Here is a 288,358-nt window from a genome sequence, read left to right as displayed (position 1 = left end):
GTCAGCAGCCTTCCACCACCCATGCTCCAGCCACTGGGGATGCACCTCGTAGGAGCACCAGGATATGTAAAGGCACACGAACGAAAGGCACTGAGGGAATGCACAAGGGTGAGAAGTATTAGTTTGTTTGAATGATTTGACATGTAAATCTATAAATGTGGTTATGAATTTGTATTTGGTGTTAATATTCATTTCTGCGATGAGCTGAGGGAGGAAGCATTGTGTAATCATAAGGAGGACGATTTGATGGTCATGTGGGAGAGGAAAGGTAAGGAGTGTGGGACTGTTGGTGAATGGGGAGGTGTCGTTGAGTTATTGGTATCGCTCATTTATCATCTGATCACGCAGAGCCCTGGCAGACAGGACCTGTCTACCTTGTAGCCTCCCTGTCCTTCCTCCACTTCCTCCTCCTCCTCCTCCTCTTCCTCTGCCTCTGGCTCAGATAGACAAGGGCTGACCCTTCATAATGGTGAGGTTGTGCAGCATGCAGCATACAACGACAAATCCTGATACCCGCTCAGTAGAAGCGTTGTTTGAGGATGCCTATGGTGTGCTCAATGATGTTCTGTGTGGCAGCATGGCTCTCGTTGTAGGCCTGCTGTGCACTTGTGTGTGCGTTCCGGACTGGAGTCATGAGCCATTTTATGAGGGGATAACCCTTGTTGCCCAGTAGCCAGCCTTTAACTTGCCATGCTGGATGAAATATAGGTGACACGTTGGACTGCCGCAGAATGAAGGAATCATGACTGCTGCCAGGATAGCAGGCATTGACCTGCATGATGCATTGTGTGTGGTCACACACCAGCTGCACATTGAGGGAGTGGAATCCCTTTCTGTACATGAATGTGCTGAATTCAGATATGGACCATGCAAGGCAATATGCGTGCTGCCAATGGCACCCTGCACCATGGGGAAGCCTGCAATGCGAGCAAACCCTCGTACTCGCTCCAGCTGCATGTCTCTGGCAAGAGGGAATGTGATGAATATATTTCTGAGTATGTACAGAGCCTCAGTGACCTCCCCTATATTGCTGTGCACTGCAAACTGCGAGATGTTGCTTATATCTCCACAGCAGCCGGAAAGGAGCCAGAGCCGTAAAAATTAATCGCCACGGTGAACTTGACAACCAAAGGCAATGCTGTCCTTGCCCTGCTCTTTAAGGCTGCATTTGTGGCTGCAGCATAGACTCACGGAATCATAGAAATTTACAGCGCAGAAGGACGCCATTCGGCCCATCGTGTCTGTGCCGGCTGAAAAAGAGCTATCCAGCTAAATCCCACTTACCAGCTCTTGGTCTGTAGCCTTATAGGTCTCGGCACATCAGGTGCATATCCAGGTACTTTTTAAATGAGTTGAGGGTTTCTGCCTCTACCACCCTTTCAGGCAGTGAGTTCCAGACCCCCACCACCCTCTGGGTGAAAAAATTTCTCCTCAACTCCCCCCTAATCCTTTTACCAATTACTTTAAATCTATGCCCCCTGTTATTGACCTCTCTGCTAAGGGAAATAGGTCCTTCCTATTCACTCTATCTAGGCCCCTCATAATTTTATACACCTTAATTAAATCTCCCCTCAGCCTCCTCTGTTCCAAAGATAACAACCTCAGCCTATCCAACCTTTCCTCATAGCTAAAATCCTCATAAATCTCCTCTGTACCCTCTCTAGTGAAATCACATCTTTCCTGTAATGTGGTGACCAGAACTGTACACAGTACTATAGCTGTGGCCTAACTAGTGTTTTATACAGTTCTAGCATAATCTCCCTGCTCTTATATTCTATGCCTTGGCTAATAAAGGAAAGTATCCCGTATGCCTTCTTAACCACCTTATCTACCTGTCCTGCCACCTTCAGGAATCTGTGGACATGCACTCCAAGGTCCCTCTGTTCCTCTACACTTCTCAATATCCTCCCATTTATTGTACTTGCCTTGTTTGCCCTCCCCAAATGCATTACCTCACACTTCTCCGGATTGAATTCCATTTGCCACTTTTCTGACCACCTGACCAGTCCATTGATATCTTCCTGCAGTCTACAGGTTTCTTCCTCACTAACAACCACACGGCCAATTTTTGTATCATCTGCAAACTTCTTAATCATGCCCCCTACATTTAAGTCTAAATCATTGATATATACCACAAAAAGCAAGGGACCTAGTACTGAGCCTTGCGGAACCCCAGTGGAAACAGCCTTCCAGTCACGAAAACACCCGTTGACCATATTCCTTTGCTTCCTGACACTGAGCCAATTTTGGATCCAACTTGCCACTTTCCCTTGGATTCCATGGGCTTTTACTTTTCTGACCAGTCTGCCATTTGGAACCTTGTCAAAAGCCTTGCTAAAATCCATGTAGACTACATTAAACGCATTACCCTCATCGACCCTCCTTGTTACCTCCTCAAAAAATTCAATCAAGTTAGTCAGACATGACCTTCCCTTAACAAATCCATGTTGACTGTCCTTGATTAATCCGTGCCTTTCTAAATGACGATTAATACTTTCCTTCAGAATTTTTTCCAATAATTTGCCCATCACCGAGGTTAGGCTGACTGGCCTGTAATTACTCGGTCTATCTCTTTCTCCCTTTTTAAACAATAATACAATGTTAGCAGTTGACAAATCTCAGTCACGACCTCTTTAGTGAACCACAGCCATCGGATGCACTGCCTGTCGCTGAAGTTGAGGTAAGTGAATTGGTCCATGAAGATTCGCGTTGGATATGGCCTCCTGCTGAGTGCCCCGCGCCTCCTCCTCCCTCTTCTAGCAGCTTGTCCTGCACTGCGTGGCCTCTCTGCATGCTCTCAGTCATGTTCAATTCCCAGAGGAAGCGCTAGCTGGCCACCCATGTCTGGAAGCAACCATGTTCAGCACACTATTTTAACTGACACTAACATTACTGCAAGACTACGCAGACCACTCTCTTATATAATACTGCAACTTTCTCCAAGTATAGGAAACTTCCATGAACACCCACAATTGTACCAGCAGCCAGAATAAATAATCTAGCAACTAACCTGTAACTCCTGTATGATCCCTTTAAATAGCGCTGGTTGGGGGGGTCCTTTATGCCCTTTAACTCCTGTTCAGCCAGGCGAGGTTAGGACAGTTCGTTGGGTGGAGCAGGGAGTTCACAAATGCCGCCGGCTTTTTTAAAATTTCAAAATATACTTTATTTCATCGAATTTAGAGGTACACACAGTTCAAAGTAAATTTCATAATTCCAAACCAGTACATTTCAAACCAAGAACACCACAGATCGTACACAAAGCAATCTCATTATTACAATTCAAACACAGCATTTCTTATGACTCATGGGGCTCAATTTTAAAAGTGAAAAATAGGTGGGTTGGGCCCGGGGGGGGTGGGGGTATTTCAGACCCGCCCTCAACCCGCCTCCAACCCGCCCATTTCTGGTTTTCACTGGAGCAGGAAGAAAGGCAGGTCACCAACCCGCTCCCAGGAGGCGAGTCACGCCTTAAAATCTTTCAAAGAGGCTTCAGGCCTCCATTTTTCTGGACTTTCCGATTTCAACCCCGGAGGGCCGGGATTCCCGGGCCTTCTGTTTTACACTTCGTGCAAGGAGGCGAGAAGGCCCGAGACGAACAGGTAGGTGCCTAGACAGGCACAGCTCGTGGGCCCAGAGGAGCAGGAGTGCTTCCCCCAGGCCCAACAAGCCTACCTGCACCGAACCTCCAATGATCGTGGACACCCGAACCCTGATTGCGGACCTCCCCCGATCGCGGACCCCCGATCCATGACCCCAATCCTCCCTCGACCCCCGACCCCGATCCTCCCCCCCCAATCCAATCCTCCCACCCCCGACCCCTGATCCTACCCCTCAGCGATCAGGGACCCCTACGATGACCCTCGATCTCAACACCCCCCCAGTGACTGACCCCCGATCTCTCCCCCCATTCCCTGTGCCAACCTATGCCCCGTGACCACCCATGCACCCCCCCCCCCCGCCGTGGCTACCCATGCCCCCCACCCCCATCCATACAAACAAACTTACCTGCAGACTTACCTGAACACGTCCTCTCCCTGGCTGGCCTCCCGTCCGACTGAGACCAGCCTGTCACCCAGGGACGTCCAGGAAACCTGTACTGATGGGTTTCCCGACCTCAATTTGACCCCCTGCCCCCTTCCCAGCTCGCTTTTAAAATCGAGCCCATGGTGCACAATACAAGTTGGGGTGACCTTACATGGTGGCCTTTCCCCATAGACCCTTTGCGTAGGTCGCACCTTGCTTCAGTGCTTCCCGCAGTACGTACTCCTGGACCTTGGAGTGCTCCAGTCAGCAACACTCGGTCGTGGACAGCTCCTTCAGTTGGAAGATCAGCAGGTTTCGGGCGGACCAAAGGGCCTCCTTCACCGAGTTGATGATCTTCCAGCCGCAGTTGATATCTGTCTCGTTGTGCGTCCTGGGGAAGAGTCCGTAGGGCACAGTGTCCTGTGTTACCGAACTGTTTGGGATGAACTTGGACAGATACCAATGCATCTCTCTCCACACCCTCTGCGGAAAGAGGCAGCCCATCAGGAGGTGGAAGACGGTTTCCGCCCTGCCACAGTCTCGAGGGCAGCTCGTGGTGGCATTGAGGTTCCATGTGTGTTGGAAGGACCGCACTGGGAGGGCCTTACTCACCACCATCCAGGCTACATCCTGGTGCCTGTTGGTCAGTTCCGGCGATGAGACGTTCTGCCAAATGGCATCAACCATCTGGTCGGGGAAGAAACCGATCGAGTCCACTCTCTGAGCTCCTTGCAGGACTCTGAGAACGTTTCGTGTCGACCACTGTCTGATGGCCTTGTGGTCGAAGGGGTTCCTCCACAGGAACTTCTCCACCTGGGACAGCTGGGGAGGGGGGAACGGTCCAGCTGTACGGGATGTCCTGTGTCTGCTCGACCAGCGTGGCCAGACCCAGCCTTCTCGGTGTGTTGGACAGGTAGAAAACCAGCACATCGTGACACTTGGTGTTTGTGTACTGGGGCTCTACACACATCCTGAGGCAGCCACACGCAAAGCTGGCCATCAGGATCAGAGCAGGTTGGGTCGTTCTTCCTCACTTTGTCTGGGGTCTTGTACATGGTGTCCCTGTGGACACGTTCTACCTTGGACCTCCAGACAAAGTGGAAGATAGCTCGGGTGACTGTGACGGCGGAAGTGTGGGGAATGGGTCAGACCCTGGCCACGTAGAGCAACACCGCGAGTACCTCACACCTTATCACCAGGTTCCTGATGGTTATATAGAGGGAGCGCCCCACCCACATACCAAGCTTCTGTTTGGCCTTGGCGATCCATTCCTCCCAATTCTTTTTGCAGGCCTGGGGCCCCCCGAACCAGATCCCCAGCACCTTCAGGTAGTCGGACCTTACGGTGAAGGGGACAAGGGACTGGGCCTCCCGCCTGCCAAAGAGCATGGCCTCGCTTTTATTTTGGTTCACTCTGGCCCCCGAGGCTAGCTCAAAACGCTCGCAGATGCCCATCAGCGTGTGGACCGACTGCTAGTCGGGGCAGAAGACGGTGACGTCATCCATGTACAGGGAGGCCCTAACCTGAGAGCCTCCGCTGCCTGAGATCGTCACCCCCCTGATACCTGCGTCCTTCCTGATGGATGCGGCAAACGGCTCGATACAACATATGAACACGGAGAGATCTGATCGGAAAGCTCTCCGTTGATTAGGACTGTGCTACGGATGTCCGCGTAGAGCAGTCGGGTCCAATTGCAGATTCCTCCCCAAAACCCACTTTGGAGACCACGCCCATAATGTATGTGTGGGATATTCTGTCGAAGGCCTTCTCCTGGTCCAGGCTGATGAGGCAGGTTTTCACCCCCCTCTCCTGCACTTAGGCGATCGTATCCCTGAGCAGCACAAGGCTATCAGAGATCTACCTGCCAGGTACAGTACAGGTCTGATCCGAGTGAATCACTCGCTCCAGCGCAGACTTGAGCTGGTTCGCGATGGCCTTAGACAGAATCTTTTAGTTGACATTTAGCAAGGAAATTGGTCGCCAATTTTAGATTTCTTCCCTCTCCCCCTTCCGCTTGTAGATAAGGGTGTTGATGCCTTTTCTCATGGATTCTGACATGCTGCCTGCTAGGAGCATACCCCCATATACTTCCAGTAGGTCTGGTCCTATCCAGTCCCACAGAGCCAAGTACAACTCGACCGGTAAGCTGTCGCTTCCGGGAGTTCTACTCTTCCCAAAGGACTGGACAGCCTTTGTCAACTGACGAAAATGCTATCAGCTGCTTCAAATCAGCGTCGCACACTGATTTATATCATGATCTCCCTACTCTACATGCTTCCGGTGTTTGTTAGGTGAACCACCTTTACCAAGATGGCGTCCTGCGCAAGTCATGCTGGAAGTATGCGCGTGCATCTTGGACACCATTTTCAGGGTTTAGGTGTCCGCGTAGCGCCTACAAAATGGGCACCACGTGGCCCAATTTAGCCCCCATGAAGTTAGTTTTAGCCTAATTATGTCATGGGGTTTCTGGGTCTTCATTCGGTTCTGATTGAATCAGAAGTGAGCCAAGCTTTGGCCAGCCTTTACATTCCTAGCTGTCATCGCCTCTCACATGATGGCCATTCTAAATCTAACCACCTAGATAAACTTTAATATCCTCAGTTAAAAATTAAAAGGAAGCTGCTGTCATGATTGCAATATCACTTTAAGTGAATAGTTGCCTACTTCTACTGACTGATTGATCGGCTTATGTGTCATTATTCAATTTACAGCTTGTTTACGTCTGAAAACACCCCTGCAATGACTCATTATTGGCATATATAATATTCTGCTCATGAATACTATGTTATTCAAGATAAATCCTTTAATTTATATTAATGTTTCTTTGTTTGTTTCGGTAATGGAGATGTCCTAACCACAGACATGTGAAAAAAGATAAATGTACTCGGTCGAGTCCTTGCATGTTCTGTCGCATAAAGTTTCAAAGTTCCTGGATAAATTGCTCTGGTATTTCTTCCTTGTTGTTCCTGCTAATCTTTGGCATACCACAGTGTGAGTGTGTGTGTGACAGTGAGTGTGTGTGTGTGTGTGTGTGTGTATGGGCGGGGGCAAGTAGATCAGGTGGACTAGACATGCCTATACTTGCTCTGAGTACCAAGCCTGCTGTGTTCCTTTGAAGAATTAATATAAAACCAGCAAAAGAGTGAAAAAGTACTGGGATCAGTGAACACAAAGCCAAGTATAATTATTCTGGCTATTGGCCCAGTTTGGGCCAGTCAGCTGCTTGGTGCCTTGTGTAGCTGTAGATGACCAACCTCCCGCCCACTCCCTAAAAACGGAAAAGATCTAACTGGAACAAAGCAGTTTGAGCATCCAGCAATAAATAATTAATGTTTCATTCGTAAAATTAGACCTCCACTAGCAGAATCTACACAGAAATTAGACAACCAGAGCGAATCTATGATGAAAGATGTGGAACCATTTCTACAGTTTCTCATTGGCTCTGAGTCAGTACTAATTTAATCTACTTCTAGCTGAATTTTCACACTATTTATGCTTAACACTAAGCAATGGAGTACTCTAAGTTATTAAACTTTTGACATTTCTTCTCTTTTAGACACCCCTCTGTAAGATTAAAATTTTAACTTTTATTTCCTGTATTTTTTTTGCAGGAGGAGAGTCACTGATTATTGGCCAGGTTACTAGATGGAGCTCTTTGTAGTAGCAGATGCCCCATGGTGGGTGGGAAAGACAGGATAGGAGACGGATCTCATCCAGCACCTAAGGAGAAGCCGGTGGCCTAGACTGTTTAGCAGAGTTGGGAATGTGAATGTTGTAAAAGAATAACATCCCAAAACAACAACATTTAAGCAGGTACATAAGTACAACCAGTACCTCCTCATGACAACATCTTCTGTAGATTTTCTGGAATCTGTAGAGTGTTTTTCAGCCTTGAATCAAAATCCTACCCATTCTGCTTGACCCCAACTTTACCAACTAGTAACCGAATAAAACTATCTTAGGTTAGGCATGACATAATCAGCAGCAGTGAGAGGTCACATCACCCTGACAATGAATTTCAATCAAATCCAATAAAGCTCCTCCTACTCTACTGCACCTCGATGGCTTGTCTGTTCTCCACATACACAGAATGGGGCATCTTGCCAAGGGAATGGAGATTATGAAATTTGATCTGACATTCAGGGCGATTTTGTGCTGTGAATGCACAAGTCTATTGGTGACTAGATCGAAATGAAGTTCAATGCACTTTACAATCGTTGGCATCTATCAAAAGGACCAGATCCTCAACTCTATTAGATTCAAACCTTTGTTTCCCAAAGTGTCCTAAAACAGTGCACTGATGTACTCAGCTACACAGAAAATTCATTTCATACATTTTGTAGAGTCTGGATTTTCAGCTTGCTGAAGTTCCCAGTGTTTTTCAAGCAGAGTATCCTGCACTAATTACAGAATAGATTGAATATTAAGTGAGTGGAACAATTCATAAATTGTAGAAGATACAAGCTGATTCCACTATTTTTTAGAAAAGTAGAACTTTTGCATTGTAAATTCTTGAAAAAGAACCAGTAGTCTTATAAACTGATCTAAACTCAAATCAATCATTGTGTTATTGATGGTCATAGCACATTGCAAAATTACACCAGGCAATTGTACACTACAAGCAGTCATTAACAGCAATAAGACAGGGCTCTATCTAGCCTGTGCAATGGATACACAACCAATTGATAGTATTGTCTCATTCTTCTTTTCCACTTTTGATAATAACATATTTTAATCATCTGCATAGCTAAATCAGGATTCCGATCTAATTGGTCCTAAGCAACTAACTGTCGTGGGTTCCTTATTTCATAAAATGTGGCACAATTTCTATGTTAGTTTCTGTAACTGTAAACAATTTTACAACACCAAGTTATAGTCCAGCAATTTTATTTTAAATTCACAAGCTTTCGGAGATTTTCTCCTTCCTCAGGCAAATGTTTCGCCTGAGGAAGGAGAAAATCTCCGAAAGCTTGTGAATTTAAAATAAAATTGCTGGACTATAACTTGGTGTTGTAAAATTGTTTACAATTGTCAACCCCAGTCCATCACCGGCATCTCCACATCAGTTTCTGTAACAACAAACTCAATATCCTGAATTACACTGGTCAGACCTTTGGATCCTGTTTGAGTTTAGTCTGTGGCAAAATAAGACACAAACATTTCATGTCTTAGGTACAATCCTGGTCACTGCAGAATATGAGCACAAACATGATTTAAAACACCGCTGAGGCCTCATGTGGTCATTTTGACCATTCATCAACAAAGTCTAAACATTATGGTAGTAATAGTCATTTCATAAGAGGAACTTGCACAATCACAATTGTCATTTCATAGAATCATAGAATCACAGCACAGAAGGAGGCCATTCAGCCCATCATCCCTGTGCCGACACTTTGAAAGAGCTATCCAATTAGTTCCACTCCCCTGCTCTTTCCCCATAGCGCTGCAATTTTTTTCCTCAAGTAATTATCCAGTTCCCTTTTGAAAGTTACTATTGAATCTGCTTCCACCACCCTTTCAGGAAGTGCATTCCAGGTCATATCAATTCACTGTGTAAAAGAAACTTCTCTTCACCCCCCCCCTCTCTGCGCTCTCTTTCCTGCACTCTCTCAAGTTTCACATATTCAGCTGCATTTCCAGTGGATAGAATTTACTGCCCAATTCTCCAATGGATTTACCAGGGGTACCAGGCAGGTAAAACCAATTCCTGCCAGTAGACAGTTGATTGGTTAAGGCATTCTGCACTTTAAGGTGAAACAGGGTATTTGGGGACAGATGATCAAATTACAAACACAACCAGCCCTTCTCACCGTACCTATTCTTTTTAAAGAAAAGGTATTTTTAATGTTATATCACTGCGGTTATGTAAGAGTGGCAGCATTCCAGATGTTTATTTGCATATTGTTCATTTTTTAAAAATAAAGTTATTAATAGTGTTCCACTTTGCTACTGCCGCATATATCCTTCCTTTGTGTTTTGACACAGAAGGAGGTTGAAATTCAACTTTAGTGGTGCACAAAACAGGCAGTAGTGGATCGGCCACTCATTATAGACCCCGCCACATTTTCATGAAGGTGCTGATTCACGTTGCGACCAGATTGCATGTACTATCTACTTCTGATACTGTTCCTGAGGTTCTGTTCTTCATGTGGGAGCATGGACAGTGATGATGTTTGGCGTTATCTTTCTTTCATTTGTTTGTGGCCATATAAAGATAGCATGTTTTCCCGTGTTGTGGTCTGACTATGTGCCATGTGTATTTTTCGTTTACCTCACCTCAATTTCTTGAATTTCTTGAATAGTAACAGCAGGGCTAATTGACAGTTCCATTTCTACTCTGAAGCCCCTGGGAGTTCAAGATCACAGGGACACCTTTTAAGAGGAGGGTGGGTCATTTTGGGAATGAATGTAGAAGGAAATTGACTGACCTGGGAAAGTTTAAGGGAAGGAGAAGTACAAAGTAAATGGCCAAACCTTGGCCATTCTGTAAAACCTTTTAATCCTTTTCACTTTAGATATTTAAATTTTAAATGTGTTCAGGAGATAGCTGATTCAGTGGTTCTGAATAACCAGGCACTGTGGCGATCAAGTGTTAAAAACTATGCACATTTTCTGTCCTTTGCTGCTTACTGAAGTGTACTTATGAGTCATTCGAGGCTAGGCAGTGTCCTCGTTATACAAGGGTCTCTTCAAACATAAGGATTTTTAAATGAACTTTTGAAAAACAAGCAGTTTAAATGTTTGGTACTAACAAGATTCATTGAAATCATATTTCTTTAAATAATGCTTTCCTTCACTTTCATATACATTTAACTACACAACATTTAAATTAATAATCCACTTAAATGCAAAATAAATGACTTTATGTTAAACGATGCAGCATGAACCCAATTGGCTCAAATCTTTAATAGTTCACATTCCTTTGTGTACCACAACAATTGTGCTTTTACCCTGGGATCAGGAATAGGATGGATGCTGTTGCTAAATTTAACCTTGATCGTGTTTTTAGTAGATCACGCTGTTAATTCCAGTTTCTTGACTTAGTCTTTGCTGTTTTCAGAAGTCAGCCTGCCATAATTTGATAAAGTCTGTGGTCGGTGCTCTCTGACAGAAGTTGATTGTGAGTTTTTAGAAGCCATTGAATAGAAAATCTTCATCATTGATCCCTGGACAAGATTAAAACCAGGTGTTTGGAGGCGAAGGATGCAAGACTAGCAATTGAGCTATCTTCACCGTCTTACTCAATCTTTATACTCACCTGTTCTTTTTCAAAAAGTTACCAGCATTTTAATATCTAAATTAGAAATAAGTAACTAATTAAAAATATCACTATCTACCTTAAAGATACATCGATTTACATTGAGTTACATGGAAACTACAGCACAGAAACAGGCCATTCGGCCTAACTGGTCTATGTCACCGTTTATGTTCCACACGAGCCTCCTCCCACACCTCTTCATCTAAAACTATCAGCATATCCTTCAATTCCTTTCTCCTTCATGTGCTTATCCAGCTTCCCCTTAAATGCATCCATGCTAATTGCCTCAATTACTCCTTGTGGTAGTGAGTTCCTTACTGCTCTTTGAGTAAAGAAGTTTCTCCTGAATTCCCTATTGGATTTATTAGTGACTATCTTATATTTATGACCACTAGTTTTGGACTCCCCCACAAATGGAAACATTTTCTCTACATCTATCCTATCAAACCCTTTCATTATCTTAAAGACCTCTATCAGGTCACCCCTCAGCCTTCTCTTTTCTAGAGAAAAGAGCCCCAGCCTGTTCAGCCTTTCCTGATAAGTATATCCTCTCAGTTCTGATATCATCCTTGTGAATCTTTTTTGCACCCTCTCCAATGCCTTTATATCCTTTCTATAATACGGAGACCAGACCTGTACACAATACTCCGAGATAAACAATAACGTGCACTTTCCATTGATTTGCATTGATGCACAAAGATATAAATTAGTTCTTGGAAATTATGCACATTTTGAATTGCGATGTATATTTATAAAAGTAACACAGTTAACAAGATGTCATTACAAACACAACGATCCAATAAAATTGTTATCCAGGTTCAACTTACAGTGAGCCCCTACTATTTATGTTAGAGATTGAGTCAGGACCAAGCAAGAAGCTGTTACACTGGAGGGTTCAAACTGTTTAACAGCAAAGAATGTGTTTGTTAAAAAAATAAAATATTTACTATAAGGTACTTTCATCTGACAGTAATGGCAATCTCACAAAGTACAATGAAATCTCTCCATTCCTCTGCCTTAGGGAGCTTTCTGAGATGCATCTGGAATAAAAAAAAACTAGTATCAGTAATGGTGGCCATAAAACTACCAGATTGTCATAAAAACCCATCTGGGTTCACTAATGTCCTTTAGGGAAGGAAACCTGCCATCCTTATCCAGTCTGACCGATATGTAACTCCAGACCCACAGCACTGTGGTTGATTCTTAATCGCCGTCTGAAATGGCCTAGCAAGTCACTCAGTTGTACAATCTCGCTACAGAAAGACACAATAAGAATAAATCCGGATGGACCACCTGGCATCGGAACATCAGGCACCGTCAGGACAAAGTCAAACCAAGCCCAGTCGACCCTGCAAAGTCCTCCTCACTAACATCTGGGGACTTGAGCCAAAATTGGGAGAGCTGTCCCACAGACTAGTCAAGCAACAGCCTGACATAGCCATACTCACAGAATCATACCTTTCAGCCAACGTCCCAGACTCTTCCATCACCATCCCAGGGTATGTCCTGTCCCACTGGCGGGACAGACCCACCAGAGGTGGCGATACAGTGATATACAGTCAGGAGGGAGTGGCCCTGGGAGTCCTCAACATTGACTCCAGACCCCATGAAATCTCATGGCATCAGGTCAAACATGGGCAAGGAAGCCTCCTGCTGATTACTACTTACCGTCTTCCCTCAGCTGATGAATCAGACCTCCTCCATGTTGAGCACCACTTGGAGGAAGCACTGAGGGTAGCAAGGGCACAGAATGTACTCTAAGTGGGGACTTCAACATACATCACCATGAGTGGCTTGGTAGCACCACAACTGACCAGCTGGCCAAGTTCTGAAAGACATAGTTTCCAGACTGGGCCTGCGGCAGGTGGTGAGCGAACCAACAAGACACGAAAACTTACTTGACCTCGTCCTCACCAATCGACCTGTCGCAGATGAATCTGTCCATGACAGTATTGGTAGGAGTGACCACCGCACACTCCTTGTGGAGACAAAGTCCCATCTTCACGCTGAGGACACCATCCAATGTGTTGTGTGGCACTACTGCCATGCTAAATGGGATAGATTCAGAACAGATCAAGCAGCTCAAAACTGGGCATCCATGAGGCGCTGTGGGCCATCAGCAGAATTGTATTCCAGCACAATCTGTAACCTCACGGTCCAGCATATTCCTCACTCTACCATTACCAACAAGCTTGGGGATCAACCCTGGTTCAATGAGGAGTGTAGAAGAGCCTGCCAGGAGCAGCACCAGGAGTACCTAAAAATGAGTTGCCAACCTGGTGAAGCTACAACTCAGGACTACATGCATGCTAAACAGTGGAAGCAACATGCTATAGACAGAGCTAAGCGATTCCACAAACAACGGATCAGATCAAAACACTGCAGTCCTGCCACATCCAGTCGTGAATGGTGGTGGACTATTAAACAACCAACGGGGGGAAGAGGCTCCATGAACATCCCCATCTTCAATAATGGCAGAGCCCAGCACATGAGTGCAAAAGTCAAGGCTGAAGTGTTTGCAACCATCTTCAGCCAGAAGTGCCAAGTGGATGATCCATCTTAGCCTCCTCCCGATATCCCCACGAACACAGAAGACAGTCTTCAGCCAAATCGATTCACTCCACGTGATATCAAGAAACGGCTGAGTGCACTGAATACAGCAAATGCTATGGGCCCCAACAACATCCCAGCTGTAGAGCTGAAGACTTGTGCTCCAGAACAAGCCGTGCCTCTAGCCAAACTGTTCCAGTACAGCTACAATACTGGCATCTACCCGACAATGTGGAAAATTGCCCAGGTATGACCTGTCCACAAAAAGCAGGACAAACCCAATCCGGCCAATTACCGCCCCATCAGTCTACTCTCACTCGTCAGAAAAGTGATGGCAGGTGTCGTCGACAATGCTATCAAGCGGCACTTACTTACCAATAACCTGCTCACCAATACTCAGTTTGGATTCCGCCAGGACCACTCAACTCCAGATCTCATTACAGCCTTGGTCCAAACATGGACAAAAGAGCTGAATTCCAGAGGTGAGGTGAGAGTGACTGCCCTTGACATCAAGGCAGCATTTTACTGAGTGTGGCACCAAGGAGCCCTAGTAAAATTGAAGTCAATGGGAATCAAGGGGAAAACTCTCCAGTGGCTGGAGTCTTACCTTGTACAAAGGAAGGTGGTAGTGGTTGTTGGAAGCCAATCATCTCAGCCCTAGGACATTGTTGCAGGAGCTCCTAGGCAGTGTCCTAGGCACAACCATCTTCAGCTGCTTTATCAATGACCTTCCCTCCATCATAAAGTCAGAAATGGGGATGTTCGCTGATGATTGCACAGTGTTCAGTTCCAGTCGCAACCCCTCAGATAATGAAGCAGTCCGAGTCCGCATGCAGCAAGACCTGGACAACATCCAGGCTTGGGCTGATAAGTGGCAGGTAACATTCGCACCAGATAAGTGCCAGGCAATGACCATCTCCAACAAGAGAGAGTCTAACCACCTTCCCTTGACATTCAACGGCATTTCCATCACCGAATCCCCCACCATCAACATCCTGGGGGTCACCATTGATCAGAAACTGAACTGGACCAGCCATATAAATACTGTGGCTACAAGAGCAGGTCAGAGGCTGGGTATTCTGCAGCGAGTGACTCACCTCCTGACTCCCCAAAGCCTTTCCACCATCTACAAGGCACAAGTCAAGAGTGTGATAGAATACTCTCCACTTGCCTGGATGAGTGCAGCTCCAACAACACTCAAGAAGCTTGACACCATCCAGGACAAAGCAGCCCACTTGACTGACACCTCATCCACCACCCTAAACATTCACTCCCTTCACCACCAGCACACCATGGCTGCAGAGTGTACCATTCACAGGGTGCACTGCAGTAACTCGCCAAGGCTTCTTCGACAGCACCTCCCAAACCAACGACCTCTACCACCTAGAAGGACCAGGGCAGCAGGCACATGGGAACAACACCACCTGCATGTTCCCCTCCAAGTCACACATCATCCTGACTTGGAAATATATCGCCGTTCCTTCATCGTCACTGGGTCAAAATCCTGGAGCTCCCTACCTAACAGCACTGTGGGAGAACCTTCAACACACGGACTGCAGCGGTTCAAGAAGGTGGTTCACCACCACCTTCTCAAGGGCAATTAGGGATGGGCAATAAATGCCGGCCTCGCCAGCGACGCCCACATCCCATGAACGAGTAAAAAAATGTGAACTTGTTCAAGGTGATTTGTTATCTTATTTCACAATGAATGATGGAGCCAGAAAAAATAAGTGCTATATTCAGCAGTCTGAAAATTTAGTATTTAGTATGTAAAAGTTACATTCTAAGGACAATTTTTATTTTTGCAAAAACATATAAAATTGAAAGAGTATTCTTATTTCATTTCATTCTTTTGTTGTATGATTGGTATTGACAAAGACATTCTTCATGAGGTAGAGTAACAATCATGATCATTACTTTAAGGGGTCAGTGTTCTCGGCACCCCCGCAGCACAGGACAGGAATGGTGCTGCTATCCAGACCCAACAGTGCCAGGATTCCTTGTCTCCAGTCTCTCAGACCTGCAGCTGCAAATTGGGCCCCTGAGATTGGGTCCTTCAGGCTATTGATGGAGATCAGTAGCCAGAAGATTCTGATTAGACCTAAACATTCTGGGGGCGGGGGGAGATTTAAACTTTCAGTAAATTCCTCACCTTTGAATTGTCAGCCTGCCCCTGGGACCCCCATGAACCATTGGTGGGGGTTCAGGGGCAGTCCTCAGTGTCATGTTTCTCTGGGTGCACCTGCAGTGGTCTCTGCCTTCCCAGGAAAGCCCTAGAAATGTTGGGATAATGTTAAAGGGGTGGAGATCTGGTGAAATGGGTCTCCTCCCTTATTTTCCTGACCTTTGTGCCAAGAGGAATGGGTGTCCCCTGGGGCAAAGTCAGGAAAATCTAACCTTCACTGCACGGGCGGGATGTGTAAGGTGTCTTAAAAAGTGGTTCCACTATTTAACATTTCTATATCCATGTTTGGGTACCAATGAGGATTATTACCAACATTAGCAGATAAAAGAAACTGTAATTACTTTCATTTCGCCCTTTCTTTTAATTCTAAATAGATTTGCAATAGGAAAGAATAAAATCCCCTTACTTTTTGGTTGTGTTAAAAGGCACTCATTCCTCTAATGGTTGAAATGCTTGTCTGGGATCCGGGCTGTCAAGGAAGGCACGAATAAAGCTTTCCACTTAAAAAAACTGCTGATCTTTTCCGTCATCCTTTTTCTGCTATCTCCCCCTCCCCTCCACCTGTTCTTGCTCAGTTGTTCAATGGATGCAGTTGCCTTCCATTACCTTGTCCAAGTGCCATTCTTCATGTGCAAGTCTAGGGAGTGTTGGCAGCTTATTCAATTGCAGGGAGCATCACAAACAAGTTCAATCCTGTCGTTACCTGATATCCATTTGTTAAGGATTACTGGATAGTGATTAGGAGTGAGAAACCTGCCCAGTTTCCTCTTCCATAGCCCTGAGGCAATTGCCCTGGCTGAGATCAACTAACTCAGCACAGAATGGGGATCGAATCTCAGATCTTCCTGATCTGTATAGGGCAGCTACTCTTTGCCTTAAACAACTGACCGTCGGAAGATTTATTATTCAGATATAGATGTGCAGAGCTGTCCGCCTGAAACGGGCGTCCAGGGACAGCTCACTGGTTTGCAGCCAAAGAGTATCGAGGAGCCCAGAGGCTGTCTGGCCGGCACTTGGGTAAATCAATGGGGGTTGCTCGGGAGGATTTCGCAAATGTGGAAAGGGGAGAGCCCGGGGTAGCAGTGGCCCAAACTTTTTTTTAAAAACTTTCTTGTAAAGACCTCCACTTCTTGCCCATCGGGTTTTACTGGGAAAATTTCATTTTATTCTTTGGTAACATTGAGAAGTTTGTGAGAACCAGGTCACTAAACCCAGATTCAGGAGATTTAGCTCTCTCATCGCACAAACATAAAAGTATTGCAGGTCAGGCAGGGAAACACCATCTTATGATGTATTCTTTGTCAATGGCTCAGCAATGAAAGAGCACTACAGAGTGAATGTGTGACAGCTGCATTGATAGCACTGATGTTGCGTTGAAAGGAGATAACTGTTATCTGTACCAAGCACACATTGGCTGAGGTCTGAGGATATCACTCTTCAAATCCCAGAGAGTATGTACATTTTCAGAAAACACTGATTCCTGTCACAGCTCCTTGTCCTGGGATTATTAATGTTTTCTGGAAATATCCCAAAAGGATTGTAACTGTGCTATGCAGCCACTGATTTAAAACTCCTGGGATCTGTGAAGGAGTAAAACAGTTGACCCTGTGTTTATTGAGACGTGATAGTGGGAATAAGGCAGCAAGAACTGAAGCACCAATTATAGTGGCCTCAGCTTAACCCTACACGTGCTGAAGGGTTGGAGTTTGGGAGAATCTGAATACTAATTTTTTGGAACATTGACAAAGAATACAAGTTTTAACAATAACCCAAAAAAACAAATAATTTTGAAATAGAAAACAAATCAATATAAAACATGCTATGGACTCCTTTTGAACTAGATAATCCTTGCTGTTTACTCAGAAGTGAATATAAAGCAAAATTAATGTGAACCTAGAGTCTAAGTCATGCTGGTGTAAATATTACGTGACTTTTATGTTGGACAGCTTGAATAAAAATCACTTGCGGCTGAGCTGAAGCTCATGGGACATAAAATCAATGTGAAGGTGTGACCTGCACATTCATTTTATGAGACTGAGCATTGTGCTGGATATCTAGAAGTGAATTATATAGAGGAAACACAATGGGGAACAATCACATGTTCAATTTATTCCATGAGTGAGGAAGGCATAGTGACTCAGAAAGAAGAAGAAAGAACTCATGACCTCTCAGCCTATGAAGTACTTTTGAAGTGCAGTCACTTTTGTAATGTAGGGAAACTTGGCAGCCAATTGTGCACAACAAGGTCTCACAAACAACAATGAAATAAGTGACCAGATAATCTGTTTTTGGTGGTGTTGATCAGAACTCTCCTGGTCTTCTTTGCATAGTACCATGGGGTCTTCTATGTCCATCTGAGAGAGTACACAGACCTTGGTATACTGTCTTATCCAAAAGACAGCACCTCCGACAATGCAGCACTCCCTCAATACTACACTCACAACTTTGTTACTTGCAAGCCATAGAAGTTGTATTCCATGCAACCTATTTTATACGATGTTAATACAACGTGAAGGGATGATTAAGAAAAAACTTTATTTTGTATTAATGGGAACTATCATTGGTTCACAGTAAGCTTTAACACTCCCCATTATATCATGAATTGGCTCTTGACTCTCTCTCCAGAGATTGCTGACCATTTTCTTAAAAATCCCCTAAATGTGGGTTAAATACTAAATTTGTACTTTAGTCATGGTTCCAGGCACTACAATTTTGTGAGTGATATGGATGTTTTGCTTTTCCAGTCACTGTAAAGACAATAAAGGGCTGCCAGTAACATGTGTAGGTCAGAGAATCAGGCTACAATGTTAGAGTCTTATCTCTGTACCAGGAGCAGAATCGTGCAACTTTGACCCTTAAATGTGGTTATCTTTTCAAATTTAGCATCGGTTGCTGTGCAGAAAGAAATATTCTTACAGCTTCTGTTCTATACATCAAGCTATATATTTAAAAGTCTAAATAGAATAGATTGCAGTAGTAATGGTGGGGGTAGGGAGGAGGGTTCTAATCTTTCACCTGCTGAAAGAAGAGCTCCAGGGGCTATTTTCTGCCAGCCCAGAAACTAGTTAAGAACATCTTAATTTAGATTCCTAGCAGATTCTTCAGCGAATGTCTGGTCTCATTTTCCTGATTATATTAAATTTCATTTGAGTGTATTGAGTAAGTCACAGATAAGAAAAGGATGGAGGCTTCTACACATGAATCAGTATTATACTGCATGCAAATTACTCCATTTGTTTTTTGAATACAAAGCAATGTAGTTAGCAATATATTCTAAAAATGTAATCTAACAGATGATGTGCTGAATCATTTATTGCTGTTGGTTTTTGTAGTGTTGTAGAAACCTATCATGCCCCTCCTCTCCTGTGTGCCTATATTATATTCTAATATTTATATTCTTTATAAATCAGGCTAATTTGAGCCTAAGTATCTGTGTCTAATCTTATTTTAATAATGGCTCATACGCAGGGCCACACGTGCATTATTTTACATGCATTATACATATTTGTCACATCCAAAATATCAAACATATCATGGAGTGAACTGGTGATGGAGTGAGCTGGGAACAGAGTGAGAGTAAGGAATTCTAAAATGGGAATTCTGTTGAGAGTGGGAATTCAGTAGTGAGAAGGAAATAAGCTGTGGGTAAGTAGAACAGAAATTGTGCTTTTTATTGAGTGAGGTGGTAACAGAGTGAAGTGGGAATGGAGTGAGCTGGTAACGGAGTGAGGTGGTAACTGAGTGAACTGGTAACGGAGTGAACTGGTAATGGAGTGAGGTGGGAATGGAGTGAGGTGGTAGCGGAGAGAACTGGTAATGGAGTGAACTGGTAACGGAGTGAGGTGGGAACAGAGTGACAATAAGGATTTCTAAAACTGAAATTTTACGTAGAATTTACAGGACAGAAACAGGTCATTGGGCCCAACTGGTCTATGCCCGTGAGAGTGGGAATCAAGTACAGAAGGAGAAGAAGATGCTAAGTAGACTAACTGATAGTATACACAAATAATGTAAACTTTAAAGTGGAAGATACTAACTAAATCTATAAATGTCAGCACAGGAAAGGGCAGTGAGATGTCATTCCTGCAAGATGTGGGAATTTCAAGCATCAGGTGCTGACTCGTGCAAACACATCTGGGAAGTGTCACCAACTCATATTATTCGAGCTCAAAATCTGAGAACTTGAGAAGGAGATGGAGACAATCCAACTCTGTGTACATTTCGGGTCTCCATACCAGAAAAAAGGATGTTGAAGCACTGAAGAAAGTGCAGAAAATAATTATAAGGATGTTACCAGAATTGAGAGGATGCAATTGTCAGCTCAGATTGAGCAAGGTGGGGCATTTTCATTTGGTAAAGAGAAGTCTAAGAGGAGGCTTGATAGAGGTCTTTAAAGATTTGAAGGTGTTCAATAGGGTGGCTGTTTGGAGACATGGATACGGTAGCATAGTGGTTATGTTACTGGACTAGTAAATCCAAAGGCCTGGACTAATAATCTGGAGTCAAGAGTTCAAATTCTGCCACGGCAACTGGGGAATTTAAATTAATTAATTAAATTAATGGTGGCCATGTAACTACCGGATTGTCATAAAAACCCATCTGGTTCACGAATGCCCTTTAGGGAAGGAAACCTGCCATCCTTACGTGGTCAGGCCTATATGTGACGACAGACCCACAGCAATGTGGTTGATTCTTAATCACCATCTGAAATGGCCGAGCAAGCCACTCAGTTGTACAATCTCGCGATAAAAAGTGATAATAAGAATAAGACCTGACGGACCACAAGGCACTGGACACGACAAAGACAAAGCAAGCCCAGTCGACCCTGCAAAGTCCTTCTCACTAACATCTGGGTACTTGTGCCAAAATTGGGAGAGCTGTCCCACAGACTAGTCAAGCAACAGCCTGACATAGCCATACTCACAGAATCATACCTTTCAGCCAACATCCTAGATTCTTCCATCACCATCCCTGGGTATGTTCTGTCCCACTCGCAGGACAGACCCACCAGAGGTGGCGGTACAGTGATATACAGTCAGGAGGGAGTGGCCCTGGGCGTCCTCAACATTGACTCTGGACCCCATGAAATCTCATGGCATCAGGTCAAACATACGCTAGGAAACCTCCTGCTGATTACCACCTACCGTCCTCCCTCAGCTGATGAATCAACCTTCCTCCATATTGAGCACGATTTGGAGGAAGCACTGAGGGTAGCAAGGGCACAGAATGTACTCTGGGTGGGGGACTTCAATGTCCATCACCAAGAGTGGCTCGGTAGCACCACTACTGACCGAGCTGGCCGAGTCCTGAAGGAAATAGCTGCCAGACTGAGCCTGGGCGGCAGTTGGTGAACGAACCGACACTAAGGGAAAAACCTATTTGAACTCGTCCTCACCAATCTACCTGTGGCAGATACATCTGTCCATGACATATTGGTAGGAGTGACCACCGCACAGTCCTCGTGGAGATGCAGTCCCGTCTTTGCACTGAGGACACCATCCAATGTGTTGTGTGGCACTACTGCCATGCTAAATGGGATAGATTCAGAACAGATCTAGCAGCTCAAAACTGGGCACTGTGGGCCATCAGCAGCAGCAGAATTCCATTCCAGCACAATCTGTAACCTCATGGCCCGGCATATTCCTCACTCTACCATTACCAACAAGCTAGGGGATCAACCCTGGTTCAATGATGAGTGTAGAAGAGCATGCCAGGAGCAGCACCAGGCGTACCTAAAAATGAGTTGCCAACTTGGTGAAGCTATAACTCAGGACTACATGCATGCTAAACAGTGGAAGCAACATGCTATAGACAGAGCTAAGCGACTCCATAATCAACGGATCAGATCAAAGCTCTGCAGTCCTGCCACATCCAGTCGTGAATGGTGGTGGAAAATTAAACAACTAATGGGAGGAGGAGGCTCTGTAAACATCTCCGTCCTCAATGATGGCGGAGTCCAGTACGTGAGTGCAAAAGGCAAGGCTGAAGCGTTTGCAACCATCTTCAGCCAGAAGTGCCGAGTGGATGATCCGTCTCGGCCTCCTCCCGATATCCCAACTATCACAGAAGCCAATCTTCAGCCGATTCGATTCAATCCACGTGATATCAAGAAATGGCTGAGTGCACTGGATACAACAAAGGCTATAGGCCCCGACAACATCCCGCCTGTAGTGCTGAAGACTTGTGCTCCAGAACTAGCTGCGCCTCTAGCCAAGCTGTTCCAGTACAGCTACAACACTGGCATCTACCCAACAATGTGGAAAATTGCCCAGGTATGTCCTGTCCACAAAAAGCAGGACAAATCCAATCTGGTCAATTACCGCCCCATCAGCCTCCTCTCAATCATCAGCAAAGTGATGGAAGGTGTCGTCGACAGTGCTATCAAGCGGCACTTACTCACCAATAACCTACTCACGATGCTCAGTTTGGGTTCCGCCAGGACCACTCGGCTCCAGACCTCATTACAGCCTTGGTCCAAACATGGACAAAAGAGCTGAATTCCAGAGGTGAGGTGAGAGTGACTGCCCTTGACATCAAGGCAGCATTTGACCGAGTGTGGCACCAAGGAGCCCTAGTAAAATTGATGTCAATGGGAATCAGGGGGAAAGCTCTCCAGTGGAGTCATACCTAGCACAAAGGAAGATGGTAGTGGTTGTTGGAGGCCAATCATCTCAGCCCCAGGACATTGCTGCAGGAGTTCCTCAGGGCAGTGTCCTTGGCCCAACCATCTTCAGCTGCTTCATCAATGACCTTCCCTCCATCATAAGGTCGGAAATGGGGATGTTTGCTGATGATTGCACAGTGTTCAGTTCCGTTCGCAACCCCTCAGATAATGAAGCAGTCTGTGCCCGCATGCAGCAAGACCTGGACAACATCCAGGCTTGGGCTCATAAGTGGCAAGTAACACTCGCACCAGACAAGAGCCAGGCAATGACCATCTCTAACAAGAGAGAGTCCAACCACATCCCCTTGACATTCAACGGCATTACCGTCGCCGAATCCCACACCATCAACATCCTGGGGGTCACAATTGACCAGAAACTTAACTGGATCAGCTACATAAATACTGTGTCTACAAGAGCAGGTCAGAGGCTGGGTATTTTGCGGCGAGTGGCTCACCTCCTGTCTCCCGAAAGCCTTTCCACCATCTACAAGGCACAAGTCAAGAGTGTGATGGAATACTCTCCACTTGCCTGGATGAGTGCAGCTCCAACAACACTCAAGAAGCTTGACACCATCCAGGACAAAGCAGCCTTCTTGAATGGCACCCCATCCACCACCCTAAACATTCACTCCCTTCACCACCGGTGCACTGTGGCTGCAGTGTATACCATCTACAGGATGCACTGCAGTAACTCGCCAAGGCTTCTTCGACAGCACCTCCCAAACCAGCGACCTCTACCACCTAGAAGGACCAGGGCAGCAGGCACATGGGAACAACACCACCTGCATGTTCCCCTCCAAGTCACACATCATCCTGACTTGGAAATATATCGCCGTTCCTTCATCGTCGTTGGGTCAAAATCCTGGAACTCCCCACCTAACAGCACTGTGGGAGAACCTTCACTACACGGACTGCAGCGGTTCAAGAAGGCGGCTCACCACCACCTTCTCAAGGGCAATTAGGGATGGGCAATAAATGCTGGCCTTGCCAGCGACCCCCACATCCCATGAACGAATTAAAAAAAGACTGTTTCCACTTTTAGTGAGCCCAGAATATGAGGGCATAAATATATGTTAGCCACTAACAAATCAAATAAAGACTTTAGGAGAAATTTCTTTGCACAGTGTGGTGAGAGTGTGCAACTCATTGCCACATTGAGTGGTTGAAGCAGGTAACATTGATGCATTTCAGAGCAGATTTGATGTATGGCGGGAGAAGGGAATTGAGGGATATTGGGGCAGGGTGGGAAGGTGCATTAGAGTGAAAGGAGGCTTGTGTGGAGTATAAACCAATTGGGCCGAATAGCCTCTTTCTGTGCTGAAGATTCTGTGTAATTCTATGTAATACATCAGGGAGGGAGAGTAGTTTTTGGAGTAAGAGTTTGAGAGGATAGTCTCACCGATCAGAGAGAGGGAGCAGGCAGTGGAGGAGGAAAAATAGATGACTATCTGGGGAGGGGGAAAGGCAGGTAGAAAAGGTTACAACATCAGCACCCAGAGTAACTTATGCTCTCAAACAGATTTTAAGCTCTAGGTTCATTTGGAGAAAATGAGGTTTTTGGGCAGGGCCATCAAATAAATATCAATGGCACCAACAAATAAGATATGGCTCAAGGCATGATTAGTAAAACAGCTAAAAATGTAGTTGCGATAAAGGATTCAGCAGTTTGAGGGGCTGTCAGTCTCGGGTGCGTTGTTACTTCCAGGTGTAAAGGACATATCAAATAGACTGGAAAAGATTTTGCAAAGGGAGGGAGAGCAACCGATTATCATAGTTCACGTGGAAGCCAATGATGTAGGTAAAGAAAGAGCTCAAGTCCTGCAAGATGAATTTAGATGATTAGGAAACAAATTTAGGAGCAAAGACTTCCCTAGCCATGTGCTAGAATAGGCAAGGGCAAGACGATTAGGGGAATTAATGCATAGCTAAGGGTGTATTGTCAGGAAGAGGGATTCCACTTTTTGGGCATTGGCACCAGTTCTGTGATAGATGGGAGCTATTCTGTAAGGATGGTCTACATCTAAACAAAGAGGATGCTAATGTACATCCAAAACGGTTAAATAGCGAAGTAATGAGGTATTTAAACTAGAAAGGGGGGAGGGGAGGGGCTTGGAAAATAAAACCAACCAGTATCAGCTAATAGTGAAGGGAGGAATAGATGAGAGAGATAGAAAAGAAAGAAAGGCTTGCATTTATATAACGCCTTTCATGACCTCAGGATGTCCGAAAGCACTTTGTAGCCAACAAAGTACCCTTGACGTGTAGTCACTGTAGTAATGTAGGAAACATAGCAGCCAATTTACACATTGCGAGGTCTCACAAACAGCAATGTGATAATGACCAGATAATTTGTTTTAATGATGTTGGTTGAAGGATAAATATTAGCCAGGACATCGGGGAGAATGCCCCTTCTCTTCTGCAAAATAGTACCTATAAGAATAATAATGATGAAGAAAACTAAAGGAGAATATGAGAAAATAAGAAATTAGGTTGAGTGGAATAGAAAAAGAAAGCCATGCGGGAGTATAAGGAAAACATTTAAAAAAACATTAGAAGGAACAGTAAAGTACTTTACAAGTATATCAGTAAAAAGAAAATTGATAAAAGTGTGGTGGAACCCCTGAGAGGAGAGGATTGTCAATTTGTAGATGACGATCAAAAAATGGCAGAGATATTTAATAAGTACTTAGTAAACAGAGGGATATTGGGGAGCAGATGAATCCTGAAGTGGGTGAGAGTGAGATGAGTGATATTTTAGTTATGCTAAAGGAAGGCAGAGCATCAGGGCCCAACGGGATACATCGCAGGATCCTGAGGGAGGTGAGGGAGGAAATTACCTCAAAATCATAGGATAGATTTTAACTCCTGGTGGAACCTATGGACCGGCTACCCAATCCTGACAATGGGAAGCCTAGTTCATTTCGAACGTGCCTCCAGGGTGTCGAGACAGAGGAACCTTTGCTTCAAGACCCCTATGGTCTGCTCTATAAGAAGCCTGGTTCTACAGTGGCTGTCATTGTACTGATGTTCCTTGTCTGTGCCTGTGTTCCTGACAGGAATCATGAGCCTGCTGTTGAGGGGATAGCCCTTGCCTCCAAACAACCAGCCTCTGACCTGACGGTCTGGGAAGAATAGAGGGGGTTTTGAGGACTGGCATTGTACAAAGGCATTATGACTACTGCCAGGAAACTAGGCACAGTCCTGCATTATTCTTTGCCTGCGGTCACACACCAGTTGAACATTCAACAAATGGACGCCCTTCCTATGAAAAAGTGCAGCTTCATGGCAGGAAGCAAGCAAAGCTATGTGGTTGCAGACTATACCTCCTTGCACCTGTGGAGGCGAGCAATTCTTGAAAACCCCGCAATTCTTGAAAATCGCAAAGCTCTTTCTTGTTGCTTGCCAGCCTCCAAGAGGAAGGTGGTGAAATTTTGGTGTCTTGCAAATAGTGCATCTGTAACCTGGTGGATTCAGGTGTGCACAGCAAACTGACTGATGGAGTCTGGAGTGAGCCAGGTACATAAATGTTTAACCCCACAGTTACCTTCACCGCCGCAGGAAGTGCTGTGCATGCCCGGGTACTGGGCTCCAATTCATGCTGCAGCATGTGACAGATCTCAGTAACTGCTTCCTTGCTGATGCGCAGTCGCCTGATGCACTGCTCCTCAGCTAGGTTCAGGTGTGAGTCTCTGTTTCGGAAGACCCGCATCTCGTAATGCCTTCTGCCCCCTCCCCTCCTTCGCCTTCCCCTCCTTTGCCCTCTCCTAGCAGCCTCTCTAGCTTTTTGCGGTCTTCCTTGCTACTGCTGCTCTCCCTCCTCATGTGGCAGCTTCAAAGGTAAGCCAGGCAACATATCTATTTTGCAGGATAGTGCTGAAGCCAATGATGTAAAAAGTGCAGCACCTCCTGAAAGCACTCTCCAAAAGTAATGGATAGCCAAGGGAAGCAAACAAAATGTAATAAAGCCCCCAGCAGCCTATAAAGCCTAACCAAAGACTTGCTAAATGGAGCTGATGATCTCTTGAAATATCGCAGTTGCAGCTTCCTTCCCGACTATTAGCGACATGTTTTGCTGAGCAGGGGTAGGAACAGGCACTCCCAGAGACCAATTTCACAAAATGGTCCTGATTTAGGCACCGGACCCTTGTTATCATCCTACATTTAACGAGGCCAACATAGGATTCAGGATACCGCCAGGCACGCCTAACGAGCACCTGACCCGATATGGCGTCGGGTGCACTTCAGGCACGGGACGTCACACTGCTAAATTTTGAATATGTGGCTCAAAAAGTGGGCAAGACGCGTATCAATTTCTACCCCTGTGATTTTGCTCCTTAACCCAACAACCATTTGAACAAGTAGCTCCAGGAAATCAGCCCAACTTTATTCAACCCAATCCATTGCATTTCATAAAGGGGTCTGAATATTTGGTCATCTGTTATACTTTTCTCTATAACATTCAATACATCCCTTTTATAATAGGATATTCACCCATATCTGGAGGGTAGCTGGTATCTGTGTAAAAGTACCCCAGTATATGTCACCATCCTCAGAAATGGAGGGGCGGGCAGGGGGGAGGGGCCGGAAAACTGGAATAAAAATGTTCTTATGTATTTCAAAAAAAGGTTCCATTATGAACAAATCCTTTACAAGTTTCTCAGTGAAGTTCAGCTACATGAATGGATCCTGTCACATTAGTACATGTGTCACAATAATAAATAATGTTATAACTTTTGACCCTTATTAGTTAACATACTGGATTCATATCTTTATTTGTCTTGAACTAAAATCCCCAAGCAGGCCAACACTCAGATACACAGACTAAGTGTGGCAAAAGAATGCTGAACACCACCATGTAAGGGCACTCCTGACAATTTTTTCACCTCATCCACTTCAACAAGTGAGCCTTCAGTTAACTGGGCGCAAAGCAACACTGGCTCTACTACATGCGTGTGTGTGTTTGTGTGTGTGTGTGTGGGTGGGTGGGTGGGTGGATGTGTCCCTCTCTTGTTATCCTACCATACTCCAAGACGGTGTATGCTGATGAGCAGTCATTAAAAGAAAGGAGGAAGAATATGGGAAACAAAATAGGCAAAAATAAATTAAAAACTCATTATTGTGCTCAGTCTTGAATGACTACAAAGCTAAACTAATTTTAGCAGCCAAGCTGTGTTAGCGCCAAAAAATGGAGCTGTTCAAACAGACCTTTCTTTATAAAATAGGCACTGAGCTGCATACAGACCCCACCAGGCCTACAGACGCAAAAGCCCATTGTTTGCAAGCTTTTCTTAGTATTTAAATCCAGGAAAAGCTTTTATTATCTCCAAGGAAATTTGACAACCTGCCTTTAAATGGGCAGTTTTCATATTCCTTTACTACAGAAGGCTGTTTTGTTGAATAGTTGAATTCCCCGTAGCTCGCTGCCAAGAAATAGCTAGACCAACAGGACTGAGAGGAGACGAGCTCTCACCCATGACAAATTCTGAGATAATTGAACCTTGCGTTTAAATCCATAGATATATAACAGAATGCTGTGATTTTTTTCTAGACTGATGTCAGTTGAGCCTAGCTGCACGTTTGCATCTCCCTACTACAATATTTGTTGCTTTTTAGTTTCTCATTTCTCCCACTAGAATTAGTAATGCAAAAATATTTGCGAACATAATTCATTCCATGAAGGTTACAGTGGGAGGGGGCAGGGAAGAGAGAGGCTGGGCTTATTAAAACTTTAACTCGCACTGTGAAATCATTTCATTCACTTCATTGGCACTCTTCTGCGGTTATGATATACTTTGAGCTTTGTTGAAACGTTAGTACCATATCATTAACTCCCTCTGTGCCAGTGCTGATTGTGTTTAGATCCTGTTTAAAACAGATATTTATAGATTTTAACACACATAAGATTTTCCAACCTCATTTTTTTTTTGGTGTGACAACTAATCTCAGGGACAGCCTTTACAGTGAATAGATAGTGAGACCAGTGAGACAAAACATACCTTTCACATCCATAATGGGTTCAAATTGATTTGTTTTGGAGGTAGAGTACTGTGTAATTTAAAGTTCATATATTGCATGCTGTTTTCCATTTCATTATTAACTCTTTCTCATCCAAATGTTTTAAGAACTTCCATTATTTGGAATATATTTTGTTCTTTTTAAAAATTTCCTCCCCTTTCCAGGTCCCACTGAGTCTTACAACATGCCTTGGCAATCAACCTGGCCTCAAGTCTCTGCCATTTCCATCCTATAAAAGGCCACCAGTCGCTATCCTAGAGTGACATAGCTACTGATGTCCCGTCCCTTTCTATGTGTATAAGCACTTTGGCCGAGAAATTGCTCAGAGCTGCTCCCACTCCGCTGGCGTTACTTTGCCGTAAGTTCAACAAAAACTGTTCACACGCATAAACGGGGCTTCTGCCGCACTTCCGGAGAAAAACCATTAGCAGAGAGGGAGCAGCTCCGAGGAATTTCCTGGCCTTTTTGCTTGGCCCATCCCTGTGTGGGCAAACCCATGTTTTACCATTCTGTGATTATTTACATAATTTATAATAACATAATGAAAGACCAAGCGATTTCAAACCATAGGAGCAGCAGATAGATTGTAAGGTATTGGGTAGCAGGAAATGTCACATATTTTGAGGTAGGATTTTATTATCAGTATAATTTGCCAAGCCAATGCTCCAACATGCTGCACCTGCTATCCTTTAGATTTCTACATTGTTTCTCTTTCTGTTTCTATCATGCTTTCTAATTTTTTCCTTTCTTTTTTTTTTCTTTGTCTCTCTTTCTTCCCCTGTAGCTCTGTTCTTTCTCAGTCACTTTGTAATATTCCTTTCCTTTTCAAAACTACAATTATCAGCCCACTCCTCAAAAAATCCACCCTTGAGCCATCCGTTCTCTAACTACCACCCCTTCTCTTTCCTTCTAAAGTCTTTGAATGTGTTATCACCTCCCAACTCATGCCCATCTCTGCCAGTGCTCCGTGTTTCAATCTCTTAAGTCAGATTCCACCCTGCTCATATCATGGAGACCATCCTAGCTAAAGGCTCACTAATAACATCATCTGTGACTGTGACTATGGTGCTTTATCCCCCCTTGCCCTCGCTGATCTTTCCATGGCATTTGTTATGATTCACCATACCATCCTTATCCATTGTGTCTCATCTATTATCTAGTTCTGTGGGATTGCTTTCACATGGATCCACTTCTACCTGTCCCAGTTCAGCCTGAACATCTCCAGCAATGACTTCTCTTCCCATTCCCCAAACAATTACCTCTGGAGTTCCCCAAGGATCTATCCTTGGCCTCCTCCTCTTCTTCAGTTGCCCCTTGGTGTCATAATACGTAGGCACAGAATCAGCTTCCATCTGTTGTGCTGATGAGACCCAGCTCTACCTCTCCACCGTCTCTGTGTTGTTAGACTGCCTGACTGACATCAAATTGTGGATGAGTCAAAATTTCCTCATCAGGAGGAACGATTCCTTTGTTTTCAGCCCCCACCATAAACTCCAGTCCAATGTCACTGACTCCATTCCCCTCACTGGTCACTCAGTCAGACTGAACCATGTCATACGAAACTTGGCATCCTGCTTGACCCAGCGCTGAGCTTCTAACTTCACATCCTATCCATCACTAGAATTGGTTACTTCTAACTTCACATCACTCACCTCTGCCACCATCTCACTCCCAACACCTCCAATATTCTGTTAACATCATTTTTCTGGGGTTTCCACGGCTTTTCTGTATGGTGGATGAGGGAAAGAATCTCTACAGGAAAGCATTACTGTTAAATTTTAAAAACTCATCCTCATCTTCAGATCACTCCATGGGCTAACCCCATTCTATCTCTGCAATCTCCTCGAGCCTGTAGTCCCTTTTCATGCCCTCTGGTTTGCTTTGTTAAAGGTGCTATATGAATTCAAGTTGTTCTTGTTTGTGAATATGTCTCTCTCTCCGTTGTTTCTCCACTATTTCTGCTGACCTTCTGCTGAAGTTATGGAGGGAGATTGGGAGAACTCCATGAATTTCTTACTTTTCAAAAGGTAGTAAGGCATGGAGGCCAGATTAGACAAAGCATATTGTTACGAATTAGCCCCCACTTTGTAATTTGTGCACCTCTATTTTAATTAAATGGTTAACTGTCTTGAGCAGTTAGATTTTTTGAGAAGTGATAAGCTTCTATCATAATGAAATAGCATATGTAGCTGCATTGAACCTGCTGACAACCACAGCTATTGGTGAAAATGATAGGTTGGCAATATAAGTAAATCATGTCTGCACTTGGATTAAAACTAATTTATTGTTTAATATACCACTGAGGCATAGTTTGTTCAGTGTTCAAACGAAACACAAGACAGAATTAACTCTAACACAGGTTAAAGAGCAGCTGATAGTCAGATATAATGCTCCATAATACAATAACAACTTATAGGGTCCCTTTAATGTAGAGAAATGCCCCAACCTGCTAAACAAAAAGAAGTTCACAACAGGCAGGAGTTTGCAACAAGGTTTAGGGGAGGTAACTGAAGGTGCAGTTGAAGATGTAGATTTAGAGGTGGTTTCGGGGAAAGATATGATGAAGTAGAGGGCTTTAAGAAGGGAGTTACAGATCACTGGGGCACGAAGACTGAGTCTCTGCCACTGATGGTGGAGTGGAAAGTGAGGGATGCATTGAAAGCCAGATTTGGAAAAGCAGAGGGAATGAGATGGACACAGGGATAGAGAAGGTTTCAGAGATTGTTTGCCTTTCTACTAATTAAATTGAGGTGCTTATTGCACATGGGCTCATTTTATCAGCTGATAAACCTGGTGGCCAGTAAACACGGCTGTCATCAACCCAACTCTCTCTTTGAGTGTCATCCTCATGTAAGAGTTTACGCAGCTGTGCTCTCAAAATTATATCAGTGTTGCCGTCATGTGCTTTTGCCATTGCCTGCCTGATCGACATTCCTGCCTGGTTCCTTATATTGCCCAGCCATGTTTTCCCTGGTCTTTGGCCTTTTATTTCTCCCAGAATGATTATTTTTGTTGCTTGTTTTACTTCGCCTATGCCCAAATATTGGAGTTTCCTATTCAAGAAAGGAGGGGGAGAGAAAACAGGGCACTATAGGACAGTTAGCCTGATATCAGTAGTAGGGAAAATGCTGGAATCCATTATTAAGGATGTAATAACAGGGCACTTAGAAAATTATAATATGATTAGGCAGAGTCAACATGGTTTTATGAAAGGGAAATCGTGTTTGACAAACCTATTAGAGTTTCTTGAGGGTGTAACTAGTAGGGTAGATAAGGGGGAACCAGTGGATGCAGTGTATTTGGATTTTCAAAAGGCATTCGATAAGGTGCCACACAAGAGGTTGTTACACAAGACTAGGACTCATGGGATTGGGGGTAATATATTAGCAATGGATTGAGGGTTGGTTAATGGACAGAAAACAGAGAGTAGGAATAAACAGTTCATTTTTGGGCTGGTAGGTTGTAACTAGTGGGGTGCCTCAGGGATCGGTGCTTGGGCCTCAGCTATTTACAATCTATATTCATGACTTAGATGAAGGGACCATGTACAATGTATCCAAATTTGCTGATGATACAAAGCTAAGAGGGAAAGTAAGCAGTGAGGAGGATGCAAAGAGTCTGCAAAGGGATATCGACAGGCTAAGTGAGTGGGCAAGAAGGTGGCAGATGGAGTATAGTATGGGGAAATGTGAGGTTATTCACTTTGGTAAGAAAAATAGAAAAACAGAATATTTTTTAAAAGGTGAGGAACTATTAAATGTTGGTGTTCAGAGGGATTTGGATGTCCTTGTACACAAAACACAGAAAGTTAACATGCAGGTACAGCAAGCAATTAGGAAGGCAAATGATATGTTGGGCTTTATTGCAAGGGGGTTGGAGTACAAGAGTAAGGAAGCCTTGCTGCAACTGTACAGGGCTTTGGTGAAGCCACACCTAGAGTACTGCGCTCAGTCTTGGTCTCCTTACCTAAGGAAGGATATACTTGCCTTAGAGGCGGTGCAACAAAGGTTCACTAGATTGATTCCTGGGATGAGTGGGTTGTCCTATGAAGAAAGATTGAGTAGAATGGGCCTATCCTCTCTGGAGTTTAGAAGAATGAGAAGTGATCTCGTTGAAACATATAAGATTCTCAGAGGGCTTGGCAGGATAGACGCTGAGAGGTAGTTTCCCCTGGCTGGAGAGTCTAGAACTATGGGGCATAGTCTCAGGATAATGGGTCAGACATTTAGGACTAAGATAAGGAGGAATTTCTTCACTCAGAGGGTCGTGAATATTTGGAATTCTCTACCCCGTGGATGCTCAGTCGTTGAGTATATTTAAGACTGAGATCGATAATTTTTTGGACTCTAAGGGAATCAAGGGATATGGGGATCGGGCGGGAAAGTGGAGTTGAGGTCAAAGATCAGCCATAATCTTAATGAATGGCGGCGCAGGCTCGAAGCGTATGGCCTACTCCTGCTCCTATTTCTTTCATAGCTTATGTTTCTTATGTTTCTCTATCTTGGTGAGCATTGTTCTCACGGGTATTAACATTTCAACTACCCATTCATTACTCTTGTTTGGGATTCACAGCACTCTAAGACGCTAAGGATCTTTCTTTACCTCAAGGTCTCAAAGGTTTGCAATATTTCTGTGTTACTCTTTTTCAATGCCCAACCTTCACACCTGTGGAGATCTATTTGCCATATAGTTTCCAACAGTCTCTGTTCCACAAGATATGCCTCTAATCTTCCAAATCTTGTGCAACATTTCAGCTGCCTGTCTCACTGCAGTGAATAACTGAATTGTAAAATAAATTGTACACACACTTGGCTTCCACATGCACAATGACATATGATTTTTTAAATGCTTATATGCCTCTCCCACCCCTCCCCTCCCCAGCTCCTCACAGTGATAGTGAATCACTGTATCAGTAAGTGAGAGCGCAGTTACAGCACTACCAGTGTGGGGGAGGGAGAGGATTGCCTTGGTGCATTGATATGGTTTGACTCTTATTGTTTTTGCTTCTAGCATCATCATTACTCACAACCCACCAAAAACCATGGACTTCAAAAAAAAAGTTGGACTGTGCAGGATCACCCTGTTCACAAACCAAACAAGAGCCAAATACTGGGTTAGTTTGCTCCCATGTACTAATATAAATGGGCAGTAAGCCTCACTTTAAAAAAATGAGCCAGACCTCATTGTTATAAGTCAGTAATGTATTTTTAGTAATACTTTTCATAAAAATTTGAGTCTTAAAATGGACCATAAGTATATAGTTTTAACTGTCAGAAGGACTCAATTTAACGTTGGCAGTTTGTCCTGCACTTTATCTGAAAGTACTTTTTTTTCATTCGTTCATGGGATGTGGGCGTCACTGGCAAGGCCAGCATTTATTGCCCATCCCTAATTGCCCATGAAAGCAACAGAATGCATGGGAAAGGAGCTACCTGAAGCACTCCACTGTGCTGTTCAATGTGTTACCATTGTTTTCAATGACCGAATATGTTACCAGTTTGGTACAATTAGCTGCATGTCATTCTGTGTTATATCATACACAATACACACTTCCAGTGTCAAAATAGGCTGAACATTTCCCTTCCATTCTTAATCATCTGATGTATTTGAAGAAATCCTAAATTAAACTGAGTTCTAAATAGTGTTGAAACTGTCAGATAAATGGTCCTTGCTGTCCATCAGTATAGCCTTGTACTGCAGATATTACTGCAGATATTATGCTGCACTCTTCTCAGTCTCTAGCCTGACATCTGAAGATTTTTGTGTGAATGCCTTCTCCAAATTACTATTAAAGCCTTAAATGAGTTAATGTTTGACAGTCTAAGCCCAACTGCATTAGTATAGTATTGAAATGTGTTGAGGTGTAATTGATACAAGACATTGCGGCCTACACTCCCATCAGCTTGCAAAGTAACTGATGGCTTTACAGGATCGAGTGCTGCATCCAGAGTAATCTGCATTTGTCACTTTGAGTGTATTTGTGGGTATCCAAACTGTGCTTCAATTCAGACCATTTATGGTTCAGTAGCTTTTTAATATTCTTGTACACCTATGGAGGGACAACATTTTCTTCAGCATTGTGTGACAAGATGTTCCATTTCCTGTCATAGTGTGCAAGTTTTCGGAGGCTTCCCCCTTCCTCAGGTGTTGTGGAAATGGTCATTTCCACACCACCTGAGGAAGGGGGAAGCCTCCGAAAGCTTGTGGGATTAAAAATAAAATTGTTGGACAATAACTTGGTGTTGTAAAATTGTTTACAATTGTCAACCCCAGTCCATCACCGGCATCTCCACATCATAGTGTGCAAGTGCAGACGGACAGCATTTCTTCATAATCCATTGTCCTAAAATCGCTATAGAATATTGAAAGAAATTGCTCAAGAAGTCGATGAGCATAATGCGAATGATTCTTTTTCTATCAAATTTTCTGTACCTCTCTAGCTATCTCTCTATTTGTGTGTTACTGTTTCTCTTGCTCCGTCTCTGTAAGTGTCTACACCTCACCTGCTATTTTCCCTTTCTCTGCAGCAATAACCAGTCAGTCTATTAAAACAGACTAAAAAGTATACCAAAAGTATACTTTTAAATACTATTAATACTATTAAAATAAATAAATTCTTGTAGATTTTGGCAATCAATCTATGTAAGACAAAAACATTCAATCTCTAATATGAATTGGGCAAAAGACCTTCAGCAGTCATAATGACATTTCAAGGTCAGCAGCGAACATGTGACTGAATCCAAAATGACTGCTCATACTTACAGCAATTCCATCTCGAAAATCCATATCGATTTTCCAAGTTTTGGCAGCAATTTTTCTCTTAAAATCATTAGAATCTCTATTCCTCTTTTGATGTTTACAGGAACTCCGATAAGTAAAATGTCAATGATCTGATCTGTTCCTGCATAGATATGGTGACAGCTAATAGATACTTACTGAACTCACACAGTAGCCTGCTCAACTAACTTCAGTAATTCCATTTTCCATACTGCAAATGCACAAAAAAAGCACTTCACCTTTAAGAAATGTAGACCTGAATCACACCAAATTTTGTTCAGATCATTTATCTATCATGATTATCTTTACATGAAATTTTCCATTCTTTTAACCATCTGTTTTTATAATATGTTGAGTCCTGGAGCAGGTGATGGGATAGATTCTGGTTCTAATGAGTCTTGAGAATTTGAGACAGTTTTTAGTGATTCTGGAATAATTTAAAAGCCAATTGGATTCTGCCATGGGGAGATTTTAGGGTCATCCTGGATGGAAGCAGTTGGAGACCTGAACCATTTTTATGGTCCTGCCTCTTTACCATTCCGTTGGTGAACTGCTCACACTTTTGGAGCAGCTCGCCCATTGGAGGGGATGGGAATTCTGGAAGCTCCACTGCAGAGCCCAGTCGGTGCAGGTAATGGGGGCGGGGGGCGCGGTTGGTAGGGGGATGAAGGCTATCCTGTGGAAGGCTGCGGAGTGTCATACATTGGGGGGTGGTTCAAATTTTGGTGAGGCCAGAAGGAGCATTAATGTTCCTCCTAACCCCACTAAAAATGTTTAAAAACCTTTTTTAATACTTTTTTGAGCCGCTTGCAGCGGTCCCTTTAAGGACTGCTGGTTAGGTCACTCTACGCAAAGTACCAATGGACAGAGCAAACCCGCGACACACACTCTGTTCAGTGGTACTTCAAAATTGCATCGGGGTCCTATTGATATCATAGGATCCTGATTTGCATGGATTAATGGGGCACTCGCCTATTTCGGTGGTCACCTGGCCTGCGTACTTCAAGCCCTCCCCCAAATGGCAGTGACCCACACATCAGCGGAATTGGGCAATAAGCACTGTGCTGCCATTATAATGGCACTACTGCCCCATTCCCACCCATTGGGCTCAATTTTGAAACGGTGGCGGGTTGGCAGTGGGGCAGGGTGGTGAAGGTGTGCGTGGCAAACCCTGGTTGGGAAATCGGGAGGACATCGGGGGGGGGAAAAGGGGGAGATCTGGGGGACATCGGGGGGGGGGGGGTAAAGAGGGGGAGATCGGAGAGGGAGACATCAGACATCGGAGCAGGGTGGAAAGGTAGGTTGATTTTGTGTTTTAACTTTGTTCAAAGATTTGTTATTTAAAATCGAGCCCGTTATTTTGCAAATTGGTGCTCTATAATCAATCACTATGAAAAGGTTGGTTTAAGGAAAAACTGTGTATAAGAGATCTCATTTTAAGGGCTCCTCCTGCGCTTATTTCAGACCTGGACTCCTAAATTTGTTTTCCCTAGTTGGAGCTTACGATGCACAAGATCCGACTGGCATTTTTGGGTCTTGAGCAGCCTAACCAGCGATCTTTGAAGGACAGTGCACCGTTGCTGCGTGCTGCCAGAATCACACCCAGTTTGGGGATCTAAAGAATTCAGGCCATAATGTGTATTCTCAGAGGTTTAAAAAAAGCACTTAGACGAATGGCGATTAAAATGTTAATGAGCAAGACATTGAAGTGGTTTTCCCAAAGACCGAAAGCAGTAAGCAATTTGTTAGCGGAACTCGGCAATTGATAAACACCTCACAAATATTTTATTTGAGGTCCCTGGTCCAAGTGCTCGACAGGAGACGACTGGCATAGGCCTTCTGGTTGTAAATACAGGTAGATAAAATAGGGAGAGAAACACACAGAGACAGTCAGGGTTTTAAATAGAAAGCTGCTAGGGCAGGATCTTGTCCAGACTCAGAAGGCTATGATGCAGGAGAGTAATTAGAATTTCTTTTAAGTGAGGCAAGATAACCCACTGGTATGGGGAAATGTAACGTGTTTGTTATTTTGTATTATTATGTGAAGACTGATTGAATTTAAGTGAATCCAATTATAACTGTTGCTCTGTATGTTCACTTGCTGTCTGAAAAATAAAACAACTTAATTTTTTGTTCTGGCCTCATCTTATTAAACTGTAAACTGCCTACTTACTGAGAAGCACACATGAGGGAACATGTGAAAGACACAAAATCCAGGTCATAGATCAAGAGGAATGAAATGTTACATCCCCAGGCAGTATGGGGATGTAACATTTTTGGGCGCGGGTAGCGTGATGTGCTAATACCCCGCGCCCAATGACCCATGCCCAGGCAGGATGCAAGTTTCAGCCTGCCTGAGGACTCACCTGCAATCAGCGTTCCATTCCAGGCCTGTGGAATCAATGCAATTCGCACTTTCCACCACCAGGGGAGCTCAATCTCGTAAAGGGAGGACGTTTCTTAGAAATCTCTTAAAGGTAGCTGGTACCTGTTATTTGCTGAAAATAACAGTCTACTGTCAGCACGGAGTCTGAACAGAGATCGGACACACAAAATACAAGTGTAGGTCCCATCCCATTACACTGATGAGTTATGTTAAAACATTGAATAATGGTTGCGCATTACTAAATCCCACAGCCTCCAATCTGCACGTCAGACCGCACCAATCTGTCGATCTGAGTTGGCATCAGGTCTGCGAGAGTGCATGCACCAAGGTTCTCTGCTGATGCACTGGAGACCTTGGTGCAAGTGGTGGACAGAAGGAGGGACATCCTATATCCGCGGTGGGGGGGGGGGGGTGGTGGAAAACGAGAGGCCCTCCAGACTTATATCTAAAAGGCAGTGGGAGGAAGCGGGAGACAAAATCAATGCCAGGCGCACAGCATCATGAACATGGATGCAGTGTAGGAAGTTGTTCAATGCTTTGACATGAGTGGTCAAGGTGAGTGAGGTCAACTGTCAAGTGGTGTCTCCTACCAACTGCACCACACACTACAACCCCCATCACCCACATACCAATAAACTCTTTCCATCAGTACTCAACTCTCCCAACCAGATGCTTCCTCTCACCCTTACACATTACCACTGTTTCAAGCTGCCCACCCACAACTCACAGGCCACACACACTAGCAACTATTCAACCATGACAGGCACATCACCCAGACACACATCCCGCTTTCTTGCAGGAGAAGGTGGTGCATATCAGGAGGCAGCAAGTGGCAAGTGGCATTTAGCCCCTCCAGCCTGTTCCGCCATTCAATGAGATCATGATGGGCCTGTGACCTAACTCCATATACTTGCCTTAGCCCCATATCCCTTAATACCCTTGGTTCACAGAAATCTCAGTTTTAACATTTATAGGTGAGCTAGCATCAACTGCTGTCTGCAGAAGAGCGTTCCAAACGTCTCCCATCCTTTGCGTGTAGAAGCATTTCCTAACTTCACTCCTGCACGTCCTGGCTCTAAATGTTAGACTATGTCCCTGTGTCCTAGTATTCAAATCTAGGAGACCTCCAAAAACAGTTATAAATGTCTCGGCAGCCAGAAGCAATAATCCAGCCAATAACCTGTAAATCCTGCATGGTCCCTTTAAATAACGCTGGTGGGGGGTCCTCCAGGCACTGTAAGACACATTCAGATGGTCGGGCTTAAGACTGTGCTTTGAGTTGAGCGTTAAGTCTCAAAATGATGACTATCACTTTAAATCAGTGTTGCACATTGGTTGAAGTTATTTTCTCCCTACTTTACATGATTCTAGTGTTCGTTATCTGCGACTGTGCTAACTCCTATACCAAGATGGCGTCCAGCCCACGTCACGCTGGAAACTTGCATGCGCATCCAAGACACCATCTCAGATGTCGGAGAGGCCATGTAGCACCGAAACAACGGGCACTACACGGCCCAATTTAGCGCCCATTGAGTCAGCTTTGGAATATGAGGAACATGGGATCTGTATATGGGAGCGACTGTCACCACTAAGGTGACTAAGATAACTATTACACCCCTAAATCTAAATGTATAACAGGCTGCCTTCTGCCCACTGAGGTATAATTTTGTTCCTAGTTCACAGGAATTACCTGAAGAAAAGAATAAAGATCTGAGAATACTTTTTGAAACAATATCAAAAGGGATCATTAATAATTTAAGACATTTTGTTCCCTTTAATGATATTATCCTGAGCTTCTATTGGAGGTTTTTCTATTATCTATATCTTGCTTAATCATAAGTAATGAAGATTCCAAGTGGCGAGGTCCATTTTTAACCATTTCATTGTATATTAAGGTATTAGCTGTGGCTCAGCCTTGCCTTTGAGTCAGAAGGTTTATGCCCCAGTCCAGAAGTTTAATCACATAATTTAGGATGACACTTCAGTGCAGCAGTGAGGGATTGGAGATGGTATTGTCTTTAGGATGAGATGTTAAACCAAGGCCCTACTGCCCTTTCAGGTGGCTGTAAAGGATCCTATGACACTTTTTGAAGAAGAGTGGAAGAGTTCTCCTGGTGTCCTGGCTAACATTTATCCCTCAACCTACAACACTAAAACTGGTCATTTATTTCATTGGTGTTTGTGGGATGTTTTGAGGTTGTGAAAGCTACTACTGTATATAAATGCAAGTTATTTCTTTATTAATATTCCAAGACATTGTAACCATGACAAAGATTGCTTAATATCTATAATCTTGTGACAAGTTTTTCCATTCCTTTTATTCTACGAGTGAGAATGTGTGTACAGGCACATGGAAGAAAATAAGTAATTGGAGAGAGAGTAAAAGGAATGAGAGACAAAAAGACTAGGGTTAGACATGCAGAGAGATATTACATAATGGGCTGATTAGGAGCAACTGTTTTTTCTGGTTATATTTGGTGTTAGAAATGAATTGTTGAATATGTTACTGTAGACATTGTAATTATCTTACAAGCTGTATAGGATGAACTTTTTGAATTAAAATTAAATCATTCTGAGCAATAATACACTTTTCTTTCGAAGGCCCAAATAAGGAATGCAACTGCTGTAATTATTCTACTGCCAATAATTTCTGCCAGGTAAAGAAACCAAGACTAAAGCTTTCTTTCGGAACAGCTCCTGTTCTAATACTGCACAATATCTACAGGGTCCAGTTTCATTAGTATTTATTTAACGGAGGGGGTTAATTTTCAGATTAATGATTCCATGTAATCCTACCCACAGTACATTAAGGGGCCAGTGTGCCCAGGCAATACAGTATAATCACCATTTATCAGCAAGGAATGAAAAGAGCCTTATGAATTAATATCCAGGGGCTAAAATTCTTATGAATGAGGATGTGCTCTCCAGATAGGCACTCTTTTCCATCCGAGAGCATCTTCAGTGAAAGAGCCTGTCAATCCGAATTGATTTATTGTATTTGTGAGTGAATTAACAATACCAGTGCAGCTGACTAGCATCCATAATGACCCTTATTGCTTTTGTTACAGCTACCGTCTCCATTTCTAATTATGTACTTATGACTCTTGATAGGATTGAGTTCCATGGGTGTTGATAGTCCTCAGATACTTCACCTAAGAAGCTATTCTTCATGTGCGAGCCTAGACATTGAATGCTTGCATGCTATTCAACTGTTGGAGCATCAAGTTGAGCCCAATCTTGTTCTCACATGTGTACTTTTAGCAGGAGTCACTGGTTAGCAATCAGGAGTGGGATCCCTTCCCTCAGCCCAACTGGACTGAGACCAATGGCAGCACCATTACCATTATTCTGGCTGAGGTGAGCTAACTCAACTCACAAAACTCTTATAATTTATTTTCTTACATTATAATTCAATGAACATTGTTAGCATCAGTGTCTAAGAGCGACGGGACATACAGGTTAGACTAAAATTTATTTTGCGATAAGTAGGGATACAGGAGTTCATAGGAATATAGGAACAGCAGTGGGCCATTCAGCCCCTCGAGCCTGTTCCGCCATTCAATTATTTTTTCATGGCTAATCTGTATTTTAACTGCAACCACCTGCCTTGGTTCTGTACCCTTGATACACTTACCTAACAAAAATCTATCCATCTCAGTTTTGAAATTTTCAATTGACCTAATCTCAACAGCTTTTTGGGGGAAGAAAATTCCAGATTTCCACTACCCTGGGTTTATTTTAACTTAACCCACCGGGCGGACAATGGGCGGGTTTGGATCGGACGCCCATTTTACAAGTTAATGGAGAGTAAATTCGGGTGGGGTGTAAAATGAGCAATGCACCTGAATCTGCCTGATACCGGCCGGCAGTTTAGGTTAAAATGACCTCTGCAGTATCACTCAGCTGCCACACATGTATTTAAGAGTCAAATTAATCAAACAAACAGAAACGCCGCTCATAGACAGAAACTACCATTATCACTATTCTGCAAAAAGCAAACTGTTTAATAAATCTAGCATTTAGAATCATAGAATCATAGAAAATTTAAGCCACAGAAGGAGGCCATTTGGCCCATCGTGTCCGCGCCAGTCGAAAATGAGCCACCCAGCCTAATCCCACTTTCCAGCTCTTGGTCCGTAGCCCTGTAGGTTACGGCACTTCAGGTGCACATCCAGGTACTTTTAAATGAGTTGAGGGTTTCTGCCTCTACCACCCTTTCAGGCAATGAGTTCCAGACCCCTACCACCTTCTGGGTGAAAAAATATTTCCTCAGCTCCCCTCTAATCTTTCTACCAATCACTTTAAATCTATGCTCCCTGGTAATTGACCTTTCTACTAAGGGAAATAGGTCCTTCCTATCCACTCTATCTTGGCCCCTCATAATTTTGTACACCTTAATTAAATCTCCCCTCAGCCTCTGTTCCAAAGAGAACCACCCCAGCCTATCCAATCAGCCATAGCTAAAATTCTCCAGTCCTGGCAACATCCTTGTAAATCTCCTCTGTACCCTCTCTAGTGCAATTACATCCTTCCTGTAATGTGGTGACCAGAACTGTACACAGTACTCAAGCTGTGGCCTAACTAGTGTTATATACAGTTCCAGCATAACCTCCCTGCTCTTATATTCTATACGTCTGCTAATGAAGGAAAGTATCCTGTATACCTTCTTAACCACCTTATCTACCTGTCCTGCTACCTTCAGGGATCTGTGGACATGCACTCCAAGATCCCTCACTTCCTCTATACCTCCCATTTATTGTGTATTCCCTTGCCTCGTTTGCCTTCCCCAAATGCATTACCTCACACTTCTCCTGATTGAATTCCATTTGCTACTATTCTGCCCACCCGACCAGTGCATTTATATCTTCCTGCAATCTACAGCTTTCCTCCTCACTATCAACCACACTGCCAATTTTTGTATCATCTGCAAACTTCTTAATCATGCCCCCTACATTTAAATCTAAATCATTAATATATATCACAAAAAGCAAGGGACCTAGTACTGAGCCCTGTGGAACCCCACTGGAAACAGCCTTCCAGTCCCAAAAACACCTGTCGACCATTACCTTTTGCTTCCTGCCACTGAGCCAATTTTGGATCCAACTTGCCACTCTCCCTTGGAATCCAATTTGAAATTCAAAAATAAATTCATATACCTTTAATAGCTGTCGAAGTAATGAATCATACTCATGAGAAAGAACCTTATAATTCAGTCACGCCTGTAGTCATCATGAATTGTGAGTCTTTGAATCTGATGGAATAGTCCCAGTATGCTCCACAACCATCCTATTATATGTATTAGTAAAACTTAATATATAAGTTCTTCTTCTTCTTCTCTAACAGTACATGAGACAACTCACTTCTTTCACTATTTTACATCCAGCAGATCATGCGCTGGGTTTTTCTGTAACAAAGACTCTTTTTTTATTTAGACAGGTCATTAGCCTAACTCACAACCCCCTACCAGGGAGATTGGCAAGGTGCAATGGGAGGTCACCACTCCATTCCCATCAGGCACAAATGGATGTCAACCCAGCACTCAGAGTTCAGAGTTGTGTTCTCCCCCTTGCAGGTGCTACGGTGGTGCTTGTGGGGAGGAGCACTCCACTCCCATCACACACAAGCAGCCCGCTGGATGTCAACCCAGTATTCAGAGACTGGACCTCTTGTCTCCACTCGCCAGGGCTGCTCGGAGTGGGGCTCAAACCTATAACCTTCTGACTCAGCAGCAGGATGCTACCACTCAGCCAAGGCTCACTATTAATATATAAGTTGATCTTCCAATATAGCGCTCCACTGAAAGTTGAACCTATGGCCAGAGAGATATGGGGCTCGATATTGACAGGGCTGCGGGTTCGCGGCGGGGGGGCTATTGGGGGACGTGGGCAACGCGCCCGGCAAAATCAGTCTGCCCCTTGCGCGATCGCAGCCTAATTGGATCCTGGTCTTCCGGGTTCCCCACTGCTGAGCTGTGCGTCGGGCGGACTGCGCATGCGCAGTAAGGTCTGTCAGCTGGAGGAGCTCTATTTAAAGGGGCAGTCCTCCACTGACTGATGCTGCAACAAATAGGAAAAAATACAGCATGGAGAAGCCCAGGGGGAAGGCTGCTCCCAGTTTAATGATGCCTCATTCCAGGTATCATTAGATGGGGTGAGGAGGAGGGGGAGGACAGAGATCTTCCCTCTGGCGGGCGGGTGGAAGCGGCCTGCCTCTGCCACCAGGAGGGCCTGGCTTGAGGTGGCAGAGGGGGTCACCTGCACCACCAACATATCGCCCACCTGCATACAGTGCAGGAGGCGCTCCAATGACCTAATTAGTTCAGCCATAGTGAGTACACTTACTCATTCCCCTACACTCCGTCTGCCACATCACCGCCCCCACCCCACATCTCCTTCTGCACTGCCAACACTACTCTGTCACATCACCCCTCACACCCACCCAAACCTCATCCTCATCTTACCTGCACTTACTCACCTCACCAGTACTCATCCCGCCACTACCACTCAACCCAATCCTCATGCAATCTCATGGCTCTATCTCATACTCACCCTCTCATGCATCTCTTTCACGGTCAGCCTCACTCAACCTGCCACTACCTGTGCTGCAGCCACAGGGCATGCATCACATATGTGCAGTAGGCAGCGTAACGCAAACGTGTTGTGAGCATGAAGGGGATGCACAAGGGTGTTTGAGGGTTTGTCATGGTTTTTACTTCTATTGATTTCTGACCAACTCACATCACATATTATATTGGCACCACTACTGCCACGTCTTTGCGAATCTTTCTGGTTTGTGCAATAATGCCCTTTCCTGAGGATCACAATGAAGACCCACACCTGATGCCACCCATTGTGTCACTACAAAGTGGGTGTAGGTGTATATGCAGGGCTCTTTTGTGGAGACGACTGAGAGATGTCGGCGATGTCCCCAGTGGCACCCAGGAAGGATGCGGAGGAGAAGTTGTTGAGGGCAGTGGTGACTTTGAGAGCGACAGGTAAGAAGATGGTGCTCAGGCCAGCCGGGAGCAGCTCGGCATGAAGGAGGCTGCAGATGTCCCCGACTACATGTCGAGTGATTCTGAGCCTTCGTGTGCACTGCTGCTCAGAGAGGTCCAGGAAGCTGAGCCTCGGTCTGTGGACCCTGTGGCGAGGGTAGTGCCTCCTGTGACGCATCTCTCTCTGCGGTTGCCCTCCCTCCTGCTGTGCAGGTGGATGTGTCACAGCACTGTGTTGTGGAGTTCCACGTGTCAGAGGTGGACGGCGTGGCCGGCGAGGCTGGTGATGCTGTTCGCCCTCCGAGGAGGTCATGACTGCAGCTACGGCGGCCCCCATCCGGAAGCTGTACATCTGAGGGGGTCCGCAAGGTATGTACATGTCTCTAGACCCTGGGGTAAGTGTGCAAGTTGGTGAATTTGATTGTCAGGAGGAGGGTGGTGGAGGCCAAACTTTGTCCAAAGTGACAGAGTGGCCTCCTGCAATGAGTGAGGGTCTCCCCCCACCACCTATCAAATGGACCTTTGCAGCTACCACAGGCTGATAGCTGCAACACGTCCATTTCAACTGGGAGTGTTTCCCCCAGTATGGGAAACATTCCCAGTTGTTTCTAAAATCCCACCCCTCCTGACATATTCCCTTAATCAGGCCTGTTAATGACCTGAAATAGCTAGATAAATATTGTTACGTGGCACCCCGCCGGCTTTAATTGCCTGTGGGAGTCCCACATGTGGGGGCTGCGCACGCATGTCAGCGCGTCTGTGGGAAACCCGGAAGTGGGCGGGTTGGAGCCGGGCTCCCGACCCGCTCTGGGATTCCCCGATTTTCGGAGCCCCCCCCGCCAGGAATGCACCCGATAGCGGGTGCTAAAATGGAGCCCATGGTGTAATTTGAGTGCTGACTTTGTTTTATCTCAAACTGAATGAAACATTCTTCATAATCCCATGTGTGTTCCCATATAATCTCCCCATCAACATTCTACCTTAAACAACTTCCTTTTCCATTTGCTTTCCAAACTTCCATTCACAACTGTCACAAACTCAGTTTTCTCAGCATGGCATATATATATATAAATATACCTGCTTTCATTAGGAAAATTGGTATGAAAGATGCAATATTATTTTTTCTAGGATCTGTAAGTAAAGATACCATCTGTGTTCTTGCTTTGCTAAGCTAAACCTGTGTTAAGGCTAGTTAAGTCACAGAGACTAGAGGGAAATTTTAACCTAACCCGCCTGGGTGAGTTAACAGAGTGGGATTAACCCTGCATGAGTCAATAAAAAGATTTATTTTCATAAAACCAAATCACAGAAGTAAAGCTTAAAACACCTGAACGGTGGACATGGACATGGGGATGGTTTTAAAGAGTGGGATGGGTGGTGGGCAGTGCGATCACACGCCTGCCCAACGGTACTAGTGTGAGGCCGGAACTATTTTCATGGTCAAGCCTCATTTGAATGGGATCGGATAACTCGCCTATCTGGCAGAATGGGAAATGAAATGGATCTCCGTGGAGCCAAGCTGGAAGTAAGCATTTAGGGGAGAAGAAGGCAATCCTGTGGGGGATGGAAGTGGGGTGCTGAGCAGCCAGCAGTAGGTGGAAATTTTTTTGTGGGGGCAAAAGGAGCATTCATTCATGCTCCTCCTAGCCCCACAAAAATCAGTGCTATAGGTTTCTTTTTGGGCATTTGAGAGCAGCCTCCAGTGGTTCCTTTAAGGACCATTGGTTAGGCTGCTGTATGTCTAGAAGCAATGGGGGAAACTGCCCGTGAAAGTGGAAAATTGCATTGGGGTTCCAAAACCAGCGTAGGAGCCCGATTTAAGTATTTTAATAAGGCTCTTGCCTGCTTCAGGGAGGATCTCTGGCTGCCCATTTCGAGGCTCACTCGAAAATCAAGATGGGATCTTGGGCGGCCAGTGGGTCGTAGTTTGTTTTTTAAATTTTTGTCTGCCTACCGCCCCGCTTTTCAGCATGAACACGAAAATCACCGCCATAAAGTTATTTTCCCTTCAGTTCAACATATGGTTTTAATGTAAATCAGCCAACATCAGTACCACACCGACTGGTAACAGACAGTTTATTAAGTCTTTTTTGATTGATTTTTCTTTTGGAGAACACAGTAGATTTTTCTTTAACCTCCCGTGGTGTGTATTTGCTCTACTGGCAGAATTTGATTCGGCAAACCTTTCAGCTCAGTGTGTTAATGTGTGCAGAGTTTAATTAAAGGTTATCCTCATGCTAGACAGCATACCAGATAGCTTCAAAAAAATAGTCTTTCTTGGTTTCACACTGGCTCAGTACCTAATGGATTCAGTGGAACGGCCAGGCCCTGTAAGTATGTGAGTTCGAGCGGTAAGGGGGTCATTCGTTATTATTTTATTAACAGCATTCACCAACATAAAAAGTGTACTACATGGAAGTGGGTTTGACTGTTGCATAGTGATTGAAAAGCAAGACCTTTGCAAAGCCTCAACGTGGCCTTTAACAGTGGCCCAAAACAAAGAAGGCTTTTTGATGCACTTGACATTTTTACACATGATTTGCAGCAGTAAAAGGGACAGCATCTCCCCATAGGTTAGCCTGTGTACATTCCCTTAGTATATAGCCTTAACTTTTATCTCTTGAGGAAATTAAGCCAGAAAGCATTGAGAATTCAACAGTTGCATAGGATAAAGTGCATATTTTATTTAGGAGTGGAATTTTATTTTGCTAAAATATTATTCTCCAACAGCAGATGTACTCAAAAAACTTTTTTCTGTAAACATTTCCTCTAGTACATGAGCCCATTGTTTTGAGTTGAACTGATGAACTATTTTGGTTGCCTTCTGTGAAAATTAATGTTTTTGACATTACACAAAAGAATGTTTAAAGCAGAACCACTTTGGGAGCCCTGGTGGTTAAAAAGTTTAGGAAACTAGATTTGGACAAATATTTGTCCCTCAAATTTTGATATTCTATCCCTTGTGACTTAGGTGTTTGCAAAATGCCAAATATGGAGATTTGACAATAATTGGTTTAATTGGTGTTTTAATCATCATGCATTAATACATTACAGTTGGGTTTAATTCAATGCAGATTGATATTAACTACTCTAAAAGAAGCACTGGGGACAAAACATCGACACCGCTGTCAGCTTAAATGTGCAATCTCATTCATTTTTGTGTTTTTTTTAACCCTGACCCCATTTTAATTGTTTAAATACATACACGTGTGCTGGAATTTCACAGATTGCTAGTGTGCATCATATTCAGATGATATACCCTACTGGAGATGACATATGTTCAGTGAAAGAAATACTATCATGTGATGTTTCACTTTAATATTCTCATTTTTTAGAGGATCCAGATTGAATCTCTACAATTTAAGTTCCTAAACAATGGAACTATTGTGTGTTCTCTGTCATTCCTTTCCTAATTAATTAGAAAATCATTGTCAGGGGAGCTTTCCTTCTGATTTAGTAGACAAATGCTGGTATGACCTGCACAGATCAGAAAGGTCCTAGGTTTGATTCTGGGTCTGTGCGAGGTTAGCTGATTTCAGCCAAGATATCTACAGGGGTGTTATAGTGACATAAATGCCACTGGCTAGGGAGAGAGAAAAAAATACAATCAGGGTTCTTGCTTCTGATCGGTAACCAGAAATCCCTGCTGGAAAATGAGTGTAAGTGGACATTGGGTGACAACAGGATTGGGCTTGGATGTGATGCATCCCATGCTCAAATAGCTTGCTAACATTCACTGTTGACAATAATGAATGTAAGGAGTCGCACAACACCAGGTTATAGTCCAACAGCTTTATTTGAAATCACAAGCTTTCGGAGCTTTGCTCCTTCGTCAGGTGAGTGAAGAGTTGCATAAAGGCACCGTATATAACATTCACCTGAGGAAGGAGGAAGCCTCCGAAAGCTTGTGAATTTCAAATAAAATTGTCGGACTATAACTTGGTGTTGTAAAATTGTTTACAATTGTCAACCCCAGTCCATCACCGGCATCTCCACATCACCGTATATATAGTCAGAGAACAATTCCTGGTGATTACAGATAATCTTTCTAACTGCCTTTTATCACACCTCGGCAGAGAGATAATCACAGCAATCAAAGGCGTGAATGGTGTTCAGGCAGGTTCGTCAGGGAAACATTACATCCAAGAATACTGAGGTGGGGACAATAATGAAGATTGGCCACTTGAGGCGAAGTATTGAAGATCTGCCAATACAAGTGGAATTATACCCTAGTGTCAATGCCTAGAAGAGAGGAGAAAAATGAGAAGGGGGAGCTAAAGGCCAAAAAAGAAGACCTTTGGTTAGATAGCATAAAGTGAAAATATTCAATGGGACTTTTGGAGGTGACTACTTATTCTTTTACATTGACATATTTAAAGTGCAAGGTGTTACCCAGCAAGTCTTTTGTATTTCAGCCAACCACAGCAGAAAATGTTTGTGCCTGCAATAATTTGTTTCATCCAGAAGCTGATCACATTTGAATATGACCTCTCGTGCTTCAAGAGCTTCATGTTATTGTTCTGATTTACTCATTAAGGGTTCTTATTATTCATGTTTCATTTGAATTAATGTTGTGCCTGTTTGGTTTTGACAAATGATAACTTAATGCATTTCACTAGACCAATGACATGTTTAATTGAAGCAAAATTAGGGAAAGAAAATCACTTTGAAAACAACATGATTGAGTCAATGAGTCTGAAAAAATCCATCTGATATTCTTATTGTCATTTGCTGTGCAGATGGTTGAGTGGTTTTAATGATTCACAAATACAGATCTAATTTATATGGAGAATAATGGATGTTTGGGAGTGGATTGCAATATTTTAATCTAATTCAGAGATTTAGATAATGTCATAAACATTACAAACTGCAACAGAATGATCTGACAGTCTTGCTATCACTCTGTTATTTATGTTTTTAAATGTTAGATGATGGCTCAGTGGGTAAAGCCACAGTGTAGTACTAAACCATACAGATCAGAAAGTCCCTGGTTTGATTCTTGATTTGTGATGAATTAGCTGATATCAGCCAGGGCAGCAATTGTGGCGTTACAATTGGCTTCAGTGCTAGAGAGAGAGGAAAGATAGGTTGGACGAGGTGGCTGAGAACTACCAGGGCTTGTAGAACCATATAGCAAATGTAGGCATCTTCAACAAAGGAAAGGACAAAATTAAAGAAACAATAGTGGTACTCTTTCTTTTTTTTGCCATTTTTGTACCATCAGCTGACAATATGCCCAGTGGGCAACTCTTAATGTACCTGGCATTTAGATGCCACGTAATTCATATCCATCGATGTGTCCAGATGTCCACAAAGGATAATTAATGGCTTGCATGTCAACAAAAGTAGAAAGAACTTCAGGACCTCTCATAGTACTTCACAGACAATTAGTACTTTTGAAGTGTAGTCACTGTTGTAATATAGGTAAACACAGCAGCCAATTTGTGCACAGCAAGGTCTCACAAACATCAATAAGATAAATGACCAGTTAATCTGTTTCTAGTGATGTTGCACTGATTGAATTAAGTGAGTCTGATCATAACTATTGCTTTTTATGTTTCCTTGTTGTGAAGTAAAACAGCTTAACGATTCATGTTTCGTTTTACCAGGTGTTTTCTCAGTCTGGCCTCGAGAAGATTGGAGAGGTACATGGGAGCATTTGAGGAAATCACAAATATCTGGTTCAGATTATAAGGGGGTACTATTGTTACATTGGTGGGTTATGTTATTGTGTAATTAATTATTGGGAGTATGGGCATAACCCTAAATGTAAGATGCTCAGACTGCTTACAAGTATGACTAGCACCATTGTACCCAAGAGAATGTCTAAGGCAAAGCCAAATTTGTAACAGTCCCATTCCCCTGCCCTTTCCACATGCCTTTTTAAATTTTCAAATATTTATCTACTTCCCTGTTAAAAACTATTTGGGATTCTGCTTCCACCATTGTTTTTGTTTGAACAATCTGGGAGTAAAATTCAACTTCAATGGCCCCTCCATTGACTTCAACGTGAGAGAAAATTGGGAGAGGTGTATAATGGGCAGCCCCTCCACTACTGACCATTTTACCCCTGTCGAAGTCGAATTTTACTCTTTCCGTGTCTTAACAACCCATTTCAGATTTTAAAAAAATGTTCTAGCCTCTTCCTTCATACATAGAAGTTACAACATGAAAACAGACCATTCATCCCAACTAGTCTGTGTTAGCGTTTACCCTCCACGTGAGCAAATAGTTTTAATCACATTCATCCTCCCTGTTTCCACATCCCTTTATTCCTTATTTCTTTTTCCGTCATCCACCTATTCAATCTAATCTTGAAGGTTGACATAGTTTCTACCTCAACCACAAACTTGCAAAACTTTCTGTGTAAAGAAGTTTCTCTTGCCCTCTGTTCTAAATCTCTTACATATAATCTTGTATCAATGGCGCCTCATTCTAGACCCCCTCAACGACCAAAACAGTTTGCTTTTATCTACCCTGTCCAATCCTTTCATAAATTTAACCATTTCTATCATATTGTAATCCTCACACTAGCAGCCTAGTTAGTCTATGTTGGATTATCTGTAAAGTATCAATATGTTTCCCATGCTGCACACAGTACTCTAACTGAGGTCTTATTAAGGTTTTATATAGGATCATCATTACCTCATTCATTTGGTGATCTTAAATTTATGCTCTCTAATTACCAACTCACCAGCCAATGGAAATAGTTTTCCCAATTTACATTAGCCTAACCAATGAAATAATTGGAAGTTCTATCTTTCTTTCTATGGCACTGCAATGTGGAATATTTGGACATGGAAGACTTCAGTGTAATTTACCTTAAAATGATGGAATTAAGTCAAATCCAACCCCTTAAGAGGTTAAACCCTCACCACACAGCTTCTGGGAAATGTGGATTAGATTCAGACAAAGGCCCTGATATTAGAGTGATGGGGGGATGGCAGCGGGGGGGGGGGGGGTGAATGGGTGCATGGATACCTCGACCAATAAAAAATGTCTGTTTTTAATGCGATCGCGATCCAATTGGTGCCACCCGGGTTTGCCGTCCGAAACCTGCGCAGCGGGCGGACTGCGCACCCGCATCACAGGCTGCCAGCTGGAGAAGCTCTATTTAAAGGCTATTGCTCCAATGGCTTTTCCTGGAGCAAACACCCACACACCACAATGGAGCAGCACAGGAGTAAGGCTGCTCCAAGTTGCAACGATGCCTCGCTCCAGGTGCTACTGGATGGGGTGAGGAGGAGGAGGGATCTGTTTTACCCAGAAGTGGCCTGCCTCTGCCATCAGGTAGGCCTGGCTAGAGGTGGCAGAGGAGGTCACCCGCAGCAGCAACATCTCACGCACCTGGATCCAGTGCAGGAAGTGCTTCAAAGACCTAACTAGGTCAGCAAAAGTGAGTACACTTATTGATTCTCCTACATTCCGTCTTCCACATCACCGCCCCCACCCCCGAACTCGTTCTGCACTGCCAACACTACTCTATCACATCATTCCTCACACCCACTTAAGGCTCATCCGCAACTTATCTGCACTTCCTCAGCACTTCCTCGCCTCCCCATTAGTCACTCCACCACTACCACTCAACCCAATCCTCATACAATGTCATGGCTCTGTCTCATACTCACCCTCTGATGCATCTCTTTCATGGTCAGCCTCACCCAAAGCAATGCATTCAGCAGTTGGCCACTTCACCATCACTCACTCACACGTCTGTACTTTCTTCCCTTATAGGAGAAGAGAGCGCAAAATGCAAGGGAGAGGGCGAGGACCGGAGGGGGGCTGCAACAGATAGTCATCCTCACAGACGTGGAGCAGGAGGCGCTGGAGCTGAGCCGCACCCTCGAGTGCCTGTCTGTCGGGGACGCCGAGACTAGCACCCGACAAACATCTGGTGACACAACTTTAACATTCATCACACACGGTATGAATTGATGTTAACATGCCTTGCCATCTTCTGCACCCTCAGTATGCTCATTGCAACATGACATGTCTGTGATGATGCTTAATATTGCCTTCTGTTCTCTTACAGGGCTTCAGCGATCGCTGTGACGGCAGAGGGTGATTCCTCAGAGACCTGCCGGCCTCTGAGGGTGCACCGTCACATCTTAGCGAGCCATCCACCAGGGCAGATACACGCACCTCGGTGGGTCCCAGTCCTCAGTTAGTTGGGGTCGCACCTGGTGAGTTACCACACATATGTGAGCACGAGCAGACACTGGTGGTAGGGGGGCAGCTGTGGAGAGTCCACATCGGTAGGAGCACTCCTCTCCATGCTCTGCTCAGCAGGACGCAGATGCTGAACCCTGAGGGCCATCCTTTAAAAGGAGAATGATCGAGGGGCAGTAGCACATTCGCGAGGTGCTGGAACAGGTGCCAAGCGCACTCTCCATAATAGCGCAGAGGATGGAGGAGTCCAACTCCTGCATGAGTGGAATGGTGGCACAGGTACAGGAGGGAATCTCAGATAGTGTCACAGGGACATGAGCAAGTGTCTGAGACAGTGTCACAGGTAAGTGCGGGAATGTCTGCGATGGAGAGAAGGCTAGCCTCCATTGAGCTTCAAGCACGGCTCACAAATGAGTCCATTCAGTCCCTGACGACAGCCGTTCGGACAGTGAACAACATTCCGCCACCTTAAACAGGCAGACAGATACACTAGCACTGGCCTTACAAGGCATCACACATGTCCTCCAAACTGTTGTCCAGCAGAGTGGTAGGAGTGAAGTGGGCCTGGCCCAGGGGAGGGATGATGGTGAAAAGGGACATGGAAGTGGGGACGCCACTCAAAGCGCTCCCATGTCTCACCTATTGCCCCCCTCTCAACAAGTACCCACAGTGCTGCCTCCTCTCCAGGTGGCTGACTCTGCCCTTGCACAGGTGCAGATGGAGCAGTCTTTGGAGGGGCCCTCACGGACTCCAAAACCCAGAAGGCTTGGGCCCAAAGCATCTAAGCAGTCAGGACATGAACATGAGCAACCTGCCACTACCTCTGCTGCAGCCACAGGGAATGCACCACGTAGAAGTAGCCGCAAGAGAAAGGTGAAGGTTTTGTAAGCACGAAGGATATGCACAATGGTGTTTGACAGATGCTCATATTTTTCATTTATATCTGCTTTTGTTAAACTCACATTAAATGTTATGATTGTCACCACTACTGCCATGTCTTGGACATTCTTGACTGGCTTTTGTGATAGGGCCCTTTCATGAGGTTCACTATGAACGGTGACACCTGATGCCACCTATTGTGTCACTTTACAGTGGGTGTATGTGTAGTTGCAAGATATTTTGTGCAGGGAGGGATGGTGGGGCTTGTGTGGGCACTGCTCTTTCCAGGTGGTGTGAGGACTGGACTCTTCACGCTTTCTGATGTTAGGAGAACCGTTCACATATCAGTGACTCCCTGACCTCACGAGCAGCCAGGTGAGCCGCTGCTCTTCCCATGGGTTCATCCTCCTCCTTCTCGATGTGGGTGGCAGATGTGGATGGGGCTTCCTCAAGCGGCACCCCTCTCTGATGTGTCATCTTGTGCAGGGCACAACACACTGCCACAATGTGTCCCCCTCTGCCTGGTGTGTATTGAAGTGCTCGCCCAGAACGATCAAGGCATCTAAATCGCATTTTTGAGCAGCCCTATAGCATGCTCAAATCTAGACCAGGTGGCAATGTGGCTGTCGTTATAGCGACGCTGTTGCTCAGTGATGGGGTTCCTCAGAGGTGTCATGAGTTATGTGTGCAGGGGGTATCCCTTGTCCCCGAGGAGCCAGCCCTTAAGGGTGTTCGGTGCATGGAAGAGGGGCGGGATGTTGGATTCCCTCAGGATAAAGGAATCGTGGCAGCTGCCAGGGAATCTGGCGCACACGTGAAGGAATCTCTTGCGGTGGTCACAAACGAGCTGAGTTTTGATGGATTGATAGCCCTTTCTGTTGATGAACAGTCCTGGCTCATGTGAAGGTGCTCGTATTGCTATATGGGTGCAATCGATTACACCCTGCACCCGTGAGAAGCCAGACACAGCGTGGAATCTCAGTGCCCTCTCCGTCTGGCTGAGGTCGTCCATGGGGAAGTTGAGGTACTGCGAGGCTCTGCGAAACAAGCCATCGGTGACCTGCCTTATGCACTTGTGTGCAGACGACTGAGAGACCCCAGCGATGTCCCCGGAATGATTTGGAGGCAAAGAAGTTGAGGGTAGGGTTGACTTTGACAGCGACAGGTAAGGACATGCTGCTCGGCCCAGCCGGGAGCAGCTCGGCGTGAAGGAGGCTGCAGATGTCTGCGACTACCTAGCAACTGACTCTGAGCCTCTGTATGCATTGCTCCTCAGAGAGGCCCAGGAAGCTGAGCCTCAGTCTGTAGTCCCTGTTGCGAGGGTAGTGCCTCCTGCGACGTTGCTCTCTCTGTTGTTGCTCTCTGTGCTCTTGTGCAGGTGCCTGTGGCGCAGCACTGTGTTGTGGAGCTCCAAGTGGCAGAGGTGGACGCCGTGCCTGGCGAGGCTGGTGATGTTGCTCATCCTCGGATGTAGTGGTGAATGCAGCCATCGCGCACCCCCATCCTGATCCGCAAAGTTGTTAAATATGTTTGAACAGAAGAATTTTGAGTGGAAAGTAAGAATTTTCAGTGAAAACACAAAGATCTTGCAGCCAAAACTTTGTCTGAAAGAACTGAGTGCCCTGCTGCAATAAGTGACCTTTTCTCCCCATCTGTCAAATAAGCATCTGAATGTCCCACTGGCTGCTGGCTGAAACACGTCTGTTGCAACATGGAGTTTTTCCCACAGCACAGGAAACATGCTGAGGATGCTTCAAAATTGCACCCCTGACTCAATGTGGAGAAAATTAAGTAGTTCAACTGCTTAAACTATCTAAGCAACTATGTAAAGTATCATCCCGCCGGCTTTAATTGCCGGTGGGACTTCCGCTTTCGGGAGGCGCGTGCACACCCAGACACGTCAGTGGGGAACCCGGAAGTCTACGGTTTGGAGCCGGGTTCCGAAGCCAAACGGGATTTCCCTGATTTTCGGAGCCCCTCCGCCCCCAATGCACCCACAATTTCCCAGGATAATTGAGCCCAAAGTGTCTGTCCGGGCAGTGGGAGTTTATTTAGACAGTCCAGCAGTCATCCACATATTGTTGGGATGGCCTTATTCATTTGAGATCAACAAGGATTAATTGCCAGGTTTCTCCCACCTAGGAAGGCAATTCCTAGAAGCCAATTTAATGGGTAGCTCAACTAGCCAATCCCTGGACACTGAAAGCTAGAGGAGGGTCAAAAGTCAAGTCCTTGGCTTTCTGTCTAGCTAGGGAAAAAATGGATAGAAGTCCAAGATCTGGTAAAGAAGCCGGACCTAAAGAGAGAATGCTTTCTCCTCAAGTAAAGTATTCAGTGATAACGTTAGTTAGAAGAGTTTTATTTAGTCTGCTAATAACTTATTTTGTAACTTATTTTGTAACTTATTATAACTTATTTTGTAACATTCCTTGTAATATAGTAACTTGTAATTGTTATTCTGTTTGTTCACATATATGGAAAATAAATCAGCTTGTATATTTATGTTGGGACTTGTCTCACCAAAGTATTCATCAGACCACCTTTCAGAAGATAAGAGAAATGCATAGTGTAGCGTGTGCAAGATTATAGTATCCAATTCACATAACAAGGGGTTTGATTGATGCGACCCACCCTCGAGTCAGGCTATGAGTAGATATTAGGCAGCAAAGGTAAACCCTGATCATATGGATAAGAAGATTAACTTATGGGAGTGACTGGTGATACTGAACCTGAGAGTCTGTCTAGTGTAGACCCAAAATTTATAATAAGTACTAATGCAATTTCACATTGGTGTGAGAATAAAATCTACTCAAAGTGCTCGATTTTTGCACCCCCGAGTGGGTGCGTTCGTGGCGGGGGGGCTCCTAAAATCGGGGATTCCCGGGGCAGGTCCGGAGCCCGGCTCCAACCCACCCACTTCCGGGTTCCCCAGTGAAGCGCTGACATGAGTGCACAGCTCCCGCATGTGGGACTCCCGCCGGCAATTAAAGCCGGTGGGATGCCACTTAAACTAATTAAGTAGGTACTTCAGGTCGTTTGCAGACCTGATTGATCTGATATTTCAGGAGGGGTGGGATTTTACAAACAACTGGGACTGTTTCCCATACTGGGGGAAACACTCCCAGTTGAAATGGACGTGTTGCAGCCATCAGCCTGTGGCAGCTGCAAAGGTCCATTTGACAGGTTGGGGGGGGGGGGGGTGGAGACCCTCACTCATTGCAGGAGGCCACTCTGTCACTTTGGACAAAGTTTGGCCTCCACCACCCTCCTCCTAACAATAAAATGCACAAACTTGCACACTTACCCCGGTGTCCAGACACATTTACCTACCTTGCGGACCCCCTCAAATGTACATCTTCTGGATGGGGGCTGCCATAGCTGCAGTCATGACCTCCTCGGAGGGCGAACAGCATCACCAGCCTCGCCGGCCACACCGTCCACCTCTGACACGTGGAGCTCCAAAACACAGTGCTGTGACACATCCATCTGCACAGCAGGAGGGAGGACAACCGCAAAGAGAGATGCGTCGCAGAGGGCACTACCCTCGCCACAGGGTCTACAGACCGAGGCTCAGCTTCCTGGACCTCTCTAAGCAGCAGTGCATACGAAGGCTCAGAGTCATTCAACATGTAGTCGTGAACATCTGCAGCCTCCTTCATGCCGAGCTGCTCCCAGCTGGCCCGAGCACCATCTTCTTACCTGTCGCTCTCAAAGTCACCACTGCCCTCAACAACTTCTCCTTCACATCCTTCCAGGGTGCCACCGGGGACATCGCCGATGTCTCTCAGTCGTCTGCACAAAAGAGCCCTGCAAATACACCTACACCCACTCTGCAGTGACACAATGGGTGGCATCAGTTGTGGGTCTTCATTGTGATCCTCAGGAAAGGGCATTATTGCACAAACCAGACAAGATTCGCAAAGACGTGGCAGTAGTGGTGCCAATATAATATGTAATGTGAATTGATCAGAAATCAAATATAAGTAAAAACCATGACAAACCCTCAAACACCCTTGTGCATCCCCTTCATGATCACGACATGTTTGCCTTACGCTTCCTACTGCACATATGTGATGCATGCCCTGTGGCTGCAGCACAGGTAGTGGCAGGTTGAGTGAGGCTGACCGTGAAAGAGATGCATGAGAGGGTGAGTATGAGATGGAGCCATGAGATTGTATGAGGATTGGGTTGAGTGGTAGTGGTGGGATGAGTACTGGTGAGGTGAGTAAGTGCAGGTAAGATGAGGATGAGGTTTGAGTGGGTGTGAGGGGTGATGTGATAGAGTAGTGTTGGCAGTGCTGAAGGAGATGTGGGGTGGGGGCGGTGATGTGGCAGACGGAGTGTGGGGGAATGAGTAAGTTTACTTACTTCAGCTGACCTACTTAGATCATTGAAGCGCCTCCTGCACTGTATGCAGGTGCATGATATGTTGGTGGTGCAGGTGACCTCCTCTGCCACCTCGAGCCAGGCCTTCTTGGTGGCAGAGGCAGGCCCACTTCCTCCCGCCCACTGGGGAGAAGATCTCTGTCCTCCCCCTTCTCCTCACCCCATACAATAAAACCTGGAGTGAGGCATTATTAAACCTGGGAGCAGCCTTCCCCCTGGGCTGCTCCATGCTGTAATTTTGCCGATTTCTGCAGCATCAGTGAGCGGAGGACTGCCCTTTAAATAGGGCTCCTCCAGCTGACAGCCTATGATGCGCCTGCGCAGTCCGCCCGCTGCGCAGCTTTCCAGCGCAAAACCCGGAAGCAAAGGTAAGTACCTGTAATCAAGCTGCGATTGCGTGCTGAGCACCCCGATTTCACTGGGCGCGTTACCCATGCGCCCAGTCGACCCCCGCTGCCAACGCACCTCCCACCTAATATCGGGCCCAAAGTTTTTCATTTGTAAAATTAGTGCCAGATGATATTTTCTTATGTATTTTCTTAAAGGATTCAAAATTCCAGGCAACAAGATAAGTACGAGGTATTATGCAAAACTATTGCATCAAGTGGTTAGGATCTGGAATGCACTGCCTGAGGGGGTGGTGGAGGTAGATTCAATTATGGCCTTCTAAAGGGAACTGGATAAGTACTTGAAAGGAAAAAATTTGCAGGGCTACGGGGATAGGGCGGGGAATGGGACTAGCTGGATTACTCTTGCATAGAGCCGGCGTGGACTCGATGGGCCAAATGGCCCCCTTCCATGCTGTAAATTTTCTATGATTCTAAATTCAAAACTGTAAATTGAAATATTGCAACAAAAAATCTTCCAAATTTTTGTGGAAAAATGTATCCTTTATAAGGTTGATTTAAGGATACATCTAAAGCCAATGACCATCAACATTAAGGCTGCAATTGTAAAGCAGATGTTATGAGAAAGTGGGCTTTGCTTCCCATTCTCTCAACATAAAAATATAAAACATAAAAAAATACCTGACAGGTCTGCAGAGCCTTGACCATGCATTTAGGTATTTGGTGTTAGCCATGGCTCAGAGAAATCACTCTCACCTCTGAAGTCAGAAGGTTGTGGGTTCACGTCCCACTTCAGAGACTTGAGCACAAAGCTAGGCTGATACTCCAATGCAGTACTGAGAGAGTGCTGCACTGTCAGAGGTACCATCTTTTGGATGAGATGTTAAAGTGAGGCCCCGTCTGACCACTCAGATAGATGTAAACGATCCCATCGCACTATTTCGAAGAAAAGCAGGGTAGTTCTCCCCAGTGTCCTGGCCAACATTTATCCCTCAACCAACATCACTAAAATAGATTATCTGGTTATTATCACATTGCTGTTTGTGGGACCTTGCTGTGTGCAAATTGGCTGCTGCGTTTCCTACGTTACAAGTGACTACACTTCAAAAGTACTTCATTGGCTGTAAAGTGCTTTGGAACATCCTGAGGTTGTGAAAGGTGCTATATAAATGCAAGTCTTTCTCTTCTGTGTGTAGAGTTCCCTCCTGATGGGTAGAGTTTGAGTCACAGCCTTGAGTATAAGTCTAGTCTTTCTGGCTACACTTCACACTCTAAAGCTATTGGTTATGTTATATCGCTGTGGCTTTAATTTGTTGGTAGGACACACCTTCTGCAGTGAAAAACTGTCTTCAGAAAAAATATCAGGAACATAACAAACTATATTTATTTTTCCATTCTATTTATAAAGATGAATATGTAACTTTATTTCTAAGCGATGATTAAATAAATGCTCATCAGTCAAGTCAGAGTTTAGGTACTAGGGTGAGACTATTTCCAGTTATGTCTCCGAAATAAATAGAACAGGAAGACTGCACCCATTTATAAAGGGCCTCGGTACTTCAACAGAGGGAGGAGTTGCTGTCAGTCAAAACTTTGATCTTAGTGAGCAATAATTGCACAATCTTTTTAACCCATATCTGAATGAATCAAAGTACTGCTTGCTGTCTACATGGGCCACTGTAAAACATTTCTACCAGATGCCTGGTTATGTTAAATCCATTTTATGCATTTACTACAGTATTCATCGACGTGTTTTTTTTACCAGTAAACGTTAGGGAGTTTGTAAGAATGAACAATGGTACGTGAGTTATGTCAGGCATACAAAACAAATGGCAAGAACCTTGACATAGCCTTTCACAACAAGATAAAGGAAGCTTACTGAAAAGACTGCAAACAAATTTTTCATCTGATACACAGTGACTCAACAGCAGATCAAGCAAGTCAAAGACAATGGAGATTTTGGGCAGTTCTATTTCCCTGGCTACTTTCTTTCTGAGTGAATTACCCACATTTTCATCTCCTTGGAAATTCAAATCATCCATTTACAGGAATTAAAAATGTTTGATTTGTATATAATTTGAAGCTATGTTTACAAGTTAGTATATTTCTCAGAATATTTATTTTAAAATTACATTTGAAAAGCAAAATCATTTTTTTGGTAGCTTACAAATTCTTTATTTAAAAAAATTCCTAATTATTTATAAAGTGATCTCTGTTACCCCATTTTCCACAACCTGACAGCATTTTAAAAGATGGTTCTTCTTGAGTGTTCTCTTCTCTCCTTAAGCTGCCTGAATCATGCTAGTGTTGAGTTCTACAGTTCCTGGCAGACCAGCAGTACTGTGCCAAATTGGCATCCTTCATCTGCGAACCAGACAGTATCAGTCAGCTATTTAATAATGGGGATCATTACAACTGCGCCCAATCCTGTCCTCACTCCACATTCAAATACATTCACTTTTCAGCAAAGGTTACAGGATAGTGATCAAGGGTGGCAGTCTTAGTTGAATTTTCCCCCTTCCCGAGATGCTCAGACCAATTGTAGCACCTCTGGTACCATAGCTGACAGCTAGCAGCACAGAATCAGAACATTATACCTGAGACCTTCCTGGCTTAGCACTAGATGGTGAATATATAGGCGCCTTTAACTTTTGCTATGCCGTTGGTGCTAATATTAATATTGGGAGAAATGGGACTTGTAGTTTAGCTACCAAGTGTTAACTTGGCAAGTACCTGTATTCCACAGGCATAGAATATGGGAAGAAGGAACTTCTATATAATTAAATCATGCAATGAGTAATTAAGAGTAGGACAGATTAATTATCCAAGTTCAGAGTATCTATTTGATATCCTATTATATTGCCTCCCTATTGATCAGGTATGAGGAGTTAAAAGGTATAATTGTAAACAGTTTCAGAATCATTCTTCCTTTGGTGCAGGGTCAGTCTCCGGGAAGCAATCAGGACACGGACTATATTCACCACCAACTGCAGTTGTTCTCATTGCCTCCATTGTTGATATGAACTTTCTGGTCAGACTAGTCTGTTGGGTTCATGGCAAAAGTGGCGATGAATGGAGCAGGAAGAATTCTAAGTTAGCAATGGATGTATTCTAATGTGTGCTTGTTGAGGGCCATTTTCAGCTTGCGGGGCTGCTAGACTGCAAGCACTTCAGGGGAAACTGAGTGAATGGACAGTGGAAGGGCATTCAGTTTGTAAGATAGAATAATTGGAACACCTTTGGGACCCCTTCCTTATATAATTGGAAATAAGCACCCCTATTGCAACCAGTTTGCTTGTAGTTTCACTGAAGATAACCCTTAGGGATCTATTCACTGTAAATGAATAGCACTGAATGAGAATAAAGAGGTCCTCGAAAGGCTGGAGTTCAGGAAAGTGAAGTTAATATGAATAAGGTCATGCAGCCCTAAGTAAAGAATGGCAAAGGAAAACAAAAATCCCACATAAAGTCAAGGTGGTATTACTCTGCAGCTTGAAACTGTCCAGATCCTGGGAATCTGATGCCCAACAAACTCCTGTGTCACTGTCCTGTTGTATATTTGAAGTTTGCCACTGGTCTCTTGCAGGCCAATTGAATCTACAGAAACATAGCCTGACAACAGATAGGGAGACCCACAAAAATGTGGAACAGGGTAGGTCAGGCAATTCAGAAATGGGAGTGGGTAATTCATGGCGCATTCATTGATGGCATCATATTAATTTAAAAAAATTGGCTTAACAAGATGTCCTCTTAGAGGCTGGGCAGAATTGGTAGGTATGCCTTCCCTTTCACCTTTGGACTCCAACTGCAGGATCTCCATTAAGTTCTCCACAGAAGGGAATGTTTACAAGGAGGTAAGTAATGTGTGCTCAACAGAAAAGTTCTTAAAGCAAGATTCTGTCTGCTTGTTGAGGTGGACATTAAAGATCCCATGACACTATTTTCAGAAGAGCTGGGCATTCTCCTAGTCACCTGACCAACATTCCTCCCCTAACCCAAAACAGATTACCTGATTATTCATCTCATTACTGTTTGTGCAATCTTGCTGCGTACAGTATGGTTGCTGCATTTGACTACATAATAACAGTTATTTCAAAATAATTCATTATATATGAAGCAGTCATTTCTGAAAAAGAAATGAGGTACGGTAGCATAGTGGTTATGTTACTGGATTAGTAATCCAGAGTCATGAGTTCAAATCCTGCCACGGCAGCTGGGGAATTTAAATTCAATTAATTAAATAAAATCTGAAATTTAAAAAAAACTAGTATCAATAATGGTGGCCATGAAACTACCAGATTGTTGTAAAAACCTATCTGGTTTACTAATGTCCTTTAGGGAAGGAAACTTCCTATCCTTACCCAGTCTGACTGATATGTAACTCCAGACCCACAGCAATGTGGTTAATTCTTAATTGCTCTCTGAAATGGCCTAGCAAGCCACTTAGTTGTAAAATCTCACTAAAAAAAGTCATAATGAGAATAAAACCGGATGGACCACAAGGCACTGGACATGACGAAAGGCAAACCAAGCCCAGTTGACCCTGCAAAGTCCTCCTCACCAACATCTGGGGACTTGTGCCAAAATTGTGAGAGCTGTCCCACAGACTAGTCAAGCAACAGCCTGACATAGCCATACTCACAGAATCATACCTTTCTGCCAACGTCCCAGACTCTTCCATTTCCATCCCTGAGTATGTCCTGTCCCACCGGCAGGACAGACTGACCAGTAGGTGGCGGTACTGTGATATACAGTCAGGAGGGTGTGGCCCTGGGAGTCCTCAACATTGACTCTGGACCCCATGAAATCTCATGGCATCAGGTCAAACATGGGCAAGGAAACCTCCTGCTGATTACCACCTACCGTCCTCCCTCAGCTGATGAATCAGTCCTCCTCCATGTTGAGAAGCACTGAGGGTAGCAAGGGCACAGAATGTACTCTGGGTGGGGGACTTCAATGTCCATCACCAAGAGTGGCTCGATAGCACCACTACTGACCGAGCTGGCCGAGTCCTGAAGGATATAGCTGCCAGACTGGGCCTGCGGCAGGTGATGAGCGAACCAACACGAGGGGAAAACCTACTTGACCTCGTTCTCACCAATATACTTGTCGCAGATGCATCTGTCCATGACAGTATTGGTAGGCGTGACCACCGCACAGTTCTTGTGGAGATGAACTCCCATCTTTGCACTGAGGACACCATCCAACGTGTTGTGTGGCACTATCACCGTGCTATAATGGGATAGATTTAGAACAGATCTAGCAGCTCAAAACTGGGCATCCATGAGGTGCTGTGGGCCATCAGCAGCAGCAGAATTGTATTCCAGCACAATCTGTAACCTCATGGCCCGGCATATTCCTCACTCTACCATTACCAACAAGCTAGGGGATCAACCCTGGTTCAATGAGGAGTGCAGAAGAGCAAGCCAGGAGCAGCAACAGGCGTACCTAAAAGGGAGGTGCCAACCTGGTGAAGCTACAACTCAGGAATACATGCATGCTAAACAGCGGAAGCAACATGCTATAGACAGAGCTAAGTGATTCCACAACCAACGGATCAGATCAAAGCTCTGCAGTACGGTAGCGTAGTGGTTATGTTACTGGGCTAATAATCCAGAGGCCTGGACTAAAATCCAGAGTCACGAGTTCAAATCCCGCCACGGCGGCTGGCGAATTTAAATTCAATTAATTAAATAAAAATCTGGAATTAAAATACTAGTATCAGTAATGATAGCCATGAAACGACCAGATTGTCGTAAAAACCCATCTGGTTCACTAATGTCCTTTAGGGAAGGAAACCTGCCGTCCTTACCTGGTCTGGCCTATATGTGACTCCAGACCCACAGCAATGTGGTTGATTCTTAATTGCCCTCTTAGGGATGGGCAATAAATGCCGGCCTTGCCAGCGACGCCCACATCTCGTGAACGAATTTAAAAAAAAAGTCCTGCCACATCCAGTCGTGAATGGTGGTGGACAATTAAACAACTAACGGGAGGAGGAGGCTCTGTAAACATCCCCATCCTCAATGATGGCAGAGTCCAGCATGTGAGTGCAAAAGACAAGGCTGAAGCGTTTGCAACCATCTTCAGCCAGAAGTGCCAAGTGGATGATCTATCTCGGCCTCCTCCCGATATCCCCACCATCACAGAAGCCAGTCTTCGGCCAATTCGATTCACTCCACGTGATATCAAGAAATGGCTGAGTGCACTGGATACAGCAAAGGCTATGGGCCCCGACAACATCCCAGCTGTAGTGCTGAAGACTTGTGCTCCAGAACTAGCCCCATCTCTAGCCAAGCTGTTACAGTGCAGCTACAACACTGGCATCTACCCAACAATGTGGAAAATTGCCCAGGGATGTCCTGTCCACAAAAAGCAGGACAAATGCAATCCGGCCAATTACCACCCCATCAGTCTACTCTCAATCATCAGCAAAGTGATGGAAGGTGTCGTCGACAGTGCTATCAAGCGGCACTTACTCACCAATAACCTGCTCACCGATGCTCAGTTTGGATTCCGCCAAGACCACTTGGCTCCGGACCCCATTACAGCCTTGGTCCAAACATGGACAAAAGAGCTGAATTCCAGAGGTGAGGTGAGAGTGACTGGCCTTGACATCAAGGCAGCATTTGACCGGGTGTGGCACCAAGGAGCCCTAGTAAAATTGAAGTCAATGGAAATCAGGGGGAAAACTATCCAGTGGCTGTAGTCACACCTAGCACAAAGGAAGATGGTAGTGGTTGTTGGAGGCCAATCATCTCAGCCTCAGGACATTGCTGCAGGAGTTCCTCAGGGCAGTGTCTTAGGCCCAACCATCTTCAGCTGCTTCATCAATGACCTTCTCTCCATCATAAGGTTAGAAATTGGGATGTTCGCTGATGATTGCACAGTGTTCAGTTCCAGTCGCAACCCCTCAGATAATGAAGCAGTCCGAGCCCGCATGCAGCAAGACCTGGACAACATCCAGGCTTGGGCTGATAAGTGACAAGTAACATTCGTGCCAGAAAATGACCATCTCCAACAAGAGAGAGTCTAACCACCTCCCCTTGACATTCAACAGCATTACCATCGCCGAATCCTCCACCATCAACATCCTGGGGGTCACTATTGACTAGAAACTTAACTGGACCAGCCACATAAATACTGCGGCTACAAGAGCAGGTCAGAGGGTGGGTATTCTGCGGCGAGTGACTCATCTCCTGACTCCCCAAAGCCTTTCCACCATCTACAAGGCACAAGTCAGGAGTGTGATGGAATACTCTCCACTTGCAACTCCAACAACACTCAAGAAGATCGACACCATCCAGGACAAAGCAGCCCGCTTTATTGACACCCCATCCACCACCCTAAACATTCACTCTTTTCACCACTGGCGCACTGTGGCTGCAGTGTGTACCATCCACAGGATGCACTGCAGCAACTCGCCAAGGCTTCTTCGACAGCACCTCCCAAACCCGCGACCTCTACCACTTAGAAGGACAAGGGCAGCAGGCACATGGGAACAACACCACCTGCACGTTTCCCTCCAAGTCACACACCATCCTGACTTGGAAATACATCTCTGTTCCTTCATCGTCACTGGGTCAAAATCCTGGAACTCTCTTCCTAACAGCACTCTGGGAGAACCTTCACCACACGGACTGCAGCGGTTCAAGAAGGCGGCTCATCACCACCTTCTCAAGGGCAATTAGGGATGGGCAATAAATGCCGGCCTTGCCAGCACCGCCCACAACCCATGAACGAATAAAAAAAAGAGGATAATGCTGCGCTCATTTGGAAGTCTTTCCTCTCTTGGTCTTCTGTTAACTGTCTTATCAGGAGCAGGCAACCAGATGCAACTTCTTAAAAACACTATCTAGTGCGCACGGTATTGCCAATGGCATGACCGAGTTTGTATTGCCGGAAAGCATTGCCATTTCATAGCGGTATCAATTACCTTTGGTATTATATCGCAACATGCCACTTGAAAGTAGAAAACAAATTTGAAACCGGGGGTTGATTTTAACCCTACCCACCTGGGGGAAACTAGATGGGTGGGTAGTTAAAACCAAGCAGGTTAGTTACCCGCTCGGACCTCACCCTTTCCCGCTGTTTGTGATCTTAACCTGCAGGGTTCTGCATTCAGCTGAGGTGCCCACCTAACCAGGCAGGGGCCTTATGGATTTATGCAAATAAGGACCCCGATTGCATTTTAACCAAGGCCTGAGCAGGGAAACCGCTACGACATTCTACCAGGTGAAAGCAGATTGGCAGCTGTCGGGTAGGACGAAGAAGCCTTCCTAGGTAAGTGAGAAACTTTCCTTTGTGGAGCCAGGAGGAACAGGAGTGCTCCTCCGGTCCCCACAAGGGATGACGCGGCCTCCCTGCCCTAGGCTCTCCCCGCTTCCCTCCCACGAGGCATTCCTAAACCCCCTCCCTAGTTTGCCGGCGAGACCTCCTTTGGTGCTGGCCTCTCCCGCTCGCCGGCCAGCTGACACTTTCTGCCCATTTCAGGCGGGCAGCTCACCGATTGCATGTAGATGAGTCCCAGGAGTTAAAATAATTCCGGCCTCAAACTCAGGCCAGAGAGTGCGTTTTGAACTCGCCGTACCTCCCACCCACCCTCTCGAAATATGTTCGGGGTTACAATCAACCCCTAGGTTTATTTAAATGCTCAATTCCATTGTGTTGTAAAAAACAATCACGCTGATCAATTGGTTCTGAAACATGGAAAAGCTGTGCGATTAGTTTACATTAATTTGGTCAATATTTTTTTGATTGAACTCATTCTCCACTAGGCCCTGGAATATAGTTTTCACTTTAACAGCTGACAGCCTGAAGTGATCTAATGTAAAATGAAAGTGGTGGCCATAGTCCTTTCAACACTCATAAGAGCAACACTCAATCAAATCATAGATGCACAACAGGTAGCGACTATAAAATATACTCATTTGTTTGAGGTTGTAACGTCTAGAATTTTAGGAGCTCACATTATTCAGAATGGAATAGACAAGGGGGTCGACTATAACCACATTCGGGGCAAGGGGGAAACCCCCACTGGGGGCTCAGCGTGAGGCCCGTGCCATTTTAACTCCTGGGCCTCATTTAAATATTCCAGGGTTATCTCCCGCCTGAAAAGAGCGAGAGTGATTCCAGGGCTGGCAGGCAGGAGCAAAATTTGGATCAGGAGCCTCAGGAGACCGGGGACCCGAGGGAACGGTCCCCAGCATAATGTTAGTGCTGGGCAGAGGCTTTGGCAGCCAAGGCCGATGCTGAGAGGGAGAGGGAGAGGCAAGGCCTGGGCTGGGGAGGCCCAAGGACTCATTGTGGGGCCCAAGGGAGCAACTCCTGCTCCTTGTGGCCCACAAGGATTCCACAGAAAAGTAATTTTTAAAAAAGTTACCTTGGCCTCTTCTGGCCGCACCGCAACTCCCGCCATGGTTTTGCTATTGGGTTTTGGCCTCGTGCAGAAGTTAAAATGCCTTCTAAGGCACCGATGCCGTCATCGGGCCGCGACTTTTAGATTTAAATTAGGAGCCTCGGCCAACTTCAAAGTCGGTGATGATAAAATGTCGTTGGGCGGGAATGGCGCGGCTTCAGGCAATAAGCACCAATTTCGCAGGGAGAACCTTCACCGCACGGACTGCAGCGGTTCAAGAAGGCGGCTCACCACCACCTTCTCAAGGGCAATTAGGGATGGGCAATAAATGCCGGCCTCGCCAGTGACGCCCACATCCCATGAACGAATAAAAAAAAAATCGCATGCCTGAATGGCGCCTGAAGTACATCCGATGCCATATTGGCTCGGGTGATATATAGGCATCCTTGGCGTAAGCTGATGAGGGGACTAACGCCTGTTTCACAACCCCAACGTGAAATTCGGCAAGACTGAATGTAGCATGCATACTCCGCTTAGTTTTTCGGGTTCTCCTGTAGCTCAAGCAGCTGCATTTGACGGGACCTCTGAAAGCTGCCAACCAAAAGCTAAGTTTTTGAATTTTAACTTACCTTAATGTGGAACCAGGAAGCGCACGAATGCTCCTCCTAGCTCCACAGCACTACTGCAGGCCGCTGGCAGTCTGTATTCGCCCCCTTTCCCATTCTCTTTCTCCCCTCCCCTCCCACCTCCGGCCTGAGGACCGCTGACGGTGTTGCAACCGGCTCAAACTGGTGTCCTCTAAACCGGCGAGTTGCACAGGGACAGCCGAAACAGCGCGGCAGAATTATGTTGATGAGACCCGAGGCCCAATTTCAGAACGAACCTCAGGCCTCTGGTTTTTGGCGCATGCTCCCAGTACGCCAACCATTTGGCACCCATAAACTGGCCTAAACAAATTTCCCCCTCTATGTTTCTGAACATCTGCTGAATACCACAAATGTAAATGTTCTTGTAAATTTACAGAGAAAGCCACCAGTGGCAATGAAATCTTGAAATCGCCATGGTAACGGTGAAGAACCGGTATATTTACTTTTCAGCTCCAAAATCCTTGCTAGTAATAAGGTTTTATGAAATAGCTACCTTTTGCTGCGTTTAAAACAATAAGACGGATGAAGGCTTTTGGTACTTGGATATATAAAGTGCCCAATAGGGGCTGGAGCAGTCTTAATTACCAGTAAGTTGTATGCAGTCATCGTACTGTGAGAAAAACAGGCACAGATTTCTGGTAAATGTTTACTGCATAAAAAAAATACACTCCCACATTTGGATAGCATAACATCTTTGGTATAGACATGCAAAGCTTAATAAATCTGTGACCATGGGGTTTAGGCTTTTTTTGGGTGAGATTTTACTGTTTAAGAGAAACGGCTAGGAAGGCAGTGAAAAAACACTGGCTAAAGCAATACAAACAGGTTGTGTTGGTGTGAGAATTATTGATCTGTGCTAATTCCTGTTAGATCTGGTCTTCACTGTTCCTGGAATATTCTCTTAAATGATCTGGAAGATAGTTGAGGTCTCTGATCAGTGACCTCTCTGAATGTCTTTGGAGTTGCCTAGGTAACGCTGCAGGTTGTTGTGGGCTGTGAATTACACAAAAGTCAGAAAAACAGTCTGCATTAGTGGGAGAAGAAAATAGAAAGCAGTTCAAAAGTGCAGAATTGCACAATGTCAGAGCCCAGTGTGTGACACAAGGCTTACAGTTCTCAGTGTCCCAGACAACACAAAGGTTCAGGTCAAAATAACTTTAGACTGAGTTATTTGTAAGGGCTTTTGGCGGGAAACTATTGGATAATAAAATTCCCCAGAGGTTTCCATTCTTTCAGGAAGGTTGAGTTCAACCTCGACATCAAATCCAAAAGTAAAAGGGGAAAAATCTATATTTTTCAGAATATAATATATAAAGCAATCTAAAACCCTCATGGCATCAGTGCAAACGTAACATGACTGTAAAAGAACTGAAAGAAATAATTATATTTTAATGAGTACGTTGAATGCAGCATATTTGTCAGAGTACAAATCCAACCTTTTTAATTATTCTTTCCTTAGATAGGAACCTATCTTCAAATTGCATTCCAGACAACACCAACGTATCTTTCCATTTACATGGGTTTTTACCATTTTGTTTCTTTTTATTATCTTCTATCTATGTGATAGAAGATTCTGTGAATGAAATACACATCAACCAAATGCAATTAAAACATGGATGCCGAGCCAAAAAGGAGATAGTAGATGGGATGACCAAAGCTTGGTTAAAGTGATGGGTTTTAAGCAGGGCCTTAAAGGAGATGTGGGAGGTGGAGATGTGGAGGGGATTCCATAATGTGAGGCTTAGGCAGCTGATGGTACATCTACTTGTGCTTCTCCCGTCCCTTTGCCCCACCATTGGTGGCCGTGCCTTCATCCACCCAGACCCTACGCTCCAGAATTCCCTCCCTAAACCTCTCCACATCTCCACCTTCCTCTCCTCCATTAAGACCCTTCTTAATACTCACCTCTTTGACCAACCCACCTAATGGTTCCTTATTTGGCTTGGTGTCCATTTTTTTCTGATTACCCCTTAAATTAACAATAAAATAATGCCACAAAAATATTCACAATCTGGAATCACACATTTGACCACTACGATATGAAAGTGGGATTCGGGGTTTATTTTTAAACATTAAAAAAATTAGTGTTTTTCCTTTATACAACATATGATGTTGGAGTAATACTTTAGAACCCCAAAGAGCTGTATCAGAAGAGAGCAGGGTATGGGATTATCGCTGTGATCTTTACATGTTAAGTTCACGATTTCAAGCATTCAGCTGAAGGTACAGGGAGGGGCTTCTCTTGGAAGAGTGAGGGGAAAATTAGAGGGAGAATCGCCCTGGCATCTCTCGCAAATCTCCTATAGGCAGAGGCCTGGGAACAGGTTATCATTCTGCCCTTATAGCTAATAGTAATTTATGGGCCCTGATATTAGCGGGGAGTTGGGATGGCATCAGGGGGGAATTGGGGGTGTGGCAAACCAGCACGCAATCGCACGTTGATTGATAGTGGTTAATGTCCTCTCCGGGTTGCGTGCCCGCCAGCTAGCCTGATTGACAGACTGGCTGCCATCAGGAGCTGCAATGCGAGGGGGGGGCGAGAAAGGGAGAGAGCGAGACGTCATCTGGCACTGGAACAGAAGACCGGGGGTGGTGGGGGGAGAGGGGAAGATCAGGGGGGAGAGGAAAAGATCGGAGGGAAGAGGGGGAAGATCGGGAGGGTGAGATCGGTGGGACATCGGGGGAAGATCGGGAGGGTGAAGAGGGGGGACATCGGGGGAAGATCGGGAGGGTGGGATCGGGGGAAGATCGGGAGGGTGGGATCGGGGGAAGATCGGGAGGGTGAAGAGGGGGGACATCGAGGGAAGATAGGGAGGGTGAGATCGGGGCGACATCAGGAGGGTGAAGAGGGGGACATCGGAACGGGAGACATCGGACATCGGAGCAGGTTTCAAAGATAGGTGCATTTAGTGTTTTTACTTCATTGCATGATTTTTTATTTAATTTATTTTGTTTCTTTTTCCCTGATCCGGCCCTTCATTCCTGGTTTCACCAGACGACTTGCTCACCAGAAGTGGTGGGCAAGCCGCCCAGGTAAGTTAAAAGTCTTTCTAATCCCTTCATCTGTCACAGGTAGAGTGCCTTTAGTACCTCAATGAGGTACATTTGGCTCTTTAACTGTCATCCTGCTGGCTTTAATTGCCGGTGGGACTTCCGGTTTCGGGTCGCCCGTGTGCACAGAGGTGGGTCCCTGGGAAACTCGGAAGCCGGCGGGTTGGTGCTGGCTTCCGAACCCAAATGGGATTTGCGTGATTTTCAGAGCCCCCCCGCACCCAACGCACCCATATTTGCCTCCTAAAATCACCCCCATGGTGTAGGAACCCAAGACAGAGGAATGTAGAAAAATACCTCAAGTAAGTAGACTTACCCATTCTTTCCTTCACAACTGCAAGTTAATTGGAATTGTGTCAATGTTCCCCTCAGCTTCAAAAGCCTTGTGAACTGGGAAAGAAAAATTGCAATTAAATTGTACTATTTCCAGAGATCATTTCCATGAAAAAGCTTTGTGTAAAACATAGTTATGTTCTGCAAAGATTTTGACAATAGTACCCTTTGATTATTCTGGAGAATGTTGACAGCTGCATGTTTTTAGTGAGCATTAGAGGTATTGAGGTGGACCATGCCCAAGAGTGATTCAATTGTTCGTATCAGTAGATCTCTATTTGTTCAAGACATTATTGTAGTTGTGCCTTGGCATTACTTAGTGTTTCAGTGCTCTGTTTATAAATGTTGCTAAAGTGCTACCATAGATTCAATCTGTTTAATTTGTTTAGGCACACATCTCATTCAATGCTACATGCACCATTCTGATTTTGAGACCCAAATTAAATGATAACTGAACAGCCAAACAAAAATAAAAATCTTGAGAAATGCTTTGTTAGTTTTTAAGGCTTATTTTTGTAAACTTTGTTTTACAAAAATGTTCTTTTCATTCCTCATTCTATTCTCCCTGGTCCATGTTAGATGATTTTCCTTGTTTCCCCCCTCCAGCTTTCACTCTGCCATTTACCATACTTTGGATTAAAGGGCTGGCCAATAACCTTCCGCCAGGTTTCCACCAGCATTGCTCTGTAAACTGTTGCTAGGAGAGCTGTGAGGCTGGTCACTCCCCTTCCAATTTACCCCTTTACTTTCTGTTTGATGCCATCTTTTTTGCCTGATGGATCGGAAAGTTATTTAAACAGGCTAATAATAATAGTAATGAATTAATACCACTGATAATGTGCAAATCAAAAATGAATGTCCATTGTAATAGCAATTTAATAAAGTTTTAGGAAACCTACATAAAATATTTTGTATATTACAGGCTATCATTGTTAAATGGAGCCCTCCAGGTTAATAGCACTTTCCTCATCTATTTGCTGTAAAATATGTCCATGTATCTATTCTTTAAGAAGACAATTGCTTGTTAAAAATAGTATTAACAAACTTATCACGAGATAGCTGTTCTCCCAGCCAGGCCCCTGTCTTTGTTAAATTTTTAAGTGTGGGGTACGTCTCCTCGCCCTTCGTCTTCTCCCCTGAAACATGCTGCACAGTGAACATGGACTGCGGGGAACCAGAATATCATCTTTGGAAATACAGTAATGATGCATTTCAAATCAAGAGATTGGCCACCTCAAAAAAACTTGTAACTAATTTTCTTAAAAACAAACCACAAACAGAGGTGTATTATGTTGATGACTGCTCAAGGATAAGGCCACTGTAGGGCTTTATGCTGGAGTGCTCCTTTAACAATTTATTGCTTTCATTGTTAGGCACTAAAGCTGCTTAAGCAGGTTGGCAACCTGCATGGCCCTGTCAACTCATCAAAGCTTTTGAGTCAGTAGTGTGGGTGATGTTGGTGAAGGAAATAGTTTCGAGACTAATAGCTTGAAGTATTGTAACGGCAATTTTTTTTAAATTAGAAAATTCTAAGTTTATTTACCAACTTTTCCAGAGCAAACGTAGCTGAGCTTTGTGAGGCTTGTCCTTTACATGTCAATATACTGGAATTTAAAGAAGCCAGCCAGTGTACAGCTGATGAATACAGATTTTACTCAGGGACAGAATTGTTGTATTTTTATGCAAAATGTTAAACATTAGGGTAGAAATTACAATTGCTGATGTTATCATACAAACACTTAATACGCTTGTATCAAATTCCTTTCTTTGCTATTTTAACAGACATTAGCCTGTTTATTTTAAATGGATTAATACCTTTGTTAAAAAAGCAGAGAGAGGAATTTGATATGGGCACATTAAGCGTTTGTACGATAACATCGGCAACAGTAATTTTTACTCTACAATGTCAACCAGAAATAGTTTAGGGTAAATTTTCACCTTCACTGCATGGGCGGATTGCCTGGCTGTTATAGAAGCCGCACAAATTTCATCCCATTGAAATTAATGAGATGAAATTCAAGTGGGTTCTATAACGGGCAGACAATCCACTCCGCCAGATTACCGCCCATGTGGCAAAGATGGAAGTTTTCCCCTTTGTACTTTGTATGCCAGAAACTCAACAGTGATCTTAGTGAGCAATTGGGAAACGGGATGGCAACATTCAGGGACTATTTTCAAGACTCCGGGAACCCTGGCTGACTATCTTTTCCCCATCAATACCCTTGTGATTCAGCTAAATTTGTGGTTTCAGACACCGTACAGAAAACATTTCTACGCTGTTAAATATAGGGCAGCAAATTTGAACAGTTAGGCAAAAAAATGATTTTGGCCAGAATTCCAATTGATGGAAATCAGGCAGAGAATTTACAGGAACATCGGAATTGTTAGACAACAAAAGTCCAAGATACATTGGTACTCACAAATAACTAATCTAGCCTTTCCTATTTTAGTCTATCTGTGGACCTAGCTGGGATTTGAACTCAGTACCTTTCTGATCTCATCCAGACTATCCAGACTCTAACCGCATGGCTACCAGACACCCTAACACTTTGAAAATAAAATCCTTTACTGCTTTGTGACAAATTAGTAATTAATTATAAAAGAAAAACTGTTGCAGATGAGATGCAAACAACTGCACTGAAGAGAAGACAGGAAACAGAATTTAAAGGAACAGACAAAGGAGCAGGATAAGGTCAGACTAAAATAATTAGTGAAATAAAAAAGAAAAAGAGAGTGAAAGGGAAGAAAGTGTAATTTCTTCCCGCCCTTCATTCCCTTCCTCTCTGACATGCATTTTCCCCTTGTTCAAATCACGGTATGTGACGCTATCAGTTTTCTGCAGGAAGGTTATGCTTGATCTGTATAAAACACTAGTTAGGCCACAGCTTGAGTACTGTGTGCAGTTCTGGTCACCACATCACAGGAAAGACGTGATTGCACTAGAGAGGGTACAAAGGAGATTTATGAGGATGTTGCCAGGACTGGAGAATTTTAGCTATGTGGAAAGATTGGATAGGCTGGAGTTATTTTCATTGGAACAGAGGAGGCTGAGGGGTGATTTAATTGAGGTGTATAAAATTATGAGGGGCCTGGATAGAGTGGATAGGAAGGACCTATTTCCTTTAGCAGAGGGGCCAGTGACCTGGGGGCATAGATTTAAAGTAATCGGAAGAAGGATTAGAGCAGAGCTGAGGAGAAAGCTTTTCACCAGAGGGTGGTAGGGGTCTGGAACTCATTGTCTGAAAGGGTGGTAGAGGCAGAAACCCTCAACTCATTTAAAAAGTACTTGGATGTGCACTTGAAGTGCTGTAATCTACAGGGCTATGGACCAAGTGCTGGAAAGTGGGATTAAGCTGGATAGCTCTTTTACAGCCGGCACGGACACGATGGGATGAATGGCCTCCTTCTGTGCTGTAACTTTCTATGATTCAATGAAATCAATTGAGGACACCCAATCACCCAAAGTGATTTCACTTACTTCACTTACTTTCCTGTGGCCTTTCTCATGACTAGATCAGGACTTGGTGTGTGGCTTTTGATGTCTCCTGCACATGACAGCAGTTCACCCATTGCTATTATACAGCAAATTTACTGAAACAAGGGCCCTGATTTTCAAGGGGAAGAGGCAGGTACAGTGCACAGGAGCCCGGAAGCGTACGGTGAACCCGGGGAGTCCGTGGACATGGAGGTCCAACCGATATTAACTGCCGGGTCTCATTTCCATAGGTTTTCCCGGAGTCCTGCCCGAGAGCCATTACCTGGCTGGCGGGCGGGAGTTCAGTGGCAGGAGGCCGCAGCCAGGAGCCCATGGGAATGATCCGTGGCAGTCAGTTGAGGGCCAATATATCAGATGACTGCCTTGAGGTAATAATGTTACATACTTAACTGATACTGAAAGATACAGGACCTACCACAGATAATATTTGTAGTATTATTTATCTGTTACTTTACTAAATTTGCTTAAGATGCAAGCAAGATTCTTTACCCTCCCTCCAAGTTCCTGTCCCACTGAGGTATTTTATTCTCAGTTATTTACATTCTGAAGTTTTTATTTTTCTGCAACTCCCACAGTGGATCTGAATACATGAGATGCTCTCAGCAATATGAAAAACATTCTTAACAAAAACGCTCTTTCAAAACAACACTGTAGGCACAAAATTTCTATTTAATGGATTAAACTTTATAAAAAGCTGAATAAAGAGATATATATTTTTTTCTGTCACTTGTACCTCACAGTTATATTTGAATTTTGTGCCCAAGTCACAGTGCACTCTGAGTATTAGTTTCACAGGAGCCGAGTGAAAACTGCAACTTTCATAACACAACATGCACACGCTCACACGCTCACACTCACGTGCACACACACACACACTCACTGACATACCCATCCACACTCACACTGAAATATGCAACTCAAAACTTAAGCTCCAGGCTCCAGATAGAAAGGCAGGTGCATCTGAGGGAAACTGCTTGCAGACATTGGTAACATTAATTAATCAATTTTATGGGTATGGTTCATGATTATTTTCAGAATTGAGTAAATTTCTAACTGTATAAACACAACTGAAGATAGAAATGAAGAAAAATGGCAGGCAAATCTGTGAAGAAACTATTAGAGCAATTTCATTGGTCAGTTTTGTTCGTTAATCATTCTCCCTTGGTACTTTTTAATTACTTTTTGATTTGTTCAATCAGATGTTTGATTGTTAATGTAACAGATAATTATTTATTTGAGCCAAGCATGACTTTTTGTTCTATGAATGTGTGATGCTTTGGAGATGTGACACATTGAGCTGTGACACTTGAAAATGTATGATGTGATGGGCACACGTATATTTACGTTGCGTTATATAGATTTGTGATCCTGGTTAGAATGGCTCCATTTGTAGGTATGTATTGTATTGACTGGTGGAGGTTCCTGTCCCACTGAAGTATTTATTTGATAGATTTCTCATGCCGAGTGTGGGGGAGGGGCAGTGATTTTTTTTGTAGTTTGGGTTTGCATTACTGAACAGAATTTACTTACTGGAAGAACAAATTGTTCCTTTAGTTTTTATTTGTACTCAGTTGTGGCGTCAGCAGCAGAGTTTAAGCAGTGGAACAGTGAAACCTCATCATAAAAGTAGGGAGAAAAGTAAATTTAAAAACAGGTATTAGAAACAAATTCTTCAGTCAAAAGGTGATAAACATTTGGGGCTCGAATTTAGCAGGCCTGCGGGTTCCCAGCGGGTGGTCCTCCGGGAGCGTGGAAAACGCGGACGGCTAATCGTGTGCGTCCCCCCACGCGATCGCGGGATAATTGGACCGATTAAGCCCTGCTTCCGGGTTCTCCGCACCCCAGCTGCGTGCCGGCCGGCTGCGCATGCGCAGTGCCGTCGACACGATGTAGGAGCTCCACTTAAAGGGGCAGTCTCCCAAAGCCCCTCCTGCTGCAATCAATAGGTTTCTGACGATGGCTCAGCCAAGGGGAAAGGCTGCGCCCCGTTTTTCAGACCTAGCACTGCAGCTGATGCTGGAGGGCATGAGGAGGAGGAGGGACACGCTCTTCCCAGAAGATGGACGCAAGTTCCCTGCCGCCGCCACCAGGAAGGCATGGGCAGAGGTGGCGGCGGAGGTGAGCAGCAGGGGCAACACCCCAAGGACTTGGGAGCAGTGCCGCAAGCGCTTCAATGACCTGACTAGGTCTGGCAAGGTGTGTACACCAACGCACCCTCCCACATCCCGTCCCCACCATCACGCCAAACAGATCACAACCCCTCCTGCACAGCCACCACTGCGCTCCATCAGCAATCCTCACAGCCACTCATTCACCATCCTCGCCGTGCACGCAAGTACCCACCGTCCCTGACCCCACCCGAACACTACCACACACCCCAATCCCCAAGCAATGGGATGGGCACGTGGCCCACGCATCCTCCCATCCATCTGCGCCACGCTCAACCCAATCACACCGATGCTCGATGCGTCTCACGATGCAATACGCACCCACTCACACATCTGTGTTTTGCCTTCACAGGAGAAGAGGAGCAAGAACAATCGCGAAAGGGCACGCACCGGAGGTGGCCCGCCGCAAGTGGTGGAGCTCACCGACGCCGAGGTGGAGGCGCTCGACCTCGCCCGCACGCGACATTGCCTGTCGGTGGCTGATGGCGAGTGTGTCGCTGCCGAAACGGCCGGTAAGGGAAAGCTGACACTCAACACCCATGATCGCGAGTGACCGTATCATCACCTGCCATCAGGCGCACTGTCAAGTTGGTCCACATGCCTCAAAGTGCCCTCTGTTCTCTTGCAGGTCCGTCTGTGTGTGAAGCGATCGAGGAGGGCGATTCCTCAGAGGACATGGCGGTCTCTGAGGGTGCATCATCACATCAGAGCCAATCATCCACCAGCGCAGAGACACGTACCTCGGTGGGTCCCCCTCGCCAACTAGTTGGGGTAGCACTTGGTGAGTCACCGCGCACTCATCTCCAGGCTCTGCTCAGCTGGACCCAGATGCTGAACCCAGGGGGCCACCAGTGAAAAGGAGAGTCGTCGAGGGGCACCAGCACATTGCCGAGGTACTGGGAGAGGTGCCACGCACATTGTCCACAATAGCGCAGGTGATGGAGGAGTCCAACTCCTGCATGCGGGCATTGGTGGCGCAGGCACAGGAGGGTACCGGCGACACAGTGTCGCGGGTAGGTGCGGGACTGTCTGCGGTGGAGGACAGGCTGGCCTCCCTCGAGCGTCACGCACAGCTCCAGATCGAGTCCTTGCAGGCCCTGACAACGTCTGTACGGATTCAGGGTGAGCAACATTCCGCCGCCATCAACAGGCTGACGGACACACTAGGGGTGGCCTTGCAAGGCCTCACACATGCCATCCAAACTGCCATCCAGCAGGGTGGAAGGGGTGATGTGGGCCGAGGCCACGAGAGGGATGATGGTGACCGGGGACATGGAAGTGGGGACGCTTCTCAAGGCGCCCCCACGTCCCACCCGTCGCCCACCTCTCAACCAGTACCCGCAATGGTGCCTCCTCTCCAGGTGGCCGAGTCTGCCCCTGCCCCGGTGCAGGAGGAGCAGTCTGTGGAGGTGCCCTCACGGGCACCGAAACCCAGGGGCCGTCCGCCAAAAGCATCTACCCGGTCAAGGCGAGAACACGAGCAACCTGCCACTACCTCTGCTGGAGCCACAGGGGTAGCACCACGTAGGGGTACCCGGAAAAGAAATGCAAAGGCGTTATAATCACAAAGGGAATACACCAGGGTGTCTATTAATTTGTACATTTTTTTAATATCATGTCACATTGGAGATATTAAATACTCTATTCTCACCACTCCTGCCACCTCTCGTCCATTCTTCCGCGGCCTGTGCAATAGGTGCGTTCCGTGGAGGCCATCATGACGGCGAACACCTGCTGCCGCCCATTGGGCACACTGCTGTGGGTGCAGGATTACTGGCAGCACTCTTCAGTGGAGGGGGCTGGTATGGCCGCTCGCATGTGCAGGTGAGGAGATGCGAGCGCCTCGCAGTGTCTGACTCTAGGAGAACCGTTGACGTATGAGTGCCTCCCTGGCCCGGCGACCATCCCGGTGAGTCGTGGTTCGGCGCATGGGTCGTCCACTATGCTCTGGCGCCTCCTCCGCCTCCTCCTCCTCCTCCTCCTCGCCCTCGCCTTCCTCAATGTGGGTGGCGGGTGTGGATGGGGCCTCCTCCAGCGGCACCCCTCTCTGTTGGGCCATGTTGTGCAGGGCACAGCAGACAACTATGATTCGTCCCACTCTGAATGGTGTGTATTGCAGCGCTCCCCCAGAACGATCAAGGCACCTGAAGCGCATCTTGAGAAGCCCTATGGTCTGCTCAATTGTAGACGTGGTAGCAGTGTGGCTGTCATTGTACCGACACTCCGGCTCGGTGATGGGGTTCCTCAGAGGTGTCATGAGCCACGTGTGTAGGGGATACCCCTTGTCGCCGAGGAGCCAGCCGTTGCCAGCGTTGGGTGCCTGCAGGATGGGCGGGACGGCGGACTCCCTGAGGACGAAGGCATCGTGGCAGCTGTCGGGGTATCTGGCGCACACGTGTAGGAATCTCTGGCGGTGGTCACAGATGAGCTGGGCGTTCATGGAGTGATACCCCTTCCTGTTGATGAACAGCCCTGGCTCATGCGGAGGTGCCCGTATTGCGATGTGGGTGCAGTCGATTACACCCTGCACCCGTGGGAAGCCGGCCATGGCATGGAATCCAACCGCCCTCTCCATCTGGCTGCGCTCGTCCATGGCGAAGTTGATGTAGTGCGAGGCCCTGCGGAACAATCCATCGGTGACCTGCCTTATGCACTTGTGTGCAGAGGACTGACAGACCCCGGTGATGTCCCCGGTGGCACCCTGGAAGGAACCGGATGCGAAGAAGTTGAGGGCAGTGGTGACTTTGACGGCGACAGGTAGGAAGATGCTGCTTGGTCCATCAGGGAGCAGCTCGTCGTTAAGGAGGCTGCAGATGTCGGCGACTACCTGGCGATTGACTCTGAGCCGACGTATGCACTGCTCCTCGGAGAGGTCCATGAAGCTGAGGCTCGCTCTGTGGACCCTGTGGCGAGGGTAGTGCCTCCTGCGACGCATCTCTCTCTGCGGTTGCCCTCCCTCCTGCTGTGCAGGTGGGTGTGCCACCGCACCGTGTTGGGGGGCCCCACTTCTCCGAGGAGGACGGTGTGGACTGCGAGGCTGCTGGGGCTGGTCATCCTGTTCGTCCTCCGACGATGTCAACGCACCACCCATCTGGCAGGTGTTGGTCTGAGGGGTTGTGCAGGGTAGGTGGGTGTTTCCTCGGACTGGGGCTGCGGTTTCATGTCGGTCTGTCCTCTGGCTTGGCGGGGGGTGGTGGAGGGCAGGGGTTGCCCTATGTGACGCGGTGGCCTCCTGCGTGAGTGAGGGCTCTCCCCCGTGGAGTGCACCTTGGCACCTGCCACAGGCTGCTGGCTGCAACACGCCTGGTTGAGGAGGGACTGTTTCCCCCAGTGTGGGAAACTCACTGCCTTGAACCTAAAATCCCACACTTCCTCTTTTGACAGCTGCTTCAGCTCATTAACTGACCACGACAAGCAAGGTAAGTACTCTCAAGTGGAACCCCGCTGGCTTTAATTGCCTGCGGGATTCCCACCAGCGGGGCTTGCGCGCGCAGCCCCGCACGTCAGCGCGGTACCCGGAAGTGGCCGGGATTTCGTCGCGATCCGGTCACGTGACCGGATATCGGGATTTTCGGGGCCACCCCGCTGGGAATCCGCCGGAAACACGATGCCAAAATCGAGCCCTTGAAATAAACTAGCAGGTGAAATAATAAAGTCAGAAATAATAGAGGACTTCAAATACAGTTGAAGGCAGGGCAGATGAAGTATTGGGGGACAAGCTCGATAAACTGAATGTTCTGATGAAAGGTCATTGACCTGAAACGTTAACTCTGTTTCTCTCTCCACAGATGCTGCCTGACCTGCTGAGTGTTTCCAGCATTTTCTGTTTTTGTTTCGATGAATGGTCGACTTACATGTTTAACTTTTACTTACTTTCTTAAAACAGACTCACAGCAATGAAACTTGGTTGTTCTTTTCAGCATTATAGAACAACTTGCACTTATATACCTTTAACATTGTGAAACATCCCAAGAGGCTTCAAAGATGAGCTAATCAGATACTGAGCAAACATTGAGAGACAAGTTAGGGAAGGGAGCAATAAGTTATAAAATAGATTTTGAGGAGGCTTTTACAGATGTAGCATGGTGAGGAGATTTAGGAAGAGAATTCCAAAGTGCATGCCTGTGATGGCTTAAGGTCGTGCCATCAATGGTGAAACAGTGGGCTGGGGGGAAGCACAGAAGTACAGGCTCAGAAGAGTAGCGAGTGTGAGCCGAAACATATGGCAGGAGGAGGTTACAGAGATTGGGTAGAGGAAGGCGCTGGAGGTGCTTGTAAATGAGGATGAGGATTTTAAAATCAATGTATTGAGGAACAGAAGAGTGAGACTTGTGGAGGGTAGCGAGGACATCGGTGACATATAAATGGGATTTGGTGTGAGTAGAATGTGGGCAGCAGAGTTCTGAAAATATATTAGCAATATTTTAGCTATCTTACAGACTGTAAAGGAATTTCCACTGAGACCAAAAAGAATATTTATTATAATGACCTGTTTATGACAACAATGTTTGAGATACCACGTTTGCAACCGTGAGATGTATTGTGTATTTTCTCAGACAGAAGATACTGGATGTTACCAGGGCTGGAGCGCTTCAGCTATGAAGAGAGACTGGGAAGATTGGGTTTGTTTTCCTTGGAGCAGAGGAGGCTGAGGGGGGACATGATTGAGGTGTACAAAATTATGAGGGGCACAGATAGGATGGATACTAAGGAGCTTTTTCCCTTCGTTGAGGGTTCTATAACAAGGGGACATAGATTCAAGGTAAAAGGCGGGAGGTTTAGAGGGGATTTGAGAAAGAACTTTTTCACCCAGAGGGTGGTTGGAGTCTGGAACTCACTGCCTGAAAGGGTTGTGGAGGCAGGAATCCTCACAACATTCAAGAAGCATTTGGATGAGCACTTGAAATGCCATAGCATACAAGGCTACGGACCAAATGCTGGAATATGGGATTAGAGTAGACAGGGCTGATGGCCGGCGCAGACACGATGGGCCGAAGGGCCTCTATCCGTGCTGTATAACTCTATGGTATAAGTTGGGGAGGCCAGGTAGAAACAAAGAATGATTAACGCAGAAACACAGCAACAATTGAAGAAAAGTTAAAGCATGATTTTCTTTCTTCTGAATGTTCTGGTGGTTCCGATCCCATGGCACAATTTAAAGAAGATTAGGGAGATCTTCTTGTGTCTTGGCCAACATTCATCCCTCAATCAACACCACCAAACCAGATTAACTGGTCATTCATGTCATTTTCTGTTTGTGGGGCCATGTTGTGTGGAAAATTGGCTGCCACATTTGCCACAGAACAACAATGACAGTTAGAATGTAATTCATTGGTTGTGAACCACTTGGGGCATCAAAAGGGAATTATAGAGAGACTCAAAAAAGAGAAACATTAAAGGTTATGCGGTATACCCAGCTTTTTCTGTTTTAGTTTTAGATTTCCCCATACCTTTTAATATTTTTCTTTTACAAGAGTGGGATTAGAATAGGTGACTAACGTGTAGGATGAAATGGTTGTTTCTGTGCTGTAACATTTGGATTCTATGATCCTGAGGATGTGATTTGCCACAGTATCAATAAAAGTTTTTTTCTTTTTTCCAGTTGTAACTGAAATGTAAGCCTGCCTTTTTTCTCTACTGACCTGTATAAGAACATAAGAACATAAGAAATAGGAGCAGGAGTAGGCCAATCGGCCCCGAGCCTGCTCCGCCATTTAATAAGATCACAGCTGATCTGATCCTAACCTCAAATCTAAATTCACGTCCAATTTCCCGCCCGCTCCCCGTAACCCCAAATTCCCTTTACAAATGTCTCCTGTATTTTCTATTTTGTTTTATATTTTCATCATTTACAGATTTTTTTTCTTTTATTTCTATTTTTCCTCTTGAAGATAAATCATGGGTTTGTAGATTGCTCTCCTATAAAGAGTTCTGATTCTCCAAACATTTCACAGAAACAGTTTCAGATCTTGAGACCTGTTGATCCATACAACTCTGACATTGGTCTGTTTTGCTGCAGCTTCTCTCAAAAGATTGCTTGGCTGGCTACGTATTTGATTGTGATATAAAAAAAACTTAACAGAAAATGCTGGAATTACCTGGCAGGTGTGTTAGTATCTGTAAAGAGAAAAGATGGGTTAAGGTTTCATGCAGTCAGAAGTGGGGAAGGGACACTATCAGAAATTACCTCTAAGTTGCTGACAGACCTGCTTTGTATTTTCAGTATTTATTTTAATATTTGGTTGTGTTGGCCACAATTGCTTCACCTAAGGAGGTAACATGTCACACTGCCCTCCTGAATAACCAAAATGCAATGGTTTTTCCATCAATTTCAATTCTTTTGCTTGTCCAAATTTCGAATCATTTGAAAAGAATTTGATCGGAAGATTTAATTAGTTCATTTCTTCCAAGTCTTTCTTAGTCCAAATTAAGAAATAGTGAAGGGACGGAGAGATTTCTTCTGTGCACTCAGTTAGTGAAATCATCAATGCATTTGTAAATAAGGGATTACGATTTTGCCGTGCCAAGTGCACGGATAAGGAAGAAAGAACTTGCATTTATACAGCACCATTCACAACCTCAGGATGTCCCAAAGCACTTCACTACCAACAAAGTACTTTTGAAGTAATGCAGGGAAATGTAGCTGCCAATTTGCACACTGCAATGTCCCACAAATGGCAATACAATGTATTTACTTATATTAAATCCACTTAGTTCCACCCCTTGACTTATTTATTGGTTCCCTTGTACAACAGGTATTTTTTGTCCTCTTCCTCCACAATGAAAATGGATACAAAATACTAATTTAACAAGTCTGCCATTTCCTCAATGTCCATTATAGTCTTGCCTGCATCTGTCTTTAATGGGTCTACATTCTACTTGACCACTCTCTTTCTGTTAATATACTTATAAAATGTTTTGCTGTTAGCTTTGATATTCCATGCAATATTATTTCACATTCCCTTTTTGCACCTATTATTACTTTCTTTAAATCCCTATGTTGCTTTTTTATAACACTCCCAGTGTGCTGGATTTCCACTTTTCCTTGCAGTTGTGTAATCCTTTTCTTTCAGCTTGATACTATCTATTACCTCATTTGTTGACCATGGTTGCCTAACTACACAAGTGTCTTTTAGGGGTGTTTACTAGTTTTGTATCGTACCAAATATATTTTTTGAATACTTCCCACTGTTTGTAAGTTTACCCATTAACAGTTCAGCCCAGTTTACTGTGGTCAATTTATTTCTCATCCCTTCAAAGTTTGTCTTATTTAAATTTAAAACTTTGGTTTGTGACTCTCCTTTCTCCCTCTCAAACCTAATATTAAATTCAATCATATTATGGTCACTATATGCAAGATGTTCCCTTACTATCAGATTGTTGACAATTTCTGGTTCATTACTCATCACCAAATCTATTATAGCCTGTTCCCTTGTTGATTCTAAAATATATTGTTCTAGAAAACTGTCCTGTATACATTCTAGAAATTCATTGCCTTTGTGACTTGAGCTGATCTGCTTCTCCTAGTCTATGTGAAAATTAAAATCTTCCATTATAACCATTGTTTCTAGTGCATACTAGCCTAATCTCTGCATTTATACACCCTCCTCCAACTACATCACTATTTTCAGGACATCCTCTGCTGTTCCTTAAATCTAACCATAATGTTTCCATTGCCAGATCACCCGAAATGAAATCCTTTCTTTCTACTGTTGTAATAGTGTCTTATCAATATTGCTACTCTCCATCCTTTCCCAATTTTCCTGCCCCTCCTAAAGATCCTATTGCCTGGAATATTTAGCTCCCATTCATACTCATATTATAGCCTGGTCTCTGTAATGGCTACTACAGCATACCCTTTAAGCTGAATTTGTGCTTCCAACTCACTTGTTTTATTTCTTGTACTACATGCATTCATGCTCAGAACTCTTATTTTGGGCACTTGTCCCCACCCTATTCATATGTCCTGCTGGTCTTTTTCACACCCTTTGACTTATAGTGTGAATTTTCCCTCCCACCCTCCCCAACTCATTTAAATCTTTACCCATTGCCCTGTTTACCTTTCCCACAAGGACACTGGCACCTCTCCGGTTTAGGTGAAGGCCATCCTGCCTGTACAGCCTTCCCTGGCCATGAAAGTGGTCCCATTGCCCCAGGAATCTGAAACCCTCTGCTTTATACCATCCTTCCAGCCACATGTTGACAATCCTAATCTTTCTCTCCCTGCCTAGGCCAGCCTGTGGCACTGGGAGTAATCCAGCGGTTACTACCTTGGAGATTCTACCCCTTAATCTAGAATTTAACGACTTGAAATCCCTTTGCAGAACTTCAAACCTCTCCTATCCATGTTATTGGTTCCCACATGAACCACGACATTCTACTCCAGAATCGTTTGTATTCGCTCCGTGATGTCCCAAATCCTGGCACCTAAGAAGCAACATACCATTCAGATTTTAAAAATAGTAGGACAAACGGAGTATAGTACAGAGCACCAACAGATGTTGATATTTCATCTTCAGTGGAAACTCTGCATTTTAAAACTGGAAACAGTTCAAAAACATCCTTGCCTAAAACTGATGGGAGAAGCAATTCTACCATCCAAAATCATTTTTAAAAAATGGTTTTATTTTGATCGCCTATAGTAGGGCTTCAGCATGCTGCAAAGAGAGGGCTGGGGAGATAAAAAATAAAATTACTGGACAAATTTAAAGTTTTAAAAATATGACTATTTTCTAGAATCATAGAATCATACAATGATACAGCACAGAAGGAGGCCATTCGGCCCATCGTGCCTGAGCTGACTCTTTGAAAAGAGCTATCCAATTGGTTCCATTCCTCTTCCCTTTCCCCATAGCCCTGCAAAATTTTCCCTTTCAAGTATTTATCCAATTTCCTTTGAAAGTGGTTATTGATTTTGCTTCCACCACCTTTTCAGGCAATGTATTCCAGATCATAACAACTCTCCTAATCTCGCCTCTGGTTCTTTTGCCTGTGTCCTTTGGTTACTGATTCTTCTGCCACTGGAAACAGTTTCTCCTTATTGACTCTATCAAAACTGTTCATGATTTTGAACCCCTTTATTAAATCTCCCCTTAAACTTCTCTGCTCTGAGGAGAACAACCCCAGCTTCTCTAGCCTCTCCGTGTAACTGAAGTCCCCCATCCCTGGTACCATTCTAGTAAAACTCCTCTGTGCCCTCTCTAAGGCATTGACAGCCTTCCTAAAGTGTGGTACCCAGAATTGGATACAATGCTCCAACTTGTGCTTAACCAGTGATTTATAAAGATTTAGCATAACTTTCTTGCTTTTGTACTCTATGCCTCTGATTATAAAGCCCAGGATCCCATCTGCTTTTTCAACATCCTTCTCAACTTGTCCTGCCACCTTCAAAAAATTGTGTACGTACACCCCCAGGTCTCTGTTCCTGCAACCCCTTTAAAATTGTACCATTAAGTTTATATTGCCTCTCCTCAGTCTTCCTACCAAAATGCAACACTCCACACTTCTCTGCATTAAATTGCATCTGCCATGTGTTTGCCCATTTCTCCAGTCTGTCTATGTCCTCCTGAAGTCTATTACTATCCTCCTCACTGTTTACTACATTTCTGAGTTTCGTTTCATCTGCAAACTTTGAAATTATGCCCTGTATACCCAAGTCCAGGTCATTAATATATATCAAAAAGAGCATTGGTCCCAACACATGACCCCGGGGGACACCACTGTATACTTCCCTCCAGTGTGAAAAACAACTGTTCATCACTACTCTCTGCTTTCTGTCTCTTAGTCAATTTCGTATCCATGCTGCCACAGCCCCTTTAATTCCATGGGCTTCAATTTTGTTAACAAGTCTATTTTATGATACTTTATCAAATGCCTTTTGAAAGTCCATATACACAACATCAACCGCACTACCCTCATCAACCATCTCTGTTACTTCATCAAAGATCTCAATCAAGTTAGTCAAACAAGATTTTCCTTTAACAAATCCATGCTGGCGGCCTTTTTTAACCCATATTTTTCCAAGTGACAATTAATTCTGTCTCGGATTATTGTCTCCAAAAGATTCCCCACCACCTACTTTATGGTGACTAGCCTGTAGTTGCAGGGTTCATCCCTCTCCCCTTTTTTTGAACAGGGGTGTAACATTTGCAATTCTCCAGTCCTCTGGGTCCGCCCCCATATCTAAGGAGGATTGGAAGATTGTGGCCAGACCATCTGCAATTTCCACCCTTACTTCTCTCAGCAAACTAGGATGCATCCCATCCGGACCAGGTGACTTTTCTACTTTGAGCGCTGCCAACCTTTTAAGTACCTCCTCTCTACCCAACTTTTCTATTACCTCCTCTTTTACTGTGACCTTGACAGCATCATCTTCTTTAGTGAATACAGATGCAAATTACTCATTTAATACTTCAGCAATGCCCTCTGCCCCCACAAGAAGATCCCCTTTTTGGTCCCTAATTGGCCCCACCTTTCCTTTCACTACCCTTTTATTATTTCTATATCTATAAAAGATTTTTGAGTTCCCTTTTACATTACCCGCTAATCTATTCTCATACACTATCTTTGCCCCTCTTACTTCCTTTTTCAGTTCTCCTCTGTACTCTTTGTATTCAGCTTGGTTCTCTACTGCATTATGAGCCTGACATTTAACATAGGCCATTTTCTGTTCCATTTTAATCTCTATATCTTTAGTCAACCAGGGAGCTGTAGGTTTGGATGCCCTTCCTTTCTCCCTTGTGGGAATGTATCTAGTTAGTACTTGAACTATCAACTCTTTGAAAGCCTTGTATTGCTCATTTATAGTTTTACCTGTCAATCTTTGATTCCAATCCACCTGGGCCAGATCCCCTTTCAACTTACTGAAATGAGCCCTCCTCCAGTTGAGTATTTTACATTTGATTGTTCCTTTTCCATTGCTTCTCTAAACCTAATGATATTGTGAACATCATTTCCCAAATGCTCCCCACTGAAACTTGTTCCATTTGCCCCACTTCATTCCCCTGAATCAAATCCAGCACTGCTTCTTTCCTTGTTGGGCTGGAAACATATTGATGAAGAAAGTTCTCTTATACACAGTTCATGAATTCCTCCCCCTCTTTGCCCTTAACACTGTTATTTTCCCAGTCTATATTGGGATAATTGAAGTCCCCCATTATCACTACTCTATAGTTCTTGCATCTTTCTGAAATTTGCCCCTATATCTCCTTCCCACTATTTGGTGGCCCATAGTATACACCCAGAATCGTAATAGCTCCTCTATTGTTCCTTAATTCTAACCAAATAGATTCTGGCCTTGAATCCTCAAGTACATCACCCCTTTCCAGTGCTGTAACAGTATCTTTGATCAATATTGTCAGCCGCCTTCCTTGTTATCTTCTCTGTTTTTCCTGAATACCTTGTAGCCAGGAATGTTAAGTTCCCAATCCTCCCATTTTTTGAGCCAGTCTCCATTTTTGCCACTATATCATAATCCCATGTAGCAATTTGTGCCTGCAGCTCACCAACCTTATTTACCATGCTCCATGCATTTATGCATATGCACTCCAACACATCTTAGTCTGCCTTGCACCCCCCTGTCTGATCCCTTCTATTTCTGAACTACTCTTTATTCTAATGCTGTTTGTCTCTCCCAATCCTCTGTGCACCTTGTTCCTTCTCTCTAATGCTTCATCCTGGTGCCCCACCCCCTGCCAAATCAGTTTAAACCCTCCCCAACAGCACTGGTTAACCTCCTCGCAAGGACATTGGCCCCCGCTCTTTTGAGGTGCAAACCGTCCACTTTGTACAGGCCCCTTCTGCCCCAGAACTGGTCCCAATGCCCCAGGAATCTGAAGCCCTCCCTCCTGCACCATTTCTTCAGCCACGCATTAACCTGCCTTATCTTACTGCCGTTATACTCACTAGCCCATGGCACTGGGAATGATCCAGAGATTACCACCTTTGAGGTCCTGCTTTTTAACTTCCTCCCTCACTCCTGAAACTCTGACTGCAGGACTTCAACCTTTTCCCATTTTATGTTGTTGGTTCCAAAATGGACCATGACTTCTGGCTGTTCCTCTTCCCCCCATATATATATATACACAGACATATGCTTTAGTTTAGTATCCCCTTAACTCCTATTTATTATGCTCTTTCCCCCCTCTCCAATAATATGCCATAAATTATTCCCTGGCCAAAAGGGGATGCAGGCTGACAGGCAGGAAACTGCTGCTCTGTAACTGGACATTGGAAGAGACATCTACATTGTTCATTCTTCTCTCTTCTGGATGTCTTGAAGTGCAGTATCACAAGTATATACCCAAACTCTACCATTCCATGATGAAGTCCATTATTGCTCCAAAATATTTTACTCGCAAAAGTGTGTTAGAATTCAATGCTAGTACATTGAATTCTAACACACTTTCAGACATTTGAAAACAAGTTCTTTGGAGTTTTCTGAAACAACATCTAACATGACTGGACGGACAATAAATGTGGCTTCACCAGTGTCACCCACATCCAAAGAACAAAATTAAAAGAACATGAAATATTACAAACAGTTACAGTAATTGGAAATGTCCCATCTTGTTGGTAGCTTGAGCTATAAACTTTATACAATTGCGTTTTTAATTTTGTCCTTCGTCTATAACTAATAAATTGTCTTCACATTTTCATGAGAGAAAAAGGGGATTTAAGTTAAGACTCAGTTAAGTCCTCATTTGAGGCCCAAATTCAAAATAGTTTTTAAATGCCCTGAGGAAATAATTGCACATTATTTGTAAGAATTCAATGTTGTTTAAACAAAAGAAGAAAGGTCATTATGTTGGATGAGAAAAGACAAAATTGTAAGTCTTCATTTAAGGTCATATTTCTGATTTTTTCCTTAAGCAAGCCCACTTCCAAAATCGGACCACTAGGCACCGGACACGACAAAGGCAAACCAAGCCCAGTCGACCCTGCAAAGTCCTCCTCACTAACATCTGGGGACTTGTGCCAAAATTGGGAGAGCTGTCCCACAGAATCAGCAACAGCCTGACACAGCCAGACACACAGAATCATACCTTTCAGCCAACGTCCCAAACTCTTCCATCACCATCCCTGGGTATGCCCTGTCCCACCGGCAGGACAGACCCACCAGAGGTGGTGGTACAGTGATATGCAGTCAGGAGGGAGTGGCCCTGGGAGTCTTCAACATTGACTCCGGACCCCATGAAATCTCATGACATCAGGTCAAACATGGGCAAGGAAACCTCCTGCTGATTACCACCTACCGCCCTCCCTCAGATGATGAATCAGTCCTCCTCCATGTTGAGCACCACTTGGAGGAAGCACTGAGGGTAGCAAGGGCACAGAATGTACTCTGGGTGGGGGACTTCAATGTCCATCACCAAGGGTGGCTCGGTAGCACCAAGACTGACTGAGCTGGCCGAGTCCTGAAGGACATACCTGCCAGACTGGGCCTGCGGCAGGTGGTGAGCGAAACAACACGAGGGAAAAACTTACTTGACCTCATACTCACCAATCTACCTGTCGCAGGTGCATCTGTCCATGACAGTATTGGTAGGAGTGACCACCGCACAGTCCTTGTAGAGACAAAGTCCAGTCTTAACACTGAGGACACCATCCAACGTGTTGTGTGGAACTACCACCGTGCTAAATGGGATAGATTCAGAACAGATCTAGCAGCTCAAAACTGTGGGCCATCAGCAGGAGCAGAATTGTATTCCACACAATTTGTAACCTCATGGCCCGGCATATTCCACACTCTACCATTACGAACAAGCCAAGGGATCAACCCTACTTCAATGAGGAGTTTAGAAGAGCATGCCAAGAGCAGAACCAGGCATGCCTAAAAATGAGGTGCCAACCTGATGAAGCTAGAACACAGGACTACATACATGCTAAACAGCAGAAGCAACATGCTATAGACAGAGCTAAGCGATTCCACAACCAATGGATCAGATCAAAGCTCTGCAGTCCTGCCACATCGAGTCGTGAATGGTAGTGGACAATTAAACAACAAATGGGAGGAGGAGGCTCTGTAGCCATCCCCATCCTCAATGATGGCAGAGTCCAGCACGTGAGTGCAGAAGACAAAGCTGAAGCCTTTGCAACCATCTTCAGCCAGAAGTGCCGAGTGGATAATCCATCTCAGCCTTGTAGGGGCGGAATGACTGAAATAATCACTCGACACCCAAGTCCACTCCAATCGCCAAAGGTTTATTGTTTTACACCGGTGGGAAGCATGTCGCTGGGCACCCCAGGTGCTTCTTCCACGAACAAAGAACAATACATATCTTTATACAGTTACTCAGCCCATTCCGGGATCAGCATGTGATGAGTACTTTTCCATTCCTTCACATTTATCAACCGCTCCTTGCTTTGTCCTGACTGATAGTATCTCATGCCATTTTATATCTACTCGTTCACACAAGCTTGCAGCTATCAGCATTTTACAAGGCACCACAAGTTTTGCTGAGCAAGCTACTCAGGGTCTTTCTACTAGTCTGCTGCCTTTAGCCACAGTTGCCTCCTTTCAGCCTCCTCTCGATATCCCCACCATCACAGAAGCCAGTCTTGAGCCAATTCGATTCACTCCACGTGATATCAAAAAACGGCTGAGTGCACTGGATACAGCAAAGGCTGTGAGCCCCGACAACATCCTGCCTGTAGTGCTGAAGACTTGTGCTCCAGAACTAGCCGTACCTCTAGCCAAACTGTTCCAGTACTGGCATCTACCCGACAAAGTGGAAAATTGCCCAGGTATGTCCTGTCCACAAAAAGCAGGACAAATCCAATCCGGCCAATTATCGCCCCATCAGTCTACTCTCAATCATCAGCAAAGTGATGGAAGGTGTCGTCGACAGTGCTATCAAGCGGCACTTACTCACCAATAACCTGCTCACCGATGCTCAGTTTGGGTTCCACTCGGCTCCAGACCTCATTACAGCCTTGGTCCAAACATGGACAAAAGAACTGAATTCCAGAGGTGAGGTGAGAGTGACTGCCCTTGACATCAAAGCAGCATTTGACCGAGTGTGGCACCAAGGAGCCCTAGTAAAATTGAAGTCAATGGGAATCAGGGGGAAAGCTCCACAGTGGCTGGAGTCATACCTAGCACAAAGGAAGATGGTAGTGTTTGTTGAAGGCCAATCATCTCAGCCCCAGGACATTGCTGCAGGAGTTCCTCAAGGCAGTGTCCTAGGCCCAACCATCTTCAGCTGCTTCATCAATGACTTTCCCTCCATCATAAGGTTAGAAATTGGAATGTTCGCTGATGACTGCACAGTGTTCAGTTCCATTCGCAACCCCTCAGATAATGAAGCAGTCCGTGCCCGCATGCAGCAAGACCTGGACAACATCCAGGCTTGGGCTGGTAAGTGGCAATTAACATTTACACCCGTCAAGTGCCAGGCAATGACCATCTCCAACAAGAAAGAGTCTAACCACCACCCCTTGACATTCAACAGTATTACCATCACCGAATCCCCCACCATCAACATCCTGGGGGTCACCATTGACCAGAAACTTAACTGGACCAGCCACATGAATACTGTGGCTACAAGAGCAGGTCAGAGACTGGGTATTCTGCGGCGAGTGACTCACCTCCTGACTCCCCAAAGCCTTTCCACCATCTACAAGGCACAAGTCAGGAGTGTGATGGAATACCCTCCACTTGCCTGGATGAGTGCAGCTCCAACAACACTCAAGAAGATCGACACCATCCAGGACAAAGCAGCCCGCTTGATTGGCACCCCATCCACCACCCTAAACGTTCACTCCCTTCACCACCGGCGCACTGTGGCTGCAGTGTGTACCATCCACAGGATGCACTGCAGCAACTTGCCAAGGCTTCTTCGACAGCACCTCCCAAACCCGCGACCCCGACTACCTAGAAGGATAAGGGCAGCAGGCACATGGGAACAACACCACCTGCATGTTCCCCTCCAAGTCACACACCATTCCGAATTGGAAATATATCGGCGTTCCTTCATCGTCGTTGGGTCAAAATCCTGGAAATCCCAACCTAACAGCACTGTGGGAGAACCTTCACCACACGGACTGCAGCGGTTCAAGAAGGCGGCTCACCACCACCTTCTCAAGGGCAATTAGGGATGGGCAATAAATGATGGCCTTGCCAGCGACGACCACATCCCATGAACGAATAATAATAAAAAAGAGTATATCCAGTGATATATCCAGTGAAATGATGTGTATCGGCTTCCTGAAGGTGGGCCCCACAAGTGAGAAGGGGATTCAGGCCAGGTCGTGGCCTGTATCTCCAAAGATTGGAACAGAATTTTTTTAAGTGGCCCCCGAAACAGGCCTTCGCAGCATGCTGGTGCGACTATGATCATCCACTGGGTGGGGCATCACCTTCCCCACATCCTGGGACGATTAACTGCCCCTGAATTTCCAGGGTCTACAGTGAGAGGGCACTGTAGATGCACTTTGACACCATCAAAGGCAAACTTGTGGAGGTTCTTCCTCCTGACCCTGTGATCATTTGTTTGATTTTTAACCTTTTCCTCCTTCAAGCTCCTCATCTTATCGTTGCTGGAGTTCCTCGGGGTAGCATACTCAGCCCAACCATCTTCAACCGCTTCATCAATGACCTTTTGCTCTGTCCTAATGTTAGTAGTGGGGCTGGTTGCCGATGGTTCTAAAGTGTTGATCTCTGTTCACTGCTTCTTCAATAATGAAACAATCCATGCTGGTCTACAGCAGGACCTGGACAACATCCAGGCTTGGGCTGACAAGTGGCAGGCAACATTTGTGCCACATAATTGTTAGGCAAAGACCATTTCCAACAACCACGCACCATCAACATCTTGAGGGCCACCACTGACCCCTCAAAGTCTATCCACCATTTAAAATGCTCAAACCAGGTTTGTGAAGGAATTCTCACCACTCACCTGGATGGGCGCAACTGCAATAACACTCAAGAATCTCTATACCATCCAGGATGAAGCAGTCCAATTGACATCCCTGCCATTGGTCTTAATAACCACTCCTTCCATCAGTGGCATACTATGGCTGCGATACATGCCATCTGCAGGATGCACTGCAGCAACTTGTCAAGCTTACTTTGACAGCGCCTCCCAGCCCCACAACCTCTACCACAAAGAAGGACAAAAGCAACAAGATCATGGGAATACCATTGCTCCCAAGTCGACACCATCTTGATTTGGACATTTATCACCATTCCTTTATAGCTACTGCACCTAATACAGGAATTCTCTACCTAACATTATTATGGGAGAACCATCAGCACAAGGACTGCAGCAATTCAAGGAGAAGGTCCACCAATTCCTTCTCAGGGCAACTAGGGATAAGCAATCAATGCAGTCCTGCCAGCATTGCCCACATTCTGAGGACAAATAAAGAAAATATCTGTACCCATATTCTTGGACCCCTCTTCATTACCTCCCGTGTGTTCTCTGCACCTGAAGTCTCACTGACCGACGACTACAACAATATATAATTAAATAGCACCTTTAGCAAAAAAAAAGACATCTAAGGGTGCTTTCTTACTTCCACATTTCCTTTATCACCCACACCCCAATACCATCCTCCAATCCCACTATTCTCACCATTCATCCATGGAGAAAACTATCCCTCTGCTTCCTCACAAACTCATTAAAAAATTCGCAATTCCCTGTCTTTGGCTGTTAATCCATCACTACATCTCTGCCACGGTACATCAGTTTGATTGCTCTCTCAATGCTGTCTTTGATGCCCTTGTCCCCAGCAAATCAATCACTATCTCCCATTTTTCACTGGTGCAGGGCCCATCTTCAGTCCTCAAGTCAGAGGGCCACAAACTTGGATGTACCTGGTATACAGCTGGATTTGTCGCCAATTGCCAGTTCTGACTAAATCACTACTATGCTTTGTCTCCTTAGCTAAAACTGCCTATTGCTCCAGGATCATCCTGCCGGGCAAGGAAAATTCCATCACTCCTTTTTTTGATAATCAATGTGTCACTAAACCCTTTTCCACAACCCCTCTGTTCTCATCTCAAGCATCAAATGCAAGAAGCTCATGGACTTCTCCAAATTTGAGAGTGTAGAGGAGCATGCCAGGAGCAGCACCAGGCGTACCTAAAAATGAGGTGCCAACCTGGTGAAGCTACAACTCAGGACTACATGCATGCTAAACAGCGGAAGCAACATGCTATAGACAGATCTAAGCGATTCCACAAACAACGGATCAGATCAAAGCTCTGCAGTCCTGCCACATCCAGTCGTGAGGCTCTGTAAATATCCCCATCCTCAATGATGGCGGAGTCCAGCACGTGAGTGCAAAAGGCAAGGCTGAAGTGTTTGCAACCATCTTCAGCCAGAAGTGCCGAGTGGATGATCCATCTCGGCCTCTTCCCGATATCCCCACCATCACAGAAGCCAGTCTTCAGCCAATTCGATTCACTCCACATGATATCAAGAAACGGCTGAGTGCACTGGAAACAGCAAAGGCTATGGGCCCCGACAACATCCCAGCTGTCGTGCTGAAGACTTGTGCTCCAGAACTAGCTGCACCTCTAGCCAAACTGTTCCAGTACAGCTACAACACTGGCATCTACCCAACAATGTGGAAAATTGCCCAGGGATGTCCTGTCCACAAAAAGCAGGACAAATCCAATCCGGCCAATTACCGCCCCATCAGTCTACTCTCAATCATCAGCATAGTGATGGAAGGTGTCGTCGACAGTGCTATCAAGCAGCGCTTACTCACCAATAACCTGCTCACCGATGCTCAGTTTGGGTTCCACCAGGACCACTCGGCTCCAGACCTCATTACAACCTTGGTCCAAACATGGACAAAAGAGCTGAATTCCAGAGGTGAGGTGAGAGTGACTGCCCTTGACATCAAGGCAGCATTTGACCGAGTGTGGCACCAAGGAGCCCTAGTAAAATTGAAGTTAATGGGAATTAGGGGGAAAACTCTCCAGTGGCTGGAGTCATACCTAGCACAAAGGAAGATGGTAGTGGTTGTTGGAGGCCAATCATCTCAGCCCCAGGACATTGCTGCAGGAGTTCCTCAGGGCAGTGTCCTTGGCCCAACCATCTTCAGCTGCTTCATCAATGACCTTCGCTCCATCATAAGGTCAGAAATGGTGATGTTCAGTTGCATTTGCAACCCCTCAAATAATGAAGCAGTCTGAGCCCACAAGCAGCAAGACCTGGACAACATCCAGGCTTGGGCTCATGAGTGGCAAGTAACATTCGTGCCAGACAAGTGTCAGGCAATGACCATCTCCAACAAGAGAGAGTCTAACTACCTCCCCTTTACATTCAACGGCATTACCATCGCTGAATCCCCCACCATCAACATCCTGGGGGTCACCATTGCCCAGAAACTTAACTGGACCAGCCATATAAATACTGTGTCTACAAGAGCAGGTCAGAGGCTGGGTATTCTGCGGCGAGTGACTCACCTCCTGACTCCCCAAAGCCTTTCCACCATCTACAAGGCACAAGTCAGGAGTGTGAAGGAATACTCTCCACTTGCCTGGATGAGTGCAGTTCCAACAACACTCAAGAAGCTCGACACCATCCAGGACAAAGCAGCCCGCTTGATTGGCACCCCATCCACCACCCTAAACATTCACTCCTTTCACCACCGGCGCACAGTGGCTGCAGTGTGTACCATCCACAGGATGCACTGCAGCAACTCGCCAAGGCTTCTTCGACAGCACCTCCCAAACCCGCGACCTCTACCACTTAGAAGGACAAGAGCAGCAGGCACATGGGAACAACACCACCTGCACGTTCCCCTCCAAGTCACACACCACCCCGCCGTTCCTTCATCGTCGCTGGGTCAAAATCCTGGAACTCCTTTCCTAACAGCAATGTGGGAGAACCGTCACCACACGGACTGCAGTGGTTCAAGAAGACGGCTCATCATCACCTTCTCAAGGGCAATTAGGGATGAGCAATAAATGCCGGCCTCGCCATTGATGCCCACATCCCATGAACGAATAAAAAAAAAATTGAGACTATTCATGTCGCTGTCATTACTGCATCCTTCTACCAGTCTACCTCTCCCATTCTCCCTACCACTCTAGCCCAGTACTCCCATCTATTTTCAGTTTCAGCTCATCTCATCCATCCCCTCCTGCTCCCTTGATCCCCTTCCTATTCAACTACTGACCACTCAACTCTACTTCCTGGCCCCCATGCTAGCTGATTTTATCATTGGTTTCTTTTCCTCAGGTATCGACCGTCCCTCCTTCAAAACTGCTGTCAATGCCCCCTCCTTGAAAACCCATCCATTTCCTCCAACTATCATCGCATCTCTGACTCTCTTTCCTTTCTAAAGCCCATGAACGCATCATCACCTTTCAGCTTTGTGGCTATCTCTCCTGAAATTCATGTTTAAATCCCTCCAGTTCGACTTCTGCCCTTCTCACATCAGCAAATTGGCCATAACCAAAGTAGCAAATGACATTGCCTGTGATTTTGACCAGGATACTTTATCCCTCCAAATCCTCCTCAAGCTTTCCCAGCATTCAATATACTCAACCATACCGTCCACCTCCAATGCCTCTCCTCCATCATCCATGGAACTTCATTGGTTCCATTCCAACCTATCTGAATGCAGACAGTACATCTGCAGCAATCTTTCCTCCCCACATTAATACCACTGGGGTTGCTCAAATATCTATCCTTTGCCCTCTCTTCTACATGTTCCCTCTCAGCAACAGTATCCACAAGTATTGTATGTTTTCACATGTACGCTGATCATATCAAGCTCTGCCTCTCTACTACTTCCCTCAACCTTTGCCTTTGTGCTGTTATACTGCCTTTCTTTCATCAAGTCTTGAATGAGGCATAACTACTTCCAGCTCAACTTAGGAACATAGGAACAAGAGTAGGCCATTCAGCACCTCGGGCCTGTTCTGCCATTCGATTAGATCATGGCTCATCTGTACCTAAACCCCATATACCCGCCTTTGACCCATAGCCCTTGATATCTTTATCTAACAAAAATCTAGCAATCTCAGCCTTAAAAGTTTCAATTGACCAGGCATCTACAGCTTTTTGGGGAGGGAGTTCTAAATTACCACTACTCTTTGTGTGAAGAAATGCTTCCTGATTTCACTCCTCAATGTTGTGGCTCTAATTTTAAGATTATGCCGTCTTGTTCTGGATTCCCCTGCCAATGGAAATCTTTATCTACCCTATCGAATCCTTTCATCATTTTATTCACCTGGATTAGATCAGCCCTCAATCTTCTATAATCAAGGGAAAACAAGCCAAATTTATGCAACCTGTCATCATAATTTAACCCCCTAACTCTGGTATGATTCTGGTGAATCTGTGCTGCATTCCCTCCAAGATCAATATATCCTTCCTGAGGTGCGATGCCCAGAACTAAACGCAGTACTCCAGATGAGGTCTGACAAAGGGTCTATACAACTGAAGCATAACTTCCTCCCCTTTGTATTCCAGCCCTCTTGAGATAAAGGCCAACATTACATTAGCGTTTTTGATTGCTTTTTGTAACTGTCCACTAGCTCTTAGCGATTTCTGTACATGGACACCCAAATCCCTTTGCTGCTCCACAGTTTCTAGTTTCTCACCATTTAGAAAATACTCTTCGTCTTTTTTGGATCCAAAGTGGAAGACCTCACACTTCCCCACATTGAACTACATTTGCCACAGTTTTGCCCACTTACTTAATCTGTCTATGCCCCTCTGTAACGTCCTGTTCCCATCCACACTACTTACTGTGCCTCCTAACTTAGTGTCATCTGCAAACTTGCATATATGACTTGCTATTCCTTCATCCAAGTCATTGATAAATATAGTGAAAAGCTGAGACCCCAGTATAGATCCTTGGGGATCACCACTTGTCACAAACTGCTAATGAGAGTTTGTACCCATTTTCCCTACTCTCTGTCTCCTACCTCCCAGCTAATTTTCAACCCATGTTGCAAGGTCGCCTCCAATTCCGTGTGCTATCATTTTAGCTAATAATCTCTTGTGCGGAACCTTATCAAATGCATTCTGGAGGTGCATGTAGATAACATCAATAGACACTCCCCTATCCACCATGTTAGCGATCTCCTCAAAAAATTCAACTCAATTAGTTAGACCTGACTTACCCTTCACAAATCCATGCTGACACTCTCTGATTAGCTCACATTTGTTCAAGTGCTCAGACATTCTGTCCCTAATGACAGATTCTAGTAACTTCCCCACAACTGACATTAGACAGGCAAGCCTGTAATTACCTGGATTCCAATCATTTCTTGAATCAAGAGAGCTTTGGAAGATTATTATTAATGTATCTGCAATTTCCTCACATACTTCTTATAAAACCCTGGAGATTTGTCTACATTAAGTATCATTATTTTCTCCATTAAGATCCTCCCCTTGATTTATTTTTACTTTCCCTTGTACCATTGGTATTTTGTCCTCCTCGTCTACTGTGAAGACAGATGCAAAGTGTTTATTTAACAAGTGTGCTATTTCTTTATTGTTGATTACAGTTCCACCTGTCTTTAATGGGCCCACATTTCCCTTAGCCACTCTCTTTCTCTTAATATATTGATAAAATCTTTTACTGTTAGCTTTAATATCCCTTGCAAATTTGTTTCGTATTCTGTAGGGATGGCAGTACTGGGGAATGGAACATGTCTCCTTTTCTTACACATTGATACAGTGTTCCTCTACAAAAAAAGAGTGTTTTACAGAGCAGAAAGGTGGTCATTGAGCAGCAAAATGAATAATTTGGAAGGGACGTGAGACAGAAGGCACAAATGAAGAGTATGAGGGATAAATTGGGCCGCGCAGCTCTCGTTGTGCAGGCGCTACACAGACTCCTAAGCACCGAGATGTGTGCGGGCACTTCAGGCATGACGTGGGCAGGATGCAATCTTGGTAAAAGTGGTTGCGCATGAACGAAGGCCGGAAGCATGTAGAGTAGAGAGATTATGATGTAAGTCAGTGGGGAACGCTGATTTGAAACAGCCGATGCCATTTTTGAACTCCCCGCTCCACCCAACACACTGTCCTAACTGCGCACAGCTGAATAGGACTTAAACAGCATGAAGGATCCCCCCACCAACGCTAATTAAAGGGATCATGCAGGAGTTACAGGTTAGTTGCTGGATTAGCTATTCTGGCTGCTGGTACAATTGTACGTGTTTTTGGAAGTTTCCTACACTTGGAGAAAGTTGCAATATTATATAGAGAGTGGTCTGGGTCGTCTTGCAGTACTGTTAGTAGCATTTAAAATAATGTGTTGAACAACGTTGCTTCCAGACATGGGTGGCCAGCTAGGGCTTCCTCTGGGAATTGAACGTGACTGAGAGCATGCAGAAAGGCCACGCAGAGCAGGACAAGCTGCTAGAAGAGGGAGGAGGAGGAGGCACAGGGCACTCAGCAGGAGACCTTATCCAATGAGGGCCTTCAGGGACCAGTTCTTCTACCTCAACTTCAGCGATCAAACCAGTGCATCTGACGTCTGTGGTTCATGAGAGAGGTCATGGCTGAGATTTGTCAACTGCAGCCTCAGAGCAAGGCAAGGACAGCATTGCCTGTGGCTGTCAAGGTAACCATGGCACATAATTTTTACAGCTCTGGCTCCTTTCAGGCGGCTGCTGGTGATATAAGCAACATCTCGCAGTTTGCAGTGCACTGAGATTCTGTACGCACTCCAAAACAGATTCATCAGGTTCCCTCTTGACAGGGTCAAGCAGCAGGAGTGAGCACGAGGGTTTTCTCGCATTGCAGGCTTCCCCATGGTGCACGGTGCCATTGACTGCACGTATATTGCCTTGCGTGCTCCACATCTCAACTCGGACATCTTCATGAACAGAAAGAAACATAGAAAATTGGAGTAGGAGTAGGCCGTTCAGCTCTTCGAGCCTGCTCCGCCATTCAATATGATCATGGCTGATCCTCTATCTCAATACTATATTCCCACTCTCTCCCCATATCCCTTGATGCCTTTTGTGTCTAGAAATCAATCTAGCTCCTTCTTAAATATATTCAGTGACTTGGCCTCCACAGCCTTCTGTGGTAGAGAATTCCACAGGTTCACTACCCTCAGAGTGAAGAAATTTCTCCTCATCTCAGTTCTAAATGTCCTACCCCGTATCCTGAGACTGTGACCCCTCGTTCTGGACCCCCCCAGCCAGGGGGAACATCCTCCCTGCATGCAGTCTGTCTAGCCCTGTCAGAATTTTAAATGTTTCAATGAGATCCCCTCTCATTCTTCTAAACTCGAGTGAATACAGGCCGAGTCGACCCAATCTCTCCTCATATGACAGTCCTGCCATCCCATGGATCAGTCTGGTGAACCTTCGCTGCACTCCCTCTATGGCAAGTATATCCTTTCTTTGGTAAGGAGACCAAAACTGCATACAATACTCCAGGTGTGGTCTCACCAAGGCCCTGTATAACTGCAGATTCCACTCCTTCAATGTGCAGCTGGTGTGTGACCACAAGCAGCGCATCATGCAGGTCAATGCCCGTTACCCTGGCAGCGATCATGACTCATTCATTCTCCGGCAGTCCAACGTGTCACCTATATTTCAACCAGCACAGCAAGTCAAAGGCTGGCTACTGGGCGACAAGGGTTATCCCCTCATGAAGTGGCTCATGACTCCGGTCAGAAACGCACGCATACGTGCACAGCAGGCCTACAACGAGAGCCATGCTGCCACACGGAACATCATCGAGCACACCATAGGTGTCCTCGAGCAACGCTTCCACTGCCTGGACTGCTCTGGAGGAGCTCTGCAGTACTCAGCTGAGTGGGTATCAAGATTTGTCGTTGTATGCTCCACGTACAGCCTCACCATTATGAGGGCACAGCCTTTGCCACCGTCTATCTGGCGAGAACCTGAGCCAAAGGCAGAAGAGGAGGCAGAGGAAGAGACAGAGGAGGAAGTGAAGGAGGAGGAAGTGCAGCAGGAAGTGGAGGAAGACGCAGGGAGGAAACAGGGTAAATAGGCCCTGTCTGCCAGGGATCTGTGTGATCAGATTATGAATGAGAGATACCAGTAACCTCAAGGACAAGTCCCCATTCACCAACAGTCCCACACTCCTTACCTTTCCTCTCCCACATGACCATCAAATCGTCCTCCTTATGATTATACATTGCTTCCTCCCTCAGCTCATTGCAGAAAGTCAACACGAAATGCAAATCCAAATCCAAATTTATTAATTAACATATGTAATAAAGCAAACAAAATGAGACTACTCACCCTTCTGCATTCCCTTAGTGCCTGTTGTTCATGTGCCTTTTGCCTATCCTAGTGCTCCTATACGGTGCATCCCCAGTGGCTGGAGCATGGATGGGGAAGGCTGCTGTCCTTCAATTGAGGAGAGTGCACATGGCCTCGGAGGACGACCTCGAGCAGCTCTGGGCCAAGGGGTCCCGGCTGCGGACTGCACTATCTCGGCCTGGGCAGAGGTATCGTGGTCTGGCAGGCTAACAGGCAACAGCAAGGGCACTGGCGGAGTGGCAGGGGTGGGAGCAGGAATGCTGTCATCCTGAGAGAGGACAGCAGGTTTGTCTCCCATGGCGCCACTGCCACTCTCCTGGGGTGGCACCTCAGCAATCCTGATGATCTACGGAGAACAGATTGCTCGAGTGCTGTGACGCCCTGGAAGCCCCATTCCACAGTGGTACCCAAAGGCACGATAGCAGCAGTCTGAGCCTGTAACGCAGCAATCCGAGCTTCCAAAGCAGCAGTCTGAGCTTCCAAAGCAGCAGTCTGAGCTCCAAATGAAGCATGCAGACCTTTATTGGCTGCTGTTCATGCTGCAATAGAAGCTGAGACATCGGTCATCAGACGCTGTATCATGGTGGGTTCTACAGGTGTGTAGATGGAGGTGACCACACGTTCCATGTGGGAAAGGTTGGGCTCCAAGCTTTGTGCAAAGCCCTGAGACAAGTTGGAGCTGGACTTTTTTTTCATTCGTTCATGGGATGTGGGCATCCCTAATTGCCCTTGAGAAGGTGGTGGTGAGCCGCCTTCTTGAACCGCTGCAGTCCATCTGGTGTCCACCATGCCCCTTGACATTGTGTGCAGGCTTTCTGGCATGCTTTCCAGTGCACCAAGCATTTGGTTGTATACGCCCATCAGCCTTCTTCTGTAGCCTAGCTCATCAAAGTCATTACCTGACTCTTCTGCAGCAGAACTAGTGTGCGACCTCACCCTCCGGTGAGCTGGCGCCTGTGGCATCTGTTCCCCGGCTCCTGTACACCTGTGCCCGGTATCTCTCCTCTAACCTAGCCTCTAAAGTACACGCAGTGTCAGTGTCTGAGCTGGTGGCTGCAAGTGTAAGATTAAGTGATGGTATGTCTGCATCATCACTGTCGTCTGCCCCTGCCTCCTCTAACTGTGCCGGTTCCAGTTCTTGACTATCTGCAATGACAAAGGGCTCGGGTTGAGTCGTGATGAGGGGAGAGGAGAAAGTAAGACGAGTGTGCTGACACCACCTGCAGCACCTGAGTCAGAAAAGATTGTGGGCTGAGGGAGAAGTGGGAAGCGAGAAGGGGGATTAGGTGTGCAGAGACCCTTATCTTTGATACCTCCAGCACCACCAGTGGCCACGGCTGCAGCGAGAGCCCACCCAATGATCGACAGCAGTGTCTCTTCCATGGGGGTTGAGAACGTGTAGGCGTGCCTGTCCTCCCCCAGGTCTTTCCTGCAGCCTGTTGTTATGCGCCACCTTCTCTTGCAAGAAAGAGGGAAGTGTGTCAGTGAGTGTTTTGCAAGATGTTTGGGTGATGTGGCTGTCATGGTTGAATAGCTGCCAGTGTGTGTGACCTGTGTGTTGTGGGTGTGCGGCTTGCAACAGTGGTAATGGGTGAGGGTGAGATGCAGCATCTGATTCGCAGGTTTACGTACTGATTGAAGGTGTTTGTTGGTAGGTGGGTGATGGGGGGTGTCGTGTGTGGAGCAGTGGATGAGGCAAGTGGTCCGGTTGGTAGGAGATTCCACTTGACAGTTGAACTCACTCACCTTGACTACTCATGTCAAATCATTGAACTTCTTCCTGCACTGCATCCACATGTGTGGAGTGATGCTGCTGGCATTGATCTTGTCTGCCACAGCCTCCCACTGCCTCTTGAGGATGTGTCTGGTGGGCCTCTTGCCCTCCTGTGGATATAGGATGGCCCTCCATCTGTCCACCTCTTCCACCAAGGCCCCTGGTGCATCATCCGAGAACCTTGCTGCACGCTCTCTCACAGGCGCAGCCATTCTTCAATATCTTCCAGCCCAGGAATCATTCCTCACACCACTTCCTGCAGCTGCAGTGCACCTCCCCAAAAGAAGTGCAGGCTGCCTTTAAGTAGTGCTAGCCATTCCCGATATCGTAGCCCCCTGCTGGTATGTGCAGCCACTCACAGCGCAGGGAGCACTGGCTGCATTCAGCAAACACAGAGAATAACAATGTTATGTGCTGCCTGCATCTCAATGACCAGGCGTGGGTTAATCACGCACTGCGATCCCTGAGCCTGTTTTCGTGGGTTAACCAATTTAACCCCCATAGTTTTTAGCAGGCTCTTGAAATCAGGGAGGGAAAGTGGGAGATAGCAAAGTAAAGTATTTTTGTGAGAAAATTTGTGATGTGTCAGCAGTGACTGAAAGATAACAATATCAAAAACTTTCAGGTCAGGTACAGGACAGGGAGGTCCAATATAGAGCTTTCTATTTTCCGTTAACAGTATGTCTTAACTCCAAAGCATCAAAGATCATCCCTAGATCAACGTGGCTGTTCAAGTCCCCACACCAGTAAATCTTAAATATTTGTTTAGTTAAGTGGCTAATTTCATCCCAATTAGGACCAGACTTGTGCTGTGGAGTTATCAGAAAAAAAGGGGGTGTTTCACCTGCCTGGACAGAATCCAAGCTCAGATACTCTGAAAACCACTGAGTCATCCAATCCTCCTTGCATTTGATATTATCAGGGTGTCCAGCGCAATCCTTCTTTGCCTTCTTGCCTTGGCAAGTAATATAAATGTTTATATGCTGATATACATATCTGATTGTATGCACATATTTTATATACACACAAAAACTGTAATTAAGCTCTTAGCTTTCGAGCAGATCCTAATTGGAGTTTCGATCACACAGCAGGCTCCGATCCAGATTACTTTATTCTAGCTACTTATGTAGCAATGATTCAGTGTTCCATGTCATAGTGTACTTTCATTAATTTCTAGTCTTCAGCACACAGGGTGCTTGTCAGTATTGGACTCCCCGAGCAGTTACATGTTTTGACATGTAATATACATTCCAATTGCATTGTTTCATATTATATGAACTTTTAAAATTATTGCTGTGAATTGATTTCTTTATTTAATGATTTGAAAAGGCTTATATATCAGTTAATATAAGTATCTCCAACAGAGAAATTCCCAATTATTATTAACTTATTAAGACTGAGTGCTGGAAATGAATTAGAAGTAGCCGTATTTGGAAAATTATTAATCTATGCAAAAATTTCAGAAGTTGACCCAGTTTGGATAAGCTAAGTTTGAATGTGGTTCCGATGGCAAAGAATGTTCCACTGCACAGGCACACATTCACTTTGCACTTTGTATCATTTGTTTTCTCACCATCATCATTTATAAAGACAAGCATCTCCTGCCTATGACTGTCAAAATGATTACTTGTCCTTTATTAAAGAAAATCACAAATAGTTTTATTTATTGTGTTTAGCTGCTGGGGATGAAAAATCAAGTGGCAGACAGAGTATGTACCAATTTTCCCTGGTGGTCTACTTGAAGGGTTGTATCCATTTCTCAATTTCCGTGTTGATAAGTGTACAGGTCAGCCTATGAAACAGAAAGTGAAGTCATATATTTTACCTCAAAACGGATCTGACTCCTGAAAATACTGGAGGCAAAAACCCTGGAATCATTTGGAACAGTTGCATGCTACAACAAGGGGAGGTCAATTTATGATACTGGATGCATGAATTAAGATGGCAAATAATCTTCCTCATCTCTTTGATAGGCCTGTAAATTGTGACTCCTCATTTGTATGAAGAACTTGGATTTTTCAGGACTGCTGCTAGTTGCACATCTTGCAGTAGATCAGCTACTAATCATCACACTGAAGCTGATGACAGGGCTCTTAAGTAGCTAACAAAAGCAAAATACTGCAGATGCTGGAAATCTGAAATAAAAATGTCACTTGGACAAGTGTGGATTAATAAGGGAAAGCCAGCACGAATTTGTTAAAGGCAAATCATGTTTGACTAACTTGATTGAGTTTTTTGATGAGGGTTGATGAGGGCAATGCAGTTGATGTTGTGTATATGGACTTCCAAAAGGTGTTTGATAAAGTGCCACATAATAGGCATGTCAGCAAAATTGAAGCCCATGGAATAAAAGGGGCAGTGGCAACATGGATACGAAATTGGCTAAGTGACAGGAAACAGAGGGAGGTGGTGATCGGCTGTTTTTCAGACTGGAGGAAGATATGTAGTGGTGTTCCCCAGGGGTACTTTTCTTGATATATATTAATGACTTGGATTTGTGTGTACAGGACACAATTTCAAAATTTGCAGATGACACAAAACTTGGAAGTGTAGTAAACAGTGAGGAGGATAGTGATAGACTTCAAGAGGACAGAGACAGGCTGGTGGAATGGGTGGACACATGGCAGTGAAATTTAACGCTGAGAAGTGTGAGGTGATACATTTTGGTAGGAAGAATGAGGAGAGGCAATATAAACTAAAGGGTACAATTCTAAAGGGGGTGCAGGAACAGAGAGAACTGGGGGTATATGTACACAGATTGTTGAAAGTGGCAGGACAGGTTGAGAAAGTGGTTAAGAAAGCATATGGGATCCTGGGCTTTATAAATAGAGGCATAGAGTACAAAAGCGAGGATGTTATGTTGAACCTTTATAAAACACTGGTTCGGCCACAATTGGAGTATTGTGTCCAATTCTGGGCACCGCACTTTAGGAAAGATGTGAAGTCCTTAGAGAGGGTGCAGAAAAGATTTAGTAGAATGGTTTCAGGGATGAGGGACCTTAGTTTCCTGGATAGACTGGAAAAGCTGGCATTGTTCTCCTTACAGCAGAGAAGGTTGAGAGGAGATTTGATAGAGGTGTTCAAAATCTGAAGGGTCTAAACAAAGTAAATAAAGAAAAATTGTTCCCACTGGTGGAAGGGTCGTAAACTAGAGGACACAGGTTTAAGGTGATTGGCAAAAGAACCAAAAGCGACGTGAGAACAAACTTTTGTACGCAGCGGATGATTAGGATCCGGAATGCACTGCCTGAAAGGGTAGTGGAAGCAGGGTCAGTTGTGGCTTTCAAAAAGGAATTAGATAGGTACCTGAGGAGAAAAATTTGCAGGGCTATGGGAAAAGAGCGGGGGAGTGGGACTAGCTGGATTGCTCTTGTAGAGAGCCGGCGCAGGCTTGATGGGTCGAATGGCCTCCTTCTGTGCCGTAACCATTCTATGATTCTATGAAAAACAGAAAATGCTGGAAACACTCAGCAGATCAGGCAGAATCTGTGGAGAGAGAAACAGAGTTAACGTTTCAGGTCGATGAGTTAGGTAGATACCTACACTACGGCAGATACTAATAGCTAAAGTTGCACAGGTGACAGTTGGCTCATCCTGCTGTAGCCATGCGTCCCATCAGCTGGTCATGGAGTAGTAGCATTTATGGCAGATGTGAAGTAGACTATGGCTCAGACTATACTGACCTGGCTAAAAGCAATCACAGGCAGCCAAATGTTTTGTAAGGGAAAATATTGCAAACAGTTAATGGAAAAGAAAAAGAAAAGAAAATGAAATTTACTTCTGCAGATATCTGTTAAATGGATGTTTCTATACAGTGAATTTGAAAGTCCAAAACAGGAACTGAAGTTCAGTTGATTAACCTGAATCAAATTAATACAGACCTTATTTCTCCACTGTTAGCTTAGTGGTAAATGCACTGCCTGGCATTGCACTGAGCCATCTAGACGATGAAAGTGCCTCGTTTGGTTCCTGGTCTGGACTGAGTTAGCTGATTACAGTCAGGTGGCAGTTGGAGGTGCTACAATTGACCTCAGTCCCCTTAGACCTAGCGGTGAGAAAATAAACTTTTAAGTGCCAGCTTGACTTAGTGTAAGTGTCCTGTAAGTGTGCTGTTGTATTCAAAATTGATGTGCAGAGGTCCACATATGGGAAAAGCTAAATCTGGGTTATTGTAAATTCATATTTGTAAGGAAAGCACAGACTATTCAATAAAGGTAATTGACTTGGGAAATGGAGAGGGAGGTGATGCATGATGAAGAAATATATACACAGGGCACAATAGTGCTAAAACTGCTTGCTGATACTACTCCTGTTGCTCCTTTATTTTCTTAGTTTTCTGCCCCTTTCAACGCCAACCTCCATGGGCATATGGAATTTGGGTGAGGACAAGTTTGGGGCTTAGTTCGATGATTGAAAAGTTTGCCAATACTCACTATCTAGGCTCAGACATGAAGAATAGCCACTTGGTTGAGATGCTGGATGGCTATCACAATTCATGGAACAGTATCCCAACATGCATTAGGAGACCAGAGAAAACATCTGAAGCATTGTCTAGTGGAATATGTACCATTTATATTTCAAAGTATTTCCAGCAACAGATTACATTATTACGTCATTGCAATATCATTATCAAATAGAAGTCTCTCGTTAGCTGATTGTTACATCCCTATACAAAACCCTGGTTAGACCACACCTGGAGTACTGTGAGCAGTTCTGGGCACCGTAACTTTGGAAGGACATATTGGCCTTGGAGGGAGTGCAGCGTGGGTTTACTAGAATGATACCCGGACTTCAAGGGTTAAGTTACGAGGAGAGATTGCACAAATTGGGGTTGTATTCTCTGGAGTTTCGAAGGTTAAGGGGTGATCTGATCGAAGTTTATAAGATATTAAGGGGAACAGATAGGGTGGATAGAGAGAAACTATTTCCGCTGGTTGGGGATTCTAGGAGTAGGGGGCACAGTCTAAAAATTAGAGACAGACCTTTCAGGAGTGAGATTAGAAAACATTTCTACACACAAAGGGTGGTAGAAGTTTGGAACTCTCTTCCGCGAACAGCAATTGATACTAGCTCAATTGCTAAATTTAAATCTGAGATTGATAGCTTTTTGGCAACCAAAGGTATTAAGGGATATAGGCCAAAGGCAGGTATATGGAGTTCGATCACAGATCAGCCATGATCTTATCAAATGGCGGAGCGGGCACGAGGGGCTGAATGGCCTACTGTTTCTATGTTCCTATGTTTCCTATGTTCCTATAAATGTCAATGAGCTGAGTCTCCTTTTCAAGACCCATGCTCTTCTTGTGTTTTTAATCAATGTGTCACTTCCTATTGAAATCAAAATGAATCATTTTCTGAGGCCCCATGCAACTGGTGGGACATGGGGCCATGCAAAGTTCCACCCATTGGCAGCGAAAATCCATGAGTCCCACTCTTCCACCATAGCAATAGCAGAGCAGAACCTCTGCTCGCTGGCACACAAATTCTGTCCAAATTTGCCGATCAGGGACATGTGTATAATTTGGGTGGGTGCCCATGCTGTTTGTGTTGCAGTTGAGGAACAGTTGGTGGAGGGGAGAAAAATTGCCTGGGGGCATTGAAGAGTTAGATGTGCTGGCGGAAGATATCAAAACATTTAGAACAAGTGGCTGGTTCCCAGATGGCCATCCTTCCTTACGGCAACTGATTGCTCTGCGATCACATGCTGCAGGAAACTGGCCTTTTAAATTTTTGTTCGACCCACTTCCAATAGAAATCTCATTGTTGAGAAAAGGTGGTGGAGACCTTGCATAACCAGGTCATAGAATCATAGAATCATAGAATGATACAGCACAGAAGGAGGCCATTTGGCCCATTGTGCCTGTGCCGGCTTTTTGAAAGAGCTATCCAATCATTCCTACTCCCCTGCTCTTTCCCCGTAGCCCTGCAAGTTTTCTCCATCAATTATTTGTCCAATTTCCTTTTGAAAGTTTTATTGAATCTGCTTCCACCATCCTTTCAGGGAATGCATTACAGATCATTACAATTGGCTGCGTAAAAAAATTCTCCTCATCTCGCCTCTGGTTCTTTTGCTAATTACCTTAAATCTGTGTCCTCTGGTTAGCAATCCTTCTGACACTGGAAACAATTTCTCCTTATGTACTCTATGAAAACTCTTCATGATTTTGAACACCTCTATCAAATTTCCCCTTAACCTTCTCTTATCTAAAGAGAACAACCCCAGCTTCTCTAGCCTCGCCACATAACTGAAGTCCCGCATTTCTGGTACCACTCTAGTAAATCACCTCTCCACCCTCTCTATGGCCTTGATATCCTTCCTAAAGTGTGGTGCCCAGAATTGGTCACAATACTCCAGCTGGGTCCTCACCTGTGTTTCATAAAGGTTTTCCATAACTTCCTTGCTTCTGTACTCTATACCTCTATTTATAAAGCCAAGGATCCCACATGCCTTTTTAACAGCCTTCTCAACTTGTCTTGCCACCTTCAAAGATTTGTGTATGTGCACACCCCAGGTCTCTCTGTTCCTGCACTCACTTTAAAATTGTACCATTTAGTTTATATTGTCTCTCCTCATTCTTCCTACCAAAATTAATCACTTCACACATCTCTGCGTGAAATTTCATCTGCCATGAGTTTGTCCATTTCACCAGCCTGTCCATTCCTTGTTGAAGCCAGTTGCTATCCTTCTCACTGTTTACTACATTTCCAAGTTTCGGGTCATCTGCAAACTTTGAAATTATGCCCTGGAAACCCAAATCCAGGTCATTAATATATATCAAAAAGAGCAATGGTCCCAGCATCAACCCCTGGGGGACACCACTGTATACTTCTCTCCAGTCTGAAAAACAACCGATCACCATTACTTTTCCTGCTTTCTGTCTCCTAGCCAATTTCTTAACCACGTAGCCACAGCCACACAACATCAACCGCACTACCCTCATCAGCCGTCTCCATTATTTCATCAAAGAACTCAATCAACTCAGTCAAACTTAATTTGCTTTTAACAAATCCATGCTGGTTGTCATTAATTAACCCATTTTTTTTCATGTGCCAATTAATTTTGTCCCGGATTAGTGTCTCTAAAAGTTTGCCCACCACTAACGTTAGGCTGATTGGCCTGTAGTTACCAGATTTATCCCTCTCTTCTTTTTTGAAGAGGGGTGTAACAGTTGCAATCTTCCAGTCCTCTGGCATCACTCCCAAATCTAAGGAGGATTGGAAGATTGTGGCCAGAGCCTCCACAATTTCCACCTTTACTTCTCTCAGCAACCTTGGATGCATCCCATCTGGACCGGGTGACTTTTCTACTTTGAGTGATGCCAACCTTTTAAGTACCTCTTTTTCTATTTTTATTCTATCCAATTTCTCTAATACCTCCTCCTTTACTGTGATCATTGCATTAACAGCAACTCATGCATTGGAAATTCCACTGGCTAATTTCCCATTCTGTGTAATAATTTGGAGCAGTGAGAGTTTCACTCTTCCCCTTTAGTTCTTAAGAAGAACCTGGCATGACCTCACTAAAATACTTGGAAATTCTTGAGGGTTTCAACCTGCTTGTCTCTCGTCGACGGATCACAATCCAGCATGTTCCCTGAGAGCCCTTGAGAGCTCATTCTTTCAGAGGTGGAATAAGTTGGCTTCTCTTTAAAATCTGACTTTTGAATTGCTCTTTGTTAGAAAGGACTGAGTGTCAAGTGGCATCTTGAGTAACTGTTGCATCAACCCCACATGGTTCAGTGAATGTGGGACAAGAATATCTAGAATGTGCTTCACAGTAATGCAGGCTTATTAGTTACAGCTTGCACTCTAATGGTTATATACAATGAGCATTGTTAAGAATCTTCAAGAAAGCACATGTGGTGAACTAAAAGTTATGGAGCAAATATATAGTGGATTGAAGATTTGAGCCCAAACAGCAGCATATAATTGGGAAGGTAAACTGACAACTTGGGGGTATTGATAGCACATATAAATGGTAGCCCTATATATTTACAAGAGGTTGGATTAGTCCATTTTGATTTATTATTAGCATGTGGTGTCAGCTTTGACTTAGTGATAACACTCACGCTTCCAAGTCAGAAGGCTGTGGGCTCAAGTCCCACTTGAGTATACAATCAAATGAGTTTGATACATCAGTGCAATTGTCTCAGTTTTTACCAAGGACGAGACAGGCAACTTATTTAATCTAAAAGGGAACGAGGGGGTGTTGCACATATAAGTTGTGACACTATTCACATTACTGCCAGCATAGTTGCCGAATAGCTGTGTAAATTTAAGATCAATAGATCTCAGGGGCTGGATAATAGGCATACAAGGAACCTTAAGGAACTAAGGGAGGAAATTGCAGGAACTCTGGCACACATCTTCCAGAAATCACTGAATACTGGAGAGGTGTCTAGGGACTGGAGAAAGGCCAGTCCCCAGACACCTCTCTCTTTTTAAAAAATGCAGCAAATGTGACCCAGGAAACTACAGATCAGTGAGGTTAATGGCCATTGTAGGTAAAGTTATGGAAAAGCTTATTAAAGATAAGATCATGAAGCATCTGGATAGACATAAACTCGTAAAAGATTGCCAATATAGGTTCATGAGGGGGAGGTCTTGCCAATCTATTTTACTGATTTTCTTTGAGGGTGTGACAAAGGATCTCGGATAGGGGTAAGGCAATGGATATGGTGTACTTGGATTTCAGCAAGGCGTTTGATGCAGTTTCTCTGGAAAGGCTGGAACTGAATATGAAGAAAGCAGGAATCAGTGGAAATATTTTACAATGGATACGTAATTAGTTGACTGATAGAAACCAGAAGGTAGTCATACAAGGATTGTCATCAGCTGGGACGAATGTTACCAGTGGGATCCCACACAAGCCTGTTTTGGGACTTCTTTTTGATATCTTCATAAATGATCTGCAGCTAGGAGTCATGAGTAAAGTAGCTAAATTTGCAGATGATTCAAAGCTAATGAACATGGTAGACTGCAAAGCTGAACAGGATAAGCTACAGAAGGATTTGAATATACCTGGGAGTTGGGCAAACAAGTAGAAAATGAAATTCAATGGAGAAAAATGCAAAGTGCTTCCAATGGGGACAAAAATCCAAGATGGGACTTTAACTTAAATGAAAGAAAATAATGTGTATTGAAATTGAAAGTGGTCTGGGAGTCCTGATTGACAATTAATTAATGCTATAGCAACAATGCTCGGTGAAAGTGATTAAAGCAAATCGGATGTTGGGATGTATTAAAAGGTCAATATTGAGCCAAAATAGTGAGGTAATCCTGCCACTTTATAAATCATTGGTCTGACCGCACTTAAAATATTGTGTGCAGTTCTGGTCACCGCAGTACAAGAAATATATTGCTGCCATTGAAAGAATACAAAAGAGGGCAACCAGATTGATTGAGGAGATGGAGGGATTCGATTATGACGAGCGATTACCCAAATTGAGCATATTCTCACTGAGAAAGAGAAGGTTGAGAAGTGATATGATTGTTGCTTTTAGGATTCTGACGGGACTAGATAATGTAGACCATGACAAGCTGTTTCACTTTGCCCAGAACAATAGAACATGGACATGGACTGTGCTTGAAGGGGGGTAAATTCTAAACAAATCTGCAGAAATAAGATTTCAGTGAGCGAGAGGTAAATCTGGGGAACAGGTTCCTGAGGGAGGTGGTGGAGGTTGCTAGTGTTGATTCATTCAAATGAAAATTAGATAGATTTCTTTTGGAAAAATAACATTTTGGAATACATCTATGAGTAATTTGAGACATGACGGGAGGTGTGGGGAGGGGATTTTAACCCTCCCCCACGATGGAGGTGGATGTGGGGGGGGCGGGGGGTGTGGGTATAAATTGTTAAAAATGTGAAACCCGACCCCAACCTGCCGTGAATGTGACAACTTCCCGTTGAATCGCGCCAGGTTTGGGTGCGTCTGAGTAACCTGCTTTGGAGAGGCGGGTCTGTAATTATAATATTTAAAATAGGCTCCTTTCCAGAGATTTTGGCAGCGACTTGAAATTAATGCCTCCTGCGTGGATTTCCCGGGGTTTGGGAAACTCGGAGGTGTGATTGAATGGCACTTCATGGGGATGGTTAAAGGTCAGGAGTCCCGATATGAATAAAGGCTCAGTGCTCACAACTGCTTTCTCAATTCGCATTGGAAAATGGTTTGGCGAGAGCTCTTGTTGTGAGAGGCTTATTTGTACAGTTTGGAAGTGTTCACACAGAGAACATCACAATGGGTGGCACCATGGCTGATATTGATTGGACTGCAGATGAGGAAGACAATCAGCATCAGTAGCAGCAAGGGCGTGTTATGGAGAGAGCTGTAGATGGCCAGCAGAGAAAGGAGCAACAGAGGGGTTGAGGTCGCAGGAGGTACTACCCACCTAACAGGGTGTACAGAGGCTCAGCTTGTCGGAGGAGGAGTGCTTCCGAAGGCTGAGATTGTCACGTCAGGTGATCATGGACATCTGCAGCCTCCCAGAAGAAGACCTGCTCTCCCTGCTAGACCTGACGGCCATACATTACCAGTGGCTCTGAAAGTCACCACCGTCCTCAATCTTTTTGCCTCCAGTTCCTTCCAGGGCGCTACAGGAGACATAGAGAGGGTCATGCAGTTGGCTGCACATAAATGCATACGGCAGGTGACTGATGGATTGTTTGCCAGGGCTGGGGAGTATATAAACTTAAGCATGATTGAGGTGATCATATTTCACTTGCTGCTGAAATCAAGTCAACATGACTGAATCTTGTATGAGATGTTGGTCGGAGATATTTAATGCTGTCACCATGCAGCAGTGAAGTCCCAGTCTCTCCATCTCTGATGGCCAGGGACACTGATATGCCACTTATCTCCATTGCCTGCTGCTCTGCAGATGTCAACTGCACAATCTGTGGTGGGCCACATCCAGTCGTCTCCATCTCCATTGTATTTTGGGCTCTCTTCTCCTGCAAGGGAGAATGACAGACCTATGAGTGTCTGTAAGGAACGTATTCATCCGATGGATGTATTCGATGACGGTGACTATCAGGCAGAATCATCATGAGTGTCACTGGCATGCATTTGAGGACATGGGTTTAGAATCAGGTGAGCTGACTGAGGTGACATCACATTGCATAAGGATTGGGGTGAGTGACAGTGGTGGATGGATAAATGGGGAGGTGAGGAAGTGCATAGAAAGGGAACGATGGGTGTTGTTGAAACTTAAGTGGCTGTGAGAGTGATGTGATGGAGTACACTTGACAAGACAGGATGGGGGGGTGTACTACAGGATGTAGGTGAATCTGCAACTGTGCTCACCTTTCCTCACCTGGTTAGGACATTAAACTGCTTCCTGCACTGAATCCAGGTACGGGGCACAATACTCCTGCTGCTGATCTCCTCAGCAACCTCTAACCATGCCACCTTGGTTACAGCAACAGGTTCCTTCTTCCATTGCTTGGGAATCGTACCTCCATCCTCATTCATACTGCACCCAGCAGTATATCAAGTGAAGCATCACTGAAGCGTTGCGCAGCCTTTGACCGTCCTGACTCCATGTTTAAATTCTTTTCCTCTCTCTAGAAATGTTCCCAACTCCTCCAAATGCTATTTTTGTATTCGCCCTTTAAATAGATGAGGTAAAATCACATCATGAGGGTGCGCATCACGCCCGCTCATGTGCATTGGAGACGTACAACCCGGAAGTAAAATGATAATGAGGTATTGTTGTTGAAATCGGACATTCCCATGCATCCCATGATCTTCCCCATTTTGCACCTGCTATCGCCCTCCCCCCCCCACCCTCTCAGATGCCGCCTCTGCATTATTATCGGACCCATGCCAAGTATAGCATGCTTGGGAGGAACATGTGACTTTGGACTTATGGCTCCTAAAGCTTATCATCACTGGTGTTTACCTTGCCTCATGTCTGGGTTTGTTGTATACTAATGGATAGAGATCGATTGCCATGATTAGTCAACAACTCCATTATTGTATCATATGACTACCAGGATGGTAGAAGGCAAACTAGATGGACCTTGGTTGATTTTGTTTCGCAATTTCTACGTTCCATTGTTGGAGTGTTGTCTTTTGGATGAGATATTAAACTGAGGCCCTGTCTGCTTGGATCAGGTGGATGTAAAAGATTCCAAGGCACGATTCGAATAAGGGCAGGGGAGTTCTTTAGGAGGCCAACATTTATCTCTCAACCAAGGCTACCAGAAACAGATCAGTTGGTCATTTATCTCATTACTATTTTGGGACCTGGCTGTGTACAAATTGGCTGCTGCACTTGCCTACAAAATGTCTCGAGGATGTAAAAGGTAATTTATAAATGCAAGTAAATAGGTTGATCGGTCAGTCGGCCAACCGGTCAGTCAGTTAGTTAGTTAGTTTGTTCTTTTTTGTAATATAGAGAATATAACGTAAAAATACTGGCATTAACACCTTTTGGAACTAAGTGCTGGAAAAAGTGATGGGCCAAGATTATAGGACCGATTTTATGAATGCAGGTACTGGCGGGAAGCCACGCCCACCAGTTGCGCATTTCAGGAAATCGCAGGCACGCTGTCCATAATTTCTGGCCATTACAATTAATGGAGATAGTCTCCATTCTGCATCCACCTCCTTCCAGGCATGATGTAGAGCTGAACTATAGGGATGGTGCTGTTTTGTGCCAAACAGGACCGCCGTGCAACCACCTCATGCAACACTACCGCCATTTTCATAGAATCATAGAATCACACAACACAGAAGGAGGCCATTCGGCCCATCGTACCTGTACCTGCTGTTTGGAAGAGCTATCCAATTACTCCCACTCCTCTGCTCTTTCCCCACAGCCCTGCAAATTTTTCCTTTTCAAGTACATATCCAATTCTCTTTTGAAAGTTACATTTGAATCCGATTCCACCACCCTTCCATTCCAGAGCATAACAAAAATGTCTCGTCTCCCCCGTGGTTCTTTTGCCAATTATCTTAAATCTGTGTCCTCTGGTTACCGACCCTCCTGTCAGTGGAAACAGTTTCTCCCTATTTACTCTATCAAAACCCCTCATGATTTTGAACACCTCTATTAAATCTCCCATAAACTTCTCTGGTCTAAGGAGAACAATCCCAGCTTCTCTAGTCTCTCCACGTAACTGAAATCTCTCATCCCTGGTACCATTCTAGTAAATCTCCTCTGCACCCTCTCCAAGGCCTTGACATCCTTCCTAAAATGTAGTGCCCAGAATTGGACACAATACTCCAGCTGAGATCTAAAGATTTATAAAGGTTTAGCATAAATTCCTTGCTTTTGTACTCTATGCTTCTATTTATAAAGCCCAGGATTCCCTATGCTTTTTTAACCACCTTATCAATTTGTCCTGCTACCTTCAAAGATTTCAGTACATGCACTCCCAGGTCTCTCTGTTCCTGCACCCACTTTAAAATTGCACCATTTAGTTTATATTGCCTCTCTTCATTCTTCCTTCCAAAATGCATCACTTCTCTGCATTAAATTTCACCTGCCATGTGCCTGTCCATTTCTCCAGTCTGCCACTATCCTCCTGAAGTCTGCCACTATCCTCCACATTGTTTACGACATTTCCAAGTTTTGTGTCATCTACAAACTTTGAAATTATGCCTCTTATGCACAAACCAGCTCATTTATATATATCAAAATGGACTGTGGCCCGAATACTGGGGCTCACTACTGTAAACTTCCCTCCAGTCTGATAAGCAACCGTTCACCACTACTCTCTGCTTTCTGTCTCTTAGCTAATTTCATATCCACACTGCCATTTGCCATTTAATTGCATGGGTTTTGATTGTGCTAACATCTATTATGTGGCACTTTATCGAATGGCTTCTGAAAGTCCATATACATAACATCAACCCTTTCCGTTTTTTAATTAATTGGAATGGCCCCAGGAAGTTATGGACAGCCTGCCTCCGATTGTGCTTTACACCTACTCTGGTAGCTTCTCCTCCTTTGAGCATCTCATCTTGTTTCACTCCTTTTGCCTCTGCTTTAAGATCCTTGTTCTCTACTTCCCTCGGCAAAAACTCCACCCCAAGTTTCGCACTGAGATATCCTCCCTCCTTTTTTTCCTCAGCCTTTGCATGGAGCGACTCCTTGTCCTCGGTTTATCAATTTTCATCTCAACTCACCTTGCCCTCTCTCTTCTGATTTCATGACCTCCTGTCCTTCCTTAACCTCTCTCTCCATATAAACTCTCCTACCCATATTCATGGTCACCCACCTCGACCTTGTCATCTCATATGATCTCTCTAAAGTGGACACTGGGTGGGCGGGTAGTTAAAATGGCTGGAGCGATTTACCCACAGCAATTCCGCTGCCTTCCCGTGGATTGCGATCTTAACCTGCTCTTCTGAGCAGACGAGAGGGACACCTGCTGGAAGGCAGCAAGATCCTTCTTTAAATATGCAGCTTAGACTCCAATGACGGCGAAGCCTGACTGCAATTTTAACCGGAGGCCTGCATGGAGAAGCTGTTGCGGCTTCCCCGTCAGACCAACCTGGCAACAAGAGGAGCAGTGGCGGAAGAGGCCCTCGAAGGTTAGTGGACTTTATTTTTTTTCTAGTTTCCTTGTGGCCGGGTGAAGCAGGAGTGCTTCTCTGGGCCCCACAAAGAAACCTTGGGCTTCCCCTGTTCCGTGCTTCACTTCTCCTCCCCTGACCACGAAGCCTTCCCGACAGCCTGTCCCTCCGAACCACTGAACTGAGTTTCCACCAGCTGCCCAGCATCCTTCTCCTGCCTGCGGACCAGCTATCACTTCCCACTGGGAACCAGACTATTCACAACCTAATTGCTCTATAATGTTCTATAAGACCCATGATGAGCTTCCGACCCAATTTCCTCTCCATCACAAAGACCGTCTTTGAAATGCCTTCAGCCCATCTGCTGTTGAAACCCCCATTGATGTCTTTGTCACCTCCAGACTCAACTAATTCATTTCTCTGGAGGCCAGCTTCCCATCCTCCACTCTCCATAAACTTGAGCTGATCCAAAACTCTGCTGCCCATGTCCTAACTCTAACAAGCCCCGTTTCTGCTGTTCTTGATAACCAACATTGGCTCCCTGTCCCCAAATGCCTCCAATTTAAAATTCTAATTTTTGTGTTTAAATCCCTTCATGGTCTTGTCCCTCCCTATCTATGTAACTTCCTACAGCCCTACAATCACCCCTCCGCCCAAAACTCTCCATTCCTCTGACTCTGATCTCTCATGCATTGCTCCTTCCTTTTGCCCACCATTCAGCTGCCTAAGCCCTAATCGTTGGGATTCCCTCCATAAACTTCTCTGACTCTCCACCCCCTTCTCCACCTTTAAGAATCCTCCTTAAAACCCACCTCTTTGAACAAGTGTTGGCTCAGTGTCCATTTTTGTTTGATTTTGCTTCTGTGAAGCACCTTGGGATGTTTTTCTATGTTAAAAGTGCTATACAAATGCAAGTTGTTATGGTTGTTGTTATATGTCCCTAATAGCCTCCCAAAGGGAATCACAGCCTTCTGAGGCAGTGACATACAGAGAAATCTAAGTAATACCTTTTTGGTCTGTGAACCGTTTATCTTAAGTGCCTCCAAGCTAGATTCTTCCATAACCTCATCCTTCTCTTCAAAACATAGAAATTGAGGGATTATTGGAAAATACATGTCCTTAGACCAAAACTGTACTTTCTGCAGAACTGATTAAATATGGCAGGAAAAATGTTGATAAAACCAACAGAGCACCAATCAGTTATAATCAATATGCAGGTAAAATAACAGAAGCCTTCAGCTTCAGCAAACAGAATTTCCTCCTCAAAGCTGTATCCGCGTCAAGGATAAAGCAGTGCTGTCCATACCGTTACTTATATGGTCACAGTGTTAATTCGGGTTGGGTTTGGGGTGGAAGTTGAGGAAAATCCAGTGGAAGTATTGGCTACGCTCACACAACATCATTTAAATACATGTGTTAAATATATGTTAAAGGAGAATGACAGATTTTCCAGAGGAAAATTCTGGTGCAATTTGATTGGGGTGGGTTTGAGGTGGTAGGCTTTACTGCCCCACGTTACCCAATTTAATGACCCAAACCAGCTGAAGAGGGTCGGTAATTCTAAGGAAAATCCAGGCCATCAAGTCTGGAAGTGACAAAAATATGAATGAGGGTTTCAATGGAAGATGAGCTGAGATTTTGGCGGTGCTACTGAGGTGGATTTTGTGATGGGGAGGAGATGGGACTGGCAGTTCAGCTCAAAATCAAACAGGATGGAGTTTGGCTTCCCAATGATCAGCTGTATACAGTTCAGCACCTAGCAACCCTGGATGTCCATTTTAAAAGGACAGGAAGATCCCAAAGTGTAATGCACATCGGAGCATCATGGGGCCGATTTTAACTTGCAATTGCGGGTGCGTTGGGGGCTGGGGGGCTGCGAAAATCATGAAAATCCTGAGTGGGTTCGGAGGCCGCCTCCACCCATCGACTTCCGGGGTTGTCACAGACGCACCTGTGTGTGGCGCGCTTCACAAATCTGGAAGTCCCACCGGCAATTAAAGCCGGCAGGACGATAGTTAAACCACTTATTGACATCGTTGATCTTGTTTAAATCATTCATTTTGTGGAGATTGAGGGCAGGGGTGTGATTTTAATTCAGCCTCAGTGTGTTTCCCGTGCCGTTCAAGGAGACGTGTTTCAGGCAGCAGCCAGTTGGCCATTTAAATGCCTGTTTGACAGATGGGGATAAAAGGTAAGTTATTGCAGCAGGACACTCAGGTATCTCAGAAAAACTTTTGGTGGGAGATCTTTGTATTTGGACTGAAAATTCTTGGTTTACACTCAGAATTCTTCTGTTTACACATATTTACCAACTTTTTGGACCACCTCAAACTCACACTATCAGGATGGGGGGCGCCATGGCTGCATTCACCACTACATCCGAGGACGAGTAACATCACCAGCCTCGCCAGGCAGGACGTCCACCTCCGCCACTTGGAGCTCCGCAACACAGTGCTGCACCACAGGCACCTGCACAAGAACACAGAAGGCAACAACAGAGGGAGCACCATTGTGGGAGGCACTACCCTCGTCAGAGGGTCTACAGACCGAGGCTCAGCTTCCTGGACCTCTCTGAGGAGCAGTGCATACGGAGGCTCAGAGTGAGTTGCCAGGTGGTTGCAGACATCTGCAGCCTCCTTCATGCCGAGCTGCTCTTGGCTGGGCCTGGTGGCATCTCATTACCCGTCGCTGTTAAAGACACCACTGCCCTCAACTTCTTCGCCTCCGGATCATTCCAGGGTGCCACCGGTGACATCGCCGGGGTCTCTCAGTCATCTGCACACAAGTGCATAAGGCAGGTCATTGACGGCTTGTTTCGTAGGGCCTCACAATACATCAACTTCCCCATGGACGACTTCAGCCAGATGGAGAGGGCAGTGGGATTCCACTCGGTGGCTGGCTTCCCTCGGGTGCAGGGTGCAATTGATTGCATCCATATAGCAATCTGAGTACCTCCACATGAGTCAGGACTATTCATCACAGAAAGGGGTATCATTCCATCAACGTTCAGCTCGTTTGTGACCACCGCAAAAGATTCCTTCAAATGTGCACCAGATATCCTGGCAGCTGCCACAATTCCTTCATTCTGAGGGAATCCAACATCCCGCCCCTCTTCCACGCACTGAACACCCTTAAGGGCTGGCTCCTCAGGGACAAGGTATACCCCCTGCACACGTGGCTCATGACACCTCTAAGGAACTTCAGCACCGAGCAACAGCATCGATACAACTACAGCCACATCGCCACCAGGTTAACAATTGAGCATGCTATAGGGCTGTTCAAGATGTGATATAGGTGCCTTGATTGTTCTGGGGGAGCGCTTCAATACGCACCGGACAGAGTGGGACACATTATAGCAGTGTGTTGTTCCCTGCGCAACATGGCACAACAGAGAGGGGTGCTGCTTGAGGAGGCCCTATAAACATCTGCCACCACATTGAGGAGGAAGAGAAGGAGGAGGAGGAGGCAGAGGAGGAGGAGGAACCCATGGCCAGAGCAGTAGCTCACCTGGCTGCTTGTGAGGCCGGGGAACCACTGATATGTGAACGGTTCTCCTAACATCAGACAGTGTGAAGAGTCCAGTCCTCACACCACCTGGAAAGAGCAGCGCCAACACCAGCCCCCCATCCACACTCCCTGCACAAAACAGTCCTGCAACTACACATACACCCACTGTAAAGTGACCCACTGGGTGGCATCAAGTGTCGCCGTTCATGGTGAACCTCATGAAAGGACCTTATCACAAAAGCCAATCAAGAATGGGCAAGACGTGGCAGTGGTGGTGAGAATGATAACATTTAATGTGAATATAACAAAAAGCAAATATAAATGGAAAACATGACAGTCTGTCAGACACCCTTGTGCACACCGTTCGTGCTCACAAAACCTTCGCCTTTCTCTTCCTACCGCTTCTACGTGGTGCATCCCCTGTGGCTGCAGCACAGGTAGTGGCAGGTTGCTCATGTTCATGCCCTGACTGCTTAGATGCTTTCGGCCAATGACCACTGGGTTTTGGAGCCCGTGAGCTCCACCTGCACCTGTGCAGGGGCAGACCCGGCAACCTGGAGAGGAGGCAGCATTGTGGGTACCGGTTAAGAGGGGGACAACGGGTGAGACGTGGGAGCGCTTTGAGTGGCATCCCCACTTCCATGTCCCTTTTCGCCATCATCCCTCTCCTGGGCCAGGGCCACATCACTCATGCCACTCTGCTGAACAACAGTTTGGAGGATATGTGTGATGCTTTGTAAGGCCAGTGCTAGTGTATCTGTCTGGATGTTTAAAGCAGCAGAATGTTATTCACCCTGAGTCTGAATGACCATTGTCAGGGCCTGAATCGACTCATTTGTGAGCTGTCCTTGAAGTTGTACAGAGGCTACCCTTCTCTCCATCGCAGACATTCCCGCACTTACCTGTGCCACCATTCCACTAATGCAGGAGTTGGTCTCCTCCATTCTCTACACTATTGTGGAGAGTATGCATGTCTCCTGTTCCAGTACCTTGCAAATGTGCTGCTGTCCCTCGAACATTCTCCTTTTATAGGATGGCCTCCAGGGTTCAGCATCTGTGTCCAGCTGAGCAGTGCCTGGAGAGGAGTGCTCCCACTGACGTGGACTCTCCACAGCTGTCCCTGCCACCAGTGTCTGCTCGAGCTCACTTATGTGTGGTGACTCACCAGGTGCTAACCCAACTGACTGACTACTAGGACTCACCGAGGTGTGAGTATCTGCGCTGGTGGATGGCTCGTTATGATGTGATGGTGCACCCTCACATGCCGGGAGCTCCTCTGAGGAATTGCCCTCTCCCCTCACTCTGGTCGTTGAAGGGCCTGTAAGAGACCAGAAGGCAATATTAAGCATCATCACAGATGTGTCATATTGAGATGAGCATACTGAGGTGTTCAACATGGTAAGCATTGTTAACATCAATTCATGTTTTGTGTGATGAATGTTAAAGTTGTGTCACCAGACGTTTGTGGGGTGCCAGTCTCAGCGTCCCTGACAGACAGGCACTCGAGGGTGCGGCTGATCTGCCGGGCCTCCTGCTCCGCCTCTGTGAGGATCACTACTTGTTGTGACCCCCCTCAAGTCCTCGCCCTCTCCTGTGCATTTTGCACTCTCTTCTCCTAGAAGGGGAGAAAGTACAGACGTGTGAGTGAGTGAGGATGAAGTGGTTAGCCGATGAATGCGTTGCTTTGGGTGAGGCTGACCGTGAAAGAGATGCATCAGAGGGTGAGTATGAGACAAAGCCAGCACGTTGGATCAGGATTGGGATGAGTGGTATTGGTGGGGTGACTAATGGGGAGGTGAGGAAGTGCTCAGGAAGTGCAGGTAAGTTGAGGATGAGCCTTAAGTGGGTGTGAGGAGTGATGTGATGGAGTAGCCTTGGCAGTGCAGAATGAGGTGGGGGGTGGCGGTGATGTGGAAGACGGAATGCAGGAGAATCAATAAGTGTACTCACTTTTGCTGACCTAGTTAGGTCATTGAAGTGCTTCCTGCACTGGACCCAGGTGCGGGAGATGTTGCTGCTGCTGGTGACCTCCTCTGCCACCGCGAGCCAGGCCTTCTTGGTGGCAGAGGCAGGGCACTTCCTTCCGTCCACACGTGCACAGCAGGCCCATAATGAGACCCATGCTGCCACACGCAACATCAACAACACTGCCGGTCTGGGGGAGCCCTGCAGTACTCCCCTGAGTGGGTGGGCAGATTTGTGGTGGTCTGCTGCATGCTGCACAACCTCGCCATCATGAGGGACCAGCCTTTGCCACCGATGATCAGAGAAGATCCTGAGTCAGAGGTGGAGGAGGAGGAGGCTGAGGAGGAAGAGGCTGAGGAGGAGAAGGAGGAGAAAGAGGCTGAGAAGGAGGAGGAGGAGGAGCTGGAAGAGGAAGTGGAGGAAGACGCTAGGGTGCAGGAGGAACCACACGCCTTGTCTGCAAGGGCTCTGCATGCTCGTCTGATCCGTGCCCGCTATCAATAATGTGAACTACATCCCCCAACTCACCAACAGTCCTACACTCCCCACATTTCCCCTCCCACAAGACAATCAAATTGCCCTCCGTCTGATTGCACATTGGTTTCCCCCTCATCTCATCGCACAAATAAAAACCATCACCAAATGCAAATTCAATTTATCAATGAATAAATGAAATTATGGAAACATAACAGAACTATTCACCCTTGTGCATTCCCTTAGTGCCTGTTGTTCGTGTGCCTTTACCTATCCTAGTGCTGCTACGAGGTGCATCCCCTATGGCTGGAGGAGCATGCGGATGGCCTTGGAGGACGACCTCGAGCAGCTCTGGGCCGGGAGGGCCCGGATTCAGACTGCACCATCTCAGCATAGGCTGCAGCAGCCTGGCCCGGCTGGCCGATAGGCAATAACAGGGGCACTGACGGAGTGGCAGGGGTGGGAGCTGGAAGGCTGTCGTCCTGAGAGAGGACAGCAGTTCCGACTGCCATGGCGCCACTACCAGGGCGGTGCCTTAGCAATCCTAGTGATCAGCTGGAGAACGATTTGCTGAAGTGCTGTGATGCCCTGGAAGCCCCGTTCCACAATGGTCCCAAGGGTCATGGTAGCAGCAGTCTGAGCTTCCATTGCATCATTCTGAGATTCCATTGCAGCAGTCTGAGCAGCAACCATAGCTTGCCGACCTTTAATGATATCGGTTTGTACTGCAATGGAAGCTGTGACATCAGTCATCAGACGCTGCATCATGATGGGTTCCACAGGTGCGCTGATGGAGGTGACCACCTGTTCCATGTTGGAAAGGATGGGCTCCAAGCTCTGTGCAAAGCCCTGTGCCAAGTTGGAGCTGGACTCCTCCATGCCTCTTCTTATTGTGCACAGGCTTTCTGGCAGGTTTTCCAGTGCCCCAAACATTTGTTGGTGTACGTCCATCAGCCGTCTTCTGTAGCCTGTCCCATTGAAGTCCTCATCTGACTCCTCTGCAGCAGAACTAGTGAGCGACCTCGCCCTCCGGCGAGCTGGCACCTGTGGTATCCGTTCCCCCCGCCCCGGCTCCTGTACACTTGTGCTCGATGTCTCACCATGTGCAGATCCCTCCTCTAACCTAACCTCTAAAGGATGCGCAGTGTCAGTCTCTGAGCTGGTGGAAGCAAGTGTCAGATCGAGTGACGGCATGGCTTCAGTGTCCTCCTCCTCCTTGGACGGTGCCGCCACGTGTTCTTGGGTATCTGCAATGAGAAAGGAAAACAGGTTGAGTCGTGGAGTGAGGAGGGGAGCAAGTAAGAAGTGTGTGCTGACAGCATGTGCAGCACGTGAGTCAGAAAAGATTATGGGAGGAGGGAGATGTGGGAAACGAGATGGAGCATTAGATATTCAGGGACCCCCTTCATCGGGACCTTCAGTGCAGCATGTTGTCACGGATGCAGCGACGGCCCGCCAATGATACAAAGCACTGTCTCCTCTAGGGGGTGAGGATGTGTAAACGTGCCCGACCATCCTCAGGTCCCTCCTGCTGCCGGCTGTTATGCGCCACCTTCTCCTGCAAGGCAGAGGACAGTGTGTCAGTGAGCATCCTGCAAGGTGTCTGGATGATATGCCTGTCGTGGTCGAATAGCTGCCAGTGTGTGTGACCTGTGAGTGGTGGTACTATGTGCGGGTGAGATGCAGAATGCCAAGTGCAGCTTTGCGTATGGATGGGCAGTGTTTGTTGGTGGGTGGGTGAGGGGGAGTGTGATGCGTGGAGCAGTGGTGCAGTTGGTAGGATGTGCCACTTGACACTTGCATTCACTCACCTTGACCACTCGTGTCAAATCATTGAACTTCTTTCCACACTGCACCCATGTGCGTAGTTCCATGTTCCAGGCATTCACTTCCTGCGCCACAGCCTGTCAATGCCTGTGGAGCTGCTGTCTGGAGGGTCTCCTGCCACCCTGCGGGTACATGTTGGCCCTCCTTTCATCCACCCCTTCCACCAAGGCCTTCACTGCATCATCGGAGAAGCATGGGGCCTTCTCTCACGCTAGTCCTGCCATCCTTGCGGCCATCTTTCCCTCCGCCTAATGGACTGTGCATGTCCCTTTAAGAGGTGCAGGCCGCTGCTGAGCACGCCCCATTTCCAGCTTCCTCATTCTCCGTGCAGCCTCTCAGCAGTGTGTGTAGCACTGGCTGCACGAAGATATCATGGTAAGTAGCAGGCAGCTCGAAATCCACGTGCTGCCTGCGAAGGGGCCATCGGGTGTGGTGTAATAGCGGATCATGCTACCCGCGCCCAAAAATGGGCCCTATTGAATTTTTCTCCTAGATTATCTAGCCACTATCTCATTTCTGTTTGCAGGATCTTGCTGTGTGCAAATTGGGCACACAATACAACAATGATGACACTTCAAAAGTACTTCATTGACTCTAAAGTGCTTTGGTACATCCTGAAGTCATGAAAGGCACTCGTGAAAGCTCTTTCTTTTTTTTGCTGACCGTCATGCCTCAGCTCACAAATGAAGAATTACGAGGTATTTGGAGGGGGGCATTGGACACCTTTGGAAGCATCTGCCAAGTTTGAGTCCATGTTATCAGGACAAGAGGGAGAAAAACCTTGTAGTGTGAAAAAAAGGTTGCAATGGAAATTCAGTGGAGGGGCTTTTAACCCACCCCTCCTGGTGGGAACAGGATGAGCATGCAGTTAAAATAGCTGTGCAAAGACTTGCTGCTCCATTCACGCTCAATTAGCACCTGCTGCCATCGTAACTGAGCCTTTTCTCAGGCGCCCGATGCACTCAAGCGGGAGTCTGATTAATATATGCTAATCAGGGCCCTATGACATCTATAGGTCCCCAGTGGCATTTTCACGGCCTAGGGAGCAGGGCCCTGCACAGTAAAACCTGACAGGGAAGGAGAGGCGTCCCTCTAGGGTAAGTCAAAAACTTTCCTTAGTGGGGCTAGGAGGAGCAGGAGTGCTCCATTGGGCCCCACAAGCAAATTCTTGGCCTCTTCTGCCCCGGGTTCCCCCACTTCTGACGTGAGAAACAGCCCCCATCTCCCCTCACCCCCGCAACCTCAACGGCCCCCCTCCCTTCCCGGGAGGTAAAATCCACCCCAGTATTTCACAGCTTAAACTGGCATTGCAAATTCCCTCAGCTGTCCTTCTTATGGGAATATTAGTGTAACTCTGAAGCATTTTCTCCAATCTGAATCTAATTGATTTTGTCTAGTTGTTCTTTTGTTAAGAATTTATTTTTGTAAAACTTTCACTGCAACCCCTCTCAAAGAAGCATTTAAAGTTCAGTAGGTAAATCTTTAAGAGTCACTACCTCATAATGAAATGGAAAATGCCTCCCTTTGCATTGTGCCTTCGTTTTTGTTTTTATCTCACAATGTCTCATCTATTAATGCATTGTTTTCTAGAGCTCCCTGTGCCCACGGCTGATTCAGCGTGATTGTTGTTTTGTTTTTAATGTGTGAAATGAATTCTCCGCCAGCAGTTCACACATGAAGTGATCAGTGGGGTCAATGAAACTGGGGCAAAATAATACTCCAGAATCAGCAATTCATCCAGCGTTTTGATGATTAATGGCATCCAGATCTTGTGGCAACAATGGGAGACTTATCCCCAGGGAAAAAGACTGTAGCGCGTTTTGATGTGCTAATTCAGCCTCTTTCAGAAAAAAAACAATGTTTTGCCTCATTTTAAGTAAAGATTTTTTTTTAAATAGTGTGAAGTTGAACAAGCAATTAAAGGGGAAAATGCAATAATTGGATAGCTGAATGGCCTTAGAAATAGCAGCACTGGAGGAATAAGACTCCCTTATATTCAATCACAGTAAACAATTTACTCACATCCCACATCCAAGCAGAACCTCCTTAATTAACACTGGGAGGGTTTAACTGTGTACAATAAAGTTCTTGTCAGCGAACTCCACATTTTGTGGTAACCAGCCATCAGGGCCTATGAAAAATGGCTGTAGATCTGTCTTAGGTCTCAAAGTTTTCAGCAATAGTGTGAGAAAATTGTCTAGAGGTCTTGCCCTAAAAAAATCAGTACTTGATACAATTGAGTAGTTTTCAAACCTCAGATGTGTACCAAAGAAAGTCTTATTTTTAAATTAAAAGTTTCCATTTTTAAAGGGTCAGCATCTTTTTGTTGAGCTGCAGGTTTCATTTAAAAAAGATCACAAGAAAATATAAATCTCTCTGGGTCTCCTTTCTAATGGCCCGTCGTCCTCATCTCCTGGATTTCCTAAAAGTCTGGGGTAGCCAAATAGCACAAGGCGGGGGCAATGGCAACCAATTGGCACAAGGTGGGGGCAATGGCAACCAATTGGCACAAGGCGGGGGCAATGGCAACCAATTGGCACAAGGCAGGGGCAATGGCAACCAATTAGCACAAGGCGGGGGCAATGGCAGCCAATCCCACTCCAGTGGCTGTGCATTGATGCCTCAGCTTGGGCCATAATACAAATAGCTGCCACACACGACAAATTTCACAACACCAAGCCCTAACTTTTGAACGGTTGAGGTGCTTCCACTAGTGTAGTTTTATACCCATCAACTCTCATTTATTTGGAGTGAGAGTCACTCATTTTGGTTTAAAATTGTAATCACTTCAACATATTTCGTTCTTAAAAATAAACACAACCCTATTTATTTAAATAAGTTCACTATTCTGTCTCACTCTTTTTGACCATATATCTCACAGCTAACATCTCTCCATGATGATAGCTCTGAGTATTATATATTAGCCTTTAATGGCCTATTTATATTGCAGATCTGTTTCAAGAGGTGGTTCTGCAATATTGCCTGAAGGTCCAGGTACTGTGGGACTCAGTTTTTCATGGGTCTAAAAGCCTGCTGTTGTGATGAGCAAATGAGATTGAGCAATCTAAGCACTGTGTCCTAGCCTGTCTCCGAGAATCTGAATGAAAACAGCATCAAGATAAAAGCAGCTTTACAAATGCAAGGTTGCTTTATAGTCATGGTCACTGTACCTTTCCCAATGGGCATGGAAGGTACAGCTTACTGAATGAAAAACCACATTAGTGGTCTATATGGGCAGGATGGTTTAGCTCCCTGTCTTGGGGGCCAAAGCATTGGTGGGACCAAAGGTTGGCACCGATACTGCTTGCCATCAGGGCTACTATTTCCTGGTGGTAGGTGAGCTGAGCCCTATAATTTTGACATTTCTGACTTATGGATCTTTATAGAAAAGCTGTAAAGATGACTTTACAGTAATTGCACATGCACAAAATGGGAGTGAATTTGGTACAAAGGCATCCATGTTATATTACAGTTCCACAACATAATCAGGTACCAGTATCAAATTGCCAATTAGTGTAATTGTCCTTGGGTGGTGGGGTGGGGGGTGGGAATGTAAGCTTTTCTCTCCAAAGTAAGCACAGTCTCTTTGGGGCCAAGATGGCTCCAAACTAACATGCCTGGTGATGGAAGTTCAGAACCAAGTCAATCCACTATGGCAGTCTCAGTAATCCGATGCCTAAACCAGGCTATACTCTAGGGCACTGTTGATAATTGACCAGCCATTCTGGTTTACTAATAGAACGTAGAGAGGTAGATTCTCCCAACTCAGCTCCAGATAACCTTTCAAGCTAAAGCCCTAATCAGTAGGGTGATCCTGGCTGGACAAGGAACTGGAACCTCACCTGCATGGATTTAGCTTGTTGTGCTCCAGCAGTACCTCTGTACAACTAAACTTCGACTCTGAAATCTGTCCAGATTTAGGTACGTGGTTAGTGTTCCCACTGAGATAGTGTGCACTTCATACTAGGCAAACAGACACGTTACTTATTGGATTTCTCAGTAGCTTGTTGTGGAGATTCATAATCATGGTATTGCACTTTTGCTGTCCAAAAAAAAGATAAGAAAATGGGAGGTGCTATGCCACAGTAACTATATGGTAATTACATGGAGCTGGATGGCACCTCCATGTAATTACCATATAGTTACTGACACGGTACCCTAGTTTTGTATTTATATTGCTGAAGTGCTTCTACCTGAAACTATTTCACAGACTGCCTGTGCTCAGGAACCTACTCATTTGAATTTCAGAACATTACCAGCAACAGAGAGATAACTGCCGTTGCTTACAAATCATGAATGCGACTTTAATTTTGTGACCTTGGATTTTTCCCCAGTGACAAGGGAGACCAAAAAAGACTGCATTACTATGTTTGGGCTGAGCATTCACAGGAAAGATGTGGGTGAATGTGTCCTAACTCTGCTGTGACAGACCTTGGATAAGAACCACCATTTCACGTATACATAGCTATGCCGCTGCTGGGGGCTGGCTGCGGCTTTTCAATATCATTACAGCATTAATGACTACAAATCAGACATTGGTGCAATGTGTCTCCATTAGAGGCAGTTCAACTCCTTTATACCACTGGGCACAAATGGTAAAACTAAACACAGAACCCATTTAGCATGCTTTAACTATACTAAAAGGCAGTTATGAATTTCAATACCCCAATGAGAATATGATGCAAATTGTTAATGCAGTATTCTTCTGCTGGGAAAGACATAGAGAAATGTACTTGATTATTGTTATTGGATGGTTTAAAATATTTTTTATTGTATAGCTATGAATCAGTAATTTAAATTAGTTACCCACAGGACTGGTATTTCGCACTTAGTCAAAGCAAAATTGGTGTAATTCAGAAGTGTGAAATAATACTTAGTGCATAGAAATTCAATTTGTGCGGGAAATGATAGTGCATGGTTCACATTAAAAAGGCAACAAATTACTTAACCACAAAATCAATGGGCTAGGGAAAATCAATTATCTAATACTGGAGGGATAGGCAATTTGTTTACTCAGCTGCAAAGAAATAATTATTTAAAAGTTAGGTACAGTCAAGAGGTATTTAAAAGGTCAGAGAGTATTACAGAACTGTTTAAGGGAATAATGTATTTTGAGGTTAAGGACAATAAGGTATATTTACACTGCAAATCTTACAATACAGGTGATATATTGTTCATCACATATCTCCAGTACCTTTATAGAGGGCCGTGTGTGAGTCTGATGGAAATCAACAGCCTTTGCTTTGGAAGGCAGTGGAGCTGTTGAAGGTGGCTCCTCGTTTACAGTATATGAAGAGTGTTAAGGTACTTTATAGTGTATGCCTAGTAGTGTAGAAGTCCCTGTCACGTAAGTCACTAGTTCAAAGTCCACCCACGGAGTTGGAACACGCTATCTTTAACAGCTGTTTTGAGTTGGCTGATTTGATATTTAGTCAATAACTGGAATATCATTCCTATCTCCAAATGGGTTAAGCAGCAGAGTTCACAAATGCTGCAGAGATGAGTGAGTTATGAAGGTTTCCCTTAGGAGTGAAATCAATTTGTATTTCACAGTTACCCACTGAGTATTCCATTCAAACAACAAGTTTAACTTTAACACAAATATATTTATTGAAAAATACACTGACAATTCTAATTATAAGTGGCTCAGGAGCATTTATCTGCCTTGGAGTCAGGCTTGGAGATTTTCAGATTTTTTCAAAGATGCTTGGTTGCTAAAAGGAAATTTTTAAAAATAGGGATGTAACTCAAACAGTCAGAAAGATAAGGCAGCTTGGTTTATCATCGAGGTAGATAAAATGCATAGTCCTGTAACTAAATAGTTACAGGAAAAATTTGAGTGTTGATTGAAAATGAGTTTGAAAAAGAGGCAGGGAAGTTGTAAATACCAGGATTACTGGCGTATGTTAGATCAAGCTGCGTTCTGAGACCTGATAAAGGAAATGTGACTGACAGATTTGAGTTTTGTATCACATTTTAATTGTACAGAAATGCTTCTGTATGCAAGGAGATGCAACACTTGTCTATTGACCTCCTCTCATATCACAGTCCAGGGCCCCAAACATTTACTCTCTAGGTAAGACAGCAATTTACATGTACTTCCTCAAACCAAGTAAACTGTATTCGCTGCTCATTGGGCAGTCTCCCCTACAATTGGGAGACCAAATGCAGATTAGGTGACCCCTTTGCCAAATTTTTCCATTCTGTCTACAGTTGCAACCCTGAGTTTCCTGTCACTACGCACCTCGATTTGACCCCTGCTTGCACTTTGACCTCCCTGTCTTTAGCCTTCTACATTGTTCCAATGAAGTTCAACATAAGCTTGAGAAACAGCACCATACAATTCTATTAGGCAGTCTACAGCCTTACTATTGATGTTAATAACTGCAGACCATAATGAAAACTCCTACTTTCTCTTCGGATGGAAGTGCTGTTGGTATGAGATGGATATATTGCCATTTTGGGGAGCAGGGGGCAGGACGGGGTGATGCTTGGGATGGGGGCCCTCCGTTGGAACACATTTGGACGAAGTTGTCTGCATCCTTGAGCCCCAATTTAACTCGGGGTGTGAATTGGGCAGGGCAATTTTAACTCCCAGGTTTCATTTCAACATGATTGATAGGCTGCATTGAGAATCAGGCAGCTTGTCCCCTTTATGCATACAATTTTCAGCAGGCCTCCCAAGGGAATGCACCTCCTAAAGTGAGGTTGCATTCAATGATTTGAATTTAATTTGAACAGCGCTGGAAACAATTGTGACACTAGAGATGAGTTGGAGGGCTGCCCCCATGTTTTCTGATGCCTCCCTGGAGGTCTTCGTGGAGGACGTCAGGTAAGAGGTATTGCTCTCCAGCAGTCGCTGAAGCATTCTCAGAGCCATACTTATGCAGGCCTAAGTGCGTCATCGGACCCTGATTTACATGTATTTACGAGGACCCTGCCTGCCTCTGGTGGGCGTCATGGCCAATTCCAAAAGGTGTGCTGTTAAAATGACGGCGGGCGGGAGCACGTGGGTAATACAGTTGTAAGTACTCTACCGCTATTTTAAGCCACTCACCCGACTCATTCCCATCAGGCAGACAGAGTTAAAATCAGGGCTTTAGTGTTAACCTTTTTTTTCTCCCAGGGTCCTCAGCTGCTGGATCTTGCTCTGCTTTGTCAGTTTTTCCTGCTTCCCTTTCCACCTGCCTTATCCGCACCCACCACTGCCTCAGCTATCCACAAATTTTCTGTGCCTCATAATGTCTTTAATTTCTCTCATTATGCCTCCTATTGTCTCAGCTTAATATCACTTCAGCCATTCAACCATTTCCCGTTTTCCATTTAAGCACTCTATTTCTTCTCTCATGTGTGTGTGAGTTGGATTTTTTCCTCGTCCCTTCCTCTTGTCCTGTGTCTTTTTAAATGGGCGTTCTATTGCACAAGAAACAATTGATTACTAACGGTCTATGGTCGACCCTCCCCAATATCTGGGAAAGGTTTGTACTATGCAATTTTGAGACAACCATATTGAGGACCTGCACAGACTGCCAATAGTGCAAACTGTCAATAGCAATAATGGCTGCCAGTATCCAGCACTGTGGACAGCAGCTGTTTGTGTTGCAGTACAATGTGCGGAGAAACCACCGCTTGATGTGGCTCTCTGTACCACGATTGGTGGTAGCACTGTGTCATTTACTTCACACCACTGCTGCTAAGGTCAGGGCTGCTGCTTATGGCAGTATGTAAAGTAAATTCAGCAACACATACCACCGGAAATAGCTACAGAACTACAGTGCATAGTGATTCATACAATAATTTCGTATAATATAAAAACGAGTTGAATTTCTGGGAATGGTCACCTCCTAACTTGTTTGTGAGTGGGATCAGGAACTAACGATAGCAACGAGATCAAAATGGCGTCTGAGCCCTAAACACAAGTGCTAGATTTTGACTTTGATAGTATAAAATGAATGATAGCGAGTTGGCAGCCCATTTTACATCTCTCTTGATTCTTATTTCCATTGAAGTCAAAAAAGTTAAATAAAAATACTTACCTGCTGACTCCCGCTACGGTCTGGCTGCTGGGATTGGCCCTGTGCTGGCCTCCCGATTTCCTGAGTTAAAATTGCATCATGGTGCCAATGACATCATCAGGACGTGATTTTTGACTGTGAAGCAGGCCTCTGCCTGCTTGGGCGGGCAGCCCTCTCATGTCACTTTGAGGTGAGTTACAATGACTGGGGGGGGAAGGTGTGCAGAAATGGGTCAGGAGTGCGGCGAACCCCCACCTGCCATTTTAATGACCTGCCCACCCCACTTGCAACGGATGGGCTGCATTAAAATCTGCCCCACTTTTTCTGCAGCTTTTAGCATGCAGTTCTTGAAAAATTCTTCCTTAGAAGATGATTTTGCGGACACAGCTATTTCATGTGCAATCACCTCACTCACCTTAACAGCAACATCACTTGTGTGGCAAGCATTCGTAAACATTGATTGCTGCTTTCTCAACAACTGTGCTAATTCAGAACATTTATCTTCCCATGACAGGCGGTCTCACTCTCAAACCCCAGCTTTCAGCTGTTCCACTTGCTGAAGACTGAAGCTCAGGCTGAGGCTACAAACTCTGCCAGATCCCGAGCGAGGAACCAACAGGTGAGATGGGAGCGTCAGGCCCAGGGCTGTTTGCGGCATTTGATGCCTATGTGAGGAGCCGAGGGAGCAGGGCTGGCTGTAGTTACAGCTGTGACCTGCAAGGAAAGCCAAACCAACACCAGGTATTTTGACATTTAGCGAAATTTAGGGAATGCTGACAATAAATATAAGATCATCGGGAGGTTACTGCAGTCTGTGTCAATCATTGTATCAGCGAAAGATGACAGCTAGACTTCTATATTTCTTTTTCATTGTTATTAACAGTGCATTTGCATTGACAGATATGCATGTAAAATGTGGAGTTGTGTGGAGCGTGACATTCCTGCAGAGTAGGAGGTTAATTTGAGTTCATCCTTTTTTCTTCAGTTTAAAAACTAATCATCAGGAGGTATCTCTGTGTGACAACCCCAGGTCAGGGTAGGCATTCTGTAATAAATGCTTGTTACAAATTCGACTGTCATCCACTCACAGTTCCTCCTTCGAGACAGTATTATTCTTTTGTTGGCCTGAATTTAAAAATTGTCGGGAATTGCATTTACCCAGCATATTAACATGAAATAGTCTGCCTCGACTCAAAATATTTGATCTTCATTTAAAAAAAGATAGAATGAACAGTTTGAAAGTTGGAAAGTAAACTATGATACCTAGAAGCTAGGCTTTTAGTATAGTTGCAGACACATGGGGGTTGATTTTAAACCCTCCCCCCGCAACCAGGCAGGAACGATGTAGGTTTAGATGGCGGGAGGCCGTGTTGGGTTCCTGATGTGCCCCCCTCATTACCCTCAGATCAGGCAAGGGAGGGCCGCTGGCACCAAGCAGACAGAGGCCTACTTCACGGTCAAAAGTCACAATCCGATGATGTAATCAGCAGCATGACACCATTTTTACTCACGGATTTGGGAGGCTTGCACGGGACCAAATCCGACAGCTATATCATGGCAGGAGTCAGCAGAGTGCCCAGAAGAGGCAAGAGTAATTGTTTAGTTTTACTTTTCTGTGAAATCCTTGTAGGCCCGGAGGAGCAGGAGTGCTCCCCTGGGTCCTGCAAGGAACCTCTGGGCCTCCTCAGTCCCGGCCTTGCCTCTACCTCCCAGCACCAGCATCTGCTGTCAAACAACCCCCACCCCTCTCCCCACCCAGCACTAATCATGCTGGGGACTGTTCCCTTGGGTCCCAGGCGTCCTGGTGCTCCCATCCCAATTTCTGCTCCCACCCGCTGGCCCTGACGTCACTCCCGCTGGTTTTGGATGGGAAACAGTACTCCTTCATGTAATTGAGGCCCAGGAGTGAAAATGGCTCCGGCCTCACACTGAACTCTCCACATGTCATCCATCCCGAATGCGCCCTTGAGTTAAAAATGACCCCAAGCTGTTTGTGATTTACAAATACATTTTTAGTGGATTCTTGGACAGGTGTGCAGTAAAAGAAAAATATAGTAATTCCAAATGAGGAAGTGCAGTTCATCCTAAGCTAATACATCCTAAGAAAGTCAACATATCAAAGGAAATGAATTATATTATTGACTTTATATCACATGTGGACAAAAAATACATTTTATAATTGGCATGACTTTGAGACTGCTGAAATCTCGCCGTGGGCCAGTACATGAATATGCTGACAACACCAGTATACAGGCACTGCCAGCAGTTTCTCAAGTGCCATGCAGTCTAAATGAACAATGCAGCCACACAAATCTCCTGCTCCTTGTCACCATAGCTACACAACGTGGAAGTGAAACCTGTCAGATTAAAAATCTTCAGATTAAAATCAGCAATGGTCAGTTGTCCAGCTGCAAGGTGACCTCTTATTCTTTATTCCAATCCACTGTCCCGGCAACAAATCGTGACCAACACGGCCATAATGCGGCTCACTGAGCAGAAATCTGTCATGTGCTTTCAACATTTTATGATATACATATTAATCAACATAATTTAAACAATTTCCTAAAAATGAGTTATATAGTGAAATAGATAAGGACAAGAATCAATGTTTACTGCAAAATAAACCACTGATTTACACTTATATAATTTTCTTCCTTTTTGGACAAATCTATTTTTAATTAATTAATATTTAATTAATATTGTCTCTTGCTGCTCATATCCTTTGGCTTGCATGCCATTTATATCTAACTCTGTACAAGTTGTATTATTTTGAAGTGCAATTGGCAGCTCAATATTTTTCATTTGTGACTTTTAAAAAATTGCCCCTTTTCAGCCCCCTTCCTGTAAATTCTCATCTTCATACTGCCTTCCTTTAATTTGGTGAGTTCTCTGGACTGTGGACTTCTTGGACAACAGAAGCATGCTTAGCGGAGGAGTAACATTTCAGCTGACCTTTCAGTTCTGGACTTCTGGGGATTGTCCAATAGCCAAAACAGATTCAATAGGTGACTGTCAAACAGCAGATCACAAGTTTAAACCTCAGTGCTGCTTTCACTAGGTTCTCAGCCAAATCACTAGAAAGGGCAGCAAACAGAAGGGAGAGGTATCATTTTAACCTAACTGGCCCAGCGGGAAACTGACAATGACTTCAATGAAAATTAAAATCAGGTGGAGCGTAAAATGGGTGGCTGATCATATCCTGTCAGTTTCTCGCTGGGTTGATCAGGTTAAAATTACCCCTAGGTATTGCATCTTAAAGAAAATGAAAAACTGATATTATCCATCCTTGCCCTCCCTGAACTAGTTTCTGGCTGATATAAAACATAACATCAACAGGACCTGTAGCCGTAAATAGTGGATGCCATACTCCAACCTCACTTACAACCTAATTTTCCCTTTTACTTGTGGCCTGTGCACCAGCCCTGAGATAAAGCTGGAGCTAAGACTTAGGAGGGGAAACAAGGAGACAGATTTATAAAATTGAAAAAATTGAGTTGCTTTATGGTAGTCCTATGGTGTTTGAGATGGTCACTGTACGTAACTGTGGGACCCAACAAAAATGAGGCAGTGCCCCTGTTCTAGTCTGGCCTCTCCTCTATACAGGAAGAGATTGAGGGTGCTAAATTGGGCCGTGTAATACCCGTTGTTTCAGTGCTACGCGGCCTCTCCAACATCCAAGATGGCGTCCTGGCTGCGCACTCATGTTTCCAGCGTGATGTGCATTGGACGCCATCTTGGTATAGGAGTTAGCGCATGCGCAAATACCAAACGCCGGAAGCATGTAAAGTAAGGAGAAAATGGATACAATCAGTGTGCAACGCTGATTTAAAGTGATAGACACCATTTTGGGACTTAACGCTCAACTCAACGCATAGTCTTAACCCCGACCATCTGAACGTATCTTAGGGTGCCCGGAAGACCCCCCTCCGCCAGTGCTATTTAAAGGGACTATGCAGGATTTACAGGTTAGTGGCTGGGTTATTGCTTCTGGCTGCCAAGACATTTGTGACTGTTTTTGGAGGTCTCCTATACTTGATTACTAGGACGTGGGGACATAGCCTAATATTTAGAGCCAGGACGTGCAGGAGTGAAGTTAGGAAATGCTTCTACACACAAAGGGTGGTAGAAGTTTGGAACAGTCTTCTGCGAACGACAGTTGATGCTGGCTCGATTGTGAATTCTAAATCTGAGATTGATATAGATTTCTATGAGCCATAGATATTAAGGGATATGGGGCTAAGGCGAGTATATGTAGTTAGGTCACAGGTCCACCAAGATCTCATTGAATGGTGGAACAGGCTCGAGGGGCTGAATACCACTGCTACTTGCTTCCTCCTGACATGCGCCACCTTCCCCTGCAAGAAAGCGGGATGTGTGTCTGGGTGATGTGCCTGTCATGGTTGAATAGCTACCAGTGTGTGTGGCCCGTGAGTTGTGGGTGGGTGGCTCGCAACAGTGGTAATGTGTAAGGGTGAGAGGAAGCATCTGATGGAAAGAGTTTGTTGGTATGTGGGTGATGGGGGGTGTAGTTGGTAGGAGACACCACTTGACAGTTGTCCTCACTCACCTTGACCACTCGTATCAAAGCATTGAACTTCCTGTACTGCATCCATATTCGTGGTGCTGTGTGCCTGGCACTGACTTTGTCCCCCGTTGCCTCCCACTGCCTTTTGGGTACATGTCTGGAGGGCCTCTTGCCTCCACCCTCCACCCCACCGCCCTGCAGATATAGGATGTCCCTCCTTCTGTCCACCTCTTGCACCAAGGCCTCTAGTACATCAGCAGAGAACCTTGTGCACGCACTCTCGCAGGCCTGGTACCAACTCAGATCGGCAGATTGGTGAGGTCTGGCATGCAGATAGGAGGATGCGCGATTTAATAGTGCACAACCTTTATTCAATGTTTTAACATAACTCATCAGTTTGTAAACATAGGGAAGGAAGCTGCATCTGTGTTTTGCATGTGCGATATCCGTTCAGACTCCGTGCAGACAGCGGACTGTTATTTTCAGCAAATAACAGGTACCAGCTACCTTTAAGAGATTTCTAAGAGACAGTCTGCCTTAAGAGATTGGGGCTCCCCGCTGCTGATGGAAAGTGTGAATTGCATTGAATCCTCATGTCAACGTTGATTCATAACGTTGCTTGAAGGTAAGTCCTCAGATCTCACGATGATCTCGTCTTGCTTGCACAGGGGCGATTGGGCATTGGGTAACAGCGGATCGTGCTACCCCTGCCCAATAATAGGCCCTATCCAATTTTTTTCCCCCAGAGTGTGCAAGGAGTGAGAACATGGAAAGCAAAATTAAAATCTCAAAACTACTGTGCTATCTCTACTATATGGCCATATACTATATGCATTTCAAATACTAATGATTGCATACTGATTGAGAAATGTCCAGCCTCACAGAACCTTACCGCTACAAGTCAATGCTCTGTATATAGACAGGAAACATTATAAAATGAGAACAGAAAATATTGGAAATGTACAGCAGGTCAGTCAGCATCTGCAAGGGAAATGACAGGTGATGACATTTCATTTCATGTACCCATCATCAGAACTGATTACTGACCACTGAACAGTTATTTTAGTAAGGTCATTTAGTCTTTCAGTTCTGATGAAGGGTACGCATGAAACATTAGCTTTTCTTTTAATTTTACAGATGCTGGCTGACGGGTTGTGGATTTCTAGCATTTTCTTTTCTTATTTCAGATTTCCAGCATTTTCAGTTTTTCCCCCCTTTTTATTTTACTAGAAAAATTGTAAGATTTTAAATTTGAAACAATTGTCTTGTTTATTTCTCAGTAATCTGCTGGCACAGGCAACTTCATAATGCGAGTCACATGATACCATAAGCCTTCAAGTTCCACATCACTATCCCTTTAAACCCTGGTCACTTGCACCACATTAAGTGCACCTGCCACACCATGGCAAGAAAAGTTAAAAATAAGAGTTCTTTTAAAATAAATGCCTGACAGTAATTCAATATCAGGATTCTGCTCAAGCTTTCATCTTGTAGATAATAATGTCTGCAGAACTGTTGAATTCAATTACTGTCTTGTAACCTATTCTGTTATCCTATACATACGTATAAGCTCGGAATATTAAAGGCATGTTTGTTAGTTCAAAATACAACCTTCACAAAAATCAATATTTTTTTTTATTTGTTCATGGGATGTGGGCGTCGCTGGCAAGGCCGGCATTTATTGCCCATCCCTAGCGAGATTTTTACAACTGAGTGGCTTGCTAGGCCATTTCAGAGGGCAATTAAGAATCAACCACATTGCTGTGGGTCTGGAGTCACATATAGGCCAGACCAGGTAAGGACAGCAGGTTTCCTTCCCTAAAGGACATTAGTGAACCAGATGGGTTTTTACAACAATCCGGTAGTTTCATGGCTATCATTACTGATACTAGTATTTTAATTCCAGATTTTTATTTAATTAATTGAATTTAAATTCGCCAGCCGCCGTGGTGGGATTTGAACTCGTGACTCTGGATTTTAGTCCAGGCCTCTGGATTACTAGCCCAGTAACATAACCACTACGCTACCGTACCCTTATAATATAATATTCTTTTAATGTTAAATAACAAAATGAAATTGAAATAAAATGAACATGCAACATTTTGAAATGGATTATGTAAAGAAAATGGCAGGTTTTGTTTGGTGATGTCATTTCTCTAAGGGTCTCAGAGTTACAGACACAAAGATACAAAGAGCTATATTTAATCCTTAGGATTATTTTAACTGAAGAATGTAATATGTTTACTGCAGTGAGAGAAAAAGTGCACCTGATCCTTCAGTTTACCAGAGAATGTTAGTGGAGAATGGGGCTAGCCTTTGTAAACCATGACGCCCATCCCTGCAGCAAGCTGGGACTTGTGCCACCAAATACCCTCAAACAAACTTTCAAAGAGAACTGCATTCCACTTGGCATTTCTGCAAAGTTCTCTTATTGTTGCGGCCAGCCATTGTTCCTGCAGCTTCCAAACATTCAGCATTAGAATTGTTCTCTTACATCTTTGTATGGGGTCTGTACTACTTTTATGTGTTCACAGGCAGAGTTGGAAAGTTCATTTCTTTGCCAGGACGCTGAAGCAACTCCAACTGGGATCCAATATCAGACATGCTGAAAAATCAGATGAAGGCCCTCATTTTGTTTTGCTCCAGGGAGCCCACTATATGAAAACAATAATGTGTGAAGAACTGGGCAAGTTCTTTATTTCGACAATAACCAAAGCATAAATGTACTGGGCCTGTTTGGACATGACTGTTTGAATATCCTTTGAACAAATAATGGCTACAACTATATACTTGGTGTGCGCATATTAAATACAGTTTGCAGTAGACTAAGTTGCCCACTAACTTATTCTTCTACTATTGACTTGCTGGCCATTCTTTAACTACACATAGGAGAAGTCTTTAGGATATCCCTGGATACACCGCGTCAATGGGGTTTCCGCCGATTTTCTGCCGCACTTTCACAAAGACCTAACTTAGGGATAAGAAGTGTGCAATAACTTAGTAGCTAGTCCTTTGCATTTCAATAGAAAATTGGCAAAGCACTCCATTGGTAAATATACTGCCCAGTATGGAACTGAGCTCAGCTTTCTGAGGCTAACAAGGGGGGAGAAAAATGTCAGCCGGGGTTCTTGCTCTTGATTTTTATTTGGTAACACCCTTGCTGAAAAATGTACATTTATGGATTTTGGGTGAACATATGATCAGACATGGTTCTGATGCTGCTCATGGTTGAATTGCCTCCTGGGGTAGAAATTAGTCTGGGATTGTTTTCGCTCCCGACCACGGAGGCTCCAGGCTAGCCTGAAATTGGGCCTCGGGCCTCATCTAAATATTTCAGGTGAGGTGCCAGTACGTGTTGCACCTTCATAGGCAGCTTGCCCCTGTGCAGGATTGTAATTTGGGCCACTTACCTCGACAGCAGTGGCCCTTAGATAAATCCTGGGTGGGGGTAGTGGACAGTGGGAGGGGGGGCTGATAGCAGCCAGCGATGGCTGTCAGGAATACTCCTGTTCCTCCTGACTCCGCATTAAAAGTTAAAAAAAAATGTTTTAGTTATCTTTTCGGTGATGGCTGCTGGTTAGACCTTATCCACACCCAGAAAGCCTGAGCGGAGCAGGCCCGAGGCTCTGATCAGGTGAGCCCAATTTCTGGAAAGGGATCTTCAGCAGGCATAAGGCCCTTTATTAACATATTCAAGGGGCCTAATGCCTATTTTAGGTGGATGACTGGGATCCCTGAGAAATGGACACCGCGACCCACGCCTGCACAGATTGAGTGCAGGCGATCCCACTGCTAAATTCATAGTATCATAGTATGGTACAGGACATAAGGTGGCCATTCAGCCCATCATGCCTGTGCCTGCTCTTTGAAAGAGCTAGCCAATTAGTCCCACTCCCCTGCTCTTTCCCCACAACCTTGTAAATTTTTTCCCTTCAAATATTTATCCAATTCCCTTTTGAAAGTTACTCATGCATCTGCTTCCACCACCCTCTCAGGCAGTGCATTCCAGATCATACCAAAAAGTGTAAAAAAATGTTTCCTCATGTCGCCTCTGGCTCTTTTGCCAATTACCTTAAATCTGTGTCCTCTGGTTACCGACCCTTCTGCCACTGGAAACAGTTTCTCCTATTTACCCTATCAAAACCGGGCATGATTTTGAGCACCTCTATCAAATCTCCTCTTAACCTTCTCTGTTCTAAGGAGAACAACTCCATCTTCTCCAGTCTCTCCACAAATCTAAGGAAGGATATACTTGCCTTAGAGGCGGTGCAACAAAGGTTCACTAGATTAATTCCTGGGATGAGAGGGTTGTCCTATGAGGAGAGATTGAGTAGAATGGGCCTATACTCTCTGGTGTTTAGAAGAATGAGAGGTGATCTCATTGAAACAGATACCATGATATTGCCTCTCCTCATCCTTCTATCCACACTTCTCTGCATTAAATTCCATCTGCCATGTGTCTGCCCATTTCATCAGTCTGTCTATGTCCTCCTAAAGTCTGTTACTATCCTCCACATTGTTTACTACATTTCTGAGTTTCGTGTCATCTACAAACTTTGAAATTATACCCTGTATGCCTATGTCTAGGTCATTAATAAATATCAAAAAGAGCAGTAGTCCTAATACCGACCCCTAGGCAACACCACTGTAAACTTCCCTCCAGTCTGAAAAACAACTGCTCACCACTACTCTCTGCTTTCTGTCCCTTAGCCAATTTGGTATCCACGTTGCCACTGTCCCTTTAATCCCACGGGCTTCAATTTTGCTAACAGGTCTATTATGTGGTACTTCATCAAATGCATTTTGAAAGTCCACATACACAACATCAACCGCACAACCCTCATCAACCCTCTCCGTTACCTTATCAAAGAACACAATCAAGTTAGTCAAACACGATTTTCCTTTAACAAATCTGTGCTGACTTTCATTTATCAGCCCATATTTTTCCAAGTGCCAATTAATTTTGCACCAGATTATTGTCTCTAAAAGTTTCCCCACCACCGACGTTAGGCTGATTAGTCTGGCTGGGTTTATCCCTCTCCCCTTTTTTGAACATTTGCAATCCTCCAGTCCTCTGGCATCACCCCCATACCTAAGGAGAATTGGAAGATTGTGGCCAAAGCCTCCACAATTTCCACCCCTTATGCTTTCCACCAGTTTTACCCTCGATAAACGGGCGCAACGTGTACCAATGTTTACCCCACTGACTTTCATTGTCGAGGCTCATACACGAACAATAAGTAAGGTGCTTCAGAGTCGAAATGCAACCAGTATCAGCTGGTACTTTCAGGAGATGACGCAAAGAGGAGAAACCTGGCATCATTTTGTGTCTGCAGCCCCGTGGCACACTAGAGAGGAATCTGTTTGATGAGCGTTTTAATTTTCAGCAGGTCACCCTTGGCACACAAACAAGAACATATATTTTTTCATCCTATCTGTGTCTTTTATTTTAGAAAAAAAAAGATTTGCCTTTGAATAAGTAGAAAATAGTGTGGGATGGGATGCAAAAATATCATTTAATTTATATTGCCTGTCCTCATTCTTCCCACCAAAATGCATTACTTCACACTTAAATTTCATCTGCCATGTTTCTGCCCATTTCATCAGTCTGTCTCTGTCCTCCTGAAGTCTGTTATTATCCTTCTCATTGTTTACTACATTTCTGAGTTTCATGTCATCTCCAAAATTTGAAATTATACCCTGGAAACCTAACTCCAGGTCATTAATATAAGAACATAGGAACAGGAGTAGGCCATTCAGCCCCTTGTGCCTGCCCTGCCATTTGATAAGATCATGGCTGATCTGTGATCTAACTCCATATACCCGCCTTTGGCCCATATCCCTTAATACCTTTGATTGCCAAAAAGCTATCAATTTCAGATTTAAATTTAGCAATTGAGCTAGTATCAATTGCCGTTTGCGGAAGAGAGTTCCAAACTTCTACCACCCTTTGTGTATAGAAATGTTTTCTAATCTCGCTCCTGAAAGGTCTGGCTCTAATTTTTAGACTGTGCCCCGTACTCCTAGAATCCCCAACCAGCGGAAATAGTTTCTCTCTATCCACCCTATCCGTTCCCCTTAATATCTTATAAACTTCGATCAGATCACCCCTTAACCTTCGAAACTCCAGAGAATACAACCCCAATTTGTGTAATCTCTCCTCGTAACTTAACCCTTGAAGTCCGGGTATCATTCTAGTAAACCTACGCTGCACTCCCTCCAAGGCCAATATGTCCTTCCGAAGGTGCGGTGCCCAGAACTGCTCACAGTACTCTTGTGCGGACTAACCAGGGTTTTGTATAGCTGCAGCATAACTTCTGCCCCCTTGTACTCTAGTCCTCTAGATATAAAGGCCAGCATTCCATTAGCCTTATTGATTATTTTCTGCACCTGTTCATGACACTTCAATGATCCATGTACCTGAACCCCTAGGTCCCTTTGGACATCCACTGTTTTTAACTTTTTACCATTTAGAAAGTACCCTGTTCTATCCTTTTTTGATCCAAAGTGGATGACCTCACATTTGTCTACATTGAATTCCATTTGCCACAGTTTTGCCCATTCACCTAATCTATCAATATCGCTTTGTAATTTTATGTTTCATCTACACTGCTTACAATGCCACCAATCTTTGTGTCATCGGCAAACTTAGATATGAGACTTTCTATGCCTTCATCTAAGTCGTTAATAAATATTGTGAATAATTGAGGCCCCAAGACAGATCCCTGCGGGACTCCACTAGTCACATCCTGCCAATGTGAGTACCTTCCCATTATCCCTACTCTCTGTCGCCTTTCGCTCAGCCAACTTCCTAACCAAGTCCGTACTTTTCCCTCGATTCCATGGGCTTCTATCTTAGCTAACAATCTCTTATGTGGGACATTATCAAATGCCTTCTGGAAGTCCATATAAATAACATCCATTGACATTCCCATGTCAACTACTTTAGTCACCTCTTCAAAAAATTCAATCAGGTTTGTCAGGCACGACCTACCTTTCACAAACCCATGCTGGCTCTCTCTGATTAACTGAAAATTCTCGAGGTGTTCAGTCACCCTATCCTTAATTATAGACTCCAGCATTTTCCCCACAACAGATGTTAGGCTAACTGGTCTATAATTCCTCGGTTTCCCTCTCTCTCCTTTCTTAAAAAGCGGAGTGACATGTGCAATTTTCCAATCTAGAGGGACAGTTCCTGAATCTAGAGAACTTTGAAAGATTATAGTTAGGGCATCTGCAATGTGCTCACCTACTTCCTTTAAAACCCTGGGATGGAAACCATCTGGTCCTGGGGATTTGTCACTCTTTAGTACTATTATTTTCTTCATTACTGTTGCTTTACTTATATTAATTTTATCGAGTCCCTGTCCCCGATTCAATATTAGTTTTCTTGGGATTTCCAGCATGCTATCCTCTTTATCTACTTTAAATACTGACGCAAAGTAATCGTTCAACATGTCCGCCATTTCCCCCTTGTCAATGACAATATCCCCACTTTCAGTTTTTAAGGGGCCAACACTGCTCCTGACCACCCTCTTTTTCCTAATATAACTATAAAAGTTCTTCATATTGGTTTTGATATCCTTTGCAAGTTTCTTTTCATACTCTCTTTTTGTAGCTCCTACTATCTGTTTTGTGACCCTTTGTTGATCTTTGTATCTTTCCCATTCACCAGGGTCTGTGCCATTTTTTGCCTTTTTGTATGCCCTTTCCTTATGTCTTATACTGTCCCTTACCTCTTTAGTTGTCCACGGCTGTTTTTTTGACAAGTAGAGTTCTTGCCCCTCAGGGGTATAAACCGATTCTGTATCACGTTAAATGTTTCTTCAAACATTTCCCACTGATCATCAGTCGTTTTACCCATTAACAGATTTGCCCAGTTTACTGTGGACAGTCTCTGTCTCATCCCTCTGAAGTCGGCCTTACCCAAGTCTAGAATCTTAGCAGCTGACTCACTTTTTTCCCTTTCAAACACTACATTGAAATCGATCATGTTATGATCGCTATTGGATAGATGTTCGCGCACAGTTAAGCCGTTAACTAAGTCTGGTTCATTACTCATTACTAAATCTAGTATGGCTTGCCCCCTTGTTGCCTCCAGGACATACTGCTTTAGAAAACTATCCCGAACACACTCAAGAAATTCACTACCTTTCTGACAGTTGCTAGTCTGCTTTCCCCAATCTATGTGAAGGTTAAAGTCCCCCATTAAGACCACTATGCCTTTCTTACATGCTTGTCTAATCTCTGCATTTATACAATCTAGCACTTCAGAGCTGCTGCCAGGGGTCCTATACACAATTCCCACTATAGTCTTAGATCCTTTCCTATTTCTCAATTCAACCCATAAGGTCTCTGTTGGCTGCTTACCTCTCGTTATCATTGAAGTGATTTCATCTCTAATCATTAAGGCTACTCCTCCCCCTCTTCCATTTTCCCTGTCTCTCCTGTAGACCTTATAACCTGGTATATTCAGTTCCCAATCCTGACCATCCTGCAGCCATGTCTCAGTGATAGCTATTATGTCATACCCTCCAATTTGAATTTGAACTTGTAGTTCATTTAATTTACTCCTTATACTCCATGCATTTGTATATGTACCAGAAAGAGTAGTGGTCCTAATACAGACCCCAGTGGAACACCACTGTATACTTCCCTCCATCTCTCCCAAAATGAAAATCGGTAGAGATGTATATGGGCGACTGATCTAATAGCACCTGTTTTACACTATTGCCCAAAGTCAAAATTACCCCCACTATTTCTGCAGCTTTAAACATACAGTTCTTGAAAAATGGTTCGTTGGATACAGCTATTTCATGGGCAATCGCATCACTCACCTTAACACTCCAGCTTCCTGTTGCTTACAAATCAAACACATAGCCTTTCCATTCATGTCCACAAAGAAATATAAAATTAATTTCATAATTCATGTGAATGTTCTGGTAATTTACCAAATTGATGCGCATGTATTCTGGGTAGGGTTGTCAACACTGTTTGGCTGTATTTCTGGAGGTTTAATCACATGACCTCCTGTCTCCAACCACCCTGCTCAGTTATACAGCCTTTTTTCCCATCTCCAATATTTTTATAATTAATAAACAAAAGTGTTCAAAGAAGATGAAAAGAACACACAACTTTTTTAATGCTCCTATGACTTTTCTCCTAGATGCCCGCAGCATTGTCCAGGAGGTCAATCGTTAATTGCTGGAGACTCCAGGACCATCCTGGAGGGTTGGCAACCCAAGTTCTAGGTTACAAACTGCACAGTTTAAGAGGGAGAGTACAAAAGTGACAGCGAAGACTGTTGACACGGCTTCTAAAACAAATTATTTTTGCTTTTAAAAAGACTAGATTTTCTTTTGTAACAAAGATTTTGAAGTTGGTAGTAATTGTTTCTTTCTAGTAAATTGATAGCATTAGTTAAGCTGAGGCAAAATAATTATACTTTATTTTTAAATTAAATCATTGAATTGTTAGATTTATCATTGCCATCAGTAAAGTAAGTGGTGCAAATAAAAGCATATAAATAGATTTCGGCATGGACACATCTGCCTCTCCAAGATTTATGGATTTGTATCATTAAAATCCCAGTCACCAGGACAGTCTCCAATCCCATCTTTCAGCTGTTCCCCTTTGTCAGACCCTACACCACATGAAGTCATAATAATTGTGTAATTGTAAACAATAAATCAGCATGCTTCTTTCAAACTACAGAGTACAACTCCAGCATTCTGTATATTAATTATTTGTTGAAGTTTCTACTTCCATCTATCTCTCTCTGGATTCTGTTTCAAAGAGTGGGCTTATTGAGCTACTAGGCCCGAGTTACTTTAGCTCAGCCTGTTCTAGATGGTCTTACTTTACAAATTCACCTTTTACTTTTCTTACTTCTTCAAATCAAACAAAAAAGAGGAAGTGCCTGCAAGTGTAGTGTTCCACTACGTCAACATACTGTACAATACTTAACTGTATTGTGGGATCCAGATTTTTTATCATCTACTCCAAAAACAACTTATGCCTGGACCTAACATGACAACAAGCCAGAGTACGATTGCCAACCCTCATGGATTGTAAGGAACTCGCTTGGAATTGATATCCCAGGAGCGGCTGCTAGCAATGTGGAATTAGAGTTTGCGGTTTGTGCACATGGGACTTCTTGTGTGACAGCTTTAACTTCTGGCACCAAAACCCCCAGTGTCACGAAGGAGAACTCACGAACAGCTGCAGTCAGTGTTGTGGAGCAGCCAACACTGGGAAACGGCATGGGCGGCACGAGTAGGGTCCCCAAGTTTGGAGCAAGTCCAAAACCAGACAAGAGGTGCGATAGAATCACAAAATATGTTCAGCCATAATCTAAGGACTGGTTTAAACAAATTTAAAAAACAGAATTAACTTCAAATAATATTTCTTGGCAAAGATTTGTTGCCTGGAATGGAAAGTGGCCCATTCACTCGCATTAACTTCCCTCAAATGGGAATTGGATGTATACTTGATAACAAAATATTTGCAGGGCTGTGAGGAAAGAGTAGAGGAGTGGCACTAGTTGGATAGCTCTTTCAAAGAGTCAGCACAGGCATGATGGGCCAAATGACCTCCTTCTATGCAGTATAATTCTATGATTCTACTTTGATGAGCACAAAAAATTATGTCACCTCTGAATAGCATTTGTATCTTTGTACTTGGGGCAAATTCAACCCTGAATATTATGGCTTATACTTGGCTCATGCTCACTGCATTACCTCTCTGTGCTATTTAGATTGAAATTATTCACTAATTATCACCAGGAATTTCCTCTGCGGTTCTCCCTTTCCATCACTGTAACTTCAGTGGAAGATCGGCGGGCAAGTTTCCAATGAAGTAATAGGGGAGAATTCCTGGCATATATTTTTTATCATGATATTTAGCAATTCAATAGGTTGTCTATACTGTGCTGTCACTGCACCCTGAAGCTGCACAAACCAGAACAATAATTCTGTATTCAACAACGGTGGTTTATGGAGAAAAATCACTGCTTGCAAATGTGTTGTCTGAAGATCAGTGTTGACATTAAATCTAAATGAGCCGTAAATTGGGGATATTAAAGTGAAGGAAGGAACTCATTTATCACCCTGGCAGATCTACATTGTAATTACCATGAAGCTGCCTTCAAATCAGAAAGGACAGGTCCCATGTCACTCACCCAGTCACACACTTGCTTCTGTTTATCTAATCACATCTTTCCCAGACCACTTCACATGAATATTAAAACATCAGCTTGTCACATCTAGTCAGGTGTTAGTTTGAATCCTTTTGAACCTTAAACTATATTTCCACTGTGGAATTGCATTCACTGCAGGTCAGGGTGCTTTTATGCTTTCTCTCAGGATTTACTATCCCTGGCCCTGACACACTATGCAGTGAGCAGGTAGTATTCAATTATCAATGCAACACATACACATACTGGATTTTGATTTGTGGCGGAACAAAAACAGGAGATTTGCATTTGTCCATCCTGATGCTAATTCCCTGGTTGAGAGTTAACTTTAAATTCAGAGGTCAGAATTTTTAACCTCAGCTCTGATAGGAGTAATGAGTCTGCACTGTAACCATTGCAAATTTTCTTTTAGTTATCAGAATACAGGTGTGAAGCCAAGAGTGTAGATTGCGTTACATGTTGGCGAGCTGTGGGTCAGACTAAGTTCCTGCAATAGTCAGGAAGTATTGCTCCTGAAAAGTCTCCTTAAAACTGCAGCATGTTGGCTGACTGGGCAAGTTTGCGCTGCAACAGATGCCAGGACAAATTTTTGTCTTCACCATATGGGTGGTAATCTGGCAGAGCAGATCGGCCACCCTTTATAGAACCCACCTGGTTTTTATTCCATTGCTGCCATTGCAGTGAAAACAAATATTTGCCCAGCTGTCTCCTGCATTCTGAACTTATTTTGCTTTTGTCGTTTATTTTTAAATTACAGCTTGAAGTGACTTTAATTGTATCATTGCTGCATTGATTTTTGATTCTGTTAAAACAGAGAGCAATGTCGGGAATTTCCGCAGGGATTTTCCCAATTAGCTGTCATAAGTTTAGCAGAAATCCAGAGGAAATTCCCGACATTAATGTTTAACTACAGATAGATGTTTAAATTTTTGAGTCCAAGGATTAGAGAGTCCTGGGTAATTACTGACTACTCTTCTCCATCAGTTGAGATCAAAGTTTTGCAGGAACAAAGAACAACCCAAGTGGACATTGAAATCTGCTGTGGGTTCCACTCAAATTGCAGTAAGGTCTTCTGTGGCCATATTGTTAGTTGCTAGTATTTGCACTGACACATCCTGGATTCAGAAGGCTCACTGACATTGTCCCCAGTTAATAATTTTGTAAATTTGCTGTCAAAAGGTAGGCTGCAAGTAAAGTTGGCATTGCTACAGGTGAGGTGCCTGAAGATTGGAGGGTAGCAAATGTTGTGCCTTTGTTTAAGAAGGGCGGCAGGGAAAAGCCTGGGAACTACAGACCGGTGAGCCTGACATCTGTAGTGGGTAAGTTGTTAGAGGCTATTCTGAGAGACAGGATCTACAGGCATTTGGAGAGGCAGGGACTGATTAGGAACAGTCAGCATGGTTTTGTGAGTGGAAAATCATGTCTCACGAATTTGATTGAGTTTTTTGAAGGGGTAACCAAGAAGATAGATGAGGGCTGTGCAGTAGACGTGGTCTACATGGACTTTAGCAAAGCCTTTGACAAGGTACCGCGTGGTAGGTTGTTACATAAGGTTAAATCTCACGGGATCGAAGGTGAGGTAGCCAATTGGATACAAAATTGGATTGACGACAGAAGACAGAGGGTGGTTGTGGAGGGTTGTTTTTCGGACTGGAGGCCTGTGACCAGCGGTGTGCCTCAGGGATCGGTGCTGGGTCCGCTGTTATTTGTTATTTATATTAATGATTTGGATGAGAATTTAGGAGGCATGGTTAGTAAGTTTGCAGATGACACCAAGATTGGTGGCATTGTGGACAGTGAAGAAGGTTATCTAGGATGGCAACGGGATCTTGATAAATTGGGCCAGTGGGCCGATGAATGGCAGATGGAGTTTAATTTAGATGAATGTGAGGTGATGCATTTTGGTAGATCGAATCGGGCCAGGACTTATTCCATTAATGGTAGGGCGTTGGGGAGAGTTATAGAACAAAGAGATCGAGGAGTACAGGTTCATAGCTCCTTGAAAGTGGAGTCACAGGTGGATAGGGTGGTGAAGAAGGCATTCAGCATGCTTGGTTTCATTGGTCAGAACATTGAATACAGGAGTTGTGATGTCTTGTTGAAGTTGTACAAGACATTAGTAAGGCCACACTTGGAATACTGTGTACAGATCTGGTCACCCTATTATAGAAAGGATATTATTAAACTAGAAAGAGTGCAGAAAAGATTTACTAGGATGCTACCGGGACTTGATGGTTTGACTAATAGGGAGAGGTTGGATAGACTGAGACTTTTTTCCCTGGAGAGTAGGAGGTTTAGGGGTGATCTTATAGAAGTCTATAAAATAATGAGGGGCATAGATAAGGTAGATAGTCAAAATCTTTTCCCAAAGGTAGGGGAGTCTATAACGAGGGGGCATAGATTTAAGGTGAGAGGGGAGAGATACAAAAGGGTCCAGAGGGGCAATTTTTTCACTCAAAGGGTGGTGAGTGTTTGGAACGAGCTGCCAGAGGCAGTAGTAGAGGCGGGTATAATTTTGTCTTTTAAAAGCATTTGGACAGTTACATGGGTAAGATGGGTATAGAGGGATATGGGCCAAGTGCAGGCAATTGGGACTAGCTTAGTGGTATAAACTGGGTGACATGGACATGTTGGGCCGAAGGGCCTGTTTCCATGTTGTAAATTTCTATGATTCTATGATTCTATGCTGCTATCCTGATAATACTCTGGACATTTGCTGAGTCTCTTAAAAAGCCTTAATGATGATAAGGTTGTCATCCATCCAGTTTCAGACCAGATACTTTGAGTAGTGCATCAAAAATATGTACAATTCTTTTTTATTCATTCATGGGATGTGGGCGTCACTGGCCAGGCCAGCATTTATTGCCCATCTCTAATAATTTCCTCCACTTCCTTTTACTTCTTAAGGTTATTAAGGTTTTCAATGAATTTTCATCAATAGCGAAAGAAAATATCTTAACTCAGGCTGTGATATCATCTCCGACCCCACTTCTATTGCTGGCCCCTTTCCAGTTTTGGACATGCCAGAAGATGGCATCCCTAGATGTTTGTATTCCTAGAAGCAACAAATATTAATTTATACTATAAGCTACAGAATAGAAGCACAGTCAAACTCATCCTACACAATATGCCTCATTGACAGTTGACGGATTCCTCTGATCTACCTTTCTTAGGTCCAAAGTGGATGTCCTCACACTTCCTCACGTTGAACTCCATCTGCCACAGTTTTGCCTACTCACTTAATCTATCAATGTCCTTTTGCAACTTTTTGCTCCCATCTGTGAAGACAGAAACAAAGTATTTGTTTAATTGCTCTGCCATTTCCTTGTTCCCCATAATAAATTCTCCTGTTTCTGACTGTAAGGGACCTACATTTGTCTTCACTAATCTTTTTCTTTTTACATACTTGTAGAAGCTTTTACAGTCCACTTTTATGTTCCTTGCAAGTTTACTCTCATACTCTATTTTTCCCTCTTAATCAATCTCTTGGTCCTTTTTTGCTGAATTCTAAACTGCTCCCAATCCTCAGGCTTGCTATTTTTTCTGACAACTTTATATGACTCCTTACTTACTGTGCCACCTAACTTAGTGTCATCAGCAAACTTGGATATACGGCTCTTTATTCCTTCATCTCAGTCATTGATAAGTATAGTGAAAAGCTGAGGTCCCAGTACAGATCCCTGGGGAACACCATTAGTCACATCCTGCCAACTGGAGTACATACCCATTATCCCAATTCTCTGTCTCCTATCTCCTAACCTACCCATATCAATAGGTTGCCTCCAATTCCATGCACTTTAATTTTTGTTAACAGTCTCTTATGAGGAACCTTATTGAAAGCCTTCTGGAAATCCACATAAACAACATCCATAGGTACTCCCTTATTCAACTAGGTTAGTTAGACATGGCGTACCCTTTATATAAGAAATAGGAGCAGGAGTAGGCCATATGGCCCCTCGAGCCTCCTCTGCCATTCAATAAGATCATGGATGATCTTCAACCTCAATTCCACTTTCCCGCCCGATCCCCAAATTACAAATTTATGCTGCCTTTTTGATCAGTTCATATTTGTCCAAGTGCTCAGTCACTTTGGCCCTAATAACAGATTCTAGTAAAGGCTCACACATGTTCACAGGATCAAGGTACTCTAGTGTAACCATTGGCCTTGAAACCAAACCTCAGGAGGAGTCATATAAAGTTGTCAGAAAAAATAGCGAGCGTGAGGATTGGGAGCAGTTTAGAATTCAGCAAAAAAGGACCAAGAGATTGATTAAGAGGGAAAAATAGAGTATGAGAGTAAACTTGCAAGGAACATAAAAGTGGACTGTAAAAGCTTCTACAAGTATGTAAAAAGAAAAAGATTAGTGAAGACAAATGTAGGTCCCTTACAATCAGAAACGGGAGAATTTATTATGGGGAACAAGGAAATGGCAGAGCAATTAAACAAATACTTTGGTTCTGTCTTCACGGAAGAGGACACAAATAACTTCCCAGAAATGTTAGGGAACCAAGGGACTAGTGAGAAGGAGGAATTAAAGGAAATTAGTATTAGTAAAAAAATAGTGCTGGAGAAATTAATGGGACTGAAAGCCGTTAAATCCCCAGGGCCTGATAATCTCCATCCCAGAGTACAAAAACAGGTAGCAATGGAAATAGTGGATGCATTAGTTGTCATCTTCTAAAATTCTATAGATTATGGAACAGTTCCTACAGGTTAGAGGGTGGCAAATGTAACCCCACTATTTAAAGAAAGGAAGGAGAGAGAAAACAGGGAACTACAGACCAGTTAGCCTAACATCAATGGTAGGGAAAATGTTAAGCGTCTGTTATAAAGGATGTGATAACAGGACACTTAGAAAATATCAACGGGATTAGACAAAGTCAAAATGGATTTATGAAAAGGAAATCATGTTTGACAAACACACTGGAGTTTTTTGAGGATGTAACTGGTAGAATAGATAAGGGAGAACAAGTGGATGTGATTTATTTGGATTTTCAGAAGGCCTTTGATAAAGTCCCACATAAGAGGTTAGTGTGCAAAATTAAAGCACATGGGATTGGGGGTAATATATTGGCATGGATTGAAAATTGGTTAACAGACAGGAAACAGAGAATAGTAATAAATGGATCTTTTTCGGGGGTGGCAGGCAGTGACTAGTGGGGTACCGCAGGGATCAGTGCTTGGGCCCCAGCTATTCACAATATATATCAACGATATGGATGAGGGAACCAAATATACTATTTCCAAGTTTGCTGATGACACAAAACTAGGTGGGATCGTGAGTTGTGAGGAGGAGGCAAAGAGGCTTCACAGTGATTTAGACAAGTTGAGCGAGTGGGCAAATACATGGCAGATGCAGTATAATGTGGATAAATGTGAAGTTATCCACCTTGGAAGGAAAAACAGAGTATTATTTAAAGTGTGATAGATTGGGAAATGTTGATGTACAAAGGGACCTGGGTGTCCTTGTACACCAATCACTGAAAGCAAACATGCAGGTGAAGCAAGCAGTTACGAAGACAAATAGTATGTTGGCCTTCATTACAAGACAATTTGAGTATAGGAGCAAGGATGTCTTACTGCAGTTATACAGGGCCTTGATGAGACCACACCTGGAGTATTGTGTGCAGTTATGGTCTCCTTACCTAAGAAAGAATATACTTGCCATAGAGGGAGTGCAGCGAAGGTTCATCAGACTGATTCCTGGGATGGTGGGACTGTCGTATGAGGAGAGATTGGGTCTGTATTCACTCGAGTTTAGAAGAATGAGAGGGGATCTCATTGAAACATATAAAATTCTGACAGGGCTAGACAGACTGGATGCAGGGAGGATGTTCCCCCTGGCTGGGGGGGTCCAGAACGAGGGGTCACAGTCTCAGGATACGGGGTAGTGCATTTAGGACTGAGATGAGGAGAAATTTCTTCAATCAGAGGATGGTAAACCTGTGGAATTCTTTACCACAGAAGGCTGTGGAGGCCAAGTCATTGAATATATTTAAGAAGGAGCTAGATAGATTTCTAGACACAAAAGGCATCAACGAGTATGGGGAGAGAGCCGGAATATGGCATTGAGATAATGGATCAGCCATGATCATATTGAATGGCGAAGCAGGCTCGAAGGGCCGAATGGCCTACACCTGCTCCTATTTTCTATGTTTCTATGTTTCAGTAAAGAGTTTCAAATATCTTCAGAAGAGGGAGAGAGGAGATAAAAAGAAAAATATTTTTTAAAGAGTAATCCACTTTGTTTGCAAAGTTTTAAATGAATAGAAATAAGAATAATTCCTGTTAACTATTTCTAGCTGATCCTAAAGGCTCTTAAAATGGATGGACTATGAGGGTCACATACCAAAACCCTTAGCCTTTACTAGGATATATTTAGTGTTTTGTCAGACATGAGCACTTCTAATTGAGCCTCCGTGTTGTCTTTTCAAACTAAAATAACTAAAATGGCCCTTAATTAAATCATTAGTCACTGAGGATTAAAACTGAGATATTACAATTTTTATTCAATAAGTCTACTTGGCAACAAGGTTCAATCCAATAAATATAAACAGGTCAAGTTTAATTCTAAAATTACAGAAGCTAAATTATATAATTTACTATAATTAATTGAAATTAATAGAAGAAAACTGATTCCAAGTTCTTGGAACTCTCATCACTCCGTAAGTAAAGGTTAAACTGAACTCAATTGTTAAAAGTAATAAAGAACTGAAATATTTCCAATGGACTAAATATTTTGAACAATTACTTTGCAGAATGTAATCTTCAACTGATAAATGAATATGTAGGCAACATTTGAGAACAATGTATACCAGAATTACCAAATTCTAATTGAGTTGTTTTTAAATTAGTGGATATGGTGTTTTCATTTATACAAAATGTTATTGTTTCATATAATTCATTTTTCTATCTCCTCATCTTTCCTGAAGACACTGGGCGCTAAATTGGGCCGTGTAGCGCCCGTTGTTTCGGCGCTACACGGCCCCTCCGACATCCAAGATGGTGTCTTGGATGCGCACGCACGCTTCCTGTGTGACGTGTGCCAGACGCCATCTTGGTATAGGAGTTAGCGCATACGCTAATCCCGAACGCTGGAAGCATGTAAAGTAGGGAGAAAATGGCTGCAATCAGTGTGCAACACTGATTTAAAGTGATACACACAATTTTGGACCTTGACACTCAACTCAATGCACAGCCTTATCCCCGACCATCTAAATATTTCTTACGATGCCTGAAGGACCCCCCACCAGCGCTATTTAAAGGTCCATGCAGGTGTTGCAGGTTAGTTGCTGGATTATTGCTTTTGACTGCTGGAGGAGAAGGAAGTGTTTTTTAAAGCTCCCTATTCTTATTGAGAGTTCCTACACTACTTTTGAGAGTGCTTTGGCAGGTCGGAAAGTTCCAACCCTGGTGGAACAACATTCCTGCCAACCATGGGCGGTCTGTTTGGGCTCCCGTTGGGCATTGAGCATGACTGGGAGCATGCAGAGAGGCCACGCCCAGCAGGTCAAGCTGCGAGGAGACGGAGGACGAGGAGGCGCAGGGCACTTAGCAGGAGGCCCTACCCAATGAGGGCCTTCAGGGATCAATTCTCTCACCTCAACATGACCAAGGAGGATTGCATCCGATGCCTGAGGTTCACCAAGGAAGCCGTCACTGAGATCTGTCAACTGGTGTGGCCACAACTGCAGCCTCAGAGCAGGGCGAGGACAGCATTGCCTGTGGCTGTGAAGGTCACTGTGGCGCTGAATTTCTACGGCTCAGGAGTATGTCATGCCTCTACTGGTGACATGTGCAACATCTCGCAGTATGCAGTGCACTGCTGCATAAGGGAGGTCACAGACGCACTGTAGCACATGAGGAACAGGTTCATCACCTTCCCTCTCAACAGAGACGATCAGAACGAGCGAGCATGGAGGTTCGCCCGCATTGCTGGCTTCCCCATGGTGCAGGGTGCCATGGACTGCACAAATATTGCCCTGCGTGCCCCGCACATCAACTTGGCTCTCTTCGTCAATAGAAAGGGCTTCCACTCCCTCAACGTGCAGTTGGTTTGTGACCACACGCATCGCATCTTGGAGGTCGATGCCCTCTACCCTGGGAGTAGTCACGACGCCTTCGTCATGCGGCAGTCCAACGTGCCAGCTAGCTTTCATCCGACTCGGCAAGTCAAAGGCTGGCTACTGGGCGACAAGGGCTATCCCCTCACAACGTGGCTCATGACACCGGTCAGGAACCCACGCACATGTGCACAGCAGGCCTATAATGAGAGCCATGCTGCCACAAGCAACATCGTGGAGCACACCATGGGCCTCCTCAAACAACGCTTCCGCTGCCTAGACCGGTCTGGAGGAGCCCTGCAGTACTCCCCTGAGTGGGTGGGCAGATTCGTGGTGGTCTGCTGCATGCTGCACAACCTCGACATCATGAGGGACCAGCCATTGCCACCAATGACTGCAGAAGATCCTGAGCCAGAGGTGGAGGAGGAGGCTGAGGAGGAAGAGGCGGAGGAAGAAGCTGAGGGGGAGCAGGAGGAGGGGGTGGAGCCAGAAGAGGAGGTGGAGGACAACGCAAGGTTGCAGCAGGAACCACATGCCTTGTCTGCAAGGGCTGTGCGTGCTCGCCTGTTCCATGCCCGCTATCAATAATTGGAACTGCATCCCCCAACTCACCAACAGTCCTACATTCCCCACCTTTCCCCTCCCACAAGACAATCAAATTGCCCTCCATCAGATTACACATTGGTGTACCTCTCAGCTCATTGCATGAATAAAAACCACCACCAAATGCCAAATCAAACTCTCATTTATGGATTAATAAATGAAAATATGCAAACTTAACAGAACTATTCACCCTTGTGCATTCCCTCAGTGCCTGTTGTTCATGTGCCTTTACCTATCCTAGTGCTCCTATGAGGTGCTTCCCCAGTGGCTGGAGCATGGGTGGTGGAAGTCTGCTGGCTTTCAATGGAGGAACGTCCAGATGCCCTTGGAGGATGACCTCGAGCAGCTCTGGACCTGGAGGGCCCGGCTTCAGACTGCACCATCTCAACATGGGCTGCAACAGTCTGGCCTGGCTGGCCGACAGGCAATAACAGGGGCACTGGCGGAGTGGCAGGGGTGGGAGCAGGAATGATGTCGTCCTGAGAGAGGACAGCAGGTCTAACTGCCATGCGCTGCTGCCACTCTCCCAGGGCAGTGCCTCAGCAATCCTGGCAGAGTCAACACAGTTTTATGAAAGAGAAATTGTGTTTGACAAACTTAGTTGAGTTTTTTTGAGGGTGTAACTAGCAGGGTAGATAGGGGGGAACCAGTGGATGTAGTGTATTTGGATTTTCAAAAGGCAGTCGATAAGGTGTCGCACAAGAGGTTGTTACCCAAGATGAGGGCTCATGGGATTGGGGGTAATATATTAGTATGGATAGAGGATTGGTTAACAGATAAAAAACAAAGAGTAGGAATAAATGGGTCATTTTCGGGTTGGCAGGTTGTAACTAGTGGGGTGCTGCAAGGATCAGTGCTTGGGCCTCAGCTGTTTACAATATATATCAATGACTTAGATGAGGGGACCGAGTGTAATGTATCCAAGTTTGCTGACGATACAAAGCTAGGTGGGAAAGTAAGCTGTGAGGATGATGCAAAGACGCTGCAAAGAGATATAGACAGGTTAAGTGAATGGGCGAGAAGATGGCAGATAGAGTGTAATGTGGGGAAATGTGAAATTATCCACTTTGGTAGGAAGAATAGAAAAGCAGATTTTTTTCTAAAAGGTGAGAGACTAAGAAATGTTGGTATTCAGAGATATTTGGGTGTCCTTGTACATGAATCACAGAAAGTCAACATGCAGGTACAGCATGCAATTAGGAAAGCAAATGATATGTTGGCCTTTATTGCAAGGGAATTGGAGTCTAAGAATGAGGAGGTCTTGCTGCAATTATATAAGGCTCTGGTGAGACCACACCTGGAGTACTGTCCACAGTTTTGGTCTCCTTACCTAAGGAAGGATATACTTGTCTTGGAGGCAGTACAACAAAGGTTCACTAGATTGATTCCTGAGATGAGAGGTTTGTCCTATGAGGAGAGATTGAGTAAAATGGGCCTATATTCTCTGGAGGTTAGAAGAATGAGAGGTGATGACATTGATACATATAAAATTCTTAGAAGGCTTGACAGGGCAGATGCGGAGAGGCTGTTTCCCCTGGCTGGAGAGTTTAGAACTAGGGATTATAGTCTCAAGATAAGGGGTCGGCTATTTAGGACTGAGATGGGAAAAAATTTCTTCACTCAGAGAGTTGTGAATCTTTGGAATTCTCTACCCCAGAGGGCAGTGGATGCTCAGTCATTAAGTATACTGAAGACTGAGATCAATAGATTTTTGGACTCTAAGCGAATCAAAGGATATGTGGATGGGGCAGGAAAGTGGAGTTGAGGTCGAAGATCAGCCATGATCTTATTGAATGGCAGAGCAGGCTCGAGGGGCTGTATGGCCCACTTCTGTTCCTATTTCTTATGTTCTTAGGAAAAGAAGAGACATATTTGAATAATGTTGGCTCCATTTGGCTGAACTCTGTTGCTCAATCAGCCAGATTGTAATGTAATATTTCAACTGTCATTTTGTAGAAAGATTGCCTTGACTTGTAAATGTATTATCAGTTCATTGGTCTATCTGGGTACTCTGTTTAGATTAGATGTATTTTTGTATGATTCTATTGTTGCCCTGAGGTCATATGTATTGAATAAACACAAGAAAAAGATAATGAAAAGAGAAAAAAAATGAAAAAAAATATTTCAACAAACAGATGACTTGCTTGATTCAAATGGACTCATCAACTAACTTCAACCTGTATTCAGATCTAGGATGTCAAATTTAATAGCTCTCATGGATTTCATAGAACATACACACTCAACTTCTGATTGAAATGTAATAGCTGATTCATTCTTTCTTGACCTATATAAGGTACCCAACACTGTTGACGATGGAGCTGATGTTGTTTGGTTTCATTCCTGAGACAAAATTCTTGGGTCAAAACTTGCACAGAGCGGTGAGGCATCGCTCACCGCAGCTCCTATGAATTAAATTAACGGAAGTACTTACTGCAGACTCTGTGGTGTCGACTTACTTGATTTTCAATTTTTAAAAAATTGTGCACTATCAACCCATCCTCTGAGCAGTGTGAGTTGATGCACATGGAATGGTCTGTGAGAATAGAAGATCTGTCCCACAAAATCTGTCAGGAAGAGGAGTCACGTCCACAGATTCAGCCTGCATTTAAAGTTAGTATTCTGTATGTCATTGTAAATAAAAATGTTAATTTTTTTATAAAAAGCCAAAGAAATAATTTAATTAAATTAAAGAGACAGAAGGGAAAAGTAAAAAAAGTCAATTTTTTAATTTTTAGAAATGTGTTTTTTAATGATCAAAAACTATTAAAATAAGGAGTAATATGAGACTCCACATTTCTAAAAGTTAATTTTTAATTGTTTGGCAGTCGTTAAGACTATCAGCGCAGTTAAAAGTTAGTTTAGACCTGGTATTTTTAAGCATACCTGTTTGGTGGCATAATTAGTTACTTTTCAGCTGGGCAGATGAGCAAGTTTACACTTTTTCAATGATTTTTCTGATTGCAGCGTGCGATGGCCCTTTAATTCGAAGCTGTCATATCACCAGCGAACCACTAGGAGCAAGTTCACGATTTCCGCATGTTACCGCGCATGTGCGAACGCGGGAACTTACTCCTTTAATTCACCACTGGCAGCGCTGTTGAGCTCCTCCATTATTTCAGGAGCAAGTTCTGCCCCCTTATTTCAGTATTATGATAAAAAGAAAGACTTGCATTTATTTGGACCTCAGATGTCCCAAAGGCTTCACAGCCAATGAAGTATTTTTGAAGTGTAGTCACTGTTGCAATTTAGGAAACGCGGCAACCAATTTGTGCAAAGCCAGGTCCCACAAACAGCAATGTGATAATGACCAGATAATCTGTTTTAGTGATGTTGCTTTCTTTAAGGGATAAATATTGGAAACACATATGAAAAGGTATGTTAGAATGACACACTTTCTCCTGCCCATCACACACCACATAGTGCTCCTTAAAATATCATTTTAGATTCTTAATAACTTACATTATTTATTAAAGACCTGATGGAGGTTTACTGCCAGGTGCAGATATTTATACAAACAGACAATATAAATATTTATCACAATCTTCTACAGGAGCTGACATCTTATGCCCAAGTGACGTCATGGTAATATGGATTAAGAATGAGATAGTAAGTTCTCTCATTGGAGTGGTTGAAATGAACCTCACAAGTACAGGATGATCCTGGGTTCAATCCTTTGTCTGTGCTGAGTGAACTGATCTCGGTTGGGGAGTGGTATCAATGTTATAATTGGCCACTGCACCTCTGCAGTAGGGAAGGGGCAAACAGTTGACTCCTGATTGTTATCAACTGATTCCTGCTGGTAAGTGGGTGTTGGGTGAAGACGGAGACACTGAATTTGTGGTGGGCACCTGGTTTGAGCACTTCTAGTGAAGTTACAGCTGCGCAAAATGGAAAGTCCGAGGAAATTCAGGACCAGGGAGTCCTCCATGGTCAAATACCCTGCTGACATTCGCTTTCAAGCCTCACACGTGAAGAATTGGAGGCTGCTGGGAGCTGTGGAACTGTTCCCCAGAAGAAGACAACGTTTTCAGAAAAGGAGGGGAGGCAACTGGGGAGAAAAAGATTCCGTGGGGTGGAAATGAGTCTGGGCCCGTTTCGGCACGCCCGAACAGAGAGGCCTGAGGCGAGCTCAAATTTGGGTCTCAGGCCTCATCTACATATTCGGTTGAGCTGCAGGTGCCTGTCACACCACCACAGGCAGCTTGTCCCACGAGAAAATGAATTTTGAGCTGCCAGTAACAGCCCTCAGGTGAGTTCCAGGAGGTGGATTGGATCGGGCAACAGGGGAGTGGAATTCCAGGACTGTGGAATTGGGGAGCACTCCTGCTCCTCCAGGCTCACAGAAAATTAAATTTTAAATAAACACCTAACACTTACCTTTTGTTGGTAGCCACTGAAGTATCCTGAGTAGGGCAGGCCGCTCATTAATATATTTAAGGGGCCTTATGCCTGTTTTAGGCGGATGCCTAAAAAATGGTTGGGCGCGGGCCAACCCACTGTTAAATTGGTATGCTTTGCGCCCGTTTTATGCCTGAAAAGTGGATGCAACGCATAGCGATTTTTACCGCATCAATAAAATGGAATTAATCAAAGGCTGGCCATTATCTCTGCCCTGTCTCGCTTCAGACATCTCTGTTTGGACTTGCCGAAATGGGCCCAGACTCATTTCTACCCCACGGAATCCTTTTCTCCCCAGTTGTCTCCCCTCCCTTTCTGAAAACATTGTCTTCTTCTAGGGAACAGTTCCACAGCTCCCAGCAGCCTCCAATTCTTCACGTGTGAGCCTTGAAAACTCTTGCTTTTGAGTTAGAAGGTTGATGGGTCCAAGCCCCAATTCCAGAGACTTGAGCACATAATCTCAGCTGACAGAGTGCAGCCATGTCAGAGGTGCTGTCTTTCAGATAGAATCATAGAATCATAGAAGTTACAACATGGAAACAGGCCCTTCGGCCCAACATGTCCATGTCGCCCAGTTTATACCACTAAGCTAGTCCCAATTGCCTGCACTTGGCCCATATCCCTCTATACCCATCTTACCCATGTAACTGTCCAAATGCTTTTTAAAAGACAAAATTGTACCCGCCTCTACTACTGCCTCTGGCAGCTCGTTCCAGACACTCACCACCCTTTGAGTGAAAAAATTGCCCCTCTGGACCCTTTTGTATCTCTCCCCTCTCACCTTAAATCTATGCCCCCTCGTTATAGACTCCCCTACCTTTGGGAAAAGATTTTGACTATCGACCTTATCTATGCCCCTCATTATTTTATAGACTTCTATAAGATCACCCCTTAACCTCCTACTCTCCAGGGAAAAAAGTCCCAGTCTGTCTAACCTCTCCCTATAAGTCAAACCATCAAGTCCCGGTAGCATCCTAGTAAATCTTTTCTGCACTCTTTCTAGTTTAATAATATCCTTTCTATAATAGGGTGACCAGAACTGTACACAGTACTCCAAGTGTGGCCTCACCAATGCCCTGTACAACTTCAACAAGACATCCCAACTCCTGCATTCAATGTTCTGACAAATGAAACCAAGCATGCTGAATGCCTTCTTCACCACCCTATCCACCTGTGACTCCACTTTCAAGGAGCTATGAATCTGTACTCCCAGATCTCTTTGTTCTATAACTCTCCCCAACGCCGTACCATTAACGGAGTAGGTCCTGGCCCGATTCAATGAGATGTTAAACTGAGGCTCCCTCTGCACTTTCAGGTGTCCATAAAAGATCCTATGGCACTATTTGAAGAAGAGCAGGAGAGGTGTCCTGGCCAACATTCATCCTTCAACCCAACCACCATCAGAAGCAGATTATCTGTTCATTCATCTCTTGCTGTTTGTGGGACCTTGCTGTGCGCAAATTGGCTGCCTTTTTACTTACATTACAGTTCCTCCATTTCAAAAGTGCTTCGTTGGCTGTGAAGCACTTTGGGACTTTTGGAAGGTTCTATATAAATGCAAATTCTTGCTTATGGGGAGATTGGTTTCTCTTTTATTGGACAAGGGTGTGGAATGTGCAGTTCTTGCAGAGATGGGCCAATCTTTTCTCACAGAAAATCTACTGATTTCCCAGCTACACCGATACTGGTAACAACTTTTCAGCAATGAGGGGAATCAAATCAGAGGCCATGTGTTTGAAAAGCTAATACTTAACCACTGGACCACACCAGCCCTTAGCTTAATAAAATCAAAGTAAGCATATTTAAAAGTTATGAAAACAAACCACAGTGCAGCACAATATTAATAACAAGGAAATGATGCAACAGAGTAAATAAATGGAAAATTGTAGTAAGTGTTAATAAACTAGACAGAGGAGCATCTTACCACTGTAAGTAACTCTATTGGCAAGGGTGAGAAGTGTAAAGGGTTAGTGGACAATAGGTTCTACAAGTTGGCAGCAGAAAAGGCAATGAAGAAATAATTAGGCTGGAGCCAGTAGTCTGAGTAAGAGCAGATTAACTAGGAGTGCACTTATTAGGGGTAATGTTCAGTTTCATCGCACGGGCTGTAAACTGGTGGAGTGGATCCCTCGCCTGATTATCAATTCCCCACTCAGGTGCTGCTGGTAATGAGCGCTGGTCAGGAAATTGTTGGCCTGCAGGCCTTGACTTGCCAGGGCTCCCTGCAAACACCATTTCTTACCAGGGAGACTCGATTAGGAAATCAGCCCTTTAGTTTTACCACTATGGAAATGCTTTAAAACCAAAATAACCCTCTTACCAGTGGAAATTAAATTACTAGTTTGTAAAATGAACAGAGGTATTTTCTGAAGTCACATTTAAGTATTTTTTAAAAAGGTATTTTACTTTTTTCCCTCGTGCTTTTGTCTGTTGATATTCTCCCCGTCCCTCCTTTAGTCATGGAAAGTGCTCGGGGGTTAAATTGGATAACCCTCGAAAACGGGCGCTGGGATTAACCGCGCCTGTTGGTTGTGATGCAGGCAGCACGTAACATTCGTGCTGCCTGCTGATTTAAATGATTGCTGCGTGCAGCCAGTGCTACCTACGCTGTTGATTGGCTCACGCAATAGCCTGCACCTCTTAAAGGGGAGGTGCACTGTGGCTGCAGGAAGTGGTGGGAGTCATGTGAGAAGTAATTCCTAGGCTATGATACGTAATAGAATGGCTGCGCCTGCGAAAGGGCCTGAACCAAGGTTCTCTGATGATGCACTAGAGGCCTTGGTGCAAGAGGTGGACAGAAGAACGGGCATCCTATATCCGCAGTGGGGGGCAAGAGGCCCTCCAGACATATGCTCAAGAGGCAGTGGAGGAAGTAGAGGACGAGGTCAATACCAGGAGCATAGCGCCAAGAACATGGATGCAATGCAGGTAGAAGTTTAATGATTTGACACGAGTGGTCAAGGTGAGTTCAAGTTTCAAGTGGCATCTCCTACCAACCGCACCATTAGCCTCATCCACTGCTCCACGCACTAGACCCCCCCATCACCCACTTACCAACAAACTCTTTCAATCAGTACTCAACCCTTCAATTAGATGCTTCATCTCACCCTCACACATTACCATTGTTGCAAGCCTCACACCCACAACTCACAGGTCACACACACTGGCAGCTATTCAACCATGACAACCACATCACCCTAACAACTTGTAGAACACTCACTGACATACTTCCCTCTTTGTGGTGCATAACAGGGGGCAACAAGAAAGAACAGGAGGAGGACAAGCACGCCTACACATCATAACTCCCATGGAGGAGACAGTGCTGGCTATCATTGGAAGGGACATAGTTGAGGCCATGGCCACTGGCGGTGCTGCAGGGATCGATTGGTCTCTGCATACCTAATCTTTCTTCTCTCTTCCCACTTCTCCCTCATCCCACAATCTTTTCTGACTCACCTGCTGCAGATGGTGTGAGCATGCACTTCTTACTTTCTTCTCTCCCCTCACCACAACTCAACACGTGTCCCTTTGTCATTTCAGAGACCCAAGAACTGGAACCCGCTCAGTCAAAGGAGGCAGAGGAAGAAGACAGTGATGATGAAGATACACCATCACTCGATCTTACACTCAGAGCCACCACCTCAGAGACTGACACTGCACATAGCTTAGAGGCTAGGATAGAGGAGGGACCTGCACATGAAAAGACACAAGTGCGCAGGAGCCAGGGCGGGGGGAAAGAATACCGCAGGTGCCAGCTCACCGGAGGGCGAAGTCGCTCACTAGTTCTGCTGCAAAGGAATCTGATGATGACTTCAATGGGCCAGGCTACAGAAGAAGGCTGATGGGCGTACACCACCAAATGCTTGGTGCACTGGAAAGCTTGCCAGAAAGCCTGCGCATAATGTCAAGGAGCATGAAGGAGGGCAGCTCCAACTTGGCACAGGGCTTTACGCAGATCTTGAAGCCCATCCTGTTCCACATAGAACATGTGGTCACCTCCATCAGCACCCCTGTGGAACCTACCATGGTGCAGTGTCTGATGATTGATGTCACAGCTTCCATCATGGCACAAACATCTGCCATAAAGGTCTGACTGCTGCATTTGGACCTCAGACTGCTGCCTTGGAAGCTCAGACTGCTGCTATTGTGGCTCTGGGTACCACTGTTGAAAGGGGCTTCCAGTGCATCACAGCACTCCAGCAATCTGTTCTCCAGCAGATCACCAGGATTGCTGAGGCACCGCCCCAGGAGAGTGGCAGTGGCGCCATGGAAGACAAACCTGCTGTCCTCTCTCAGGATGACAGCATTCCTGCTCCCACCCTTGCCACTCCGCCAATGCCCTTGTTGTTGCCTGTCAGCCAGCCAGGCCAGACTGCTGTAGCCCAGGCTGAGATGGTGCAGTCTGAAGCCGGGCCCTCTCAGCCCAGAGCTGCTCGAGGTCGTCCTCCAAGGCCACGTGCACTCTCCTCAATTGAAGGTAAGTAGCCTTCCCCACCCATGCTCCAGCCACTGGGGATGCACTAAGAAAGGTAAAGGCACATGAACGACAGGCACAAAGGGAATGCACAAGGGTGAATAGTCTCATTTTATTTGCATCATTTCATGTGTTAATTTATAAATGTGAATTTGAATTTGCATTTGGTGGTGGTTTTTATTTCTGCGAAGAGCTTAGTGTGGAAGCAATGTGTAGTCATAAGGAGGACGGTTTGATGGTCATGTAGGAGCGGAAAGGTAAGCAGTGTAAGACTGTTGGAGAATGGGGTGGTGTTGTTGAGGCTATTGGTATCGCTCATTAATAATCTGATCATGCAGAGCCCTGGCAGATAGGACCTGTCTACTTTGTCCACTTCCTGCTGCACTTCCTCCTCCTCCTCTTACTCCACTTCCTCCTCCATCTCTTCCTCCTCCGCCTCTTCCTCTGCCTCTTGCTCAGGTTCTGGCCTGATAGGCGGTGGCAAGGGCTGTCATAATGGCGAGGTTGTGCAGCCTGCAGCATACAACGACAAATCTCGATACCTGCTCAGCTGAGTACTGCAGGGCTCTTCCAGAGCAGTCCAGGTAGCGGAAGCATTGCTTGAGGATGCCTATGGTGTGCTCTATGCTGTTCTGTGTGGCAGCATGGCTCTCGTTGTTGGCCTGCTGGCTCTCGTTGTTGGCCTGCTGTGCACATGTGCATGTGTTGCTGACTGGAGCCACAAGCCATTTCATGAGGGGATAACCCTTGTCGGCCAGTAGCCAGCCTTTGACTTGCCATGCTGGTTGAAATATAGGTGGAACAGAGGACTGCCGCAGGATGAAGGAATCATGACTGCTGCCAGGATAGCGGGGCATTCACCTGCATGATGCGTTGCGTGTGGTCGCACACCAGCTGCACATTGAGGAGTAGAATCCCTTTCTGTTCGTGAATATGGCCGCGTTCAGATGTGGAGCACGCATGGCAATATTCTTGTCTCTGTCAAGGAGGAACGTGATGAATCAGTTTCTGAGTGCGTACAGAGCCTCAGTGACCTCCCGTATACAGCAGCGCACCGCAAACTGCGAGATGTTGCTTATATCTCCAGCAGGAACCTGAAAGGAGCCAGAACCATAAAAACTAAGCGCCACAGTTATCTTCACAGCCACAGGCAATGCTGTCCCTGCCCTGCTCTGAGGCTGCAGTTGTGGCTGCAGCAGTTGACAAATCTCAGTCACGACTTCTTTAGTGAACCACAGCCGTCGGATGCACTGGTCATCGCTGAAGTTGAGGTAAGAGAATTGGTCCCTGAAGACACTCATTGGATTTGGCCTCTTGCTGAGTGCCCTCCTCCTTCTCCCTCTTCTAGCAGCTTGTCCTGCTCTGTGTGGCCTCTCTTCATTCTCCCAGTCAAGTTCAATTCCCAGAGGAAGCACTAGCAGGCCACCCATGTCTGGAAGCAACTTTTTTCTGCACTATATTTTAAATGCCACTAAAAGTACTGTAAGACTAGCCAGACCACTCTATAGAATATTTAAACTTTAACCAAGTATAGGAAATGTCTAAAAACACGTACAATTCCACCAACAGCCAGAATAAATAATCCAGCAACTAACCTGTAAGCACTTCATGATCCCTTTAAATAGCGCTGGTGGGGGGTCCTTCACGCTGTTTAAGCCCTGTTCAGCTGTGTGAAGTTAAGACAGGGATTGGCTGGAGTGTGGAGTTCCAAAATTTCACCGGTTGCTTCAAATCAGCTTTGCACACTGATTTGCATCAGTCGTTAGCTACACGTGTGCAAACCCCTTTACCAAGATGGTGTCCTGCGCTCTTCACATTGGAAGTGTGCGCGCACATCACGGACACCATTTTCGGGACTTAGGTGTCCGTGTAACGCCTTCAAAATGGCTGCTAAAAATTTCGCCCCCCTCATTCCTTGCTGGGATACTACGGGAGATTTTCCACTTTAGTGTTCCCAGCATGGGAAGGGGCCCACCTGGAGACAATATCAGGATATTTTAATGGACAGAAAATCACAGGCTGTGGATGCACAATTTCCAATGTGTGGTCCCACCTGGAGTGCTGAAGTGGAAAATCTCCCTTATGGTTCCATTGGGCACTGAGTAACCTCTAGTAACTCACCCAACCGACCATTCCTCATGTTTGATCTGGACAGTAAGTGTTGATAAGCTATTTGACTGTGGGGAGCATGTACATGCACACATCCAATGGTTGACAATCAGAAAACCCTGGTCAATTTAATCCTCCCTAACTCAGGGGCATTGAGATGTAATTCAGCACCTCTGCTGTTGCCTTAGCTTAGATCAGCTAACTCAAACTGGGGACCGTACTTGGGACCTTCCTGGTCTGTATGGGTCAGCTACTCACCATCTCAACCAGCTGACTCTCAGTTGTACAGAATTGCAAGTTGATGACAATTAGCTTGGTCAATATTGGACTTTATCATATAACAGTCACCAAGAAGCTCCTCCGATGGCTTGGGGAACCTATTCAATACGGAGCAGAAAGTTTGAGGTTCTATTCTTGTGCAGTGTTGAGTCAATTGACTTCTGCCAGAATAGCAGCTGGATGTTACAATCAGCCTCATTGCTCCTGGTTTAGGGCGGGGGGTAAATTATACAGGGTTCAAAGTGCTGATCTCTATCCCCTAACCCCACTGGAGGTGGATGTGCATGGATTCTGTGTAAGCACAAGTTGGTCTTGACCTACCAACAATCGCTGCCAAGGATCACCCATAAATGATGGTCATTTGAACAAGATGCCGTATTGTGCCTGGCACTCATGAAACTATACCCCAGGAAAGAGTTCACACTTTAAGGACCTGAGAAACATCAGAGAAAATTGATGATGAAAATAACAAGAGTAATAAAAATAAGATCAAACAAATCCCACGTTACTGTAAAATACACTGGAAAAGAAATTCAACTTGTGCGGGGGTACAAAGCAGGCAGTAGTGGATTGGCTGCCCGTTATACACCTCGCCTAAGTTTCCTGTCCACGGAAAGGAAAATGGTGCAGGTGTATAGTAAGTGGTCATTCCACTACTGACCATACTGTACCCCCACGGAAGTTGAATTCCATCACCACTGAATCCAAACTGTAAGATTGAAATGAAGTGAAACCTTCGAGCAGGCTCGGTGCTGCAGGATATGGCTGGGGAATGTGGAGAACTATGATTGGCTCAGATGAGAGTTGGGCAACATAAAGCCCATGAGTTGGATGATTTAATCCAACCATCGAAGCAGCTTTGAATTATTCAAAAGAATTGGCTCAGAAACCAGGCTGGATGTTTAATTTGTCATGCAATGTGCTGTCTATTCATTCACTGGAATTGACTCAGCAATAGGACAGGCAGGAGTTCAAACAGATGTAGCTCTACCTACACACAGGAGATCCTGAACATTTACCTGAGGAAGGAGGAAGTCTCCGAAAGCTTGTGAATTTAAAATAAAATTGCTGGACTATAACTTGGTGTTGTAAAATTGTTTACAATTGTCAACCCCAGTCCATCACCGGCATCTCCACATCATACACACATGGTAATAGTCACATGAGAATAGTGTTGTGGGTGTGGTAGTATCCTGTCACATTTCAGGCCATTATTACTGCTGAATGCATCCTGTTTGGCACATGGTGTAATGAGTAGGATACATTAATGAAAAGGATACATTAATGAGATGGATACATTACACCTTCTCAGTTAGAAGTTTTGCACCACTGGTCAAACACTTCTGAGATTACAGTCTTCTGATTTAAAGAGAAAATCCTAAAGTTGACTTGGTCAAATATGCAGTTACCTTTCAAATCAACTATTTCAATCCCAATTGAAATAAACTAATAATTTTCCTAAAGTGAAAACTTTGTAAACCAGCAGGGGTAGAATTTCCACAGAGTTCTCCCGATCTCTCACTGTAACTTCAGCAGAAGATCAGTGAAAACCCGACAGAAACAACACAAATGGCTGTTTTTGCCGTTTCTGCAGCATTGATGGTAGGAGATCGGAGAACTCTGTGGAAATTCGAAGTAGTCATTTCCATTTCCTTTCTTTCCTCATTTTCTCCTTTCCCCTAGGCACTGAGTCTAGCTGGGGTTTGGCTCCATGGACATTGGCAGCCCTTCAATACCTTGCTTAAATGATCATTCTTCATGAGTGAATCTAATTGGTGTGTGCCATCAAGCTATTGAACTCTGTAGGGTATCACCGTGAAGCCTCATCCTGTTCCAACGAAATGTTCACACAAGCACATTTTCCGGGGCGATAAGGCCAATTGTATCAGCCCCACCTTCTGCACTGGCTGAGATCAAATAACATTGTACACAACAGGGATAGAACCTGGGGCCATCTGATCTGTATAGCTCAGTATCACATTGATTGGTGAGAATTTTCATACTCTGAACCAGAGCGGCGGCGGACCTGAACGGGAGCAGAGGAGAGAGACCGAGAGCGGGGATAAAAGAGCGGTGGCCCGAGGCCCGAGACCAGAGCGGCGGCGGACCTGAACGGGAGCAGAGGAGAGAGACCGAGAGCGGGGATAAAAGAGCGGTAGCCCGAGGCCCGAGACCTGAGCGGCGGCGGACCTGAACGGGAGCAGAGGAGAGAGACCGAGAGCGGGGATAAAAGAGCGGCGGACCGAGGCCCGAGACCAGAGCGGAGGCGGACCTGAACGGGAGCAGAGGAGAGAGACCGAGAGCGGGGATAAAAGAGCGGCGGCCCCAGGCCCGAGACCTGAGCGGCGGCGGACCTGAACGGGAGCAGAGGAGAGAGACCGAGAGCGGGGATAAAAGAGCGGCGGCCCGAGGCCCGAGACCAGAGCGGCGGCGGACCTGAACGGGAGCAGAGGAGAGAGACCGAGAGCGGGGATAAAAGAGCGGCGGCCCGAGGCCCGAGACCAGAGCGGCGGCGGACCTGAACGGGAGCAGAGGAGAGAGACCGAGAGCGGGGATAAAAGAGCGGCGGCCCGAGGCCCGAGACCAGAGCGGCGGCGGACCTGAACGGGAGCAGAGGAGAGAGACCGAGAGCGGGGATAAAAGAGCGGCGGCCCGAGGCCCGAGACCAGAGCGGCGACGGACCTGAACGGATCAAAAACAACAACAGAAAACCAAGGAGTGACGTCACAGGACAGCAGGTAAGTGATTGGTTGGTGAGTATTACTGTTTTTTTTCTCTAAATTAGGGCATTGGTTTAAACTAAGAGCTGGGAAACTAAGCAGCTTTTATAGCAGGTAGTGTTTTTTTTAGGTCCCTAGTATAGTTAACATTTTTGAATTTCAATGTAATTTAAAAGGGGTAACTAAGCTAAGGCAAGTCATGGCAGCAGACCTCGCACCCGTGATATGCCCCTCCTGCAAGATGTGGGAAGTCATGGACACTACCAGTGTCCCTGCCGACCATGTGTGCAGGAAGTGTGTCCACCTGCAGCTACTGACCGATCGTATCTCGGAGCTGGAGCTGCGGGTGGTCTCACTGTGGGGCATCCGCGATGCAGAGAAACTCGTGGATAGCACGTTTAGCGAGTTGGTCACACCGCAGGTCAAGGGAGTACAGGCAGGAAGTAAATGGGTGACCACCAGGCAGAGTAAGAGGTGCAGGCAGGTAGTGCAGGGGTCCCCTGTGGCCATCCCCCTCTCAAACAGGTATACCGTTTTGGATGCTGTTCGGGGAGATGGCTCACCAGGGGAAGGTGGCAGCGGCCAGGTTCATGGCACCGTGGCTGGCTCTGCTGCACAGGAGGGCAGGAAAAAGAGTGGCAGAGCTATAGTGATAGGGGACTCGATTGTAAGGGAAATAGACAGGCGTTTCTGCGGATGCAACCGAGACTCCAGGATGGTATGTCGCCTCCCTGGTGCAAGGGTCAGGGATGTCTCGGAGCGGCTGCAGGACATTCTGGAGGGGGAGGGTGAACAGCCAGTTGTCGTGGTGCATATAGGTACCAACGATATAGGTAAAAAATAGGATGAGGTCCTACAAGCTGAATTTAGGGAGTTAGGAGTTAAACTAAAAAGTAGGACCTCAAAGGTAGTAATCTCAGGATTGCCACCAGTGCCACGGGCTAGTCAGAGTAGGAATGACAGGATAGCTAGGATGAATACGTGGCTTGAGAGATGGTGCAAGAGGGAGGGATTCAAATTCCTGGGACATTGGAACCGGTTCTGGGGGAGGTGGGACCAGTACAAATTGGACGGTCTGCATCTGGGCAGGACTGGAACCAATGTCCTAGGGGGAGTGTTTGCTAGTGCTGTTGGGGAGGGTTTAAACTAAAGTGGCAGGGGGATGGGAACCGATGCAGGAAGTCGGTGGGAAGTAAAGTGGTGACAGAAACAAAAGGCAGTAAGGGCGAGTGTACAAAACATGACCGGACAGATGGTCTGAGAAAGCAGGGCAAAGACCAAGGGAAGTCTAGATTAAACTGCATTTATTTCAATGCAAGAAGTCTGATGGGCAAGGTAGATGAACTCAGGGCATGGATGGGTACATGGGACTGGGATGTTATAGCTATTACTGAAACATGGCTAAGGGAGGGGCAGGACTGGCAGCTCAATGTTCCAGGGTACAGATGCTATAGGAAAGATAGAGCAGGAGGTAAGAGAGGAGGGGGAGTTGCGTTCTTGATTAGGGAGAACATCACGGCAGTAGTGAGAGAGGATATATCCGAGGGTTCGCCCACGGAGTCTATATGGGTAGAACTGAAAAATAAGAAGGGAGAGATCACTTTGATAGGATTGTACTACAGACCCCCAAATAGTCAACGGGAAATTGAGGAGCAAATATGTAAGGAGATTACAGACAGCTGCAAGAAAAATAGGGTGGTAATAGTAGGGGACTTTAACTTTCCCAACATTGACTGGGACAGCCATAGCATTAGGGGCTTGGATGGAGAGAAATTTGTTGAGTGTATTCAGGAGGAATTTCTCATTCAGTATGTGGATGGCCTGACTAGAGAGGGGGCAAAACTTGACCTCCTCTTGGGAAATAAGGAAGGGCAGGTGACAGAAGTGTTAGTGAGGGATCACTTTGGGACCAGTGATCATAATTCCATTAGTTTTAAGATAGCTATGGAGAATGATAGGTCTGGCCCAAAAGTTAAAATTCTAAATTGGGAAAAGGCCAATTTTGATGGTATTAGACAGGAACTTTCAGAAGTTGATTGGGAGAGTCTGTTGGCAGGCAAAGGGACGTCTGGTAAGTGGGAGGCTTTCAAAAGTGTGTTAACCAGGGTTCAGGGTAAGCACATTCCTTATAAAGTGAAGGGCAAGGCTGGTAGAAGTAGGGAACCTTAGATGACTCGGGAGATTGAGGCCCGAGTCAGAAAGAAGAAGGAGGCATATGACATGCATAGGCAGCTGGGATCAAGTGGATCCCTTGAAGAGTATAGTGATTGCCGGAGTAGAGTTAAGAGAGAAATCAGGAGGGCAAAAAGGGGACACAAGATTGCTTTGGCACATAAGGCAAAGGAGAATCCAAAGAGCTTCTACAAATACATAAAGGGCAAAAGAGTAACTATGGAGAGAGTAGGGCCTCTTAAGGATCAACAAGGTCATCTATGTGCGGAACCACAAGAGATGGGTGAGATCCTAAATGAATATTTCGCATCGGTATTTACGGTTGAGAAAGGCATGGATGTTAGGGAACTTGGGGAAATAAATAGTGATGTCTTGAGGAGTGTACATATTACAGAGAGGGAGGTGCTGGAAGTCTTAACGCGCATCAAGGTAGATAAATCTCCGGGACCTGATGAAATGTATCCCAGGACGTTATGGGAGGTTAGGGAGGAAATTGCGGGTCCCCTGGCATGATATTTGAATCATCGACAGCTACAGGTGAGGTGCCTGAAGATTGGAGGGTAGCAAATGTTGTGCCTTTGTTTAAGAAGGGCGGCAGGGAAAAGCCTGGGAACTACAGACATCTGTAGTGGGTAAGTTGTTAGAGGGTACTCTGAGAGACAGGATCTACGGGCATTTGGAGAGGCAGGGATTGATTAGGAACAGTCAGCATGGTTTTGTGAGAGGAAAATCATGTCTCACAAATTTGATTGAGTTTTTTGAAGGGGTAACCAAGAAGATAGATGAGGGCTGTGCAGTAGACGTGGTCTACATGGACTTTAGCTAAGCCTTTGACAAGGTACCGCATGGTAGGTTGTTACATAAGGTTAGATCTCACGGGATCCAAGGTGAGGTAGCCAATTGGATACAAAATTGGATTGACGACAGAAGACAGAGGGTGGTTGTAGAGGGTTGTTTTTCAAATTGGAGGCCTGTGACCAGCGGTGTGCCTCAGGGATCGGTGCTGGGTCCGCTGTTATTTGTTATTTATATTAATGATTTGGATGAGAATTTAGGAGGCTTGGTTAGTAAGTTTGCAGATGACACCAAGATTGGTGGCATTGTGGACAGTGAAGAAGGTTATCTAGGATTGCAATGGGATCTTGATAAATTGGGCCAGTGGGCCGATGAATGGCAGATGGAGTTTAATTTAGATAAATGTGAGGTGATGCATTTTGGTAGATCGAATCGGGCCAGGACCTACTCCGTTAATGGTAGGGCGTTGGAGAGAGTTATAGAACAAAGAGATCTCGGAGTACAGGTTCATAGCTCCTTGAAAGTGGAGTCACAGGTGGATAGGGTGGTGAAGAAGGCATTCGGCATGCTTGGTTTCATTGGTCAGAACATTGAATACAGGAGTTGGGATGTCTTGTTGAAGTTGTACAAGACATTGGTTAGGCCACACTTGGAATACTGTGTACAGTTCTGTTCACCCTATTATAGAAAGGATATTATTAAACTAGAAAGAGTGCAGAAAAGATTTACTAAGATGCTACCGGGACTTGATGGTTTGACTTATAGGGAGAGGTTGGATAGACTGAGACTTTTTTCCCTGGAGAGTAGGAGGTTTAGGGGTGATCTTATAGAAGTCTATAAAATAATGAGGGGCATAGATAAGGTAGATAGTCAAAATCTTTTCCCAAAGGTAGGGGAGTCTATAACGAGGGGGCATAGATTTAAAGTGAGAGGGGAGAGGATACAAAAGGGTCCAGAGGGGCAATTTTTTCACTCAAAGGGTGGTGAGTGTCTGGAACGAGCTGCCAGAGGCAGTAGTAGAGGCGGGTACAATTTTGTCTTTTAAAAAGCATTTGGACAGTTACATGGGTAAGATGGGTATGGAGGGATATGGGCCAAGTGCAGGCAATTGGGACTAGCTTAGTGGTATAAACTGGGCGACATGGACATGTTGGGCCGAAGGGCCTGTTTCCATGTTGTAAACTTGTATGATTCTATGATTCTATATGGAATTCAGTATCAAATAAAATGAAAGCAAAACCATGCAGTTTGTTGGGACTCGAATGCATTGCCTTACTGTGCCACCCAATATTTTTCTTTTTGGAAATGCCTCGTACATTCTAGATTGGAGGCAACCTTTTATCTGCTCCTATATTAAACATATATGTTTCATGCCCTGTCATGCTGTGAAATTGACATTATGACTGTGAAATGAAGGATTGTTGGTCTTGTTAATTGATTTTTGCAATGACTTCCACCTATTTCCTCCTCTGTGCATCTATTGACGGTCGAATCCAAGGTGTCTGATGAACAACATGACTCTCACTCCTTGGTTGACTTGCTGACATTGTTATGTGATACAGGAATGGATTTGGTCCCAGGTAGTTTTCACTTTCACTATTTTAATGTCCCAGCCAGGACTAGTAAATATTCTTCTTAAAGCAAGAGCAATATTTGTTGAAATCTAAGTAAGATATTTTTTCTTCCTCTCTTTAGGTCACTCAGTACTGCATTATTCTCAAGCTAAAGGGCAGAAAGGCTCTGATCTCAGCCAGTGCTGCTCTTGACCTAGCTATGGTGACCGTAGGACTGTAAGAAATGCAAAATTTAAATTTGACCATGAATGCAGAACAAAAATGGCATCCTTCACCAGAGAATGAGTGACAGTCAGGAACACCTTGTCTAACATTCAGTGCCTATCTGATCTTAATGAAAAAGTGGCAACGTATATATATTAATAAGAGTTCCTTGATGAAGTACTAGTGAGCTGCTGGTATCATATGGAACTATACCTCCAGATCATCACCACGGTCAATGTGGGTGGTGTGGCCATCTCCCATGCAGATCCCTTTCAATCCCTAGTTGCACTTTACCAGCTCAGTTATGAGGATGATAGAATTGCATTCTGCCACAAGGCTACAGAACAGCCATTATTTGTGGTCCAGCATGCTATCCAGCTGGTGTATGGGAACACAGAAACAGGCCATTCTATGCTATTGTTTGCCATGACAGCTCTTCTACAGCAGCTGAACTACATAGTTTATCAAGATCAGTCCCTGTTGTTTCATTTGCAAAAGCTGGCATGGTGGAAGAGTATTCCGTTGAGAATGGACGTAAGTTTTTTCTATTTCACTTTGGCAGTGCAAACATTTCCTGCTACTTTGTATGGAATAAAAATTTGGCATCCGACACAGAACTCTACTTTATCTCAGCTAGATAGGATCTATATAGGAACCTATGTGCTCACGTTAAGGAGCCTGAGTTTATATGTGGAGAAGAAATTACTATCTATTCTTATGAATGGTAATATTTGAAGGTTAGAAACTCAAATTTCAATTTTACAAAATCATCATTAACTTGTAACAATAGCTATATTAAACACATTTATCATGAGTAATAATTCAAAATGATTGGAAATCGAATATTACTGTCCCTTTGTATGGTTTCCTTGCCTTTTGACAAATTTCTATGTTCTGTAACCTCTAAGAATTTATGGGAATTTACTGATGATTCTACAGTGTTCAGCTCTATTAACAACTCATCTGATAATAGAGTAGCCCACACCAGCCTACAGTGGGACCTGGGCAACATCCAGACTTGGGTTGACAAGTGGCAGACAACATTCATGCCACATAAGTGCCAGGTCAACAATAAAGGTCCAGTCACCTCCCCCTAACCTACAACAGCACCACCATCACCAACTCCCCATTATCAACATTCTGGGGGCCACCACTGACCAGAACCTTAACTGGCCCAGCCATATCAATACCTTGGCTACAAGATCAGGGCAGAGGCTGGGTATTCTGAGACAAGTAACTCACCTCCTGATCCCTCAAAGTCTCTCCACCATCCACAAGGCTTAAGTCAAGAACGTGATAGAATATTCACCACTCACCTGGATGGGTGCAGCCATAAAAGCACTCAAGAAGCTCAACACCATCTAGGACACAGTAGTTCACTTGATCGACACACCTGCCATTGAACTCAATATCATTCCCTTCCAGATACACTGTGGCTACAGTATGTAAGATCTAAAGCATCCACTGCAGCAATTCAATAATGCCTTACTTTGACAGCACCTCTCAGTCCTATGACCTCTACCATCAAGAAGGACAAGAGCAGTGAGATCATGGGAACACCATCACCTCCAAATAATGCACAACCCTGACTTGGACATATATCATTGTTGCTGGGTCAAAAGCTTAGAATTCCCTACCTAACACCATCACGGGAGCACCATCACCTCAAGGACTGCAGCGGTTCAAGGACAATGTCCAGCACCAGATGGCTCAGAAGGCCGCAGCTTCTCCTGCAGGAGGCGGCAGAGATCTGCTACAGTCTGCTGGAAGAACCTGAGCCTCCTTACACACTGCTCCTCGGTGAATTCCTGGTAACTGATTCTGGCTCGGTACACCCTGTGAGGACGGTAAGGTCACCTGTCCGCATTCCCCCTCCTACGTGATGCTCTGACAGCACCTGCTGCAGTTCCAGGATGCTCTCCTTGTTGCTCCTGCTGCTGTAGTTGCAGCTACTGCTGCTGTTGCTCCTCTTCCTCCTCTGGCCACAATTGGGTTTCTAGAATCAATCCCATTCCTCTTCCCCTCCTTCACCCTTCCTGAAGGCAAAGAATAAATTCTGCCATGAATTTTCAAAAAACCTCTGTTATAACCTGTGCTGAAGTTGTAAATCCTTCCATACTGCTCAACTAAGAATTTCAGCAGAAATGCTCACCATTTTTGTCTGCAGGTGCCTGCCCTTTTAAATCAGGCTTTTACTTGCTGATTTTGGCCTTTACCGTCAAGGATTACTGAGCGGTCCCATCGCTCTAATTTTAGCAACCAAAAATAGCATCGGGTGCTATTAGCCTAGATTATTAGCCTACCATTGCATTCTGCCTAAGCTAAGGACCCCGGGAAAAGGCGCTGACTGCACCGTTGATGGAAACGGGGTGGTAAGTCTTTCCCTGCAATTTTTGGGGCACTTTCACCCCATTTCTGCCAGGCAGGAGGCCTCATAATTCATCCCATCTTACTATTCTTTTGACAGTCTTGTCTTTGCAGAATGTTTTTGGCACTGTAGCAGAATCACTTCAAAAAAATGGCAGTGGAATCACAGGAATTGTCAATATCTCAAATTACAGGTCTGCACTAAAGAACATTTTCAGGTCTTCCTTCTTTGGTAAAGGAACCATATAGATTTTTGTCAGAAGGCTGCAAGATTTTTATGCATTATTGATTTTATTTTGCAGCACATCTGAGAGACAGCCTACACATATGAATCCTTTTTACAGGCGAAAGTTTATTTTTGAGGTGTTTGTCCCTTTCCTCTTTAGGTTTCTATGCCACACTCATATTGAACCATGAAGGTGAGTTGTTTGCAGGAATATGGTAATATTCTGACATTAATATCTTTCTCCACAAAGTGCTGTGCTCGAAGATCCCCTGTGCACTTCCAAGGCTTAACATGAAAACACAGCTCTGGTTATTCAGCTAGATCTATCTGGAGATCAGAACTCCATGGATTGGAAGTGTGCTTCATCCACATTGTAAAGATCAAAGAACGACTATTTCATCCAAGAATCCTGTCTCTTATGAAGTTGAGACATATATTCTGAGAAGGGTTTTTTATCCCTTGTCAACAGATTCTATCTTTATTATGTTAAGTACTGTACTTTCAGTAACTTGTTGTGTTTTACTGCTTCTGTGTATTCTGCCTGTAAATCAATCTGAGTTCCAAACTGTGCATATTTTTCTGATGACATGGTACTTTCTATCTTTCAAAAGGAGTAAGGAAAACGTGGCCGTTCTCACAATTAATTAGGAGCGTGGACATGCCGTCTCACACATATCACATATAGGTTTTGGTTGGGCTGCTTATGGAAACTGACTGTTAACTGCAAAATGTTGGGAGAAATCTTGATCTATAACCATGACATTAAAGCAGGGCAAGTCAAGCTAGAAGCAGACTTCGAGGGGAAATAAGAGAGAATCAATAAAATAAAATGAGAAAACTTCAAAAGTGCCCAGTGAGAAGTTAAAATGCAAAACTAAGTATGATAAGTGTGAGGTGGTACATTTTGGTGGGAAGAATATGAAGGCCACATACTCCTTGGAAAATAAGAATCTAAATGGGGTACAGGAGTAAATGGATCTGGAGGTACAAACACACAAATCACTATAAGTAATGATGCAGCTTAATAAGCCTCTAAAAGTAGCAAACAAAGCATTGGGAATTATTTCTAGAGGGATAGAATTGAAAAGGAGAGAAGTTATGTTAAACTTGTATAGAACCTTGGTTAGACCACACTTGGAGTACTGGGAACAGTTCTGGTCTCGATATTATAAAATGGATAGAGACCACTGCAGAAGGTGCAAAGAAGATTTACAAGGATGATACCAGAACTGAGCAGTTCTCACGCTATACCTATCAGAAAAGATTGAACAGACTGGGGCTCTTTTCTCTAGAAAAGAGAAGTCTAAGGGGTGACCTGATAGAGGTCTTTAAGTTTATGGAAGGATTTGATAGGGTAGACATTCCCACTTGTGGGAGAGACCAGAACTAGGGGCCATAAAGATTAGATAGTCACTAATAAATCCAATAGGGAATTCAGGAGCAACTTCTTTACCCAGAGAGTGGTTAGAATGTGGAACTTGCTACCAAAGGAGTAGTTGAGGTGAATAGCATAGATGCATTTATGGGGATGCTAGATAAACACATGTGGGAGAAAGGAATAGAAGGATATGCTGATCGGGTGAGATGAAGAGGGGTGGGAGGAGGCTTGTGAGGAGCATAAACACTGGCATGGACCAGTTGGGCTGAATTACCTTATTTTGTGCTGTACATTCTATGTAATTCTAATTTAAAAAAACTAAGAAAGAGGGTTGAGAACTATTGTAAAACAGGTGAGACAAGATTAAAGGAATAATTTAAGTATCAAGTGTATCTGCATGCTAATATGTCTGTCTAATGGGCTGAGAATAGGTATTTATATTTGTGTAAGGAAAAGCCACAAGTTCAGCGCAGTCAATATACATTAGGAGCCTTGTCCACAGCCCGCCCATATTGGAAAATTGTTCACTCCCTCATCCATCGTGGACAGAAAATCTCAAGCATTGCACTAGTAGCAGGCAAAGCTCCCCGCACTGACATATATTGGGAAAATGATCCCCTATGTTCTCTTCTAAGAAATACAAATAATGAGCTACAGAATGTTTAGTCTTCACACGATGAGTTAGCAAACCTGGCAACTCTTGTTGTGGGGAGTTGCCAAACAGAAGTCAGCTCCCTCCCCACAGGCAAGAGTAGCAACTGAGATTTACAAACATTTGCATGAAAAGTATAACCAAGAGTCGTCAATGAGAGGTGAAACCAAATTATGAACTTGAATTAAAAACAAAAAGTGCTGGGAACACTCAGCAGGTCAGGCGGCATCTGTGGAGAGAGAAGCAGAGCTGATGAAAGGTCATCGATCTGAAACGTTAACTCTGTTTCTTTCTCCGCAGATGCTGCCTGACCTGCTGAGTGTTTCCAGCATTTTCTCTTTTTATTTCAGATTTCCAGTATCCGCAGTATTTTGCTTTTGTTTTATGAACTTGAACTTTATTTTTCAATGCCGGAACTGTACACTTCAGAACATTCAGATTAGTACCAATCCCACTAAATAATAAAAAAGAAAATATTGGCACTTTTATCTTGATCATCAGTTTAGAAGAAACAATTAAAAAATTGTTAAAATTTGTCATGAAATGACTTTTTGTTTTACCTATCAAATTAATTCATTAAGTATGGCCCATGTTATCGAGGTATTTATTGCTTACAAATCCAAAATTCCCCGATGAACAAGAGCCAGTGCAGGAGCAGCAAGATTGTCAGCAGTTAAATGAGGACTTTTTTTTACCAATTTTCTCCCTTTCCCCCTCCTCCTATCTTGAAATGCACAGTTCTACGCACATCAGACATAACGTTCCATGGTACCTCTCCAAATGGCCCTTATTTATGTGGATGCCGAGGGTCAGTGAATATTGGCAGGCTATTTCTCCTGGGGAGGAGGGGAGTATCACTCCCAAGTATGATCATGACCTCACCTAACATATACACTTTTTATCAGGGGCTGAATGAATAGCAATCAGGAATAGGAACACTGGATAACTTTCCTCTCCATAACTTGGAGGTCAATTGTAGGGTCCCTATTGCCACCTTGGCTGACACCAGCTGAACAAAGATTGAAACTGGCATCTTCTGGTCAATTACTAAGCCATTGGGAAACCTTAAACTTTTTTTAAATTGCTATAACATTTAAATGTTATGGGATTTCTTTTGAAACTGTTAAAAGACCTTGTGATAAAGTTAACTGGAGATCAAATGGTTTTCTAACTTCTAAGAATCCTGAATTGCCATCTATGCACATGAAGCAATGCCTGGCTTAGAAGCCAGAAATTTATGACCAGGATGTCCCATTTAATAAATATAAATTACCCTGCTGATCTGTGTTTAATGCTGCATTTATTGCAACTATCCAAAGGGAAACTGTTGTGTTTGGAGGTGCAAGAACCATATAAAGGGATGGTTTTCACCAGCTCCTCCAGAGACAGCAGCCGAGTGATATCAATCTGAGTACTTCCTACAATAGTGAAGACCACCATTTTTCTGGCTGTTTAGCCTATTCATACAGGCTACTGATCACTGCCCTGTACAAAGCTTTCCCAGCCTTTGGGAAAGATATGGTAACCAGAAAATAAAGTTGTGAATTGCCATTTTCAAACAACTGTTGCTTGCACTTGCAGTTAAATGTCTGCTGCTCGAACAATCACTTTTCTAGCATTCCACTCATCAACTAGATGACTAGTTATTATATGCAATGAAAGACCATTCAATAAGTTTACCCCGAAGTCCTGGCACTGACTTCAGGCAATTACAGGCACACAGAATTGTTACTCAGATTGGGATCTAGCATTTGACCTGACCTTTAACCCTCACAAGCAAAAGGCCACAGACCATAACCTCAGTATTATTACAAGACATAAGATGCAGCCAACACAAAGCCATTCATTTATCCAGCACAAGTGTTATGAATAATAGTAGTCTGTTATGTGTAAAACTGACACACCAAAATTTCTGTGATTGCTGACCCTTTCATCAAAACATGCATTTATACTGGAATTTTCATTAGAGAATTAATTACGTTCTACTTTGGATAAAAACACAGAGAAAAGTCAATTGACACGAACACCAAGTACATTGCTCTGATTAGAGATTGGCATTGTACTTAATAGAATCATAGAAAGGTTACAGCACAGAAGGAGGCCATTTGGCCCATCGAGCTTGCACCAGCTCTCTGCAAGAGCAATCCAGCTAGTCCCACTCCTCCGCCCTATCCCCGTAGCCCTGCAAACTTTTCTCCTTCAGGTACCTATTTAATTCCTTTTTGAAAGCCACAATTGACCCTGCTTCCACCACCCTTTCCGGCAGTGCATTCCAGATCCTAACCATTCGCTGCCGAAAGAAGTTTTTCCTCATGTCGCCTTTGGTTCTTTTGCCAATCACCTTAAACCTCCTCTGGTTCGTGATTCTTCCGCCAGTAAAACAGTTTTTCTTTATTTACTTTATCTAACCCTGTCATGATTTTGAACATCTCTATCAAATCTCCTCTCAACCTCCTCTGCTCTAAGGAGAACAATCTCAGCTTTTCCGGTCTATCCACGTGACTGAGGTCGCTCATCCCTGGAAACATTCTAGTAAATCTTTTCTGCACCCTCTCTAAGTCCTTCAAATCCATCCTAAAGTGCGGTGCCCAGAATTGGACACAATACTCCAATTGTGGCCGAACCAGTGTTTTATAAAGGTTCGACATAATATCCTTGCTTTTGTACTCTATGCCTCTATTTATAAAGCCCAGGATCCCGTATGGCTTTCTTAACCGCTTTCTCAACCTGTCCTGCCACCTTCAACGACCTATGTACATATACCCCCATTTAGAATTGTATTTCACTGTTGAATTGAAGATGATGTTGCTGAAATCATTTGTGAAAATCCTGGTGGACTGCAGCCGTTTAAACATTCCAGCTATGTTTGATGTCGAATGTAGCATGTCTGACTTATACAGCATATTTTTACTTTAGGTCATATCTTCTCCACATGGATATTTCATGGTTTAATTGCTAGTTAAATATATAAACATAAAAGATTTGAAAGAATTTTGCGTTTATCCCCATGCACCCCCTTTAGAGTTGTATCTTTTAGTTTATATTGCCTCTCCTCGCTCTTCCTACCTAAATGTATCACCTTACGCTTCTCTGCATTAAATTTCATCTGCCATGTGTCCGTCCATTCCACCAGCCTGTCCATGTCCTCTTGAAGTCTATTACTATCCTCCTCACTGTTTACTACACTTCCAAGTTTTGTGCCATCTGCAAATTTTGAAATTGTGCCCTGTACACCCCAGTCCAAGCCATTAATATAGATGAAGAAAAGCAGTGTTCCTAGTACCGACCCCTGGGGAACACCACTGTAAACCTTCCTCCAGTCTGAAAAACAACCGTCCACCACTACTCTCTGTTTCCTGTTACTTAACCAATTTCGTATCCATGCTGCCACTGCCCTTTTTATTCCTTGGGCTTCAATTTTGCTGACAAGCCTATTATGTGGCACTTTATCAAATACCTTTTGAAAGTCCATATACACAACATCAACCGCATTGCCCTCATCAATCCTTTCTGTTACCTCATCAAAAAATTCAATCAAGTTATTCAAACATGATTTGCCTTTAACAAATCGGAGCTGGCTTTCCCTTATTAATCCACACTTGTCCAAGTGACTATTAATTTTGTCGCGGATTATTGTTTCTAAAAGCTTCCCCACCACCGAGGTTAAACTGACTGGCCTGTAGTTGCTGGGTTTTTCTTTATTCCTTTTTTGAACAAGGGTGTAACATTTGCAATTCTCCAGTCCTCCGGCACCACCCCTGTGTCTAAGGAGGATTGGAAGATTGTGGCCAGTACTTCTGTAATTTCCACCCTTACTTCCCTCAGCAACCTAGGGTGCATCCCATCCAGACTGGGTGATTTATCTATTTTAAGTGCAGCCAGCCTTTCTAGTACCTCCTCTTTATCAATTTTTATCCCATACAGTATCTAAATACCTCCTTTTTTACTGTGGCTTTGGCCGTATCTTCTTCCTTGGTAAAGACAGATGCAAAGTACTAATTTAGTACCTCTGCCATGCCCTCTGCCTCCATGTGTATAATTCCTTTTTGGTCCCTAATTGGCCCCACCCCTCCTCTTACTACCCGTTTACTATTTATATGCCTATAGAAGATTTTGGATTCCTTTTATGTTGGCTGCCAGTCTATTCTTATACTCTTTCTTTGCCCCTCTTATTTCCTTTTTTACTTCCCCTCTGAATTTTCTATACCCAGCCTGGTTCTCACTTGTATTAACAACCTGACACCTGATTTCTGCTTCATCTTGCTCTCTATCTCTTTCGTCATCCACGGACGTCTGGCTTTGGTTGTCCTACTTTTCCTCCTCGTGGGAATGTATCTAGAATGTACTTGAACCATCTCTTTTTTAAAGGCCAGCCATTGTTCAATTACACTTTTCCCTGCCAATCTCTGAATTCAATTTACCCGGGCCAGATCCGTTCTCAACCCACTGAAATTGGCCCTCCTCCAATTAAGTATTTTTACTCTAGATTGCTCCTTGTCCTTTTCCATAGCTAATCTAAACCTTGTGATACAATGATCACTGTCCACCTCATTCCCCAGAACCAGATCCAGCAATGCCTCCTTCCTTGTTGGGCCAGAAACATATTGATCAAGAAAGTTCTCCTGAACACACTTCAAAAATTCTTCCCCTTCCTTGCTATTACTGCCCCAGTCTATATGAGGGTAGTTGAAGTCCTCCATTATCACTACTCTATAGGTCTTGCACCTCTCTGTAATTTCCCTGAAAATTTGCTCCTCTATATCCTTCACACTAGTTGGTGGCCTATAGAATACACCCAGTAGTGTAATGGCAACTTTATTGTTTCTTAACTCTAACCAAATAGATTCTGTCCATGACCCCTCAAGGGCATCCTCTCTCTCCAGCACTGCAATATTCTCCTTAATCAATACTGCCACCCCCCCACCCCACCCCCCCACACCTCCTTTCTTTCCTTCCCTATCTTTCCTGAATTCCTTGTATCCAGGGATATTTATTACCCAATCCTGCACTTTTTTGAGCCAGGTCTCCGTTATTTCCATGACATATTCCCATGTGGCTAATAGCTCCTGCAGCTCACCATGCACTGTAAACCTATCGTAGACCTTCTCCTATTCTCCCTTAGTCATATTGTACTATTTCTTACTCTAGCACTATCTGTCTTTCACATTCCTTTGTGCACCTTATTTTTCCATTCTAATGATGCATCTTCATGCCCAGGATAGTCAGGCAGATGTGGATGGGGCCTCCTCAAGCTGCACCCCTCTCTGTTGTGCCCTGTTGCACAGGGCACAACACACGACTATAATGCGTCCCACCCTGGTGTGTATTGAAGTGCTCCCCCAGAACGATCAAGGCACCCAAATCACATATTGAGCAGCCCTATAGCATGCTCAATTGTAGACCTGCCGTTATATTGACATTGATGCTCAGTGATGAGGTTCCTAAGAGGTTTCATTAGCCAAGTGTGCAGGCGGTATTCCTTCTCCCCGAGGAGCCAGCCCTTAAGGGTGTTCGGTGCGTGGAAGAGTCCCGAGATGTTGGATTTCCTCAGGATGAAGGAACTGTGTAGTGGAGCTCCAAGTGGTGGAAGTGCATGCCATGCCTGGCGAGGATGGTGATATCACTCATCCTCGGATGTAGTGGTGACGGCAGCCATTGTGCCCCCCATCCTGATGGTGTCAGTTTGGTTTAAACTCAGAAGATTTCTGAGTGTAAACCAAGAATTTTCAGTCTAAACGCAAAGATCTCCCAGCCAAAAGTTTGTCTGAGACACCTGAGTGCCCTGTTGCAATAACTAACCTTTTATCCTCATCTATCAAACAGGCATTTAAATGTACAACTGGCTGCTGCCTGAAACATGTGTTTCCCACAGCAGGGAAACACGCTGAGGTTGAATTAAAATCGCACCCCTGCCTCAATCTCCACAAAATTAACAACTGAAACAAGATCAACTATGTCAATAAATGGTATAACTATCGTCCCGCCGGCTTTAATTGCCACCCCCACAATTGCAAGTTAAAATCGGCACCAAAGAGTCTGCACAGGGATATAGACAGATTAAGTGAGTGGGTAAGAAGGTGGCAGATGAAGTATAATGTGGGGAAATGTAAGGTTATTCATTTTGGTAGGAAGAATAGAAAAACAGAATATTTTTTAAATGGTGAGCAACTCTTAAATGTTGGTGTTCAGAGAGACTTGGATGTCCTCGTACAAGAAACACAAAAAGTTAGTATGCAGGTACAGCAGGCAATTAGGAAAGCAAATAGCATGTTGACCTTCATTGCAAGGGGTTTTGAGTATAAGGGTAAGGAAGTCTTACTACAGTTGTACAGGGCTTTAGTGTGACCTCACCTGGAATACTGCATACAGTTTTGGTCTCCTTATCTAAGGAAGGATATACTTGCCTTGGAGGTGGTGCAATGAAGGTTCACTGGATTAATTCCTGGGATGAGAGGGTTTTCCTATGATGAGAGATCGAGTAGAATGGGCCTACACTCTCTGGAGTTTAGAAGAATGAGAGGTGATCTCATTGAAACATATAAGATTATGAGGGGGCTTGACAGGGTAGATGCTTAGAGGTTATTTCCCCTGGCTGGAGAATCTGGAACTAGAGGACATAGTCGCAGGATAAGGGGTCGGACATTCAAGACTGAGATGAGGAAGAATTTCTACACACAGAAGATTTTGAATGCTTGGAATTCTCCACTCCAGAGGGCTGTGGATGCTGAGTCTTTGAATATATTCAAGGCTGAGATGGATAATTTTTTGGGCTCTAGGGGAATCAAGGGATATGGGGATCGGGTGGGAAAGTGGAATTGAGGTTGAAGATCAGCCATGATCTGATTGACTGGCAGAGCAGGCTCAAGGGGCCGTATGGCTTATTCCTGCTCCTATTTCTTATGTTCTTATGTTCTTAAATTGGTTGATCTGCAGTTTACCCCGTCAGGGCATTATTGTATCCCTTTATTAAAACCTGATATTTCTCATCAGCATGTTAGATAAGTATTAATGGCATCAGACGATAAGGATAAGAGAAAAAAACCAAATTATCTTAAAGTTACATAGACAATTTGCCCACCCTACTTGTCAATGTTTAAAAATCTTGCTAAAAGATACAGGTGTAGTTGATGAGACATATACGAGAATAATAGACCAGATTAGTGAGACCTGTGAAATCTGTAAGAAGTTTAGATGGATGCTCCCATGTCCTCTTGTAAGTATTCCATTAGCACGTGACTTTAACGAGGTAGTTGCCATGGATCTAAAGGTATGGGACAAAGACAGAAATGTGTTTTCATCTTACATTTTATTGACCTGGCTACAAGATTTAGTATTTCTACACTAATATATAGTAAGGAAAAGGTGGTTATTCTAGATAAAGTTCTGGAAAATTAGATAGGGACTGGACATGAGATACCAGCAAAGTTCTTGACCGATAATGGAGGTGAATTCGCTAACGTGGAGTTCAGAGATATGAGTGAGAATATGAATAGAATTGTTATGAATACAGCAGTTAAGAGCCCTTTTAACAATGGTCTTTGTGAAAGGAATCTTGCTGTGATTGATAGCATGGTGCATAAAATTTTGGCTGATCGATCAGAATACGAATTGTCAACTGCCCTAGAATGGGCAGATCACGCAAAGAACTCTCTTCAGATGGTTGGAGGATATAATCCTTACCAACTAGTCTATGGGCACAACCCCAAATTACCTTCTGTTCTTTGTGATAATCTTTCTGCTCTAAAGGTACCACAATTAGTGCGATTTTTTCTGAGCATTTAAATGCTATCCAAGCAGGGAGATAGGCTTTTATCAAGGCTGAGGTCTCAGAGAAAAATACATCATATTAGACCATCTGAGACAGAGTTCAATTCAGGAGATTTGGTATACTATAAAAGAGAGGGTCATAGGGAATGGAAAGGCCCTGGTAAGGTAATAGGTCATGATGAGAAGACCGTAATTGTCCATCATGGTAATCAAACTGTTAAGGTTCATTCCTCACGATTAATTGGAATTAATTATAAAATCTCAGACTCTGAGCAGTTGATGGAAATAAACGAGGCACCTTGTGCCTCCGATGTTCATGATTTTTTTGATGAGGGTCCTAAGGAACAGACTGAGGTAGATCAAGGGCTGGACAGTGGTAATATCAGTGATCAAGAAACACATGACAGAGCTATCACATCCACAGAACAATTACCCAAAGTGGGTACATGGGTAGCATATGTTCCAGGGGGGACTAATGAATGGAGGGATGCAACAATTTTGGGCCGTGCAGGCAAAGCTACTGGTAGGTTTAAATATTGGTTGAATGTTCAGGATGATGGCTATGCAGCAAGGTCCATGGACTGGCAGAATGGGGTAAAAGAGTGGAGAGTACGAAAGCGGAGTACGAGTGATAGGGAGTCCGGAAATGAATCTCACATCAGAAAACGATCATGAACTAGAGACGAAAGAGGGCGATCTCGCAGTAGTGTTCCCTGCAGACATAGAAGTGGAAATAGAGGACATAGATTGACTAGGTCAGAAAATGAAACAAAAACCACAGAACAGACACGTAACAGAACTAGGAGCAGAAGTCCTCATGATCGTGAAGTTTTGATGGCTGCCAATAAACTTGAGGATAAACGAGTAAGAGAGGAAAACCAAGGGGAGTTAAGTAGTTGGAAAGAATTTGGAGTTTATTCTAAGGTAACAGATAAGGGTCAACCAGCTTTGTCGCATAGATGGGTTTGTACTGATAAAGTCCTTGCAGATGGGACTTATAAGGCGAAAGGCATAAAGCTAAAGCGAGGTTGTTAGCTCAGGGTTTTGAAGAGAAACTGAGTGATACAGATATTCGAGTGGATTCTCCCACTGCTGGAAAGGTAATCTTAAAAATCTTTTTGGCTCTTTTGGCAACGTTTTCATGGGCATGTAGGCAATTGACATAAAAGCCACATTTCTGCAGGGGAATACTTTTCAGAGAGAAGTGTGTCTGAAACTGCCCAAAGAGGCAGCAGATGCGGAAGGAAAACTATGGAAACGAAACAAATGCATCTATGGCCTGAATGATGCTTCCAGGGTGTGGTATTTTTTGGTGAGATCTGTTTTGCTGAAAATAGGTTGTGTTCAACTAAAATCAGATCCCGTAATGTTTTATTGGTACCATAATGGAAAACTTTCAGGCACCTTCAAGATGCATATTGATGATTTCTTATGGGGTGGTACTGTGGAATTTGAGGAATTTGTCATTAATAAGATTAGAGTGGAATTTAAAATTGGGAGTCAGACCTTTTAAATATATTGGTTTAGATATTAAGCAGAGTAGGTCTCATGTAACTTTAAATCAACAGTCCTATTTAGAAAGTGTTTCTCCCATCCCGGTGAATCATACTAGGTCATCACAAAGAGACAGAGCAATTATGAAGCTTGATTGGTCAGTTGAACTGGTTGTGCACTCAGACTAGACCAGATGCTAGTTTTGATGTGTTGGAGTTAAGTACTTCAATGAAACAGCCCATAGTAGAGAATGTTTTACGGGCAAATAAAACATTATGAAAATTAAATATAGATAAATGTGTACTTAAGTTCCCATCCTTAGGTGACCCAAAGAAAATGAAGCTAGTTATTTTTAGCGATGCTTCACATGCTAATCTTCCTGATGGGTATTCTCGTGCAACTGTGTTTCTTATGGGTGCGAATGGGAAATGTTGTCCTTTAGCTTGGGAGGCTAAGAAAATAAAAAGGGTTGTTAAAAATACTCTAGTTGCTGAAACACCAGATCTTGTCGACGCAGCAGATATGGGATTTTATTTGGCAAATATTTTGAGTGATATCCTGTACAGTGGGAGTACTGAAGATAGTATACCCATTGAATGTTATGTAGGCAATCGTTCAATGTGGGATAATGTACACTCTACGAAAAATGTGAGTGAGTAAAGATTACGGATCGACCTTGCTGGCTTGAAACAAATGCTGGAGAGAAAGGAAATCTCTAAAATCAAATGGGTGGATCCAAGCCATCGAGTGTCGGATTGTTTTACTAAAAGAACTACATGTAGGAAGGAATTATTAGGGGTCCTGGAGAAGGGTCGCCTCACAATGTAATGCTTTGAATCGTATAAGTTGTACAGAGTATGGAAGTTTTATTTTTTAAAACATTTTTGTTTCTATTGTGTATATATAAAGTTTATTTTTTTTATTTAAAGAGAGAGAAGGGAATCTGTTAATTGTATGATTTATATCAATGAGTGTTAATTGTATTCAGGTGGTGGGTATCAACTTGGGGACCCTCTAGTATCCTTTTTTTAGGAGAGCTCATCTAGGGTGTGAGGTGTGTGTAAGGCGAATCTCTATGAATAAAGGCTTGGAAACAACTAAAGACCAGGCTCTCGTAGTCTATCCTTCACCAACTTGGCTATCCGAATATAACACAGGACACTGGGAGGACTCCAATGCTCTTATTCAAATAGTGCCATGGGATCTTTGATATACATCTGAGAGGGCTGACAGGAAAACAGTTTAACATCTCATTCAAATGACTGCATCTCTGACAGAGCAGTTCTCCCAGTACTACACTAAGTTTGTCACACTAGATTATGTGCTTAAGTCTCTGTGTGGGGCTTGAACCCATGGCCTTCTGACTCTGGGGCAAGATTGCCACCACTGAGCCAAGGCTAACACTTCTGGTGGCAGATTGTGGTACATAAGGAATCGCTGGGCCTCCCATGACCCAGATTTTAACTCAGAACGGAAATCAGGGGTGCGGGGGCTGAAGTAGGCACCGAATCATCCAGCACCCCCGGTCCCCTGGGAGGGCGAGTTGCTGGAGATTTTATCTCTTGGGCCTCATTTGCATGCCCTGTCTCTGACAGAGCAGATGCCTGAAGCAAGTGGGAATGACGTCACTGCAGGTGGGCGGGAGTCAAAATTGGTGGGGGTCAGGCTGCCGGCGGGGCCAGACAGAAACGTGATATATTTGTCATTCAAATGATGTTAGCCATGGAACTGAGTCACCTCTTTCATTTCCTTCATTTTATCATCTTAAGAATAAATGATTAAAATTCCTTTTTCCCGAGTTCCATTTCACAAGGTTCTACGTGTATTTTCCTTACAAGTACAATTGTCTGTAAAAATACCCTTTACTGAGGCAAGAGAGAATTCTATCACTATCTAATTTTTAAAATCACTACAGCAATCTTGCACAGTCTATCTAATTCAACATCTATATTTTGTATTTCTCTCCTCCCATTCTAAAGTTTTAAAAAATTTCCTCCCCTCTTTTGCCCTTCTGCCCCCCATACCTGTCAAATGATGAAATAATCAGGTGCGTATGTGTAACCCTAGACCAAGAGATGGCACGCTATTCAACCATGAGAGCACCACAACCATAAACAGTCCTTTTCTCACTCAATGTCCATGCATGAGATGTTTCAAGTGGAAATCACTCAATAGCAATCAGGGGCATAAAAGCCTTCCCATTTTTCCCTCCTCAGCGGAGGGGCAATGAGGCAAACTGTAGCCATTGCATCACCACCCAGCTGACACCAACTAACCAGCCAAAGTTTATGCAGCTCTGTAGCAGAGCAGATGGTGCAATTATTCACTGAGCAATTGGGCAAAGTAAAATCGACTAGCTTAATCTGTGACAGCATAACTGCTGATTTACTTAGTGATAGAATTTCCTAGAATTTAACAACAACAACTTGCATTTATATAGTGCCTTTTACGTAGTAAAAATGGCCCAAGGCACTTCACAGGTGCAATATCGGACAAAATTTGACACCAATACACATAAAGAGATATTAGGACAGGTTGATCGAAGAGGTAGGCTTTAAGGAGTGACGTAAAGGAGGAGAGAGAGGTAGAAAGGCGGAGAGGTTCAGGGAGAGAATTTCAGAGCTTAGTACCTACTTGGCTGAAGGCACGGCCGCCAATGGTGGAGTGAAGGAAATCGGGGATGCAAGAGGCTAAAATTGGAGGAGTGCAGAGATCGCGGAGGATTGTAGGGCTGTAGGAGCTTACAGTGATAGGGAGGGGTGAGGCCATGGAGGAATGTGAATACAAGGATGAGATTTTTAAAATCGAGGCATTGCCGGACCGGGAGCCAAGTAGGTCAGCAAGCACAGGGGTGATAGGTGAGCGAGACTTGGTGCAATTTAGGATACGGGCAGCAGAGTTTTGGATGAGCTCAAGTTTACAGAGGTAGGTGGGAAGCTGTTCAGGAGAGCATTGAAATAGTTGAGTCTGGAGGTAACAAAGGCACAGACGAGGGTTTCAGCAGGAGATGGGCTGAGGCGGGGCGGAGATTGGAGATGATATGGGGGTGGAAGAAGGCAGTGTTGGTAACGGAGAGGATATGGGGTCGGAATCGAAGCTTAGGGTCAAATAGGATGCCAAGATTGCGAACAGTCTGGTTCAGCCTCAGACATTGGCCAGGGAGGGGGGGGGGTGAAGTCGGTGGCTAGGGAATGGAGTTTGTGATGGGGACCTAAGACAATGGCTTTGGTCTTCCCAATATTTAATTGGAGGAAATTTCTGCTCATCCAATGCTGAATGTTGGACAAGCAGCGTGACAAATGAGAGTGGATGGATCTGGAGTACTGTGAACAGTTCTGGGGACCGCAACTTCAGAAGGACATATTGGCCTTGGAGGGAGTGCAGTGTAGGTTTACTAGATTGATACCCGGACTTCAAGGGTTAAGTTACGAGGAGAGATTACACAAATTGGGGTTGTATTCTCTGGAGTTTCGAAGGTTAAGGGGTGATCTGATCAAAGTTTATAAGATATTAAGGGGAACAGATAGGGTGGATAGAGAGAAACTATTTCCACTGGTTGGGGATTCTAGGAGTAGGGGGCACAGTCTAAAAATTAGAGCCAGACCTTTCAGGAGCGAGATTCAAAAACATTTCTACACACAAAGGGTTGTAGAAGTTTGGAACTCTCTTCCGCAAACGGCAATTGATACTAGCTCAATTGCTAAATTTAAATCTGAGATAGATAGCTTTTTGGCAACCAAAGGTATTAAGGGATATGAGCCAAAGGCGGGTATATGGAGTTAGATCACAGATCAGCCATGATCTTATCAAATGGCGGAGCAGGCTCGAGGGGCTGAATGGCCTACTCCTTTTCCTATGTTCTTATGTTCCTATGTTCCTATCAAGAGAGGTGATAGTGAGTTAGAGCTGGATGTCGTCAGCGTACATGTGGAATCTGACGTTTTTTCAGATCATGTCGCTGAGGGGCAGCATGTAGGCGAGAAAAAGAAGAGCTAAGAGTTCAGAACAGCTATAGGTACAAAAGACATTTAGTAAAATATTAAATCCTCAGCACCTGCGTTATGAGTAGTAAGACTTTGTGAGCACAAGTATGAGGCAGGTTGCAAATCCGTTGAAATATAGAAAGCTTGAATAATTTTCAATGGGTGAGAAGTTTCAAAACAGGTAATATCTTTATTTACCTAATTAAATAAATGTGCCTTACAAAGAGTAAAAGCTGGTGGGCTCCCAGCATTACTTTGTCTTTTTCAGTTGGAAAGTTCATTTTCATTTGAATCTTTAAGCCCCATCAATTGAATAAGAAAAAGACCCTAAAAATGTCTTAGTCTTGGAGCAGCTTTAAATACATACTGTAAGCAAAGCTCCACGGTTACCAGAGGAACTGATAAAAGTAAAAAGATGTTATAGGGAATTCCCCTTGATTTATAGCCTGTGTTTTGTTTCTGGTAGCCAGGCTAGGCTGAGCAATGCCTGTAGAAAAAAAGAACAAAAGAGCTTCAATTCCATAGTTTAAGTAAGTCTTACACACACAGTTTTTACTGTGCTAGCCCTCTAAGTGCAGCAGTTCCACCAGATGTGTCTCAGCTGTTTTTTGAGGTGGTGCTGTATGAATGCAGGATCGCTTAAAGACAATTTAATCAATCTGGCTCAGGCTGCTTACCCCACTTTCAAAAACGTCATTCACTGACCATTTTTCATTTCCTCCTAATGCAAGTTCTGTATCTTTTATTCTGTGTCAAATCAGGAACCTGCACATTTCTCTTTTGAATGATACAATCAAATTAACAGTAAAAGATACAGAGAAACTTTTTCCTCTGGTGGGGGAATCCCAGAAAAAGGGGGCACAATCTTAAAATAAGACCATTTAGGACTGAAGTCAGGAAGCACTTTTTCACACAAAGTGTAGTGGAAGTCTAGAATTCTGTCCCTCAAAAGGCTGTGGATGCTGGGTCAATTGAAACTTTTAGGACTGTGATTGACAGATCTTTCATTAGGTAAGGGATATGGATCAAAGGCAGGTAAACGGATCTGAGGTATAGATCAGCCATGATCTAATTGAATGGCAGAATGGGCTTGAGGGGCTCAATGACATACTTCTGTTCCTATTTTCCTATCAGAAACATACAGAGAGTGTGGGAGATTATATAGAAAGTGTAAATAGAGGAAAGGAGAAAATTATAGAGAGAATGCCAAAAAGACAGATAGAGAAATGCAGAGACACGTCCTGATGCTGCCTGGAGAGATTTTAACTTCTGGTCCTCATTTCAACGTTGGAGGTGAGTGTCTCGCACAAATCACTACCTGGAGGCAGGAGGCCGTCACCGGGGACCTGTGGAAAAGGTCTCCAGCACTAAGGTAAATGGCGGAGGGGGTCCGGGGTCAGGGGAGGAGGGAAATCCGGGTCACGGAAGGCCCAGCGATTCCTTGTGGGGCCCAGGTGAGTACTTCTGCTTCTCCTGGGCCACAAGGACACCTTTAAATTTTTTTTGAAACTTACCTTCCTGGGCCTTTTCTGGCCATGATCCTGTTTGCCACCCAAGTTTCTCAGGAGGTTCTGGCACTGGTGGAGACTCGTACGACTGTGAGTTAAAATCACATCACATTTGCTTAAAAGATATGATGGTAGATAAGCAATGGCAAATATTTAAAGAAATAATTCATAATTCCCAGTGAATATGAATACCTTTGAGGAATAAAAACTTCATGGGAAAGGTGATCCAATCGTGGCTAACTAGAGAAATTAAGGATAGTGTTAGATTGAAAGGGTGTAGGGATAGGGTGTAAGGATAAACCCAGCAACTATAGACCAGTCAGTTTAACCTCAGTGCTGGGGAAACTTTTAGAAACAATAATCCAGGACAGAATTAACAGTCACTTGGATGAGTATGGATTGATTAGGGAAAGCCAGCACTGATTTGTTGAAGGCAAATCGTGTTTAACTAACCTGATAGAGTTTTTTGATGGGGTAACAGAGAGGGTAGATGAGGGCAATGCAGTTGAAGTCCCGTCTTCGCACTGAGGACACCATCCAACGTGTTGTGTGGCACTACCATCGTGCTAAATGGGATAGATTCAGAACAGATCTAGCAGCTCAAAACTGGGCATCCATGAGGCACTGTGGGCCATCAGCAGCAGCAGAATTCTATTCCAGCACAATCTGTAACCTCATGGTCTGGCATATTCCTCACTCTACCATTACCAACAAGCCAGGGGGTCAACCCTGGTTCAATGAGGAGTGTAGAAGAGCATGCCAGGAGCAGCACCAGGTGTACCTAAAAATGAGGTGCCAACCTGGTGAAGCTACAACTCAGGACTACCTGCATGCTAAACAGCGGAAGCAGCATGCTATAGACAGAGCTAAGCGATTCCACAACCAACTGATCAGATCAAAGCTATGCAGTCCTGCCACGTCCAGTCGTGAATGGTGGTGGACAATTAAACAACTAACGGGAGGAGGAGGATCTGCAAACATCCCCATCCTCAATGATGGCGGAGTCCAGCACGTGAGTGCAAAAGACAAGGCTGAAGTGTTTGCAACCATCTTCAGCCAGAAGTGCTGAGTGGATGATCCATCTCGGCCTCCTCTCGATATCCGCACCATCACAGAAGCCAATTCAATTCAGCCAATTCAATTCACTCCACGTGATGTCAAGAAACGGCTGAGTGCACTGGATACAGCAAAGGCTATGGGCCCCGACAATATCCCAGCTGTAGTGCTGAAGACTTGTGCTCCAGAACTAGCTGCGCCTCTAGCCAAGCTGTTCCAGTACTATCAAGCGGCACTTACTCACCAATAACCTGCTCACCGATGCTCAGTTTGGGTTCCGCCAGGACCACTCGGCTCCAGACCTCATTACAGCGTTGGTCCAAACATGGACAAAAGAGCTGAATTCCAGAGGTGAGGTGAGAGTGACTACCCTTGACATCAAGGCAGCATTTGACTGAGTGTGGCACCAATGAGCCCTAGTAAAATTGAAGTCAATGGGAATCAGGGGGAAAACTCTCCAGTGGCTGGAGTCATACCTAGCACAAAGGAAGATGGTAGTGGTCGTTGGAGGCCAATCATCTCAGCCCCAGGACATTGCTGCAGAAGTTCCTCAGGGCAGTGTCCTTGGCCCAACCATCTTCAGCTGCTTCATGAATGACCTTCCCTCCATCATAAGGTCAGAAATGAGGATGTTCGCTGATGATTGCACAGTGTTCAGTTCCATTCGTAACCCCTCAAATAATGAAGCAGTCCGAGCCCGCATGCAGCAAGACCTGGACAACATCCAGGCTTGGGCTCATAAGTGGCAAGTAACATTCGCGCCAGATAAGTGCCAGGCAATGACCATCTCCAACAAGAGAGAGTCTAACCACCTCCCCTTGACATTCAACGGCATTAGCATCGCCGAATTCCCCACCATCACCATCCTGGGGGTCACCATTGACCAGAAACTTAACTGGACCAGCCATATAAACACTGTGGCTATGAGAGCAGGTCAGAGGCTGGATATTCTGTGGCGAGTGACTCACCTCCTGACTCCCCAAAGCCTTTCCACCATCTACAAGGCACAAGTCATGCGTGTGATGGAATAATCTCCACTTGCTTGGATGAGTGCAGCTCCAACAACACTCAAGAAGCTCGACACCATCCAAGATAAAGCAGCCCGCTTGATTGGCACCCCATCCACCACCCTAAACATTCACTCCCTTCACCACCGGCGCACAGTGGCTGCAGTGTGTACCATCCACAGGATGCACTGCAGCAACTCGCCAAGGCTTCTTCGACAGCACCTCCCAAACCCGCGACCTCTACCACCTAGAAGGACAAGAGCAGCAGGCACATGGGAACAACACCACCTGCACGTTCCCCTCCAAGTCACACACCATTCCGACTTGGAAATATATCGCCGTTCCTTCATCATTACTGGGTCAAAATCCTGGAACTCCCTATATTCCTAACAGCTCTGTGGGAGAACCTTCACCAGACGGATTGCAGCGGTTCAAGAAGGCGGCTTACCACCACCTTCTCAAGGGCGATTAGGGATGGGCAATAAATGCCGGCCTTGCCAGCGACGCCCACATCCTATGAACGAATAAAAAAAATGTGGTATATATGAACTTCCAAAAGGCACTTGATAAAGTGCCACATGGTAGGCTTATCATCAAGATTGTGGCCCATGGAATAAAGGGAGCAGTAGCAACATGGATACAGAATTAGCTAAATGACAAGAAACAGAGAGTAGTGGTTAACGGTTGCTTTTCGGACTGGAGGGAGGTGTACAGTGGTGTTTCCCAGGGGTCAGTGCTGGGACTACTGCTTTTCTTGATATATATTAATGACTTGGACTTGGCTGAACAGGGGACAATTTCAAAATTTGCAGATGACACGCAACTTGGACGGGTAGAAAACAGTGACGAAGATAGCGATAGACTTCAAGAGGATATAGATAGCTGGTGGCATGGGCGGACACGTGGCAGATGAAATTTAACTCAGAAAATGCGAAATGATGCATTTTGGTGGAAAGAACGAGGAGAGACAATATAAACTAGAGGGAGCAACTCTAAAAGGGGTACAGGAACAGAGAGATCTGGGGTGTATGTACACAAATCGTTGAAGTTGTCAGGGCAGGTTGAGAAAGCGGTTAAAATAGCATACGGGATCCTGGGCTTTATAAATAGAGGCATAGAGTAAAAAGTATGGAAGTCATGATGAACCTTTATAAAACACTGGTTTGGCTACAACTGGAGTATTGTATCCAGTTCTGGGCACCGCACTTTCGGAAAGATGTGAAGGCCTTAGAGAGGCTGCAGAAGAGATTTACTAGAAATATTCCAGAGATGAGGGACTTCAGTTACGTGGATAGACTGGAGAAGCTGGGGTTGTTCTCCTTGGAACAAAGATGATTGCGAGAAGATTTGATCGAGGTGTTCAAAATCATGAAGGGTCTAGACAGAGTAGATAGAGAGAAACTGTTCCCATTGGTGGAAGGGTCAATAACCAGAGGACATGGATTTAAGGTAATTAGCAAAAGGACCAAAGGTGACATATTGGAAAAACTTTTAGGATCTGGAATGCACTGCCTGAGGGGGTGGTGGAGGCAGATTCAATCATGGCCTGCAAAAGGGAACTGGATAAGTACTTGAAAGAAAAACATTTGCAGGGCTACAGGGATAGGGCATGGGAGTGGGACGAGCTGGATTGCTCTTGCATAGAGCTGGCTGGGACTCGATGGGCCGAATGGCCTCCTTCCGTGCTGTAACCTTTCTATGATTTCTATGAAAGAAGAGGCTTACAGTGTTGCCAAAAAGAGTAGTAAGTCTGAGGATTGGGAGGGTTTTAGAAATCAGCAAAAGATAACCAAGAAATTGATAAAAAGGGAGAAAACTGAATATGACAGTAAACTAGCAAGAAATATAAAAACAGATTGTAAGAGCTTCTACAAGTATATAAAAAGGAAGAGAGTAGCAAAAGTAAACATGGGTCCTTTAGAGGCAGAGACAGGAGAAATTTTAACAGGGAAATAGGAAGTAGGAAATGGCAGAGACTTTAAACAAATATTTTGCATCTGCCTATACAGTGGAAGACACTAAAAACAAACCGGAAATAGTGGGGAACCAAAGGTCTAATGAGAGTGAGGAACTTAAAGTAATTAATATTAGTAAAGAAAAAGTACTGGAGAAATTAATGGGACTAAAAGCCAACAAATCCCCTGGACCTGATGGCCTACATCCTAGGGTTTTAAGAGGTGGCTATAGAGATAGCGGATGCATTGGTTTTGATCTTCCAGAATTTCCTAGATTCTAGAGTGGTACCTGTGCATTGGAAGGTAGCAAATGTAACTCCACTATTCAAGAAAGGAGGGAGAGAGAAAACAGGGAACTAAAGACCAGTTAGCCTGACATCAGTAGTCGGGAAAATGCTAGAATCTATTATTCAGGATGTAGTGACAGGGCATTTAGAAAATCATAATATGATTAGGCAGAGCCAACACGGTTTTATGAAAGGGGAATCGTGTTTGACAAATCTATTAGTTTCTTGAGGGTGTAACTATCAGGGTAGATAAGGGGGAGCCAGTGGATGCAGTGTATTTGGATTTTCAAAAGGCATTCGGTAAGGTGCCACACAAGAGGTTGTTACACAAGACTAGGACTCATGGGATTGGGGTAATATATTAGGATGGATTGAGAATTGGCTAACGGACAGAAAACAGAGAGTAGGAATAAACGGTTCATTTTCGGGTTGGCAGGTTGTAACTGGTGGGGTGCCGCAGGATCGGTGCTTGGGCCTCAGCTATTTACAATCTATATTAATGACTTAGATGAAGGGACCGAGTGTAATGTATCCAATTTTGCTGACGATACAAAGCTAGGCGGGAAAGTAAGTTGTGAGGAGGCTGCAAAGGGCTATCGACAGGTTAAGTGAATGGGCAAGAAGGTGGCAGATGGAGTATAATGTGGGGAAATATGAGGTTATTCACTTTGTTAGGAAAAATAGAAAAACAGAATATTTTTTAAATGGTGAGAAACTATTCAATATTGGTGTGCAGAGGGATTTGGCTGTCCTTTTACATGAATCACAGAAAGTTAACCTGCAGGTACAGCAAACAATTAGGAAGGCAAAAGGTACACTGGCCTTTGCTGCAAGGGAGTTGGAGTATTAGAGTAAGGAAGTCGTCCTGCAATTATACAGGGCTCTGGAGCACTGTGTACAGTTTTGGTCTCCTTACCTAAGGAAGGATATACTTGCACTGGGGGCGGTACAACGAAGGTTCACTAGATTGATTCCTGGGATGAGAAGTTTGTCCTATGAGAAAAGGTTGAGTAGAATGGACCTATACTCTCTGGAATTTAGAATAATGAGAGGTGATCTCATTGAAACACAAAACATTCTAAGAGGGCTTGACAGGGTAGATGCTGAGAGGATGTTTCCCCTGGCTGGAGAGTCTAGTACTAGGGGATGTAGTCTCAGGATAAGGGATCGAACATTTAAGACTGAGATGAGGAGGAATTTCTTCACTGAGAGGGTTGTAAACATTTGGAATTCTCTACCCCGGAGGGCTGTAGATGCTCAGTCATCAAGACTGAGATCGTTAAATTTTTGGACTCTAAGGGAATCAAGGGACATGGGGATCGGGCGAGAAAGTGAAGTTGAGGTCAAAGATCAGCCATGATCTTATTGAATGCAGAGCAGGCTCGAGTGGCCGAATGGCCTACTCCTGTGCCTATTTCTTATGTTAAAGTCTTGGAAAGGGCGCTGAGGAGGTTACTAGAATGATATCAGGGATGAGGGGTTTCAGATAACTGGAGACACTAGAGAAGTTGAGATTGTTCTCCTCAGAGCAGAGAAGATTATGGGGAGATTTGATAGAGGTGTTCAAATTTATATGGGATTTTGATAAAGTATATAGGGATAAACTGCTTCCACTGGCAGGACGGTCAGTAACCAAAGGACACAGAATTAAAATAATTGGCAAAAAAGCTAGGGGAGAAAAGAGGAGAAAATGTTTTACTCAATGAGTTGTTATGATCTGGAATGTATTGCCTGAAAGGGTGATGGAAGTAGATTCAATAGTAACTTTCAAAAGGGAATTGTATCTCCACTTACAAAAGAAAAAATTATAGGGCTCTGGCGAAATAGCAGGGGAGTGAGACTAATTGGTTGCTCTTTCAGAGAGCCGGCATAGGCACGATGGGCCAAATGACCCCCTTCTAGACTGTATGATTCTAACTGACATTAAACTGACATATTCAGAGTTTCCTGGTTTCTCCCTCCCTCCTGTCTTAAATATTGACACATGGAGGAAAATTTTCCTCTGGTGTTCGGTGTAGCAAAACTGCAAATGGGTTTTTAAATAACATGTTAACATTTCTACTACACTTGAAGAGGAAATCTTCTGTCATGTCGCTTTATCGATTTATTCAATTGGTATCTCTTACCTTTTTCCTGAGCACCAACTGAGTGGGGAGGGGGGATTTCAAAAACAGGAATCCTTGTTAACTCTGAACAGCAGTCTTATTGTCAAACATAAAAAAGTATGTTTTTATTTCCCAGCTCAAAAGTGAGGCCCCTGAAAGTCCATGGGGGTCCCCCGTACACTCGGCAGCAGACCAGCAGAATCCTCCTATTGAAAAGTAGCTGTTTGGACTGTTTCTCTGGGGATTCTGCTGGCCTCCTGCTGAAGTTACAGCAGGAGACTGGAAAAAACCTCAGAGTTTCAGGGCCGTGTTATATCAATAATAACACGGTGGGTTTTTTTTTCAATGATTGATAGCAAGACTGGCCGTTCACAGATCTTGGGATGAATTCCTGTTTTCTCTTTACAGACATTTTTGAGGTGGAACACTTTGAAGGTTGACACCCTACAGATGTGCATTAGATGGAAAACGTTTAATTATTTGGATATTTAGATAGAACAAAAAGATGTTCTGATCATGTGGGTTCTTTTTGAATCTTGGTACTTTTGTATTTGATGGGGGCACAAGTCTCAGCTTCATGCATTGTGTAGTCTGTCCTCAGAAAGGAATACATGTATTAGTAGAGCTGGCAGGTCAGTTCAGTGTAGAGCTAACCTTTATTATCTTCCTCTGAGTTGCTGATCCCTCCTTTATAATGTTGCTCGAATTTGCTTTTTGCTTTGTTTGGAATGGCACGTTTGTAGCACAGACAACATTAGTAGTCCAGGTGAGTCAACATGTGAATTCATGAGCAGACATGGTGATTTGATCCAGACACCTGCCTCAAGAATTTGTCAGTCCAGACTGGGCAGGGTTCCCAAACCAGTTTGGTGCTGTTGGAGGGCATAGAAAGTGTCTCATCATGATGCTCCAGGCATCATGAGTGTTGGGTAGATTCGATGGACCAGCTGATCTTTTTCTTCCCATCACTTTCATGTGTAAGAACATAAGAAATAGAAGCAGGAATAGGCCATACAGCTCCTCGAGCCTTCTCCGCCAGTCAATAAAATCATGGCTGATCTTCAACCTCAACTCCACTTTCCCGCCTGATCCCCATATCCCTTGATTCCCATAGAGTCTAAACATTTATATATCTCAGCCTTGAATGTACTCAACTGCTCAGCATCCACAGCCCTCTGGAGTAGAGAATCCCAAAGATTCACAACCCTCTGAGTGAAGAAATTACTCCTCATCTCAGTCCTAAATGGCCAATCCCTTATCCTGCGACTATCCCCCCTCATAGCCTCCCAAAGCGCTTTACAGCCAATTAAGTACTTTTGAAGTGTAGTCACTGTTGTAATGTAGGAAATGCAGCAGCTATTCTGCGCACAGCAAGGTCCCACAGACAGCAATGAGTAATGACCAAATAATCTGCTTTTTAATGATGTTGTTTGGGGGATAAATATTTCCAAGGAGAGAATTGGTCAGGGAGAACTCCCCTGCTCTTCTTCAAATAGTGCCATGGGATCTTTTACGTTCACCTGAGAGGGCAGACATGAGATGGCTTAACATCTTATCTGAAAGATGGCATCTCTGACAATGCAGTGCTCCCGCAGTACTGCGCTGAAGTGTCAGCCTAGAATATATGCCGAAGTCTCTGCAGTGGGACTTGAACTCACGACCTTCTGACTTAGAGGCGAGAGTGCTGCCACTGAGCCAAGCCTGACACCAAACGTTTTGACGGGAAGCAGTTGGGCATTCCTTTCTCAGCTGAATGGAATTTACCTTGATGCATCTTTAACTCTTTATGACAGTTTTTTTTTAGGTTTACTTGCAGATGTGATTAAACTACATCCTCTGGTCTTTCCCACTCCCATTGTTCAAACAGGTTGCACTGATTTCACCAACAATTCCACATCCATTTCCTCTCTGCAGGGGTGTGGATAGTGGAAATGGTTGAGAATCACAGAGAATGTATTTGCTCAACATCCTTTATTCATTAAACATGTACATGTTCATGCAGCCTACAAAACACTTTCTTGGCAGTGAATACCATTCTAAAGCAGGAAGTGCTGCACTATTTCTAATAGTCATAAGTTTTGCTGAAATATGATTAAGTCACTTTCTTGTCCTTTTCTGTTACTTGGTTTATATAAAATAATGCTAACAAAAATAATGGAGCTAGAAATCATGACAATACCCTGACAGAATTTAGTTTGTACTGAAATTAGTGCTACAGCTCACATAGGCGAACATTTAACCCAGTATACTTAACCTCTGAGGACACTACAGCTTTTACCTAATTGTTCAAATGGCTCAAAATATATTAGAACTCTTCTTCAGCACGCATACTAGCCTAGAAAACTTGCAGAATCTGACCAAATTTTCAAAAAAGCTGGCCTAGTTCTAAAAAAGCTGACAACTCAACCCTCCCTTCCCCCACACCAAATGGGGGTGAAAGTCCATGGGGTGAATTTCCTCTGAGCACTTCATACTCTGCTGTGTAAATTTGTCAGAAGTTTGGTGGAAATCCTATTGCACTGGAAGAAGCTACAGGGAAGTTCACCCTCTATGGTATGTGAAAACGAATACTTATGCTGAAAGTGCAGTGAAATATAGGCTTGTATAAACTAAGCAAAGTGCAGTGCGATACAAACTTTACCTGGTCTGGCCTATATGTGACTCCTGACCCACAGCAATGTGGTTGATTCTTAATCGCCCTCTGAAATGGCCTAGCAAGCCACTCAGTTGTACAATCTCGCTACAAAAAGTCAAAAGAAGAATAAAACCGGACGGACCACCAGGCATCAGACCACTAGCCACCGGACACGACGAAGGCAAACCAAGCCCAGTCGACCCTGCAAAGTCCTCCTCACTAACACCTGGGGACTTGTGCCAAAATTGGAAGAGCTGTCCTACAGACTAGTCAAGCAACAGCCTGACATAGCCATACTCACAGAATCATACCTTTCAGCCCATGTCCCAGACGCTTCCATTAGTATCCCTGGGTATGTCTTGTTTCACCGGCAAGACAGACCCACCAGAGGTGGCGGTACAGTGATATACAGTCAGGAGGGAGTGGCCCTGGGAATCCTCAACATTGACTCCGGATCCCATGAAATCTCATGGCATCAGGTCAAACATGGGTAAGGAAATCTCCTGCTGATTACCACCTACCCTCCTCCCTCAGCTGACGAATCAGTCCTCCTCCATGTTGAGCACCACTTGGAGGAAGCACTGAGGGTAGCAAGGACACGGAATGTACTCGAAAAGGGGGACTTCAATGTCCATCACCAAGAGTGGCTCGGTAGCACCACTACTGGCCAAGTCCTGAAGGACATAGCTGCCAGATAGGTCTAACAGTCTTGGCTGCAGGCAGAAAATTTAACATTGTGAACAGCCCTCCCAAATATTCCCCCCTTCCCTTCGCACCAATTGATGCATTTATGGGGTTTATGGGAATGCTGTCTTGAAACTTTAGGATTTTTACATTAAAATAGCATCTTGTTTATTTTAAACATATTTATATTTCACAATTGATAATTTTAAATCTAAAAAGCAACTACAAAGTGATATTTAGGTTTCAATAGGACAACCAGAGCCAATTTCCTCAAAAAACAACTCAACAGTCACTCTCCACACCGCCCCCCCCCCCCCCCCCACAAATCTCTCTTGCTGTGTTTGCAGAGGCATTCTACCTCCTCTGGACTCATACCACATAGATTCTGTACCTCATCCACCATCCACCCTTTAACAGAGACACTTCATCCCCCTTTCAACCATCCCAGTACATTTCTCTTTCTCTCCCCTGCAATTCAGCTGTCACTCTTCTCCCCACTGGGCCCAATTCAGCTGTCACTCTTCTCCCCTCTGGGCCCAATTTAGCTGTCACTCTAATCCCCTTAGGGCCCAGTTCAGCTGTCACTCGTCTCCACCCTGGGCCCAATTCAGCTGTCACTCTCATCCCCTCTGGGCCCAATTCAGCTGTCACTCTTCTCCCCTCTGGGCCCAATTCAGCTGACACTCTTCTTTGCTGCCCCACCCCTCTTGCTGGCACTCTTCTCATTCTCCTCATTCATTTGAACTTGGCAGTCTTCTCCACCTTGGGATCTCCCAGTTCAAGCTGCTATTCCAACTCCTCTCCCCAATTCAACTTGGGACTGTTCAGTCTTCTTTATCCTTCCAGCTCAAACTGATACTTTCCTTTTTCCTGCCCTTAATTAATGCAAAAACTGTTATTCCTTCTATTTCCCCAGTTAATGGTTGTACTTCCTTTCCCTCAAAGCACTGCTCCCAGGTCTTCCCTCTCTCTCATCCCAAAGCACTGCTACCAGCTTCTCCCCTTTCTACCCACACAAATGTGCTAGTCCCAGCTTTTTCCCTCACTCCCTCCCAAAAGCACTGCTGTTGGCTTTTTCCTTCTCTTCCTTCCTGCAAAAACACTCTTACCAAATTCTGCCCTATATCCTTTCCCCAAAATCACTGCTACCAACTTCTCCCCATCTCCTCCCCCAAAATCACTGCTACCAACTCTCCCATCTCCTCCCCCAAAATCACTGCTACCGACTCCCCCATCTCCTCCCCCCCAAAACACTGCTACCAACGCCCCCATCTCCTCCCCCCAAAATCACTGCTACCAACTCCTCCCCACCTCCTCCTCCCAAAAACACTGCTACCAACTTCTCCCCATCTCCTCCCCCCAAAATCACTGCTACCAACTCCCCCATCTCCTCCCCCCAAAATCACTGCTACCAACTCCCCCATCTCCTCCCCCCAAAATCACTGCTACCAACTTCTCCCCATCTCCTCCCCCAAAAACACTGCTACCAACTCCCCCATCTCCTCCCCCCAAAAACACTGCTACCAACTCCCCCATCTCCTCCCCCCAAAAACACTGCTACCAACTTCTCCCCATCTCCTCCCCCCAAAATCACTGCTACCAACTCCCCCATCTCCTCCCCCCAAAATCACTGCTACCAACTCCCCCATCTCCTCCCCCCAAAATCACTGCTACCAACTTCTCCCCATCTCCTCCCCCCAAAAACACTGCAACCAACTTCTCCCCATCTCCTCTCCTACCCCAGGGATCATTCTGAGTTCTCACCTGCCGATGCTGCTAGTGACTGACACTGCTGCTGCATACTGTACGTGGGTTCTTGATCTTGCAGGTCTTACGCCCACAGTTTGTAGTTGTGTCAATCACTTAGACGGGGAGTTCCAGGATGTAGGGCTGGAGTTGGGTAGGAGGGACCTGGTCTGCCTTGTATTTTGTCCCTGAATGCAGACTCATGGACAGTATCCCCAAAAAGCTGAGCATGTGCATCAAACGCAGCCTTTAGCATACATAAATTAGCTTGGTTACTTGAATGTACTTACAAAATCTCACATTTCTTTTAAGACATAGGTTCTAAAACAAACCCAGCGGTATCATCACGATAAACAATTTGGAAGCATTTATTGCAGAGGACTCAGTATTTTTGCATTATAAAAAAACACATACTTTTATTTAGTATTCTATCCCCTGGTTTGTAAATGGAGCACAGTTTGGAACAAGAAACTCTGCTCTTCATCTTGGTCTGATGTAGGATGCAATGAAGGCTAAATTCACAGGGCCAATGGCAAAGCCATTGGGGTTGATTTTAGCTCCCGCGATCGGGTGCGTTCCTGGTGGGGGGGCCCCAAAAGTCGGGGAATCCCGGGGCACGTCGGGAGCCCAGCTCCAACCCGCCCAATTCCGGGTTTCCCAGAGACGCACTGACATGCGTGCGCAGCCCCCGCATGTGAGACTCCCACAGGCAATTAAAGCCGGCGGGCTGCCACATTAGCTATTTATTTAGGTATTTCAGGTTGTTTACAGACCTGATTAACGAGATATTTTAGGAGGGGTGAGATTTTACAAACAACTGGGACTATTTCCCATACTGGGGGAAACACTCCCAGTTCAAATGGACATGTTGCAGCCATCAGCCTGTGGCAGCTGCAAAGGTCCATTTGACATGTGTGGGGGTGGGGGGGGTGGGGGGAGACCCTCACTCATTGCAGGAGGCCACTCTGTCACTTGGGACAAAGTTTGGCCTCCACCACCCTCCTCCTAACAATTAAATTCACCAACTTGCACACTTACCCCGGTGTCCAGACACATTTTCATACCTTGCGGACCCCCTCAATGTACATTTTCCGGATGGGGGCCTCCGTAGCTGCAGTCATGACCTCCTCGGAGGGCGAACAGCATCACCAGCCTCGCCGGCCACGCCATCCACCTCTGACACGTGGAGCTCCACAACACAGTGCTGTGACACATCCACCTGCACAGCAGGAGGGAGGGCAGCCGCAGAGAGAGATGCGTCGCAGAGGGCACTACCCTCGCCACAGGGTCCACAGACCGAGGCTCAGCTTCCTGGACCTCTCTGAGCAGCAGTGCACACGGAGGCTCAGAGTCACTCGACATGTCGTCGTGGACATCTGCAGCCTCCTTCATGCCGAGCTGCTCCCGGCTGGCCCGAACACCATCTTCTTACCTGTCGCTGTCAAAGTCACCACTGCCCTCAACAACTTCTCCTCCGCATCCTTCCAGGGTGCCACCGGGGACATCGCCGACGTCTCTCAGTCGTCTGCACAAAAGAGCCCTGCAAATACACCTACACCCACTCTGCAGTGACGCAATGGGTGGCATCAGTTGTGGGTCTTCATTGTGATCCTCAGGAAAGGGCATTATTGCACAAACCAGACAAGATTCGAAAAGACGTGGCAGTAGTGGTGCCAATATAATATGTAATGTGAGTTGCTCAGAAATTAAATATTAGTAAAAACCATGACAAACCCTCAAACACCCTTGTGCATCCCCTTCATGCTCACGACACGTTTGCCTTACGCTGCCTACTGCACATATGTGATGCATGCCCTGTGGCTGCAGCACAGGTAGTGGCAGGTTGAGTGAGGCTGACTGTGAAAGAGATGCATGAGAGAGTGAGTATGAGATAGAGCCATGAGATTGTATGAGGATTGGGTTGAGTGGTAGTGGCGGGATGAGTACTGGCGAGGTGAGTAAGTGCAGGTAAGATTAGGATGAGGTTTGAGTGGGTGTGAGGGGTGATGTGACAGAGTAGTGTTGGCAGTGCAGAAGGAGGTGTGGGGTGGGGGTGGTGATGTGGCAGATGGAGTGTAGGGGAATGAGTAAGTGTACTCACTTTGGCTGACCTACTTAGGTCATTGCAGCGCCTCCTGCACTGTATGCAGGTAGGCGATAAGTTGGTGGTGTAGGTGACCTCCTCTGCCACCTCGAGCCAGGCCTTCTTGGTGGCAGAGGCAGGCCGCTTCCTCCCGCCCGCCGGGGGGAAGATTTCTGTCCTCCCCCTCCTCCTCATCCCATCCAATGATACCTGGAGTGAGGCATCATTAAACCTGGGAGCAGCCTTCCCTCTAGGCTGCTCCATGCTGTAATTTTTCCTATTTGTTGCAGCATCAGTCAGTGGAGGACTGCCCCTTTAAATAGAGCTCCTCCAGCTGACAGATCTTAATGTGCATGCGCAGCCCGCCCGACGCGCAGCTCAGCAGCGGGGAACCCGGAACAACAGGTAAGTGGATCCAATCAATCTGCGATTGCGCGCAGGGCAGACTGATTTCACCGGGCGCGTTACCCACGCGCCCAATCACCCCCCCCCCGCCGCGAACCCACCGCCATGGTAATATCGGGATTGTGTTCCAAAAAATGTGAATCTTTTATTTTGAGTACATGTTGATCTGAGTACATGCGCTTGACATGAATATTATTTTTCTCTTGCACCATTATGTATAAGAAGTTTTAAAGGAAAAATATAGGCTTAGAAATACTAAAGCACAATGCCACAGCCTCCTAAGCCTCCAATATGGTGGGCAGGAAGCGTACACTCATTACAAGCTGGAAATGCGGTGCCTGCCATTTTGGTAATGGCCAAAAAATTGTCATGCAGCGCCCAGGCAGGAAACAGGAGTTAGCCCTGTGCTTATGCAAACAAGGGTCCTATCACCTGTTTCAGGCCACCACTGCAAGATTGGTTTGCCTTGAGGCAGCTGGCACCGGCCGTGGCCTACACCGCTTCCCCGATCATCGCTGATACCTCCTTTCCCAACGATGCCACCTCCCCCCGCCCCCAATCGGTACCACTATCTGCTCCCCAGCCAACGCTGCCTCCCACCCAGCCAGCACTAGCTTTCCACCCGGTCACCTCCCTTTATCACTTACGTGAGGGCCATTGCTGCATCGCAGCAGCCCCATCTTCAATCTCGCTTTGCTGGCGAACTGCCTGTTACTGTCCCCAGCTCACTGGCTCAATGGTAATATTGGGTGTGCCTCGGGTCTCACCATTCAGGTGCAAGGATAGCTTCCTGCACCCGAATTTCGTGCATAAACGATATGTAATGTAGTGACTGTTTTTAGATAGCAATAGATTAGAATGAATAAAAAAAACCTGAAGATTAAAGTGAATGAAAATTGACTGAAAACAACTGGGAAGTAGGAAAACAACAAAATTGCAGCGATAAGCAGGAAGCGACAGTGAAAGAGTAGTCATTAAGTAAAATCAACTGTATAGTTCTCGAATAAATAGAACTGGGTATTAGTGATGGCACGTAACTTAGAAACAAGAAATTCATATTTACAGAAAGTTACAAGTTGAAAACAATATATACTTTGGATGATTTTGTTTCAAAGTGGCAGAAAATGTGAAAGTGTCAATGTCGTTCATGAATTACAGGTCTTCAAAGATTGCATGGTGGAGAAATATAATTTACTGAGCACAACATAAGCCCTTCACTTTGGTAAACACTTGAAAGGCCCATGAGAGCACAGTGGATTAGGGGCCATCATTCATGATGTCACAGCAGATGAGGTGTCTTCTCCTGAGGGAAGACAGATATCCTCCTGCACAGTTACAATTATATGTCCCCTTTGTCAAAAGTCGCTGAAAAAGCAGGACTCACAGGGCCAATAAACTGTTCTATTTAACTTAACTGCCTGAGGTGAAACATGGGGTGGCACTGTCTTTTTTTCCCCTATTGTAAAGGAAAGCAATTCACGAGTAAAGGATGATTCAGGTTTTTACAGTTATCTCCTCTGGGCTGTACCTGGTCTCCATTTGACCAGAGCATAAAATATGCCATTCAAACATCTCAATTATGACAGGATTTATAGTCTCTTCGCTGTGTTTTAGCTGATATGCAAATTGTTAGCATAGTACTGTTTGGATAATTTCACAGTTCCTTTGTACTCAGTGAAAACACAAATATGATTATCCACTGTTTCTGTCAGTTGATTGATGAGATATCATTTAACATTTGCATACCCTTAACATGTCCCAGTCTGATAGTGCTTCCTTCATGATGTAATACATCACTGATCTACTTTTCTATGTGTACTCCTATTGTGTTTGAAACATGAAATGAAATGGAAAAGCTATTACCAGAAGAATTTATTGTATTTGTTACACCAACCAAAACTTTGCAATTTAGAGTCTTCTCAGAATTCCCCAACCTACTACTTGGCCTATGTTATCTGGTGGAAGTAATGCATCCCTTAGTACTTCACTTGACGAAAGATAAAGTTCCAACTGAGCTACACCAGAGGGAATTTGTTCTTTCAAAAAGAGGTCAGGGAACATTTTGAAGCAGAAGTCACTAATCCTGACTATACTTGAGGGAATACTGTGTTCCCTCATTCTGATATTAATATTAGATAGAACATTACCATGGATCTCATTAACTGAAGGAATTATATGTTCCTCATTCTGACTTAGTGGAGCCAGAGCCAAAAAACACAAGTACTCTGATGCTGGAGAATAGCATGTTCTCCACTACATAATTTAAATGTGAAATAATTTACTCGCTAAAAGCTAATCAACTAGATTTAGCTCAAGCTACAATCTGAATCAAAACATGTGTTTTTACTTACTCCAATGCATTCAAAATTTCTTAACAATGCAACAAACAAGTCCAATTACTCAGAAGGAATTGGAGAGGAGAGGCCTGAAAGACAGAAGGATCAGCATTAAATTCAAGTTGCTGATAAAATGTGAGGTACGGAGCATCATTAACATATTATAATTACCGACCCACCTCTCGAGAGCGGGTTACTGTCCCGACCCCCAATCTGCCCCAGTTAAATCGGAAGTAGGGGCATTCATGGCGGGTTGGGGTTGGATTTCCCATTTTTAACAACTTAACTACCCCTTGGTTTTTATATTCTATACCTCTTGAGATAAAGCCTATTAGCCCTTTTGCAGCCTTTTCACCCTGAGGTGCTGCCTTTCATGTCCTGTGAACCCATATCCCACTGTTCTTCCACAGCACTCAGCCTATTCCCATTCAGAGTATACTTACTGCTGGTATCTTTTTTAACCAAAATGTATCACCTCACACTAACATTGAATTCCATTTGCCACTTTTTAGCCCATTCCTCTTTCTTATCAATATACGTTTGTAGCTTCTAAAGAATTTACTTTCTCTCCTATTTTTGGTATCATCTGCAAATTTTGACACCCACTCCGTCCCTCTGCACTCCACGATTTCCGGACACCCCTAAGCGAGTGCCAGCTTTCCATGCCAGTGGGGGTGGGGGGGTGGGGGGTGGAGTCACGGAATGGAGGGGACTGGAAGTTTAAATGGCGCAGTTCTCTCGGGATGTTAGAAGCAGTGCCCAGTAGACTGTTGGCTGAAGCCACTTGTGAATTATTGAGCCTTGTCTCTTGGACTCACGTGGTTGAGGATGGTGCTGTTCATGAAGCCTCCTTCTCCCCATAGTTGTCGAAATGTCCACCACAATTCTTGACTGGATATGGTAGGGCTACAGAGCTTTGGTCGGTAGGACTGCCCAGACCTGTCCGTTACCCGCTGCTTTTGCTGCTCAGTAAACAGGTAGTCCTGTCTAGTAGCTTCACTAGATTGGTGCCTGAATGCCTGATGCTGCTCCTGGCACGGCCTTCTACACTCCCCACTAAACCAGGGTTAATGCCCTGGTTTGATGGTGATGGAGGAATGAGGGATGAGCTGGGCCATGAGTTTACAGAATGTGGTGGTATACAATTGGCTGCTGCTGATGGTCTGCAGCATCTCATGGATGCTCAGTTTTGGGCTGCCAGATCTGTTCTTAGGATGTGACACTTAGCACAGTGGTAGTACCACACCACACAATGAACAGTGTCAAATTTATCATCCAATTTAAGTCAATCTCAAAAACACACACAGTGAAATATTGTTATACACAGAGATAAAATCTGATGTTTCCCACTGAGAAAAATAAATAATGGATTGTTTAAATTCAATCATGAACAAAAGCTACCATTGGTGTGTAGTCTGTCACATAGAACTGGATCTCTGTTCCTCTCCCTATCTCACATATTTTCAGACAGCTTCTCTTTTTTTTAAAACATTCAAATACATTTTACCTGAATAAAGCTTTTGAAATTTGTCCTCTAGCATTTCTTCAAATAATTTTGAAAAAGAATCAAGCAAATTACATCGAGGCCATTTGGCCCAACTGGTCTATGCCAACGTTTATGCTCCACCCTCTTCATCTAACCCTTCTATTCCCTTCTCTCTCATGTGCTTATCTAGCTTCCCCTTAAATGCATCTATGGTATTTGCCTCAACTACTCCTTGTGGTAGCACATTCCACATTCTTACCACTCTTTGGGTAAAGAAGTTTCTCCTGAATTCCCTATTGGATTTATTTGTGACTATCTTATATTTATGACCTCTAGTTTAGGACTCCCCCATAAGTGGAATCATTTTCTCTATGTCGACCCTACCAAACCCTTCCATTAACTTAAATATTGCTGGAAGCAGAAGAGAAGCACTTTATCAGTTGAGCTAAATAAATGCTATGGATGTATCCTGAGAAATTGTGCACACTGAACACTCTCAGACTGTAATATCTGCCTTCAGCTAACCAAGTTAGACTCTGGGTAAAAGTATTAACTTCAAGCCCAGGCTTGTGGGAGAAGCTGAAATCTTCAAGTAATTTTAAGTGAAAGCATTAACAGATACAAAAGACAATGCAATTTAAAAAGATAATCATGTCATTGTGAATTATGTTACTTTATGATGTTTTTATTTTGTTTAAAACTTTATTTTGGACTCAAGAAATTTCAGTTACTGAGAAAAAAGGGTGGATGAATTTTTTTTTAAATTAATGGTTCATTCTCCTAATTGGCCTTTAAGGATTGATTGTTTCAGTAAGTCCTTAATCATTTCTGATTGACAGTATTCGAGCTGCTTTGCTCGCTTTTGATTTAAAAATTCCCGACAACAGTGATACAGCAAAAAATGTGATAACAGAAAGCAAGTGTGACAAACAGGAAATGTTCACTGGGGAAAAGATTTTTAATATAATATAGATATATAATGATAATCAATCATTAGTTGACCTCCTGTGTCTGTGGAAAAAGTAGATGGGTTTATAATGAGTTAAAGTTATAAATGATAAAGATTAAGATAGTAAATGGATTTTCAATTGTATTGAGCAACTTGCTGAATTATAAAATATAATCAGTAAATGGATTGTTCAAAATTTAGCGAATATTTAAATTATTAAGTTAATTATGGAATGCAATGAATACTCTAATTAATTGGAAGTAACAGAGAACAATGAAGTCATTTGACAGAATATATTAAATAATTCATTTATTGTGTGAAAACTGTAAGAAGACTTATGCTTGTTTTTATTCACAAATGTGGTTAACTGTGGCATGAAATGTTAATGATGCAGCGCAAATAAACAACAGAGGCTTGGGAAGTGAGAGACAAAGAAGTTGTCATGTATATGCATATTTGCAGGTCAAAAATATATAAAGGTGTTTCAGACAACAATAACAGTTAGCTTGCAATATCAGCTAGCCTGCAGAATCCAGCACATGGCAGCACAGCAGCTGATTACTGCCAAAGGGAAAAAAGATTTGTAAAATATTAAAAACAATCAAAGTTAGCAGTGAATACACCAGGAAGTACTCCCCTCAATCATTACAGTAGGTATGCGACTGGCAGTGGTATAGATGCAGGAAGTTAGTGGTGGATCTATCTGTTCTTTCTGTGCTTAACATCAGCCACTAAGATGGGAGGAAGGGGATGTTGAGGCACATGGGGAGGAAAAGTAAAGCAAACCGGCTACAGTCATTCTGGGGTGTAAATTCGTCTGTGCCCGGTTTCGGGTGAGGAGGATCACACGTCCGAACAGGGGGCCCAAAGCCAGGCCAAATTTTGATCTCGGGCCTCATTAATATTATTTGGGTGAACTGCTAGCGCCTATCACCCATTTGAATAAATTAATGTTGGGCCGCTTGCCTCTACCATCAGTATAGTGTGGAGTCAGGGGGCACTCCTTCCACTCCTGGCTCCACAGCAATGATTTTTTTAAAAACGCTTACATTTTAATGGTGGCCGCCCACCCTTCTGCTTAAGAATCCCAAGCGGATCAGGCCCGGCAAATGTAAGCAACCTAACATCTGTTATAGGTAGCTGCCAGGGATGCCCGAAGAATCACCTAACCCAATCAGAAGTCTTTCAGGCATCCTTTGAGCACTGTACTTTAGACCCCAAAATTGTTCCTTGGTTCGCCTATTTTACAACAGTAAAATGGGCGCAACAAAGTCCAATTTCTACCCCTTGTGTTAAAAAGGAGTTTTCTCTTGACGGGAGTCTTTTTACACATTCCAAATGATTGGCTTTCTCTTTTTAAAAATAATATTGTTGGATAAAATTTGCCTTTGACCCAATCAGCTGCAAGAAATTTGCTCAAAATAAATTTGCCAACAATTACATGTGACAGTAAAGTGTGTCACAGGAAGTGTGATGCAAAGGACAGGGAACATATGGGCCTTGATATTAACCCCCCCACCCCACCCAACAGGCAGGTGGTTAAAATGTAAAATTGGCCAACCCGACGTGGCCATCACAAATTCTACGCCGGCTGTCAGCGGGTGTGACAACTGTCCCGCTATGGAGAGGCAGAAGGCTCAAACATATTTAAATTGAGGTCCTATGATGCAACAAGGTACCCGAATTGAAATGAATTACTGGAGCACGGGTTTCTCGCGGGTCGGCATGGTCGCCGGCTCCTTCCAGGCAGTGACAGGAGACACATCGAGGGTGTCGCAGTCGGCAGCTCACAAATGTATCAGGCAGGTGACGGATGGATTATTTTCCAGGGCCAACAGATATATAACATTTCCATGTGATGAAGACAGTCAAACAGAGTGAACATTGGGGTTTGCATCTCTGGCAGGCTTCCCACAGGTGTAGGGACCCATAAATTGCATGCACATTGCAATCGGAACACCCCCCGACCTGCCAGGAGCATTTGTGAACCACAGGTGCTTCCACGCCAAAAATGTTCAGCTCGACTGCAACCATAAGAAGAGGTTCATGCAGGTCTGCACACGATTCCCTGGGAGTTGCCATGATGCCTTCATACTGCGGCAGTCGAATATCCCCACAATGTTTCTACCTGGAACCAACCTGATAGAATGGCTGCTTGGGACAAGGGATAACCCATTCAACTGTGGCTTATGATACCTCTGAGGAACCCCTCCACTCAACCACAGGAGAGGTACAATGCCAGCCACATCACCATGCAATGCATTATCGAGCAAACCATAAGAATGCTAAAGTTAAGGTTCAGGTGCCTTTACAGGTCTGGAGATTCTCTACTTATTCTCTAGCATTCATCAGCTGTCCCTTCCACCATTCTCTGCTGGTGCTCACTTGTGCCAAATGCAGTCCCATCTACCTGGCTATGAGGCCCAACTGAAGTGCTGGTACCTGCAACACTTCTGTCATGTGACGGTGCATCTTCAGCAGGCATCAGCTCCTCTGAGGAGTCTTCATCCTCTCCTATCTGGGGCTTTTGATCATTATGTGATGGCTGTAGAGGAGCGAAGAAAGGGATAATATTGAGTGATGGCACTTTGAGGATGTTGATCAGCACATGAAACACTTCATCAGAGTTGCCAATGTTCTGAGGTCCACTAAAGGTGAAGTAGCTTTGTTGGTGATACGAATATGAAAGATTAATTTTGTCACCTGCTCCACTGGATCACCAGCCTTGCCATCGCTTCGCTGAGGGAACTTGATATCCTGCTAATCTTAAGTGCCGGGGAAACTTCGATTTCCTGCAGCCCTCCACCGGTCCTTGCCCTCTCCCTGCTATTTTGCGCTCTCTTCTCCTGCAAGGATGGAACAACATACCTATGAGTGGCTTTGAGGAATATGTACATTAGATGGATGCAGTGCAAGTGGAAAGGATCAGGCACATGCATAAGGACTGTGAATGGAATGCCTTTGAGGATCATGGTAACAGTGCCATTTCAGGATGTATGATGAGAGTGGTTGGAGGTGACTGAGGTTGTACAAGATGAGATGAGGATTGCAGTCAATGGTGGAGGGAGGAAATGGGAGGTGAGAATGCCAAGGGAGTGAGGATGAAAGAAGGTGCATTGAATCAGTTCGACTGGTCCTGATGAGAGTGATGTGGGGGTGAGGAGTGATGTGAATGGAGTAGGACTAACAAGACAAAATAAGAGGGAGTGCACTGCAGGATCTGGGCGACTATAGCCGTATGCTCATCTTTCCAAGTCATTGAACCACTTAGGGCACTGAATCCATGACCTCGGGGTCACACTCCTGCTGCTAACCTCCTCTGCCACCTCCAGCCAGGCCTTCTCCCTGCATTTGAAGTTAGGAGATAGAGAGTAATGATAAAGGGAAAGTTCTCTGATTGATGAGATGTGACAAGTGGTGTTCTCAAGGGGTCTGTACTGGGGCCTCAGCTTTTCACCATATATATGAATGACTTGGATTGAAGGAATAGAGAGTTGTATATCCAAGTTTGCAGACGACACTAAGTTGGAAGCACTGTAAGTTGTGTAGATGGGAGCAGGAAGTTACAAAGAGACATAGTCAGACTAAGAGAGTGGGCAAAACAATGGCAGTCAGAGTCCAATGTGGGAAGTATGATGTCATCCATTTTGCATGTGAGGAAGACAAATCGGAATATTTTCTTAACGGTGAGAGTCTAGGAGCTATGGGGAAGAAAAGGGATTTAGGTGGCCATGTAGACTACCATTACCAACAAGCCAGGGGATCAACCCTGGTTCAATGAGGAGTGTAGAAGAGCATGCCAGAAGCAGCACCAGGCGTACCTAAAAATGAGGTGCCAACCTGGTGAAGCTACAACTTAGGACTACATGCATTCTAAACAGCGGAAGCAACATGCTATAGACAGAGCTAAGCGATTCCACAACCAACGGATCAGATCAAAGCTCTGCAGTCCTGCCACATCCAGTCGTGAATGGTGGTGGACAATTAAACAACTAACGGGAGGAGGAGGCTCTGCAAACATCCCCATCCTCAATGATGGCGGAGTCCAGCACATGAGTGCAAAAGACAAGGCTGAAGCGTTTGCAACCATCTTCAGCCAGAAGTGCCGAGTGGATGATCCATCTCGGCCTCCTCCCGATATCCCCACCATCACAGAAGCCAGTCTTCGGCCAATTCGATTCACTCCACGTGATATCAAGAAACGGCTGAGTGCACTGGATACAGCAAAGGCTATGGGCCCCGACAACATCCCAGCTGTAGTGCTGAAGACTTGTGCTCCAGAACTAGCTGCGCCTCCAGCCAAGCTGTTCCAGTACAGCTACAACACTGGCATCTACCCGACAATGTGGAAAATTGCCCAGGTATGTCCTGTCCACAAAAAGCAGGACAAATCCAATCCGGCCAATTACCGCCCCATCAGTCTACTCTCAATCATCAGCAAAGTGATGGAAGGTGTCATCGACAGTGCTATCAAGCGGCACTTACTCACCAATAACCTGCTCACCGATGCTCAGTTTGGGTTCCGCCAGGACCACTCGGCTCCAGACCTCATTACAGCGTTGGTCCAAACATGGACAAAAGAGCTGAATTCCAGAGGTGAGGTGAGAGTGACTGCCCTTGACATCAAGGCAGCATTTGACCGAGTGTGGCACCAAGGAGCCCTAATAAAATTGAAGTCAATGGGAATCAGGGGGAAAACTCTCCAGTGGCTGGAGTCATACCTAGCACAAAGGAAGATGGTAGTGGTTGTTGGAGGCCAATCATCTCAGTCCCAGGACATTGCTGCAGGAGTTCCTCAGGGCAGTGTCCTTGGCCCAACCATCTTCAGCTGCTTCATCAATGACCTTCCCTCCATCATAAGGTCAGAAATGGGGATGTTCGCTGATGACTGCACAGTGTTCAGTTCCATTCGCAACCCCTCAAATAATGAAGCAGTCCGAGCCCGCATGCAGCAAGACCTGGACAACATCCAGGCTTGGGCTCATAAGTGGCAAGTAACATTCGCACCAGATAAGTGCCAAGCAATGACCATCTCCAACAAGAGAGAGTCTAACCACCTCCCCCTGACATTTAACGGCATTACCATCACCGAATCCCCCACCATCAACATCCTGGGGGTCACCATTGACCAGAAACTTAACTGGACCAGCCATATAAATACTGTGGCTACGAGAGCAGGTCAGAGGCTGGGTATTCTGCGGCGAGTGACTCACCTCCTGTCTCCCCAAAGCCTTTCCACCATCTACAAGGCACAAGTCAGGAGTGTGATGGAATACTCTCCACTTGCTTGGATGAGTGCAGCTCCAACAACACTCAAGAAGCTCAACACCATCCAAGATAAAGCAGCCCGCTTGATTGGCACCCCATCCACCAGACTAAACATTCACTCCCTTCACCACCGGCGCACTGTGGCTGCAGTGTGTACCATCCACAGGATGCACTGCAGCAACTCGCCAAGGCTTCTTCGACAGCACCTCCCAAACCCGCGACCTCTACCACCTAGAAGGACAAGAGCAGCAGGCACATGGGAACAATACCACCTGCACGTTCCCCTCCAAGTCACACACCATCCCGACTTGGAAATATATCGCCGTTCCTTCATTGTCGCTGGGTCAAAATCCTGGAACTCCCTTCCTAACAGCACTGTGGGAGAACCGTCACCACACGGACTGCAGCGGTTCAAGAAGGCGGCTCACCACCACCTTCTCAAGGGCAATTAGGGATGGGCAATAAATGCTGGCCTCGCCAGCGACGCCCACATCCCGTGAACGAATAAAAAAAAATGTAGACTAATCATTAAAAGCTAGTGGACAGGCACAAAAAGTAGTCAAAAAGGCTAATGGAATGTCTGCCTTTAACTCAAGGGAGTTGGAATAAAAAAAAGTGAAGAATTTATGTTTCAGTCGTACAGACCCTTGATCAGACCCCAACTGGAGTACTGTGCTCAGTTTTGGGCACCAAACCTCAGTAAAGCTATGTTGGCCTTGGAAGGGGTACAGCGTGGATTCACCAAAATGATACCAGGGCTTACAGAGTTAAATTATGAGGACATAAACTCTCTTCCGCAAACGGCAATTGATGCTAGCTCAATTGCTAATTTTAAATCTGAGATAGACAGCTTTTTGCCAACCAAAAGTATTAAGGGATATGGGCCAAAAGCAGGTATATGGAGTTAGATCACAGATCAGCCATGATCTTATCAAATGGCGGACCGGGCTCGAGGGGCTGAATGGCCTACTCCTGTTACTATTTCCTATGTTCCTATGTTTGTATTTCCTTGACTTTAGAAGGTTGGGAGTAACCTAATTGAGTCTTTTTAAAATGATAAAGGCATTCAATAGGGTAGATACAGAGAATCTATTTCTTCTGGTGGAGAAACCAGAACAACACAACATAATCTTGAAATTAGAGCTAGTCCGTTTAGGAGTGTAATCAGGAAGCACTTTTTCCTACAATGGGCACTGGAAATGTGGATGCTGGGTCAATTGAAATTTTCAAGACTGAGTTTGATAGATTTTTGTTAGGTAAGGGTATCAAGGGATATGAAACAATGGCGATAAATGGAGTTGAGATACAGATCAGCCATGATCTAATTGAATGGCAGAACAGGCTTGAGGGACTGAATGGCCTACTCCTGTTCCTATCTTCCTATGTTCCTATTTACACCCCATCTCGTACCTACCTTCAATCTGGGGTGTCTTCCTTATCATTTTACTTTGGATTCCAGACATGAAATTCATTACATACCTAAACAAACAATTAATTACAATTACAATTTGTACAAGTTACAATTTCCACAAAACATGGCCAAATCCATAATTCAGCCCAGATTTTGCTGTGAAAGTAACGGTGAGGGTAACAGCGCTCACTGTTATTTATGTGCAAATTGAACAGAAACTTCTGGAGAGTGAAAACCCAGAAGTTGCTGTCTGGGATGCGCCGCTCCTCCCTGAGCTGTGCGAAAACGGCATCTCGCTATCCACCTCCCCATTCAAATGTATTGAACGATGTGAAGATCCCGTACGGACTTCATAGATACAGACGAAACTCGTTACAAAAAGTTGGGGCTTGTCCATTCCAGTCTAAGTTGCCTTTTATCAGCGTGGTAAGTCTTAATTACTGCCAAACAAACTCTCTGGCACTGAAAATTAACTTTTACAAATGTGGACTCTCATTTCTTCAGCTTTTAATTATTGTTGGAATTTTTTTTTTAATTTAGTAACTTTTTTTTGCTTTTTCTTTCTGTCTCTTACCTCTCTCTCTTAATCCAATCTTTCTTTCCTTGTCCTTATTTTGCTTTCTGTAACTGATTTGACATTGAATTCACTATTCTAACTTACACTTCCTGTTTCAGACTCTGCGTTGCTCATTAACAATTGGTTAAGGAGTCACACAGTTGCTTGCCCTGTTCACATAGGTCCCAGATGCCCTGTAGAGGATGTCCCACTGACAGCAACTTGCCCTGCAAAACCCCATAGAAAGTCTATGGGCAAGTGCAAGTCGAAATCATTCACTGCTCAAAGCAAAATCTGGCCCATTGTGTATTTTAAGTGGCATAAAATGGCATATCCTCCGACCTACTATAAGCAATGGTCCACTAGTTCTGTAAATGGATGATGATTCTTGCATAATCTTCTTCGAGTATTCTTGTATAACCTATTGCTTTGAACTGTTTAATGGTATTTTTTAAATCATATCTATAATATTACAAAAATATGAAACATAATACCTTTTAAAAATACAGCATGTCTAAGCTCAGCACAGTTAGGATTGGAACCATTGTTACATCACGTGCTACTGACATCGGCTTGCACATTTCTAGACACTCAACATCAACCACAGACCAATAAAAACTCAAAGTGCACCAAACTTTTGTGAGCCCAAAACAAACAAAAGTTGCAGAACAAAATAACTTCTGGTTAACTTCTACTTTGATTCTACAGCAATTTGAATCACAAATCAACAGGAGCAAATCGGAATGGGTCTTTAATGCTGTCTTTACACTGTACCTACTGGTACAGTAGCAACAAAATTTCAGCAGCCTCTATGCCTGGGAAACACTTCAATTTAATTTCCCTTCATTGTATGTAACAATACATTTGTTATTTGTTCACTTATTCCTGTGTGTGTAATACTTGAGATAAAACTTTAATACTGATTGTATACATAAAACTTGATTTCACTTTCTCGGAAGATGTCACACTTGAGCTAGCTGCTCTCTTTCAGGATATCTGAAATTGGTATGTTTTAGCAAACAAAGTTATGGGGACAGCTGCGTACCTACGTCATTACCAGGCAAACAAACTCATTCTGAGTGAGTACATGAGCTGACTATAATCTATGAATTCCTAACAGAACCGTAAAGAGGCTGTAAAGTACTAACGGAGATCGTGACTGATTTATTGATAAACCTGGCTTTTGTTCAAAGTTCTGAGTGTAGTTAATGGCATTTACTAATTCAGAGTAAAAGAAAGTAACAGTAAGTTGAATGCCATGCTTTCTTTTTCATCTATGTTATAATGGAGGAACGAGGTCCCTGTACTGACTAGAATAAACACAATCCAGAACAAATTTATGTGACAACCTATTACTCAGCTTGGCTATAATGTGACCTGTTTTTCAGGTTCACAAGGGAGATTAGATGCTACAGGATGCATTTCTTTAATCGGAATAAAGAATTTTAACAGCATGTGGTCTTTAAAACACCGATTTCAAACTAAGAACGAATTTAATGATTATTAATAAAAATGATCTTTTCTCTGGGTTTTATGCAGTTTAAAATCCTCTTCAAAGACTAGAATTGAGATGCAATATTGAGGTAAAGCTAAGGGATAAACTTTGGTCCTAGTACGAGAGATTTTAAGAATTGTCAACAGTGGACATTTTTCCACTGCTGCCAGCTCAAAGCTTGACCAAGTAAAACCTACGTAACAGACTCTCTATTCTCAGCATGTTCACTTTCAATACAAAAGACGATGGCAATGATACAAAGTCTCGCTGCTTTGGAATAAAGAATGGGTATAAACTATGTAGAAGTTTTTGCAAACATTCCACTGTTGTGGAACATTGTGCAGATTGGAGTTTTTGTTGAAGTTCAAACAATAGAAATGTTATCTCAGAGAGCACTGTCACTAATTATCATACTAAATGCGTGAGAATTCAGCCTGCATATTATATTGTTCAGTGTAGTCAAGCCTTGAGTTAATAGACTAAGAAGAGCATTCACCTTAAATCGAGGCAGAACAGTTACTTGATGTGCGCAATTAAATTAAAAAATGGGTAATTTATTTTTTTAAACTAAAGCTCGTTACCTTGGCCTTTTCATTCACAAGCCAATAACTGACATTGACAGAATGCAACAGTGTGTTGTAGGTCACAATAATTAATCTAACTCTTTAATTCTTTCCCACAAAGTTGTGACTGGATGTCATGGTGCTGTCTGGTGGGACAATGGAATGCCATCAACCACGTCCTGTCAGTAATAAGAAAACTGTCAGACTTACAGGATCAAGTCTGCAGACCTGTTCCTGACAGCATCTTCATCATCATTAGCAAACTTATATTGTTATTGTTTTCCGAGGTCTTCTCTGTAATTAACCTTTATTGTAATTATGACTGATGGCTATTCTGACAGCATTCCACTCAAATTACTGTTCATATTGACAGGGTTGCAGAACAGCATCGATATGGATAGGCTAATTAAAAAGGAACTGATGACAGTGTTCTCAAATGATCAAAACAGCTCCAATAAAAACTTATAGATATGCTGAAAGCAGATAACATCATATTTACGCAATGCTGAATATAATGAAAGGGTTTAATTTAAAAAGCTCAATTTTTCATTTTATTCATCCCTTCACTGGCCTCTTGACATCCCATGAATCCTGTTCTCACTGGGAAGGCAGGATGTTTCCATGCCTACCATCAATGCCACTCCGTGATTGGCTGCAAGAACGGTGTGATTCATGCAGGACGAAATGAGCGTTGCCAGTCTGGCAGACTTTTCTGCCTTCTCCACTGCACTCTGCGAAAGGAACGCCTCACTTTTCCCCGATACACCACTCAGCAACCCGGCCCGCAACTGATGAAATAGATTCGAATGAGCCAAGCAAGCTCCTGGTTCAGATAGCCTTAGGGATTATAGTTGTGAGCCTTAGCGAGGCAGTGAAGTGTTCGCCTGGTTGAATTATAGGTCTGTTTTACAGGCAGCATTACAAAATCAAATTCAATGAGATTCAGGATGAGATTTAACCGATATTTCAATCCAGGCGATCTAAAATCGCATGAATAGCACCCCTAATGGCTCAGTTGGTGCTTGCACTGCATAATATTGAGCCTCATAGGAATGTTTGATTGACAGCCAGTGTTAACTCAGCTGTTCTCAACCAGAGCAAAGGTTAGAGTTGCTATTGTTGACCTCGCTGCTTCTGCACTGGGGAGGGGAAATCATCCAGCTTCCCCACTGCTGATCATTATCCAGTGTCTCCTGCAAGCAAGTGCACGTGTGATCATCGGGTGAGCACAGGATCAGCGTAGCTGTTATGCCCCCACAATGAGGGAATAACTTGCTGTCACTCAGACCCCGATTTTATGGGGGGAGTGGGAGGGGATTTCGGTGCGTGCGAGCCCCAAAGCAGGCGGTGAACCTGATGAGTCTAACAACGTGGACTTATGGAACGCTCGTTTCCATAAATTTTCTCGGACTCCCGTCCGAACTCAGCCAGGTCAACTACCTTGCCGTCAGGCAGGAGTAGGGAATTTGGGCGTCAGGAGGCCGCAGCCTGCGGACCCGCAGGATCTGTCCCCGGCACAGTCAGCTAAGTGCTGGTTGGAGGTGATGGGCTCTGGATGCGATCAGAGGGAGGTGGGGGTGGGGGGAGGGGACTCATGGCAATAGAGGCCCAAGGCTTTGTTGTGGGGCCCAGTGGAGCACTCCTGCTCCTCCTGGCCCACAAGGACACCTACATTTGTTTTTAAACATACCTACCTGGGTCTCTTCTGGCCCACAATCCACCTCCCAGCAGGTTTGGCCTGATGGGGAAGCCGTCACTGCTCCCCTGCACAGGCGTCTGACTAAAATAGCCCGATGGTGTCACCTGGTCCCGATCTGCATATTTAAACAAGACCTAGCCAGCTTGAGACAGGTGTCCTGTTCGCCTGCTCAAAAGAGTAGGTTAACATCAAGACACACCAAGAAGGCAACGAGATCAGAGGGGGTAAATCACTGCCCTCATTTTAACTGACCTCTTTCCCAGTTTCTGACAGACGGGGTTATTTAAAATAGGGCCTCAGTCTTAGTAATTAGATGGTGCAGTGTCTGTCTTTTAGGCACAAAACGGGCACCTAAGCATCCAATATGTGGGGCAGGAAGCGCACGCTCATTACACACCAGATGTGCGCTGCCCACCATATTGATAAAGGCAGAAAAAGAGGCGTCCAAGGGCTGTGCCTGAAACATGCGCTAGGCTATTTGGATATGCAAATAGGAGGCCTAACATCTGTTTGAGGCCCCCTTTGCAAAACTGGGCTGCCCCGAATGCTGGCTGCATTGAGGAAAATGTGGTCTACATGCGGCCTAACCGGCGGTCCTTAAAGGGGCAGTTGGAGGCCACCATCAAAAAGGTAAGTTTAAAAAAAAATTCTTACCTGAATGTGGAGCCGGTAGGAGCAGGAGTGCTCCTCCCGGCACCACTGCAGTTACGAAGATTATTGCCGGCTCCCACTAGGCCCCTTCCCGATCGCTTCCCCACTTCTCCCAGGACCTACCTGTGGTCACTGCTGGTTACGTTACAACCCGAAATTGAAATCCTCTTCGTCAGCGAGCGGCCCGGGGACGCTCCATCTGTAGCTTGCTGCTTTTATGTAAATGAGGTCTGAGGCCCAGTACCAGGTATGCTTCAGGCCTACCTGTTCTGGCAGAGGGATTATTCCCTGTGTCCAGTTCACTATGGCAGGTGCGAACAAGCCAATTCCTAGGCCTCAGTATTTAAATTCACACATGAAAAATGGTCAAACCGCAAGTAACCTGGTAAAATGGTGGCAAGTAGCATTCAGCATATCCTGAAAAGCCATGCTGGCACTTTGCATCTGGAGTCCCCTTGTGAAAGGTGGGTCTCTGTGGTTGTGGAGGGACTGGCATTACATTGTTAGTATTGCAGCACTATCATTTAAATGGCTCAATGATTAGTTCTGATTTAGATCATGAGACCAAAGTGTCATGCGAATAAACAGGTGTAAATTATTTGACTGTTTGATGTGTATATGGATGTGGTTTATGCAAGTAAGCACTCAATGGGGGTAATTTTGACTTTGGGCGATAGTGTAACATGGGTGATATCGGATCAGTTGTCCTTTATACATCTCTCCTGATTTTCTGTTACATTGACATCTGATATCGCCCATTTTATACGATCGCACAAAGTCAAAATTACCCCCAATCTGTTTATCTTGTGTAGAGAGTAAAGGAAGTAGGATTTTAAACTCTTACTGATTAAAACATGTGACTAAGTTGAATATACTGGCAAGATAACTTTGATGAATGTGTTTAATGAGGCTTTTGTACAAATTCAATAATGTGCAACAAAGATGAGACTAAAATTTTTAGTACTTTAAACTCATGCATTGTCTATTTGCTGCAAGCACCTTGCACAGATACAGCAACACCAACAATTTCTTGAAAACATTCAGCACCTATGGAAAGAAGAGTCATGGCATGTTTCAATAAAGGTGTAATCGTCATATTACAAGTTACACCTCGGATCGTATGGGTTGCGGGAGCCCGTGAAACCCTCTGGCCATATAGGACTAACCACCCTATCGGCTGGTATAAAGATGGTTACAGCCATAGAAGGAGCGTTCACGTCACAGACTGTTATCCAGCCTATGAATCCTTCCACTACTTCACACTGTTCTCCAAGCGAAGAGTGCGATGATACAAAAAAAGCATTCAACGATTTCAAGTACGTGAAGCTAAAATTGACAGGAATTTTGTTATTTGTAAGCAGGCAATAAAATCAAAAATAGTAGCTCTTCCCAATGGGTAAATGTACCGCCCAATGTGCTACTGAGCCATACAGACCAATGTTAATTGTATATTAACCTAGCTGCTTGCACTGCTTAGTGATTCCTCTCAACTAGTTCCCCCAGTGTGTCAACAGCAACATCCCATTTAAACTATCATTTTCTTACAGCTCACCCAAGGACTCTGTGAGTGATGGAACTACCTGCATAGTGCTTCGCAATGCAGAACAGAAGGTCCTGGGTTCATATCTGGTCTGTCTTGTGTTCTCTAGCCTGGGGTGGGAAAAAAATTAGGCAGAATTCCCACTTCTGACTGTTATCCAACAACCTCACTAGAAAGTGAGATGATGTGACTATTGGTTGACAGAATCAGGTTTTGCTAAAATGCCCTCTAAGTTCAATAGCCTGCCAGCACTCACTGTCTTGGTTCATGCATGAAGAATGGCTATGTAGGCTGCTGATGCCTATAGAATTGTGGCACAGTAAGAATCAGCCTATTTATGAGATTAAAGGAAAAAATATCAAGACACAAAAATAAACAGGCAAAAATATAAGAATAAAATTAATCTGATAGACATGAAAAACTATTCCACAAATTTGAACCACAGAATGAAAGATGATTTAAACAGGAGGCTGATATTAAATGGTTTATAAGGCAATGAGGAGCCCTGTTATATATAGGTTTTTAAAGGAAAACTGTCCACTTGCTTTAGCTGTTAGAAGCTGATCGAGAAGAAATAAACTGAAAACTGATTTTGCTGTTCTAAAATTAAGGCAATTGTGACTCCCTACGGAGTGTCTTTCAGGACCCTGATAGGGGATTGTGTGTGGAATGGAACAAGCTATAAAAGAGAGAAACGAACATTGGCAGTAGGATAGGAAGCTAAAACAAACAATAAAATCATAACAATAAAAACACAATGTACCAGCCAATAGAGAGAGGGTGAGAAAGAATTTTATTTAAATACTTTTCACATCCTCAGGAATGTCCCAAAATGCTTCACAGACAATGGGCTCTATTTTAGCACCCGCTATCGGGTGCGTTCCTGGCGGTGGGTGGCGGGGTCCGAAAATCGAAGAATCCCGGCGCGGGACCGGAGCTCGCCCCGAACCCACGCACTTCCGGGTTCCCCGCTGAAGCGCCGACGTGCGCGCGCAGCCCCTGCTGGTGGGAATCCCGCAGGCAATTAAAGCCAGTGGGGTTCCACTTGACATTATTTATTTAGGTATTTCAGGTCATTAACTGACCTGATTAAGGGACTATGTGGGATTTTAGAACAAACTGGGACTGTTTCCCACACTGGGGGAAACACTCCCAGGTCAAATGGACGTGTTGCAGCTGTCAGCCTGTGGCAGCTGCAAAGGTCCATTTGACAGGTGGGGTGGCGGAGACCCTCACCCATTGCAAGAGGCCACTCTGTCACTTGGGACAAAGTTTGGCCTCCACCACCCTCCTCCTGACAGTCAAAGTCACCAACCTGCACACTTACCCCAGGGTCCGGAGACATGTACCTACCTTGCGGACCCCCTCAGATGTACATCTTGCGGATGGGGGCCACCGTAGCTGCAGTCATGACCTCCTCGGAGGGCGAACAGCCTCATCAGCCTCGGCATCCACGCTGTCCACCTCTGACATGTGGAGCTCCACAACAGAGTGCTGTGACACATCCACCTGCACAGCAGGAGGGAGGGCAACCGCAGAGAGAGATGCGTCGCAGAGGGCACTACCCTCGCCACAGGGTCCACAGACCGAGGCTCAGCCTCCTGGACCTCTCTGAGCAGCAGTGCACACGGAGGCTCAGAGTCACTCGACATGTAGTCGTGGACATCTGCAGCCTCTTTCATGCCGAGCTGCTCCTGGCTGGCCCGAGCACCATCTTCTTACCTGTCGCTGTCAAAGTCACCACTGCCCTCAACAACTTCTCCTCCGCATCCTTCCAGGGTGCAACCGGGGACATTGCCGATGTCTCTCAGTCGTCTGCGCAGAAGAGCCCTGCAAATACACCTACACCCACTCTGCAGTGACACAATGGGTGGCATCAGTTGTGGGTCCTCATAGTGATCCTCAGGAGCGGGCATTATTGCACAAACAAGACAGGATTCGCGAAGACATGGCAGTAGTGGTGCCAATATAATATGTAATGTGAGTTGTTCAGAAATTCAATATAAGTAACACCCATGACAAACCCTCAAACACCCTTGTGCATCCCCTTCATGCTTACGACACGTTTGCCTTACGCTGCCTACTGCACATATGTGATGCTTGCCCTGTGGCTGCAGCACAGGTAGTGGCAGGTTGAGTGAGGCTGGCCGTGGAAGAGATGCATGAGAGAGTGAGTATGAGATAGAGCCATGAGATTGTATGAGGATTGGGTTGAGTGGTAGTGGCGGGATGAGTACTCGCGAGGTGAGTAGGTGCAGGTAAGATGAGGATGAGGTTTGAGTGGGTATGAGGGGGTGATGTGACAGAGTAGTGTTGGCAGTGCTGAAGGAGATGTGGGGTGGGGGCAGTGATGTGGCAGACGGAGTGTAGGGGAAAGACTACGTGTACTCACTTTGGCTGACCTACTGAGGTCATTGGAGCGCCTCCTGCACTGTATGCAGGTGGGCGATATGTTGGTGGCACTGGTGACCTCCTCTGCCACCTCAAGCCAGGCCTTCCTGGTGGCAGAGGCAGGCCGCTTCCTCCCGCCCGCCGGGAGGAAGATCTCTGTCCTCCCCCTCCTCCTCACCCCATCTAATGATACCTGGAGTGAGGCATCATTAAACTGGGAGCAGCCTTCCCCCTGGGCTGCTCCATGCTGTAATTTTTTCTATTTGTTGCAGCATCTGTCAGTGGAGGACTGCCCCTTTAAATAGAGCGCCTCCAGCTGACAGACCTTACTGCACATGCGCAGCCCGCCCGACGTGCAGATCAGCAGTGGGGAGCCCGGAGGAGAAGGTAAGTGGATCCAATTAGCGGATTGTCTGCTACGATCGCGCGGGAAACTGACTAATTTCACCAGGCGCGTTACCCACGCGCCCGATAGCCCCCCCGCCGAGAACCCGCAGCCCTGCTAACATCGGGCCCAATGAGTAACTTTTGAAATGTCACTTTTATGTAGACCAATTCTGCCAATTTGCATGGAGCAAGATGCCACAAACAGCAAATGAGATAAGTGACCTGTTATTCTCTTTTTGATAGTATTGTTTATGGGATAAGTGCTGGCCAGGACATTGGAAAAACCCACCTGTTCTTCAAATAGTGCCATTGGATCTTATACATCCACCTGAACAGGCAGTCGGGGCTTCAGTTTAATGTCTTATCCAGAAGATAGCACTTCCAACAAATCAACACTCCCGCAGTACTGCACTGGAGTGTCAGCCTGGATTGTGTGCTCAATTCTGGAGTGGGGTTTGAAGATATAAATATAGATAAGGATGAAGATTTAAAATTTGATCTGTTGGGGAACAGGAAGCATCATTAGGTGTTTCCTGTTAACCAGCTAAACATCACAGCCGTCCGAGATATTAGGACCAATTTTAACTCCCAGCAGGAGTGGATTGGAATCTCGCATAAAAGTCTTCATCGGACTTCGTGCTGCTCAACTGTATCGGGTGGAAAGTGGCAGCTGGCCGACGGGAGGGGGAAATGAAGATCAGGTGCAGGAAGCAACAGATGGCTGTGGCAGCAAGGTAAGTGTGGGAGGGAGGTTGTTGTGAGGGTCTTGGGGCTGGAGAGGGGGGAGGCCCGGGGCAGCAAAGGCCTCGACTTTCTTTTACTGGCCTGCAGGATCAATCCTGTTCTTCCTGGCCCCACTAAGGAAAGGTTTTTAACCAGCCTTAAAGGGCCTCACTGGCTTCCCTACAGCTTTACCTGGTGGAGTGGCCATGTTCAGGAGCAGGTTAAAATGCCATTGGGGTCTCATGCACGTTATGGGACCCCGATTTGCATTTATTAATGAGATTCCCACTGGAGTCTAGCGAGAGACCCACCTGCCACCAAAACCACCATTGTAAAAACGGAGATTTGGGGGAAATGGAGCCGCTCCATTCTACTCCACTGCTGTGTTCCAGCTGATCTGGCAGAATTACAATATCCCCAATAGTGAACCATGCAATTTTGCTCATCCATTCCAAAGAAATATTGGAGCACAATTTTGAAAAATTCTTCAGAGATATTTGTATCTGCCAAAGTAAAGTAGCAGAATACAGAGTATGGAATAGAGTGATGTTGTCATCTGGATTTTCTCACCCCCCCCCAGCCTCTCAATAAGTTCTCATGGGTCTGGATTATTTCACATTTCTTGGTTATGATTTTCATTTCCTAGTTATTACCCTGGGCCTCTATTCATGCACAAATGCACCCCAATTATTTCTACATTGCTTCAATGAGTTTCCAAACAGGAATTCTAAACATATAAATCCATGCTGAAACTCAAACAATCATACAATACTTCTTGTGCAATACTATGGCAGTTAGAAACACTCATAGAAGAAGACATACCCACCCTGAAAGAAACAAGAATCTGTGCCAGCAAATAAGACCTTGGCTTGAACCTTCTGTGCATGTCAATAATCTAGTTTGTAATGACAGAGCGGCAGCTTTGACTTTTGTTATATTGGAAACAAAAATGGATAAAGAACATACGCAATGTTTAATGTGGAAAAAAAACCTCAATAAAGAGTTCTCTCTGAAGAATATTGCTCTGTGACAGATCAATCCTTTTTGTTTGTTTCAAGTAAACAATTATTGAAATGTAAACAAGAAAATACCAAAGTTCCTTATAATCATCAGGCACTTAAATCATTTCTTGAACTTAGTGTAACAACAGGATAGAACCAGGTACAATTGTAACAAGGATAGATACCTTATCACAGACCCTTTCGTGCCCCTTTTTCCCGGGCTCTATATCTGCTTAGAAGCTGTTCATCTCAACATCTTCCAGGTCTGATGATAGGTCTGATGATAACTCTGTTTCTCTCTCCACAAGATGCTGCCTAGGCCCAACCATCTTCAACTGCTTCATCAATGACCTTCCCTCCATCATAAGGTCAGAAATGAGGATGTTCGCTGATGATTGCACAGTGTTCAGTTCCATTCGCAACCCCTCAGATAATGAAGCAGTCCGTGCCCATATGTAGCAAGACCTGGACAACATCCAGGCTTGGGCTGATAAATGGCAAGTAACATTCGCCCCAGGCAAGTGCCAGGCAATGACCATCTCCAACAAGAGAGAGTCTAACCACCTCCCCTTGACATTCAATGGCATTACCATCGCCGAATCCCCCACCATCAACATCCTGGGGGTCACCATTGACCAGAAACTTAACTGGACAAGCCATATAAATACTGTGGCTACTAGAGCAGGTCAGAGGTTGGGTATTCTGCAGCGAGTGACTCACCTCCTGACTCCCCAAAGCCTTTCCACCATCTACAAGGCACAAGTCAGGAGTGTGATGGAATACTCTCCACTTGCCTGGATGAGTGCAGCTCCAACAACACTCAAGAAGCTCAACACCATCCAGGACAAAGCAGCCCACTTTATTGGCACTCCATCCACCACCCTAAACATTCATTCCCTTCACCACCAGCATACGGTGGCTGCAGTGTGTACCATCCACAGGATGCACTGCAGCAACTCGCCAAGGATTCTTTGACAGCACCTCCCAAAACCGCGACCTCTACCACCTAGAAGGACAAGAGCAGCAGGCACATGGGAACAACACCACCTGCACGTTCCCCTCCAAGTCACACACCATCCCGACTTGGAAATATATTGCCGTTCCTTCATCGTCGCTGGGTCAAAATCCTGGAACTCCCTTCCTAACAGCACTGTGGGACAACTTTCACCACACGGTCTGCAGTGGTTCAAGAAGGCGGCTCATCACCACCTTCTCAAGGGCAATTAGGGATGGGCAATAAATGCCGGCCTCACCAGCGACGCCCACATCCCATGAATGAATTTTTTAAAAATCCAACCTGTGAGCTTACTGCTGTAGATTGCGTATGCTACTCAAGGAATAACCTCACTAAGCCATCAGAGATTCAATTCAAATGATGGCAGAAGGTCCCAAACTTGTTTTGGGAGCTCTAGAAATCAAGGATAAAAAGAAATCTCTCCCCCTGGTTTCTAAATATAATGGACGGGCAGCTAAGTCCCATTGCCTGCAATTCCGGCACCATGTGGGAACTTCAGGACGCTTCAAGTGTACTGGAGGGGCACATATGCAGGAAATGCCTCCAGTTGCTCAAGCTCAAGCTGAGAGTTTCTGAGCTGGAGTCACTGCAGAGCATAAGGGAGGCTGAAGGTTTCCTGGATCATACGTTCCAGGAGGTGGTCACCCCGCAGCCACAGAGCGTTCAGGATAGCAAGTGGGTGGCCATTCAAAAGGGCAGGAAAAGGCAGGCAGTGCAGGAATCTTCTGGGTGTGTGAAACTCTCAAACCGGTATTAAGCATTGAATACCAGTGAGGGTAACGACACCTCGAAAGAGTGCAGTCCTGAGCGTGGCACCGTGGGATAAAGGACTACACAGGGGGGCACAGTGAAGTGTAGAAATGCAGTAGTCATAAGGGATTCGATAGTGGAGAGACAGACGTTCCTGTGACCACCGACATGAGTCCCGCATGGTGTGTCGCCTCCCTGGTGCCAGGGTAAAGGACATCACGGAGAGGGGACAGAACATTCTGCGGGGGGAAGGGGAACAGCCAGAAGTCGTGGCCCATGTGGGTACCAATGACATAGGAAAGAAAAGGGATGAGGTCCTGCGGTCAGAGTTTCAGGAGTTAGGGAGGAAGTTAAAAAGCAGGATCTCAAAGGTAGTAATCTCTGGATTACTCCCAGTGCCACGCGCTAGTGAGTACTGAAATAGGAAGATAAGACAGGTTAATGCGTGGGTAGACAGATGGTGCAAGAGGGAGGGCATCGGATTCTTGGGGCATTGCGACTATTTCTGGGGCAGGCGGGACATAGTATCATAGAATCATAGAATGTTTACAGCACAGAAGGAGGCCATTTGGCCCATCGAGCCCAGGCCAGCTCTTTGTAAGAGCAATCCAGTTAGTCCCATTCCCCCGCTATTTCCTCATAACGCTGCAAACTTTTTCCCTTCAAGTATTTATCCAATTCTTTTTTGAAAGCCACAATTGAATCTGCTTCCACCATCCTTTCAGGCAGCGCATTGCAGATCATAACTACTCGCTGCGTAAAAAAAGTTTTTCCTCATCTCACCTTTGGTTCTTTTGCCAATCACCTTAAACCTGTGTCCTCTGGTTCTCGTCCCTTCCACCAATGGGAATGGTTTCTCTTTATTTACTTTATCTAAACCCTTCATGATTTTGAACACTTCTATTAAACCTGTTCAAGATAGACAGGTTGCACCTCAACAGAGTTGAGAACAATATCCTCGCGGGGAGGTTCACTAGTGCTGTGGAGGAGGGTTTAAACTAATTTGGCAGGGGGATGGGCACCAGGATGCAGCATTAGAAAGGAGAAATAAGGTGCACAAAGGAATGGGAGAGACAGATAGCACTAGAGTAAGAAATAGTACAGCATCAGGTGGGATCAGACTAAAAGAGAATACGAGAAGATCTAAGGTAGGTTTAGAGTGCATCTGTGTAAACGCACAAACGTGGTAAATAAGGTTGATGAGCTGCAGGCGCAAATAGCCACATGGGAATATGATGTAATGGCGATATCGGAGACCTAGCTCAAAGAAGGGAAGGATTAGGTGCTAAATATTCTTGGATACAAGGTGTTCAGGAAAGAGAGGGAAGGAAAAAAAGGAGCGGGGGAGGGGTGCGGTAGCAGTATTTATTAAAGAGAATATTGCAGGGCTGGAGAGAGAGGATGTCTTTGAGGGGTCAAAGACAGAATCTATTTGATTAGAGTTAAGAGACAATAGAGGTGCCATTACACTACTGGGTGTATTCTATAGCCCACCAACTAGTGGGAAGGATATAGAGGAGCAAATTTGCAGGGAAATTACAGAGAGGTGCAAGAACCATAGAGTAGTGATGATGGGGGACTTCAAGTATCCTAACATAGACCGGGATACTGATGGAGTAAATGACAAAGAGGGGGAGGAATTTCTGAAGTGTGTTCAGGAGAACTTTCTTGATCAGTATGTTTCCGGCCCAATGAGGAAGGAGGCATTGCTGGATCTCATTCTGAGGAATGAAGTGGGTCAAGTGGAGCAAGTGTCAGTGGGGGAACATTTAGGGAACAGTGATCAAAAAGGTTTAGATTAGTTTTGAAAAAGGACGAGCAATCTAGAGTAAAAATACTTAATTGGAGGAGGGCTAATTTCAGTGGGTTGAGAATAGATCTGGCCCGGGTAAATTGGAATCAAAGATTGGCAGGCAAAACTGATGGTTAGGGTACAGTCTAGGTACATTCCCACAAGGGGGAAAGGAAGGGAAACCAAAGCCAGAACTCCCTGGATAGAGAGTAAGATGAAGTAGAAAAAGATGGCGTATGACAGATGCAAGGTTGATAATACAAGTGAGAACCCAGGCTGAATATAAAAAGTACAGAGGGGAAGCAAAACAGGAAATAAGAGGGGCAAAGAGAGAGTATGAGAATAGACTGATGGCTAACATAAAAGGGAATCCAAAAGTCTTCTAGAGGCACAAAAATAGTAAACGGGTAGCAAGAGGAGTGGTGGAGCCAATTAGGGACCAAAAAGGAGATCTACGCATGGAGCCAGAGGGCATGACTGAGGTACTAAATGAGTACTTTGCATCTGTCATTAGCAAAGAAGAACATGTTGCCAAAGTCACAATAAAAGAGGAGGTAGTTGAGATACTGGATGGGCTAAAAATTGCTAAAGAGAAGGTACTAGAAAGGCTGGCTGTACCTAAAGTAGATAAGTCACCTGGTCCGGATGGGATGCATCCTAGGTTGCTGAGGGAAGTAAGGGTGGAAATTGCGGAGGTACTGGCCATAATCTTCCAATCCTCCTTAGATACAGGGGTGGTGGCAGAGGACTGGAGAATTGCAAATGTTACACCCTTGTTCACAAAAGGGTGTAAGGGTAACCCGGCAACTACACACCAGTCAGTTTAACCTCGGTGGTGGGGAAACTTTTAGAAACGATAATCTGGGACAAAATTAATAGTCACTTAGTGTGGATTAATAAAGGAAAGCCAGCACCGATTTGTTAAAGGCAAATCATGTTTAATGAACTTGATTGAGTTTTTTGATGAGGTAACAGAGAGGGTTGATGAGGGCAATGTGGTTGATGTATATATGGACTTTCAAAAGGCATTTGATAAAGTGCCATATAATAGGCTTGTCAGCAAAATTGAAGCCCAAGGAATAAAAGGGGCAGTGGCAACATGCATACGGAATTGGCTAAGTGACAGGAAACAGAGAGTAGTGGTGGACAGTTGTTTTTCGGACTGGAAGAATGTGTACAGTGGTGTTCCCCAGGGGTCGGTACTGGGACCACTGCTTTTTTTGATATATATTAATGATTTGGACTTAGGTGTACAGGGCATAATTTCAAAATTTGCAGATTGCACAAAACTTAGAAGCATAATAAACAGTGAAGAGGATAGTAACAGACTTCAAGAGGACATAGACAGGCCGGTGGAATGGGCGGATTCACGGCAAATGAAATTTCACGCAGAGAAGTGCGAAGTGATACATTTTGGCATGAAGAACGAGGAGAGGCAATATAAAATAAATGGTAGAATTCTAAAGGGGGTGCAGGAATAGAGAGACCTGGGGGTATATTTGAAGGTGGCAGGACAGGTTGAGAAAGTGGTTAAGAAAGCATACAGGATCCTGGGCTTTATAAATAGAGGCATAGAGTACAAAAGCAAGGAAGTTATGTTGAACCTTTATAAAACACTGGTTTGGCCACAGCTGGAATATTGGGGTCGATTTTTGGATGGCCGAGCGGGTGCGTTGGGAACGGGGGGGCTCCTAAAATGGCGGAATCCCGGAGTGGGTTTGGAGCTCGGCTCCAACCCACTGACTTCCGGGTTCCCCAGTCACGCGTTCGGGTGCATGCGCAGCTCCTGCATGCGGGACTCCCACCGGCAAGTAAAGCCGGCGGGATGTTGCTTTACATAGTTATTTAGATACTTGAGGTAATTGACAGACCTCATTGAGTGGAGATTTTGGCAGGGGTGCAATTTTGAAGGATCCTCAGCGTGTTTCCCGTGCTGTGGGAAACACTCCCTGTTGGAGCAGACGTGTTTCAGCCAGCAGCCAGTGGGAAATGCAAAGGATTATTTGACAGGTGGGGGGAAAACCTCATTTATTGTGGCAGGGCACTCTGTCACTTCAGACAAGTTTTGGATACAACAGCTTTGTCTTTCCACTCAAAATTCTTAATTAATACCCTAAATTCTGCTGTGCCAACACATTTACCTACTTTGCGGTCCCCCTCAAACTGACACCGTCAGGATGGGGGGCACCATGGCTGCATTCACCACTTGATCCGAGGACAGCAACATCACCAGCCTCGCCAGGCACACCATCCACCTCCGCCTCGTGGAGCTCCACAACACAGTGCTGCGCCACTGGCACCTGCACAACAGCACGGAGGGCAACAACAGAGAGAGTGGCGTTGCAGGAGGCACTGACCTTGCCACAGGGTCTACAGACCGAGGCTCAGCTTCCTGGACCTCTCTGAGGAGCAGTGCATACAGAGGCTCAGAGTCAGTCACCAGGTAGTCGCAGACATCTGCAGCCTCCTTCATGCCAAGCTGCTCCCGGCTGGCCCGAGCAGCATCTTCTTCCCTGTCGCTGTCAAAGTCACCACTGCCCTCAGCTTCTTCGCCTCTGGATTGTTCCAGGGTGCCACCGGGGACATCACCGGGGTCTCTCAGTCATCTGCACACAAGTGCATAAGGCAGGTCACCGATGGCTTGTTTCGCAGGGCCTTGCGCTATATCAACTTCCCCATGGATGACCTCAGCCTAACGGAGGGGGCTGTAGGATTCCACGCTGTGGCTGGCTTCTACACCCTTCTCATGAGTGCAGGGTGTAATCGATTGCACCCATATAGAAATACGAGCACCTCCACACGAGCCAGGACTGTTTATCAACAGGCAGGGCTATCACTCCATTAACACTCAGCTCATCTGTGACCACTGCAAGAGATTCCTTCACGTGTGCACCAGATACCCTGGCAGCTGCCACGATGCCTTCATCCTCCGGGAGTCCAAAATCCCGCCCCTCTTCCACGCACCGAACACCTGCAAGGGCTGGCTCCTTTGACACCTCTGAGGAACCCCACCACCGAGCAATAGCGTCGATATAACGACAGCCACATCGCTACCAGGTCCACAATTGAGCATGTTATAGGGCTGCTCAAGATGCGCTTCAGGTGCCTTGATCGTTCTGGGGGAGCGCTTCAATACGCACCAGGCAGAGTGGGACGCATTATAGTCGTGTGTTTGGCCCTGCACAACAGGGCACAACTGAGAGGGGTGCCAATGGAGGAGGCCCCATCCACATCTGCCACCCACATTGAGGAGGAGGAGGAGGAGGAGGAGGGCGAGGACGAGGAGGCAGAGGAGGAGGAGCAACCCATGGGCAGAACAGCGGCTCAACTGGCAGCTCATGAGGCCAGGGAGTCACTGATATGTGAACGGTTCTCCTAACATCAGATAGTGTGAAGAGTCCAGTCCTCACCACCTGGACAGAGGAGCAGCCACACCAGCCCCTCCCCCGCCCCCTGCACAAAATAGTCGTGCAAATACACATACACCCACTGTAGAGTGACCCAATGGGTGGCATCAAGTGTGGGTGTTCATGGTGAACCTCATGACAGGGACTTATTACACATGTCAGTCAAGAATGGCCAAGTCATGGTAGTAGTGGTGACAATATAATATTTAATGTGCCATTAACAAAAATCGAATATAAATAAAAAACATGACAAACCGTCAAACACCCTTGTGCATCCCCTTTGTGATCACAAAACCTTCGCCTTTCTCTTACGCTTACGAGTGGTGCTTCCCCTGTGGCTGCAGCAGAGGTAGTGGCAGGTTGCTCTTGTTCATGCCCTGACCGATTAGATGCTTTGGGCCTACGCCCTCTGGGTTTCGGTGCCCGTCCAAAGGGCCCCTCCAAAGATTGCTCCACCTGCTCCTGTGCAGGGGCAGACTCGGCCACCTGGAGAGGAGGAAGCATTGCGGGTACTGGTTGAGAGGGGTCAACGGGTGAAAAGTGGGAGCACCTTGAGTGGCGTCCCCACTTCCATGTCCCTTTTCACTATCATCCCTCTCCTGGGCCAGGCCCACATCACTTCTACCACCCTGCTGGATGACAGTTTGGAGGACATGTGTGAAGCCTTGTAAGGCCAGTGCCAGAGTATCTGCCTGCCTGTTTAAGGTGGCAGAAAGTTGCTCACCCTGAGCCCGAAGGGCCGTTGTCAGGGCCTCAATGGAATCATTGGTGAGCCGTGCTTGAAGCTCCATGGAGGCTAGCCTTCCCTCCATCGCAGACATTCCCGCAATTATCCACGACACTATCTCAGAGATGCCCTCACGTCCCTGTGACAGTATCTCAGAGATTCCCTCCTGTACCTGTGCCACCATTCCACTCATGCAGCAGTTGGACTCCTCCATCCTCTGCGCGATTGTGGAGAGTGCGCGTGGCACCTGTTCCAGCACCTCGCAAATGTGCTGCTGCCCCTCGATCATTCTCCTTTTAAAGGATGGCTCCCAGGGTTCAGCATCTGTGTCCAGCTGAGCAGAGCAGAGCCTGGAGAAGAGTGCTCCCACCGACGCAGACTCTCCACAGTTGCCCCTGCCACCAATGTCTGCTCGTGCTCACACGTGTGTGGTGACTCACCTTGTGCGACCCCAACTAACTGCGGACTGGGACCCACCGAGGTGTGCGTATCTGCACTGGTGGATGGCTCGCTCAGATGTGACGGTGCCCCCTCAGAGGCTGGCAGGTCCTCTGAGGAATCGCCCTCCGCCGTCATGGTGGTCGCTGAAGGCCAGTAAGAGAACAGAAGGAAATATTAAGCATGATGACAGATGTTGAGGTGCTGAAGGTGGCAAGGCATGTTAACATCATTTGCTATTGTGAGTGCTGAATGTTAACGTTCTGTCACCAGCTGTTTGTCAGGTGGCAGTCTCGGCGTCCCCGACGGACAGGCACTCGAGGGTGCGGCTTAGAGCCTCTTGCTCCGCGTCCGTGAGGATGACCTGATGTTGCGGCCCCCCTCCGGTCTTCGCCCTCTCCCATGCATTCTAGGCTCTCTTCTCCTATAAGGGGAGAAAGTAGGGAGGCATGAGTGAGGGATGGTGATGTGGCCAACCGCTGAATGCATTGGTTTGGATGAGGCTGACTGTGTAAGAGATGCATCAGAGGATGAGTGTGAGAGAGAGCCATGACATTGAATGAGGATTGGGTTGAGTGGTAGTGGTGGGGTGAGTACTGGGGAGGTGAGTAAGTGCAGGTAAGTTGAGGATGAGGTTTGAGTGGGTGTGAGGAGTGATGTGATAGAGTAGTGTTGGCAGTGCAGAAGGAGTTGTGGGGCAGGGGCGGTGATGTGGAAGACGGAGTGTAGGAGAATGAGTAAATGTACTCACTTTGGCTGACCTAGTTAGGTCATTGAAGCGCTTCCTGCACTGGATCCATGTGCGGGAGACGTTGCTGCTCGAGCCAGGCCTTCTTGGTGGCAGAGACGGGCCACTTCCTCCCATCTGCTGGGTAGAAAATATCCCTCTTCCTCCGCACCCCATCCAGTCGGACCTGGAGTGAGGCATCAGTAAATCTGGGAGCAGCCTTTCCCCTGATCTGCTCCATTCTATAATTTTGGTTGTTTGCTGCAGGAGCAGCATAGGAGGACTGCCCCTTTAAATAGGGCTCCTCCAGCTGACAGCCTGTGATGCGGGCGCACAGTCCGCCCGCTGTGCAGGTTGATGACGGGAAACCTGGAAGCCATGGTAAGTGGCTTCAATTTACCCGCGATCACGTGGGGAACGGACGGATTTTACTGGGCGGGTCACCCACGCGCCCAGTCGCCCCCCCCACCCGCTGCCATCCCGCCTCCCTGGTAATATCGGAGCCATTGTGTCCAATTCTGGGCACCGCACTTTAAGAAGGATGTGAAAGCCTTAGAGAGGGTGCAGAAAAGATTTACTAGAATGGTGCCAGAGATGAGGGACATCAGTTACATGGATAGACTGGAGAAGCTGGGGTTGTTCTCCTTAGAGCAGAGAAGGTTAAGAGGAGATTTGATAGAGGTATTCAAAATCATGAAGGGTTTAGATAAAGTAAATAAAGAAAAACTGTTCCTATTGGCGGAAGGTTCAATAACCAGAGGACACTGATTTAAGGTGATTGGCAAAACAACCAAAGGCGACATGAGGAAAAACTTTTTTACGCAACGATTAGTTATGATCTGGAATGCGCTGCCTGAAAGGGTGGTGGAAGCAGATTCAATTGTGGCTTTCAAACAGGAATTGGATACTACTTGAAGGAAAAAAATTTGCAGGGCCACAGGGAAAGAACAGGGGAATAGGACTAACCGGATTGCTCTTACAAAGAGCTGGCATGGGCTCGATGGGCCAAATGGCCTCCTTCTGTGCCGTAACCATTCTATGATTCTATGAAAGGGACAGGGTGAATAGGTTATTGTTTTTTTTAATAATTTTCAAGGAGACAACAGATTGAGTGAGGAAAAGGGCATTTGCTTTGACTGTTAATCTGTATATTCACTTGCTGTCTGTAAAATAAAGCAGCTTGACGATTCACATCAGACTCATCTCATTAAAGCACTTTTCAGTCTGCCTACTCCACACAAGACATTCGCAAAAGACATGGGCCTAGAAATTTGATTGTGCAGCGTTTGAATTTGGGTGAAGGGACCAATATGGCAGGTGCTTAGTACACGCCGGAAGTGCCCCACTGTCGTATTGGTTAGGACGCCCTGTAGTTGTCCAGGTTGCCCACCTGAAACAGACGTCAAGGCAACTGCCTATAGACATCAGGGTTCTAACACCTGTTTCAGGCCCATTTGGCAAGTTGGATCACGACTGACCACAACATGCTGCAGTCAGTTTTTCAGTTGCACAGCAGTCAAATCAACGTTCCTTAAAGGGACTGGTGGAGGCTACCACTAAAAAGATAATTGCAACATTTTATACTTAACTGAAAGTGGAGGCAGGAGGAGTAGGACTGCTCCTCCTCGCTCCGTATTAGAACCGTGCTCTTCCCCTCCTAATTGCCCCTCTCCCTCCCGGACCTACCTGCTGTCTTTGGCTGTCTTTGGCTGGCATTCTAGTCGGCCGATCTTGCTCCCCTGCCATGACCGTGAGCTGCCCCAGGGGCAATGCCTGGACCCCACAGCTCACTGGTAATTTACAAATTAGGCCGGCGAACCTATTTTCCATTGTCCAAGCACCGGCCTCTTTATGCGCCTGTAGCTACTGTTGCACCCAGACCTTCCCCGAATTCTAGGCTATGATATCCTGTCACAGTCATCAGAGTTTTTTTTTATTTGTTCATGGGATGTGGGCATCGCTGGCAAGGCCAGCATTTATTGCCCATCCCTAATTGCCCTTGAGAAGGTGGTGGTGAGCCTCCTTCTTGAACCGATGCAGTCCGTGTGGTGAAGGTTCTCCCACAGTGCTGTTAGGTAGGGAGTTCCAGGATTTCAACCCGGTGACAATGAAGGAACGGCGATATATTTCCAAGCCGGGATGATGTGTGAGTTGGAGGGGAACGTGCAGGTGGTGTTTTTCCCATGTGCCTGTGCTATCGAAGAAGCCTTGGCAAGTTGCTGCAATGCTTCGGGTGGATGGTACACACTGCAGCCACGGTGTACCGGTGATGAAGGGATAGAATGTGTAGGGTAGTGGATGGGGTGCCAATTAAGCGGGCTGCTTTGTCCTGGAGGGTGTTGAGCTTCTTGAGTGTTGTTGGAGCTGCACTCATCCAGGCAAGTGAAGAGTATTCCATCACACTCCTGACTTGTGCCTTGTAGGTGGTGGAAAGGTTTTGGGGAGTCAGGAGGTGAGTCACAGGATACCCAGCTCTTGTAGCCACAGCATTTATGTGGCTGGTCCAGTTAAGCTTCTAGGCAATGGTGACCCCCAGGATGTTGATGGTGGGGGATTTGGTGATGGTAATGCCGTTGAATGTCAAGGGGAGATGGTTAGACTCTCTCTTGTTGGAGATGGTCATTGCCTGGCACTTGTCTGGGACGAATGTTACTTGCCACTTATCAGCCCAAGACTGGATGTTGTCCAGGTCTTGCTGCATGCGGGCTCGGACTGCTTCATTATCTGAGGGGTTGCGAATGGAACTGAAAACTGTGCAATCATCAGCGAAGATCACCATTTCTGACCTTATGATGGAGGGAAGGTCATTGATGAAGCAGCTAAAGATCGTTGGTCCTAGGAACTCCTGCAGCAATGTCCGGGGACTGAGATGATTGGCCTCCAACAACCACTACCATCTTCCTTTGTGCTAGGTATGACTCCAGCCACTGGAGAGTTTTCCCCCTGATTCCCATTGACTTCAATTTTACTAGGGCTCCTTGGTGCCACACTCGGTCAAATGCTGCCTTGATGTCAAGGGCAGTCACTCTCACCTCGCCTCTGGAATTCAGCTCTTTTGTCCATGTTTGGACCAACGCTGTAATGAGGTCTGGAGCCGAGTGGTCCTGGCGGAACCCAAACTGAGCATCGGTGAGCAGGTTATTGGTGAGTAATTGCCGCTTGATAACACTGTCAACGACACCTTCCATCACTTTTCTGATGATTGAGAGTTGACTGATGGGGCGGTAATTGGCCGGATTGGATTTGTCCTGCTTTTTGTGGACAGGATACACTGGGCAATTTTCCACATTGTCGGATGGATGCCAGTGTTGTAGCTGTACTGGAACAGTTGGGCTGGAGGTGCAGCTAGTTCTGGAGCACAAGTCTTTAGCACTACAGCATGGATGTTGTTGGGGCCCATAGCCTTTGTTGTATCCAGTGCACTCAGCCGTTTTTTGATATCACGTGGAGTGAATCGAATTGGCTCAAGACTGGCTTCTGTGATGGTGGGGCTATCGGGAGGAGGCCGAAATGGATCATCGATTCGGCACTTCTGATGGTTGCAAACGCTTCAGCCTTGTCCTTTGCACTCACGTGCTGGACTCCACCATCATTGAGGATGGGGTTGTTTACAGAGCTTCCTCCTCCCGTTACTTGTTTAATTGTCCACCACCATTCATGACTGGATGTGACAGGACTGCAGAGCTTTGATCTGATCTGTTGGTTGTGGAATTGCTTAGCTCTGTCTATGGCATGTTGCTTCCACTGTTTAGCATGCGTGTAGTCCTGAGTTGTAGCTTCAACAGGTTGGCACCTCATTTTTAGGTATGCCTGGTGCTGCTCCTGGCATGCTCTTCTACACTCCTCATTGAAGCAAGGTTGATCCCCTGGCTTGTTGGTAATGGTAGAGTGAAGAATATGCCGGGCCATGAGGTTACAGATTGTGCTGGAATACAATTCTGCTGCTGCCGATGGCCCACAGCACCTCATGGATGCCCAGTTTAGAGCTGCTAGATCTGTTATGAATCTCTCCCAATTAGCACCGTGGTAGTGCCACACAACACGTTGGATGGTGTCCTCAGTGCGAAGACAGGACTTCGTCTCCATAAGGACTGTGCGGTGGTCACTCCTACCAATACTGTCATGGACAGATGCATCTGCGACAGGTAGATTGGTGAGGACGAGGTCAAGTAGGTTTTTCCCTCGTGTTGGTTCACTCACCACCTGCCGCAGGCCCAGTCTGACAGCCATGTCCTTCAGGAATCATCCAGCTTGGTCAGTAGTGGTGCTACCGAGCCACTCTTGGTGATGGACGTTGAAGTCCCCCACCCAGAGTACATTCTGTGACCTTGCTACCCTCAGTGCTTCTTCCAAGTGGTGCTTAACATGAACTGATTCATCAGCTGAGGGAGGGCGGTAGGTGGTAATCAGCAGGTTAAATTATGAGGACAGTTGCCTTGACTGTAGAAGATTAACGGGTGATCATTTTGTGTTGTTTAAGACGATTAAAGGATTTGATAGAGAGAGAGAAACTATTTCCTCTGATGGGGAGTCTAGAACAAGGGTTCATAACCTTAAAATTAAAGTTAGGCCGTTCAGGGGTGATGTTAGGCAGCACTTCTTCACACAAAGTCTAGTGGAAATCTGGAACTCTCTCCCTCAAAAAGCTGTTGAGGCTGGGGGGTAAATTGAAAATTTAAAAACTGAGAATGATAGATTTTTGTTAGGTAAGAGTATTAAAGGATACAGAATCAAGGCAGGTAGATGGAGTTGAGATGCAGATCAGCCATGATCTAATTGAATGACAGAACAGGCTCGAAGGGCTGAATGGCCTATTCCTGTTCCCAGGATCCATATCATTTTATGGCCCACAATCTGGAGATCCACCAAGGTTCCACCTTGGCTCCAGTAGGAATTTTGGAGCCAATATTTCTTCATCCAAATCCAGTATAATTTGAGTTCAAATTTTACAAAATAAAATCAATAAACCTCAGTTGTTCACTGATCATCTAAATGGTTTAAGGCTTAAGGACTTATTGTGTGTTATCATGAAGTTATAGATCATGTATCCTTCTGGGATTATGGATTTGAGTTCACCACCTGGTGATGTACTCTCTGCAACCACAAGAAAGTGCTTAATAATTACTCTCCAATCAGGAAAGGGTTGCTAGTTCCTAACTGATTGTTTATGGCAGTCCAAGTCAACTTGCGTGATTTATAGATGACACAACAAAAAAAGTTATTGCTCTCATATTTTTCTATGAATATGAATGAATATTTAATTATCTGCACGCTCTGCATATGTAAGCAGGCCTCATTTGCATTACACAATTACACAGAAGCAGAGTTGTGCTTTTTTTTCTAATTTTCTCCCCTTCTCCTCTGAATTCTTCTTTGGATATGGTTCTACAGACATAATCAGCTAGAAATTCCCGAGCACCCAACTTTGGGCAGCCCCCGCACAGGGCGCTTATCCTGTGCACAGATGGTGAGGCCCAAGGAGTCCTGGATATTGGGCCTCGAACCTCATTCCATTGAGATGGTGCCGCGGAAGGAGCCCCAATCAGATAAGTGAAGGAAGTTTGGGATGCCACCAGCAAAAAGATAAGTGATGACCTCAGGGGTAATCATGGATCTTGGGGGAAGAGTGCAGGTCTTGGGGAGGCGAGTGTGGGTTTCGGGGGTGAGCGTGAGTTTTGCAATGGCGATCGCGGTCTCAGAGGGGTTGAGCGCAAGTCTCAGGAGGTAGATCGGGGGGTCTCGGTGGGCGAGGATGGGTCTCGGGGGGAGCGATTGGTGGCGGGACAGGGGGTGGGTGGTTTGCGTCATCCGGCAGTGGCACACGGTATCGGACCTGGAGGTCAGGGATCTTAGGGGCAGGGAGGAAGGTCGGGGACTGGAACCTGAGAGGTCGGGGAGGATGGTGGTCAGGGCCTAGAGGTCGGGGGTCTAGGAACTCGGTGGGAGGTCAGGGTTCTCGGGGCAGGGGCAGGAGGGCGGACAGGGGTCTGGGATCTCGGAGGGGATGGAGATCGGAGATCCGGGATCTGCGGGCCGAAGAGGGGGGGAGGTGGTGGAGATCAGTGGTCATGGTCAGAGTCTGGAGGTCAGGGGTCGGAGATCTCGGGGTCGGGAGCAGCATCGATCGAGGCGGTGCTTTACAAGTAAATAACTTACCTTTTTTCTGCAGCCGATATGTAAGGTTGGTTTCCCTGAGAGCAGCCAGCGCTGGTGCTGTCTCAGGACAAACCAATGTTGCAGCGGGAACCTCAAGCAAGCGTTAGACCCCTTATTTGCATAAGCAAAGGACCTAATGCCTGCTTCAAGCGTGGGTAAAGGATGCCTCTTGTTTGTCCTTACCCAATATGGCGTGTGGCGCACTTCCGGTCAGAAGAACAGGCACGCTTCCTGACAGTCATTTTGGGCAATTAGAAGGCACCTTAAAAACAGGCGCTATGCGACCCAAAGTCTAGGCCCAGAAGCCTTTTAATATCTTACACAATGGCTATTCTTCACGTGCAATTAATGCTGGCAAGTTATTATAGCTGAGCCTAATCCTGCTCTCGCCCAAACTCCTTGTTACAGTTATACCTGGTTCAACCTTGTTATACTAAATTCAAAAAATGATTTAAGTGTCTGCTAATTACAAACTTTCCAGAAAGGATCATAATGGCAATCAGGATTGAGAATCCTGGATGATTTCCCCTCTTACTAGACTTCTTCCTAGATAATAAGCAGGAAACTAAGGATAATTGTAGCATTCCAACTGCTGGCCCAGATAAGATCAGTTAACTCAGTATGGCTTCGTACCATACTGAATGGTGCTTTTTTAACATTATGCTACTGTGGGAATCATAGAATTGAATTATAGACTGGTTACAGCACAGAAGGAAGCCATCTGGCCCATTGAGCCAGTGCCGGCTCTTTGTAAGAGCAATCCAGTTAGTCCCATTCCCCCGCTCTTTCCCCTGCAAATTTTTTCCCTTCAAGTATTTATCCAATTCCTTTTTGAAAGCCACAATTGAATCTGCTTCTACTGCCCTTTCAGGCAGGGCATTCCAGATCATAATTACTTGCTGCGTAAAAAAGTTTTTCCTCATGTCGCCTTTGGTTCTTTTGCCAATCACCTTAAATCTGTGTCCTCTGGTTCTCGGCCCTTAGAGTCATAGAGTCATAGAGTTATACAGCACGGATAGAGGCCCTTCGGCCCATCGTGTCCGCGCCGGCCATCGAGCCCTGTCTACTCTAATCCCATATTCCAGCATTTGGTCCGTAGCCTTGTATGCTATGGCATTTCAAGTGCTCATCCGAATGCTTCTTGAATGTTGTGAGGGTTCCTGCCTCCACAACCCTTTCAGGCAGTGAGTTCCAGACTCCAACCACCCTCTGGGTGAAAAAGTTCTTTCTCAAATCCCCTCTAAACCTCTCGCCTTTTACCTTGAATCTATGTCCCCTTGTTATAGAACCCTCAACGAAGGGAAAAAGCTCCTTAGTATCCATCCTATCTGTGCCCCTCATAATTTTGTACACCTCAATCATGTCCCCCCTCAGCCTCCTCTGCTCCAAGGAAAACAAACCCAATCTTCCCAGTCTCTCTTCATAGCTGAAGCGCTCCAGCCCTGGTAACATCCTGGTGAATCTCCTCTGCACCCTCTCCAAAGCGATCACATCCTTCCTGTAGTGTGGCGACCAGAACTGCACACAGTACTCCAGCTGTGGCCTAACCAGTGTTTTATACAGCTCCATCATAACCTCCTTGCTCTTATATTCTATGCCTCGGCTAATAAGGGCAAGTATCTCATATGCCTTCTTTACCACCTTATCTACCTGTTCCGCCGCCTTCAGGGATCTGTGAACTTGCACACCAAGATCCCTCTGACCCTCTGGCTTGCCTAGGGTCCTCCCATACATTGTGTATTCCCTTGCCTTGTTAGTCCCTCCAAAGTGCATCACCTCGCACTTTTCCGGGTTAAATTCCATTTGCCACTGTTCCGCCCATCTGACCAACCCATCTATATCGTCCTGCAGACTGAGGCTATCCTCCTCGCTATTTACCACCCTACCAATTTTTGTATCATCAGCGAACTTACTGATCATACCTTTTACATTCATATCCAAGTCATTAATGTCGACTACAAACAGCAAGGGACCCAGCACCGATCCCTGTGGTACCCCACTGGCCACAGGCTTCCAGTCACAAAAACAACCTTCGACCATCACCCTCTGCCTTCTGCCACTAAGCCAGTTTTGTATCCAAAGTGCCAAGGCACCCTGGATTCCATGGGCTCGTACCTTCTTGACCAGTCTCCTGTGCGGGACTTTATCGAAGGCCTTACTGAAATCCATGTATACCACATCCACTGCGTTACCCTCATCCACACGCCTAGTCACCCCCTCAAAAAATTCAATCAAATTAGTCAGACATGATCTTCCCTTGACAAAGCCATGTTGACTATCCCTGATTAATCCTTGCTTCTCCAAGTGGAGACTAATTTTGTCCTTCAGAATTTTTTCCAATAATTTTCCTACCACTGATGTTAGGCTCACTGGCCTGTAGTTCCCCGGTTTTTCCCTACTCCCCTTCTTGAATAATGGTACTACATTAGCGGTTCTCCAGTCCTCTGGCACATCCCCTGCGGGAACAGTTTCTCTTTAATTACTTTATCTAAACCCATCGTGATTTTGAACACTTCTATCAATTCTCTTCTTAACCTTCTCTGTTCTAAGGAGAACAACCCTAGCTTCTCCAGTCTATCCATGTAACTGAAGTCCCTCATCCCTGGAACCATTCTAGTAAATCTTTTCTGCACCCTCTCTGAGGCCTTCACATCCTTCTAAAGTGCGGTGCCCAGAATTTAACACAATACTCCAGCTGGGGCCGAACCAGTGTTCCAACATAACTTAAATAGGACACTCTGATCTGGGTCAAAATCCTGGAACTCCCTACCAATTAGGGATGGGCAATAAATGCTTGCCTTGCCAGCGATGCCCACATCCCATGAACGAATTAAAAAAAAACCCTTTTAACCCCGGTATCGTTCTGGTGAATCTGTACTGCACTCCCTCCAAGGCCAATATATCATTTCCGTGGCGCGGTGCCCAGATCTGAATTCAGTACTCCAGGTGCGGTCTAACCAGACAGAGCTTTATACAACTGTAACATAACTTCCACCCCTTTGTATTCCAGCCCCCTTGTGATAAAGGCCAACATTCCATTAGTTTTTTAAATTATTTTTTGTACCTGTCCACTAGCTTTTGCGATTTCTGTACTTGGACCCCTAAATCTCTCCGCTCCTCCACAGTTCCTAGCTTCTTACCATTTATAAAATACTCTGATCTATCTTCCTTATATCCAAATTGGATGACCTCACATTTCATTAAACACCATCTACCACAGTTTTGCCCACTCACTTAATCTATCAATGTCACTTTGCAAATTTCTGCACTCATCTACATTACTTACGGTTGCGCCTAACTTGGCATTGTCAGCAAACTTGGATATATGGCTCTCTATTCCTTCATCTGGAGTGGGGCTTGAACCCATGATCTTCCAATTCAATGGCAAGAGTGCTGCCATTGAGCCATAGCTAACACCTACCCTATGCTATAGTTACAATGAAGAAGTGCATATAGCAACTTATGTACATAGCAACAACTCTTAAAGAGATTTCACATAAGGAATATGGATCTGCAATTTGCAGCATGCAGTATGCCCTGAAGCTGTGCTGCTGTATGATATTATCACTGCTCTAACCATTCAATAGCTGAGTGAAGGAAACTGTGCAAATCCAGGGAATCAGGCAGCCCTTGCCGATGGGTGCAGCCTTCAAGTAAGTGGCCTACAACTGCTAACTGGCCACAAGGGGGGAGCCACAAAAGCCCCACTTATAATCATTTCCAACACATCTGATCATTTTACATCTGAAGTGGTTGAGTTTTAGCCACAGGTTAGAAAATTTAGACCAACATGCTTGACAGTCTATGTAAATGCAATTGCAATAAATCACTGCTCTATGCACATTCCGTTGATTTTGTTCTATTCTTCTGTTTGCAGGACAAAATGACCTGTAATGGACAGGAGCAATGTTAGTCTGGTGGGAGAACAAAGCAGCTCAAGCTCTTGACCCCATTCGAGGAGGCTCTGCATCATCATTGAGCAGGGAAGCACCAAGAGAGTAGAGAATGGTGAAGTGAGAGGCCATCCACAAACTCATGGCTGGTACTGTAACGTCCATGTCACTTTGTCCGGCATTCCTGCTCCGTCTTGGCCCACCAAAATAAAAATTAAACATTTCCTGGGCCATTTTTTGAATGGTCACCAGCAGCACATGGACGGAGCTTGCAATCGGATCCTACAACCAGCCTAAGACCTCGATTTGCATATTTAAGCAGCCTCCCATCTGTTTCAGGCAGGCAGGGTACTCATCCATTTATAGGCCCACCTGAAAATTGCATCAGTGGGACAGCATCCTCCTCTCCCCCTCCTCCTCCCCCCGAATTTAATTGCTAGCCGCCGGTGTTTCAGGCAGGAAATAGGTGTCCGTCAGTTGAAAATCACCCCCCTCTTGTTTAAGTCAAATAAGATGACCCACTGATGTGGGGAAGCTTGGCGTTTTCTTGATTTTGTACCATTATGTAAAGATAAGCTGTACTGATTGAACTAAGTGAATCTGACCTCTGTACGTTCACTCGCTATAAAACAAAACAGCAGTGCTTGCTCTTACCACCTTTACAGAGATTGAGAAAGTAATTGTGTAAAAAACACATGAATTTCAGTCCCGATCACAAGAAGATGCTATTGGGCCGGATTTTGCTGTACAGTTATTTCTGTGCAAATTGTACAGCAACTTCCAGCAAGCACAAACAAAAGTAAAATACTGCAGATGCTGGAAATCATGAAATAAATTCAAAAAATGTTGGAAATGCTACCCAGCAAGTCAGGCAGCATCTGTGGAGAAAGAAAGAGAGTTAACGTTTTAGGTCGATGACCATTCGTCAGAACTAAAAAAGATTTAATATCTTTTAAGCAAGTACAGAACCAGGCAAAGGGAGGGTGTGGAAGGGGAGGGGAGGAAAGAACAAAAGGGAAGGTCTCTGACAGGATGGAGGGCGGGAGTGGTTAAATGACCAAAAAGGATGATGGTGCAAGGCAGGGAGGGTGGTAATGGGACAAGTAAAGAAACAAAGGATAGGTCCAGCGGAGTTGTAAATGGGAACAGCAAAATCACTAGCAGCACCTGCTGTCCGAAAATATGGGAACAGTGGTTATGATATGAAATTATTGAAATCAACGTTGAGTCCAGAAGGTTGCAAAGTGCCTAATCGAAAGGTGAGGTGCTGTTCCTCAAGCTTCCATTGAGCTTCATTGCAACAGTGTAGGAGGTCGAGGACAGAGAGGTCAGAGTGGGAGTGGGACGGAGAATTAAAATGGAAATGTCAGGTTCATGCTTATGGACTGAGCGGAGGTGTTCAGCAAAGCGATCACCCAATCTGCGTTTGGTCTCCCCAATGTGGAGGCGACCGCATCGTGAGCAATGAATACAGTATACTAAATTGAAAGAAGTACAAGTAAATCGCTGTTTCACCTGGAAGGAGTGTTTGGGTTCCTGGACGGTGGAAAGGGAGGAAGTGAAAGGGCAGGTGCTGCATCTCCTGCACTCGCACGGGAAGATGCCGTCGGAAGGAGAGCAGGTGTTGGGGGTGATGGCAGAGTGGACCAGGGTGTCGCACAGCGAACAGTCCCTTTGCAATGCTGAAAGGGAAGGGAAGGGGAGGGGTGGTGGTATCTCGCTGGAGGTGGCAGAAATGGCGGAGGATGATCCGTTGGCTGTGGAGGCTGGTGGGGTAGAAGGTGAGGACAAGGGGGACCCTATCGTGGTTCTGGGAGGTAGGGGAAGGGATGAGGGCAGAAGTGCAGGAAATGGGACGGACACGTTTGAGGGCCATGTCAACTACAGTGAAGGGGAATCCTCGGTTGAGGAAAAAGGAAGACATATCGGAAGCACTGGTGTGGAAGGTGGCATCGTCAGAACAGATGCAATGGAGATGTAGAAACTGGAAGAATAGAATAGAGTCCTTACAGGAAGCGTAGTGGGAGGAAGTGTAATCAAGGTAGCTGTATGAGTCGGTGGGCTTAAAGTAGATATCAGTTGACAGCCTATCCCCAGAAATGGAGATTAATAAGTTGAGGAAGGAAAGGGAAGAGACGGAGATGGACCATGTGAAGGCGAGGGAAGGGTGGAAATTGAAAACAAAGTTGGTGAGCTTTTCCAGTTCAGGGTGAGAGCTGGAAATGGTACCGATACAGTCATCAATGTACCGAAAAAAAAAAGGTGAGGGAGGGGTCCTGAGTAGGACTGGAAGAAAGAATGTTCCACGTATCCCACAAAAAAGTAAGCATAGCTAGGACTCATACGGGTTCCCATAGTGACACCTTTTATTTGGAGGAAGTGAGTGGAGTCCAGCAAACACACATGCACAGTTAAACACGGAGATCCTCCTCCGTAAGCTCCACAAAAACAGCATCTCACCATCTGGCTCCCCATTCAAATGAATTGAACGGCGTGAAGTTCCTGCACTGACGTTGTAGATACAGACTAAACTCACCAGAAAAGATATGGGCTTATCCATTCTGATGTAAGTACCCTTTCAACGGCATGACTGTCAAATAACCTCTCTGGCTCTGAAAATTAACTTTAACAAGTGTAGAGTCTCATTTCTTCAGACTTTAATTTGTTGTTGGACATTTATAAAAAAAATGTAAATAATTTTTTTTAACTTTTTCTTTCTATCTCTTTTATCTCTGTCTCTTAATCCAATCTTTCTTTACTTGTGTTTATTTCACTTTCTGTACCTGATTTGACATTGAATTCACTATTCCAACTTCCACTTCCTGGTTCAGTCTCTGTGCGGCTTATTAACAATGCTTCAATCTGATTGGTTAAGGAGATAGACAGCTGCTCGCCCTGTTCACACAGGTCCCAGATGCCCTGTAGAGGACGCCACGCTGAATGGATCTCTAATTTGCAAAAGTTCATCGTGCAAAAACTCAAATAGCAAGTGCAAATCTAACCAACACGCTGTTCATTCACCACTCACAGCAAAATCCGGCCCAATGATACATCCCTGAGTCACACAATCGTGTGAGTAAATATAGGACAGTGTGAGTTAACTCCAATAAGACACTTAGACTGTCTACAGGAGTGCCAGATCCCACTGAACCCAAGAAGGTATCTAAGGCAGACTTAAATTTGTAAGCGGTACGCACTGAACTTGAGTAGCATGACAGACAGTACCATGCAAAGAAAGTAGTGCTTGAATGGAGTGCACATAGGTAACCTTTTAAATGAATGGGGGAAAATGCACTAATCCAGACTTGAATGAGTAACCATCTGGAAAGATGAGAAAGAGATAAATACCGGGAGTTGTTATGTCAGAATAAGCAGTCAAATTAGTGTGGTAATGACTAGCTGCTTTTATTTCCAGACCATTCTGTCAAAGAATAACAAAGTAATACAAGAGAGACCTTGGAGTGTAATTGTTACAATGTGCTTGTCTCATCAGGGGGCCATTCAGTGTCCTGTTAACAATATGCAAGTTCCATACATATCACTTTCCCCCCTCAGAACTACAAGGTGAAAATAATCATTTCCAAAAATGAGCCTGGTTAACAGCTAAAAATCTTTAAATAAAGAAATTCAGCCACTGCAACTTACAATAACGTGATTTAAAAAACCCATAGCACTCGCCCAGGATTAAGCAGGAAAAATGGGTAATGCCAACACTAGAAACATAATGAAAATCACTGCACTCATAACTATCTACAAGTCCAAATGATTTGGAGGTTTCCTTGACCATTGGGGATATCTTCCAATAGGTGTGACAAAGGGTGAGCAGGGACTAATAACAGGAGCAGTAGATGGTAACATCTCAGGTTTGGTTTTAACACTGTCAGGGTTCACAACTTTCTTCGGCGACGATCCTAGAGACTTCATACCAGAATCAGGAGCGTGGGCAACATCCTGGGAGGTGGTTACTTTGTTACACATGGGAATAGATGGAACATCTGGGGCTATAAATTGGGCCGCGTAGCTTTTTGGTAAAAGTGTTTGCGCACGCGCAGATAACGAATGCCGGCACCGTGTAAAGTAGGGAGGATATGTAGTAGATCATTGTGCAACGCTGATTTGAAGGGACAGGAGCAATTTTGGAACTCAATGCTCCAGCCAATGAATGGCTCAACAGGTCGCAGACGGCCTGGAGGACCCCCACCAGCGCTATTCAAAAGGATCACGCAGGTGTTGCAGGTTAGTTGCTGGATTATTGCTTCTGGCTGCTGGTACATAAGAACATAAGAAATAGAAGTAGGAGCAGGCCATACGGCCCCTCGAGCCTGCTCCGCCATTCAATAAGATCATGGCTGATCTTCGACCTCAACTCTACTTTCCTGCCCGATCCCCATATCCCTTGATTTCCCCTAGAGTTCAAAAATCTAGCTATCTCAGCCTAGAATATACTCAATGACTCAGCATCCACAGCCCTTTGGGGTAGAGAATTCCAAAGATTCACAACCCTCTGAGTGAAGAAATTCCTCCTCATCTCAGTCTTAAATGGCCGACCCCTTATCCTGAGACTGAGCCTCCTAGTTCTAGACTCTCCAGCCAGGGAAACAACCTCTCAGCATCTCCACTATCAAGCCCCCTCAGAATCTTATATGTTTCAATGAGATTGGACGTGTTTGTTGAAGCTTCCTATACTTGGAGAAAGTTGCAATATTATATAGAGAGTGGTCTGGCAGGTCCTGCATCACTGTTGGTGGCATTTAAAACAGTGTGCTGAACAAGGTTTCTGTCAACCATGGGGCCTGCTAGGGCTCCCACTTGGCATTGAACATGACTGGGAGCATGCAGAGAGGCCACGCAGAGCAGGTCAAGCTGTGAGGATAGGAAGGGGGAGGAGGAGGCATAGGGCACTGAGCAGGAGGCCATATCCAATGAGGGCCTTCAGGGACCAATTCTCTTACCTCAACCTGAGCGAAGATCAGTGCATTCGACAGCTGCAGTTCACCAAAGAGGTCGTTATGGAGATTTGTCAACTGCTGCAGCTACAACTGCAGCCTCAGAGCAGGGCAAGGACAGCATTGCCTGTGGCTGTCAAGGTGACCATGGCACTGAACCTTTACAGCTCTGGATCCTTTCAGGCTGCTGCTGGCGATATGTGCAACATCTCGCAGTTTGCAGTGCGCTGCTGCATAAGGGGAGGTCACTGAGGCACTGTACGAGCTTCACAACAGATTCATAACATTCCCTCTTGACAGAGAGAAGCAGAATGAGCGAGCAGAAGGGTTTTCTCGCATTGCAGGCTTCCCCATGGTGCAGGGTGCCATTGACTGCAAGCATATTGCCTTGCGTGCTCCACATCTCAACTCGGCCATCTTCACGAACAGAAAGGGGTTCCATTCCCTCAATGTGCAGCTGGTATGCGACCACACGTAGTGCATCATGCAGGTCAATGCCCGTTACCCTGGCAGCAGTCATGTTTCCTTCATTCTGTGACAGTCCAACATCTCACCTATCTTTCAACTGGCACGGCAAGTCAAAGGCTGACTACTGGGTGACAAGGGTTATCCCCTCATGACATGGCTCGTGACTCTAGTCAGGAACACATGGACACATGCAGAGCAGGCCTACAATGAGAGGAATGTGGCCACATGAAATGTCATCAAGCACAGCATAGGTGTCCTAAAGCAAAGCTTCCGCTGCCTGGACCATTCTGGAGAAGCCATACAATACTCATCTCAGCGGGTATGTATGTTGCATGCTGCATGCTGCACAACCTCGCCCTTATGAGAGGACAGCCCTTGCCACTGCCTATCCGGCAAGACCCTGTGCTAGAGGCAGAGGAAGAGGAGGAAGAGGTGAAGGAGGAGGAGATGGAGGAGGAAGTAAAGGAAGAGACAAGGAGGCAACAAGGTGCACAGGCCCTGTCTGCCAGGGCTCTGTGTGCTCATCTTATTCATGAGTGATATCAGTAACCTCAACGACACCTCCCAAGTCACCAACAGTCCCACACTCCTCACCTTTCATCTTCCACATGACCCATCCAATCGTCCTCCTTATCATTACACATTGCTTCCTCCCACAGCTCATCGCATAAATAAAAATCACCACCAACTGCGACTTCAAATACAAATTTATAAACTAACACATGAAACCATGTATGTAACATTACACTATTCACCCTTGCGCATTCCCTTAGTGCAGGTCAATCGTGTGCCTTTACCTTTCCTCGTGCTCCTACAAGGTACATCCCCAGTGGTTGGAGCATGGGTGATGGAAGGCTGCTGACCTTCAATTGAGGCGCGTACAGATGGCCCTTGGAGGATGAACTCGAGCAGCTCTGGGATGGGAGGGCCCGGCTTCAGACTGCACCATCTTGGCTTGGGCTGCAGCAGTCTGACCTGGCTGCCTAACAGGCAACAGCAAGGGCACTGGAGGAGTGGCAGGGGTGGGAGCAGGAATGCAGTCATCCTGAGAGAAGACAGCAGGTTCGACTGCCGTGGTGCCACTGCCACTCGCACGGAGTGGCGCCTCAGCAATGCTGGTGATCTGCTGGAGAACATATTGCTGGATTGCTGGATGCCCTGGAAGCCCTGTTCCACAGTGAAACCCAGAGCCACGATAGCAGCAGTCTGAGCTTCCAAGGCTGCAGTCTGAGCTCCAAACACAGCAGTCAGACCTTGGATGGCAGATTTTGTGCTGCAATGGAAGCTGTGACTTTGGTCATCAGACGCTGCATCATGGTGGGTTCCACAGGTGCGCTGATGGAGGTGACCACACATTCCATGTGGGAAAGGTTGGGCTCCAAGCTCTGCGCAAAGCCCTGTGCCAAGTTGGAGCTGGACTCCTCCATGCCCCGTGACATTGTGCGCAGGCTTTCTGGCAGGCTTTCCAGTGCCCCAAGCATTTGGTTGCGTACGCCCATCAGCCTTCTTCTGTAGGCTGGTCCATGGAAGTCATCACCTGACTCCTCTGCAGCAGAACTAGTGAGCGACCTCACCCTCCAGCAAGCTGGCACCTGTGGTATCCATTCCCCCTGCTGCGTCTCCTGCACACTTGTGCCCGGTGTCTCACCATGTGCAGATCCCTCCTCTAAGCTAGCATCTACACTGCGCGCAGTATCCGTATCTGAGCTGGTGGATGCGAGTGTCAGATCAAGTGACAGTGTGGCTTCATTATCACTGCCTTCCTCCTTCTCTACCTCGGACGGTGCTGGCTCCAGTTCTTGGGCATCTGCAATGATAAAGGGAGACGGGTTGAGTTGTGGAGCAGGGGTGGAGAAAGTAAGACGTGCGTGCTGACACCATCTGCAGTACATGAGTCAGAAAAGATTGTGGGATAAGGGAGATGTCGGAAATGAGAAGGAAGATTAGGTAAGCAGAGACCCTCATCGTCAAGACCTCCAGCGCTGCCTGTGGCCACGGCCGCAGTGACGTCCCGCCCAATGATCCCCAGCACGGTCTCCTCCATGGGGATGAGGAAGTGTAGGCGTGTCTGTCCTCCCACAGGTTTTTGCTGCTGCCGGCTGTTATGCACCATCTTCTTCTGTTAGACAGAGGGAAATGTGTCAATGAATGTTCCACAAGGTGTTTGGGTGATGTGGCTATCATGGTTGAACAGATGCCAGTGTGTGTGACCAGTAAGTTGTGGGTATGTGGATTGCAAGAGTGGTATTATGTGAGGGTGAGATGCAGCATCCAAAGTGAAACATTGCATAAGGATGGAAAGTGTTTGTTGGTGGTTGGGTAATGGGGGATGTCATGCATGGAGCGGTAGTACAGTTGGTTGGATGTGCCACTTGATACTTGAATTCACTAACCTTGACCACTCATGTCAAATCATTGAACTTTTTCCTGCGGTACAGGATGGCCATCCGTGCGTCTACCTCTTGCACCAAGGCCTCCAGTGCGTCATCCGAGCTTCTTGGTGCACGCTCTCTCGCAGGCCCGCCATTAGATTTTTCTTCCACCACTGATTGAATTGACAGTGCACCTCCCCTTTAAAAGATGCAGGCTGCCTTCAAGTAGTGCTGGCCACGCCCCATATCAGGTCCCCTGCCAGTGCGTGCAGCCATTCAACAGCGCAGGTAGCGCTGGCTGCATGCAGCAATCATGCGTGCTGCCTGCATCTCAACAACTGGGCGCGGGTTAATTGCGCACCGTGACCCCCGCGCCCAGTTTTGGGATTAGCCAATTTAACCCCCCTGAAGTTTTCTGAGGAGCTGTAATAGATAATTCCTGAGGTTAAATCTGCACTGGTGTTAGGTCACACTCAACGTTATCATTTGGTACCTCAAAGGCAGTAAATTGATTCAGTTCCACTGCAACACTATCCACTGAAACTAAAACTGTAACTGCTCCAATCTTCTGTTCATTAACACCAACAATCTATTTTTTCACATTCCCATGAAAATCAAGACATACAATTTTTTCTCCCACGCGATATTGCTTCAATGTTGGCAATCCAACATTACGAAATTTCCTTCTCGGCACTGATGTTTTCAAGTCAGGTTTAAAAATATCAAAACAAGTACGTAAGTTCCTTCCAGTGAATAACTCAGAAGGTGTCGTACCGGTGATGGTTTATGGGATCGTACCATAACTCAAGAGAAATACAACTGATTTCTGATTCATGGTGCCAGGATCTTGTAACACCTTCTTTCGGGAAGTTTTGATGTAAAACCCTCTCCATAGTAAGGCCTATTAGAGACCAAAAAGGTAACCTATGTGTGGAGGTGGAAGATGTGGGTATGGTTCTTAATGAATACTTTACATCTGTCTTCACCAAAGAGGGGGATGATGCAGACATTGTAGTTAAGGAGGAGTGTGAAATATTGGATGGGATAAACATAGTGAGGGAGGAAATATTAAGGGGATTACCATCTTTGAAAGTAGAGAAATCACCAGGCCCGGATGAAATGTATCCCAGGCTGTTAAGAGAAACAAGGGAGGAAATAGCAGAGGCTCTGATCATCATTTTCCAATCCTCTCTGGCTACAGGGATAAACCGGGTAATTACAGGCCAGTCAGACTAACCTCGATGGTGGGCAAATTATTGGAAACAATTCTGAGAGACAGTACTAATCATCATTTAGAAAGGCACAGATTAATCAAGGACAATCAGCATGGATTTGTTAAGGGAAGGTCATGTCTGACTAACTTGATTGAATTTTTTAAGGAGGGTTGATGAGGGTAACGGGTTTGATGTAGTCTACATGGATTTTAGGAAGGCTTTTGACAAGGTCCCACATGGCAGACTGATCAGAAAAGTAAAAGCCCACGGGATCCAAGGGAAAGTAGCAAGTTGGATCCAGAATTGGCTCAGTGGCGGGAAGTAAAGGGTAATGGTCGACGGGTGTTTTTGTGACTGGAAGGCTGTTTCCAGTGGGGTTCTGCAGGGCTCAGTCCTAGGTCCCTTGCTTTTTGTGGTATATATTAATGATTTAGACTTAAATGTAGGGGACATGATTTAGAAGTTTGCAGATGATACAAAAATTGGCCGTGTAGTTGACAGTGAGGAGGAAAATTGCAGACTGCAGGAAGATATCAATAGACTGGTCAGTTGGATAGAAAAGTGGCAAATGGAGTTCAATCCAGAGAAGTGTGAGGTAATGCATTTGGGGAGGGCAAACAAGCCAAGTGAATACACAATAAATGGTAGGATACTGAGAGATGTAGAGGAACAGAGGGGCTTTGGAGTGCATGTCCACAGATCCCTGAAGGTAGCAGGACAGGTATATAAGTGGTTAAGAAGGCATACGGGATACTTTCCTTTATTAGCCAAGGCATAGAATATAAAAGGAGGGAGGTTATGCCAGAACTGTATAAAACACTGGTTAGGCCACGGCTTGAGTACTGCGTACAGTTCTGGTCACCACACTACAGGAAAGATATGCATGCACAAGAGAGGGTACAGAGGAGATTTATGAGGATATTGCCAGGACTGGAGAATTTTAGCTATGAGGAAAGATTGGATAGGCTAGGGTTCTTTTCTTTGGAACAGAGGAGGCTGAGGGGAGATTTAATTGAGGTTTATAAAATTATGAGGGGCCTAGCTGAGTGGATAGGAAGGACCTATTTCCCTTAGCAGTGGGGTCAATAACCAGGGGGCATAGATTTAAAGTAGTTGGTAGAAGGATTAGAGGGGAGCTGAGGAATTTTTTTTTTCACCTAGAGGGTGGTGGGGGTCTGGAACTCACTGCCAGGAAGGGTGGTAGAGGCAGAAACCCTCATTGCATTTAAAAGGTGCTTGGATGTGCACTTGAAGTGCTATAACATACAAGGCTACGGACCAAGAGCTGGAAAGTGGGATTAGGCTGGTTGGCTCTTTTTCGGCCGGCACAGACATGATGGGCCAAATGGCCTCCTTCTGTGCCGTAAATTTCAATGATTCTATGATTCAATCCCCCCATTTGACTGCAGGTATCTGGCTACAGCAGTAATATGAGACACGCATTCTAATTCAAAAATTGAGAAAAATCATATGACTGAAAAGGTGGTCCATTGTCAGAGACCAACTCTACAAGAAGTCCGTATAGGATAAACAAATACTGTTGCCATTGAACCTGTTGATGAGATCAGAACTACTTGGAGCCATTTAGAATGAGAATCCAAAGTAAGTAAATCTGTCCGCATCTTCAGCTCGGCAGAATCAACATGAATACCACTGTGGTTTAGTTGTCCATTGCCAAGTACTAGTTTCTACAGGGTTTACAGGTAAGTTGATCTGACAGGCTTGACACTCATGAACAGCATCTTCTATGTTGCTATCTAGGGAAGGCCACCATAGATGCATTCTAACTAATCCTTTCATTCTTACAATACCAGGATGACCACCAGGTAATTTCTGGATCGTGCGGTTTCAGAACTTAGGTGGAATATGAACAACAAGTCCATGAAGCAAACACCCATCTTCGATCAACATTTCATCTCAATGTCTACTGCATAATCGTAGTTCTGCTGGGAAAACTCCATCATCAGGCCAGCCATTTACCACATTGTACATAACACGGGATAGTACATGGTCGTGTGCTGTAGCATTATGTATTATGGGAAGTGAATTTGGCTGTTCAGTAAACAAGTTCTTGATGGTCAAATTTAGCAATACATGAACCTGATATGGGTAGGCAGGACAAATAATCTGCATTGGCATTTGATTTTGATGGTTTAAATTTGAAGTCATACTGTTAAGCTGATAATTGAATGGCCCATCGTTGTATTCTCATCAAAGCAAAAACAGGTCTTCCTCGGTTCTCAGAGAATATGAAAGCTAAAGGCCCATGTTCAGTATACAGAACAAAACGATCCCCGAATAGGTATGTATGAAAATTCTTCACTCCAAATATTATTGCAAGGGCTTCACGCTCGTTCAGTTAATAATTGGTCTCGGAGGAAGTTGGGGAACAGAAGGCAAACACTATTGGTCATTCGGAGTTGTCAGAATATTGGTGAGAAATCACAGCTCCTACACCCATTGAGACACATCAACTGATAAAATCAGTGGCAAATCATATGGGCCCAATAATGGTGCACTTGCTATTAAAGTGTTCAGCCATTCAAAACTACTCTGACAGTTCTTTGACCACTCCCACTTTATGTTCTTACTAAGGAGTCCACTCAACGGGCATGTGACCATCGATATGTACCACAATATGTGCCACGTAATAGACTTGTGAGCAAAATTAAAGCCCATGGGATTAAAGGGGAAGTGGATACAAAATTGGCTAGGGGACAGAAAGCAGTACATTTTTTTCAAATTGGAGGGAAGTATACAGCGGTGTTCCCCAAGGGTCAGTATTAGGACCACTGCACTTTTTGACATATATTAATGACTTGGACTTGGGTATAGAGGGTATAATTTCAAAGTTTTCAGATGACACGAAACTCGGAAATGTAGCAAACAATGAGGAGGATAGCAACAGACTTAAGAAGGACACAGACAGACTGGTGAAATGGGCAGACACATGGCAGATGAAATTTAACGCAGAGAAGTGTGAAGTGATACATTTTGGAAGGAAGAATGAGGCAATATAAACTAAATGGTACAATTTTAAAGGGAGTGCAGGAACAGAGAGACCTGGGGATGCACATCCACAAATCTTTGAAGGTGGCAGGACAATTGAGAAGGCTGTTAAAAATCATATGTGATCCTAGGCTTTATCAATAGAGGCATGGAGTATAAAAGCCCTAAGTTAGGCCTCAGCTGAAGTATTGTATAAGACCTGGTTTTCCTGAACACAGCTCGCCCACACCGGCAGCGTTCAGGGCAACCCAATTTTTCACTGGAGGCCTCAAACAGGCATTAGGCCCCTTATTTGCATATGCAAATCTAATGCCAATTTCAGGCACAGGTCCAGGATGCCCTTTTTTTTATCTGTACCAATATGTTGGGTGGCGCACTACCCGCTCGCTTTGAACATGTGCTTCCTGCCCACCATATTTGAAGTTTAGGCATCCATTTAGTACCTGAAAAACAGGCGCAATGCCATTGAATTTTTAGACCTAAGTCTTTCTACATACTCACTCCAGCTAGACCCCATACAGTACTCTTAAATTCTTCCAACAAATGTAGACATGGTAAAAAAAATTCAGTGACAAAGTAGACCATTACCGAAGTAGCAAAGTTGTCCAATATTCAATTTTTTTAACAATGCTTTGTCCTTTATGCTCGTGGCCATTGTTATGTCCAAATAAACAATCAAATAGTTATGGTAATAACTAACTACTTTTATTTCCACAGCCTCTGGAACATTCCATCAAAGAATAACAAAGTAATACAAGAGAGATCTTGCAGTGCAATTGCTACAATGTGCTTACTCCCATCAGGGGACCATCTACTGTTCAGTTAACAATATGCAAGGAGGTGAATATTATTTTACAATTACACTGTACTCCAAAATCTATATATGTTTTTACTTCATCCCACCTCCCCCTCCTTTCCTCATTTCCTGATGACACTGATTCAGGCTGGCGTATGATTCCATGTACTCTCTCAGCCCTCTAGTACCTCACTCAAATGGCTATTCTTTAATGTGAGCTTAGACCATGAGTATTGGCAGGTTATTTGATCATGGGTAGGAAGGTATCACAGTCAAGTCCAATCCTATCCTCACCCGGTGTCTACAAAAATACACAATTTTCAATTATGTTCACTGAATGGTGATCCAGAACAAAAACCATGATTAATCTTTTTGTCACTCTCCAGTCTAGGAACACTGAGACCAATTGTGACACCACAGTGCTTCTCTAGCTGGAATTAGACTCCAGTGTCTAGGCTTTCCACCCCTCCCTCTGCTGAATTTTCAGTGGTTCTGGGAGGATGGGGCAAAAAGGTGCTTGGGTATGTATTCCACTGCATCTCCCTCTCTGTATGCCTTTTCTCCCCATTTCCCGGGGGATCAGTCCAAATGCAAAATATGTCCATCCTTATGTAAAAAGTATGTAAATGAGGGAAATATGGCTTCCACCATGTTTTCCACCATTTGTGCTGTTTGAACACTGGATTCAAGGGCGGTGGAATGGTTGGCAGAAAGAGAAGGACAAATTTTCCTGACAGGCAGGGCCTGTGCAAGTGCTCATAAAGCATGACCTTACACAAGCCAAAGGAGGGGATACAATTTTTTTTAAACCACCTGTTTTGCAGGCAGCATAGAGGCTACCTGAATCCCCATAGGCCCCTAAGGGTTGCTGTGTCAGAACTCTGCACTCTTTTCTGTGGGATGCCCCGGGTGGAGGTGGCAGAGCCCAATTCCAGTATGCTAATAACCCCATAGCTGGAAAGCCACCCAGCGTCAGAGAGGCACCTCTGGCCTTTCTGGAGATGTGCCCTACTGACAGTGGGGGTTGTGGAAAGCCAAGGCCAATAGATGAATTGGTGCCTTTCTGGCCTGAATGGTACAATACTAGACCATACAAAAGTCCTAGAGTATCTAAATTTAACAAATATTAGCTCTTCTAGTTCACAAATTTCTCTGAAAACAGTGAAAACTCTTATTAATCCATAATATAAGAGATGTCAAAATATTGCTGTTATTTCAATATATAAATGGCTGCTATATATTTTAATGAATAAGTGAATTAATCATATAATTAATTTATGAAAATTACAGTTCATAGATTGTATACTTTGGAAACTGAAAAAAAATAATTGATCAGAGAATTACAGCAATATACAGATATTTATAAAGTTCATTTGTGATGCGGTTCATTAAACTGACCACCAGTATATTAGCTCCACAGTGATTAACACATTATAGGTTTGCTGTAGTCTAAAATTGTAATTATTAGGACATTAAAAATACTTTGTTAGCAAACAAATTGCAGGTGGTATTATTTATTGTTGGATGATAATGATCCAAACTCATAAGCATCACATCTGTTGGCCTTTATTTTCCTTTGAGTTGCAAAGATATGAAATAGATCCCTGAGGCCTCATCTATATACATCCCATCTCTGGAGAATGCAATACTCTGTGCTCAGGAGCGCAATTAAAAACAGAACATCTGATGAGGGAACCAAAGCCAATGCTTTGATTGCTGATCCCACTCATAAACAACTTCTGAGGTTAGGAAGTTTATCATTTAATTCTGGGGTCATCAATTGCCATCCACCTTCATACTTTGTCAACCATTTCTCAACAGCAGGCTGTCTAACAATCCCCGCCAGGCCTGCAGTAATGTTTCTGCATCACCAGCACCCTCAGGTAAGTGGTTAAAGAGGGGAGTCCAGGTGCCAGCTGCCTCACAAGAATCCAATTTTGCAGAGGGGGCCTCAAACAGGCATTAGGCCCCTTTTTGCATATGCAAAGTGCCTAACAACTGTTTCAGGCCTGGGCACTCCAATTTTACGGCCTTTACCAATATGGCGGACGACGCATTTACTTCGTGCCTGCCTTATTGGAGGCTTAAGAAGCCAGTTAGCATGGCTGAATTTCTAGGCCATTAAGTTCAAGTTGGCTGCAATATCCTTACAACATTTACATTACAGTTTTGGACTTGGGAATCGGAAGTACAATTTCAAAATTTGCGGACGACACCAAATTGGGAGGTGTAGTTAATACAAAGGAAGAATGCAACAAAATACAAGATGACATTAATAAACTTGTAGAATGGGCATGTAATTGGCAAATGAATTTCAATATAGAGAAGTGTGAGGTGGTGCATTTTGGTAGGAAGAATAAGGAGACCACATGCTGCTTGGATAATAAGAGTCTAAATGGGGTAGAGGAGCAAAGGGATTTCGGGGTACACATGCACAAATCACTAAAAGTAGTGACGCAGGTTAATAAGGCCATAAAACGGTAAACCAAGCACTGGGGTTCATTTCTAGAGGGATAGAATTGAAAAGCGGAGAAGTTATGTTAAACTTGTATAGAACCTTGGTTAGACCTACACTTGGGAGTACTGTGCACAGTTCTGGTCTCCATATTTATAAAAAGGATATAGAGGCATTGGAGAAGATACAAAAAAGATTCACTAGGATAACACCAGTACTGAGAGGATAAACTTACTTATCAGGAAAGGCTGAACCGGCTGGGGGCTCTTTTCTTTAGAAAAGAGAAGGCTGAGGGGTGACCTGATAGAGGTCTTTAAGATAATGACAGGGTTTGATAGGGTAGACGTAGAAAAAAGGTTTCCATTTGTGGGAGAGACCAAAACTAGAGGTCATAAATATAAGATAGTCATTAATAAATCCTGTAGGGAATTTAGGAGAAACTTCTTTATCCAAAGAGTGGTGAGAATGTGGAACATGCTACCACATGGAGTAGTTGAGGCAAATAGCATAGATGCATTCAAGGGGAAGCTACACAAGCGCACAAGGAAGAAAGAAATAGAAGGGTATGCTGATAGGGTTAGATGAAGAGGGGTGGGAGGAGGCTTATGTGGAGCATAAACGCTGACATAGACCAGTAGGCCGAATGGCCTGTTTCTGTGTTGTAGACTCGATGTAACATATGTCAAACACAATAGAGACTAGGATTGATGGATGAACCTGAAATCTGACATCCAAATTGGAGGAAAATATAGATATTTGTCATAATCTAGATTTGGGGCAATCAAACTTTTTTTGAATGCAATTGACCCTTTAATAAAATGGCAGAACAATTTTACACAGGAAGTAAAGGTTTCTCTCTGTCTGCTCACCACCTCTTTCTGTGACCTAACAAAGGTTTCTGTTCATCAAAGAGAGTCACGGTAATAAAAATATTCATTATATGCTGGTTCAGTGCTTGTAGCCTGGAAACTACTATGAGCAATGTTAATGGATAGATGTTGAACGTGCTCATATCAAACTCCTCTATCTGCTATTTTAACAGAAGGTTAAAGCCTTTGATAAGATAGCAGCGAAATTTGATAAAAGAAAAAGAAAGACTTGCATTTATATAGCGCCTTTCACAACCTCAAGATGTCCCAAAGCACTTCATAGCCAATGAAATACCTTTGAAGTATAGTCACTGTTGTAATGTAGGAAATGAGCACCTTAAGCATTTGTAAAGTAGTATCGCTCACGGTAATTTCCAGGCTAATGTGTCTGTTTTAAGTGACCACGGCACAGGCTTATTTTTACTTTACATGCAATTTTTAAATTTGTTTTCCACAATCAACTGAACAAAGGAAAGAATGGATGGTATCCACTAAATCTCAGGCAGTCTATAGGATACGTAGTTTAAATGTTAGCTTGGCTCAGTAGATAACATTTTTGCCTGAGTCAGAAGGTTGTGCATTCAAGCTCCACTCCAGGATTTGAGCACATAATCTAGCTTGACACTTCAGTACAGTACTGAGAGTGTTGTATTGTAAGAGGTGCCATCTTTCGAATGATAGGTTAAACAGGGGGCCCCATTTGCCAGTTCTACTGGTTCAAGTGGATGTTAAAGGTCCCATCATACTTTTTGAAGAGCAGAATGTTGTCTTGATCAACATTCTTTCCTCAGCCTACACCACAGAAAACATTAACTGGTCATTCATTTTTTAACTATTTGTGGGATCTTGCCTGCATAACAAAAGTGTCTGCACTTCAAGGTAATTCATTGCATGTGAAATATTTTGGAATATTTCTGAGATATTAATAAAGTGTTACATATAAATGCAAATTCTTTTTTATATACACACATATCTTTGCGTGTTCTTTAGCAATCTACTGATGCAGCTCTTTAATACTCCATTGGAAAAAAGAAAACAATCCCTGGCACTCTAGTGACAGTATGCATCAGAGCCGATGGTACTCTAGCAAATTACATTTTCTTTCTCATTGACCAGTCTCAGTATTCAAACTTCCCATTCCGAATTGAAGGACCAGAAATCTGTGGGAAGAGGGCACAGAGCGGCTGCTGGGAAAGATTACGCGGCCTTTGGCGGTCCACTGGCTTACAGGTAAGTGGCGGGGAGGGTATTATGGGAGGGTCTCGTGGAAGGGAAGGGGGGAGCCCAGGGCAGGTGAGGCTGCAACATTCTTTGTGGGATCCAGAGGAGCAAAGGAAAGTTTTACACTTATCTTAGAGGGCTTCTTCTAGCTGCAGACCAGCTGCAGACTTGCTTTAGCCTGCTGGGAAAGCCACAGCGACTTCCTTGCTCAGGCCGCAGTTAAAATCCAGTCAGGGACCTATTGACATTATAGGACTCCTATTTGCATAAATTCATGAGGTCCCTACCTGCTTTAGGTAGGCGCCTTGTTCTTCTGCAGAACCCTGTAGGTTAAAATCAGGACTGGTAGGAAAGGGTCGAGATGCATGCAATCGGGCGGGCGGGTCGGGTTAAAATCGACCTACTATCAGACCAGACCCAATATCACCCTTAGTATAATGATAACTCTGCAAACCGTTTTAAAAATAGATCATTTTAGTCTAGACAACATAGTGACTATCTCAGCAACACAATGATAAAAATATTCTTGTGACACTCTCCTACCCGGCCTTGTTATAATTTGGATTCTCTCTCACTCTTTTGCGGTTTCCATACATGTTCCCTATGATCTGAAACTTACAGTTCAAAGCACGCTCTGAATGGACCTAACATGCCACAGGACTCACAGTTACCCTTTAACCACCAGATTACACATGGGTAGTCAAATGGGCCACCCGACATGCACTTCTATCCACTCTGATAGATGGAAAAACATCATGCTGTCAGACCTTATCATTCAGGCTGAAACTAAAACCTGGATTTAACTCAAGCGAGAATCAGGGGTGCAGGGGCTAAAGCGGGTGGCAACGTATCCGGTCCCCTGAAGTGTGAGGTCGGGGAGATTTTAACTCTTGGGTGCACGCCTCGACACCGACACCTGCCTGAAGCTGGTGGGAATGACGTCAACGCTGGCCAGCAGGAGGGGAAACTCATAGGGGTCAGGTCGCTACTGGGGACCCACAGAAATGGTCCCCGGCAAGGTAAGTGAGGTAGGGGGGAGAATCGGTAAAGTACGTAAATGGGGGAGGGGGAAAGTCTGTGGCTGGGGAAGCCCAAGGTATCCTTGTGGGGTCAGGAGGAGCACAAAAAATAAACTTACCTGGGCCTCCTGTAGATGTTACCTGCTGTTAGCTTTCACTGGCGGATCCGAGAATGTATGGTCCTTGGTCAGCCCACAGTTAAAATGGTGTGCGTATCCCTGTCATCGGGACACCTTCGCCATTTAAATAAGTCCTCTGCTCCTCTTTAGTGACTTTGAACAATGCAGTCTCAGTGTTGTGGTGGAGCAGCAGCCCAATTGGGGAGCCAAAAATGGAGTGGTGGGAGAGAAGGGAGTCCAATTATGAGGCAACAAGACATTCCAGGTCTTTAGAAAGAAAGAGTAAGTTGGAGATGAGGCAGAGAGAATGGAGGGATTGGGAGTACACTTTATGAGGGGGGGTCCAGACAGAAGTTTTAAAGGACTTTGTCAGAGAATAGGGACATATTGATGTTGTCAGTAAACATGGGACTGAGGAGGGGAAATTGGGTTGTTAGGAGCTGTGATGGGAGGGGATTGAGGGAGCAGAGGATGAGGTTCACGGATCAGATAAGTTTAGTGACAGCAGGGTGATAAGGAGGAGAAACTATGGGGGTAATTTTAACCTGTTTAACACCCAGCCCAATTTTACTTTTCATTTACTTCAATGGGTGGCTGATCCGATCCCGTCAGTTTCCTGCCAGGCAGGTTAGGTTAAAATTACCACCTATGGAATAAGAATGCTGGGCATTCAGATGGGATGGAGATGGGGTGGGGGTGAGGGTGGACGGAGGGGGTGAATGGTCAAAGACCGAGGCCTTCAGCAGGTAAGCTTTGAAGTGGCGAAATAGAGGAGCAGGCTGTTGCAAGGCCCACTCCCTCCATCAGGGCCATCCTGTTACTACCCCAACGATTACCACCAGGGAACACAGCAGATGGGAGAGAAAGGGGCAGGGAATTTGGGATCAGCCCCTTTTGCTGGTATTTGCACATGAGAAGCATTGAAGGAGCGGACAGTTGCTATCCCAATAGGGGCGGCAGGAGAGACATTCAGGTTGGGTGGTGAGATGGTAGTGGGCCTTACTGCCAAACTTTGCCTCTCTTTCTGCCTCATCCCACCAGATTTTGGGCAAGATTGCAGAGGAAAATCCAGCCATAGGTGTCCGTGGTGAGAATAGAGGGTGCAGTGGGACATAATTGGAAGAGATGGTTAATGGCGGAGAATAAGAGTTTGGAAATATTCCTGCTTTCTAGGACGATCGTGAGAAATTATAAGGACTTGGCTGTAGAAAGGGATTAATGGTAGAGCTTACAGTGATACATAATATGAAAAGCGCTTATGAGAAAGTTAAAAGCTCACTTCAGGAATTAACTGCATATAAATCACTTTAACTTCCCTTTCACATTTTATGGTAACACTGGAAGGTAAATGAAGTAGCGCTTCTGCCTCCAGAGGTGCCAGGACCCATCTGGCACCTCCAGAGCCAACAGTGCTACAGCAACAATGTAAACAGCCGTCACTAACAGCAGCAGTCATTGTGTTTAGGTGGCATGCAGTTCTCTGCTCCCTGGGCTATACCGTCCTTCCCTAGCCTTCAGGGAAATTCCAGTGGCTAGAAACAAAGTTACAATTTGTCATTTTCAAACACCCAAACTTGCGGATGAGCAATTGTGTGTTACCCCTGGTGCTGTGGAATCCATCCCTAATATAATGGTGCAAATTCCATAGCTTCAGGAGCCCCAGCACACTACAGAATCACTTCTACTTAAATATCATCACAATGCACAATATTATCTGAACCCTTTGATTGGTTTAAACCCATCCGAGTAATGTGATTTCTAGCTTCACCACAAAATATGGGTCCAATATGCATTCTGCAAGCACTCAATGCTTGTCACTGCACTTAAAAGGTAAGTTTCAACTCATACTGCAGGTGCAGCCTCCAGCATCTTCTTGCCTACAATGAGACCTATTGCATAACCAAGGACCCTGTCCATTTTCCATCCATTATCTCTAACAGCCTCCTGGGCCACTCGCGCCCTGATTTACAAGCTGTCATGGCCAGGTGTAATACTCAGTAGAACTAATCAGTGTTAATTAGCCCCTGTTGGATCCATTTAATCATTTACTTTGTAGAACCCTTGTATTTGGCTGTGTTTTTAAGAACAGGTGGTACTGTGAATGTTCAGTCACACTATTACGTCCTGCGTTCTTGCAACAAAACATTTCACGTTTGAGATTCCCTTTAATTTCCTGAACTATTTCTTCAAATGCTTTTTATTGTTTACCGAAGCAGTTTTTTAAAAAAAACGGGCCACTTCCTCTCTGTGCTAAAACTGTAGCTATGTTTTATACACCATTCAAGTTTAATACTGAGCACCTTTTGACAACTTGCTTATAAAAAAAACTCTTCAGGCTCTTTACAGAGGTGGTTAGTCAGCAATTCTGGGTCATGTGTGCCCATTTCTGTTCAATTGGTACCAACCATAAGCTCACAGCAGCAGATGCACATCAGAATGCAGAAAGCCAATGCTTCTTTGCATTTCTTTCAGCACCTTAATTCTAGGGGATGCAAAAGTTGTATTTGTTTAAAGGCTAATTTTGTTTTCCAAAATTGGTGTAGCTACAAAACATGAGGTGCACTCAATTTACATATGTAAGTAGGAACAACGTCACCTGTGGGAACATTTATTTTTGTTCCTTGGTCTGTAAGGAATGCTGTTGTTTTTGTGATTCACCAATTAGCTTTTTAAATGTTGAAGACAAGGGAATCTTGCATTAATGAAGATTGTGAATTTGGTTCTAAGAGGAACTTGCTCTAGATTTAAAAATCTCACCAAATGGACAACTTACTATACAAATGCTGACCATTATTGGTTCCCTTGTTAAAATGTGACACTTAAAAGGGCAGAATCTTGAATCTTGAATCTGCAGTCTAGATTTTATAATCAGCATTATTTTAACACAGGTGCTAATTTTAAATGGATTAAGGTATGTGTTAAAATAACATTCAGAAAATCTAGGCCTATATTTCACGTTTTATTGCCAAATGAATTAAAGTGGAGCATGAGCCTTGAAAGAGTAAACATTTTACAATCCTCTTAATTCAGAGATGCTTAGTTCAAATTTTCCGATAATTAAAAACTTTTTAGCACTAAATACCCACTTTGCCGTGTTATTTACTTAACTCAAATTATTGGATAGTTCAGTTTTTTTAAGAACAGTAAATGACTTCAAATTATGAAGAGTAGACTCTATTCTGAGAATCTAGAATTGACTGGAACCATCCGTTGGATAGTTCACTAAGCAGCTCTCCTGAGTGGGTAAAGGTACCATCCAATCGAACATTGAAATATACAGACCAGAATGCCACAGGCTTTCCTCCCAGTCTGTGCTGAGCAAGCTGATTTCGACCAGGGCACCTGTAAGGGTGCAACGATTGGCCTCAGTTGGTAGCACTGTGCTGAATCAGGGGCTCCCGGACTTGAGCACATGGTCTATTTTGACACTTCAGTGAGTACTGATGGAGTGCAGCATTTTTGGAGTTGTTGCCGTTCTGATGCATTGTTAATCTAAAGCTCATCTGCCTGTTCAGATGGACGGAAAACATCCCATGGCACTATTCAAAGAGGAGCAGGGAGTTCTCCCAGTGTTCTGGCCAACATTCCTTTCTCAACCAACACAACCAAAAACAGATTAAGTGGTCATCCATCTCAGCGTTGTTTATGGTATGTTTGCACTAATTGGTTGCCATGTTTACCTGCGTAACAGTAACTACACTTCAAAAGTTAGTAATTCTATCTGAAGTGCTTTGGGACATCATGAGGATGTGAAAGGCTCTGTATAAATGAATTTCTTTCTTTCCCAGTCCCCTTCGACTAGGGAGGGAAAAAATAGCCAGGGTTCCTACCCCTGATTGCCATCCAGTGACTTCTTCTGGAAGGTGCCCATGTGCGGATCTGAATTGAGGACAAGATCCGGCTCAATAATGATGTCCTCCACAGTTGAACAGCTTGCCAATACTCACTGTGTAGACTCACACATGAAGAATAACCTTGGAGCTCACACCATGGAACCTTGAAGCCTTCAGAAAAGGATGCAAAAACCACGAGAAAACTTCACCCTGAAATTGGTCCCCCAATGTCCATTTCGTGCCCAAAAAATATGTGCGACAGTGACCAATTTCCCCCCCATTCTTTCCCAAGAGCTCAAAACACTATGAATAAACCCTGTTGATGCGGTTTAGCTTGGGTTTATGCCGATCTTCCACTTAAGTTATGCGGGCCAATCAGGAGAACCTTGAAGGAAATTCCGAGTGTGAATTTATTACTCTTCAGTGATGGAATCCCCTTCAAGATGATTCTTGGAACACAGGAAAGAACCATTTGGTTTATTAAATTGTATTGCACATTATCTTCTCATTAAGCGTGTGCAGTTATTTCCATGCTTCAACGTGACTTTTAATTTAAGAATTCCAGTTGAAGCACAAAAGGAATGATTGCCTGGTTAATTTGAGGTCAGTAAACTTAACGTGACATAAAGTTGAATAGTTAACAAAGTGTATCTGTATCTTTCCACATACTGGCAAATTTAATAAAAAGTTCATAATTCATTGCATCTAAACAACCTCCCCACCTTAAAACACTAACTATAGATCTTTTTTTTTCCTTCGATATCACTGGACTTATTAGAGGCAAATGGGAAGAGTATGTTGTTTCAAGTTTCAGATCTACCTGAGAAATTATTGCAGATAAAATGGTGCTGGTCACTCCCATAAGCGGTCTGAGTGTCTTATATTGAGGAGTATGCATGTACTGCCCAATGTGATAGTGTTGCCCAGAGGTGTAACAATAGGACACTCTGATGACCATGACAGGATATCATAGCCTAGAATTCGGGCACGGTCTGGGTGCAACAGTAGCTACAGGCGCATAAAGAGGCCGGTGCTTGGACAATGGGAAATAGGTTCGCCGGCCTAATTTGTAAATTACCAGTGAGCTGTGGACACCAGGCATTGCTCCTGGGGCAGCTCACGGTCATGGCGGGGGAGCAAGTTCGGCCGACTAGAATGCCTGCCAAAGACAGCAGGTAGGTCCGGGAGGGAGAGTTGCAATTAGGAGGGGAAAGAGCACGGGTTGGCAGTGGTCCACAGTTCTAATCTGGAACCAGGAGGAGCAGTCCTGCTCCTCCTGCCTCCACTTTCAGTTAAGTATAAAATGTTGCAATTATCTTTTTAGTGGTAGCCTCCAACAGTCCCTTTAAGGAACGTTGATTTGACTGCTGTTCACCTGAAAAACTGACTGCAGCATGTTGTGGTCAGTCGTGATCCAATTTGCCAAATGGGCCTGAAACAGGTGTTAGACCCATGATTTGTATTGGCAGTGGGCCTAATGTCTGTTTCAGGCAGGAAACCTGGACAACTACAGGGCGTCCTAACCAATACGACAGTGGGGCACTTCCGGCGTGTACTAAGCACCTGCCATATTGGTCCCTTCACCCAAATTCAAACGCTGCGCAATCAAATTTCTAGGCCCATGTCTTTTGCGAATGTCTTATGTGGAGTAGGAAGACTGAGAAGTGCTTTAATGAGATGAGTCTGATGTGAATCGTCAAGCTGCTTTATTTTACAGACAGCAAGGGAACATACAGAGTAACAGTCAAAGCAAATGCCCTTTTCCTCACTCAATTGTTCTCTCCTTGAAAATTATAAAAAAAACAATAACCCACGCATCCTCTCCCTTTCATAGAATCATAGAATGGTTACAGCACAGAAGGAGGTCATTTGGCCCATCAAGCCCATGCTGGCTCTTTGTCAGAGCAATCCAGTTAGTTGCATTCCCCTGCTTTTTCCCTGTGGCCCTGCAAATTTTTTTCCTTCAAGTATTTACCCATTGAAAGCCACAATTCAATCTGCCTCCACCACCCTTTCAGGCAGTGCATTCTAGATCATAACTACTCGCTGCATAAAAAAGTTTTTCTTCATGTCGCCTTTGGTTCTTTTGCCAATCGCCTTAAATCAGTGTCTTCTGGTTATTGACCCTTCCGCCAATGGGAACAGTTTTTCTTTATTTACTTTATCTAAACCCTTCATGATTTTGAACACTTCTATCAAATCTCCTCTTAACCTTCTCTGCTCTAAGGAGAACAACCCCAGCTTCTCCAGTCTATCCATGTAACTGAAGTCCCTCATCCCTGGAACCATTCTAGTAAATCTTTTCTGCACCCTCTCTAAGGCCTTCACATCCTTCCTAAAGTGTGGTGCCCAGAATTGGATGCAGTATTCCAGCTGTAGCCAAACCAGTGTTTTATAAAGGTTCAACACAACTTCCTTGCTTTTGTACTCTATGCCTCTATTTATAAAACCCAGGATCCCATATGCTTTTTTAACCGCTTTCTCAACCTGTCCTGTCATCTTCAAAGATTTGTGCACATATACCCCCAGGTCTCTCTGTTCCTCCACCCCCTTTAGAATTGTACCATTTATTTTATATTGCCTCTCCTAATTTTTCATGCCAAAATGTATCACTTTGCACTTCTCTGCATTAAATTTCATCTGCCATGTGTCCACTGGCAGCCTGTCTATGTTCTCTTGAAGTCTATTACTATCCTCCTCACTGTTTACTACACTTCAAAGTTTTGTGCCATCTGCAAATTTTGAAATTGTGCCCTGTACACCCAAGTCTAAGTCATTAATATGTATCAAAAAAAGCAGTGACCCTAGTACCGACCCCTGGGGAACACCACTGTATACCTTCCTCCAGTCCAAAAATCAACCGTTCCCCACTACTCTCTGTTTCCTGTCACTTAGCCCATTTCGTATCCATGCTGCCACTGCCCCTTTTATTCCATGGGTTTCAATTTTGCTGACAAGCCTATTATGTGGTACTTTATCAAATGCCTTTTGAAAGTCCATATACACAACATCAACTGCATTGCCCTCATCCACCATCTCTGTCACCTCATCAAAAAACTCAATCAAGTTAGTTGAACACGATTTGCCTTTAACAAATCCGTACTGGCTTTCCCTTATTAATCCACACTTGTCCAAGTGACTATTCATTTTGTCCAAGATTCTCATTTCAAAAAGTTTCCCTACCACCAAGGTTAAACTGACTGGCCTGTAGTTGCTGGGTTTATCCTTACACCCTTTTTTGAACAAAGGTGTAACATTTCATGGGCTGACTTACTTGTTTTTGGCATTACCTTTCTTCTAAATAACTTACAACTGCAAAATTTGACCTTCTGCATTTTAGCTTCCAAGTCTGGGTCCAGATCTGCACGTCACAGTTTCCTGTTTAAAACCTCACTGACTGTACAAGTGTCTCTGTTTTCCTTTTCTCTCTGTTTCCAGCAAGTGAAAGGGCTGTGTCTTCAATTCCTGCCCCCATCAGGGATTCACCAATAGGCTTGTCAACCAATCCAACTACCTCTCCTTCCTATATATTCTCAGTAGACAACCTCATGCTGGGCTCACATGAATAGACTTATCCACACCATAATAAGTGTGATTATTTTGTTAGGTTATTGGAGACAGGATAACAAATTGCTTAATGTCCCCAGCTATTGTAGACATCAATAAGGATAGTTAGCTCATTAAAACATCAACTCTTCCACCCCCCCCCAACTCAATGGCTTTTTAAATATGTGAGAGCTCACTTTGTTTTACAACACAACACTTAAACGTAACCTATTCCCAAATCCTTAACATAAAGTAAAAAAAGATTAAAACTCCTGAAACATGACAGTATCATACGATAAATTGCCTGTCACTTGTGCCTCAGAAATGTTGGGTGTAAGGATCGTCTGTGTGTCTCTGGTGTTGTGTCATTATAGCTTGTGGATGGCGGATTTAAGTTTTAAATCCCCCAAAAGATGTATCCCAGGCTGTTAAAAGTAGCCAGGGAGGAAATAGTGGACGTTTTAACAATCATTTTCCAAACTTCACTGGATATAGGCATAGTGCCGGAGGATTGGAGGACTGCTAACGTTGTACTGTTGTTTAAAAGGCGAGTGAAGGATAGACCAAGTAAGTACAGGCCAGTCAGCCTAACCTCGGTGGTGGGCAAATCAAGGACAGTCAGCACGGATTTGTTAAGGGGAGGTCGTGTCTGACTAAGTTGATTGAATTTTTCGAGGAGATGACAAGGAGGATCGATGAGGGTAGTGTAATTGATGTAGTCTATATGGATTTTAGCAAGGCTTTTGACAAGGTCCCACATGGCAGATTGGTCAAAAAAGTAAAGGCCCATGGGATCCAAGGGAAAGTGGCAAATTAGATCCAAAATTGGCTCAGTGGCAGGAAGCAAAGGGTAATGGTCGATGGGTGTTTTTGAGATTGGAATGCTGTTTCCAGTGGGGTGCCGCAGGGCTCGGTACTAGGTCCTTTGCTTTTTGTGGTATACATTAACGATTTGGACTTAAACGTGGGGGGCATGATTAAGAAATTTGCGGATGACACAAAGATAGGTTGTGTGGTTGATAGTGAGGAGGAAAGCTGTAGACTGCAGGAAGATATCAATGGACTGGTCAGTTGGGCAGAAAAGTGGCAAATGGGGTTCAATCCAGAGAAGTGTGAAGTAATGCATTTGGGGAGAGCAAACAAGGCAAGGGAATACACAATAAATGGGAGGATACTGAAAGGTGTAGAGGAAGTGAGGGACCTTGGAGTACATTTTCACAGATCCCTGAAGGTAGCAGGACAGATAGATAAGGTGGTTAAGAAGGCATATGGAATGCTTTCCTTTATTAGCCGAGGCATAGAATATAAAAGCAGGGGTGTTATGCTGGAACTGTATAATACACTAGTTAGGCCACAGCTTGAGTCTGGTCACCACATTACAGGAAGGATGTAATTGCACTAGAGAGGGTGCAGAGGAGATTTATGAAGATGTTGCCAGGACTGGAGAATTTTAGCTATGATGACAGATTGGATAGGCTGGGGTTGTTTCCCTTGGAACAGAGGAAGCTGAGGGGTGATTTGATTGAGGTGTACAAAATTATGAGGGGCCTAGATAAAGTGGATAGGAAGGACCTATTTCCCTTAGCGGAGGGGTCAATAACCAGGGGCATAGATTTAAAGTGATTAGTAGAAGGATTAGAGCGGAAATGAGGAAAATTGTTTTCACCCAGAGGGCGGCGGGGGTCTGGAACTCACTGCCTGAGAGGGTGTTAGAGACAGAAACCCTCAACTCATTTAAAAAATACCTGGATGTGCACCTGATGAGCCGTGATCTGCAGGGCTAGGGACCAAATGCGGGAAAGTGGGATTAGGCTGGGTGGCTCATTTCTCAGCCGGCACGGACACGATGGGCCGAATGGCCTCCTTCTGTGCCATAAATTTTCTATGATTCTAAGAAGTTGAGTTGACTGTGGGACAATCGATTAAAGTCTCCAGCTCCGTAATTTGGAAACAAAAATATGCCCGTCTATGGCTGCTGGCCATGCTACATTGCAGCAGGTCTCTGAGACCATTCCCCAGCTACTCTCAGGAAAACTGGGGAGCCTACCAACATTATTTAAATTGCCCTGACCCTGGAAACTTGGTGAGGGATACTGGCATAGACTTGTGGTGGGTGGATGTTCTGACCTGCCAAAATCTAGGTCATCAACTGTAGGAAACAAAAAAGCTATTGTTGAGTATTAAAGTTGTGCTAATAGAAATCAGTAGATAGTCTTGAGTTTTGCTGGATAACCTTTTGGGGTCAAATTTTGTAGAACTTTGTCTCAGGAGATTAAATAAATGGGACATGAGAGGATATATAATACATCGGAAGGGTAGGAGCAGGCTCAATGGACCAAAGGTTCATTTCTTATTTCATGCTTTCTTATGTTCTTTTTTAAATGTTCATATGGTGACGCTCAATACCACATTGTACTAACATATACTCTTGCACGTGACAATTTGACATCACTTATAGAGGGAGATGGTGTAAATCTTACATGTGAATATAGAATCAGGCTCAGCTGCTTTAGAGGGCACTAAGCATGTCCTTAAGTCAAATGCCTCACACTAGCTTTACCCTAGTAAAAAGGGCTATTGAACGTCATTTTGTAAGCTTTTAGGAAAATTGATTAAGTCTGCAAGCAGGTGAAAATACAGCATCTGCCAACTAAATTATGACAACGGAGTGGAATTTGGCAACAATCAAGGGACAAACAAAAAGCCATTAAGGAAAATCCTCTTGCTTTTAATAAATCATGCTCGGGCAGGTGTGATATTGTATCAGGGGTTGAAGAGGCAGATGCAGGCTTAAATGCAGGATTCATGAGACCAAAAAGGGATCCAGGAAAGAGGTAGAAAAGCGCAGTCAATTATAACTACAGAAAACCTAATTAAGCCTCACTTTAATAAATATTTCTAGGACAGATCTGCAACTGTTCCTCTCAGATTTCAGTATCTGACCGTTATTAAACCTTTACTTTTTTTTCAGCTCACATGTTTCCTCAAATCGTTTAGTTTAAATTTTTAATATATGTTCTGAAGCAAAAGTTTTAATAAATTTATTGGGATGTGCAGTGGATATGCAATTGATAAATTTGACCAGAAATGTTCTGTAATGATTGGAGGGTGTATTATATTTTGTAAGATTACAAGCATTTCACCAGGCATGATGACATTGACATGATGATCTCCTAAATTGTGAAAGCCTATTTAATGCACTGTACCAGTAATTATTCCTCTAAGGTGAAAGGAATTGAAAGGATTCTGACTGTCATTTTTTCTTGCTCGACAATGCCCAATGATAGTATACATCTATTTCCATTCTATTTTTGTGACAAACAATTCTTATTAATATATTAGGCCTGATTTTCTTTTATGGGATTATACTTCCACTGCACCTGCACTAAGCCTTCCCAACAATGATTTTTCTATGAAAAGGTGTTTTCAGCCCCATAATTGGACTTCTCATTTATATTGAAATGGGGTTGTAATGACACAAATGGCACACAGATGCACCATTCCCATCATTCCTGCTGCCACCAAGGGTTTTTGATGAGGTTGTACAAGTTGCAGAAGTCACAGCTTGCCAATACAAGAAAATGCAGTTTTTAAAAATAAATGTTACATCAATAAACTGGGGATTACAGCAGTTACCAGTGTGTAGAAATTGGAGAGTGTCTGTGATGCAGCTCTCACTTTTACAGATTAAAAGGTTACACACTCATGCTTTCCTATTATAGTTAAGTGAGCAGGGTAGATAATGCATGATCCTTTAGGGTTTGGGGAAATCATCCAGTGTTTTTTCATTTATAAGGGGAATCCTCTGTATTTCAAACCTATGTAAAAGCCAGGAAAGCATTATAAAACCAAGATACAATCATAAAGATTTTACTTAGAAAGGGTACTAGTATCTGAAAAATCTTTAACAACTAGATTGCATTGTCTGTGTAACAGCCAACCTCAGGAGGGTGGGTCCTTTAAAGGAAGGAAAGCCTCATCAGGATAGGAAGAAAATAAAAGCATTACACACATAGGGTTTGATAGGGTAGATGTAGAGAAAATGTTTCCATCAGTGGGGGAGTTCAAAACTAAAGGTCATAAATATAAAATAGTCGCTAATAAATCCAATAGGGAATTCAGGAGAAACTTCTTTGACCAAAGAGTGGTAATATGTGGAATGCATTACCACAAGGAGTGGTTGAGGCAAATACCAAAGATGCATTTAAGGGGAAGTTAGGTAAGCACATGAGGGAGAAAGGAATAGAAGGGTGTCCTGATAGGGTTAGATGAAGTAGGGAGGATGGAGGCTCGTGTGGAGCATAAACGCCGGCATAGATCAGTTGGGCTGAATGACCTGTTTCTATGCTGTAGTTTTGATGTAACTCGATGTAACATCAGCAATGCAAATTATTTTGGTTAATCAAAGATCATAATACTCGAAACAGATGACCACCCATTTGCTTAGAATAAAAATATGTGATTTTTAAAGAATAAGACCCAAGCAAACTTATCCTTTTTCACCAACGACCCCATCTAGCTGTCTTCTCACCATATCTCAGTCAGAAGCATAATAAAATGTCTTTTGAACTCATTTATACTACTTACTTTATTAGCCTTCCCAGGGGTCGAGGTGGGTAATGTTAGGGGGGTGGATGTAGGAAGTCTTGCGATGGCTAGGATATGTATAAGAAAATTAGTGTAAAGAACACCTGTAAGAACACAATGCAAAATAGCAAACCAGCTGGAAGTAACAGCTGTAGTTAAAATAGAACCCCAGATATCTGGGCTGAGTGTGTATTTGAAATAGATTCCTATTATGCAATAAAGATCATTAAAGCTCATGGGGAACTTCAAGGTGGTGATTCTGAATCCAATGGACCAATGACTACCTATGCAAAGCAAAGGCACCAAGTTTAATGGCACTTCTGCTTGGTTGAATGGGACTACCAAGCTTAAAGAAGGAAAAAAGGCATTTAAGACCATGAAGGAAAATGGCACAGAATTAGGACAGATTCAATACCAACAGGCATGCCTGGCATGTAAAAAAGATGTCAAGAATGGCAAAGAACAATTTTACCTTGAATATGGCAAGAGAAGTGAAGCAAATAATAAAACGTTTTTTACTTATATTAAGAGAAAAAGAAAAACGAGGGATGGAGCAGGGCCACTGAAAGTGGGATCGGGTGAGGGAATGACACATGTTACAAAAGTGCTAAATAAGTTTTTTGCTTCTGTTTTACCAAAGAGGAGACAAGTAACTTATTTGATCTGGAAAGGGTGCTAGTAGGTATTGCAGAGGTAAATTGTGACACTTTTCACATTACTACCAGCATAGTTGCCGAATAACTGTACAAACATAAGGTAAATATATCTCAACAACAACTTGCATTTATATAGCTCCTTTAAAGTAGCAAAACCTCCAAAGTTGCTTCATAAGATGCATCCGAGGATCCTTAAAGAACTAAGGGAGGAAATTGCAGGAATTCTGCCACAAATAGTCTAGAAATCATTGAATATTGAAGAACACTGGACAAAGGCCAATGTTACTCCTATTTTTTAAAAAGGTAGAAAAAGTGACCCAGGAAACTACGGACCAGTGAGTTTGATGTCCATTGTGGATAAAGTAATGGCAATTTTTATTAAAGATCAGATCATGGAGCATCTGGATAGAAATAAAAACATAAGAAATACCTAGTATGAAGTTGATGAAGGGGAGGCCTTGCCAATCTTATTTACTGGTTTTCTTTGAGAGTGTGAAAAAGGATCTTGATAAGGGTACGGCAGTGTATATAGTGTACTGGATTTCAGTAATGTCTTTGGCACAGTTCCTCTGGAAAGACTGGTACTGAAAATATAAAAAGTGGGAATCAGTAGAAATATTTTACAATGAATACGTGATTGGTTGACCAAAAGAAATCAGAGGGTAGTGGTACAGGAATTGTCATCAGCCTGGGAGAATGTTAGGATTCTAAAATTGTAGACCATGTCGAGCTGTTTCACCTTGTACAGAAGAATAGAACCAGAGGACACGGCATGAGCTTGAAAGGGGTAAATTCAAAATTAATCTTATCAGAAGCATTATTTTAGTGAGCGAGTAGTAAATCTATGGAACGGGCTCCCTAGGCAGACAGTGGAAGCCAATAGTGTTGATTCATTTTTGGATTACAGTATGTAAATAATTTGAGACATGACATATAGTAAGGGTAACATGCTTGGGAGGTACATGTGATCTTGGACCTATGGTTCCTGAAGCTGTCCACCACTGTGGTTTTCCTCACCTTATGTCTAGTCTGTTGTAGACTAATTGGATAGAGATCGATTGCCATAATTAGTCAACAACTCCATTATTGTTGACTACCAGGACGGTACAAGGCAAACTAGGTGGACCTTGGTCTTTTTTTCGTCCAGCAATTCCTACGTTCATTAAAGATCTCAAATTTGAGGAAGTGCAGGGAGTTCTTGTGGTGTCCTAGCCGACATCCTTTCCTCAATCAACATCACCAAAAACAGATAAGTTGGTCATTCATCTCATTGCTGTTTGTGGGGTATTATTCTATGCAAAATGCCTATGACATTTGCCTACATAATAAATGTCATGTACTTTAAAGTAAACCATTGGATGTTTTTGAGAAACATAAAAAGGTGCTAATTATATCAGACATCCACCTAAAAGACAATAGCCCAGAATTTTCATGCTGTTTTCCACTTAATTTCAGTGTATAACCAGGGCAAGGAAACTCTTTTACCAGCAAAATGGAAACCATTTATGCTGATTTTCCATTCCAAAATCAATCTCCTCCGATTTCCCTCATTCATTTTGGCCCATCCTGTGATCCATCCACCAGGTCCAGAATGAGCTTATTTAAATATATTATAATAAGGGCCAGTAGAACTGTAGCTCTAAGTATCAGCTGAACCAAGTGGAAGTGAGCAATTTGTGAGCCTGAAGGGTGTGGAGAGTTTCCGTAGTGATTTCTGCAGCTGGGAACAACTATACGTAATGATGTTTTGGGCATTTTGCCTACCCACATCTGAACTTGCTTCTCATTGCTTCCAATAATGTGAGACCACCAGAAGATTTTCACTCACCGACATTGAGGGCAGAGCAGTTATGGCATTCTTATGGGCATGCCTCTGTTTGCCATTATCATGGAAGAGGAAGAGGAGGAGCGGGGCAATATTAAGAAAAGGAAAGTCAGGCAGCATTTAAAGAGGATGGACGTCACCAGATCTGACACCCGCCCCCACCCCCCAACCCTCCCCCATAGAATAAAGAGCAACACAGGTCAACGATAGTGAGGAGATGTGTATAGGAAGAGCCAAAGATGGAAAAGGAGAGCTCTAGAATCTATTGTATGATGATCTGCAGCCAGAGTCATCTGCCCACACGATTCTCTCCATGGTTATGGAGGTGCTGACCACACTTGACTTTTATGCCACAGGACCATTTCAGACAGCCACGGGGGAACATAGAAACAGGAGCAGGCCATCCAGCCCCTCGAGCCTGTTACGGCATTCATTGAGATCATGGCTGATCTGTATCATAACTCCATTTACCTGCCTTGGCTCCATATCCCTTAATACCATTGGTTAGCAAAAATTTATTGATCTAAGATTTTAAATTATTAATTGAGCTAGCATCTATTGCTTTTTGTGGGAGAGAGTTCCACACTTCCACCACCCTTTGCGTGAAGAATTGTTTCCTAACTTCTCTCCTGAATGGCCTGGCTCTGAATTTAAGGGGAATCTCTGTATTATCGGCCAGGCTGCAGTACGGCATGCATTCACCAGACTGATGCACTTTACAGGGATTTGTCACCTTTGGCATCACAGCAAAGTAACAGCGAGATAAGCCCATCGAGTTTTACAGGTTTCCTGGCTTTCCCAAGATCCAGGGTACAATCAATGGTACATATATTGCTTTCAATCTCAGACACAAAACCCCCTCAACTTCCTCAGCAGGAATGGCTTCCACTCCCTTAGTGCACAGATTGTATGTGACAACATGCAAAGGATCCTACATGTCAACATGAGATATGCTGCAAGATGTTGCAATACAGTCACGCTTCAACATTTGGCCCTCCCTTACCTCTTCAGGGAAGAAATTCACATCATCAGATGGCTGGTGGGTGATAAAACCTACCCTCCACTATGATCCCACTGAGAGTGGCCCAAATAGCAACTGAGAAGCACTGTAAGGAGGCACATGCCTCAATAACATTGGTCCTTGAGAAAAGTATCAAGGTCTTAGAGCTTGTGCTGCCTAGACAAGTCAGAAAGGGCTCTGCAGCATGCTGAAGCTCGTGTTATGTAGAATTGTAGCCTGCTATGCTCTCACAACTTCACGGTAAAAAAAAAGGTCTGGACTTAGACATTGCTGGAGAGGTGGGCCTAGCTGCTTTGGAAACAGAAGTACATGGAGGAGAGCATGATGATGACCTGCATTCAGAGGACTCCTCAGTGACTGCTGCAAGGGGGGATCAAAACACATTTCTTCTGTTTAACACTGTTTAGCTTTGATACCAATGCCATACCTCCTTCTCTCCACTTTCAAACAATGGAATAATCCTTCACTTCAGTACCCGTCCTAGAACATAGGAACATAGGAACAGGAGTAGGCCATTTAGCCCCTCGTGCCTGCTCCGCCATTTGATAAGATCATGGCTGATCTGTAATCTAACTCCATATACCTGCCTTTGGCCCATATCCCTTAATACCTTTGGTTGCCAAAAAGCTATCTATCTCAGATTTAAATTTAGCAATTGAGCTAGTATCAATTGCCGTTTGCGGAAGGGAGTTCCAAACTTCTACCACCCTTTGTGTGTAGAAATGTTTTCTAATCTCGCTCGTGAATGGTCTGGCTCTAATTTTTAGACTGTGCCCCCTACTCCTAGAATCCCCAACCAGCGGAAATAGTTTCTCTAACATAACAACACATCAGCCCTCTTTGCCCTTACATGACCATACCAATAATCACCACCTCATTGAATAAGTCCACACAAAATAAATGCATCTCTTCCTGTGAGGCTGTGACCTCCATGAATAACAAAATACAGCATAAGTGCATATTCTACTTCATTGCAACAAAGTCCAAAGTAACCACAAGCCAAACTACTTTTTCCTATCTTAATGCTTCCCCTAGGTGCCTTACATGTGCCTTTCTTTCACCTATTCTAATGCTTCTTCTTGGTGCAATCTGAGGGCCAGTTGGCTCATGAGAGGTAGTTGTCTGTTCGTGTTCTACAAAAGTGTCATGGGACTGAGGTTATTTTTTTTTTATTTTTTTTTATTCGTTCACAGGATGTGGGCGTCGCTGGCAAGGCCGGCATTTATTGCCCATCCCTAATTGCCCTCGAGAAGGTGGTGGTGAGCCGCCTTCTTGAACCGCTGCAGTCCGTGTGGTGACGGTTCTCCCACAGTGCTGTTAGTTAGGGAGTTCCAGGATTTTGACCCAGCGACAATGAAAGAACGGCGATATATTTCCAAGTCGGGATGGTGTGTGACTTGGAGGGGAACGTGCAGGTGGTGTTGTTCCCATGCGCCTGCTGCCCTTGTCCTTCTAGGTGGTAGAGGTCGCGGGTTTGGGAGGTGCTGTCGAAGAAGCCTTGGCGAGTTGCTGCAGTGCATCCTGTGGATGGTGCACACTGCAGCCACAGTGCGCCGGTGGTGAAGGGAGTGAATGTTTAGGGTGGTGG

The 288,358-nt window shown here is 44.8% G+C and overlaps 1 long non-coding RNA gene across 2 annotated transcripts; it reads right to left on the bottom strand.

The window, feature by feature from the left end:
- Positions 1–106,097: 106,097 nt before the first annotated feature.
- Positions 106,098–227,322, bottom strand: LOC137340891 (uncharacterized). Of its 2 annotated transcripts, none has more exons than XR_010966898.1 (4): positions 227,212–227,322; positions 108,570–108,733; positions 107,995–108,174; positions 106,098–106,480 (listed from the first exon to the last, which is right to left on the bottom strand). It is a non-coding gene; the product is annotated as an uncharacterized lncRNA (long non-coding RNA). The 2 variants fall into 2 exon arrangements; XR_010966899.1 differs by lacking the exon at positions 227,212–227,322 and adding an exon at positions 180,013–180,088.
- Positions 227,323–288,358: the final 61,036 nt, after the last annotated feature.

This window comes from Heptranchias perlo, chromosome 22 (genome assembly GCF_035084215.1).
Source record: "Heptranchias perlo isolate sHepPer1 chromosome 22, sHepPer1.hap1, whole genome shotgun sequence".
NCBI lineage: Eukaryota > Metazoa > Chordata > Chondrichthyes > Hexanchiformes > Hexanchidae > Heptranchias > Heptranchias perlo.
The sequence above is the reverse complement of the archived record's forward strand: the minus strand, read 5'-3'. Positions and strand labels throughout refer to the sequence as shown.